A 288,358-nucleotide genomic window follows, 5' to 3' on the forward strand; every position below is an offset into this window, starting at 1 on the left:
ATTCAGGAGAGCGTGGCGTCCTCAAGGTCAAGCTTAAACCCGGGCTGACACTCATCTCCCTTCTGACGCTCCCGGACTAGGTTTCTCGCTTTTCATCGACTGTCTCCTGCAACATCCAGGATCGAATCGAAGCAGAATAAGTCACTCCAACTTCAGGGAGAGTTTCGGTGGAAAATGCAAGTCCTCCCCCAACTCTATCCCCCTCCCCACTTCTCCCCTCTGTCCCCCCCCCACCCCTCCTTTCCGTAATCTCTCAGCCAATAGAGGAGTTTCAACATTTCAATGCGGTATCTAAACTGCATTTAAAGAATTAACCCATTTGGCCCCTCGCTGGTCTAAACCACAGGGTGCCAACCGGACGCTAATTGCCTCATCTGGTGGGGTTCCAGACCGCTCCTCGGAAGGCAGGCGCGCACACTCCCGGCACCCATTGGCTCATTCAATTCTCTTCCCCCGGCGTTAGCCTCGGTCGGAATATTCATGAGCCGGGGGCCGAGGACCCGCGGCGCGGGCGGGAGGCTGTCACTCGGGCCGGGGACGGCGCGAGGGAGGGGCCGGTGACCGCCGCGGGGCGCCTGTTCTCGGGGCCGCCGTGGGGGGCGCGGGCCGGGCATCCGCGGGGCTGGCGCGCCTGCCACTGCCGCCCAACTCCCGGCCACCGCGCGGACACTTCGCCAAAGACCCGAAGGCGGCCGAGCGGGGACACTTGAGACCCCGGGGGTCGGGGGGTGGGGGGCGGGAGCGGCGCGGCGACCTGGGGCGCCGGCAGGAGCCCGGACTCCCGGCGGGGGAGGCAGCGATGTGAGCCGGACGCGCGCGTCCCGGAGCAGCGTGGACCCGGCGGTGCCAGGTAACGGGCGCGGGGCGCGGGGCGTGGGGCCCGGGGCGCGGGGCGCGGACGGGCTGGGCGCCGCGGGGTCCCCGCAACTGCCCCGCCAGCCCGCGACGGCCGGGACCAGGACTTGCTCGGACTTCGGGAGGATGGAGACGCGGAGAGACTGCTCGGGTGGGCGAGAGCCGGGATGCCGGGGAGCGGGGGCGCGGGTTTGGGGGGCTCCTTGGCCACCCTCCGGAGGCGGCGGGAGAGGGTCGGCGGGGTCCCCTGCGCTGGGGACACCCCGGGCCGGGGTTGGCGGGAGGTGTCTCGCCCCGCGCGCCGGAACCCCGCGCCCGATCGGTCGGAGGAGGAGGAAGAGGAGGAGGAGGAGGAGGAGGGCGTGGAGGGCTCCGTCCCCGCCACCTGCAGGACCTCGCCTGCCCCCTGCACCGGCCGTCGCGACCCCCGCCCGCCGCGGCTCTGGGGCTTGGCTCGGCCGTGAGTTGCTGCTGGCGGAGACGCGCGGCGGGCGGCGGGCTGCGAGGGCGTCAGAGCCCCGGGATGGAGCCCAGGTGCAAAGGACGCGCGTGCCGGGATGAAGTCCCCTCCTGCCCTCGGGACCGGGACCGCGCGGGGAGCTGGGCTGAAGCCGGAGCCTCTGCCTGGCTGTCTTTCTCCGAGAGTCGGGGTTGGGGGTGGGGGGTGGGTAGCGGGGGAACCCGGAGGACTGCCTGAAGGCAGCATCCTGCCGCCTTTGCTACTTCTTTTCTGTTCCGACGTGGCCGAGCGAGGGGGGTGGGCAGCCAAGCTGGTGGCCCGGTGGAGCCGGAGTTTACATTGCTGGTGCCGCTCTACGGACGAGTGGCGGTGCTGCTGCGGGTGCAGGCTTGAACTACGTGCGTTGGATTTCCTGGTCGTTAGAGGTGGCCCGAAAATTGAAGTCTGCGCCTACACCCCTCCTCCGACCCACAGTGCTCCCTGACCCCTCGAGTATCCCGTGTGCTTCCCCAGGAAAAAAAAGAAAGAAAGAAAAAATACCCCGGGGTTGTGAAGGTGTCAGGGACCCAGCTAAGGAATTGGATCAACGTAAAAGCCACCAAACCAACAAAAAGTCCCAAGTGTGCCAAGAACCCGCCCCCGCGCCGGGGATGAATATCCTCGCCCGCCCCCACCGTTCCCCGCAGCACACACCCTTGGTCAGCCTCCTCTGGCCGCCTCCCGGGACGCCCTGCCAGCCGTGGACTCCGCACTTGACCCAGCTTTTCCCTTTCAAGTTTCCATACGCTCGGAACTTGGGTGTCCCCGAGAGCGCCCCTCTCGGCCCCCCTGGCGGCGCGCCCTTGCTGGGGCTGCCTTTGCCTCCCGCCGCTCAGCAGCTGCAAGGGCACCTGAGTGGGCGCCTCCGGCCTTGGCCCGCGCTCAGGGCTCGGGCTCGGGCAGCTGAGGATGCAAAGAGCCCGGGAGAGTGGGCGAGTGGCGTGTCCGAGTGAGCTGAGCGCAGGAGGTGAGGTCAATCCTCCTTCCTGGCCACAGCCCTACCCGCCAGAGAAAGGACAAGGGACAAATGAAGAGCAAGTGGGAACCGTTACAAATTGGAGCCGAGCTTTCTGGCTACTTGGGCTGTGGCGGCTGCCTTTGGCCTGCCCTTTCCCGGGGCTCCTGACTTCCCCTCTCTGCCAACGCGCCAGAGGCCAGGCCTTTCCAAGAGGACACTTGTCCTAAGATGATCTAACTTGATATAAAAAAAACAAAATAGTTCTTCGCATCCTGGGAAAGGACAGTCTATAAAATACGCGCTGTTAATGTTTCGTGGGAAGTTTGCTCCCCTACAGGTTAAGGAGAGACATTTTTAGCATGTGTGCCATGTGGCGGTGTAAAATTAAAATGGGAAAGGAGAGTACAAACATAAAAATGACTTAGCATTCTTGACGTTCTTGTGCATACTTGTAGAAAAATTATCTTTCATTTGGGGAGAGTTGCCCAGGAATTTAATCAGTGTTTATGCTACTGAAACGCCCCCTGCCTTCTACCTTTCTCCCCTGTAAAATTTTATGACCCACTTCTCGCGGGAAAGGCAAAGAACAAGAGGAAGTGCCGGGGCTGGGAAGCGAGACTGAAGGGTTGTTAGGGGAATCGTGGCAAGGGCTTGGGAGACCAGAATGGGAAGATGCCATCATCCGGGATGAGCGGGCAAATGTTCTGCAGAAAACAAATAGAGTTGAGCAGTCTAGGCTACCAGAGCAAACGCTTGCTTCTGCCTGCTCTCGGATGCAAGCTGGGAATTCCTTCCCATGGTCCAGAGGGCTAACCAAGGTGTTCTCAACTCTGACTTTGCTAAAGGTACTTGTTGCTGTCTCTCAGTGCCTTGGATCCGTGCTAACTTCTCAACCCTTGTCTGTAAGTGCAATCGCTTCCCCTGACCATTTCTAATGCAGACATAAGTCCCTCTACCCCTTATGTACTTATAAATATTCCCCCAGTTTCCGAAGCTTCTCAAAGATGTGCAGCTGCTGGCGAATGTAAGTAAATAGTTGGAAGTAATCAAGAAAGCCACAGAAAAGTGGATATATTTTCCCCTGGTGGAGAAGTTCTTAAATGCCTTTTGAGCTGGGAAATTAGCAGTGAAGAGAAGCCGGGGGAATTTCCTTGACTTCCCTCTACCCAGAAACCAGTAGTTGTATTTTTTTTTCTTTCCTGCATAGTGGTGAGTACTGTTTGGTTAAACATTTGTATTTTTTTTTTTTAGTTTTGGACCTAAAATGGGGTTTTGCTGATGGTAGTCTATGGAGAGAGAGAAAATGTAAAGAGATACGGAAGGAAGAGCTGCAGTGGTCCCATCATAAATCAACCAGAATATATGGGGGGGTGATGAGAATAGGGCTTTTCACCCTCAAAAAAATGTCCACTTTGGAAGAAAAAGAAGTCTGATTATTGGCATCCTAGGCTGAAACCAAGGCAGCTGATGCCGAGAGGAGCCAAAGGGCAGTTCTTCTTAGTTTAGAAACAGCAAGACAGCCTCTGCCAACGATTGCTGTAAACACGGAATAAAGATTTCATTGTGGGCTGGTGTGACTAGAATAATTAGACAGTTAATTGTTCATTCTGATCTGGTGGTGTTGCAATCAGCAGTGCAGAGCAGTGGAAAGAAGAGCAGGGAGAAAGAGAAAAGTCACATATCCTCTCTAGCTGCGCTTCTTGCCTTCTGGTGACACTTCGCAAAATCCTAGTTAGGTTTTCTTTGTTTGTTTGTTTAAGTGGATTCCAGTCCCTAGATCTCCCCCCACCCCACCCAGCCCCACCCCCTGGCAGAGAGAGCCACCGCTGCCTTGTCCCTTCTACTCTGGATTATGGTCACAATTGCTCATCTTCTAAAAGCAGTGCAAGAAGCTGGAGTAGGAGTGAGCGCATTAGAGACGTCAGGTGTGAACTAGTTGAATTTGGTTGGGTGCAAAGCTTAGGGACAGCTCTATCAAAACACATGCAAGTGGCATGAGACTTCTTTTTCTTTCTTCCCCAGGGTGTGGGTTGGGGTTATGGACCCCATCTGGCTCTACGTGGAGGGGTGTCCACTCCTGACAGTGCCAGGGATGGAACCCAGCTCAGCCACTTGCAAGGCGAGCATCTTTTACCCCTGAAATCTCTCTTCAGCCCCAGCAACTGAATTTTGTGGGTCTCCAACACATTCTTCTTCATAGGCCTCTAAGAGTCAGGAGGTGAATTTTCCATTTTTGATATTTATTTTCTATTATGAAACAAATTGCCTAGTGGTTAATCTTTCACTTTAATTGAAGAAATAGCCTCTGTATGCTCATACTGGAGACCAAAGAGAACATATTTTAAATGAGAAAAGTGTTTTGAAGCAGCTGCACACCTACCGTTATTATAGACAGTGGACTGTGACTCATTGATCTTTATTAAAAAGTGGCACTGTCAGAAACTCTTTCTGAGATGATTTCTGTAAATGAAGGACTAAGAAAGGGCCTGTACGGAGTGTTAAGAAGATGGTGTTTTTATTAGATTCAAACCCTTTCTGAATCCTCGTATTGACGTGGAATATGGACCCAGGTTCCCGTTATTTGATTGAAAGAAGGAGCATCTTTTTTAAAATTTTATTTTATTTTTGTAAAGTTGTGCACAATAATTTAATACTTTGAATGTTGCAACACCAACCCACCACCACTACACCTTCCCACCACCATTATTTTGAATTTTCCCAACCAAAAGAAGGAACATCTTTAAATGTCGCTACTAAGTATAATTGTTCCTAGAATGAAAGCACTATGATAAAGAAAGCAAAATAAATGCAGAAGGTCAAAAAGTCTCAAAGGAGAAGTACCTTGTTTCTCCAAGATACTCATTTTGTCTCAATTTGTTGAGTAAGTTCTAAAGCATCTTTACTAACCTTTAGTTTCTTTTATCCATCAGGAATCAAAAGGAACTGCCAGGGCAGAATACTTACTGAAGTGTTAAAACACATAAGTGCTATGAAATTATGAAACTATCTAGCTTTCACTAGACAAAATTCTACTTTATAAAATGCCCTAACTATAGCAATTAAAAATAGAAAACTCATATTGCCACATTAAACTATGGTAACAACCCATTTAAAAAAGAAATTTAGCCCTTCTCTCATCTAATTACTATTCATGGATTGCTCAATAGTTTTTCAGAATATTCTGCCAATCCCCTGCTAACCAGGACTGTCTAGTTAACAAAGTTCCTAATTACATACGGATCAACTTAATTTTAGAACCCTAAGAATATTCGACGCAGAGCATTACTCAAATGCAATGCAAAATAGAAATGGTTAGATTCCCCCCAAGTTATTTGTAGGGGTTTTTTTTTAAGTTTAAGAAATTATAGAAGAAAGCAAATTTGGTATGGAAATCCATCAGTGAATAGCTACAGCAAAAGAGTAAGGGGAAGCTATAAAATACTATTTTTTTGTTTGTTTTATTTTTAATTTGCAAAGAGAAGTTAAAATAGGAGCTGGAGAGATAGTACAGTGGATAAGCTGCCTTGCATGCACCCAACCTGGGTTTGAGCCCTGCCATCCCAATATGGTCCCCCAGTCCCCCAGAGGGCTCCCTGAGCTCAGAGCCAAGAATAAGCCTTGAGCACTGATGGATGTGACCCAAAAAAAAGTAATTTTTAAAATTTATTTTTAATAACAATATTATCCAGACTGATCATGTAAGGTGCCATGTAAAGTATAAGTGTCAGACAGTCACAGTAATGCCTAAAGTTCGGGTAAATTCGCAATTTACAAGTATGTTCAATGATCAGATCAGAAGCTGAGGACTTGTTCTGACTAATGTCATGAGCACATTAGACGTGAAGGGCAACCTTCTAAGGAAGAGCTATTTATTTATAGTTCTTTAGCTCTTTGTGAAAATCTTACACATAGCATATTTTCAATAAATATGTATTGATAGATTTTTACGTAAAAATAAATTAAACCAATGAAATATCCATGTTAAATGAATTTGTATTCTAAATGAAATACCCCAAATGGTGTTTGTGAATTTAAATTTATCCTTAAGCTAGCAAGATATGCCTGTGACTGGGAATAATTACTGTGGAGATATTCTATCGTAGGCCTGAGGGAAGTAAGAAGTAAAAAAAAAAATTAAAGGCTTTTGGTTATTTGAGCTTTGTCTAAGTATTGAATGGATTTATGTATCTGTAAGTTGTTGAAAGATGTATCCTATCTCTTCATGATAAAGATGGCACTCACCCAATGGTTATTATTCACAAGTCGTCACACACATTCCATTCTTGCAGTACAAAGTATTAGTCAGTCCAATTAGGACTAAATGACTGCATGTTCTTTGCTGTCTCAACTAATTAAAAGATAATTAATAAAATGATAATCTTACTCTGTGGCAGTAGCTACATCTTGTTGTCATAGAAGTTTGTTTGACATCAGGCCAAAAGGTCACCCTTCACCATGCAATTTGACCCTGTCCTTCCCCCCTCCCCCCCCCGCCCCCCGCTGGAGGACAGACTCCTACTCCCCAGAATCTCCCATTGAAATTGCTTGTGGCCAAGCTACTTACACTGATTTGCTCCTGTAACATGATTTATAAAAGAAGTAAGCTAGGTGAGCATCCTACCAAAATGAAAAAATAGGGACTCATAAGGAGCTAATATGTCTATAGGTAAATCATTGGCCTGCTATTTTTTTGTCCTTGTAGGCCTGATCTCAATTGCATGAACAAGGCAATTTTTGAGCAGTACATGGTGTTAATATGTTGGTGTAATTGGAAGCCTAGTAGTCAAGAGGAAATGGAGATAGAATTAGCATAAAGATTCAATTATCCCTTGTTCCTGGGGAAAGTTGTTTACTGGGATTAGACTTTAGGTTATGTTTAAAGTAGCCCAGAGAAATGTTCCAGGCAGCTTGCTTCTTTTCTAGCTGGTAACTTTGATTGAACCAAAGTTTGCTTTTACTTGCCTCCCCCAACCTTGCAAAAAATAAAATACAGTATACCAAACAGTAACTTTTGTGAATTGTTTGGTGACTATTTTAATATGCACCTAAGCATAAGCACTTAGATGATTTATAAAAATCTGTGGTTCAAAACCATTGTATACATAGCGTTGTTTCAGAAAAATAATGTAACTTTTATACCTTATTCATTATCACTTTGCTTCATTTTGTAAAGTCAATGCTTCTGAACACTTTATCAAGCCCTAAGATGAACTAAGTATTTGTGGATACTATGAATAACCAGTGAATTTACCATAAACAAGTAATTTAATTTAGCAATTTAATTAAGAATTTGGATAAAGGAATTTCCTTCAGAAATATTGAAAGGCAGCCAAACTTTTTCAACTTGAAAAGTACTTAGCACTCTGGTAATAGTATTAAAGCAGATGGAAATAAACTTTCCACCTTTGCATCGAAGACTTTTTCTGGGTAAATGCTTGAAAAATTATCTATAATGGATGGTTTCATCTTCAAAACGTCTCCTAACGTAAGGGTGAAAATTAACTGGAGATTAAGTCATCGTTGTACCCCAAACCTCCCTTTACTTCTACTTCCTACTGGGATAAAAACCCATGGCTCCAGTTTTTCTCCTTTAAAAATCCCTGGGCTTCCTATAACCAAGGCCACATCTGGCAAATAAATTTGTGAAGGCACCATCATCATGTCACTAAAAGGAGAAGCCACACTTAAGAGCATGTGTCTTATAAGCCCATTTTGGATATTAAATAAGAATCTAAATCTGTGCCCACAGTCTGTACAAGCTGCCAAGAACTCCCAAGGATGCTCTTCTTATAAGTAAATATTAAATAACATTCTCTGCTATCATTACCATCACTAAAGTTGTCCTTAGAGTAAATGGTATCCAGCAATCCAAGTAGTTCTTCATAAAAGTTATAATTTTGAAGAATACTTCTGTCTACACTCACCCTATGCTCTCATTGCCATTATACTGAAAACATTGATATTTCAGTCTAAAAAGTGTAAGCATGTTCATATTTGGAAATAAAATCCTCACGTAGTCATTAAAAAATTAAGTCATTTGGTAGTTTAGTCTCTTCGTTGAAATAGTGCAGAAAACTAAGAACAGACCTCTCATACCACTCACTCATGGGACTGCCCAAGACTTGGAGATCAAATTGCTGACGTTTGTTTCTTTAAACATAGAAAAACAACATCTTTCTTCATGATCCGAAGTGTTATCTATTACTTTGCATGCAGCCATCTGGTTGGCTGGTAGCCATTAAAATATGTAGCATTAACAGAAACAGTGCACAAAACAATAAAAATAACTACCAATAATAGTCCTGAGTGACACGTGTGCTTTTCCTGTGATTGCTACTATTGCCATTTTGCAGAACCAAAACTGAGGCACAAGATGAAACGGTTACTCTTTCATCCCCAGGTTTGATGTTTCAATCAGGCCACTAAAGCTAACGTAACTGTGACAGCCCTCAGAGGAAGGTCTCAACATCTCTGACTTCTGACCTCTGGAGTCACATAATTTTTTTTTATTTTTTATTAGAGAGTCTCTGTGATGTACAGTTACAAACTTATGAACTTTTGTGTTTGCATTTGACTCATACAGTGATTGTTTACCCATCCCTCCCCCACTGCCCATTCTCCTCCACCAATGATCCCAGTATCCCTCTCGCCACCCCTACCCCATCCCCCACACCCCACCCTGCCTCTGCGGCTAGGCATTCCCTTTTGTTCTCTCTCCTTTTGGGTGTTGTAGTTTGCAATAGAGATATTGAGTGACCTTCATGTTCGGTCTATAGTCTACTTTCATTTTGCATCTTCCAACCCTAATGGGTCCTCCCAAAATCCTTTTCTTGGTGTGCCCTTCTCTACCTGAGCTGCCTTTTCCCCCAGCATGTGAGGCCAGTTTCCAAGCTGGAGTCACATAATTCATTATGGGAGGAGTACTGGGGGAGTTGAATTGAGCACTCCTTGGAAAACCCCAAGTAACAGAATAAATAAGTATCTGCGTGTTTGAAACTCTAGAAATGCAATACAATAGTGCATCTCAACTGAAAGGTTGAGGTGGTATACTGTACTTATCAAACAGATTTTTATCTTTGAACTGACTTGGGTTCAAGGCTTTAGGCTAGAATTTCTAGATGTATGAACTCAGTTGGGTTTCTGAACATCCTGGAGACTTTGTTTCCTTGGTTACAAAGTGGCAATGATAATAGTTCTTGTTTCATCGGGTTCCTATCAAGAATAGGTGGGATAAAGCTAGCAAGGTCGTCTAGGTGGTACTTGGCCAAAGGGAAGTGATTTTTTAGCCTGTGTGGCACAAGGTTCCAGCTTGTTCTTTTTGTTTAATCCAATGACTCTAAGTATGAGAGAGAGAAAACAGATCTTTCTTGCATTAACAGAATTAACCAGAGCAATTTAGAAGGTCACTAATAGCCTCTAAGGGGGAAGGAAAGGATGGGGTAGTGAGTGATAGGACAGTGGGTAGGGTATTTGCCTTGTTAACAGCTGACCTGTGCTCTGTGCCTGGCACCCCATCTGGTTCCCTAAGCCCTGCCAGGAGTGAGCCCTGAGCACAAGTGGGTGTGGCCCCCACCAAATATTGATATTCATTGAGGATTAGCAAGCATCATGGAGAATCTCCTGTATATTTCCTCATTCGCTGTTTGGGCTCAGACTGTTGTGAACAGCCATCTGCATATCCCCCTCTAATGATTGAGTGGACCTACTCTCCAGAGGACCCCTGTTCCTCTGTAACACAGTTCATCCGAGGAAGTTCAGATTTATGCTGAAGAAAATGTGCTTCTCTATGGCTCTGTCCAGTGGGCCTTCATTCAGTTCTTCATGACAATGCAGAATAAATTTATTTTATTTTTTATGTGAAGCTATTTCAAATATTTGAAAATTATTGCCATCGTCCCACCTTTTCTTTGTCGCACCTGCCATTTTGAAGCTCTTCATTCTTTTCTCTATTCTAAAAGGCTTGCATGTGAGCCCCTCGGTAGCTGTTCATGCCAGATACAGCTCAGAGAGTGATGAGCAGAAAAAGACCAAAAACCTCAGGTTTCCTGGCCACAATAAATCAAAGCAAACAAATAAAAACCCTGGGTGGACTGATCTCTGGCAAGAGTGAGCACTGCAAGCCTGAGTTTGAGTCTTGGTTCTACCTTTCATCATCTGAGAGAGGGCTTGGGCATGTCACCCAACCTCCACAGAGTTTGTTTTTCTCACCAGCGTTTTTCATGTTAAACTTCAACCAGAAAGATCTGAATCATCCTATCTGTAGTTTCAGTTCTACTTCTCTATTGAATGTATTCTAGCCCTTCCAGATTCATCAAATGTATGAGTATGATCAGATATTGGCATATGCACATCTATGCTATTAGAACATTGGTTAAGACCAAACAGAGACCTACAACCCTCTGTGGGTTGTCACCCCTATTATGTCGATATCCATTTTATTTATTTATGAAGTACTTACAGGACACTGACTGTATCAACAAAGGTCTTGGGTTCGGTGAAAATAGTGATGAGCAAAGGAGTTTTTCTGGAAACTAAAGTCTACAGGACAGTTATTATTCTTTTACTTATATACCATGACAAATATAGTTGTTTACAATGGATTTTCACACATATAATTTTCCCACCATGCCATGTCCTCATTCCTCCACTACTTATCACAGACTCCTTTGCTCCTCTATCCTCCCCCTACCCCACACCCACCAATTGATTCCCTGACAGTTACGTTTTTTAAGTTCAGTTGTGATTTGAGTCCTGTGCTTAAGGTAGAGTTGGATCTAATGGTTTAGAATTACACAGATATTTTGCCTCTATAGCACAGATGGGCCCAAAGACCATAACCTAGTTCTTATGTTACTTGCAGACTTCTTCTTTCTTCTTCTCTCCATTTATCTTTGTATTTTTGTTTTTGTAATCTAGAACCAATAGTTTGCTCACCTTTGGTACCAACTCTTCCCAGACATGTTATTCTATATATTAGATATTAAGAAGAGCATCGGGTGAGCCTCCAGTTCCACTCATGCTGTAGCAAACTCAATGATTATCATTGCTTGTGACTGAGTAGTATTCCATTTTCATATATAGATAGATATTGATATCTATCTATCTATCTATCTATCTATCCATCTATCCATATATCCATATATATATCCAGCTTCATAATTCACTCTTCTGTCACTGGGCAACTGGATTATTTCCCTGAGTATTAAAGGTTATGAATATACCTAATAAAGAAAATACATATTAATTAGCACATGCTGATATAATCATTTTATATGAAAATTTTATCTACTCTTTCTTGTCATTCCAAAAGAAGTGACTAATAGAATTAAAATTATTTATAGCATGTAAAAGATGTATCACCTCGTTAAAATTAGTGCCCCCAAATCAGGTACCTAGGGATCAAATTAACAAAAGAGGTGAGATATCTATACTAAAAAACTTAGAGATAAAAAAAACTTAGGAAATGGGAAAATATCTTATGTTCATTGATTGTAAGAATTGTTAAAATAATCAATATTATAAAAATAATCACCTTATCTAAATTATTATATAGATTTAACACATTCCCAATGCAAATTAAGGCAAAATTTTATAAAGACATAGAAGATACAATAATAAAGTTTCACGGAATCATAAAACACCTCCAAAGAGCCATTCTGAGAAATAAGAAACTGGGAGGTATTTCATTACCTAACTTGAAACTATACTATAAGATTACAGTGATCAAAAGAGCATGGTACTGAAATAAGAGTAGACTCTCTGACCAAAGGGTTAGAATCAATGGCCTGAGTGATAATACAACAGCTAGAGAATTTACCTTGCACATATTTGACCTGGGGTCTGTCCTTGGCACCCCATGTTCTCCTGAGCATTGCCAGGAGTGATCCCTAAGTGTAAGCCCTGAGCACAGTTGGGTGTGCCCCCCCCAAAAAAAGAAAGATTATAATGAAATACCCAAGGACAAATCCCCATATCTGTGATCACTAATTTTTAACAAACGATCTGGAAACATGAAATGAAGAAAAGATAACCTCTTTAACAGCTATATTGGGAAAGCTGGATAACCATGTGTGAAACATTAAAGTTGATCCATCCCTCACACCTTACACAAAAGTCAACTCTAAGTGAATGAATAAAATGATCAGATTTATAAAATACACCAAGAAAAATATAAGCAGAATGCTCCAAGATTTAAACCTCAGAAGTGTCTTCACTGATATGATGCCATTGGCAAAGACAGCAGAGTCAAAAATTAAAAGTTGAGAATACATCAAATTAAAGTGTTTCAGTGTAGCAATAGAAACATGGGTTAAAACTAAAAGGCGTTCACTGAATGGGAGAAAACACTTGCATTCAACACATCAAATGAGGGTTAGTAGCCAAGATATATAAAATATAAAGATCAACAACAACAAAATCCAAAAGCTCTCTTAAAAATGGGGAGAGGAAATGAACAGACACCTCCCTGAGGAAGACAAGTGGATGCCCAACAGACATATGAAAAGGTGCTCATCATCACTTCTTATTAGGAAAATCTAAATCAAGATCACAATGAGATATCACTTCACACCCGTAAGAACGGCACATACCAAAAGTACTGGGAACAATTTGTGTCGGTGAGATGTGGTGAAAAAGTAACTCTTATCTACTGCTGGTGTAACTGCTGTCTGAATCAACCCCTGCGGAAAACCACATGAAGATTTCTCAGAAAATTAAGAATTGAGCTGCCTCACAACCCAGAAATTCTACTTCTTGGTATCTACCCCTAGGATACAAAAAAACATTCATTCACAGGGATAAATATACCATTATTCGTTGCAGTACTTAGCACAATAGCTGGGCTATGAAATCAACCTAGATGTTCAAAGACAGATAAGTATATTATGAAGTCATATGTACGTATGTATATACGCATAATGGAATACTATGGAGAGGCAAGGAACAATAAAATTATGCAATTTTATGTAAGGGGGATGGAACTGTAGGATATCATGCACTTCTGGAGGACGTTATGCATTTACTTCTTCTGAAGTATGTTAGAAGAAGGATAAACACAGGATGATCTCATTTATCTGTGGTATTTAGAATAACTGGACAAGGGAATGCAGGGTATTAAATTGGGCACAAGTAGCTCATTCTTGATCCCAGAGAATGAAAACAAGAACACCCAAGAAAAGAAATCAAGGGGAGAAGAAAAGAATTATGGGAAATCATAGGGGGAAGGAGTCAAGTCTCAGGTACATCATTGGTGTAGAGGGGTTGGCATAGCTGTGTATCCAAACTACAGCAACCAAACTTAAAAAATGTGCCTGTCAAGGAGACAGACTGGGGGGTAGGAGGGAAGCTGGGACAGTGGTGGTGGGAATTTGACACTGGTGGTAGGACTGATGTTGGAACATTTTAAGCCTGAAACTCAATTATGAATAACTTTTAGAAATCATGGTGCCTTAATAAAAAAAAGTAAAATAATCCAATTCAAGTTAAAAAATAAATTCACCCATCCTTCAATTAAAGATAGGTTGTTTAACAGGCACTGAGTACCTGGATTCCGAACTTAGCTCTAGGCCTGTTGCTCTGTATCTCAGGTAATTTTGATCTTCAGGAAACAGGTGACAATGTCTAGAGACATTTTTGGCTGACACACGCAGAGGATGCTACTGGCATCTAATGGGTAGACACTGTGAATGCCAGGAAACAGCCTCTCATGCAATTCTTTATAACTGAGCCAGTGGTTCAATGCAAGGGCATGAGGATGCATCCTGCTAAGGTCTTTTGCTACTGGAAATTACCTGACTGCCTCTGCCGATGCTTGAGGAACTATATGCTTTCCAGAGTGATATCTGGGTCTTGGATGCTCCTAACCAATGTATTACCCCCTGCCCCCCCTAAAAATCTCCAAGACTAGTATACATCATTTAAAATTTAACTGCTGCTTTCTGTTATATATAATGCTACTCCCTTGAAACAGCGCAAATTGCTGCAAATGAATAAAATTGAGCATTTTAAAAAATGTCTATGGAAAACGTTGGTAATGGCATTCAGACACATCTGAAATAATGTAAACTTCTTCATAGAGTAGAGAATTAAAATCTAGACCTTCAGGCTAAAAATTCTAGCATGGAAATAAGATCAATAACTGACATTTCCATAAATTCAAGAAATTCCAAATAATTTTAGATAAAATATCATTAGATATTGGTTTCTTCTGTACTATAATCTTATTAGAGTGTCTTCTGTTTTATTGCTAATTTGTTAGCTATTTCTTAAGACCAAATTGATTTTTTTAAAATGTCCTTTTCTGCCTTCATTGTATCAAACCAGAAAGGCAGAGAAGTTCTAAACCATTCTCCAGGCAGTGGTGGGTTCAGCCCGATTTGTAACTCTGATTTGGTGGGAGATGACGTCAACTTTGCAAATCAAATCTAGTGCCTTGCTATTCTTGGGCGTTGCTGCTCCATGCCATTGTTCTGCCCAGTCAGCCAGACTTAAACTCCAGCTCAGCATTTGCGCTCTGAACTGTCCCTGCTCTGGTGCTCTCCTGCTCTTCTGCTGTCCTGCTCTTCTGACTCTTGCAGAACTCATGGATGTGCGTTTATTGTCCTCACAGAGCATCAAGGCAGCTGTGGGGAAGGGCTTCTGCACTTAGCACATAACTGAAAATGGCCTCTTAACGCAGCTTTGCCAAAAGGCGGGAGGCTTCACTGGGCCCTGTGGCTTGCTCCAGCCAGGAAAAGCCTGCTCTTCATCCATCAGTGATCTGGAGCCTCTGCTCTTAATGGAATAGTCTTGTACTCGTGTTCACTGCCTGCCCAGGCTCCCATCTCCAGTAACTGCCTCACGGGGTCTCTTGCCATAAGTCACATTACCTCATCTGGGTGCCATTCTGTCATGTTAAAACACTAGCTTTGGAACCGTTTGTCTGATTTTGTGGTACGCAATGGAGATCAGTACACTGCTGTATTATTTGCAGACTTCCCACATCCCCCGTGATAGGTTTCTGCATCATTCTGTAGGGGGGAAGTGTTTATTTTAATTGTATTTTTAAAAATATTCTCTGTGTACTTCGTGATGTGAAATACTATAAACCAAAAGCAAGTGTTTCCTTAGAGAACATGAGTCATGGAAAACAGTTCCACCACTCGAATATGGAATATGAAGTGTGGACCCATGAAAGCCAACTTTTAGTCATAGCTGAGCTGCCTGAAATGGAGGAGCAGGAGAATAAGACGGAATAAACTTAGGGGGTGATCCAAAAGAAAAATCACCCTGTAAGTGTTGAAGAAAGGTCCCACCAAGGGCTGCTTGCCAGTACCTTAAGTCTGATGGCCCCAGTACTTCGAATATTTGTTGAAAGTCATATAGCCTCAATCTCTGCTTCATTCATGATTCTGAGAAGTGTCATTGACCCTAAGACATAGCATCTTCAAATTCACTAAGGGATCTGATTGAGCTGGGCAGGAAAAGGTGATGTATAGAGGAGAAAAAGAAGACCCACTCAGGCATGCTTTTACTTTCCATAAAAGTTGGGAAAAATAATATGCCTTCTTAGGAGTTCTTTTCATTCTAATATCCAACCTTTAAGCTACAGAGGAGAATCTATTAATTAAAGGGCTCTGTTAACTCCTTTTCTCCACCAGAACCCCTCAGACTAATTATCCTACACATGTTGCCAAAGATAACTATTGCATCTTGGAGATAAGAAAATAACGCTTTCATGCATGGGGCACTGGGTAAAAGAAATCTTGAAGCCCAATTGAAGGCATCCAAAATAAGTAACTGCATTGAAAAGTCACAACCATATTGAACAATAAACAATTTATGGAAGGAGCCCAGAAAAAAATTGTTTTTTAAAAAATTGAAAAGCATAGCTTCTTACAAGTATTCCTTATTTATGAGTAAGTAGAATTTCTCAAGGAACACACGCAAAAGAAAATAAGACGCCAGTTCGACACACACATTTCTCTTAGAGGCTCAGCCAGAGAGGGAAATCTAGAAAGATGGGAGGCTGATTGCATAGTTTAACTCATGAATTGTTATCTACTCAAATTAAGAGAACAAAAAAGGTAAGGATTATATAAAAACTGTAAATGTTCCTATATCATTTATAGCTGACTACAGACATGCTCTTAGCCTTGGACAGGAATACAGGTGAGCGGAGACCTAGAAACTTCCATTTTGAATGTGATAAGTTTCCTAAGTGATAGCCAGTTCCCTGAGCTTTGCTTTCTCTCTCCTCTTAGCTCAGTTCCTCCCAGCTTCTCCGGGGTGCTGAAGGCTTAGATACTCAGTGCTGAGGTTGTTTTCTGTTCCCTTAGAGTGCCAGTGATGATATAAATGTCTAAGTGAGAAAACAAGAAAGGGGAGGAAATGCTAAGAGGGTTAACCTAGGGGATTTTGACCAGAGTAACACAACCCGGGTCTCAGATCCAAGACTACTTACCATTCTAGAGGAAGCAAAAACAAAAAATATTCTCACCATTGAACATTTTTCTTAGGTACCAAGGCAACTTCGAATATGAGTTTTTTCAAAATGGTTCTACGCATGCAAAGTGAAGAGCTGTCAACAATGCTATAATTAAGGAGATGAGACATTGTCAGTATACCTGAAATAATGATTTTCTGTGAATCAGCCCACATGAAGTCTTCTCTGCCCTCTCCTCACATGGCCTCTCCCAGGATAATCTAGAGCTTTCTTAGTGTAATTTAAGAAAGAAACTCCCTCAGTGACTCTTAAGACAATTGTAGAAATTCATAGACCATATTTTTTTCAGATGGACATGTTTCTTATGTTTTCTTAAAACTCAATGTATTTTTGGCCAATTACTATCTGTCATCTTCCCTCCGGTGTTCTCCATAATTAAAAAAAAACAAAAATAGTTTTATTAGTTGATGACTCTTGTAATAAAGATGTCCTCAGGGTATGTGGAACCCTGTCTTTGCAAATGAGTTTCACACGTGCTACTTTATATCTCCACTACCATCTGCCAACGACCCTTCTCCTGACTAGAGCCTATTTCATATTGCATTTCTTCCTTCCACAGGAACCTCTTAGATCTGCACAAATGCTATCAAAGGAAAGTGAGGATTTCTCACGTGGAAAGCATTTTCTCTCCTCTTCCACTCTCAGGCATGCTGTCTCTCACAGCCTTGCTCATGCCATTCCCATTTCTTAAGAAAATCCTATCTTCTGTAGAATGATCACTATCCTTTTCCACCCCTAGAAGATGACTCAAAACGTATCTTACTAAATGAGGACCTCAAATAATGAGCCAGGGATGTTTCTGCCTCACCCTTCACTTGGGTCTTCTTCCAATACTATACTGCAGCTCTGCGCCATATTGGTTGGATCTTCACCGGAGATCGTGGTTCTCTCACCTGTGTGCTTTCTACTTCCCCTATAGCCATAACTACTTCAAAACAGAGCCAGAGTGTGCTCCTTTTTGATAGCACAAAATTCTGCACTCTGAAGAACAGAGAGAGCCACTCCAATTACCCACTGCCTCATACTTATACCTTTTAGAAATTCTGTTCTGTCAGCTCCACATTGAGATTATCCAAATCCCAGCTCCTGGGAGTGGCTGATCCGAGCCACGCAACCACAGAAAGGGATTCCAGATTATCATTGCCACTTACCAAACAGAGCGGCTCAGAGGTGAAAGATAGAGGTCAAGAGCCCAACTGCAGTGCAGGGAGGAAAAAGGAAAGGAAGGGAAGGAGGAAAGAAGGGGGATGTGGAGAGGGAGCACTAAAGCAGAATTGTATAAGAAGGGGAGAAAGTCTTCCATCTTTAAGAAATATGAATGGCAGCACTTTAAGGTTACGACTTGAAATCTAGGTGTAACTTTATGGGGGTTTGGGAAGGTCAGTTTCTTTCTAGGCTATGTGCAGGCTGCGAGTATAGGTGAGGACCACAGGGCTTAGAACGTAGATTCTTCAGGAATGGCTGAACATCACCTCACCGCAGTTTTGTCTCTGAATTCCAGGCACCAGCTGGCATTTCGGCAAATCAGTTTTCCGCATCCTACCAGCTAAAAAATACTCTGTTTGACTCACCATCTGCGTGCTCCTAGCAAACCCAACCTCTATCCAAAATGAACAGGTGGATTTAGGTCTTAGGGAGTGGCGCTTTCCCGTGGAAAACTAGAGAAATTCATTAACCGTTAGCAGTTTGTGGTGCTCATTTACAAGTTGGACCTAAAGCACAGTCGTTCTCTGAATACGCCTTCCCAGGTTGAGATGTATGAGTATGAGGAATCCAGGAAATAGGCTAATTTAGAATGAATCTGAGCTCTTAATGACTGTTTCCTACAGATTCCATAATGACTGCACTCTGTTTTTGCCATGTAAAGAAGTGTGCCCTTTTCAATGTTGTTAGCAGGCGCTTTTTAAAGATTCACTCCTACACAGTACAGTGACAATGATTGTTCCACGGATATCTGTGGATTCACCACCTAGAGGTTCTGCAGTGAGAATGAGAACATATCCATTCAAGCCTTCTCTCTCCGAACCAAGACTCCAAAAGCACATGTAGCAACATCTCAAATTAGGCTAAAGTGCTAAATCTAAGGGGTGCTCCTTTGTATGTGATTTCTTTCTTTGACCTTGCTGCTTGCGGTATTGTGTCTCTATTCGTGACATCCATCATTCTAACTATGATATGTCTTGGATATTCCATAATATTTAGCAATGTTATTGTTGTGTCTTCTTTAGAAATTTCAAAAAATATAGAGGGAATTTTTTCTCCATTCTACTTAGTACCTTATATTTTAGTCTTTATCATTTTTGTTCAAATTTCTAGCATGAACTTTCACTGTTATCCATGTCTCCATCCTCTACCAGGATATTTAAATTTATGAAAAGCCTACACTCTCCTCAATAATAACGCCTTTGGTACTAGGACTGGACTCCAATGATCTCAGGTGATGTGTCAGAGTGGATATGAGATGGAGGGTGAAACAAAGAAAAATTGCTCCCTCAGTCCAAAGAAATTCTAAATGGATAACTGAAGTTTGTAATGTACAGTTAAGAGAAAGTGCAGTTTGATGTTCATCTCTTTAAGCATTGTTTAGGGTGATATCTGCCAGCTCCTGTCATAAAATACCAAATGCCAGTGGTTTAATGCAGTGATAGCTTCTTTCTTGCCCACATCACAGTTCAGCTGTATCAAATGGTCCTTCTGGGTGCTTTTTTTTCCAACTGGTGACTCGAATTATCAGGCTTCCATCCATGACTCTACCTTCTCTAAGGAGAGGAAACTTTGCTTGAAGTCAGCAGTGGAGCAAAGACAGAAGTGGATCTTTTGCAGTGTTTTATCGTTAGTACTGAAAATGATGACTATCAATTTTGTTGACTAGAACCCTGCCATGAGAATACAAACAGCCCCAATGCTGACAAATTCCTGTATCCTGGGGAAGAAGAAATGCTATGTGTTAGAATCAGAGTCATCTCCCATCCTCATCACAACCTTTACTTCACTAGCAAGAAGCATCTTGATGCTTGGGTAAACTCTCCTGGCTTGGTGGCATAAGGGGTAGGGATCGGAGGACACCAAATAATTATCAGAAAATGCAAACTCCTTTCCAAAACTCAGGAAATATATTAGAGCTGTATTGGGCAATGTTTAAATCTCAAGAATCCAACCATCTGAACACTACTATGCAGCTAGCCCCAAGGTCACGCATTGAAAACCAGTGCCCATAACCCATCCCATCATCATCCTGTTGATTGTTAATTTTCTCAACCAGTCTCAGTAATATCTCCATTCATCCTATCCTTAAGATATTAGAAGCCTCTCTTTACTCATCCTTCCCAACGATGCCTTATTGGAGGCTCTTTCAGGGTCAGGGGAATGAGACCCATCAATTGATACTATATTTGGCATATGAATACACCACAGGGAGCTTGCCAGGCTCTCCCATGAGGGCAGGAAACTCTTGTAGCTTGCCAGGTTCTCCGAGAGGGAGAACTAAGCTATCAGATGTTCCAGGAGCTTGGTTTAATAGTCTCTGGATGTTGGCCATTGGTGGGATTACACAGCACCAAGGGCAGTTTCTGGGTGTGACCACCTAGCTACTGGAAAATGGGGGATCTGGGCAGAAAAGGCCCAGTCCCGATCTGAGCAGGCTTGGAGATCTCAGCCTCAGGTCCCACATACCTGGGTTCCTCTGCCAGTTCCTTCATGCTCGAGGCTCATCCAAACGTGTAGAGAGGGGCCTTGAGCATGGCCTTGGCTGTGTTCCAGAGATCTTTGGCTTCAAGTGTTCTGCTCCGGGCAGGGAGGGAAACTCAACCCACCCCCTCTGAGTGGCCCCGGTGAAGACAGTCAAGCACGGGGGCAAGACACTCTGTCCTGTCCCATACTCGGTGAATTTGGATATTGCTCTACCCAGCCAATGATTGTTTAACTCCTGTAACAACAGTTGATGGTTTAGTCAGCAGATTTTTGGGTTTTATTGACTTTAAATCAGAGTTCCTGACTCTTCCTGAAGAAGTTACTTAAATTGGTGGATGAATTACATCTTTATTTCAGCAAGTTTATTCATTTGAAAAGTTGAAGAAATAATGTCGGCCTGAAAGGAGTTACATTTGATTATCTACATAACGTATAAATAACACATAGGAAACAGAATAAATGGTTACTGCAAATATAATCAGAAGAAAATCAGAAATGGTGTGTGTGTTTGTATATTTGTGTATGTGTGTGTGTTTGTATGTGTGTGTGTTTTAACTCTGTACTGTCTCTAGTCCGTAAAAACTTTATAAATGACTTAAAAAATGAGTCTTAGGTACTCTAAACAGCAAGTTTAGAAGGCCCTAATCTATTTGCAAGTTTTGTGACTTCGATCAAACAACGTGATGTCTTGTTAAAATAGATTCCCATTCCTTACATCACAAGATTGATGGCATAAGCCCCTACGCTGAGACCAAATGTAGAAGTATCTTGTGCAGTTCCTATAAGAGAGTTCTCAATGCATATTGAGTAGCAGTTTAAAAGTTTCTCTTATCCAAAATGGTTCTACAATAGAAAGCAATGTTTCAAACTATGAATGTGAGTAAAAGTCATCTTAGACATGTTTTGAGAGCATAAATAATCATAGTTTCAAACAGATGCTTATTAGGGTGACTTTTTTTTCCATCTTTGACCTTCATCAACCTCCATCCCCCTTTGAGAACAGTCTCTAGATGCCTCTATTCAAATGGTAATCAGCCCGCAGAAACTCAACATCTCTCCATTCAGGAACTTACAGTACACATCTTAATAAACCATAATGAACTGAAGACATACAGAATAACTGGGTAAACAGGCTTCTCTCCCCAGCTGTCATGTCTGTTTTTGACAGCAACTGCTATTTCATTGTAAAAGATGCTAATTTCTGTTTGAGCTGTGGCAGTATTTGAGAGGAGCATAAAATGTTGATTATATCAGTAACTGTAGTCCCCGAGGATATGCTCAGAAACTTCAGATCACATATGGCAAGAGCACTGTGATAAAATATGCATCAATGAAGCTTCGTGATTTATGATAATAAAGAAATGGAAAGCTTTGCCCTCGATGATAACTGTTAAACTGTTTATGGTGGGTAGTTCTCTCTTTAACTATTTCTGGAGGCACTGACACTTTTCTGATTATTACATCATTCTGTGGCTGGACCACCATCTCAGTTCTGAAACTGTTTTGTCAAGTTCCCAGTGGCTTGTCATGATACTGTTTTAACAATGATGTTTTCTGCCCTCTAAATTTAAGGAAAAACAAGTACCTTAGCTGCTGCACCATATTAGCTACCCATCAAGTTAATTCAGCACCAATTTATATTTAAATGTAAATGCATAGCCTATTAACATTGGTCAGACTGCAGAGAGGAAACACAATTATCAGAAATAAATACCTTACAATGTGCAGGGCTAGGGCTAGGTGAAATCAGGGTGATCACTATCTATTTGCAAAAAAAAATATTAGTTCCTTAAAAATGATATTCTTGTTTGAGAGGGAGGGGGAGGGGGTAATGCTCACTGCCATCTTACATGGTGAGAATATTATATGACAAGGTTGGTTATTGATTTTGTTACCAGTTACTTTGCTATACAAACACAATGTCTCTAAGAGCTTTTTGTAGAGTATGTAGGATTTTCTAAGTGTATTATCATGTCATCTGCAAATAGTGGAAGCTTCACTTCTTCCTTTCCTATCTGGATGCCCATGATATTATATGGCAAGGCTGGGTGGGGCAGATGTTTGGGTTTGTTTGGGGCCATTTAGGGCTCAGTGCCAATCACATAAGCACCCAAATAGATTCCTATTTGTGTTTGCTTTCAACTGTGTTTTGACTCTGTACTGTTACAGAGCATAGCCCTCGTTCCTTTGGTCACAGTAGCTCTTCAAGTGCATGAAGGAAACAGTGACACCCACTTAGCTAAACTCTAGACCACATCACTGGGTTCACTCAGTCCCTACTTCACAGTTGTCCTGCTGACTTTCTCTTTCGCATGATGTGTTCTCCAACAAGAAGGGTCTCAAACACCTCCTGCCCATTTAGAAGCATCCATGCAATTGTCTACAGAACAAAGCCCAAAGTTTTCTGCTATCATTAGCTTCTTTCTCATCTGTTTCCTAAAAAGTCTCCCCTTGTAATCTTCTCTCTTTTGTATGATACCCACCAAGGCACTAAGGCACTTCCTTTTCCTTTTCTTGAAATCTTCTGTCCTCAGGCCTTTTTTTCACCCTTAATTCCCTAACTCTGACCACTCCTCAAGACCCAACTCTTCCACAAAGCCTCAATCTAAGGACCAGTACTCACTTTGAATTTAGAGGTCCCTTGGTGCCTGCCTTCATAGTCAAATGGCAATTACTGTGCAGAAACTCAACATCCCTTGTCTTCCCAGAAAGGGGACTTTTTATTGTAATACCAATGCCAGTGTTTTATCTAGAGTTCCTGTTGGTTTTCTAAATCTTTAGAAAATCTCTCACAGCCTAGACCTCATTTTATTTTTTTTAATTCTCTGTAGAGTCTACCACAGTGCTCTGGGCAGGATTTTCATCTTTCAGCAGCATACAACCAATTGAAAGTTTTCATTACACTATTCCCAGTATCTAAACCCACCTACTTCTGAGATCACGTTTGGTCTTGACCTTCATTGTGTAATCCAGTAACCACTAGTCACCGGTGGCTATTCAATCTTAGACTCACATTAATTATCACTGTATCAATGTATCACTATCATACTGTTGTTCATGGATTTGCTTGAGCGGGCACCAGTAATGTCTCCATTGTGAGACTTGTTGTTACTATTTTTGGCATATTGACTATGCCACAGGGAGCTTGCTAGGCTCTGCTGTAAGGGCGGGATAATCTCGGTAGCTTGCCGGACTCTCCTAGAGGGATAGAGGGATTGAACCTGAGTCTGCCGCATGTAAGACAAATGCCCTACCTGCTGTGCTATCGCTGCAGCCTATTAATTATAGTAGAATAAAATTGAGCTTTCATTTCCTCAACCTCATTTGTCACATCTCTTATGTTCAGTATATGTGGTTATTAACTGTGGTAGTGGACAGCACAAATATGGAATGTTTTGTCATTCCAAACACGGGATGATGTATGTACATCAGAAGGAAAACACAGAGATCTAGGACACTATTCCTATAGCAGAAGCTTTCTTGCTGTGGATTAGTCACATCAGGATGTTAGCAAAAAACCATGTCATGCGTTGGCCAATATAAACCCCCAAGACTTTGTTAAATAGCTTTGAAACATTCTTCAAACTGTATTTACCTCAGTCTCTCTTAGACTGTGCTAAGATAGTCTCTTCAGAGGTCTTAAAGAGTAACCTCTTCCACTAAGTCCTAGTATATTTTATCTTTTTATAATTTTATTCCATCTATCAAACTTATCAAGATTTTTTTCCTAATTTTGGAATGTTTTGTGCTGCCTATCTGAAATCTACACATTTTTTAAGTACGCCTGATGTCATTGTAGTTGTCAATATCAAGTCTATTTACTGGGTAACTGTCTAATTTGCCATCCAAACCAGGACACTTCAAGTAAAATGGAATGCTTTAAAAGAAAAATTATGCTAAGGCACAGGGATTAATTGGGCTTGTCTGGAGTGAAGCGGGATGGATGGAACTTTATCATGAAAGATAATAGACAGAACTATTATCCCAGCACTGCATAACTTCTTCCGCGTCAAGTATGTAAAAATTTGCTACCATATTGACAAAATGGTAAAAAAAAATTGCAGGCAATATTGCTCCAATTCCCGAGGCTATCCTGAGAAATACAATATCTTATTCACATTTAACTCACCTTTCTGTCTCCAGCATTAGGTAGGTGAAACAAAAACCAGAACTTTTTTTTCAGAAAAAGATACAAATAGGAATACAATTGGGAAGCACATTAGAAAAATTAGGAAAAGAATAAATTAACTTACAAAAACTTAAAGACTCCCTACTGAATGGAAGAATATAATCACTATCAACACATCAGATAAAGGCTCAGTATCTAAGATATATAAAGATCTCACAAAGATCAACAACAATGACGACAACAACAACAACAAATCCAAAATCACAGTGGCTGAAAGGAAAAAAGGAAAAGGAAAAAGAGCCTGGCATGGGGGTCTGAGGTTGGGTGGGGCGGACTGGGGACATCACTGGAGGGAAGTGGACGCTGGTAAAGGGGTTAGTGCTCGAACATTGTGTGCCTGAAACTTAGTCTGAATAACTGTAATTCACAGTAATTCCCAGTATTTTTTTTAAATGGGGAGAGGAAATGAATAGACACTTCCCTGAAGAAGATGGACAAATGACCAAAAGGCACATGAAACAGTGCTCATCATCAATTCTCAGAAAAATCCAAATCAAGGTGACAATGAGGTAACATCTCCCATCAGTGAGAAATGACACTTTCAAAAAAAAAAGAAGAAAAACCAGAAACATAAACAATCTTGACTTCTTGGTTACCGAGGATGTAGTATAAAAGGATCTCTCATCCACCACTGACGGGAGTGTTATCTGGTTCAATCCCTATGGAAAACATTATAGATACTCCTCAGAAGTGTTAAGGATAGAGCTTCCATAGGACCCAGCAACCCCCTTCTTGGCCCCTACCCTCAAGACACAAAACATTCATCCAAAAGGGACAAATTCACATCATTATTTATTGTAGTACTTACTATAATAGCTAAGGTATAGATCAACCCAAGATATGAGATGTGTGAAAAATGTAGGTGTTGGATACATACACAGTGAATACTATGCAGCTGCAAAGAATCATGTGATAACTTGCTGCAACTTGAATGAAAATGGAGATACTATGTCAAGTGAAGTAGGTTAGAAGAATATGGATGGGCTGGAGAGATAACAGGTAGAGCATTTACCTTGCACGCGGCCAACCAGGGTTGGATTCCCAGCATCCCATATGGTCCCCTGAGCACCACTAGGAGTAATTCCTAAGTGCAGAGCCAGGAGTAACCCCTGTGCATCGACAGGTGTGACCTAAAAAGCAAAAAAAAAAAGAGGGAAGAATATGGACAAGTACTGAATGATTGAATGATCTGACCTAAGGTATAAAGAACAAAGGTAAAGGAAATCTGAGGTGTCAAATGGGCTATACTTAGGGTATACCTAGGTTACCCTTAACCCTAGAGTATAAAAATGAGAATGATAGAGAAGGAAAGAAATTGGGAGAGAGGGGAAGGGTAAGAAGAAACTGTTGAGAGGCAAAAAGAGCAATGATCGCAGCCTTGGGCACACCATGTATCTAAACCATAGAACTACAACACTGGACACCCAAACTACAAGAACCAAAATTTTAAAGGAGCCTATTGGGGCCAGAGAGATACCACAGAGGGTAGGACACTTGCTTTGCATGCTGCCAACCAGAGTTCAATTACCAGCACCCCATACAGTGCTCCAAGCACTACCAGCAGAGATGCCTGAGGACAATGTCAGGAGTAAACCATGAGCACAGCTGGATGTGACCCTAAAACAGAACAAAACATGTCTTAAAGGAGGCGTGTTGGGGGTGAGAAGTAACCTAGGGACACTGGTAAAGGGAAGTTAACATTGATGGTGGGATTAGTGTAGGAACATCGCATGCCTGAAAGTCTATTATGAACACCTTTGTAAATCACAGTGCCTAAACAACAATAATTTTAAAAAAAAGATGGAATAAAATGGATTGGAAAATAACTTTTGACTGAAGTCAGGTGAGAGGGACCAAGTTTTGACTCCAAGATATATGGCCCTGGAATTTAATGTTCTTCCTAATCTCTACATTTCTTTCTTCATTAATTCAGGAAACAATCCTTGATCCTAGTGATTATCTGGACGGGAGTGAGGAGTATCTCCCCCTTCAAAGTCTCCATGAACAGACTTCAACCAGTTTTCCAACTTTAAACTTATGTAGTGCTAGGTCTAAGTGTAGACAGAAATGTTTAAGGTTTCTCATATACACTGAAAATATAGTACCCAGTTGGGGCTAAAATAAACTTTCTTTGGAATTATTTCTTGGATTTCTATAATTTATAGCAATGTGTTGGTATAAAGCCACCTTTTCTACTTCTAAGACATTTTTAGGGAGCTATATAAATCATCAGCATATTTTTCATGTAGATTATGTTTTCCTTAATCTTGATCATGTATTTGTAGATAGATGTTGATAAGTGAAATATTATTTCAACAAAATCTTCTCTTGTCAAATCGTAATACTAAAATGAGTATGTTCTCACAAGAAAAAATATTTATTTTTTCATTATCCTGAATAAATAGTGATAAAAAACAGCTTTCAAAGTATAATTTGTGAATGATGCATTGGAAATGCATCATTTATATGCATTGTCATTTTATTTTAATTCCCAGGCTAATAGTAATTCACAGGCAGTTAAGATACCCAATTTGATCAATTTTCTAAATCCCTTGTTTTTCAATAGGATGATCCTTAAGGCATGTGGCCTTCAATTTATTTGGCTGACAGCTCTGACTAATGTTTTAATGATCCCTAGCAAGGGAAACCAAAAAAGTAGAAGAAATAAGGTGGAAGGAGATTTACAACAGTGAGGATAAGCTAGATCAGGGAGGGAGACAGAGTACATAACCACTAATTAGCTCTTGTCACTTAAACATCTGCAAGCTAAAAGGAGATACTCAAGTATCCCTGCTCAGCTGACAAGTCCTTAAAGTATTGCTGCAAAAGGTACCCCTCCAATCCTATACTTCCAAACATGTTGTAGGAACTTGTCAAACTACTTTGCTAATAAAACTATGATAATATCTGATTGTTGAAGGCTTGTCTATGTCAAAGTATTTGCCATAAAACAAATGAAATGAGAATGTCTTCTCTTGGAACACTTAGAAAACTGTTCTCCACCTCTATCTTGCTTCACTGTTGTTCAATATACACACAGCCGACAGAATGTTCTCCAAGAATAAATTCGATTATAGTCCTCTTTGTTCAAACCCTTTAAGAAATTCCTGCTACAAGGAGAACAAAATGTAAAATTCTTTCCTTTGGCCAATGAATTCTACATGGTCTGACCTATGACCACTTACACATTCAGCTCAGTGAATTAGAAACCTAAGTATAATGATTTATGCAATCACTGTTAACACTGTTATCACTGTAATCCCGTTGCTCACCGGTTTACTTGAGCGGGCACCAGTAATGTTTCCATTGTGAGACTTGTTGTTACTGTTTTTGGCATATCAAATATGCCACGGGGAGCTTGCCAGGCTTTGCAGCACGGGCAGGGTACTTTCAGTAGCTTGCTGGGCTCTCCAAGAGGGACAGAGGAATCAAACCCGGGTTGGCCGAGTGCAAGGCAAATGCCCTATCCGCTGTACATTTAAATAAGCAGAAGCAATAAGCACTTTAATCAAGTAAGAGGTTTATTTTTTTTTCATATAGCAAGAAATACAGATGTTGGTAGTGCACGAATGCTATAGCTTAGGTGCCTTAGCAAAGTCATTAACAAATTTCTTCTGGTTCCATCATTCTTAACATGAAACTTTTGTCCCCATCACTGCAAAACGGCTGCTCAAGTATCCCTGCTCAGCTGGATACTTGAAAAAACGGCTCCAGGTACCATTTCTACATGTCAGGGAGGAAAAAATAAAAAGAGCAATGAGCAAAAAGTACTATCTGAGTTGAGTCTGATGTTTTATAAAAGTCATCTTTACTTTATCTAAACACCAGGACTTACAAAGTTCTCCATAATACAATTGTAACAGTATTCAATGTTCTGACACCAATCTCATCACTAATATGACCGTCCTTCCGCCATTGTTCCCAGTTTCCCACCTACCCCCCCCAAGCCTACCCCCTTTAACTTTTATAAAATAGAAATAAATTATTTCTTTTATACTGTTAGGTACAATGAAATGGCTAATGGATTTATGAAAAATACTTCAGTAAGAAGAATTTCGTGAAAATTGTTCAATCTCACCACAGAATCATTAATTCCTTGTCTGAGGGTTTACTAAGCTATTCATTGCTAGCTGATCCTGCTGTATTATTGGCTTTGTCCATTGAGCTTAGTTGGCTTCTGTGCTGTTCTTCCAGCTGATTGGGTGTGCTCCTACTGGGCTGTCAGTGTTGTGGAATATGCAAGTGTCACGTGGTCATGTGCTCCAGAAACTTCACTGTCTGTAGAACTGAGCTGATGAGCTTACACAGTGGTGGGTGTGTAACTTTTTTTTTTGAGTCTGTGAATTTTGATTAACAAAACAATAATTTCCCCAGAATTCCTACCCAGTCGCAAACAGGTCAGAGAAGCCACAAGGTTACTGCAGCACAAGAAACGCAGGTGCCACGGTTCCTATATTTCTTCACTTCTTAATTATAGGATTCTTCTCCAGCCATCCTAGCCCCTCTGTCTCTCAAACACCCCATCCTTGTTTCTGTCTTTCGCTGTGAGCACTTGCGCCCATTTGCCTGAACATTTCTCTATACACCTGCACAGATGTCAGCTCATACACATCGCTTTATCTGATGACTCTTGCAAAGATTGCACATTGTCTGTTATTTTCTTTCATTGTTTTGCTGGTGTTAATATTTCATTCCTCTTAGCACTTCCTTAGATTTTAAATACTATGTTATTTTTATATGCATATTTGCCGCTCCATTAAACGAACGTCAAGGTTTTCTCTATCTTTTCCTGCTAGAGCCTGTGGCTTGAATGGTGCCTAACCCCATGTAGGGACTCAGTTACTAATTTGATTCTGACATAATGAATCTGTCAGTGGTTTTCCTGACTAATCTCACCCATTCTTGACTTGGAAATGATGTAATAGTGGAGGCCGCTTGATTCTATTTGCATTTATAATTGCATTGCATATTTTCTTAAATTGCCCTTTGTTTGTTAGTTGATTTTGGAAAGAAAGTTGGCTTTCTGGGTCATAAATAAATTTGACGAACTGATTTCCAATTATTCAGTATATCACTAGGCACTTGATTTCCCCCATCATTTATAATCCTCTGCTTTTAGTTCCTTTAAATATTTGTGCAATGAACAATGCTTTTCATTCACCATTTTCTTTCGCATTTCTGAGCGGCTCTGTATTCCCCGGTGTATTACTCAAAATTGGTCCTGCGCCTTTTTATCCTCTTTGAAAGTCCAAGAGCACAGAAACAAAAGTAATTCTTCTAGAAACAAACATTTCTGGAAACCTTTATAAAGCAGACAATTAAAATATTCAGTTTCCACATTCTACAGTCAGAGACAGTTTTTGTCTGATTTTTATTTCTGATTCAAACTTGGCAGATGCAGTAAATAACTTGAAGATGATAATCCTGTTTCATCTCTTTTTTGCTTCCCCTTGACATCTCTTCAAGAGAATTTTAGAGGGACTCAATTTTTCTTTTCCTAAAGATTTAACATGTATTATGCTCAAATTTTCTAAAGAAATTTTTTGCATAGAATTTTCGTTTGTATTCATTTGTCCCACTGCAGGGACAAAAAGCTAGGAGAGCAGAGAGAGAGAAGAAAGAAAAAAATTAATGTGCAAGCTTAAAAATCTTTTGCCCCTTTCCTCATGAGCATAAATGAGAACTTTTCATGAAAATCTTCTAAGAATTTGCTTTTCTTTTCACTCTCACTTCCCTGAATAAGGGTTGGGAGCATAAATTATCTGAGTTAAGTTAAAAAAAAAATAGAATGTGCTAAGCCAGGGTATAGCCTTCTTAAGAAGCCCAAGGCCTGATACACTTTTAAAAGATCATAAAATTGCCCTTTTCTGAAATATATTTCAAAAGAAACAAGAGTGCATAGATACACGGAGAAGGAAGATTAAACATGTATGGAGACAAGACATGTCTTCCCAGATGAGCCAAAATTGACCTTCCTGCTCTTGGATTATGGTCATCTATGATCACATAGAATTCATCATTATATCCCCTCCTTCTTGGTCAGTGACTTCATGGTCATTGCTGGACCATGTGGATGCTATAGGATAAGCACATGATCCACTTCATTTCTTTTTTGTGGGTTTGTTCGGGGACTGTGCCTGGTAGTGCTCAGGACTTACTTCTGCCTCTGTATCAGGGATCACTCCTGGTGAGGCTCATGGGACCATATGTGGTTCTGGGGACTGAATCTAGGCAAGCTGTGTGCAAGGCAGGTGTCCTACCCACTATGTCACTTGCCACTGTGTCCTACTCACTCTACTTCCTCACTCTGTCTTCTTTCCTCATTAAAAAGTGACAGCAAACACAGACTGCTCCAGAAAGGTACATGCATCTGGTTCTTTATAGAATAACCATTAGCAACATTCCCAAGAAAGAATGGCTGTCAAATTTCAGGGTGTGTGAGAATCACTGGAGAGCTTGTGAAAAATGCAATTGTTTTTCTCTTTTCACTCTACTTTTACTAAGTAAGAGAAAGAATTTGGGTTGTCTGGGTAAAATGGAAATAAAAATGGTCTTTAACTAAGCTTGCAACTTAAGCTAAAGTGGGCTGAAGAACCTGGAAATTGGTCTTTAACTTGCTCCTCTGATGATTTTGATCAATAATAGAGGCCACTCTTCGAGAAAAGGTGAAAGGGGACCCAATGAAAGAGCAATGGATTCTCTAGAACTGCTTGGTTTCATGGGTGGATGGATGGAGGGATGAATGGATGGATGGATGGATGGATGGATGGATGGATAAAGTTCCTTATTTGTTAATATTTGAAAGGGAATTCAATGAAAGAAGCAATGGATTTCCTACTTCTTGGTTTCTCGAATGATGCACAAGCAAGTACCAATGCTGTTTGCAAGCTTGCAGTGGGAAAGTGCAAGTCAGGAAGCTCCAGGAGAGGAGGATGTGTAGGAATTTACTGTACAGCGAGGCCGCGCCAGGCCCAGTGGATAGAGGCACCTACACACTCTGCCCGGTGGCACTGAATCAGACCTCAGAAGTGAGATAACATTTAGAGCGTGAAGAAGAATTTAACCTGGTGATGCAGTGGGGGGAGGATTTGAGAGAGAGGAAGCAGACACTCAGGCAAAATAGAATCCAGCACATCCCTAATGCTTCTCGCCCGAGGAGGAGGTAAAGAGAAACACTGTAAGAGACAGTTGCCTTTAAAAAAAAAAATTATTGAATTACTGTGAGATAATTACAAGCTTCCATGTTTGGGTTACAATCACACAGTGATCAAACACCCATCCCTCCACCAGTGCACATTCCCCACCACCAATATCCCCGGCATACCCCCCTTTCCCACCCTCCCCCTGCCTCCATGGCAGACAATATTCCCCATACTCTCTCTATACTTTGGGGCATTATGGCTTGCAGCACAGACACTGAGAGGTCATCATGTTTGGTCCATTCTCTCCTTTCGGCACACATCTCCCATCCTGACTGATTCCTCCAGCCATCCTTTTCTTAGTGCTCCCTTCTCTCTTCCATCTGCCTTCTCCCCTCCACTCATGAAGCAGGCTTCCAGCTATGGGGCAATCCCCCTAGCCCTTGTATCTACTGAGACAGTTCCCTTAAGATGCAATCAAAACCGAACATTTTTTTTCTGTACTCAACTTTTTCCTCTGTGTCAGTTGTGATGTGCAAGAATCACAATTTACCATACTTCTGTGAGCAACTTAGATGCTACCAGGATGTATGCATCAGAATTTTCACACAAGCATGCATGATAAATCTGTCTGGGTCCTTCACACAGCATCATTAAGTGGACAATTCATCTCATTATCATTGACAGACCGACTCTCTGCGTGCTGCCAAGTCCTCATGACTACACGGGTTTCAGTTCTCTGGCAAAAGCTAATTGCAGTCACTTTCCCCTCCATCCTTTGTAGCCACCTTTCGCATGTCCCCTGCCCATCACCAGGCATGCTATGGAGTGATTGCAGAAACGCAAAGAAGGAGCATACAAGAAGGAGCTCCAGGGAGGCCTGTGGGATAGCCCTCTCTGTTTAACAGACACTGTTCTCTGGGGGCTGCATACCTGACTGGAATATTCATTTTGGCTTTTAATTCTGCTTGAGGTACCGTGATGATTGACAATCCTGTTCATGATAAGGCTTCCTGCATAGAATGTTCCAACGCCACACGCTCCAGTAGCATTTGCTTTCCTCCACCCTTGTCCCAATGTCCCCTCCTGTCCCCCACCCCCCACTCCAACCATGGTAAGCTCAGTTCTGTAGACTAGTTCTCATGTTCTATTTTCTTAAGCTTTTTTGGAGTCTTTACACAGAGGGAATTCATCTCTCCAGAAGATCTTTTAGTGCTTCTTTTTTTACTTTTTAAATCAGTTGTCGAAAATATTTGATTGTTATCAATTTTATTATCTTTCAGTTTGTCTCTTGAAATATATAAATAAGAGCAAGTCTAACAGTCTGAACTAAAAACATAAAGCAATAATGGAAAACTAGACCTTTCTGATCAGGGTGGCCGGTGTATAGATCCACTGCACAGATGGATCCTCTGGCATTGTATTTTGTTGTTCCCAGTGGTTCTGTGGCATTCATTGTTTCATCTGCCTCCCCAGCAACACTGACTTCTCACTGTGGGCCAGCATGCCTTGTGGGTGCCCTGGGTTGCATTGTTACAGAAATGATCCAGAAGAATCATTAGAGGCCACCGACATGCCAGCTAGTTTTTCTTTAAGACCCAGTAAGGAGAGAGGTTGAAGTAAGTGAACATACACATCTCTAGCAGCTTGATAGAGACTGTCACTGTCACTGTCATCCCATTGCTCATCGATTTGCTCGAGCGGGCACCAGTAACATCTCTCATTGAGAGATTTATTGTTATTGTTTTTGGCATATCCAATACGCACGGGTAGCTTGCCGGGCTCTGCCGTGCAGGCTCCATACTCTTGGTAGCTTGCCGGGCTCTCCAAGAGAGGCAGAGGAATCGAACAGGGGTCAGCTGCGTGAAAGGCGAACACCCAACCGCTGTGCTATCGCTCCAGCTCTTGATAGAGACATGTCTATTAAATCTAAAACTGAATTTAATATTGGGGCTTGCATTTTGTTTGCTTTCTTTTTCAGCAAGTCACATTTATAAAAGTATCAGATTGAGACAGACTAGAGACTCTAACCGCTGATCTCTCAGCACAGGGGGTTAGAGAGGCCGGATCTAATATACTCCACAGATCTGAATGATAACACCTGCTGCGTTCTATGTTTCAAACATGCCCTTGGTCTTGAGAGAAATCGTGCTAATTATTAGTCTTCCTTTTACAAAATGCAAAACTCATCTCCCCAGATTAAACCAACCATCAGAGGTCAAAAAGCTAGTTTGAGACAAACGTTACAGGAGATAAGGAAAAGCCTTTTCTCTCCTATCACAACTCAAAACCATCATTCAAAAAGAACAGATTTCAGAAGATCTGGCAATAATAGGAAGAAATGTTTAAAAAATGGTCTAGGGCACATATTAAATTCTTTTCTGTATAAGGGTCGTTAAGAATCTGTAAATCATACCTTCTCCATCTATCATGCAGATGGGATAAACAGAGACCTGAAAATATAAGTGTCATTCCCTGACTGAGTCAGAACTAGACAAAAGCTACATCTTTTAGCCCTTCCACCTGTAAGCACCATCTCTTCCATTATTCTGCACATATTGACTGGTCCCTACTATACACCAGAATCTATCCTAGACCTTGATAAAAACACAAATCCTGGCTCTCTGGAAGCTTACAGAGATAATAAATAAGCAAATAAATATGTTACACAGTTGTAAGCACTATGCAGATCAAAGGAAGAAGAAGGGAAGTATGACAGCAAGGAAGCAAAAGTTTTCAGCAGTATGTCTTGGCAGGGATTATAGAGTATGCCTTTGCTCAGACATATACATGCACAAATTTATTCAGTTTTTTGCAAAAATGGCATGGCTTTTCACAGTGGAAAACAATTTTAAAAAAATTGAGAATAGAGCTTCCCTTTACCGAGTAATGTCTCTTCTTGGCATTTACCTCAAGAGCACAAAAACAGTTATTCAAAAAATATGGATGTACATCTATGCTCATGGTAATGCTAAATGAAATAATTAGAATGTGGAAGAAATCCAGATGCCCAGTGACAGATGAGTGGCTGAGGAAGCTGTGCCTTATATACAAAATGGAATACAATGCCACTATAAGAGAAGATAAAATCTTAAGTTTTCTAGAACCTAGGTAGAAATGGAGAATATCATGTTAATCAAAGTAAGAGGGATAAGTAGAAATACAGGAGGATCCCACTCATCTGTGGTATATCGAGAAGCAAAACAAGGGAATGTATAGTAGCAATCCCTTTGCTCTGGATTACAAAAGTGAGATTACCAACAGAAAAAAGAGCTGGTGAGGGGAATGAAGAAGTGGACTACAAGTAATATAAGGACATTGATGGAGAGCAATGGGCATTTTGGTGCAAGTAAGATGTGCATCAAGACCATGAACATCAACATTATTGCAAATAAATTACCTTAACTACAACAATAACTTTTTTAAAAATTAGCTGCTACCATTGGTTATTAAGCAGCACAGAAGCACAGACAAGAATTATGGGAGAGCCTGGCAAGCTCCCCTGGCACATTCATATGCCAAAACCAGTAACAATGATGGGTCTCATTCCCCTGACCCTGAAAGAGCCTCCAATGTGGCACCGTTGGGAAGGACAAGTAAAAAGAGACTTCTAAAATCTCAGGGCTAGGATGAATGGAGACGTTACTGAGACTGCTCGAGAAAATTGATGATCAATGGGATGATGATGATGATGATGATGATGATGATGATTGCTTTGGACCAGAAATGAAGTACCTTAGAAATGAAGAAACTTAGAAGACGGTTTCCTAATCTTCAGAAGAAGGTAAAGTCTTTGAGACAAAAGATTTTAAAAATATAAATGCTCTGGAGTTCTAAGTCTTTTTCCTATCATTATGAGCCAAATGGCAGAAATTGGAGTAGATACACCTCTTATGATCAATAAATTAATCCTGTTCCCCAAGCATGCACGATCTGTGCTTGAATTGTGGGGGAAGCAAAAAGAGATATGTAGCCCTCTCTTTGTGGAGTTTATAACCTAGCTTTCTAGATCATATGGAACATTTCTAAAATACTCCAAGGTGCATTTGGGATGAAAGGAATGGCAGTATGGCAGTAGATGAGCACATTGCCAGGCATGCTGAAGGGACTATTGACAGAGACCCTGAGTGTGAATCTCTTATTAGGCAGAAGATCCTTTATGGGATCCAGCATTCTCCCAATAAGGAATTCTACTCCATCAAACATCAATGTAACAGGTATGTTACATTGTATTTCCATTGTAGATAATTTTCATTGTAGATAATTATCTACAATTCCCATTGTAGATAATTCACAGAAGGAAGAAAAAAACAATTTCTCAAGGGAAGGTGAATAAATGACATCAAGAAAACAAAAACGGCATCCTTCTCATGTATTTGTTGGCATTTTACTTAAGATGAACAGGCATGTTTTAATCACTGTAGAACATTTGCTCATTTAATGTTAAGTTTTTTCTGTTTTTTTTTTTCCCTTTGAATGTGAATCTTCAATATTTGTGTGGCTAATGGTGGACACTTATTTTCTGGGATTGTGGTTTGTGTCACAGAGAGAATAATGATTTTCTGTGGAGTTATGAGGAATGTCTATAAAATTTTATTTTCCCTTACTTAAAACAGAACTCATGGGATTCATCCCACTGAATGTAGTGACAGTCTTTTACTCCTTCCAATTTGGTAGTGGCTTACAGAGAAGAAGTTGGACTTCACTGGTGTGTAATTTCATAGCCTAAATGAAATGAAATGGACTGGCCTCCCCCGAGTGGTTCTTTATATGGTGTAAATAAAAGCTAGACCTACAGGAAGGAGGAAAGTAAAGAAAGTTTAGTTCATTTCATGTTTACACGGTGTGGTAAGATGGAATCACCAGTGGTCATACAATGGCTTAGAACTGCATCCCTACTGCGACTCACACTGGCTGGCTCGACAGTGATTTTTATTTATTTTTTGGGGGGGCTCATACCAGGCAGTGCACAGGGGGTAGTCCTGGCTCTGCATTCAGGAATTACTCCTGGTGGTGCTCAGGGGATCATATGGGGTGCTGGGAATCGAACCCGGGTCGGTCGCGTGCAAGGCAAACGCCCTACCTGCTCTGCTATCACTCCAGCCCCCTCTACAGTGATTTTTAAATCAGTTAAAGCTCCTTAAATTACATTTGCAGTAAGTGGACCTCTAGGGGAAAAATCATGATAATGAGATAACTGCAACAATGTTTGGGAAATGAGTTATCCTAATACTTAAGCTAAAGATGAAGTTTTTCCATCTATAAATTTTATATCTAGACATTTATTTTCATTTGGGTAAAAATTGCCTGTTCATCAGTAGGAAAGGCCTGTGATTCCACAATATTTTCTGTCCACTTTCAGGCACGTGGCATTTTTTTTCCTCCGCTTTTATCTTTGCTTCAGACAGAATAAGTGATCAGTAAAGTTGGTGGGATGAATGAGCAGTGCCCTCACTCTGAGTACTGAAGTACCTTTTAAAAGATACCCACGATGGAATGGGCCCATTGTGAACATCCGTCACTGCACTGAGCTGTAACGCAGGGATTCCTCTGAGTCCCCCAGGTCTGCAGGTGAAAGATCGGCCTCCCCAGGCTGCTCAGAATAGACCTTCCCAGACTCACATGTCACTTGGAATATGGGTTACTTCAAGCTGCACCAATGGAGGCCCTGTAATCTCTTGGTAAACTTGTACCAGGAAAAATGAAAACGAGAATGATTATCCAGAACTTGGGTTTGTTCAGAGATCATCTATCAGAGAAACCTAGTTATCTGGCAGGAAATTTTTTAAATGCTTGATTTTTATCAGATAAATCACTATGTCCTTAACTTGTGTATGCTCTTCCACATCCCTTGGAGCCCAGCTCCTTCCCTAGCCCTTAGCTCAGGATACATACTTTTATTTATATATTTATTTTATTTTAATAACTCACCGTGAGGTGCAGTTACAGACTTACAAACTTTCATGATTGCATTCCAGTCAGACAATGTTCAAGTATCCATCCCTCCACCAGTGCCCATTCTCCACCATAATGTTCCCAGTATCCCTCCCTGGATCTCCACCCCTTCCCACCCTCGGCCTCTGTGGCAGGCACCTTCCCTCTTACTCTCTGCCCCTTCTGGGTGTTATAGTTTGCAACATAGATCAAACAGCCGTTATGTTTGGTCCATAGTCTACTTCCAGCAAGCATCTACTATCCTGAGCGATCCCTCCAACTACCAATTTACTTTGTGCTCCCTTTTCCATCCCCACTACCTTTTCCCCCAGCGCATGAGATCGGCTTTCAACCCGTGGGGCATCCTCCTGACCCTTATTTCTACTGTTCTTAGGTGTTATTCTCCTATTATGTCACTTTATATTCCACAAATGAGTACAGTCCTTCTATGTCTGTCACTCTCTTTCTGACTCATTTCACTTAGCATGATACTCTCCAAGAATCACTTGTATCACTTGTCATTTCATTGCTCATCTATTTACTCGAGAGGGCATTAGTAACATCTCCATTCAACCCTGTCGCGTGCTAGTGTAGCCCAATGGTGTCTGCTCGCTCCAGGAACACGAAGAGCATCAAACAGTTCATTTGGGGTCTTGACAAAGAAGTCCGACCATCTCGTAGGTGGGAGGCCAGGCATTCTTCTGACATCCCGTGGAATCCAGTCAGCAATGGCTCTAGTCCAGTGGTCGTCTCCAAATCGCCCTATGTGTCCCGCCCATCTGATTTTCGACACCTTGGCAAATGAGGTAGCGTCCCTGATCCTCGGAAGTTGGAACTCCGGATTCCTCCATTTTGCCTCGTTATTTTTGAATGCTTATTTCTAGGTACATCCAAAATTCACTTGTTTTATTTCCACTAACCAGTCACTTTGCTTTCAATTTCATTATTTAACCAACCCCCTAAACTCCAGAGGGTCAGTGATATTTTCATGATGCATACTTTTATTTTGCCTCTTTAGCTTTGAATCTTTATTTCTAGGCACATCCATAATTCACTTGTTTTTTTTCCTTCTGACTAATCACTTTGCTTTCAATTTCATTATTTAACCAGCTCCAAAATGAATCCAGAGGGTCAGTGATATTTTCTTTCCGCTCTAACACAGGACTGTTTGTTTCTGCATTAAATGGTACCACGTGCTGTGCGGTTTGAAATTCTTATTCCAAGTTTTGGACTTTTAGTTCTTCCTGATAGTGGGGAAAAGAGACTATCCCTCTTTTCTTCAAAAGCCTTAACACAGCCGTGGGTTTCAGTTAGAGTCCCAGTAGTTAAAAGGGTCATGGAGTAAAAATAATAATTTTAATAATAGGATTTTTTGAGCTCTCTCCTGCCATTGCAGATAAACTCATTCCCCCTTCAATAAATGAATTTTTGATTCTATAATATATATCAAAGAAAGAAGTCTGTTTGTTGCATAGAAAAGATGTTATGTTTTCCAACCCTTAAAAATCTTTTATAAGAGTTATAATGGGTTTACAGGTTCCTGAAATTGATGCCCTTCACAGGTAAATATTACTTGTGCCTCATGGTTTCAGCAAATTTGAAGCTACTAAAAGAGTAAAAATCACATTTCACTGTGACACATATTTGATCATACACTGGATAGGACAAGTCTCAAGTCTCCTTGCAAAAGAGAATTGACCTTGGAGGATGTGTGTGTGTTTAATATTTATAAAGTATTTAAAAGTCCTTTGCAAAAACTTTTAGTTACAATGTTGAGATTTTATGACCCCCTTAAAAACAACAACAACACGGATTTCACCATGCCTCAGCAGTTTTCATAGACATTATCTAATTTGAGTCCCATGAGGAGCATTCACAAACATCGGTTATTATGTGATCTTTATCATTTCATCTGCAACACCAAATTCTCAGATTTCATTTGGTTCTGAACTGTCCTTGTGAATTCTCTTATCCTAGCTATTCTTCATTTCTTGTGTAAATGTCAGGGGCCAGAGAAAAATAAACTCAAATTCTGCCATTGGGTATGAAGCAAGGAATCTGAACCAATATCATCAGTGTAGTCAGCATTTGTGGTAAGCGCTGCAAATACTGAGGATGTTTTTTCAAAGTTAAAAGGAATGGGCTATGTTTTTCTTCTAAACTGCTTGTGACCATCTTAAGTTTCTTTAGACTTCATTCAAGAAGATCAGTTCTGTTGTTGAGAAGACTTTAAATAATGTATGTAATATAAAGTTGGTGTCATTTCTCTAAGATATATATTGTTATTTTTCTAAGATTTATTTTAAACAAGCCTACATTCCCATAAACGCTTGTGATTTTTTTTATAACCAGAATTTGATATTATTAAAGAACAGCAGCTGGTATAAGTTACCAAAAAATATGGGATTTGTGTTTCTTAATTTTACCATGAAATTTGTCTGTAATGAGTAGCTAGCATCTTTGATTTCAGCATGCCTTAATTATAATTTTAAAGCACTTATTATACAGCTTATTCTAGAGACATTTAAATGCTACTTGGAGATTTATGGTGTTGCTATACATGTAACTTTTCATAATTCCTTTTTGTAATTTTAGTTCCAGTAGTGAAACAAAGCAGAGATAGTATAAGAAAATCACTTCCTGCTGGTTGTATTTTACATAAAAATTATCTATTAACTGTTACTTTACACAATGCTAAATCACTGTGCAACACTGGAATTAAAGGAAGCCCGTGGGAATATGGAATGAATATATTAGAGCTCAAGCAGGTAAAATCAATTCTTAATTCTTAGTATATTAATGGCCATCTGTGGGGTGACTTTAGAGGTACATTTGGGATTGAAAAGTAATTTCAGAGAAGAGAGGGATGAGAAAATGGGGCTATTGTGCACCTCGGGATAAAGAGCTGCTCAATTCTTTGAAATAAAGGTGCCCATTTTCAAAACATGTCTTGTTATGTAGAGCTAGGGAGCAGCCTAAAAAGAGTTTGCAACTCTTAAGAAAGTAAGAAGAGAAAAAGCCCAGCACATTCCTTTAAACATGATTCACGTGTTCTCTAAAAGAGAAGACAAAAGAAAAAGGAGCAAGAACACAAAAGCTCTGAACCCATAGAGATAAAACCAGGAGGAATAGAAACCCAGGATGTGATCCTAAGGAAATCGGTGTGCATACCTAAGAGAAATTAAACTCACTCACAGTATAAGGATTCCATGATGACTGTGACAAATAGCTACCTGCTGGCTAAGAGATATGGCATTGCTTTTTTTTTTTTTATAGGTCTGTCACTGACAAGTTGGAAATGGGCCCCACTGGCCCAAATCAAGGTGCTAACTGAGCTGCATTCCTTTCTGCAGATTCTCTGGGAGACCGTTTCTTGCTTTCTCCCCCTGCTAGAAGCTGCCCTCACTGGGGGCTCCTGGCATCTTCCATCTTGCAAGTCAGTCGTGATGGGTCAAGTCTTTCCCACACTGAATCCTTCTGCATCTTTTCTGCCTTCCTCCTCTGTTCTTAAAGAACCCATGGTAGCCAGCTAGGGCTGCAGTAACAAAGACCACAGGTTGGTATAAGTGATAGAAATGTATTCTCTCACGGTTCAGAGAGCAAGAAGGCCAAGATCAAGGTTGTGAGGGCAAGATCTGTCCTGGGCATCTCTCCTTTCTCGTCTGTTTCTTTATATTGTTCAAACTTCCTCATCTTGGAGACATTCATGACTCAACTTGTGGAACTCTTCAAAACCTTTTCTCCAAACATTAGGATGTACCAGGCATTAGAATTTCAGTTAATAAGTTGATTTTTTTTGGGGGGGGCACATACCAGGCTATAACAGGCCCCTGGTGATTATACTGGATTTTCTTGGAGAATCTGGAATAGGCTCCTAATTTTAAGGCCAATTGCTTAATAACTGAAACTTTTTCTGCTTCTTTAATTTCTCCTTTACTCTATAGCAGAGTGTATTTTGGGTTTCTGGGGATAATGACACAGACATCTTTATAGGGTGTGGGGTCATTGTTCTCAGTACATTTACTTTTTCTACTTTATTTAAAAGAATGTTAGGAAATCTGCCTTAACTGCTGAATGGTAATGCCTCGTATACTTCAGATAATTGATAAATGGTAATTAGGAGAAGGAACTGCTGTGAGGGGTGAAGTAAATGTGGACAGGATTACCAGACATTTAAAGGTTAAAAATACAATTTAGAAATTATAAAGTCGGGAGGGCCGAGTGATAGTACAGCAGGTAGGGCATTTACCTTGCACACAGCTGACCTGTGTTCAATCCCGGGCATCCCATATGGTTCCCCAAGCCCACCAGAAGTAATCTTAAGTGCAGAGCCAGAAGTAAGCCCTGAGCATCAATATGTGTGCCCCCCTCCATTAAAAAAAAGAAAGAAGAAGAAAAATAAATTATAAAGTCATATCTATAATTGGGCTGGGGCGATAGCACAGCGGTTGGGCTTTTGCCTTTCACGTGGCCGCGGCTGCCCCATGTTCTATTCCTCCGCCCCTCTCGGAGAGCCCGGCAATCTACTGAGAGTATCGCGCCCGCGCGGCAGAGCCTGGCAAGCTACCCGTGGCATATTGGATATGCCAAAAACAGTAACAATAAGTCTCACAATGAGAGACGTTACTGGTGCCCGCTCAAACAAATCGATGAGCAACGGGATGACAGTGACAGTGATCTATAATTATTAAAGTCAGTCTGTATTTATTTTTAAAGCGATTTAAAATTAAATGTATGTCTGTCCAGTGAAAAGTTCCTCAGAACTATTTTATAATACTGACACATCCAAAAGCTACACAATGTTGACATTTTTTATTGGGTTAATATCTCTCACGTCATGTAATCCCAACAATGGCCAACATCCAGAGACTATAAAACCAAGCTCCGGAAGCGACATCTTATAGCCTAGTTCTCCTTCTCGGAGAACCTGGCAAGCTACCAAGAGTTTCCTTGCCCGCATGAGAGAGCCTCACAAACTCCCCATGGTGTATTCATATGCTAAAACCAGTAACAATGCTAGGTCTCATTCCCCTGACCCTGAAAGAGCCTCCAATGCGGCACCATTGGGAAAGACAAGTAAAGAGAGGCTTCTAAAATCTCAGGGCTAGGACGAATGGAGACTTACTGAGAAATTCAATCATCAACAGGATGATGATGATGAATATTATCTCTCATTTTAACACATTAAAAAATTAGATTACAATTCTATTTGAAATCCACTGCTTAAAATGTATGTATGTATGGAAGAAAGGAGACATTTTCTCTCAAATGTGAAAAAAGGAGACAAAATTTACAACCAGTATGTGGAGGTCACATAAAGTTGTCATCCTAGAATAAAAGAAAGAAATTGCTACTTTATCAGAAAAAAAAGTTCAAAATAAGTTGGAAGTTCTGTAAATAATGTCCTCCCATTTGTAGGAAAATTGTACACCTGTACTTCCTCCCTAACAATTTTTTTAAATTTCTGAGAAATAAAAATTTTACCATAAAAGAGTCATAAAGTGCACATAGGTGTGAGGCCCTGGAAATATTCCATAGAAATTGTGATTTGATGTCCGGATTCAAACAAAGGTGGGGAAAGAGAAGTGATACTACCTACTGCACTCTTCCAACATGGATGTGAGCAAGACATATACTTAAAACATACAGGGGACATTGGTGGTGGGAAATGTATGCTGGTGGAGAGATGGAAGTCCAAACATTGTACAACTGAAACTAAACCATGAAATCTTTGTAAGTGTAGCTCACGGTGATTCAATAAAAAAATAAATAAAAATAAAAAATAAAATAAAATATTGGGCTACAGGATAGAGGGAACTTAAAATACAGGAAGTTGTATAATTTTTTTTCAAGCTCAGCAACTTGTCTGGGGGGTAGGACTGCAATTTGAACTCGGATTTTCTAATAAAATGCTCTGCCCTCATACAAGATGCCTCCCTTCATCAGAAGAAAGTGTACCATATGGATTTACGATTCCTCGTTACAGGATGTGCTTTGAATGAGAGTATATAAATCCGTGCATAATATATATTCAAATTACGTTTTCTACTTAAAAATATCCAGCTTGTATGTTAATGGTTTATATGCAGAGCCTAGTTTTAAGATAGTATATTTTTAAAGGGAAATATAGCCTACGTTTAAATTTTCCTTCCCAAGAGTTATCTCTTAATTGTGAGTTTTTATAACTCCAATTTCTGCTCTTTTAAGGATAGCTTAAACTTTATGGATGTCTATTCCCATTTCTATGTCCATTTGATCTTCTCAAGATGTCCATTGTGTAAAGGAAATAACCCACAGTCTTTCATCTGCAGTGTAATGTATCTTCTCACAAGGACACCAATATAGACAACCTGGCATATCCTTTTCCAAGAAGATTGTTGGGCACTGTTGAATTAGCAATCAAAATATAAAAAGATAGGTAATACCTCTATGCCTTTGGTGAAGATAAGTTAATGTGTAAAGAATATAGAAAAGTTTTCACAATTATGTCACCTGACGTCTGCTATTACCTTTCTAAGACTTCCTTTTTCACAATATTGGCTGTTCTACTAGTGGATCAACATCAAAATGATCTATATTGAGACCTATGATCTTTTGATGACAGATGAATATGAAGAGACCTCATATCTCTTCACCACAGGTCTGACTGTAATGGGGAGCTCCTAACAATAATAGTGAGTTTTTTGTTGAAATGTTGAATGTAATCAAAGTAAAGAGAAAATAAAGTGAAATTTATCAGTTACCCAGGCGAGGGGGGTAGGGGGAGGGGGGGAAGGATGGGAGGTATACTGGGTTTTTTTTTCTTTTTCTTTTTTTTGGTGGTGGAATATGGGCACTGGTGAAGGGACGGTTGTTTCAGCATTGTATAACTGAGACTTAAGCCTGAAAGCATTGTAATTTTCCACGTGGTGATTCAATAAAAAAAATAAAAAATAAGAAAAAATAAAAAATAAATTTAAAAAAAGATCACCTTCCCATACATTTGTTTCTCAGACTTAAAAAAGATGTGTGTGTGTTGGGGGTAGAGGAGGTGCTGGAGAAGGAATTACTAACCTGCAATTAACCTGCGACATTTGTGAACTTTTCATTAATCAAAGCACTTTTCATTGTAACCGATGAGACACAGCAGTGGGACAATATTTCTTCATTAGTGCGGGTTGGCTTGTTTAGGGGATTTGTTTCTTGTTGAAAAAAAAAATCAACTGGTGATAATGAAATGGTGTTGGAGAGTGAATCTCCACTGCCTTCTTTGGAATTGCCATCCATGTAGTGGGACATGCATTAACTGGAAAGAGGCTGGATTCAGGGAAATGAGGTATCATATATTCTGTAACCCATTTATATGCATAGATATAAAATATACATTTCCTCGGATATAAGAGAGAAAAGAAATCCTTGTTACTAGAACTAAAGAGAAAAAGGAGGTATTTTTTTTCCCAAAATACCCAATGCCCTATGTGTCATTAAACTAGAATGACTGACAGCTGCCCAGAGGGCTTAGTCTCAGGAAAGGCTAATAAATGGCTGAAAGAAAATAGCTCATTAGAAGCCAGAAAGCAATGACTTTTTATATCCTACAGCTAAATTTGTGACAAATATGCTTATTGGCCTTACATTTTCCAAATGGTCCAAACCTTCTTTCATTAGGGAATTGGAATAAGCATGGTAGCAAGTCAGTATGTCTTATGGATGATCCCAGCAGAGGAACCTGTAAATAGGTTGGATATTTGGAAATGTCCTGACTTGAAGAACAGTATTTCAATCATAGACATTCCCTCCCTGTGCTTGAAGGTCATGCTTCTTAAAAAATCCCTGTGAAAGTAAAATTGTAAGTTGGGAAACTACCACCATAGGGGAAAATAAATGATGTTGGAGGTCACAGAGAGAAATAAAACTATTAAAAGTCCTTGTACATTTCACTCACTAGACATGTATGTATGTGCATGTGTATAAATAGGCACTCTATATAAAGATAATTCATAAAGATGTTTTATCTTATTTTAAAGTATGAAATGAGTATTATACTATAAATTCTATTGACATTATAATTAATAATTAATCTTATTACTATTGATATTCATACTATTAATATTATTCTATGGGCCCTTCATAGTGCTTTAGAAATTTCTCAGAGTTTGTTTTTCCCTTAAGTTTAGCATCCTTGATTTTGTTTGGTTTGTTGCACAGAATCAAAACTTTTCATGCTAAGACATTTTCTGCCTGTTGATCCTTTCAAATTTCAATTCACTTCTAATTTGATAAAGCCTTATTAGAAAAAGAACACGTTTTATAGCAGAATATCCTGCATTTCGATATGTATATACTCAGCAGAAGATTCTTGATTACTATTTTTGTACAGTTGTGTAGGATTCCTTCCCGCCATTTCTCAGATCAATTATCTGATATGTTCTCCAGGGACTTCTGTCCCACCCTAAGGAAGACCACCTGCTGGCCAGATGTGGCCTTTAGCTGCCACCAAGAATGTGAATTATTGACTACTACTTGACTCTCGGGTACTCTTTGCAAGACATGGGACAAAAGGATTTTGTAGATATGAGACCAAAACTCCAATAAAGGTTTATGGATGACAAACGAAAATATAACGCAAAGTGTGGCAGACAACTGCTACAAAAACAGTTCCTTGTAAAACTCCTGGCTCCAAACAAGCATCTGCCAAGAGAAATATTTTCAGGAACTCACCTCCCACCTACTTGCCTAGACATCTGAGTTGGGGTGTGTGAGCTCCCTTCAGATGGGGAGAAAGTATGGCCAAGGTAAGATCCAATTCGTGTTATACCTAGGCAGATTACCCTTCTCCTCAAGAAAGATTTATTTCTCAAGGGAAGCCATGCCTTGCAAGAGCAGGAACTTTATTTTTTTTCTCTTTGGGTCACACCCGGTGATGCTCAGGGGTTACTCCTGGCTCTGCACTCAGGAATTCCTCCTGGCGATGCTCAGGGGACCATATGGGTAGCTGGGAATCGAACCAAATGCCCCACCCGCTGTATTATCGCTCTAGTCCCAAGAGAACAAAAGTTCAAGATTGTCAGTAGTTTTCCAGCAATTCTCTTCCACCCTCTGTCATAATCTTTTCTCTACCATGAAGTGACAAGAACACCAGATTTGCTCATCTGCATTCTGTGATTCTATCTAAATCAGACTGTAATCTTCAAGCATAGTGCAACACTGTTTAGAATCACAGGTGTGTATGGAGAGCCCTTCACTACCTTTCCTCCATGTAACGTAAGTGATGCCCTATTGCCATAACTTCCTTAGTACTTTAGTATGAGGCATCTTGATTGACTTGCCTCTGTCTGCACTCCTAGAGAATAAAGAGTAGACTTTTGCCTTATATTTGGCATAACCAACAACATCCACTAGAGGGGCTCCTCTAAGAACAAAAAGATGGTCTGTTTCAGATGAAGGGAAATTCCTGCAACTCTTTAAAAGATACTTCTTCAACCTAGAAAACAAGAAACAAAGCCATAAAAACTTTGGGTCAAGTCACTTGAACAGAAAACTATAATATAAATTATTATTGTTTGCAAAATGATATCCATATTATGATATATTATTATTTCTAAAAAGTTAAAGTCTAATTATTCATTTATTTCTTTTGTTTGGTTTGGGGTCACAGCTCACAGCAGTTCTTGGGCTTACTCCTGATTCTGTGCTCAGGGATCGCTCCTGGTGATTAAAGTGGTGCTCAGTGGATCCGAGGTGGTACCAGGGATGAAAAATGGGTCAGTTGTGTACCAGGCAAGTGTCTCACCTCCTGCCCTACCTCTCTAGCTCCAGAGAGCAATACTTTGAGAGCTTACTTGTTTGTCTTTCGAAACACTGAAGAGATTAATTAGCTTTTGACACAAAATTATCTACCTGCTCTCATTAAAACTCATACTTTGAGATTTTAGATTCTTGTGGAATTAAATGCTTTGGCTTCCAGCTAACTGGGAAAGACTTAATGATGTCCCTTTGGCTATTTTAGATTTGTGTCATAGGGATGTGTCTACTGAAAGAGAGTGCAAGCAAAGGACTCGGGTCTTGCTGTTTGGTAAAGAATGCTACTTTCCTGCGCTAACTGCTCTAGACGTGGCGTCTTACTATTCGTCAGTCTTGTCCAGTCTATTGAGACAACTTTCACAATACTAATAGATATTCTTTTAAAGTAGATCACACATTTACAACAGTGTTAATGATTTTAATACATGCGGCTACCACACCTCTGCACTACAAAAGTGCCCCAAACCCTCCATAATATCTTTATGATACTTCCAGTCCACCTGTCAATTTATATTTTTCAAAAAGCAGAAAAACTATTTAATTATTGAAAATGGCCAATGCCAAAGGTGGGATACACATAATTTATTAAAAGTACTCATAGATATATATATAACTTGAATAACCTAGAAGTTGATCATAAACCACCAAATACTGTTTTGAGAGTCTATAACCACTTTTTGCAAAAGAGAAGCAATCTTGCATTTAATCAAACCAGAGAAAGTCAGAAAGTCTTGGCTATAAAATTAAGAAATGGATTTGCTAAAAATATGATTCATCTATCATATGGGGACCATATCACAAAAGGCATATAGATATATTTTTACCTAATGCCAAATACTACCCGGTGATAGAATATGTATTTTAATAAAGTAAAGTTCTGTGATGTGCTCTACTTGCAAACATTTAAAAAAAGAAGTTTCACAATAGCACGTTGAAATATGTCCTCCAGCCCTAAAATAGAGTCGGGCCACCGAGACACACTGTGGGCCAATCATGAGGTGTGAAATCAGCTCACCTCCAGGTCTATTCCAGCAGATCCTGTTCGCACATCAAGGCAATGCGTAGCTCTATACATAGAAGTTTGTTCCTTATCCAGATCTTCCTATCAAATGTATGAATGATACAGCACTGCTTAACCCTCTGAAGGCTGCACTTTTGTAAACCAACGTATTCTTTTTCTTTTAATTGAATCACCGTGAGATACAGCTACAAAACCTTCATGTTTGAGTCTCAGTCATACCATGATCAAACATCCAACCCTCCACCAGTGCACATTTTCCACCACCAAAGTCCCCAGTATTCCCCCAGACCCCTTTCCAGCCCTTCCCTTGCCTCTATGGCAGACAATTTCCCTGTACTCTCTCTCTCTACTTTTGGGCATTATGTAAACCAACTAATTCTTGTGCTAAGGGAAAGAGTATGGCTTACACAGCTATGCTGAATTTTTGCATTAACATTTTTATGGGTTTTTGTTTACATTTGGATATAAGTTGTCCCCATCTATCATTTTTCCATCACAAGGTTCTCCTCAAAATATCCGTAGTTTTGGCATTATCTAAGAGATAGAAATCTAGCATTAAATATGAAATGCAAATGAAGGACTTCTAAGGTGTTGGTTCCTTTGAAGACTAAAGTTCTCCAATTTAATGTTTCCTTCAAAGAGAAGTGGGCTCTTACTGGCTTTGTGATTAGCTGTTTTGATTCCTTATTATGAAAACATAACGTGTGTGTAAAAGAGAGAGACAAAGAGGGAAAGGAGGGGAAGAGGGTAAGGAGCAAAGAAAACTAAGGAAAGAAGCCTACTAAAAACCTTGAACTTTATTGATGAGAAAATTATTCTACAGACAATTTCTTTATGAATAAAATAAGCTTATCATTTGTATATCTCCAATATCTTTCTGGGGCTGTAGCTTTAACTTATTTACAAGGTAATTTGTATGACATATGAGCTTTTTCAAGATATAAAAGTCACCAAAACATCAGCCATATGAAAGATAATGGTTAGAAATAGGTGTATATGCAAGCTTGGAGTCAATTCTTTATGGAGGGGAGATATCAGATGAGATAAATCTGGAATTAATTCTGCCCAGTCTCAAGAAGGCTAGTTAGCTGTATTAGCTACATCGGAAAAAGTCTCACCTGATATAAACTGAAAAATACACAATCAAAAGGTTTGTTTGGGTTTTGGGGGGGCCTTTTTTTTGAGGGCGAGGGAAGTTGTTCTTTCTTAATAATTAGAAAATAAAACAGCACTTCTCTGTAAGATCATTAAAGACAGTCATTACTTCCAACTTAGAACACTTGGAACTTATATAACCCACATTGAGTTCACCTCTGCACTCATTTGTCAGCCTCAAAGAAAAGTTGGAAAAAGACATGAGACTGGACAAGTCATTTCCTTCTAGGTTGCATTTCACTGTAGAGAGAACTGACTTCCGCACCACAGTTCACTGCAAAAGAGTCAGGAAATAAGGTCTGGCGAGGCTATCACAGACCTAGGATAACTCTACTACAATGAAGCAAGGGGAGAACTCAGGGTTGGGGAAGGTGGACGAGGGACACCTGGACAATGACCTACATGGAGAATATGGTGCTGGACTAGTTCATGTATTAAATCCTACTGATTACAGTTTGTAAAACACAGTTCCCAGCTTAAAAAAATTTTTTTAAAAGGACAACCCTGAAAAAGACTAGGAGATCCTTATTGAAATATTTCATTATAGGTCCCCTGATACTGCCTTTTATTTGTTGTTTACATTGTGAATCTAGGTCTTAAGGGGAGAAATCATATTACTTCTTCTAAGTTATGGTTTCATTTCCAGAAACTTTCCTACTTTAGATGATTTATTATATTCTGGATTAGATTAATTGAAGTTCTAACAAATAATGAATGAATTACTTCATGTTTTTTTAAATGTGAGATCTTTCTTTAAGGAGAGCCCTTCCTGGGGCTGGAGCGATAGCACAGTAACTAGGGCATTTGCCTTGCATGAGGCCGACCCAGGTTCAATTCCCAGCATCCCATATGGTCCCCCAAGCACCGCCAGAAGTGATTCCTGAGTGCATGAGCCAGGAGTAACCCCTGAGCATCTCTGGGTGTGACCCAAAAAGAGAGAGAGAGAAAAAAAGGAGAGCTCTTCCCAAGCAGAACTATGTTCCTCTTGCTCACTGAGGTTGTGTGGGACCGTGTATTCCTTGGGTGCTCTCTTCCTTCTTTGTGGATTCCTAAGGATCAATAACTGACTTCTGATTTCACATAAGAAAAGAATAAAAGTTAGAAAGAGCTGATGGCTTCCAATGGATTCTTCCTATCAGGATAAGTTCAAGTACTTTTTGAATGTTCAAAATTAAATCTCAATACAATATAATTCATAAAGACTTCATTTTCATAATTATATTGATTTTGGTCCACTTATTAGACATCTCCAAAGAAAAATACTCAATAATATATTATTGTTTGCACATGTGATCACATGTGCTGATGGGGGCTGAGACATTCTAAGTCTGCAGCTGGCCAAACAGAAACTCAGGAAGCCAGAGGTGTAAATTTTTATTCTAGATTAAATCTGAAGGTTAGAAAAGACTGACATCTTGCTCAAATCAAGTGCAGAGTAAATTCCATTGGGAAGGTCTTAGGCTTTACTCAGTTTGCTGATTCAAAGGTTGATCTCATTCTCAAAGACTCTTACAGACACAACCAGAATGTTTAACCAAATTTCTTGGGTCCCCTGTAGCCAAGTCAACACATAAAATTAATCACAGTGATGGATGGCATTCTATTTAGTAAAAGTTCTAAATTAGATCAAGTGTGGCAAAAATATCAGGTAGATAATGAGGAAAAACAGTTCTGCTTTTTTTTTAAATTTAATTTCTAAAGGACTGGCATTTGGCACTTCAGCTTAAGTGTGACTGGGGATATATTTTAAGGAAACAACCACATTCCAAGCAGAATTAATATGAGACACTCACGGCTACTTACCAGGAATAGAATATATACTGCAAATAGTCTGGAAGAGAACATGGAGCAATTTAAGAAGAACTTGTGATGACTTTGGATGGTAACCTCTTTTTCTCCCTCTCAGTAGTTTTCCCATAGTCTCAAAGACTTTTTGAGACACCTGGACAAATAAGTCTGCATATCTAAATTAGAAATAACAACCACAATTAGTGTCTATATCTTCTAAAATAATCTGTAAGCTTTGGGGCTGTCCGTGTACTTTGAAATGATATACAAAAAGGATCAGTTAGTGCAAAAATCAGGATACATGCTTTTTATGTACAAGACCTCAGTTCAGTCTCCTGTACTACATAGCTCCTCCTATCCCTTCTACCCCCTGCCACCGCCCCCCCAAGAGTCAGCAGCATCTCCGTATATGGGCCTGGAGGACCCTAAGCATTGTTAGGGTGATCTTAGTGGTACCCAACATTGCAGGGTCTGAGCCACACCTCTTCCTTGGGCTCCAGCATTGATCTCTAACCTGATGGACCCAGTATGCCCCAAGAGGCCTTTGGGCCCCTTACGAACTGCCGGGAAGGCACCTATCCTCAAAAAGAGATATGGACTCAGTATATAACACAGATAATTAACTCACATGATTATGGCACAAGAGTAGATTTCTCTTATTCCTATTGGCTATTTTAATTGGTGGGCTAAGCCTAAATTGAGCAATTTCTCCTTAATCTGTGTGAGACAAATCATTATGCTTCCTTAAAATTTTTGTTAAGGGACTTTTGAAAAACATAATGTTTGACTGAGGACACCAGACAAACCTTAAAACATAAATTTAAGAAAACTGTCTTTTGGAATTACATCGGTGGCCCCGGTTTTGAGATAAAGAATTACAAACCCAGCGTATTTACCTCTTCCTATTATTCAGCCTCACAATATCAACCTTAATAAGAGTCAGGACCAAAACTTACAAAATGTTCTTGAGAACCAAAAAACCAGAAGCGTCTATTATTAACTGATCATTTTCAGCACTGCAAAGCAGCTCACGCCACGAAGCCAAAAAATATCAAAGTTTTAATGTGCGTTAAATAATAAGGAAAACATCAGAGGGCAAATTCAGCCTATGAAGCTGTGGACTTGAGATTTATATTTATCTCTCTCGTCTTGTGTCTTTATTCCTAACATGGTTGGGGGGGGGGGATGTTCTAACATGGTCTGCTGACTGACAGCAAGAGTTCTGCTTAAATGATGCAGCCGTGACTGGAGAAAAGGCTGCCAGGCGAGAGAAGGCAGGTAAGCAGACCTTTGATGATTTCATTTGGATTTAAATGTCGTGGACCACTCACAATCCAACCCCAGGCCTGTCCGCTTGTAGTTGATGCCCACAAAGCATCCTCACCAGAATTAGTAATGCAGGCAGACAAGTGAGTGTTTATTTTAGATCATTCGTTCTGACAAGGTTGTCGATTTTGAGTAACTGCAACTGTGGGCTGAGGGAGGCACTGAAAGTGACTGCAGGCAGAACCAACCCCCTAACGGGGACTTCTAGGGAGCAAGGTCAATATACTGATGAAAAGTCTTCTTGGATTTATCCAGTGTTAGCTCTGAGCTTGCGAAAGCTAAAGTGAAATCAAAGTGTATTTCCAGGACTTGATGCAATGAAGAAGTAACCATGGCAATTCCCTGCATTGCACTGAAACTGAGAAGCGAAAGGGGGAAGCTTGTTCTCAAATTGAATGCATGTTACGAATAGCAGAGCAAAATGAGGGAGGAGAAGGAGAGTTGGATAAAGTACAGGAAGAACAAGGTGTTGGTTGCGTATGTTTTTGTTTTGATTCACACATAGTAATGAAAGCCGATTCCTTTTTCCCTCTTTGAATTATGCGATTTTGTGGTAGGAATTAGCAAGACTCAGACCAGGAAAGGATCGGCCATTGAACTGTTTCTTGGTCAGCCAATGGCGCGTGTTGCTGAAAATAAATAGGTTCTGATTTTGAAAAGCAATTATCTTCCAAAAAGCATTCAGCCGCCCCTCCTTTTAGTGTAATGAACAACGTGTTTGATATAAAGTGTTAATCATCCCTTAAAGTTACTAATGTAATTATTGTTCTTCTATGGACATAAATCTGACAGCTTGTGAGGACAAGGGAATTGCTCATTTTGAAGAAATAGGCTTGAAACACTTTTTACTTACCTATTTGTTTACTTTACACTAAATCACTCTGCAAAGAAAGAAGAAAATATTGTGAGGTTGCCTGTCAGTCAAAGGGGGCAAAGACACTTGGAGCAGAGATGAGGAGCTTATGAGATTCATTGACATTTGTATTCATATATGAGACATGATTTTTCTTTTCTTTTCTTTTCTTTTTTTATTGAATCACCATGAGATACAGTTACAAGTTTTAATGTTTGAGTTACAATCATACAGTGATCAAACACCCATCCCTCCACCAGTGCACATTCCCCACCACCAATGTCCCAGTATCCCCCCCTTTCCCACCCTCCCTCTGCCTCCATGGCAGACAATTTCTCCCATACACTCTCTCTCTCTCTCTCTCTCTCTCTCTCTCTCTCTCTCTCTCTCTCTCTCTCTCTCTCTCTCTCTCTCTCTCTCCTTTGGGGCATTATGGTTTGCGATACAGATACTGAGAGGTTATCATGTTTGGCCCTTTATCTACTTTCAGCACACATCTCCCATCCCAAACGTTCCCTCCAACCCTTATTAACTTAGTGATCCCTTCTCTATTCCAGCTGAGGCATGATTTTTTAAGTCTAGGCAGCAGATCATGAATTTAAAACAGTGTATCAAGTGCTTCCTTTAGTATGGAAAGTAGTACTTTAGTACTTCAGAAAACGAAACTTCAGGATACTGAAATTCCAGTAGGAGCATACCAAATTAGACGGGAAAGTAATGTAGAAGCCAACTAAGCTCAACAAACAAAAACAATACATACAGGACTCAACTAGCAACGAACAGCTTAGTTTAAAAAATTCTCCCTCTTCCATGCAGTGCAAAATCTAAGTAACAATGACTTAAACAAAGAAGACAGTGGATTTTTTTTTAATTGGTTTCAGGTATAACTTGATCCAGAAGTCTATAGTGTATTTAATCCTTCTACCTTGTTTTCATGTGGTTCTCACAACTAATCCTTGCTCTGTATGTTATCATTTTTTCCCAGGAATATTCCCCAGAGCTACCTAACTGGCAACAACAGTTTTAGAAATGAGAACCACATACGCTATGGTCCATAGAAAGGGAATGTGCGTGGGTCTTTTGAAAGAGCAAGAAGGGTGCCCTCACATAGCTGTCCTGGTGTCTACGGAGTCAGACATCCAATACAACCAGAATCTGTCTCTCCCTGCTCGGTAGCTATTATCTCCTTCCTTCATCGTGATGTCCTGATCTTGTTTAAAACACAAACTTCGCCCATGTGTCTACATTTCAAAACATACTTTGAAATGCATCACAATAGTTAGCAGTGAGCAAGATTATTAAGTAGAAATAAGACTGCTAAAGAAGAAAGCGATATGTAGGACAAAAGAGTAGAACAAGAAAAGACAGCTTTGGAGTCAGGAGGCTCTAGGTCTGAGAGAGCACTGCACTCAGCGCCCTCTCTGAGTGAAAACTGGACCAGTGCTCATTCTCAGAACCCTGATCCCATACTGTTGCCATAATGTCCTCTTTGGGAGCTGCTGGGGGCCTTACATGGATGTCAGTGTAGAATGACAGCAGATACACTCAAACATTATGTGCTATAAATTACATTTCTGTCTTCAGCACGTTCCAGTGCTGCTGTACTGGGTTTCAACCTCTGCTCTTCTAACCACTTGCTATGGACTCAGACAAGTTCCTTAACCTCCCTGGACCTCCATTTCCTCTCTGTGAAATGAATACAGTCATTGAAACTGAGTCACAGAGTGCTAAAAACTGCTCTAAGGCACTTAAAACAGTGCATGCCTATCACAAGGAACAAAAACACTTGCTTTTCATTCTTACAACACCGTGTCATCAACGCCGTTTATCTGAAAAATGGAATCATCAGAAAGTTCTGTTTTGCTCTATATCCTGTTTTTAAAGAGAAATCGCAATACCAGATTCTCTCCCTCCCTTCTTCCCTTCCTCCCATCCTTTCATGCTTTCTTCCTTCCTTCTTTACTTCTTTCCTGGGGATCAATATAAAGACATCACAAATCCAAGTCATGGACTCTACCCCTGAAATTATATGCCCATTCTTTTACATCTTTTTATATTGAAATTTTTAACATATATCTGTATAAGGTGTATATTATTTTGATACGTCTATATATATACTGATTGTAATTTAAGTTACATTTATCACATAACCTTATTATAGACAAATGCAATCTATATTGATTAAGGAGTATATTAGATCTCTATGGCTATTACTACTCATTGGAAATTTATACCCTCAAACAGCATCAATCCTATCTCCCCCTCACCCTTTGCTAACTATAGTTCTATTTTTACAGGATTGACTTATTACAAGTTCACACATAAGCAAAAATGTAGGGTCCTTCTCTTTGTCTAATATCACTTAGCATAATGAGCTCATGGTCTATTCCCGTGGTCATAATGGCATTGTATCCTCCTTTCTCCTGGGTGACTAAATTCCAGTGTATATCTATTTCACATCTATTTTTATCCATCCATTCATGATAAAGAGTGGGTGGTTGCTTTCATAACAATGCTGTGATAAATATGGCCATGTTTATCACATAAAGCCCTATCTTGGCTTTCATAATAGTGCTGTGATAAATATGGAAAGGCATATATTTGAAATCCTATTTTCATTTTTTTGGACCAATACCTAAGGAAAGATCTGAATCATATGGTTAGATGTTTTCAACACGAGAGAAGAACCTCCATACTGTTTTCCATGGTAGTTGGACAATTTACATTTCCCACCACATGTACCAGTTGCCTTTGCACCAAGTTCTCATTGGCACTTCTGTTGCCTTAACTTCATCATTTAGCAGTTGCCAGGTGAGAGTTACATTGAAGTTTTGATTTGAATTTCCTTGATAATTAGTAGTGTTGAGCACATTTTCACGTGGCTGATGAGCATTTTGATGTTCTCTTTTGTAAAATGCTTATTAAATTCTTTGGAACAATTCAAAACAAATAGTTTCTTTCATGATTAACTTGCATGTGTTCAAAATCAAAGCTGGTGGTATCATGCTCCTTGATTTCAGGCTATATGATAAAGTCATATTAATAAAAACAGTATTATGTTGGCACAAAAGTAAATATACTTGCCATAGACTAAAGTGAGTAGAATTAAGCCCTGGCATGCTAATATTTGACAAGGGAGCCGAGGATACCCCACTGGGAATGGTGAGTCTCCGCCATTTCACAAATGGTGCTGGAAAAATTGCAGAAACATGGAGGCCCCTATCTTATCATTCACAGGAATTATTTAAAAGTGAATAAAAGGTTTAAACATAAAACCTGGCCATTTTATTTTCAAACTAAGGAAATGTATGAAAGAAACTCCTCACTTCTGGCCTTGACTGTGTTTTTTCGAACATGATACCCAACACAAAAACCGCAAAACAAAAATTAACAAAGGAGGACCACATCCAGGACTCCATAATGTGAAAATAAGTTTGTAAACCCTGCACCAAATAGAAGTTACTGCCCCAAATGCATGAAAAGTATTAGTTCTAGGACTGGAGACATAGTGCCGCAGGCAGGGTGCTTAGCCTTAAACGTAGCCAACCCAGGTTCGATCCCTGGCAAACCATATGGTCCCCCTCAAACTCCCTAAATCTATCAGGAATGATTCCTGAGTGCAGAAGCCCTGAGCACCACCAGGTGTGACTCCAAATCCAAAATAAATAATAAACTATTAATTTTTGTAAAGGGATGGTGTTTCCAGTGGAAAGTTTTAGCTATCGGAAATGTTTATATAGCTGGAATTCCACTGAGTTTTGGAAAATTTGGAATTCTTAAGTGGTTGTTATTTTGCGTACATTAAAAGAATCCCCCCTTCACCACCACCACCACCATGCATTTGAAATTGAAAGGCAAGACAGGGAAAAAATATCGGCTCTTTTGAAAGGAGTTTCTTAGTTCAGCCCCGGGAGGGGTCAGCTTAAGTCGAAGTTCCTTGTGTGGGAAAGAGAGAAACTCCGGTGTGGTGGGAAGATCTGGACAAGGTCCAAATGTCTCCAAGTGATATAAAGATCCCAGCCCGGTGTTTTGTGACATTGCCAGATCTCAATACAAGGCTGCCCTACCGCAAACACAAATCTGTCACAAAAGCATCTTTTCCTCCTTTGTGAAAGAGAAACCACAGAACAAATCTTATTTCTCTTCCCTCAATCAAGGAAATCAAGGACAGTGGCTCTTGCATTTGGATTTAAAAAATGAAAAAAATCTACTCTCTACATTTTCATGACTAGATTGTGTCAAGTTTGTGGGTACCTGTGCTTTTGACCTTTTTCAAATCACTCAGAAAATGTATTTTCGATCACTCAGGAAATGCGTTTGATTTTAGTTCAAAGGGGATTAAAAGCACTTACTAGCATCCATACCTTTTTACATTGCATCTCATCAGGAGAAAGAAATAATAATTATATTGATAGATGCTCTTAATGCAGTCTAATTTTAACAATAAATTAATAATCTTCAGTTTTCCAGTCTTGGAATAAATGTTCTGAAGGTAGAAGGAAATGCCAGCTCTATGCCAAGAAAAACTTGTTTTAACATGTTCATTTACATGTACTATTTTCTCTCATTTAATTAACTCCTAGAAAATTTTGAGCAAATGGCTATTGGTAGCTAAATTTTTGTGGTCAAGATCTCCTGATGATATTCAGGAGTGAGGGCTAAATAAATATCTAAGCAATTAAACCAGTGAGTTACAGATTTTATTTTCTTACAAATATTAAGACTCCCTTTATCATTTAAGGTTTAACCTCAAATATTAACCCATTGCTAAAATTGGTAATTTCCAGCTAAGAATTATTAAATGTTCAACATTATTGTTTGCCCTTAAAAATTAAAAACAAATCATATCTGAGAGCATAGAAAAACCATTTCACTATATCCAGGTACTTTATCGCATTGGTATGAAAATCTGTTAGTGAAAGGATAAGTTTGATATAATTTGATTAATAGTGAAAGGGAATTTAATAAATTTCCAACTTTTCTTAAGATAGAAAATAGAGGATCAGAGAGATAGCTCAATGGGCTTGCATTTGCCTGCAGAGACCCCAGTTAGATAATTGCACAGTCCCCTGAGAAAACATGGAGGAAGTCCCAGCACTGCAGGATGTGACCTCCAAACCCAAAATTCATGACCAATAGAATGGTTTAAACTGAACACTTTCTATTTTTCAAAATCTGTGCTATAGTTTTAAACTTTAACTCTAGTTTAGCTAAATCATCCACATATCAAGACAACACTAAACATTTAAGACTTAGTGATACAGGAAAATATTCTTGGGCACAAATTCCTGGGCATGTTAATTAATTATGCTAATATTTAACTAATTATATTACCTATTATTATTTTAGTAATAAATAAGCTCCCCGGGGTGCATTCACATGCCAAGTACAGTAACAATGATGGGTCTCATTCTCCTGACCCTGAAAGAACCTCTAATGCGGCACAGTTGGGAAGGATAAGTAAAGAGAGGCTGCTAAAATCTCAGGGCTAGGATGAATGGAGACGTTACTGGGCCTGCTCAAGCAAATCAACAATCAACAGGATGATAGTGATAGTGATAGTCATAGTGATTATATTAGTGAAAAAAATGATTTAATAACCGTAATACAAATTGTCTTACTTTAAGGAATAACCTATATCGTATTAATGACAGACAAGAATTAATTCTTAAGAACTCTAAGATCTTACATAAACAATAATTTGTACAGAAAATACAATGAATAATGTAAAAAAAAAGCCAACCTTACTAGTAATCAAAGGAACAATTTTTTTAACACGAGTTATCCTTTATAACTATCTGTCACGGTCACTGTCATCCAGTTGTTCATCGATTTGTTCGAGCGGGCACCAGTAACGTCTCTCAATGTGAGACTTATTGTTATTGTTTTTGGCATATCCAATACGCCATGAGTAGCTTGCCAGGCTCTGCTGTGAGGGCTCCATACTCTCGGTAGCTTGCCGGGCTCTCTGAGAGGGGAGGAGGAATCGAACACGGGTTGGCTGCGTGAAAGGCGAACTCCCTACCGCTGTGCTATCGCTCCAGCCCTTATAGCTATCTAAATGCAAAAATGTTCAACTTCATTTTTAAATATTTTTGAAGTAAAATAGTATTTTGGAGGGAGGTTATTAATTCTAAGGAGAATGTGGGATGAGAGAGAAAAAGAGAGAGAAGCCTAAAGAATTAAAAAAAAGTCTGCTCCATAGATGGTCTCCCAAGCACCGCCAGGAGTTAGCCCTGAGCACCCTTGGGTGTCGTCCCTCTAAAAGTTAATAAAATAAAACAAGGAAAGAGAAACTGTATACCCTGGGCTGGGGTGTGGGTGAGCCCAGAGTAGAATGTGCCATAATACTAAAGAGGGAAAGTTGAAAACAGCCGGATGCGATGCTCAGGGGGATGCACATGCACACACAGCAGAGGGTGCAGGTGCGTCCCCACTGAGAAGCTAGTTTGATGCCTTTTCCAAATTGCCAACTTCTCAGCAGCTTTTTTAAGGCTATACTAGACTGTGTAGAAAGGCAAGTGCCTGAAAGTTCATAGGACAGAAATTCATCACTAAATATAAAGACTTGGGCATTTCATAGTCTTCGTTCCAAGAATTTCAATGTTAGATATTTACTATATAATCATGTAATTTATATTAAAATGAGAGTCTTTGAACTGTTGTATCTAATGCTGAAAAAATTGGAACCAGCATACTATTGAACAGTGGAAGAAAGGTTAAAATTCATTTCATTTCATCTTTTTTGGCAGAGTATTAATCTAACTTGTAAAGGATGTGTTTGGCTATTCCCTTAATTTAAAGATCATCTATGTTAAAATATAGACAGCCAATACTACATGTAAAAGGAATGGAATATACTTATAATACTAAGAATATAGCTATATATTAGCAGAAAATTAATAAAATTAAATACATTAAAATTCTGTTATTTATATGTGATGGGTTCACTGATTTTTATTTACATCTTCATACATTTCTTCATTTTTCCAAGCTCTATGGGTAAGTTGTATAACTCTTAGACTAATAAAATGTTATGTACATGTAAAAGGAATGGAATATACTTATAATACTAAGAATATAGCTATATATTAGCAGAGAATTAATAAAATTAAATACATTAAAATTCTGTTATTTATATGTGATGGGTTCACTGATTTTTATTTACATCTTCATACATTTCTTCATTTTTCCAAGCGCTATGGGTAAGTTGTATAACTTTTAGACTAATAAAATGTTATATACAGTCTGAAACTAATAACTAAGGATAGAAAACAGGGGCCAGGAAGACTCATTCATGGTTGGAAATTTGTCTCAAATGTGTGTGTGTTGTGCGTGTGTGTGTGTGTGTGTGTGTGTGTTTGGGGGGAACAAAGGGCAGTAAAGGACACAGAAGGGACCACTATGGACCACTATGACAATAGTAGATGGAAATGATCATTCTGGACAAGAACTGAATGTTGAAAGTAGGGGAAAGAAGATACATGATAACCTTTCAGTACCTGTATTGCAAGCCATAATGCCCAAAAGGAGAGGGAGGCAGAGATAGATAGATAGAGAGAGAGAGAGAGAGAGAGAGAAGAAAAGTGTCTACCATAGAGGCAGGTGGGTGTGAGGGAGCTAGAGGGAAACTAGGGATGTTGATGGTGGGAAATATGCACTCCGGTGAAAGAACAGGTGTTGGAAGATTGTATTCTGAAACCTAATCATGGATAACTTTTGTGTATCTCATGGTGATTCAATTAAAAATTAAGTAATAAAATAAAATAAATATCATAAAATAAGAGATCTCCAGCAGTAGAGGGTTCTGTCAACATGCAGCAACTTTGCACATTAAAATCTTAATCATTAACACTATTTCAACCACACTACCTAAACTATAATAAATACAAAATATTAAATAGAGATCTCAAATAGTAGTATTCTGCACTTGAAGAATGATAGAGTAACCCCTTTTTTGTTAGCAGGAAGATCCAGAATTAAGCCATCTATTTCCACCCATACTTCTAGTCAGCTTTTACAAATGAAACAGCATCCTCCCAAGACGGATGTCCACTAAAGAGACTGAGGGTGCATCCCTTCTCAAGCAAGCCCAGATGCTGTTCCAAACCCTGGTACTCTTCCCCTGGTACAATAATCCTGCCCAAGCAGGGAGGGGATGGAAGCAGAGAAGTCTGAAGTAAATATCTCCCAGGGCAGATGCTCCCAAGTACAAACAGGGGCGTTCTTACATAGGGCGAAAGAACTGTCACCGGACAAAGGTTTTCCTTTACCCTCACTCTCAGACCCTTGAAAACCTACAGGAGTTTTCCTTCGTCATTAGGAAAATGTATCTGTTTGCTCAATTTCAGTGAAGAAGCAGTTCTTCCTTGACCAAAGAGTCATTCAACTCTGCTCACTGTCTTGATGTGATTTCTGGAGTGGAGCGCGCGCGCGCGCACACACACACACACACACACACACACACACACACACACACACACAATTCTTTCTAAACAAGCCTTGTTTGTTCTTGGAGCAAATCCCTTCCCTCCTCTAAATATCCACACAGTAGTGTATGTATCATAAATGTAGTTATAAAACATGTGTCTGCCGGTTGGCAATACTGAATGAGAGATATAAGACAGAGGGATTTATAGTCCACCTGCATCTAGCATCAATAATGCCGACCCAGCTAAATCCACGTGGGGGACATATCAAAGCAAATCATTTCAGATTCTGGACATCCCTTGTGTTAGGGATATGGATCACAGAAAGGAATTTCTCATGTTAACTTTTCTATAAGTTCCCAACTTTCCTCAGCAAGTGTCTCTTACTTTCATCACAGAAAAAGAAATTTTAAAATGCTTAATGTTCTCTGGCCTAGCAAAAAATTAAAACCTTGTGAAGAGAAGGGAGTGTTGCCATTAGCTATAGGACACAATCCGCAATGTTACACCCATAGTGAGAGGGTCTGAGGCAGCCTACGGGAAAGAAAGAAGATTAATTCTGGGTCAAAGAATGAGGAGTCATGGAGTGGAGTGAGTTTCACAGAGGAAGCAGCTTCTGAAATAGCCTTCAAGGAAGAGCAATATTTTTATTTGATTAAATAGACTCCAAGAAAGAGGTCAGCATAAGAAAACTCAAACATGAAAGTCAGGAATATGCCAGAGGCAAGGCAAGATAATTGGGGGCTGGCCCTTATTTGATGTGGCTGCTCAAATTGTCAACCTCTTCCAACCCAATGTATAATCTTGATTAACTTTTAATTCCTCACCATACGCTTGAACTAATGTTGATTCCTTATTGTAAAATGTTTCATATTAAGACTATATGGTTCATCTGTCTCCAGGCAAAGATTATTTCAGAAACAAAAATGATTTCAAAACTCAACAGATTTAAGATTTAGGTGTTCATTCAATTCTATTTTGATTTGCATTTTAGAGATTTCTGTTGGGAAATCATAATGGTTCCTCACAGCTCATTATTTCTCAGTAATTTGACTAAGACCTCAAAACTTAGATAATTCAGATATAGAACAACATCTAGAAAAACATATTTAAGAGATTTTATGACGCATGTGAGGATGTGAACTCTAAGTGGACAGTTACTCTTTCTGGAAGAAATCTCTGTCAGTAGTTGAAACAGAGAGTCCATTGAATTAACGTCAAACCAGTTACAGGAAATCATTTGATAGTGACTAAAGAAGAACAGAGATCGAGAGTCTAATGTCAGTTTCTCCATTTCCTAGGCATAAGTCACAGCATATAATAATCTCTGAACCTTTCCCCAGTTGTGAAATTGACATAATAATATCATGCATTCTATATGTCCTAGAATTATGAAAATCCCATCAGGGTGTATGTGTCACCCGTGATGGAATCACTAAAACCTTGGGGATCATCTTACTAGGTTACTAGATTTTTTTTCCAAGAAGTGCGTTCAGAGCCCCTAACATCAAGATCAGAGAGATGGAAATATGATGGAAGTTAGAGCCGCTGGATGATTTCCTCACATTCTTGATTTCATTCGGAGAGTGCTAAGCTAGGTGCTTTACATTTGGGACTCAAAAGAAAAAAATAAAAGCTTCTATTTGAAAAAAGTTCCTGCGTTGTTGTTGTTTTTAAGTATACTATTGGTTTATTCTTCTGGCCTCAATTTATAGAGGTAAAAGTAAAACCCAGAAATGCTAAATAACCTCTTAGCTTTAAGTAATTCTAGAGGAGAGAGGACACGGGTAGATAATTAAATCCATGCATTATGTTCTGAGCCCTGTACCTTTTTCCCATGCCACATGGAAGAATTAAATCTATATAATGTCCTGGCACAAAAAGTGCCAAAAGTTGGTCTTACTATATCGTGATATGGAAGTTACCACCTGTGGTAGGTATGGCAACGCCATGGTACAAAATTCACTCATTCATTACTTTGTGCATTTTAAAATAAATATTTTTTTCAGATGAAGATTAGACATTCCTCAAAACCCTAGCTTCCACAATGCATAAAATCTGAAACTAAAATTTTATGAACCCCCAGCTTAAAACTGTAATGCAATATTTTTTCTAGGATTGATGAAAAGCTTAATATTATAAATTTAATGATTGCCTATCCAAAAATACCTCTTTAATTATAGTGGCAAAATAACTTGTCACTGTCATCCCATTGCTCATTGATTTGCTTGGGCGGGAACCAGTAACGTCTCCCTTGTGAGACTTGTTATTACTGTTTTTGGCATATCGAATACGCCATGGGTAGCTTGCCAAGCTCTGCCGTGCTGGCGAGATACTCTCAGTAGCTTGCCAGGCTCTCCGAGAGGGGCAGAGGAATCGAACCCGGGTCTTCCGCATGCAAGGCAAACGCCATCCCACTGAGCTATTGCTCCAGCCAGCTATTGCTCAACCCTTATTTATATCTGAACCCCTCCCTCACCAAATGACCTATGAATTTGTTTTATCTGAAAGTCAACACAGTACCTGTCTGATACATTCTTCCTCCTCTCCACTCTAAGGAATTGGAAGCTTGCAGACAGCACTCTCTTCTTTCTATGTATTTTCTCTTTGATCATGATTTTGTAGCATATAAATATATTCTGGTGTCTCCCATTTTAAAACAAAACAAAAACCTTAACCCCCACAGCAAAGGGCTATCCAGTTTTCCTTCTTTGCTACAAAGCAAATTTGAAATTTTATTTTATTGTAGTTTAGGTAAATAGTTACAATAGTGTTAACACCTAGGGTCTCGATGTCCCAACTTAGTGGACCTTCACCGCCACCCTGTACCACTGACTCTGAGTCTTTTCTGGCATCACCATGACCTTTAACCCTGGCCCTAATCCCATCGTGGTGGGGGCAAGCTTCTGATTTGCCTCCTCTAGAATGTAAGACAGGGATTCCATCTGTTCACTGCAGAATGTTCAGCACTTGGAGCAGCAGCTACCATATGTCTAATGAAGTAATATTTGTTATATAAGTAAATCATCTAGAACCACAGAGGTACTTAGTGAATTACATAGGGCAAGTCTACCACTTTCTCACGTATTTCTGATGAGTGGGTCATATATGCTAAATTTTACCTACCCCCATTAATGACTTCAACCACTTTTTGGAAAAAATTCAGTAAAGTTAATCTACAAATCAAATCAATGCAATTTAATCTATACCAAAATCACACCAGGACCTTTTGTGTTACTTGGCAGAAGTAATTCTAAAATCTATTTTGAAGAATAAATATTTTTTAAATAACTTTGATAATTTGACAAAGAAGAATAATGTGGGTAAAATTGCACTACCAGATATAAAATTTGTGTTACATAATAACTGTAATTAAAACAGCGTGAATCTGGCACAGAATAAAAGATCAGAAACAGATTACAGAGTTCAGAATTGAGCTCAAATATACTGGAGAATTTTGTAAATGAAAAAGAGCATTTCAAATCAGGGAAGGAAATAGCGGGTATTCAATATAAGGTCTTGGAACAGCTTCCTGAGAATTTGCTAAATAAATAAGTAACCTTACTCCTCTTACTGAATTTAAATAAATTCGTAATAGAAAGCAAAGCATTGACAATTAACTTTATGTCCATGAAGTGAAGTTGCCTTTTAAGTGTATTAACAAAACTAGACCCAGAAACAATAGACATTCAACTACTTAGAAGTGAAAAATACATATAGTAAAAATAAAATAAAATAAAATAACCCCCCTCAAAAAGACTAAATGAAAATGTAAAGATCTAGCAAGCTTTTTGGCAACATTTATTTGATAAAATAACTGCAAAATCTCCAGGTTAAACCTTGACTTCGAATTACAAAACTTGTCAGCAACTGTGTGGAGGCTGTGGGGAGAATAAGAAATGAAACTTGCACCAGTGCTGATGGAGACAGAGACAAAGCATAATGGGCACTTCAGTGGTGTATGTACTCTGTCTATCAATACTATAAACTCAAGCAATATTGTAACTATGTTACCTATAGTTTTCTTTAAAAATTAGAAGAGTAAGTTTAAATTGAGAAAAGAGCATCCTGATAAAAGAGCCAGCAAGGGAAGTATATAACTCACCAAAGTATAAATGAACCATATTTATATGAAGCATAGTCAGTCTCTTGAGTAATCAAAAGAGCACGAGTTAAAATATTAAATTAAATATTAAACTATTAAATTTCCTTTACCCATCATCTTAGCTAGCAAAATTTAAAACATTGACAATACATATGGGGTTGGCAAGGGAGCGTAATGCAGAATTTTTATGCATTTATTATGAGGGAGGAAACTGATTCAAATTTCTGGGAGTTAGGTTGACATCAAATCTATAGTGTCCATTAAGGGAATCACTAGATAATTAATATGTAAAGAGTATTCTTTGCAGTGTCATTTATAATTTTTTACAAGTCCATCAATAGGAGATTATTGACTGTGTCGTCATTGATCCTTGCAAGGAACTATTATGTAAACCTAATTGTGCAGACCTATAATTTTTAAATACATAAATATATCCACGATATGTCAGATTGGGGGGATCAGATTGCAAATCTATCTACTTTCTCATAACTTATTAACATTTCATCCCCATCATTACTCTGGTACAAACTAACACCCTCCTTTTCAGGGCTTTCTGCTTCCTTTTGAGGCTTCCTCCTGTGGATTTTCCACACTGCAGCCATGGGGATAGTCTACACTGCTAATACTAAGCGATCTTACTTCTCCTGAAAATATTTACTTCTTCCTGCTCAATCTGAAGGCCAAGTATTCCCCAACCTTTCTAAGTACCCAGGATCCAGAGTCATCTTTTCTTTCTCCTGTTCTCTTGACCCACTCCAGTCTTAGTTCCCCTGGGTTTGTTCTTTGTCTGGAACCTCCGTGTCCATCCTCCACTTCCCGCTCCATGTTATGCCTATTGAGCCTCTACACCACTTAGCACTAAGCCTTTCCTCAGGGAAGCCTCCCTGGCAGCCTTCCTTGATTGGGACCCCCTTTGTGTACTCTGGAAGTTCTCTTTCTCATGGGTCACTTTATCAGAGTTTGCAAGTATGTACTTGTGAATTACCCACCTCCCTCCACACGATGAAGGTAAAGTCATGTCCATTCTGCATTATATTTTTCTTCTTGACATATTTCACACAACTTAGAAATTGGCATGTATCAGACATTCAAATATGCAATGAATGAGGGATGGGATCGCCAAGAAAATGGAAGAATAAGGACTTGATACTCTGAAAATCAAGCACTAAAATAACCAGATTATTAGAGATAAATGTTTATAGATAAATATTAAGGATAAATGTACATCACATGTTTTGAACGATGAAATTAGTTTATATCGATTAAAAGTTGTAGAGGTCATAAATGTGCTTGTGTGGGAGGGATGCTCATTAGGGAAATGCAAATTAAAACAAGTAGATTCCACTAGATACCTATTTAAATGGCAAAACTCAGAGTACTAACAGCATAGATGATGGAACGGATGTGATATAACAGGCACTCCATTGTTGGCAAGAATGTAATCTGGTATGGCTAATTTGAAAGACAGTTGGATAATTTCTTAGAAAGAGAGAAAAGGAAAGAAAGCAAGAAAGAAAGCAAAAAGGCTGTACACTGATGCATAGTATCTTTCTTTATTATTTAGCCAATCTGGAAGCATTCACGATGTCTTCCCTACAGTAGGCAAATGAAAAAGTGAACTGTGTATAACAGACAATGAGGTGTCATTTTGTGCTAAAAAGAATTAAGCTATTAAGTCATGAAAATATATAGAGAACAAAACTTAAATGTATGTTACTAATCAAAAGAAGACAGTCTGAATTGGGTATATATTATATAATTATGGAGAAGTTAGACTGACATAATGGAATTTCATAACATTATGAAATTATGTAAAAGAAAAACATATGAAGATAGTAAAAATATCAGTGGTTGTCAAGAGTTAAAGCTGAGAGAGGGCTAAGTCAGGAGAGCAGAAAAGCAATTGAGAACAGTAGTACTACTCTGTCTGATACTATCCATCTGATAAATGCCATATGTTTGTCCAAAGCCATACAATATATAACACCAAGAGTGAACTGTACTACAACTCTGTGGACTTTTGATAAAAAGAATGCATCCACATAAGTTTGACAATTATAACAAATACCCCCTCTAGTGAGTAGTGCCAACAAGAAAGAAAACTTCACATGTGTCACTGGGGGCTACAGGAAATCTCTGAATCTTCTGTTCAGTTTCGCTGTGAACTTACTGCCTTAGAATATAAAGTCTATTTGAAAATCTAGTGGAGTAATTTTTCTATGATTTCTCCTCCCTGAATTAGATGATTCACTGGTCATGGCTTCTCACTGCCCTAAAAGTGATGACAAAATCACTGTGTGGCTCAGGGTCACCAGGATCTCAGGAGCTCTGAAGACAAGAACAGAACCAGACTCATCTCTGACCCAGAGTCCTGCTTCCCAAAATGTCGTCAGCCACAAAGGCATTTCTGGTTTTCGTTTGTGTGGTATCCAAAAGTCTGTATTGAATTCATCATTCCACGATTTCTTCTTAACGTCTCTTGCCATAGTCCTCAAGTAATTGTGCTTTCTTGGGGGAAGTTTTCACAGGAAGAGAGATCCTAAAGAAGTCCAACAGAAGAGGATTGGTTATCTTCCTTCTCTCTTTTTCCTAGACTTTTCACAATCTCCATCAAATCTACTACCACCTTAGAAACTCAAAGCAGACGTTTTGACACTCCTACCCCCATCCTGCCGCCCAGTTATTAAATTTCATTCCTTGGTTTTTGGTTCAACACCAGATTAGGGGTGGGGGGTAGATGGGATTTGGGGTTTTTGTTTGTTTTTGTTTTACCTTTGGCAACACTTTAGTAATAATCACTGTTTACCTGCCAGTTGCAGTGAATAACTAGGACCCACAAGTAGAGAGAGTCCAAGCGTTTTCCCCGAGTTAGAGGACATCCTCTTCTCATTAGCAGATGAAAGACACAGAGAGAGAGAGAGAGGACTATAATGGTTCAAGGAGACTAATGATGTTGTTTTCAAAGGATTCCAAAAACTTACTCTGCGTTTTGGCATCAAAAACATATTATATAAATTGTGTATAACTGTAGGCAGATTGGCACCTGTGGGTAGTGGGTGGTTGAAGACTTAAAGTCAATATTTAGTCAACAGCTCAGTCACTTTGTGTAGATATAAATGTCTATGACTTCTAGTCAACATTATTTTCTACCATGCTTACAAACTCATGTCATCTTTTTTCCTGACCAGTTGCTTAAAATTAAAATTTTAAATAACACCTTTCAAAGTCGCTTGACATAGAAATAGATCTGCAAGTATGTTTCTATCACAATAATTAAAAGAGCCGACTAACAGGTCATATGACATTTCTGAAATAAGTTTCTTTGTCTGTACACTTGTTAATAAGCCAAGTTAGTTCCAACGCCTGACTCCTTAATTAATATTGTAATTTATATAACAGTCTGCCTACTCCTACCTTACAGAATCTATCAGATCGTATTTGTTTTAGTTATCTGGTCTTTCCATAATCTACCTCCTCTGATTCTAGTTCCTTAAAGCCAGAGGCTTGGTTTTGTTTATTGTTTAGCCCTGAATCAACCTGGTAAAGCCTGTGAATGCTCATGTGCTCAGAGCAAATACTGAACTAAATGTGAGGGATAAGGAGTGAGCACTGCACTTAATACCCACTCTTATTTTTTAAGAAGTTTTATTGGATCACTGTGAGATACAGTTACAGATTTGCATGATTATGTTTCAGTCAAACAATGCTCCAGCACCCATCCCCCCGCCAGCGCACATTTTCCACCACCATTGTTCCCAATGTCCCACCCGCCACCCCCACCCCACTCCCTGCCTCTTTGTAAGGTATGATCTTTCTTTCTCCCTAATTTGGGACATTATGATTTGCAATACAGATAGTAAGAGGTCATTGTGTTTGGTCCTTTGTCTACTTTTAGCACATATCTCCCATCCAAGGTGATCCCTCCAACCATCATTTTCTAAGTGGTTCCTTCTCCATCCCAACTGCCTTTTGGCCCAGCTTCCAAAGCCTGGTGTGATTGATCCTCCTGGCCCACTCTTAGGGATTGAATTATTTTGCTCAAATCCAAGTATTGATGTCCTACCCCTGGAAATTCAGAACACAACTTCATCTGGAAAAGGAGCACTGTGTAGTCCTTGCCATGGGGTGGGCCTACTCCAGTTTGACTGTTATCCTTATAAAAAGGGAACATTCTAACACATACACACACACACACACACACACACACACACACACACAGAATGCCCCGTAAAGATTAAGGACAGGGTAATGTTTCTACACATCAGGAAATAATACAGTTTGCCTGCAAACCACCCGAAACTAAGAAAGAAGCAGTGGACATATTTTAGCTCCCAGTTCTCAGAAAGAATCAACCTTGCTATGATCTTGAACTTCTTGCCTTCCTTACCAAGACAATACACTCCTGTTGTTCTGTGGTTATTTCATCCCGCAGCTCATTCAAAGGTTTATACCCACTGTAGCTGCCTTACTCCCTGGCAGAGTCACACAAACCCTTCAGGCTTGAAAAAAAAAATGTTTTTGTCAAATTCACCTGGTCATTATCACCAGTATCATCTTTCCCATCCTGTACATCAATCAGGCTCCCCCTTCACCTTGCCTAGCTGTCCATACAGCTTCTGGGCTTTGAAGACTTCCAATATGCTTTACCTTTTTTCTTAAACTACCTTTCCATCTCCTTACCTTCCTGGAACTCAGTGTTCTTCTCGAAGGCCAGTTCTGTCTGTAATTTTCAGATATGTTACATGGAGCCTGTTTGGTCATCCATACCTCTCTTACCTCAAAGCCAAGAGTTGCCAAAAATGATGCCTCCATCATTCCTTGCAAACCCTTTCCTTTCCCAAGTTTCACTTTCCCTACTGCCCTACGTGCTCTGCCGTGATCGCATTCATTGATACAGAAAGCAAGGGAATCAAGAATAGAGGGGTAAGGGCCATTCTGTCTGGGTCTGAAAACCTACTCACACTCACTAGCAATGTCACTTGGGTAAGTTTATCAACACTCATGAGTTTTATTTTTCCTCACCTATAAAATGGGGTGAGGATAATGTATAAGTTCTCAAAAATATGTTTGGCACTACGCAAACATATTAACTACTGCACATCAGTGTTTTGGTCTTAGTTGTCATCTTCTTTCTTGGTGGCTTCTGCACTTATGTGTCTGATTGGTGGCAACTCTAGGCTTTCATTTCCCTGATTTTGATGCAGATAGCCTCTCCTTCACATCACCTGAGCTCCTGGTAATCATTATTACATTCCAGCTTCATCAACTCTAAAAACTGTTCTACCTTCAACTTTCCATCCTGTGAAACCAACCCAAAACGGTCCCATTTGATCAGGTGATTTCACCAAATTTCCTACCAGCTCCCATGACTTCCATTTATGGGTGAAATTCTTTTTTTTTTCATGCTTGCTTTTTGGATCACGCCCGGTGACATATAGGGGTTACTCCTAGCTTTATACTCAGGAATTACTCCTGGCGGTATGCAGGGGATCATATGGGATGCTGGGAATCAAACCCTGGTCAGCTGCATGCAAGGCAAAAACCCTATCCTATATACTATATTGCTCCAGCCCCCAATAGGTGAAATTCTTGATATTCACCAGTTCCTTCCTGTCTTCAACTGCTGCTTATATTCATTCTGTTCTAGTATTCAACGAGCAAAAAGTACAGAAATATTATAAATTGGTAAGTGGATTTGGTATTTTTAATGTGTCCCTCCCTTACATCATTTTTCCTTTTAGCAGCTATGTTGTCTTTTAAAATATGTTAATAAACATGACTTCTGACTCTTATACAGCTGGAGAGAGAGTACTTGTCTCTCTTCCCCCGGGTCTTAGTTGTTAACCCCGCCTCTGTATTTTTGTTTCAAGAGGCAAATGGGAACTCTCCAAGTCCAACCTCCACTCTCAAGTTCTTTTCTGAAAACTCCAAACACTCTCCATGTCTGCATTTCCAGGTGTGGGATATATGAGAATACTCTGTGACAGGATGTGCATTTCTTTTTATAAAAGCAAACATAAAATATTTTTGAAGAAAGCAAGCACATACTTTTCCAATAGTCCTGGAAACAACTCTTCTGAGGCTACCAGTTTTGGGGTCAAGAATCAGATTCGCCCTGTCTACCCCAGGTATCAGGTCTTCCCCTGCTAGTACATGTTTACATGTGTACACATATATGTGTACACACAAGGAAGTGGCATTACTGGAAAATTATAAATAAGTACTACTTAGGGGTATTGATTCACTTGTACCTTGATGGCCAAATTTAAGAGACTAAAGAGTAATGTCTCACTTTGCTGCTAAAATTGTCCTTTTTTCCCTTAAAGAGGAACTTTATTTAGAAGACCATATTAAGAAGTCATAAAAATCAAAATTTTAGGAACCAGAGAAATAATGCAATGGGACTGCATATATGTTTTGCATGTAGAAAGCCCAGGATTGATCCCCATCATTGCATGAGACATCACTGTGACCTCTAAGGTTATAACTGAAAGTAACTCCCCAACACTGTCAGAATTTCCCCAAAACCAATGAAAAGTCATTTTCAGAGCCACCTCTGTATAGACATTCTTTTAAAAGATAATAGCTTAATTTACTAAAAATCAAAATGCTTTTCTTAATCCTCAAAAGTTTCTTCACCTACTCTCTCTTCTAAATGCTATATTTTATCTACACAGAAGGTTTAAACATTCTCTTATATGTAAACCTTTTTCGGAATACCACTGTCTGATATTTACTGAATCAACAGTGACTTCTATCAGTCAACTGATTGTATCAACACTTCATCCACGGGTTACACATATCACCTCCAAATGAGTTGACTGCCATCCTAGAGCTTGTAGTCAAACATGGTGAAGATATTTGCTACAGGCAAAGTTTTACTAACCTGGAAGATGTATGTGTTCACATTCAGCAAGTAGAAGCCATAGTCCACAAACTCAAAGTTAGAAAAGACCAACTTAATTTTTCCATTATTTCACTTTTATTGTGAGTCTCTATTCTGTAGGGATGTGAGTAGAAAACCCTGGTGGTCATCATTGCACTTCCCTAGGGTTTCCCCTAACTTTCTAGGGAGAAGGGAGCATTTCAAAGGAGAAAGACACTGCCATTGGCATTTGTCATTTATTAAAACAAATTTCCAGAAGATGTCTTTTATAGCTCTCTGTGTGAGCCCTTCGAGCTTGACTTCCCACTTTGCGATTTTTGTTTCTGGGCTTAAGAAACCATGCTTGCTTTGATAGCGTGTCAGAGCGCCAATCTTTAAGACATGCTCCATGACCCCATTGACTAGATCTAACATACTGTCAATTATTCTGGTTAGACACAGAAAGGGGGCAAAGATCATTGCTTCTCTAAGCATCAACCAAGGACATCAGGAAATTAATGCCCCAGATCTCAGCATCTTCAACCTTCTTGGTGGTTGGTCATGCCCTAAGACTTACTCTAAGACCATGTTATATCTCTTCCTGCTGTACGTCCCTCCATACAACACTTCCCCAGCCCTATCCAAACCCCTATATTCTAAGAAAAATTTCCTCTTTGAGAAGAGTTGTCTCGTAATGTTTCTTCTGAGCATTTTGTCTGCCTTCCTCCTGTTCTGCCTCACTCCCTCTTGAGCCATGCCTCTGTTGCCTCCCAAGCCTGCTAGACTTACACATTTAAGCATTTGAGCGTTCCTTGTCTGAACACTTGACTACTCCTTCCCATTCCTTTGCCAGGCCTTAATTGTCACTTCCCCATTGAAACTTCCTTGATCACACAATGCAATCAGGAGTTAATCCTCCATTACCACAGTTTTTCTTTTGTTCCTCTCGTGTTTCTCCTTTACACTGTAGTTATAGGAAAGTAGAATCGATCTGTGTTGGAATGAGCTTTATAGTTTGACTGTGTGGATTCTGATTTCAACTCTGTTATTTATTAGCCATTCAGATGTGTGACCTTGGGCAAGTGACTCAACCTGTGACTCAATTTCCTCATCTATACAGTAAGGGATAAAGCTCTTATGACAATAAATGAGTCAATACTTAGCACCTAGTAAGTACTCTCTAGTATTTTGTAGACATCTGGTATAATGCCTGAATTATAAAGGATGCGCAGGCATCTATATAAATATATAAATTAATTAAAAAACTGACCTTATGAGTGAATAAATAAATGCCACAAATACTAATGCATATATATGTAATCTGTTACATAAATGACATCTGTGACTCACTCACTCTGTGACTGGAGCACAATCTAACAAGATCAAGGTTATTTCTGCATTCTAAAAAAAGATTCAAAAAATTCAGCATAGTTTATTGTTCCATGGTAACTAAGAACTTCTCTGAGCCTTAGTAGCTGCCTAGCAATTCAATAGTCTGTTTACAGCTGGAATGAATAAGAAAGGCTGAATGGATTCTCACAAATAGTTCCCAGATCATATATAGGACAGACCTTACCTAAGTGGTTTCAGGGCTTTACCTGCTTTATAAATGATAGCTCTTCTTTTGAAACTTTGTAATTTTACCAACAATAATTCCAGAACTTTTAAAAAAAGGTAACAGCAATTTAATAATGGTCTTCTTAAAATTATTTATAGGCAAAATATTAACATCTCTCTAAATATTTAGCATTTTATCTGGCAGTGACCAAGCACCTTCTTTGCAACTGTGACACCATTTGTTTGGTCCCCGGCATTGCCTCCCAGGTGCCAAGTATGATCATGGTGGCTCTGCTATTTAAGATTGCCAGAAACACAATAAATTGTGCAATCTTTTATACATATATATATATTGATTTATTGAATCATCGTGAGAGCAGTTACAAAGTTTTAGGATTTAAGTCTCAGTCACACAATGATGAAACACTGCCCATTCACCAGTGCACATTTTCCACCACCAAAAACCCCAATATACCCCCCATCCCACACTCCCCCCGACCTGTGTGGCAGATGATTGCCACATTACTCTCTCTACTTTGATTACGTTCAATATTTTGACACCAGACCCACCATTATTATTTGAGATTTTACCCCAATATTCAGATTTGCTGAAAAGGCAACATTAGACAGTTTGTTTTCTATTGCCAATTATGAATAGCATGTGATGTCACATTAATTGTGATTTTGCCACCACGGTCGCACAATTTTAGAACTCTGAAACCTTAGGATTTCTGCCAGAAGCCGCTGGGTTCTGCGATTTGTTTCTGAGTCTCTGGGATCATAGCCGTTAAGCGACTTGATCAGGAGCCAGAGAGGCTGTTCGTGGGCAGCAACTCAGGGTCTCACTGGGACAGGGGAAGGAAAGGGCCGGCTCCACCCCATCCCATGAGGCCCCACATGTCTCGTCACTGAGGGCCCAGACCTGTCTGTCCATTGGCCTCTGGAAGATGGCGGCTACCATGCCGCCTTGGGGAAAAGGCAGTGGGACGGCACCTTTTCCCACCAGGGCGGTAACCTAATGCGGAGTCTTGCTGCACTACCACCAAGTACACAAATACCATGATTTAAATAATGTGAACTTTATAAAGAAATCCTTGGAGGAAAAAAAATGTTGGGAGGCATCACTTTCCCCAACTCCAAACTGTACTGCAAAGCAGTGGTAATTAAAACACCAGGGTACTGGAATAAATACAAACTTTCAGATTAAGGGAATAGAGTTGAATATCCTGGGACAGACCCTCAAGTTTATGATTAGTTCATCTTTGATCAAGGAGAAAAGAATATGAAGTGGAGCAAGGAAGACCTCTCCAGTAAGTGGTGCTAGAAAAACTGATCAGCTACATGAAAAATACAGGAACTTTCCCTCTTTCTAATGCCACACACAAAATTTAAATCAAAATGAATTAAAGACATTAGAACCAGACTTGAATCCATAAGATACATAGAGGAAAATGTTGGCAGATCTCTCCATGACATTGAAACTAAAGGCATCTTCAAGGATGAAACACAATTGACCAAGCAAGTAGAAGGAAAGAAAAACAAATGGGACTATTTTAAATTAAGAAACTTCTGCACCTCAAAGGAAATTAGGACCGGGATACAAAGACAGTCCATAAAATGGCAAAAATGATTCACTTGACACTCATCTGGTAAGTGGTCAATATCAAAAATATATATGGGGAATATATCTGGCGCTGGTAGAACTTTTCAAGAAAAAAAAACAGCCAACTCCATCACAAAATGAGGAGAAGAAATGAACAAAAATTTCCTCAAAAAAGATATGCAAATGACCAAAAGGCACATGAAAAAAATGTTCTATGTCACTAATCATCAGAAAGATGAAGATCAAAACAATAATGAGGTATCTCACACCACAGAGACTGGCACACATCAAAAATAACAAGAATAACCAATTCTCTTTGGCTGCCATGGATGCAGGGAAAAGGTATTCTCACTCACTGCCGGTGGGAACCATTGGCTGGCCCAGCCTTTCTGGAAAATAATATATACTAAAATTCCGAAAATACCTAGGAATTGAGTTTCCATTTGATTCAGTGGCCCTATTTCTTGGAATATATCCCAAGGAGCCAAAAATAAAATGGAGAAAGAGCATTTGCACCACTACATTCCTTGCAGCACTATCCACAATAGTCAAGTCTGGAAACAACCAAATTGTTCAAAGAAGTTGAGTGGGTAAAGGAACTATGATACATCTACACAATAGAAGTTACTCAGCTATAAGAAAAGATAAAGCAATTTGCTGCTACATGGGAGGACTCGGAGAGTATCAGGCTGAGTGAAATTAGTCAGAGGGAGAGAAACTGACACAGGATGATCTCTCTCATATGCAGGATATAAGTAAACATAATGCCGAAATAACAAATGCCCAAAGACAATGGAAATAAAGAACATGAGAAGTGGTCTTCAGGAAGAAACAAGCCATTTGAGTGGCCTGGGAGATAGGATCGGAATGGGACAACATCGGTGAGGGAGAGAAGTGTTCACCTGGGAAGAGAGGCAGATGCTTAAGGATAGTAAAGTATTATGTATCAGACATAATATCAGCAATGGTACTGTAAGTCACAGTGCAAAAACTTATATTAGAAAAACAAGTGCCTCTTGTAAAAGCAGGGTGGGAAACAAATGGGTGTGCGTTGGTGGAAGAAGTGGACACTGTTGAAGGGATATTTAAACATACACTGCATATATGAAGGCATACTGTTGAAACATTGTATGCCTGAAATCCAGTCATGGATAATATAATTTCATGGTGACTAAATAAAAATTTTTACATTTTTTAAAGGAATATGAACTTTGGTAAGCATAATAACATAAAGGGAAGAAAAGAAGAGTAAATTAAATGAGATGAACTAAAAATTTTAATTAATGGACTGGGCTGGAGCGATAGCACAGTGGTTGGGCTTTCGCCTTGCATGCGGCCAACCTGAGTTCGATTCCTCCGCCCCTCTCGGAGAGCCCGGCAAGCTACTGAGAGTATGGAGCCCGCATGGCAGAGCCTGGCAAGCTACCCGTGCATATTGGATATGCCAAAAAAAAACAGTAACAATAAGTCTCTCAATGAGAGACGTTACTGGTGCCCACTCGAACAAATCGATGAGCAACGGGATGACAGTGACAGTGGATTAATTGACTGCAAACAAAAAAGACATTGATCTCTGAAAGTACTATTCTGATGATTCTTCAAGAGGATTTCTGGGATTTTCACATAATCTGCCATGCCTGAGCATCCTGGTTGATTTGGTCTTTTGGGTCCTGTGCTCTTTGCTTTCTTTTCTCTCCATCCACTCCAGGCTTCTAGAAACAATCCTTCACATAGAGAGCACGGCCTTAACAGAAAGATTATTCTGGTATTAGAAAGTAGAAATGGTGACAAGGCTGTGCTCAGGACAGGATGACACAGCCTACAGGAATAAATCTCTGGGGTGTTGACACTTCTCTCTGGGAGAATAGGATGGGCCCCTCCAATGAGGGGGGAAATTTACTATTGTCCTGGGATTCCCTGTTCTCAACTCTTGAAGAAGCAGAATAGCCATGGATAATGAAAGTCCCTTCATCTTTTTTGTGGCAGACTATACCTGATACTTAATCCAGCATGGGAGCTAAGAAAAATTTATGCTCAGGATAAATAAGTGCATATTTTGCTCTGACCAGCTCTGTCAGATGTTGCAGGTAGAAACTGCTAATTAATATTAAGTTTTTGGCTGGTGCATAGAACCTTGTACTGGAGTGTGTCTGTTGGGAGTACATCTGAGAACTTTTCTCTGACTCATGCCTCACAGAAAAATGTTCTGTATTCCACTACTAATTTTATAATATTCCCAAGCAGCCCCACTTCCAACATTTACCTCTCTTTTCTGCTTTCCTTGGCTCGCATGTCCCAATTTTACATTTTCTATGGCTCTAAGGTCAAAGATAGAAATGCTATCTCCCTGTTACGCTTGATTTTGTGCCAATACCATGATTCATTTTATATAGGCGGCTCAATCCAGATTTCCTCTCCAACCTAAAATTTCATCGTGTTTTGTTCAGCTCACTGGATCAAAACTATATTGCCATATCATTTTCCCTACTGGAAAACATACTATCTTTTTCTCCCCCATGGAAATCAGGCTTTATCTTTTGCATCGTGCTCCTCTTCTCACCGCCCCTGCTTAAAATTGTTCATTGTTCAAATAAATGGATATGGTAGAATGGAAAAAATTGTAGTTGCCGTCTTAGGGATCAATTTATGATCATCTTAAATAAACCTCTGTTTAATTGATGAGTGTACTGCAAATTACATACTTCGGTTTGCTCTGTAAGGAATACAATTAAACTAAGGCAAAACTGGTTATGACTCATGTATAACGAAATGAAAACAGTATCATCATTAGACACCAAATAAAGCCATTGATTCCGTGTATTATTCTGTCAGTTTTAATTGAATTGCATTTTCCCCTTTCAATTCTTAATTATGCCGTTCATGCTGAATCTTTATTTTTATGCACAGAATGGGATAATGTTCTCTTCCTCCTTACCGTAGGGTCTAAAAATATATGCCTATTGAGAACAGAAAAGTCTTTGTTGGTCTTAATTAAAGCAAAACACCTGCTTTTATCCTGGGAGCTGAAAGTGTTGCTTTGCCAGGAGCCCGTTACCCAGTGCGCGGACAATAGGCCTGCTTCCTGTTGTGCGCTGCTCTCCTGACCTGTGCTCCAAGACTCTTTCCAAATTCTGTCTGAAGAGGGGAAACCATGACATCACGCTCCTCAGCAAAGAAGATCCAGCGAACCTCTTCAGGCTGCTAATGACTATTAACTCTGTCTAGACGGCCCAGTCTAGACACTAAAGGGAAGTAGGTAGTGTTTAACATGGTGGTGCAAAGGTTGGGGAGAAAAATAAACAAACAATTTACTGTTTCAGTTAACTCGTGGTGATGGAAGGGCCAAAGCTACATCCTCCTCTCTCCTGTGTGCCACATAGCTGTGTTGATATGCCGGAGACATGAACACATGGGACTGTGTAGAATCCTAGGTTTGAAGGAGATTTCACTCTACCCCAGGATCCCTTTTATTCAAAAAGAGGCAGAAGTAATGCAAGAGGTTGGAGTGATAGTACAGTGGGCAGTGGGTAGGGTGTTTACCTTGCACTCCACTGACCTGGATTCAATCTCCGAAATCCCGTGTTGTCCCCTGAGCAATGCCAAGAGTAATTCCTGAGTTCAGAGCCAGAAGTAATCCCTGAGCATCACCAGGACTCACCCAATTAAAAAAAACATGCCAAAAAAGTAATGCAAACTCTCTGCTCTTCTCTCTTCCCTGAGGGTATTGGCTGTTTCTAAAATGCTCATGCCAGATTCAAGCATACATATTACTTTGATGACAACACTAATTTATCTTTTTAAGATTCAATTCACTGGCCAGAGAGTCTTAGCTAGAGGTACTAAATGATAGTGAGCAACAGGCAAGATTTTTTTTTTTAACCTTGGATTAAAGGCAAAAATGTGTGTGTGTGTGTGTGTGTGTGTGTGTGTGTGTGTGTGTTTTCAACTATGACTGTGTCACAACAGAAAGCTAATTTGGTAAGTAAATCTCAGAATTAAGGATCATGAAATGGCCCAGGGGCAGTCTTTACTGCCCTGATGAGATGCAAATGAACTGTTTTAAATGAAAATTGGAAGATGGTCATCACAGTGTGAAAGCACAGATGATGGGAGTCTGAATCACAGGAAGAGGAAGTGGTTGTCATTTGGACTCATCCTGGGAGCCTGGGGAATGGCCTTCTTGGGAGAACATCTGATGGCTCTCGGAGTTGCTGGCTGTCCTGGGACTATCACCTAGTGCTGACAGCTGACTGCAACGTAAGCAGCAGCGTCTCTGTACCCATGCGGATAGAGAAAGCTGCCGCAGAATGCCAGCAATCACTAGAGAATCAGTCTTGAGCTCATTTTACATTTTACACATGTGGAAACTCATCTGTCAATATTTCTTTATATAATTCACTGCAAAGAATTCTAAGAAGCTTTCCAAGTCCATCTTCTTTTTATTCCCCATCTACCTTTGAAGGAGAGAAAGATCCACGAAATGAAAAAATAATTGCCCTAGAAATGAGAAGAGCAATGTAAGATGGGCCAAGAAAGCTCACATTTACTATATCCCTTTTATTTTATAGGAACTCTTTAAATTTTTACCTATGTGACAAGTTTTTGTAGCACTACACTCTCAAGCTTGGTTGCATCCTCATCCTTGTATTAACTCTGGCCTTGTTGGCCAAGAACATGGCAGTTGCTGGAAGCTGAGGGAAGGATCATGGTGAGGTGGGAGTCCTGAACACCATTCAGAAGGTCTCTCCTTGCCCTTAAAAGACAAGGCTAAAATATATCATATTGTATTTTACATTTAAATGTCTGGATCTAAATGATGATAGAGAGTGGAGTTCATGTCTAATTCAATCACATTAATCAATGGCTGAGTAGATAGCAGTAATCCTACATTATTTAAAAAAAAAAAAAGAAAGAAAAATTAAATAGATTGATCATTGTGAGATTGTAACCCAAACATGAAAGCTTGTAACTATCTCACAGTGATTCAATAAAATAAATAAATAAATAAATAGATGATGATAGAGAAATAAGGCAATAAGACTTGGTTTTCAACAATCCAGGCTTAAATGTAATGCAAAGACATGGAGTTCATGATCTCCCTGACCGATGCCACAGTAGTAGGTAACTGGGAAGTCTATAAATAATGTTGATTTTCTATGTTAATTGTTCCTAACATTACAAACAAATGCTTATGCCACTGTCACATCTATTTCAAATTAATTTCCTGCCAATTTCAAATCAATTTTCTGTCCTTAATAACTGTTCATTTTTGTTCACTGTATCACTGTCATCCCGTTGCTCATCGATTTGCTCGAGTGGGCACCAGTAACGTCTCCATTGTGAGGCTTGTTGTTACTGTGTTTTGCATATCAAATACACCATGGGTAGCTTGCCAGGCTCTGCCATGCGGGCAGGATACTCTCCGTAGCTTGCCGGGCTCTCCAAGAGAGATGAAGGAATCAAACCCAGGTGGGCCACATGCAAGGCAAACACCCTACCCACTGTGCATATTTGGGCAATGTTTTTTGTTCCACTTGTGGAACTTGTGGATTCATAGGGATTCAAAATTATTTTAAAGGAAATAAAACCACCCTCATTTAAAGAGAACTCTCCTTCAGAAGGGTTTATGAAATTATTCCTTCACTATTTAAAATGCAGAATCATAAAACAAGGAGATTTTAAAAATTCTTGGCATACATTCACATGAGGACTGTCTGCCAACATTTTAATTAAGGAAAATAAGTTGGGAGAGCAGTGACCAAACGTTGGTTTGCTAAGACGGTGTCAATGGAACATGAGGTTCTAGCTACAGTCTTTTTCATATTCCCCATTGGTATTTGAAAAGGGAGCACTCTCCTCCACGCTACCTCCTAAAGGTTGAAGCAGTTACATCCCAACACACATTAAAATCTGACAACCAAGTTCCATGGAAGTCTAAAGACTTTGTGGTGCTCAAGGAACTTAGAGAAGGTTAAAAATAAAGAGATCCCCAAGACTTCGGGGACAGGATAGGATGCATGATGGAGAAGATCCATGATGGAGAAAGACACATGCCTCACTGTGACTAGAACCTAGCCTCAAATAAGATTTTCTAAACAACTTCCGGATGCAGAAGAATATAGATTACCATGCCAGAAGAGGGGAATGCTTCCTAAGACTGGAAAAATGGCATACATTCAAGAAAACATGTAAATCAGCTGACAGAAATATCCCGTGAACCACATCCTTTGATTCTGTAATGTCATCTTCTTCATGAACCAGATTTCCTCACTGCCTTAAACTCTTCTAAGTTTGCAGATAAAGTATCATATAAATGTGTTTTACAGTGTTCTAGTGATCTAAAGTTAGTGTTTACTAATGGAAAATGGGATTCCAGGTACAATGGCCTGCGAAGAGTAACATTAGGCTACCATTAAGCAAATTATGTTAGAGTCTTATTATAAAGAAGTAGATTCAGGGGTGGTGGGATCTAAGAAAATGAAGAAATTGATGTGAAAATGATCTATCTTCTAGGCTGAGGTATTTTATGTTTCAATATTGAAATTTGAGCATTTTTTGCAACAGAAAAGTTATTCTTAGTTGTTGGCAGAGTAAATCCATGTTATCCTGAATTCTGAAGCAGTTCAGCTGAATCTAATTAGAACATCTGCAGATTTATGCCACTTTCTGTATATTAAAGTCCCTGCCCTTGTGAAATAAATATTTCTCTTCAATCCTTTATTTTTACCCATCTAAGTGTTAATCCGACTAATATGGTATAAATTTTAACAGCAGTTTTTATGATCTTAGGATGAATGGTGCAATAGAAGTCTAAAATATCAAGACCTTATAAATAGAGTCTCCAGGCACTGGATTTCAGTGTCTTCCTTCTGACCATCAATTTTGGCTTAACGAAAGTGAGCCACCGTGAATTCATTCATTTGCTTCTTGTTATTAGTGTTTTGGAGATTTTCAAGGTGACACATGCTTCCTTGGAAATTTAAGAGAAACTCTTTGATTTTGGTGTATCTTGATCACAAATCTATTGAATCGTGTAAGCAATTAGACCCAGAAAAGGTCAATATGTTTTTGTGCCTTTGATGAATTACTCACTTTCCTATAGAAAGTGAATGTTTTGCTAGAGGTAACTTTAAAGTACTCCAACTCTCTTAATAAGAAAATGTACCATTTTTCTTGAATAATGATGCATTTAGATAGCGTTAGGTCATTTTTTTTAATTCATATCCAGCATACTCTGTCAAACCAAACATAGAATTCACCTCCGGCTAGTGAGTAATTTCCACCTCAGTCTTCTAATACCCTAAGACTAGTAACTAACTAATCTTACTCTTTTCAGTCTGAAAAAAAAATAGCTAAGTGGAAAGGGACTGAATAAGTCTGTTGAGATGCCATACTTATTAGTGTTAACCCAACTGTGAGGTAGTAATCAACCCATTTTGAAGCTTAAATACTAGGGTTAAATGAAATAACATCTACCCCTTTGTATGATTACAAGGATAACATAAATAATGTGTGTGACTACACATTCAACAAATGCAAACAAAATAGAAAAAGGAAATACAAAATTAAATGGAAATAAAAACTAAATTAGATGGGAAATTTAAAATGAGAAACATGCAAGAATTAAGACCTTTATTTATTAGCCAGTTAATAAATTAGTAGCATGTTGGGGCTGGAGTGATAGCACAGCAGGTAGGGCATTTGCTTTGCATGCAGCTGACCCAGGCTCGATTCCCAGCATCCCATATGGTCCCCCAAGCACTGCCAGGAGTAATTCCTGAGTGCAGAGCCAGGAGTAACCCCTGAGCATTGCCAGGTATGACCCAAAAAGAAAAAAAAAAAAGAAATTAGTAGCATGTTATTTTAAAAAGTAGATGTTGGGGCTGAAGCAATAGTACAGTGGGAAGAACAATGGCTTTGCAAATGGCGACACTCCATATAGTCCTCTGAGCCCCACCAAGAGTGATATCTGAGCACAGAGCCAGGAGTAAACTTTGTGTACCACTGAGTGTCACCCAAAAACCAAAGCAAAATTTCACAAACTCATGAAATCCCATTAATCACCAATTTCTCGGGCGGGCTCAGTAACATCTCATTTCGTCCTTTCCCTGAGATCTTAGAAGTCCATCTCGACTCAGCCCTCCTAACGATGTTGCACTAGGGGCTCTTCAGGGTCAGGGGAATGAGATCCAGCTTATTACTGGATTTTGCATATGAATACACTATGGGAAGCTTGCAAGGCTGCCCTGTGTGGGCAGGAAACTCTCAGAAGATCGCCAGTTTCTCCCAGAGGGAGAAGTAGGCTAAAGATATCATGCTGCTGCAAATCGGCCTCTCGCTTCTTAGAGCTTGCTTTTAAGTCTCTCTCTGGATGTTGGCCGTTGATGGGATCACACACACCTGGGTTCCTCTTCATGCATGAGGCCTGTCCGAACGTGTGGAGAGGGGCCTCCAGCATGGCTGTGGCTAGGTTCTAGTGGTCTTTGGCCGCCGGGAGCTCTGCTCAGGGTGGGGAGGGAAGCTGGAGCCCATCCCCTCAGAGGGGCCCCGGGGATGACAGCCAGGTGTGAGGGCAAGAGACTCTCTGCAAATTTAAAACAAAATTAAAATTTCAAAACAAATTTTTGTTTAAAAATTAAAAAGTAAATATCAGCATCTCCTGAAAGATTGTTACAAAGTCCACCAGCTTCTCCTATTATTGATTCTCAATGTGAATGCCCAAACCAGTAACTTCACTCGGAAAACTATCAGAAATGCAGTTTCTCGGGCCACGCCCCAGGCCTACCACATCAAAAACTTTGAGGAAAGGCCAGCAATGTGTTCAACAAACCCCCGCAGTGCAGGTAGCTTGAAAGACACCTGGTGAAGCCTTCCTCCAAAGGCCGTCTAACCCCTAAGCCTTCCTCTCAGAGGAAGTGCAGATTCCTAATAGATTTGCTAAATGATCTGAATCCCTACTTCCTCCCTCTTGGCATTCCTCTCCTACTCTTTATTCAGGACTAATTGATGTTCACACTGGCCAATTAGTCAATGCGACAATTCAGATGGCCCCAGCTGTATCCAGAATTAACATGAAAGCGTTCCTAAAATATTTGAGTGGAAATATTTTTTAAAGCATTGCAGATTTTTCATTTAAAAATAAAACCTCTGGGCCTAGTGTTTTTAATCCAAGCCCAGAGGTGTGCGTAGGCATTGCATTTAAGTCTCGCTTCCCCTGTTTAATAACAAACACTGCTGAACCTAGTTTTAAGACTTCCCTAATTGAGGGGGGTGGGGAGATAGTAGAGCACTTGCCTTGCATGTGGCTGGCCCCGGGTTCAATCTCTGTCACCCCATACAGCCCCCTGAGCTTCCTATGAGTAATTCCTGAGCAGAGTACCAGGAGTAATCCCTGAGTATCACCAGTTGTGGCCCTTCAAAAAAATAAAAGCCCTAAAAACATAACTTCCCTAATTGAAAGAGTGTGGTTAAGAAAGATATATGTCTTCATTTCAGAACTATTCTCATTCACTTCTGTGCCAGTCCTATTCTTACTTTTTTTTTTCATTCATTCTACAAAGTTTTATTGAGCAGCTATAAGGTACCAGCCACTGTTGTAGCTATAGAAGGAGATTCAGGTGTGAGAAGGACAGATAGGTTGGAGAAAGAGGAGAATATTTTCCTCCTGGATTGCACTCTGATGGAAGTAACCTCCCCCCTCCCCCCCGCCCCCACCCAAATGTCAACAAATCAATAAATCCAGTAGCTACAGTCGGTCTTAAATAGTCTTACAGGTTTATACCTTTATACATGATGATGCCCCTGGAAGTGACTCCCTTAGGTGGGCATCCTGAGACCTTAGAGAAGGGCTCTTTAGACAGATTATGTGTTAGCTCAGTCCTCGGGCGTGAAAGGTACCACTTATAGAAAGAGTTAAAGGATTTCTGGTAACAGTTATTGCAGCTAAACAGCCTGGCATATTTCAAGACACACAGTCATAGTTACTCAAAGAAGAGTGGTGGAGAAATTGAATTCAAAATAAAATTATCTCCCAATTCAGAAAACCTCTCCACTAGTGTAGGAGGGAAGGGAACCCACCTAATTATTAAATTAGCATTAAACCAGAACCTCACGAGCATCTTAGACAATTGGCTAAGAGTATGCAAAGAATGGAAGACCCCGCTCCCCTCCGTTTTATAAAGTCAAGTGAATAGAACCCATTACGTACACATTCTCAAGATAAACAATAACTAGTCAAGTAAGAGGACTTGACAGCACCATTTGTCACACATAGTTCTTCCTAAATTTACTTAGTCGTTGGGGTGACCATCTGTGCTAGCTAATTGGCTTTATCCACAGGAAAAAAAGCTTCTCTTTATGACAAGAGGTGGTTTTGTATGTGGAAGCCAGGCATACACTGAAATTAGCTTCCTATCCTCCACAGAAATTGGGTCATGGGACTCTGTCTCCCTTGACAAGTGATGATACCACAATCAGGTAGTTCCCAGGTTCCAACATTGGCAAGACTCTAACTTTTAAAAAAAGATTTATACGCATTTCTAGTAGACAGCAAAAGAACTTGTGGTAACAAATGTTCTAAAGTAAATGTTCTAAGAATGGGAGTGGAAGGAAAACCTTTCCTTATTTGACACCGACAGAATGAAGCTTCTAATTTTTTTTATTTGTATTAACCCTTACGGTAGTCTTGTGTTAAAGTCCACAGGGACAGGATTAGGGAAGGTCTTAGAAAAGATTAATTTTAGGGGCTGGAGCAATAGCACAGTGGGTAGGGCATTTGCCTTGCATGTGGCCGACCTGGGTTCATTTCCCAGCGTCCCATATGGTCCCCCAAGGACCGCCAGGAGTAACTCCTGAGTGCATGAACCAGGAGTAACCCCTGTGCATTGCTGAGTGTGACCCAAAAAAACAAAAAAAGAGAAAAGATTAATTTTAGTCTCAGATAAATGGAAACCCACTGAAGGTTTGTGACATGATCCATTTATATCTTTAATAAGGCATTTGGTCGCCCTACTCCCCCCCCAACATAATCCTTTTCCTTAACTCTTTAATTATCTTTCTCATTTCTATCATCCTTCTTCTTGTTCTCCAATCATTTATTCACTCATAGCCAAGACAAACTTTAGACTGACCCGTATGTTGCCTAAACATCAAGGTCAAAAATGGCAAAGACTAAAATCCATCAGAAATGGCAGGAGACTCAAGAAATGGCCACCGTGACAACTTAATGTACTACTTGATTACAGACTGGATCCTGAATAAGAAACATTTGTAGAAATGTGTACTTAAGTTCATTAGCTTAGTTAAAAGTATGGGTCAATGTTTATTTTCTGGCTGCTATAACCAATTATCTATTTAAGACTTTAGCATTAGGGGAAGCTAAAAGAATGACATGCAAGATTATTATTATTACTGTTATTATTATTACATTATTATTTCAACTGTTATGTCTAAAACCATAATATGACAATTTTTTTTAAATAATATATTTTTAAGAGTTCATTTAGGCCACCAAAGAGACAGAGTTTTCGATGAGGTTTCTAGTTGTCTCCTTCAAAACATCATCTCACAAATTCAGTTGTCTGTAAGTCAGTAGAGGTCTCTGATCAGTTTTGTAACACTTCAGATTTCAGTTTAGAGCTGCATGTGAGATGCACAATACACATAGAAAACTTTTCTTACCAATATTTAGTCTTATATTCATTTCCTTTCCCCTCATTGCCCCCACAAGTATGCCTAAGATGTCAAGATAGCAAGAAACAAGCTATGGTGATTTGAACCTGAGCTGAACCTTTTGATTCTCTTAATCTGGACAATTGTGGAAGCCAAAATAAAATCATCATATGGAGCATGAGGCAGATTAGGACAAACCCGACCTGCTCAGCGTTTACTCCTGACTCTGTGCTCAGGGTTCATTCCTAGTGATGCTTAGGGAACCATATTGGCACCAGGGTTGAAACTGGGACTAACCTCATGTAAGGGAAGGCTATTCTATCTCTCTAGGCACCCTGGTTTTTTTTTGGGGGGGGGAGGTATTGCTGGGGTGGGGTGCAGTGAATTGGTTGGTTGGTTTGGGGCCACACCCAGCTGTGTTCAGGGCTTAACTCTGGCTCTATGCTCAGGGGTCACTCCTGACAAGCCTGAGAATTGGGGGGAGGGTGCATATGGGTGTCTGGGATCAAACCCAAGTCAGCCACGTGCAAGGCAGCACCTTGCACACTAATATCTATCCAGCTTTTGTCTTTATTTTTTTATTTGAAGAGTTATATTGATCAGGTAGACTTAACAAGTTTGCAAATGTGCAGAGTGCAGATAAAAGATAACCCAATAAGAACAATGGCAGGTCTGAGAGTTTGAATTCTAGAATCATCTCTTCCTCCACCACATTAGAACTTAAGAGCACTATTACATCAGACAATGCAGTAAGATTGTACAATGCTTTTGAGAAAAAAATAAATATCTGCACCCAGGTAAAGATTCCTTTTTTATGAAAACTGACAATGCTACTCCTTTTCACAGGAACATTAGCTCTGCCTTCAAGATACTTGACCATTTTGGAAATGCTTGGAAATGTTTTCACTGATACAGAATTCTGTCCCCAAAAGAACAATGCACAGTGCCGTTCACTATGCAAAAGGGAGGTCCCCACAATCTTTCTGAAACTGCGTCCCTCTTTTCCAAAGACTTTAGGACTCAAAGTTTTAAAGACACGGGCAATCATTTCCCTCCTGGCCTGAGCCAACTGCAGGGCCTTGGAAGACTCGGCCATTCAAAACTCAACATGGCGATCTACTGCCCCAGTGGCGAATTCCCACTTTCCAAGTCCTCTTGAACATGACCATGGCTGTACTTTGGTTCTAACACCAGGGACCCCGAATATGGTGCTGCTCAGACCAGGCAGTGCCAGGGACTGTCAGTGCCACCCTGTGGTGCTTGTACCATCCCTTTCATCTTCAGGGAAGCAAGTCAGAAGAAGAAAGACAAATACCAGATGATCTCACTATTCTGTAGGGCATAGAAAACAGGACAAGGGGACTAGAGGGTCACAGGGAGGATTCTTAGATTACACTCCTCCCAGGATTGCAGATTTGGGGTGGAGATGGAGGAAAAGAAGCCAAAAGATGGAGGGAAAAAAAAGGGAGAATGGGGGTATAAACAGGTGCAGACAGAAGGGACTAGGATAGGAGGCAGAGACTTCATGCACATCGGCAGTACAGAACTGAGGTGATTCTGTCTGTCTGAAACACAGAACCAACCAAACCAAATGCCTGAGATCCAAACTACAACAACCAAACCTGAAAATGTATCTGTCAACCTCTCAGTGTCTGTATTGCAAACCATAATGCCCAGAAGTAGAGAGAGAGTATGGGAGAAATTGTCTGCCATGGAAGCAGGGGGAGGGTGGGAGAGGGAGGGTACAGTGGGAGATTGGTGGTGGAATGTGCACTGGTGGAGGGATGGGTGTTTGATCATTATATGACTGAAACTCAAACATGAAAGCTTTGTAACTGTATCTCACGGTGATTCAACAAAATAATAAAAGAAAATGTATCTGTCAGGGAGGCAAGCCGGCGGGTGGGAGAGAACCTGGGGATGGGAAGGAAACTGGGGACACTGGTGAAGGGAATCGGCCACTGGTGGTGGGATTGGTGTTGGAACACTCTGTGTCTGAATCAGCTATGAATAACTAAGTCATGTTGCCTTAAAAGTTTTTGGAAATAAATAAAATGACAATTTGAGGCTAGCTAAGAAAATTGAAAAGGCCACTCATCCTATTGCTCTGATATTTCTAGGATGTTATCCTGTGAAACTATATAGGTGTAAGGTTTATTGTGAGAGTTTTGTTTATGATGGGAAAAATCAAGAAGCAGAACAGCAAATAGGGCATCAACCTAGGGATATGGTGGGACAGAGCCAGCGATTCAGTGGAAATGGGGCACAAAATAAAATATAGGTAGCAGAAATAAATATCATAAAGTGATTGCTTTAAAAAATTTTTAGTCATTAAAATTAACGTTTTAACATCTTTAAATAGGAAAGAGTCATGGTATACTGATTAGAATGAGGTTACCATATGTTCACTGTGTCCCATTTTTACAACATATACACTTGAGTAGGAACACACACCACCATCTAACAGTGAGCATCTCTGGGCGGTGTAGTAAAGGATGAACCAGAGTAGTTGAATGTGTCCTTTAAACTGAATTTTCCAATCGCTCAACATTCACAAATGACTTTCTTAATTAGGAACATAAAAGTGTCACGAGAACAGCAGAACCAAGAGCGGGAGAAGTTTTCCTAAACCAACCAGTGTTATTGGTCTTGGTTTTATTTTATTTTTTTCTTTATCTAAAAACTTTTAACTACTAGGATGAAGTGATTTTTGTGTGTTTATCCATCTAAATGCATAATATTTTAATATCATCTACACCCACATCTGTTAAATCCTTGACAGAGGGTGGTATTTTTTTTGGGGGGAGGTGTTCAAATTTAAACTTTTAAATACCTTGATCTATGTAATACCCGTTTTGCTGTCAGTCTTAACACCAGGAGTTTAGAAAGCACCGTGAATGAAATGTGCTCACCCTGTCTTCGTGATACAATCATTCTACAAAACATGTTTATTTTCTACTTTAACCAAAAAAATGCATGTTTCAGTTGCTATAGACTATGCATATATATATTCATTTTTCAAAATGGAAACCCAGCTGCAATGAGAAGAAACTTTAAGAAAAATTTAAAGTTATAAGCTGTGTAGCCATGCATAAAACCTCTTAAAAACTGAGACTATCCGAGGGCTTCTCTCTGAATGGATCTTTTATTCCAGTGAGTTGGCACAGTGAAAGATGCTCGGCATTGTTCTGACATCACACCAGGGAGAAAACACAGTTCTGTTGACATCAATACAATGCGCTACAATATATTTTGTATATCCTCTGTAGGTGTTCTGAAAGGATCCCATTGGTACAAATGTTTTATAAAAAAATCAGGAAAAAAATCTTCAACAAATAGAGCACAAAAGGATTTCAATTTCCTAGGAAAAACTGGAATCGACTTAGAAATGTGGCAGTAACATTGAGCATACAAAATAGAAAGAGGTTTCAGTGGGAACATATAAAACCAGTTCCCAGTGTCACTGCTCATTATGCTAACTCCATACATCTTGTGATCATGCAGCATACTTAAGAAAATTGGTTTACTGGGAAACTTGTTCATTAGTAACCACAGCAGACCACAAGAAACTAAAGTTTGATTTAAACATGGCTCTTTCTCTCTCTTTCTCTCTCTCACTTTTCTCAAGATGTTAGAAAGAAGTATTTTTACTTGAAGTCATCTAAGTGAATCTTCTTGCACTCTTCATGACCCCCTTTTCATCAAATTCTAGAAAATAAATACAGGTGCAGAGTCTAATTTTTTTGTCAGATACAGGTGCAGAGTCTAATATGGACAGTATATGGCGTGAAACTAAACCAGTAGAAAGTCAAACAAATGGAAAATTTAGATTCCTATAGGTCTTGGATCATCAGATATTCAAATTTAAGACAAACTCAGGATCTTGTCACAGGCCACTTGACTCAAATACTGGAAAACTCAAAAGAAATTAGTCAACAGTTAATTTTTCTTCCCCATATATATAATATTTTAATGCCTATCACATTGTAACCCAAAATAATTATTATTTATTCACTTGCTAGTTTAGTTAGATAGTAATTTTAGATAGGTATTTATTGAAAATAATAGTGTGCCCAACTTATAGGGACGTCATCGTATGTGTGTCCAAATGAGTGATTTTTCATTCTGCATACAATGTCTGCTTTCTTGCAGAAACATATCCATATATCACAGTAACCAGGTAGTAACAGTTTTATCCTCCAAAATGTATAAAGCTTCCCAACTAAAAGTATGAGTAAGACTGAAATCAGTCATTATTGAAATCACTCTGTTGAAAGCAACTTGAATTTTTAATGTGATTAATGCATACGATTGCCAAAGAGGAGGAAAGAAAATATTTAATTTATGTATTCATTTTATCCATTCTAAATGTACAGTTCAACATCATTAAGTATATTCACCTTGTTGGGCAAATAGCATTTCCAGAACTTCTAATCTTCCCCTACTGAAACTCCATATGCTTTAAACAATATCTCACAACCAAAAAAGTTAAATAGAGTGAATATCAAGTGTACAAAAACATTCCTCCCTTTTTATTGATTTATCATTAATTAAATGATGTAATTTCAGGACTATAACTTAACACCTCTCTATGTGTATAGGATTCACTGTATTGATCACCAAAGTTCTTGTGCAAACCTTCCCCCAAAAGACCTGTCTCCATCACGCATACGCTTTTCCTCCAGGAACCACCATTATTCTCAGAGTCCAGAAGTTAGTTTTGTTGGGTTTTGCCAATTCATTTACTTTCATTATTTATATTCCATATATGAGTGAAAACATCCAGTAATTGTCTTTCACTTCTTTACTTCTATCATGTAGCACAATCACCCCAAGTTCCATCACTTTGACTTAAATGAGTTTCCTCTTTTAATGTCAAGGTAGAATTCCACGATTTCTCCATCTGGTCATCTGTCGATAGGTTGGTTGTTTTAGCTTTTGTCATCAAGGCTGAAATGAACAGAGGAGCACAAGAATTTTTTTGTTGTTGTTTTTTTGTTTGTTTTTTTTTTTTTTTTGCTTTTTGGGTCACACCCAGCGATGCTCAGGGGTTACTCCTGGCTTTGTACTCAGGAATTGCTCCTGGCAGTGCTTGAGGGACCATATGGGATGCCGGGGATCGAACCCAGGTCGGCCGCATGCAAGGCAAACGCCCTACCCGCTGTGCTATCGCTCCGGCCCCAGCACAAGAATTTTTGAGGTGCATTGAAATCCAAATTTAAATGAGAAACTGTTCAAAGACATCACATTTTTTTTCTGTCTTTAGAAACATACTGCTCACTCTGAGTTTGAGAAAAATTGTTGAGGGAGGATATCTGAAAACTCATCTAAGAACTCATGCTCTCAAATTTTGTTCATTTGATCATTTCATCATTACCTCAAAACTGACATACTACTATCTGTGTCTTTACATGTTTCTTTTGGTTTGACTTAACAATTTGAATAAGCTTTTTTCTATCTCCCCATCTATCATCTATATAGCTATGTCTTCCTTTGCTGTATTGAGCAGATACAAAAAAAAAGTTCTGAATTTTCAACTGTTTGAGTGAAAATTAAGAACAGAGCACAAAGATGTATCTCATTGTTCCCTTATACCATTCTTTACTGATAATTCAATATTTTTGACAACATAATAAGAAATCTGAAAAATGGTGGGTAAGTTTATTATTGTACTATTCTTTGAAAACATACATGCAAATGACCCCTTTTCAAATCCCTGATACCATATAAGTTCCCATGAGCACCAGCAGGAGTGATGCCTGAGCACAGAACCAGGTGTAAGCCCTGATTACCGCAAGCTGTGTTCCTCCAAAAATTAACATTTATACAAGCAAAGAGCCCCATGGCCCTCCCCAAATCCCACAGGAGTATAATAGTCAGCTTGTCATTAATTATTCCAGATCTTTATGCACATACAGAAATTCATCATTTGTGACATTTTTCCTAAATTATAATAGATGCACATTATTTTAACCTGTTTTTAAAAATTAGTCATGATGATTAGAACCTATAGATTTGCCTCTTTAATTTAATTGTTGCATGGTATTCCCTGTTGGTATGGAGGACACCACTAAACTATAAGAAACGCTTAGGATATTTTCAAATGAGGGAAATTAATAAAATTGCTAGAGTAGGAGACCCAGAAGGTAGCTTATTGGCTAAAAATGCCTGCCTTGTAAGCATGAGGCCGCAAGTTTGGTTCCCTAGTGGCGTTCACTTCCTGCGCTGAGCACTGCACAGCAGCTCTAATGTCTAGCACCTTTGGTTCCACAACAGAAATCTCTGACACAGTCAGTAAAGGGTGTCACCCCGGGTGAATGCTGCAACTAAAATAATGTTCAAACACTGTAGCCAGGAGTGTAGGTCACAAGTAATACAACCAAGTGTCTGCAGCCCAGGTCCTAACAACCACAGCATCAAAGGGAGGGAAAGGGGGGAACCTGCTAAACACCTTTGTAAATTTCTCTGAAAATTGCTTTTGAGAAGCCATAGAGATAGCTCAGTAGCCGGGCATCTGCCTGGGTTCAGTCACCAACACTGCATGGTTCCCTGGCCATAGCCACATTCATAGTTCACTTCCTGAGCACTGGGTCAGGAGTAGTGACTAAGAAATGCTAGATGTAGCCTAATATCAAAAACCAAAAAAAAAATACTAAACAACTTCTGTGCATGTGCAGTTATGGATAATTTTTCTCTGAAGTGCCTCTAAACAAACACCCATCATGTCAAATCATTCTGCCACACAACAGTATCCAATCATATCTACTAACAGATTAGTAGAAGCTCCATTTCTTCATTTTCTCACCAATACTAGATCCTATATGTGTTTGATTTTTTTCCCAATATGATACAATCCTTTGGTTTTGGAAAACACATACAATATCTCTAAAAACTTTTCATGCCAAGACTAACCCTCTAGTTTCCAGACCATTTCCTATCTAGCTTGTCTCCCTGAGATGACTTGGTTTATTACTACCTTCCTTAAAGTGTGTTTCCAATAAGTTATTATAACAGTACCAATGTACTTTGACCTGACATGTGCAAATACAATGTACTGTGACCTGATATGCACAAAATAGCAATATTACCTGTCTCTAAACTAGTAGTAGATATCAACATTGAGTGAGACACTGTTTTCATTAAGAATCGAATAAAATAAGGCTGAGCCATATTTACAGCACAGTGGATTGAATGCTTGCCTAGCACGTGGCCAGCTCAAAGTACCACATACGATGTCCTGAGCCATACCAGGAGTGATCCCTGAGCATCATGGTTTGTAGATCCTCCCCATAACAAAGAATCTGTATCACTGTATCACTGTCATCCCATTGCTCATCAATTTGCTCGAGCAGGCATCAGTAACATCTCCATTGTGAGACTCGTTGTTACTGTTTTTGGCATATCGAATATGCCATGGGTAGCTTGCCAGGCTCTGCCGTGTGGGTGAGATACTCTCGGTAGCTTGCTGGGCTCTCTGAGAGGGATGAAGGAATTGAACCTGGGTCAATCGCATGCAAGGCAAAATGCTCTCCCCGCTGTGCTATCGTTCCTAATAAAATATAGTAATCCTTTCTCCTAAATAATAGAGTATATATGCATGAAATACATATGTCTACATATACAATGTTAGAGGTTTCATATACTATATATGATTATAGTCATACACTATGACTAATTCAACCCTATATGACATTTTAGGAGATATATATGTATATATACATGTGTATACATACATGTGTACATATATGTATATACACATACATACAGATATATACATGTATTTTTTTTTACATTGAGTCTTCAAACAACTAATTTTTAAACAGACTATTTGCTTATCTGCTTGAAATGCTTATCTTCATCATCTTATGTTTTTCTACTTTTTGAATCTAGGTGCTGGGGATTTATACCATTCTTTTAATATTTCAACATTTCACATTTTAACTGTCCCACTAGTCCATTGAGGTCTTTGAGAACTGTAATTTGCTGTCACCAAATTTGTGAAAGTCTCAATTCCTCTCCATGAGAGAAATTTTAGTATCAGCGCTGCAACGTTGTCACCAAAGGTCCCCTCTCCCTCAACAAATTTATTTTGAGTGACTGCTATGTGTCAAACTCTTGAGTATCTAGGCTATGATCTAGCATACTTTTCTTCCCCCAAGGATCTCATGTCAAGTTAATCAATATCTTGCTGAAATCCAGGTTACTTTATGTGAAGTATCCTACAGACAGTCCCCAGATCAGTTATCTGAGCTTCAAACTTTGAATTGTTAAAAATTTGCATTACCCTGATTTGTTTGTTCTCTCAAAAGAGCCAATAAACACAGTCTAAGTGAGAGTTGTTATCTAAGGGCTGAAATTGCAATGGTGCCACAGAAGAAAACTGCCTCTCTTTCAAAGTTTGCAGTCTATTGAGGAATTATAAAACTCAAGTTGGCTTCAATTCATAATCGTATCTCTTGCTGGATGTTCAAAAACTTCTATTGAATAATCTAATGTTTTGCCTAAGAGTAAAATGACCCAAGAATTCCTTTATTTTTCCAAATTTAAACAGCTAGCTGGTGATTAATTTTGACATTACTGGATTGACAGTGAGTGATAAAATTGCCAAAATTGTCTCTAAGAAAACAGTTGAGAACTTCTTAAGTAAATTAAACAGAGTGGGGAAACAAAATGAATTGTAGCAAACTTTTTGCACATTGCTATTATCAGAGGCATAACCCCGACTTGCACATTCTTAAGGAACTAAGCCCAGGTAACTAGATCTCTGACTCTGGCAATTGGACTTCAATGTATGACCAGATAGTCCATAAAGCTAAAAATGCCCAATCTATTCCCAGATATGTGGGTCTCTCATAGATGTAATGATCATGAGTGTGACTTCTTCAAAGGGGCACATGGTAACATAGAATGAAAAGTTCCACGGGGGCTGGGGAGGCCAAAGGGAGCCTGGAAAGACAGTACAGTGGGTAGGGCGCTAGCCTTGTACACAGCTCACCCGAGTTCAATTCCCAGCGCCCATATAGTTTCTTAAGCACTTCCCGGAGTGATCCCTGAGTGAGGAGTCAGGAGTAAGTCCTGAACATCACTGGGTATGGCCTAAAATACAAAAGAAAATAAAAACTTCCCCTGGGGATTGGGGGAATGAGTTTGATTTGTTTACTGTCATTGAGTTTAAAAGGAAAAGTTTCCATTTCAGTAGTCAACTTTCATTTTCATTAGAGTCCGTGTTATCAAATGAGTTCATTTTCCGAGGCTCTTTTAAGAAATCTATATACTCATGCACTACCACACTTACTTGGTTTCATGTCTAAAATAACAAAAGGAACCATATTGATTTGGGATTAATATGGTTTCTAAGTCCATGTATTCATGATCTTAATCAGGATATTCATATTTTTTTAAAAATCATGAAGTGCCATGTTCAATTAGCATGAGTAGTTCTTGAGCTCTGTGGGACCAAAAGAAAAAAAAATTCTACAGAAGCTTAAAGACATAATTAAACCTATATTTCAGTCTCTTTCAAGAACGTGTCTCAGAACAGCTGCAGGACAGCAAGTGGCAGCTTCCAATCAAAAGAAAAATGATTGGATTTTGATAAGCTGCTTTGTGATTTTTCAAATCCTCTTTTTGTGTTTCCATCGCATCTTTCTCTGTTTGGATATTGTTTGTTGAATTAGAAAATAGGGGCTTGCTGGAAATATTAATGTTGCTACAGTAAAAAAAATTTGGTTAATGAGAATTTCTCTAATTGCTTTCTAGTTAACCAGGCATCCACTGACCTCTGCTCTGTGTTTTTGAAAGAAACTGTTATTAGAGGGAAACTACATAGTTATAGCGTCAAATTACATTTTTTTAAATCTTAAACTATTTTTACATTTTAGAAAAATATTAATACTCAGCATGGGAGCCAAGATTATGAAAAAGATTGTCACACTGTACACTTTTGATTACATGAAATTTAACAGAAGTTATTTACAGCATTATCATAAATAAGAGCAAAAAATCTGTTAAATGCCATATTTATATAACTATACATAAAGTGTATAAACATTCTTATAGTTTATAGATCTATAAAAACATATGAATATATTTCAAATATGTTCAAATGACCATATTTTATAGCAATAACTAATAGCTAACTGTAAGTGAACAATAATTCATAAGTAAAACTATTGCTCATCTATTTAGCATAAGCTTATTCTATGAAACAGTAAAGAAAATACATTTCAATGATTTTAAAATTTTGTTTTTGAGTCTGTACGGGAAATCTCTTGCACAGAGAAAAATGTTTCTAATGATTTTTGCTTATTTGTTTCCCTGAGACTCTAAATATTAACAATTAGCTAAAGTAGAATATATTTTTGTGAGCTCAAAGAATCAAGCAATTTTTCTTTTTCTTCTCTGAAGCAAATCAGCTTTCCACGAATTGGGAAAAAGAGGAAGAAAATAGCAATGGCTGCTTTTGTAACTTGTGGATAGGCAATTGGCATACCTACTAACGAAAAATACAACTTCATAACTATAATTTGGTTTTATTGCTTCTGGTTCCTTCTTTTTACCATAATCTACTAAGTACCATACACAATGATTACCTGTGAATATCTAAAGTAAGTATCACTGTATCACTGTCATTTCGTTGTTCATCAATTTACTCAAACAGGCACCAGTAACATCTCTATCACACTCAGCCCTGAGATTTTAGCAGCTTCTCCTTACTCTTTTTTCCCAATGATTGGAGGCTCTTTCAGGGTCAAGGGAATGAGACCAATAGTTACTGTTTTTGGCATATCGAATACGTCACGGGTAGCATGCCAGGCTCTGCCGTGCAGGTGGGATACTCTCGGTAGCTTGCCGGGCTCTCCAAGAGGTGTGTATATATCTTTTACTGTATTTGGGGTATGAATATGCCATGGGGAGCTTGCAAGGCTCTCCCATGCAGGCAATAGACTCTTGATAGCTTGTCAGGTTCTCCAAGAAGGAGAACAAGTAAAGTTATTAAAAGTAAGTAAAGTTATTAAATTGACAATCATGGTTTTATTTTTCCTTGGGAAGGATGTGAACAAGCCAAAGTGCAGAAAGCCAGACATCTGTGGAAACTAAGTCATCAGTCATGGCGATTCTCAGTAGCTTCACCCAATGAGAGAAGTAGGAATCAAGGCAACCCCTGAAGAGGTCAAGTATCATGTGAAGAGAGATCCACAGACTCAGCTCAGCATCAAAGAAGCAGAGGGAGGAAGTAAGCAGAGTCCAGGGAGAATAGTCTTGGTCAGGGCTCCTGTCTGGGGCTGTTTTATTCCTTCCTGTCAGGGCAGCCTCCTTCAGAACAAGTGTTGTGGAGACACTGTATAGATCGTCTTCAGTTATAAGTGTGCCTGAAGACCCATTTCTAGGTTTAGAAAATCTGCTATTCTGTGAGTGACAGTGCCAGTAAAATCCCAATAATCTGTGTCAATACTTTGCTCCAAGACTCTGTGTCCCCTCCATCTTGACTCCTTCTCTGAAGATAATATCTCACAAGTTTGAGAACCTGTGACAAAGTCTTCAGTGATTCTGCAAACGTCATTTTCCCCCTAAATTTTATTTTATGTGAACACATTGTGATTTACAGTTATTCATAGTTGGGTTTTAGACATGCAGTATTCCGTCACTGATCCCACCGCCATTATCAGCTTCCCTCCACCGGTGTCCCCAGATTCCCACTCCTATCCCACCCCCCACCCTTGATAAGCACCTTTTTAAGTTTGGTCATTGAAATTGGGGTCTCATAATTTCAGTGTTGTTGATTCTGTGGTTTGGGTATTAAGCTCTATCATTCCCTAACACCACTAATATACCTTGACCCTTCCCTCCTATTGCTTCTCATCTGTCTCTTCTCCCCCTCTTCCACTTCTTTCCCCCTTCTAGACTTTGGGAACAAGGGTGATCTAGGCATCCTCCCCACCTTTAAACCATTGCATTTCATCATCCAGTTCATCATCGTCAGCAGCAGCAGCAGCAACCCGTTGATCATCAAATTTCTCAAGCGGTCTCAGCAACATATCCATTCGTCCAAGCCCTGAGATTTTAGAAGCCTCTCTCTACTCGTCCTTCCAACGATGCCGTACTAGAGGCTATTTCAGGATCAGAAGAATGAGACTCAGCTTGTTACTGGTTTTGGCATATTAATACACCATGGGACCTTGCCAGGCTCTCCCATGTGGGCAGGAAACTCCCAGTAGTTTGCCAGGTTCTCCCAGAGGGAGAGGTAGACTATATGATATCGCTTCTGGCAGCTGGGTTTTAAGTTTCTGGATGCTGGCCATTGACAGGATTACACGGTGCTGGGGGCAGTCCCTGGATGTGACCGCCTAGCTACTGGGAAATGGGAAACCTGGGCAGAGGAGCCCAGCCATGTTCTGAGCAGCCTTGGAGGTCTCAGCCCCGGGTCCCACACACCTGGGTTCCTCTGCCAGTTCCTTCATGCATGAGGCTCGTCCTAACTGTGGAGAGGGGCCTTGAGCATGGCTGTGGCTAGGATCTGGAGGTCTTCGGCCATGGGGAGCTCTGCTCAGGGTGGGGAGGGAAGCTGGAGCCCATCCCCTCTGAGGAGGCCCTGGGGAAGACAGCCAGGCGCGTGGGCAAAAGACTCTCTGCTATCATTCCACTGTTGATACCCAACAGTGGAATTGAGGGGCTATATGGCAGCTCAATTTTAAGTTTACTAATGTCATATAAGTGCTATCATTGTTTTCATCATTTTTTTTCTTCTTCTGGTTTACTCATTTAAGACCTTTAGCAGATTATCTTCCAGTTCCACCCTTGTTGCTGTGAATTGCGTTATGTTATCATTACTTACAGCTGAAGAGTATTCCACTGCGTGTGTGTGTATTTGTGTGTGTATCACATATTAATTATCCACTGATCTGTCATTCAACATCTAGGTTGATCCTAAATCTTAACTTTTGTGCTGAGTGTTACAATGAATAATAATGTGCACATGCTTTTTGAATGAATGTTTTTCTGTTCTGTGGGTTGATACCCAACAGTAGAATTGAGGGACTATATGGCAGCTCAATTTTAAGTTCACTGAAAACCCTCATACTGTTTTCTATAGGGGTTGAACCAATGCCTTTTTGTTTTTATATCAATATATCACATTACAATGGACTATCTAGATAGTAGGAGTCACTATTTGGACATGGAACAAAACAATCTAGTCCACACTCCTTCCTACCCTTCTCCCCATCAACATCTCTCACTTCAAGGTTTTGTGCTCTTATTCTACAAATCTCAAGTGCTGTTAAATTATTTTGTATATTTTGTAACATAATTGTCTATATCTCATTTTCAAATGCTAACAAATAAGTTTTGACTTCCATTCATTTTTAAAATTTTTTAACTTTATTTTCATAAAGTTGTTCACAATAATTGGTTACATTCAATATTTCAATACCAATCCCACCACCATTACACCTTCCCACCACCATTATTTTGAATTTTCCCAGTACCACCTAAGCCTGCCGCACAGGCAAATGCTAAATAATTTATTTTTATTGCTTGTTATGAATGGTCTGGAGCGATAGCACAGTGAGTAGGGCATTTGCCTTGCACTCGGCCAACCCGGGTTTGATTCCTCCATCCCACTCAGAGAGCCCAGCAAGCTACCGAGAGTATCCTGCCCACACGGCAGAGCCTGGCAAGCTACCCATGGCATACTCGATATTCCAAAAACAGTAACAACAAGTCTCACAATGGAGACATCTCCGGTGCCTGCTCAAGCAAATCAGTGAACAAGGGGATGACAATGCTACAGTGCTACAGTGCTTGTTATGAATAATTGACTAAAAGTGATTCCAAAAGGTTTCCTTTGGAGGAAAGTGTGAAAATTGTCATTTTCATCTTGGAGCCATTAGCTCCTGTATAAGAGATCATTAACATGTTATTAGTTTGAGTCTGTGTGTGTGTTCATATATATATTTTTTATCAAGATTGGTTGTCTTCTACCCTACACCCATCAAATGTGGTGTTCTACTCTTGATATATATTATATATATGCATGTATATATATACATATATATATATTTGGCATAATGCATGAGTTGTTGCGGCTGCATGCTCCTGAAATTCTAAAATTTTAAATAGGATGCTAGAGCTGGAGCTAATTTTTTTAACTGGATGGTGAAATGGGGTCCAGAGGCATCTCTGCAGCATGCTGCTCCTTTCCAAGATTTATTTGTGAGTCTCTGGATCATGGTTGTTAATGTGCTTAGGTGGTGTCCAGAGGCAGTTTGTGGGCAGAGGGGCTGGGAGTTGGGAAGGGCCAGGCGTTTTCAGTCACAAGTTCTGCATACCTGGGTTTTTCACCAGATTCAATCCCATAGAGCCTGTGAAAGTTGACCATGAGCATGGTGGCTATTGGGTTCTGGAGGTTTGCGACTGCTGATGTTCTTTTGGGGCAGGTGAAGGAATACACCTTCCCCTCTTCGAGGTGCCCGGAGGCAGTCAGCCTGGCAAAGGGTGGGGAGGCATTTCTACGGCTTGCTTCTCTCTTCCAAGATTCATTTGTGAGTCTCATCTTCCATTCTTTCGAGGTATCTGTGCTTTATTGTTGCCAACAGTACCAAAAGGAAAGGATAGAGCCTATGGCAGAGAGAAGATCTCATCGTCAAAGATTTTTATTATTTCTAAAGGCTTTATAATTGTTCACAGTTTGAGGTTTCTCCTATTCCCTGGGAATCACACCTATTTTTGCTTGTCTTCTTATTCTCACACACACAAAAAAAAATGGTGGGCAAGACAAGGCCTAGTATCTCATTCATCATAAATCCTGGTACATTCCCAGATCTTTCAACTTTAAATTGTTAAAGATGCTGAAGACTTACCTGCCATCTTGCATTGCATTTTCTAAATGGGATGCCAACTGAAATTTTTTTAAAGAAAATCTTCTCTCTCTGGGCATCAGATAATATGACAGGAGCAGCCCTGATGATTATTTGTGTCTAAATTCGACTTAATTTCCTCCAGGATTGAGAAGATGTCCTTCCCAATCAATACAATATCTGTCACACCAAGGAAGCTTATGAAATATACAGTGATTACTCTACTGAGATCTCATCCATCTAGACTTTTGTATATACTAATTTTATTTAAAGTCAAATAGCATTGATTTAAGATTAGTCAATGTAGTCTGTGAGAAAAAAAATCACTTCCCAGAATGCAGTTTGGGGCCATTTGCTTTGAGGTAGCCTTCTAGCATCACTAGAAACATACTGGCATCCAGCCTGATTTAAGAACCCACTATCAGTTTACATAATTTGAAGTCATCATTTCTTCTTCCTTCAATACTTTGTCTTTCTGAGAGTAAACAGAATGGACAGTTCTTGATCCCCAGGCCGCAAACTGTGCCTGGAGAATTTCTCAGGACTCTCACTCTAATTTGGGGAGGAGGTGGTATGCCCCAAATGGTACTCAAGAAACACACGAGTCCCTCCCTGAGATTCTTGGCAAACTGAGGGAGAAACTCCATGTAAGGACTCAAGAGCCATGCCCAGTGTGGGGGGGGAGGGGGTTGTACTCAGGGGTTACTCCTAATTCTGTGCTTAGAGTCATTCCTAAAAAAGTGATCCCAGAGTTGGATGTACCTACAAAGTCAAGTTCCTATAAAAGTTTCTATTTCCATTTCTATATTTCCACTGAAGACCAGGAAGCAGCTCACAGCCCAGCACCAACCCCGTGACCTGGCCCTGTGCAGTACTAACCTGACAATCTCTCCTGCTGCCATCATTTTGAAGGGTAAATTTTAAAGCTACTTAGGTTTCCCCTTTATCCACAGACAATCAGTTCCAGAAGAGTTTCGAGTTAAATCTAGCATAGTTCCCACTTGGAGGTGAGAGACCTGTTTTTCATTTGCAAGCATTTGCAGAGTACTTGCTCTGTTTTTCCTTTCGTGTTGGGGATGAAGGATATAAGGATTCAGATACAGAGCCTTTCATCAACTTGATCTCTAGATCGGTGAACAAAAATTGTGCCTTAGATGCTACAAGATTGCCATGGGTGCTTATCACATTTAAAGCAATAAATCCAAAAAGAAAAGATGAATAAAGAAATGAAATCTGTTTCACCTGCCATCCCTCTTACCAACTAAATAGAGGGCTGGTTGTGTCAGGATAATACAAAAACAGAATTTCCGGTCAAGTAAGAGCATCAACTGAATGCTACCCTTACCCTTGTTTCGTTGGTTTTGGACCACTTTCACCTCATCATCACTCCGAAAGACACCCCAGAAGATGTCTCCTCTGCATTTCATTATCTAAGCCTCTTGGTGTCCATTGGACAAGGTGGCCATTCTTTCCTACTGATTATTTCCTTTGTAGTAATATCCCAGCACTGAAGGTCCCTAGAGCTTTGAGGCTGATAATGAGGGCCCTGCTATAGGCTCAAAGACTTTATTTCCCATTACCATAAAAGCTCCATTGAAGCCATTGCCTTGCATCTCAAATCTCAGCTCTCCTAGTTTCTAATCTCTCTTGATTGTACTTGCCTTGTACAGAACGCAAGTCTGAGATCACTGAGCTGGATCATCTCAGTTCCCTGGTCTGGGAGGATATTAATTGACTCTACAGACTCACTTCCAGACACTAACCCACATCTCCATGAGATGCACCTTTGACCTCCCTCTCTGAGATAACTCTATCCCAGATTCTTTCATTCTTCCCAGTAAAGTGGATTCATAATGATCACATCCACTAGTCCTCTGGATATGCTGACACAAGGCATAAGCCACAACAGCTATTCGAGAATATGCCTGTCACTCAATATGACCCTTCCCTTCCCTTTCTTTTCAGTGATCACCATTTGCCTGTGCCAGTGAGTCCCTTCAACAGTCTCTGCAACACCACCCCAGGTCTTATAAAGAATGCAGCGGAGAGCGCAGTATGAGAATGCCCAGTGTCCAGGGGGTGCAGTTCTCCCAGGTGTGTGGATATATGCAGAAAATAAAATCTCTGCATTCCGTGTATGAATAAATGACCCCCAAAAATTGAAAATCATTATGTGGATTTTTTTTTTTAATGCTGATTCACATCTCCTTAGTGTGAGTTTCTCTGTTGTTCTTGCAAACACAAACTATTACATTGGGTGTTGATCCATGTATGGACTTTGCAGGACGCCTCTTAAACTGTATTTCCTCTCTTAGTTGTTCTAACTTGTCTAAACTTGCTTTTAGATTAGATCACGTCCTTTTTTTTCAATCTTTTTTCCTTAATTTTTTGTAACCTCCAAATGATCACAATAGTATGTTTATTGTTCAAATAAACAGCAAGCTAACACAACTTCTCTTATGACTTTGGCTCCGACAGGAAATCCTATTTTTCTTATGCAGCCACAAATAAATTAAAATTTCTTAGCTTTTTCCATGCTTGACTTATCTTTCCCAAACCACCTGGAAGAAAAGCAGAGCTCTTTTAATTCCTCCTTCTTCCAACACACCTGGACATTCTCTCCCCCTGATTCTGCCTAACACAAAAGTATTAACCCACCGTAGCAATGCTTCCCATCTTAGCAACGCGCTTATCAAATCAGAAGCAGAAGCATTGGGAAATTCCTCTCAAGAAGCAAGCCCGCCCAGTCATTGTCCCTGGGTCCTTACTCCAAAGTTGCTCCCAACATTGTTTTATTTGTTTTTTGTTTCTTAGGAAAATGCCTGAATTGTTCTGTAGGCTAGTTACGTTTGCAAACATAAATCTCCCAGAATATAGATTGAGCGGTTCAATGAATGATAGCTTTATTATTTGAAACTGATGGGGTTTTTTCCATTTTGAAAAAGTGAAAGGAAACATGTTTGCTGTTCACATCTGACTTTCTTTGTTTTTTAGTGAGGTTAGCTTTAAAATTTTTTATTTTCTATTCATATTTATTTGCTTCTTTCAAAAAATTCTTGATTCTTCTAATTTATTTTGCTTCTCCAGGGTAATAAAAACTTTGAGTTTGTGGGGGTTACTAACTTATGTCTGCTGCCTTGGCATAGGGTAACTCAAAACCATTTTGTTTAGAAAGATCAAGTGTCTGATCCCCCTACATCCCATTGTTGCCCTGTGGCCTTTGTGTATTCTCCACAGAACTGCTCCTTACTCTGTTCCTTACCTATACTGATGTCCCAGATATACCTTATGATAATTTTTTTAATTTATTTTATTCTTTAATTAGTGAATCACCATGAGGGTACAGATACAGATTCACACATTTTTGAGCTTGTTTTTCCCTCATACAATGTTTGCAAACACATCCCTCCACCAGTGACCATTCTCCACCACCAATAAGCCCAGTATCCCTCCCACCCCCCAATCCCATCTCCCCCCACCCCACCCTGCCTCTGTGGCAGGGCATTCCCTTTTGTTCTCTCTCCAGTGGTTTGCAATAGGATATTGAGTGGCCATTGTGTTCAGTCTCTAGTCTACTTTCAGCACGAATCTCCCTTCCCAGGCGGGATCTCCAACCACACTTTATTTGGTGTTCCCTTCTCTACCTGAGCTGCCTTTTCCCCCAGCATGTGAGACTAAATTCCAAGCCATGGAGCCAACCTACTGGTACTTATTTCTACTATTCTTGGATATTAGTCTCCTACTCTGTTATTTTATATTCCACAGATGAGTGCAATCTTTCTATGTTTATCCCTCTCTTTCTGACTCATTTCACTTAGCATGATACTTTCCATGTTGATCCACTTATATGCAAAGCTCATGACTTCATTTTTTCTAACAGCCGCATAGTATTCCATTGTATAGATGTACCAGAGTTTCTTTAACCAGTCATCTGTTCTCAGGAACTCTAGTTTTTTCCAGATTCTGGCTATTGTAAACAGTGCTGTGATGAACATATAAGTGCAGATGTCATTTTGACTATACTTTTTTGTTTCTTTGGGGTATATTCCCAGTAGTGGTATTGTTGGGTCAAATGGGAGCTCAATTTCTAATTTTTTGAGAAGCGTCCATATTGTTTTCCAGAAGGACTGAACCAGTCGGCATTCCCACCAGCAGTGTAAAAGGGTCCTTTTCTCCCCACATCCTCTCCAACAGCGGTTGCTTTTGTTCTTTTGGATGTGTGCCATTCTCTGTGGTGTGAGGTGGTATCTCATGGTTGTTTTGATCTGCATCTCCCTGATGATTAGTGATGTAGAGCACTTTTTCATGTGCCTTTTGGCCATTCGTATCTCTTCCTTGGGAAAGTTTCTGTTCATTTCTTCGCCCCAATTTTTGATGGGGTTGGATGTTTTCTTCTTGTAGAGGTCAACCAGTGCCTTGTATACCCTTGATATCAACCCCTCATCAGAAGGGTATTGGGTGAAAATCCTTTCCCATTCTGTAGACTGTCTTTGTATTCTGGTCACTATATCTTTTGCGGTGCGGAAGCTTCTTAGTTTAATGTAGTCCCATTTGTTTGTCTGTTTCCTCTTGGTTGGTCAGTTGCATGTCATCTTTGAAGAAACCGTTAGCTTCAATATCGTGGAGAGTTGGAGCAAGGAAAGCCTCTTTAACAAATGGTGCTGGCACAACTGGACAACCACATGCAAAAGAATGGGCTTAGACCTTGACCTGACACCATGCACAAAAATCAGATCAAAATGGATTAAAGACCTCAACATTAGACCACAAACCACAAGGTACATTGAAGACAAGGTCGGCAAAACCTTATGATAATTTTTTTGTAGCTAATAGCTTCTGTCAAAAAAGAAAAACCTCAAAATATTTTGCCCAATGATGACACTTTGAAGGAAAAATGACCTTCTTATAAATTACAACCTGAGGGGCCAGAAAGATAGTACAGCCTTGCCTGTGGTCAACCCAGGCTCAACCCTCTGCCAAACTATATGGTCCCCCTGAACCTTGCCAGGAGTCGTCTCTGAGTGCAGAGTGAGAAGCAAACCCTGACTACCACTAGGGGTGCCCCCACCAAAAAACATATTTTAATCAATTACAACTTCGGCCAACACTACAAAACTTAATTTTCTTTTTCTTTTTCACTTCACTTGTATCACTTGTTTTCCCATTGATCTTTGATTTGCTCAAGCGGGTGCCAGTAACGTCTCCATTTGTCCCTGTCGAGTGCTAGTGTAGCCCAATGATATCTGCTCGATCCAGGAACAGGAAGAGCCTCAAACTGTTCCTTCAGGGTTTTGACGAAGAAGTCTGAGGTGGGCGGCCATGCAGTCTTTTGACGTCCCGTGGAATCCAGTCAGTAACAGCTCTAGTCCAGCTGTCATCTCTGAATCACATTACATGTCTGGCCCATCTGATTTTTGATGTCTTGGCAAACAAGACAGCATCCCTGATTCTAGACAGTCGACGGAGGTCGGAACTCCAGATTCCTTTTCTCACTTGAGTGAGACGTGAAATTCCTAGCATAGCTCTTTCGATTCCTCTTTGGGATACCTGTCCATCCTATTTGCTTAGGACCCAGGTCTCTGAGGCATACGTTAGTGCAGGAAGAACGGTGGAATCGAAAAGATGTGCCCAGAATTGGAGGTCCTTTGTCCTCTTAACCACTTCTTTGACGCTCTTGAAGGTGTTCCACGCTGCTCTCTTCCTCCTGCACAGTTCTGGCGCCAAGTCGTTCCTCACGTTGAGTTCTCGACCAAGGTACACATAGCTGCTGCATTCAGATTTGTTCGTTCCATTAAGAGCAAATGGAGCGTCAGGGACTAGTTCGTTTTTCATGAGCATCGGCTTGTTGAGGTTCAGCTCCAGTCCGACCTTTCCACACTCATGGTCGAAGTCCACCAGCATTTTTATTTAGCTTTTTTTTAACTTTAAAAAGAAATTTAATGAATCACTGTGGGGTACAGTTACACTTACAAATTTTCATGCTTACACTTCAGTCATACAATGGATCGAGTGCCCATCCCTCCACCAGTGCCCATTCTCCATCACCAATGTTCCCAGTATCCCTCCCATTCCCCCCAATCCCCCACCCTGACCTCCCCAGCTCCGCCTCTGTGACAGGCACATTTCCTTTTACTTTCTCTCTCTCCTTTAGAGTTTTGTACTCTGCAATGCTAGAGTGGCCCTCATGTTCAGTCTATAGTCTACTTTGGGCACGCATCTCCCATCCCGAGCAGGCCTCTAAACACCCTTTACTTGGTGGTCCCTTCTCTGTCTGAGCTGTCTTTTTCCCCCAGCATACAAAGCTTAATTTTCCACACTTGGAAAACACTCACCATTTTAAAAGTGTAGAAGTCCCTTTCCCAAATGTTATGTTTTAAAATTTTCTTCTGCTTGGTCCTTTGCAATGGATCTACACTGTGTGTCATCCCCCAAAGGGACTTAATGGTCTGACACTGAATGCATTGGTTTCCCAAAGTGGCCACTGCACCCTCCAAGAGATACCGCAACAATCCAGGAGGCAGTTAGTAGCCTCAAGTGCACTTGGAGACACACTCTTTGTTCATTTTCAGAAGGAAGATCTCCAGACAAGTGCTAAGTGATTTTTTTTTTCATCTCCCTAAAAAGAGGATGCTGGGCCAAATAAGTTTGGGAACTTCTAATATATACACATAATCTTACATCTATGACAACCCTCTCCCTCCCTTTCTTCTTCCCTTCCTTCTTTCCTTCTTTCCCTTTTGTTCTTTTACCTATTTTTCCCCTTTTTCTTTCCTCTACCTCCCTCAGCTCTAGGAAGGGCAAGTTATTTGATGCTTCCATGTATTTCCCTCTTTACTTAGCCCTGCACCTAGAAGCAGACCTTCCTTCCCACGTTCAAGTTTGCTAATGCAGTTTCCTCCCAGCACCTCATCCATCACTGAGCAAAGACTGATGAAAAATACTAATATAACACAAATGAAATCTAACACACATGGCATGCATGGACTTTTTTGACCCATAAAATGGAGAGTAATTGGATTTTTTCCATTTGCACAATTTCACAGGTCTTTCAGGATCCTCTCTCTTTGGTGAATAAGATAAGGACAGAAAGCAAAGCACGGGAGAGTTCTTTGTGCTCTTTTACTGCGACAGTGTCTGGGCACAGGACCGGAAGTCCAAAGAACCACATAACCAACAACAAAGCATCTTTAGACATATTACAGGCGACTTCATATACATTTTCATTACACCTTCACAATTTCTACAAGTCTCATTATTCTTTTATCTACACACGAGGAAATTGGGAAACTCGCAGAGCGTGGGTGATGATTCCAGTCGTGGAGTGGGGCTCATGGCGTGGTCTTCATCATTATTTATGAGCCTTGGAGTCATGCTGGTGTTCTGCCCACTACGCTGTCCTGCCTCTTAGTGCACCACACTCAGCCTCCACACGCAAACTGAGGGAGAGAAGATACCCTTAGTACCTCCCACTCTCCTGCATTCTGCTGTGTTCCCCCTTTCCCAGAAACCTTTGCCCTCAGGTTCCCAGCGGGCTCAGGTATTCGGATTCTCCTTGGCATGGTGGGAGTTTGGACCATCTTCCCCAGGACGCCACATTGTGAAGCAGACTTTCCGTGGACAGATATGAATAGGGGAAGCAGAGCGTGTCATTATCCCAGCATCAATAAAAAATGTGGGAAAGGTTTGGATTTTTAAATCCTTACTTCATGGTTTTATTGAGGTATGATTCACAGAGCATCTTACTCTTCCTTTGCAATGGAACAGTTAGACAGTTTTTCATACAGTCACAGACTTGTACAACTGTCAACACAATCCATTTTGAATATTTTAAATGCCACAAATGGAAAACCCACCACCATTAATTGGTGCCATTTCCTCACACCTCATGCACTAGCCCTAAGTGATACTAATCTACATACTGGATTTATAATTTTTCTGGTTCTAAATGTTTTGCAAATGAAACCATATGATCTATCATTTCTTTCACTTAGCAAAAGGCTCTAGTGTTTATTGATACTTTGTTCATTTTTATTGCTAAATAACATTCCATTGTATGACTATGACTCCATTTTCTATCCCTTTTTCCTCAGTTGACAAACATTGATTTGTTTTATCTTTTGGTTGTTATAATTAAAACTGCTGTAAACATTCACATGCATTCACATGTCTATTCTTTTTTTTTTTGCTTTTTTTGGGGGGGCGGTCACTCCCGGCGATGCTCAGGGGTTACTCCTGGCTCTGCACTCAGGAATCACTCCTGGCGGTGCTCGGGGAACCATATGGGATGCTGGGAATTGAACCCGGGTTGGCCGCGTGCAAGGCAAACACCCTACCCGCTGTACTATTGCTCCAGCCCCTCACATGTCTATTTTTATGTAGACATTATGCTTTAAATTTTTCAAATATGCGTACCAATGTCATTATTGAATTATATGACACCGCACATTAAGTCTTTGGAGGAAATAACATGCATTTTTCCAGTGCACTGGTACCATTTTCTGTTCCCCTAGGAAAATATGAGGGTTCCAATTTCTTCATATACTCACTAACATTTACCACATGTCTTTTTCACCCTAGTCCTCCTAGTTAGAGTACAATGTACGTCACTGTAGTTTTGATTTGTATTTCTCAATAACTAGTGAAGTCCAGTTTTAGACATTTTTTGAAGGAGCTTGTTTGGTCACATCTGGTGGTACTTAGGGGCTACTCCTAGCTTTGTGCTCCTGCAGTGCTCAGGGAACTGTGTGTTGCTAAGGATCAAACCTGACCTCTGGCATGAAAAGAAACCCATAGTCTAGCCATTAAGTTTTCTTTCTGGTTCAGTTTTAAACAGCTTAGCTATGAAACATCTAGGAAGCTTCTAGAAACATCTAGGAAGCTTCTAGAAATGCTGCTTGATATCTAATGGAATATATAAACTGCAGATAGATGTTGCATTTACAATTGGAAGTCTTTGGTGTGATAACCTCAAAGAAAGCATTAGGCACTGTAACACTGAGTAGAAATTATCTGGGTCATGGGATTCTCCCAAGAATTATGAATTACATGGGCAACAACTATTCCTGCCCAAAACTAAACTCAGATAAGCAAACTATGTTCAGGTTTCTCCTATTTGATGTTGTATCTCACAATTCGCTGATTGCAAGTGATAAAATCTCAGCCTGTGGGGTTCAATTTTGATTTACACACAACATAGCTGTATCACTTAGGGGCATTTTACTTAATCCCTTTAAATCTGTTTCCTTTCCTGCAAACGAATAATAAATTCATGTCCCTACACTCTAAAGTTACTTTAAGGAATTAAAATGAAGTAGGACACAGCCTCGCGTGTAGTAGACAATCAATAATGAGTAAATGAAAAGTACTGAGCACAGTGTCCTCGACTTAATAAGTGTTCAACAGATACTATTAGTGCTCAGTACGTGCAAACAGTCAAGATGAATGTGCAGCAAGGACAAACATCGCATCGCTACCCCCATCCTTTGACTAGAACAAAACATAAATGGCAGATGTCTTGACATGTTTGCCCAGTTGGCAGGAGGCTCCCCGGGGCTGTCAGGGAGGAAGAATTCATGTCCACAGTCAGTCAAGAAAACGTGATTTGTGAGCCACTATGTTCCTCATCCTCTTCCATCAGGCCATTTATGGCCCTTACAACTTCGCTTTTGATGAGAATGCATAAAATATTATTGTCCCTGTGTGCTTGTGGTATAATATATGGAATTCGCAATAGGTGTTATTAAATATTGTTAAATGAAGGGCTGACGAGGGCCACACTGATGACTGCATGTTGAAAGGATCCATTAACCCTGCTGATCTGATAGAAAGGAACTGTGACATTTCCTGATTTCTCCTTGCTCCAGAATCATGGTTAAGTGATTCCCGGGGGCTCCGTGGAAAGGGGGTTCTTGGTTAATAGCACTGGCCCAGAGGTCAGAACTAGGGTTCACCACTTCTCTGGCCGTGGCTTTCAGCTGTAAACGAAAAGCTAGACAATGCAGTGTCTGAGTTCCTTTCCAGTTCTGGCATGCCTTGGATTCCATAGAAATATTCTGTGTAAAATTCACTTCTAGGGGTCAGAGTGATAGGACAGTGGGGAGGGCATTTGTTTTGCACGTGGCCAACCTGGGTTCGATCCCCGGCATCCCATAGGTCCCCCAAGCACCGCCAGGAGTAATTCTTGGGCAGAGTGCAGAGCCAGGAGAACCCCTGAGTATAGCTGGGTATGGCCCAAAAAGCAAAAAAAAAAAAAAAAAAAAATTCATTTCTACCTCTTTCTTTCTATTCCCTCACTGAATTCTCTATTCTTTTTATTTACGCTGTTTTCAGGTTGAATTGAAATGCAGCGCTGCACACCTCGAATCTCAAGGCAGAATTGTCTAAATTAGTTTTCTTTGGCACAGGTGCTCCAAGCAGGCAGGAGGGACTTGCCCAGAGACTGAAGTGCTGTATAGGACCGTAAGCAAATTCTCTGGAGCTAGAAAGTGAAGTTGATGGTAACTCAACAAGTGCGTTTTGGTTCCATTGGCAGGTCCTCATCTCTGTGGCACTCAAACCCACTGACGTCCATTTCTGCGCATTCCTCATGCACTTGTCTCTACACTGCCTTCCTGGCCTCCCTGTCCCCTGAACTCGTCTGACTTTGATTGCTCCCAAGGCACATAATGGATTTCTTCTCTGGTATTATGCATGTTCAGGTGTGTACAGGAAAATGAGAGGAGTAGGTTCAGAGAAAATTGAAGAAGTGAAGGTATAAATGTGGAGTGTGCCCTGGCTCTCCAAAGTACATTACTCCTCCCGGAAGTATTCTCCCCTCCTGCACACCCCTCACCGCCCCCCCCACACACACATGTACACATACTTTCAGAGTGAAACAAACAGACAGCGGTTACCTTTGAAAAACACAATCAACCAAAATCAACCCAAAAAGTCAACCAAAATACATGAATAGCACTGCCATTTTTTTTTCAGGATGTGATTTCAAATCCATTTGTCTGATAAATAGTTTGTAGATGTTGAGATGCTGGTATACATTCATTTTTTTCACAAAGAAAAATTAGTTTTGTGACTGCCATACTTCCTCAATAATAAAGTGCCAGTGTTCAAGGAAAGATCTATAAATGAAAGAAGCAATGCTAATAATCAACCACAGGAAAAAAAAAACAATGTTTAGATTTTGGAACTTTCTGATAGAGGAGAGTGTGATGTATCATTTTAATGTGGTATTTACAACTCCTCTCTCAGTAGCCTGTTACTTACAAGGCAGAGTCCCACATTTCTATAATAACTGGAATGTATTCTCCTGTGTAGTTGTTTCAATTCACTCTATAGTTCAAAATAAGATGTGCTTTTCTAATCAACGTACATATTAACCTACTCTCACATATATGCCCTTTTGCCGCTTCCACCTTTGCTTAGCACACAGAAAAGATACTGTCCTAATTTTACAATGTAACAAGGCAGTCACAATAAATTCAGAAAAGGGGAAATTTCATATTAACCCTCAAGCATGGTAAACAGAAGATAAACTAATAGGTGCGTTGATCAAAAAAAGTGAAGATATTTTGGATATATCCTTCTTCCGAAGAAAATGTGTTTCAGGGAAAGACATTTTTGCTACATTCTCATTCCAAAGAAGATGTGTTTCAGGGGAAAAGAATTCTGCATTAATATTAGTTGCCACATGTATTTAATAGACTGCTTTGGCATTTTCTGGAGCAAACTCTATTAGATTAATGAGTTTCATCAAGTCTTTCAGAAACAGTGTTCTCATTTGTCTTCTGAATAGTTCTCCCTGTGATCAATGACTACACTAAGCCTTGGTTTCTGTCCTGAAATGGGATGACACAGCATTTCTTTCGCCACGTGGCTTTGCTGGGCCTCCAGTGAAATATAGATGACACTGACCTTTGGCTTGTCATGTGACCACCTTTGTGCAGCAGAATATTAGTGGTCACGAAACAAATAAGGACTTCATATTTGGGGCCCAGAGTCCAATGCCCTGAGTTCAGGCAGAGCCCACATCACCCGATGTGGTCCCCAGCAGGACAATATCTAAAGTCCGAGCATTGAACCTTGAGCCTTGAATCAGGCTTGCCTTACCAGGCAAGTATCACCTGTAATAATCACCTGTAATCCCCAGATCCCCACCTCACTTCCACGAACACTACTGCAAAGTTCCCTTCCCAACTAAAAATTTTTTTAAAAGACCTTGAATTGGGGCTGGAGCAATAGCACAGTGGGTAGGGCGTTTGCCTTGCACACGGCCGACCCGGGTTCAAATCCCAACATCCCATATGGTCCCCTGAGCACCGCCAAGGGTAATTCCTGAGTGCAGAGCCAGGAGTAACCCCTGTGCATCGCCAGGTGTGACCCAAAACGCAAAAAAAAAAAAAAAGACCTTGAATTGACTTGCATAATATAGCCTGTCTTTTGTGTTCCTGCCATGTGTCATGAGAAAACCATGGCTTGGACAGTCCCGAATGGTAGAATGAGACAGAATAGTCCCAGTAATGAAACAGTCCTGAACCTGCCCTCCTCAGCCGAAAGCAGGCAGTCTCAAGCAAATGAGAGGAGTAAAAAAGAAAAAGAAATATAGGAGCCAGAGAAATAGAGCAAGGTATAAGGGGCTTGTGTTGTAGGCAGGTAACTCTGGTTTGAATCCCAGAACCATATATGATACCTCGGGAATGATCCCTGAGCACTGAGCCAAGAGTAAAGCCTGACCACTGTTGAGTATGGCCCTCAAACAAAATAAAACTACATATAATTTATTTATAAAATTTATAGACATTTTTGTATATATAATACATTATATATATATATATATATGAGTGTGCATATCCCTTGTCATCCCGATGCTCATCGATTTGCTCGAGCGGGCACCAATAATGTCTCAATTCGTCCCTGTTGCATGCTAGGTAGCCCAGTGGTGTATGCTCTCTCCAGGAACATGAAGAGCCTCAAACTATTCGTGCAGGGTCTTATGTGTATATATATGCACATGAATGCACCAAAATTGGAGGATAATTTGTTAGAGTTCGTTTGGCCATAGCTGACTAATTCACTCCCTCTTGCCATGATCATAATGTATAACAAGGCCACAAAAACTTATGACTTATAATAACAATCACTTGTTACTACTGCTAAGACTAAAAACAGCGGGATAATTGTCCCAGTAGGACTTAGAGAAACTTATCCATGCATCTGCAGTCAACTTCAGAGCAGGTAGAAACATGTTCTGATCTTGGCTACACTCCAGCAGCCTTCAGGGCTTAGGGGGCAGACGGGCTCTTTGTCTTTGTCCCATAAAGTCTCTCATCCTCCAGTAGAAAAGCCTTTGACTCAGGGTGTGGCTGAGTTCCAAAGAGAGAGGAAGGACACCCGGTAACCTAAGACCCAGGCTTTGAATTTCTGCTTATGGCATCTGTCACTTCTTCTCAGTCTACTCATGAAACCGAGTCACAAAACAAGCTCAGATTCAGAGAAAAGCCACTCTGCCCCTTGATGGGCAGTGCTGTCGTCCCATCACAGGGGGCCTGGGTACAGGAGAGGGTGGGATTTAAGAAGGAACCAAGTTAAGGACTGGAGTTCGCCCAGTACTGTATTCTTTTCATAATGTGTTCCATATAGGCATAAATCAAAAGTTTGAACATAGGAGTTCTATAAATTACACTGAAGAAGATGAGACAAAAGTAGGCCTTGCAGTTTTTGTTCTGTTTGGGTTTGGTTTTTTGTGCCCATAAAATATAGTCACGCTGATTGCAGTGGGAGTTGGTGCCTTTTGTGAAGTCACCTTCCTTTCAGTATTGGATAGCATCTATTTTTGATGCTTTATTTCGTGTCTCTCAACAACCTTTAAATATGCCTATATTCTACGTATAATTTAGAATATTAATAAAAATGTTCTTTTCATTTATACTAATTTCGATTCCCCAAAATGTCTGATCTAGATATCTTATAAGGTCATTTTTTAAGTCCTCGCTGCACATAACTTCATATTCTCTGCAAGGCCACCTCCAGTTAGGGGTCCTGTGTGAACAGGGCTCATAAGCTGTGGTGTTTTGTATCCTGATTCCCACCATGCCATGGTTCAGATTCTAGTCTCTTGTACTTAACTTAGATCCATGAGAAGATTATTCCAGCACCCGGCTCTCCCCACACTCCTTTCTGCTCAATTCTATTCGATTGTATAGCAAATAAACACATAAAAACAAAGAAAATGCAAGCAATTTTCAGGACTCATGAACTAACATGCCTAACATACATAACATATGTAACATGCGTGACATACCGGAGGTTGTTAGGCAAGTCATTGAAGGCCATCCCAGAGACTTCCCAGTACTTTGTGGAAATGCAGACTACCCAAAATCAAGCTAGGCCTCACAAACACTGTTTTTCATTTCAATTAATGTACTTCAGATGGCACTGGGGCAAGTATTCAAGGTTTTAAACTGATGAAAGAATGTCATCAAAAAATCTGACTTTTGTGTGCTTTCAGAAAAGTCAGATCAAACACCATTTTGTAAAATTTGTAAGGATTAGAGGGAGCAGTGGAATGAAAATCTTAGCAAGACCATTGAACCATTAGGGAAGCAAAAGGCTCTTTCTAAAGCCGTTCTTTGATGTAAGCGCATCTCTTGGGAAGATTAACAACTATTCATCTCAGTGCAGTTAGCAGCGGTACTCAGGGCGGGCCCCTGAAACACTCCCCTGCCCCTCGCTGATTACCCTCAGGTCTCTACATCTAATGGCTTTTTGGGTTTCTTAAAAAAAAAAAAAAGTACCTGACAGATTGAAACTTGCTGTACGTGAAAAAGCGTATTCATATTCGCCACTCCTCGGCCTTCCTCTCCCAGTCTCAGCGTGGAACAAGGCATTAGAAACAACCCCAGAGTGGATGGAAGAATAAAGGAAAGGGGGAAATATTCTTAATTACATCCCAACTGATTCTTTCTTGGAGTTGAGTTTAAGACGTATTTGATCAGGGACCCTTTTGATTCCTTGGGGTTATGATATTTAAGATCTCTAGGGGATCATTGGCAATATAAATAATGAATTGGAGCAGATGGCTTAACTTCTTGATGGCACATGTCCTGTGTGAAAGGAATTGTCACTTTCCACATTCATCGGACTATGGTCAGGGCAATGGGAACCCAAAGACATCAGGTGATGAATTGACACAAAATGAAGTGGTGTCAGAAATTGTATGTAAAGTCTTTCCCTGTTGACAAGGGTGTAGGCCAAAGAATGAATGTCGGCTCAACTGGATGAATTCCCAATTTGCAGCCTATCCTTCAGAGCAGAGCTCACTGTGCCCCATTCATTACACCTTTCCACTAACTCTGTGCTCCCCGTCTATGGCAAGTTAGGGTGTCATCGGGGTAAGTCAAGTGCATCAGTACTGATGCTAAATGCATCAGTACAGAGGCATCTCACAATGTGTTCCACCCTAAGATTTTCTTCGTAGCAAGTTGAGGACTCTGCTTCACATTCTAGCCCAAGTTGCATGTTCCATTACAAGTGACACTGCGAGTGGTACCTTCCCCAGGGACCCTCCTCACAGTGCTGTCTCAGAGAGAAATTCAAACTGAATTAGATTTTGGAGTGATAGATACAGTATAACCGCCATCACTGGTGGAGTTTGTAACCTCTAAAACATAAGTATGAGAGATCGGCATATATGTTAAGGCTCTTTGGAATCACATGGAGGTCAGTTAAAAGTTGGGATATCCAGTGGTTATTCTTAATCTGTGGTGAATAGGAAATAAAACAAAGGTATCCATAATGCCAATTGATGAAAAACTCTTACTGGAGTGAAAGCTGAGAACACCAGTTTGGGTTTTTTTGAGGGGAGTTGGGGGTACAGGTAGGTAAACTAGAGGTGACACATGGCCGTAGGCGGGAGGTCTTGGGCCTCTGGGTGGTGACTTGAGGTAACTGTGTGTACCAAGGTCATCTGCGTCAACACTATTGTAAACATTTTAACTAAAATTTTATTTTTAAATAAATACAAATAAAAAAAATTTTAAAGAAATGACGAAGATGGGGATTGGTGAGAAACAGCCAATGACTCAAGAGGAAAGGCTGGAGAGTGAGGCTTCATCCACGTCGGAGAATTTCAAGAGGAAGGTTTGTCACACTCAGCATGCAGTGACTGCTCTTGTGCTACGGGTTGAGCATACAACAAAGGATGAGCAAAGTCAGCAATGCATGGCATGAGCGGCCGTTCATTCCTCCCTGGAAGAGCGATGAGCTAAAATAACAATTCTCTCGGGGAAGAGTTCAGTGACTGCTCTCTGATTTCCCTCGCAGCTATTCTCAAGCCATCTTGCCAACGTTCACACCTTAAGCCGAGTCTTTGTGTCCCAACAGCAACAAAAAATAAGCACATATAATTTTATTATATATATTATTCTGACCATTTATATGTACTTGGCCATTTTTAATTGAGGTACTGGGATTTACAACACTGTTAATCATACTTTCCATACTTCATTCATGCATGCATCGTTCTAATACCCCTCATCCTTTTCCTCCACCAGTACCCCAAGGCCCCACCCAGCCACACTCTTCCTCCTGTAAGTTGGTTCCACTGGAAAAGTCTCTAGTTCTGATTACTTTGACCAATTTTTTTTCCCTTGCTATGTTTCTTTATATCACACATCTGAAAAAAATTTTTTTAACTTATGTGGTGTCAGTGATACCTTCACACATATAGATAAATAAAGCTAACCTCCTAAAAGTCCACAAAACCATAAATCAAAGCCTGGCAAGCTACCCGAGACTTGCTCGATATGCCAAAAGCAGGAACAATGATGCTCCTCATTCCCCTGATCCTGAAAGAGCCCCCAATATGCCATCGGGCTACACTAGCACACGACAGGGATGAGTGGAGACGTTACTGGCGCCCGCTCAAGCAAATCGATGAACAACGGGATGACAGTGATGCAGTGATACAATGATAAATCAATAATTAGTTGATAAAAATTTTCAGAACTCTGTGTTCTCTTTTTAATGGTATATAAATTTTTGAAATAATAGTATGAATACTTCTATGCTAATAAATTTTAAAATTCACATGAAGTACATAGATCCTATAAAAATACAATTTAGTAAGAGTGAGGAAATGAGAATTAAAAAAATTTTTAAGGTGGGGCCAGAGCAATAGCATAGCAGTTAGAGTTAGAGCATTTGCCTTGCACATGGCCAACCTGGGCTCGATCCTCGGCATCCCAGATGGTCTCCCAGCACCGACAGGAGGAATCCCCGAGTGCAGAGTCAGAAGAAACCCTGAGCGTTGCTGGATGTGATTGAAAAAGCGAACAAAAGAAGAAAATTTTAAGGGAAAAATCTGAATAGGTCTACACAAGTATTCGTGTTAGAAAATATATCATGGATAAACCTTAAATACATGTATTAATAAATAAAAGATTATGATAAAAATCTTGATATACGTAAAAATCACTTGAAATTACATAAAATGTTCAAGATCAATGAAACATTAGTGCCTTACTGAAAAAGTATGAAATTGCTTAACAAGCTAGGAATAAATGACCTTTTCTTAGTCTGGCAGAGGGCAACCATGAGTGAGAACCAGACATAAGGGCAAAGCGCCGAGCAGTTGGTCTTGTCTTTTAAAGAAGATCCTTTAAAGCTTCTTGAAAAACTAGTTTCAAGTCTATGAATTCCCTACCCCATTGCCTATTCACAAATCTCTGCATCATTGATTCAAATCTGAATGATAATTTAGCTAGATTCAATATTCTAGGTGAGATGTTCATGTCATTGTTTTTTGTTGTTTTATTTTGTTTTCTGTATTCCGCTATTCTCTGTTTGCTCATGGAGTTTCATTTGATAGAGCTGCTGTGACTCTTACGGGCTTTCCTTTGTATATGTTTCTTTTTTGGATCTTTTGGCTTTCAATATACTTTTTTACTTTTTGGGGGGACCCCGAGATTTACAGTACTGTTAATAATTGGGTTTCGGCCATACAATTGTTCCCAACATCACACCCATCACCAGTGTCCTGTCCCCCCACTGCTGTAACAAAGTCCCCTCCCAACAACATTCTTTTTTTTTTTTTTTCAGTGAAGACACTGTGATGTGCTAAGTATCCATCTTTGAGTTCTGGGCATACAGTGTTTCAACATCAGTCCCACCATCAGTGTCTGCTTCCCTCCATCAGAGTCCCTAGATTGCTAGACAAGCACGTTTATTTTACATTTGATTGTTGTGGTTTGGCATTGTTACTCTGTGGTTAGGATATACAGCTGCAAGACTCCTCGTCACCAACTGTGTACCCAAGGCCTGAGCCTTGCCTCCCATCAGTTCCCATCCACTTCTTCTGCCCCCTCAATTTCTTTTCCTCTCTCCCCTTCTTCCTATATTCTGCAGTCAAGAGTGATTTTCCCCTTCCATCCCTCGCATTCCCATCCAGTTATTCTACGAAACATAGATATTCCTAGATTTCAATTTGCACTTGCCTCCTGCCTCTGCAGCGTGTGTCCGGATCAGCCCGGCTCGGCCCGTGGGCAGGTCTCTCTCAGCTGTCCGGAGTTATTCTGCGCCTGGCAAGGGATCTACACTGTTTACGTCTAAGCTTCAGCACTCACTGGCAGCATAACCCATGTGTTTAACTGCGGTGAACTTCCGTTTTCTCAGCTGTAAATGTAACAGATCCAACTTTGCCCTTACGGATAATGTACGCATGAAAGCAGATAGCTCGTGAGACGCATAGAGCACAACGCTCGACCGACTATTTGCTAAATATTAAAACAATAAAGGATAAGAAGAGAGATTGACTGCTCAGAACAGCTCGACCTCCTGATTAAAAGGAGAGGGTCTGTGAGAGCTCCAGTCCCGCCCAGGCACAGAACTCACAGGAATTGTAGGAAACTGTGTTCTCAAATATGTGTCAGGCTCTTTCTCCCTTCTCAGATAGGGCTGAAGAGTGCAAACCTGGTCAGGGTCTTGGCCAGGGCAAGAAGAGTTTTAAATATTTGTCTTAAAATCTTTTTAATTGATTTGTGAAAGCACAAACACCTTCAATGTGTGGCCCAACCCCTGGCACCATCAAAGCAGTGGAGGCTGGGGGCGGCAGGGGTGGTGTGTCCTAGGGGGGCTTTGGCTAAGGCAGACGTCAGTGACTTGCGGAATGAATGGTAAGAGAGAAAGGAAAAGCGATTTGAACTTTCCTTTCAGGAAATCTGGCTATGGCCAAGGGGGAGCTGAGCACTGTTGAATCCTCCATTCTCCAGATCTCTCCCTGGATTAGAGCAACCTGGGTCGGCCTGACCCTATTTGAAGAGATTCTTAGTTGTTTTCATTCAGATATGGAGCACGTTAAGTTGCGTTCCACTAACAGTCATCCTGTTCTAATTACTGGCTTTCTCTCTACCCTGCCAATTTGGGATCATTTGCATATTGGAAGGAATTGCTGAGTCTCTCTCCTTGACCCCCACAGTGCATGTCCACGTGTGTGTGTGTGTGTGTGTGTGTGTGTGTGTATTTAAGACATAGACACGGCCTAGCAAAGCAGCTCAGCAAGGGAGCACTTTTCTACAGGCATGAAGACTTCCGTGCCATCCTGACCACACCTCGGATGCCCACCGCCGTCCCAGCACTGCTGAGTGTGATCCCAGTGCCATAATCAAATTGTGCACCTAAAGTGTGCAGGCCCCAGTGAACCAACTGCATGTGACCCCAGTCATTGCAACGACAGCAATGAGAAAGGAAAGGGAAATTTTTTAAATAATTAAAGTTTTTTCTTTAATGTATGAAAAAGTAAAAGAAAAGAAAGGGATAGACACTCCTGTCAACAGGATGAGACTCTGGCTTAAACTGAGTGACCTCAGAAGTTCCTTTCTCAGCATCAAAAGTTAATGGTCTTTGGGATCCTCTCTTTAAAATCAAATTCCAAATGGTCATATCAATCTCTTCGCCGTGGAAGAACTGATGAGCATCTTCTACTGCATTCCCATTGATGAGATCAAATGCTCGCCCTGGCTCCGACTACTTAGATAGGCCACTGATGTCTTTCAACTCCACTGCCCCATTTATATTTTGCTTTCGGTGCCAAAAAAGTCAAGAGGACCCTATTAACATAGCACTTTTCTCATTAAAGCCAAACATGAGTCTGAACACCACCCCCCACCTTCACCACTCAAACCAATAACGACCCCATTTAATTCCAGCACAGAACAATGCCTTTCACTTAAAATTAATGTCTTGTCCACATAAAACTGAAATACAGAATGCAGCCTTCCTGATGATAAGTAGGAAGCATAAAGGTGACTTTTAAGGAGATAAATTTATTCTGTCAAGGAAGGAATAAAAACCTTTTGCTATTCACCTGTGACTTGAACACTCCGAAGCAATGAGTTCTCCCCTTATTTGTAGCTAAATATGATCTGTCACTCAGCCTTCCCTGGCTGTCATGTGTTAAATTAAAATATATCATTAATACATACATCGTTTCTGATCCTCACACGGGTAATGGTTCTGTATTAAAAGCCCGGGCAGTGTGTTAGCGTCCGATAGCCATGCACAGAGAATAATATACCATACAAATGGACAGGTGCTAAGGAACATGACATTGTAAATTATTTAAAATAGCATAATTGTATCACCTCCATTTTCAAAGGGTACCAAGTGAGAGTCAGGACAAATTGTCTTTAAGTTAATGGAATAATAAAGAATCACAGTCATCCAATAAAGACTATGTAGAAATATTTGTGTTGTCTAATATGACAAGTCAAGATTTTAAAATAATTGAACAGAGAAGTGGAATTTTCTTCAGTGAATCAAAATCAAGACTCTTGTATTATTTTCTTGGATCTATTTTTTAAATGTGACCTGAGATTTTTTTTTTTACTTTTGTTTTTTGGGTCACACCTGGTGGTACTCAGGGGTTACTCATGACTCTGTGTCTAGAGTGTTTGGGGGACTATGTGGTTTTAGGGATTAAACTGGGATCAGCCACATGCAAAATGGGAACTTTAAGCACTCAGGGCCCAGTGACCTGAGGTTATTTAAATTATATGGACCATTCTCTTGCAGAAATATTATTCAGGTTGCATTTTGTTACATTGCTTCCAGAGTAGAGACAACAACTTTTTGATGAGTACTTATCAGGTGTAAGCTACTTTTTATTGAATCCTCACCCTGAACCTCCAAGGGTTATTTTGGCTTCAGCACCATCACCATTGACATATCACTATCATTTTATTTTTCAGATGATAATAATAATAATAAACAGAACTTGTTAAATACAAGACCTCTTTAACTCACGTATGTGTTTATGAAATGGGTCTACTATTAGTCATCCCCATTTTTCACATAGATTTCCTCCCACACTCCAACCTGAGTATTTGACAAATAAACTTACAATTCAAGAACTGTAGTTCAGATTTCATTGTTTTAGTAGCGTTGGGTCTAGTGGTTTAGATTACATACATGCTCCTCACGTCTCTACCACAGACAAGCTCCTATCTCCTGCCCCTACGCCATGTCCACTTGCTCCGCCCCCCCATTTAGCTCCTTCCTTGGCATTTTCATCTGTACAACCTAAAGCCAATGTTTTGCCCGTTTTTGATACCTTTTATTTCCTTGACATGTTATTCTATATGCCACAGATCAGTGAGAAAATCCTGTATTTGTCCTTGTCCCTCTGACATTTACTGCAGTGAGAATTACATTTACTCCACCTACTGACATTTACTTCGCTAAGTGACTTCTTACTAGACTTAACAACTTTGTAGAGAGTTGCATAGTTTCATCGTGCCTTGGGACTACCTTGTACTCCATTTCATATATATATCACGACTTCATTATTCACTCTTCTGTCATTGACACCCGGTTTCTCCCATACCCTGGCTATTATGCAAAGTGCTGTAATGAGCATTGGTGCACATATTTTTTTGGATTGAATGTTTTTGTGTTTTTGCATACTAGCAATGAGATTGCTGGGTCAAATGGGAGCTCTGTACTTGGTTCTTTGAGGATTCTCCATATTGTTTTCCATAGGGCTAGACCACATTACCTTCCCACCAGCAGTGCTTGAGAGTTCCTTTTCACCACATCCACACACCAACACAGGTGTTTTTAGGCTTTTGCCATTTTGTCTGCCATTTTCACTTGTGTAAGATGATTAATATCTCAGTGTCATCTTAATTTGGATTTCCCTGGCAATAGGCAACAATGAATACTTTTGTGTTTGACTACTAGCCTTTCATCTGTCTCCTTCAGTAAGGTATTTGTTCATTTGTTTCCTCTTCCCATTTTAATGGGTTATTGGATTTATTGATGTTGATTTTTATGAGTATTATGTATGCTGTGGATATTAACTCTTTATCTGCTGTATTACGTGCAAATGTTTTCTCCCAATCAATAGTGTCTCTTAATTTTAGCCTTTGTTTGCTTTTTATCCAGTAGAAGCTTTTTATTTGATGTGGTCCCATTTGTTTTTGTTTCTGCTCTCTTTGTCAATGGAGCCCTATCATTGAAAATTTCTTTGAGGTTCAAATCCTGGGCCTTTTTGCCTTTTTCTTTCTTTCTTTTTTTTTATAAAATCTATTAAGATCTTGAGGGTTTTGATGCACTTTGAATTTATTTTTGTGTGAGGCATAAATATGAATCCAGTCTCACATTTTGCGTGTAGTTTTCATTTTTTGTGCATTTTTTTCAACACTGTTTGTTGAAGAGACTATCTTTGCTCCATTTTTTGGAATTGGTTCCTTTGTCATAAATAAGCTGCCCATATATCTGATGGTTTACGGTTATATTCTCAATTCTAACACATTGATCTGACAATCTGTCCTTTCCTTGTTTCATCCTTAGCGTTTACATTCTACTCCGTGTCATTTACCTTATCAGTCTCTTGTAATGAATATTTTTTTAATTTTAGTTGTCATCCAAGTGCACTAAATTTCCTACCTTATGCATACTTCTATGCTTGTGCCATTATTACTAGAAGTTCCTGGCACACAGTAAGTTCTCTATTATTTGCTGAATTAATTGATGAATCAAAACTGAAATGGTATTTTTCAAATAATTGGTGGATCTGTTAAATTTGCTATGAATTGTTAAATTGGCTTCCTGAGGGAGTTAATTCATTTTACATTAACATTTATTTCATTTTTAAAACTTTGTTTATGGTTTAACTATTTAAGGAAACTACAAATATTTTACTTTGTGGTCCTTAGTGATATGTCAGAACCTGGTGGTTCTGACAGTAATATGTAGACATTAAACCCTACGAGTTTGTGAAAGCTATTCACCAATGCTCTAGGAATTTTGAGAACAAGTTGTAAACTGGGTCATTAATAGCATTGCTTAAATTTAAAATTAAATAAATCATATATGAAACAGAGTTAATAAATGTCCAGTGTGCATTACTTACTAAGCCTTACTTCTCTTGATGCTCTGAAAAGCCAATCTCTTATATCTGGATAGTGGAAACACTACATTGTACACCACTCTTACCAACTCTAGACCCATTGACCTTACTTTGATATCTTGAAATTTGTCCTGGTGGAAGTGTTTACACTATAGAAATTGGCTTTGATATAGTGCTGAAACTGAAAGACATTAGTTTAATTAGCCATTTATTTGGGGTGAAAGGTTTAACAACAAGTTACATATCAGATTTTAATGTTAATAAATTTATTGGGAGAAGGGTTATCAGGTTGCCATAAAACTCCACTTATCAAATCATGGCTGAATATTGACTACAGGTTCAACCAGAAAACTATCAAGAAAGCTGAAGCAATAGTACAATAGGCAGGGTACTTGCCTTGCATGTGGCCAACCCAAGTTTGGTTCCCCAGCACCCCATATAGTCCCCTGAGCACAAAGCCAGGAGTAAACCATGAGCATATTTGGTGCGATTCAAAACCAAAACTAAAGAAAAACAAAGTATCAAGAAAAGCATTCCATGTGCACTGGTGAAGGGATGGGTGTTTGAGCATTGTATAACTGAGACTTAAACCTGAAAGCTTTGTAACTTTCCACATGGTGATTCAATAAAAGAATAAAATTTAAAAAAAAAGAAAAGCATTCCAAGAAAATCAATTGACTATATGAAATTACACTTATTTTCAATAAAAATATTGCATATTTTTAAATTGTATGTTATGCATTTTTATATTAGCAAAATTTCTAATAAATATAACTGCATACATTTTTCCAGAGAACTAATTGCTAAACATTTAATAGCATGCTACTGCCCAGAGATCATATTTTTAGCTTTATCTTTATAAAAACTGAATACAGCATGCACTTTATTCTAAATTCCTACATATAGTTACTTTTTCTGAGATTTGTCTTCTGTTTCATTGATCTCTCTGTGTTATGGCCTTATACTGAAATGCTGTAGATAGCCTTAAATTGCATTCATTCTCTGAGAGAAAGACAATATTGCTCCTTCCTTCCTCCCACTCTCTAGTTATCCCAGATGAACTTTAAAAACCTTTTTCAACTCAGATAGTGTTGCAATGATATCTCCTCCTTTCATTCATCTTTTATTTCAAATGTATTGTAAAATCTTACTTTCTTCATCTGTGCCCGTTACCATTGTACCTTATATATTGGAGTTTTTTCTAATTTTTAAACTAATACTTGTCACAGATACTTTACCTTCAACTAGAACTATCAAAGAACTCCTCTACCAAAAAGAAGCTTTAAAAGAATCATCATAAACTGATTTCAACAAGAATAATGGCTGGATTCGCATCCAGATGCATCCACACGCACTTATTAGCATCCAGGTGCACTTATTAGCATCTTTCAGTGATTCTGAATTTTTTTCAATGTAGAATTGGACTGCAGTTATTATCTTGAAATTTTGCTTCTTTGGGGGTTTCAGGGGGTCAGTTTTCCCATTGTTGTTTCTGCTTTACTTTATCAGTGTATTTGGGGGTGCCAGAAATCAAACAAGGGCCTCACATACCGTGTAAACTATGTACTACAACGCTGAGCTACATTTGTGGTCATAAATTTCCTTTTTTCAGAAAGTATAGGTTGTTGCAAAGTCTCAACTCTAGATGAATGGATCTAGAATGGATCTGGTTGTGGTGTACATGCACAGTGGAATGCAATAAAGCTGTAAGACAAGGCAAAATCATGCAATCTGTTGCTCTGTGGATGGAACTGGAGGGAATCATGCTGAGTGAAGCCAGATGTCAAGGGGGAAGATACAGAATGGTCTCTCTCATATGTGGGGTTTAAAGAAACACAGTAAGGGAGCAACAAATGGCCAGAGGCAATAGAGTTGGTTAGCAGAACTAGCTTACAGGGAAGGAGGGTTGGACATGGGACCTTGGTGGAAGTGGGAAGTGGTGTTGAAACAATGTATGCATGAAACTACTATTAACAGTATGTAAATCATAGCACCTCAACAAAGATACAAAAACAATAAGGTTGGGGTAGTCATATGTAAATTCTAGAGTGCCATCAACATCATAATATCAATAAAAGCACAGTTGCATTTATCTATACCATGAGTGGCCATATGCCAGCAAGCATAAATATGGCCTCTTTAGTACTTAGACCTGTGGAGTGTGAAAATATTAGTCACAAATATGCACTGTTCTTCAAATTACTTGTAGTCTTCCTTCTTCAAATGTGTACCTGATTCATGTGTCCTCCTGTCAGTAAAAAGAAAGCACAGAACCTCGTTTCATATCTTAACTACACCCCAGCTTAGAAACAATCATTTCCTTCACCCATTTTTTGGTAATTATTTTACCTCACTAATTCATGAATACTTTTCTGTTTACAAGTTCAAACTAAAAGACCTTGGTAAAAGTAGTTTCCTTTTTTCCCTTCAGTATAACATATGGCATTTTCTTAAGTAAAACTTAGGTAATTTTTACTTAATTAAAGAAAATTTAATTATTTAAATTTAATTATTTAAATTTAATTATTTAAGAAGTAAAACATTTTTAGATAATGGTAAATTCACACTAGTTTGCAAGAAACTGTTCAGAACTTTTTACCCAGTTGCCTCACTAGTGATTCCTTGGTAACAATGGTATGAGATCACAATTAGCATATTTTAATTGAAATATATGCAGCATCTCCTATCCCCGCCTCAGGCTTTCTTCACGGGGGGGGGGGGCCTCAGTGGGGGGTGGGTTGAGTTTCCCTCCCAGCCCCAAGCAGAGCCCTGATAGCTGAAAACCTCCAGAACCCAGCCACAGCCATGCTCAAGGCCACTCTCCACACACTCGGATGAGCCTCACCCATGAAGGAACCGGCAGAGGAACCCAGGCCTGTGGAACCCGGGCTGAGATCTCCAAGCCAGCTCAGGTCGGAACTGGGCCTCCTCCACCCAGACCCCCCATTTTCCAATAGCTAGGGAGTCACACCCAGAAACTGCCCCCAGCACCTTGTAATCCCATCAACGGCCAAGATCCAGAGACTATATAAAACAAAGCTCCTGGAAGCATGTGGCACAAAGTGGCCGCACAACCTCTTGTAATCTAGCCCGCTGATGTGCCTAAAGCAGCACACACGTGTTTGGTTTCAACATACTTGCTTATATTCTCTGCTATACATTCTTGTCCCTCTCAGAGAGCCTGGCAAGCTACCGAGAGTATCCCGCCCACATGGAAGAGCCTGGCAAGCTCCCCTCGGTGTATTCAATATGCCAAAAACAGTAACAATAGCAGGTCTCATTCCCTTGACCTGAAAGAGCCTCCAATCCTTGGGAAAGACGATTAAGGGGAGGCTGCTAAAATCTCAGGGCTGGGACTAATGGAGACATTACTGGTGCCCGCCTGAGCAAACCAAGGAACAACAGTGACAGTGACAATAATTATGCAGAATATTTCCATGGCCATAAAGATCTGTCACTTTACCTTGACCTTCTAGAACCACATACACTTCTTTTCTGTGTCTCATTCCTTAAGCCCTGGCAACTACTGGTCAGACTTCATGTCCCTAATTTTGGCATTTCAAGAGCGCTATAGTAATGAACTCATAAAGTGTATAAAATTTTTTGAAGGTGGCAGAACAATAGTACAGCAGGTAGAGTACTTGGCTTGCACCAGCACCCCATATCATCCCCGAGTACCCCCAGAAGTGGTCCCTGAATGCAGAGCCAGGAGTAAGCCCTGAGCTCTGCTAAGTGTGGCACAAAAACAAACCAACAAAAAATTTTTTTAGATTATCTTTCTTCACTCAGCATAAGTCTCTGGAACTGTGTCCAGGCTCACTGCATGTATCAGTAATTCTCCGTAGCACAGCAGAGTCCAGGGTGTGACTGTGCCACGGTTTGTTAATCATTCACCCATTGAAAGACATCTGGGTGGTTTCCATTTTAGGGTGACTATGAATACAGCTATTCTAAACATTTATGGAAAGGTTTTGTATGAGCAAACATGATTCTTTTTCTTTTCTCTGGGAGAAATGCCCAGGAGTACAATTGCTGGGTATATGGAAGGTGCTTGTTTAGTGTATTTTAAAAACTGTCAAACTTTACCAAAGTGGTTGTGCCATTTTGTATTCCCACCAGAAAAGCATGAGTGCTCTAGTTTCTCTCTATTCTCGCAAGCATTTGGTGTTGCCACTGTTTTGCATTTTAGCCATTCTGAGTGGTTAATATTCCCATCATATTTGAATTTAAACATTTTTATATTTACATAATGTAATGGTATTAAATATCCTTTTATGTGCTTATTTACCATCTATCTTCTATGTGAAATGTCTTTAAGGTCTTTTACTCATGTTCTAATTTGATTAACTTTTTTCCAATTTTTTTAAAAGCACCATGATTTACAAAGTCATTCATAGTTGGGTTCCAGACATACAATGACATCCCATCATCGTTCCAGTCACCAGTGTCAACTTCCCTCCACCAGTGTTCCCAGGTTCTCTCCCCTACCCCTACCCCCACCTCCACCCCAGCCTGACATTTCAACAGGCACCTTTTTAAGTGTGATTATTAAATTTGGGGTCTCGGGATTTTAGTGTTGCTGACTCTGTGGTTTGGATATTTGGCTCTATTATTCCTTAACACCATGATGCACTTTGTCCCATACCCCCTCTTGCTTCTCATCTGTTTCTTCATAAACTTCTATTGCATAAAATGTACAGTTGTTGATTGCAAGATAATGAAAAACACTATTTTTGTTGACTTTTCCGTTCCTGTGTATATATGAGGGGTAGGTGATGTCATATTTTTATTTAATAGACATGTAAGAAATAAAACTATTATTCCTAAAAAAACACATTGGACTCTGAAGTAAGAAAATGCCTACTGAAAAAAAGGCATAATTTCAGGGCTAGCAACATAGTACAGCAAGCAGGTAGAGAGCTTGTACTGCATGCAACCAGCCTGTGTTCAGTCCACAGCACCACATACAGAACTCTAATCACCTTCAGACCAAAAAAAAAAAAGAGGAAAGAAAGAAAGAAAGAAAGAAAGAAAGAAAGAAAGAAAGAAAGAAAGAAAGAAAGAAAGAAAGAAAGAAAGAAAGAAAGAAAGAAAGAAAGAAAGAAAGAAAGAAAGAGGAAGGAAGGAAGGAAGGAAGGAAGGAAGGAAGGAAGGAAGGAAGGAAGGAAGGAAGGAAGGAAGGAAGGAAGGAAGGAAGGAAGGAAGGGAGGGACGAAGGGAGGGACGAAGGGAGGGAGGGAGGGAGGGAGGGAGGAAGGGAGGGAGGAAGGAAGGAAGGAAGGAAGGAAGGAAGGAAGGAAGGAAGGAAGGAAGGAAGGAAGGAAGGAAGGGAGGAAGGGAGGGAGGGAGGGAGGGAGGGAAGGAGGGAGGAAGGGAGGGACGGAGGGAGGGAAGGAGGGAGGAAGGGAGGGACAAAGGGAGGGAGGGAGGGAGGGAGGGAGGGAGGAAGGAAGGAAGGAAGGAAGGAAGGAAGGAAGGAAGGAAGGAAGGAAGGAAGGAAGGAAGGAAGGGAGGGAGGGAGGGAGGGAGGAAGGAAGGGAGGGAGGGAGGAAGGAAGGGAGGGAGGGAGGGAGGGAGGGAGGGAGGGAGGGAAGGAGGGAGGAAGGGAAGGAAGGAGGGAGGAAGGGAGGGACAAAGGGAGGGAGGAAGGGAGGGAGGGAGGGAGGGAGGAAGCAAGCAAGCAAGGAAGGAAGGAAGGAAGGAAGGAAGGAAGGAAGGAAGGAAGGAAGGAAGGAAGGAAGGAAGGAAGGAAGGAAGGAAGGAAGGAAGTCATTTCTCCCCTGCAAAAGACAAAGATTACTGCCCTGAGTCATTCCCTTTCCAAACACAAATGGGAAGACTAGGTCCACTTGTCCATCATATTATATATCAATAGCCATCATCATCATTGGACGATCTTTTGTTTTACTCCCATGTTGTTTTACACAGCCACCTCAAATTGCCGTAGTAAAAGCTCAGTGGACACATCAGTGCTGCCACAATCGTTAGCAACTCAGGGAGTCCCTTCGCAGATTTCTCTGTAAATGAGGCCCCAGGAGCACAAACAGCATCATCGGGGCTTGCTGGGCCTCCTTGTGTACATGCATCGATTGGACAAAGTAGAGGCATCATTCACATGATACGATGACCCTAATCAATATTCTCTTAATGGGGGTCCACACCCAGCTGTGCTCAGGGAATCTAGCAGTTCCCAGAACTGCACCCGGAAGTTGCATATGCAAAGCATGTACTCGGGTCCTTGGAGTCATCTCCCCAGTATTTGCATAAGGGGGGCCTTGGAAAAGCATAAGGTGTGTGGGAAGAAAACCAAAAATTTTTCCTTGTATTGTGACTCATTAGTGGACTGATCTGGAGGAGTAATTTGCACTACAGAGACGCTTGCTATTTCCCAGGCCAATAGAATCTTGCTTCTAACTCAAAAATTTTATTAGTTCTATCAAAAATGTAGATTTCACTAAATGATATGATTTGAAAAAACATCACACAAACTCAAACCAACGGGCTTTTAACAAAATTTCTAACCAGTCCTGTGTTAGTACAGACTATTGACAAAGTTAACTCTATGAAAGACAAGAAGGCTCAGAAACCTGGCACAGACCAGAGGAGACTAAAAGAGACACAACAATTACATGCAATGTGGGATCTTGGACTGAATCCTGGAAGACGGAATGGGCAGGAATGGGAAAACTGGGGGAATCTAAATTAAGTCTCTAGTGGATTTAAAACTATGACTGCTGGTGAAAAGTATTATTAGGACAGTCAGAGAAATAAAGGTTCTGGAGCCATTAAAGAGAGTATTTTTTTGAAAAGAGATCAAGATTGTTTTTCAAGTGTGAATATGCATATTTAAATAATCTTAAAATGACACAGATCTTTAGTTATTTATTCTACACTTTGGGCCTCTTCAATACGGCTAATTAAAAAGAAATGGGAGCCTATATTGTTCTCTTAATAATACTCTCTTGGCCACATATTTATCTTCTAAGAGATTCTACAATCAGAAAACTATTTGCCAGATGTGGGAATGTGAAGATATTATGAGATCTTGACAAACAAGCCAGAAAAACACATATACCATAAAGAACAACCATGTAATTTTATGCTAACTGTCTTAAGAAAGATGACCCTTGAATTTTTATTTCAAATTAGTATGTTACATAAATTACACACTGAATACCATCTCCATAATTAGCATCCCTTTTACAAAGGGTTCTTTTAATAAATTACTGAGAGAAAGTTTAAAGCAAACAAGTGAATTCTGGATCCCTCTCCCTAATAAAATTTATTTACCCCACCGGGCTCTAAATAGCCCTATCATTCATAGGCTTATAGCAAGAAGTGGCCCATTCCACAGTAAACAGCTACCCTCGGTCCTTTGTCTGATGGTTTGAGAGGTGGCGCCACACTTCTCTGAGTTGCTCCTGGGTAAATGTGGAATCCGAGTGACGCGAAAGAACAGTGAGCTATGGATGGTTTCAGACTCTGTTTATGTTGCCTTCTTATCACATTACCTAATGCAAAGCGTGAGTGGTCAGGTGTTCCGTATCCTCAGGACTGGGAAGGCACCTCTCTGAGCTGTCCCACTACCTCTGTCTGTTTTGCTCATGGCTAACATCTCTCGTGATGCACATTGGCAATTATCAACCTGAGAAACCAATCTCTTACAGTCTATTTAGATAGAACTGCTTGGATCTTTTCAAAAAATGAAAACTATTCAGGGTTAAGCAGAACTATATAATTTTTGTGTAACTATTTAAAAATGTAAAAGCAGAGTTTGAGAGAAAATATCTTGAGGACAAGTCACAAAAACCTACATTCAGATGGGAGACACTTAGCCTTTGGAACAATTTAGCTTCCAAAAAAAAAAGAAAGAAAGAAACTTAAAAAGCCATTTCTGACAGAACTTCTTTCTTCCAGTCAGAAAAATCTCCTTAACAAAACCAGTTCTGTCCAAAACCCTGTGGTTGGTTTTTTGGGGGTTTTTTTGTTTTTTTTTCTTTTTACATGGTAAAGCATCATTCTTATCTGAATGCATTTCCATAATCTGAAAAGAAGAGGAGATTGCTGATTATCCGCTGCTGACTCTGTGGGAATCTCAGCAAGGCTTCTGGAAATGAGCTGGGGCTGAGTCCAGCCTGCCCAGCACTCACCAGGACATTACAGTCGCCAGCTTTTTCTTTGCTTGGAGAGTTTTGCTGGACCCTGTTCAATGCTCCTGTTGCAGGACCTTATTTAACCCTGACAACCTCTGTGCAGATCAGTACTTTTCTCCCTGTTTTATGAAAGAACAAATTGAGGCACACAAAGGTTAAATTACTTTCCAAGAATAGCAGCGCTACTTGAGGTACAACTACCATGAACATACCTGTCCTTCCTAACTGGATTGCTTTCTCCAAAATATCAACCCCCCCTTCCGACTCATGTCCTCCTAGAAGACATTAGTGTCAATGCCTGCTCCATCTACTTCAAAGACTTGTTGCAAGGGTCAATGGGATGGGAATTGCCTCCATTTTTTTTTTCTTCTCCAGGACCGCTATACACACTGTGGAATATATAACACACGTGGCAAGATCCCAGGCCTACTTAGAATCAAACCAATGAGGACAAAGGAAGCTGAGGCTTCTCCAGCCTCTTTGCCTCCTCCCTCCCCGTTTTCCCGGCTGTGATGGCAACCTCCCTCAGTTCTGTACTAGGCATTTAGTTTTAAAATGCAGAGTCTCCAGTGAATTAAGTTTTTAGTCGGTCCCTGTTAGGAGCAAAGGAATTGGTCTTCCTTCAAACACTTTTAAGAAAACACCCCGAGCAAAAGTGCATGTGTTTAAACAAAAGGGATGGTAATTCTTTCCCCTTTTTGCTGTTTCATCTCACAGGCTGCAGCATCTTCCCTGCTCTGCCTCTTCCCTCCTCTCTGATGCATTGTTGGTAGCAGACTGCCTCCATCCAGTTACCTTCTCATCATCTATACCCTCCTGCCTCTGCCCCATCTCTCCTGATACTAATGTATTGAACAACATATCGTTCTTTTATAGTTCATTCCCCTGCTCTTTGGCCACACCGGGCTGGATTCAGGTCTTACTTCTGGTGGGACTCAGGGGATCATATGGGGAACTGAGGATCGAACCTGGATGAGCCATGTTCAAGGCAATCACCATACCTGCTATATATCTCTCCAGCCCCAATATCCATCCTTTACTCTATTTCAGAACAGGATTTTTCTGAGACACAGGGAATGAGGGAATTGGTAAGAAACTCACAAATCACTTTGATTCTTCATACATCAATCAAAGCTCCCTGAGAGGTGGAGAGTCAGGCTGAAAGCTCACAGAGTGGGAGACCTTTGGCTCCTTTGGGATCTGAAGAGAAGCGATGGGGACCCCAGGCAGTAACTTACGGGCTCAAGGCAATAACTTAATTCCTAGGTAGACTGTGTATAAACCTCCGAGAGCAGAATTCTGCCCCGCGGTGCTCTGTGAATTAATGAAGGCAAATTAGCCTGGGATTTGTGTTTGTTGTGTGGGAAGGTGATGGCAGAGTAAATCTTCCCAATTTAAGTAGTATATTTTATGTTTAATTGCATAAAGTAGCATGTATCTGTTGCTTTAAATCTCATCCACTGGGAGTTCGAATTGGGCTTGTTGATTTCTTTCATTATCCCCTAAAATGACTCCAGTCCTTGTTTATGTTTACTTGAGAAGCACAGATCTTTTTCTTCAATAGCTTTACAACTTTAAATGTTTGAAGAAACTTCTTTTTAAGACCATCTAGCTAATTGTTCCATGATAGCTCCTAAGTGGAACATTATATCTATCAGTCTTAAGTGCAGCTGTGGTTATAATAGCTTCAGTCGTGTTATTATAGTCTCTTTTATTTAGAGCATGAGTAAAAATGAAAATTAAATATGCCCTAATCTGCTATCATTCTATACTTACCTTAGTGCAAGCAAAGTAAGTGCTAATAAAACTCTGTCACCTCCCATAAAATTTATTCTGAATTATTTCATGTTGGAATATAGGTTCAACTTTTTTTCTGTTTTGCTTTCCCCCTTGCAACTCAGTAAAAAATGTTTTCTTGAATGACAGTCAGTTTTTGAACTTTCAGTTGTACATTTACTGGGGAGAGAATTAGAATAAAGGAGAAAGAGAAAATAGCATAATTGTATTGAAAAGTCCTAGATGCAATTAACAAATAAGACCAGACGTGGCCACGTGCTTGGAGAATAGTCAGACTGGGCCAGGCAAGTGTCACTAAAGCTAGATCCAGCCAGAGTAATCACTCACTGTCTCTCTAAATAGTAGTCTGCAAGTGGCCACAGCGGCTTTTTAGAGATCTCAGCCCCAGACTGGCCTCATAAAGGCTGCCACTTACAAAGATTCTTAGAGGATTCCGTTGCCCCTTCAAATAGGTAAAGCCTACCTGGACCTCACTTGGAGCCCTACTGGGACTTGGGAAACTCCACCCACATGCACCTTGGGAATTACCTGGAAACACTCTCATCCTTGTCCTTAGGGGTGATGGTGCGTCAGAGGTGATAGAACATAAAAAAGCTGCAACTCTTCCAACATTCAACTCTGTCTCATGAAATGGTGTGCGTGAGAAACCATCATTAACAGTATTGCGAATGAGAGAAGTTCGATCAATAGAAAATAAATAAAACATAACCAAAAATTGTTCATATCTACCATTGGTGGAGACGTGGAAGGTCAGGCTAGGAAACGGGCTGGTGTCACAGACAATTCCAACCAACCGTTGCAGGAAACGGCTCTGGTCGAAGCTATCCTCGAGTCCTCTCTGGGAGATGTGATTGGATTTGATTTCCTCTCCTAGAGGACACATTGGGGGGGAAGTAACCTGAATTCCGTATTCCATCCAGATGCTCTCAATTTGGCAGGCAGGAGGTAGGTTTTGCATAGAGACCGAGCTCAGTGGAAAGGATTAGAATTCTGAGTTGGAACCTCCAAAGGCATTTTAAAGTCAAGGAACTGTTGAGGACCAAAATACATACAATTGACCTTGTCGTAATTCTGCAATGATATTTACCTCTCAGTGCCATGTTGGAATAAGCCCCTCTGGATTCCTCTGTGTCTGCATCTTCCTGGTGTTGAATTCCAATCACCCTCTGGATACTAAATCTCATTTAGACCGTGATAAAAAAGCAGGAGGTGAAATAGGACCCAAAACTCAGGGGAGGTGATTTCAGTGTAAGAAGCCAGGCACAGAAGCCCCAGGAAGGAAAACCACCACAGCCTACAAGGGAACCTTGGCAAGGGCTAGGCGGAGCCAACGGATGGCGTCTCAGAAACCACACTTGCCTCTGCAGCTGAACACAGTCCTGGACTTGGTCCTCAGGACAGACCCCCAGAGGAGTCCCAGGGGCAGCTTCCAGCTTCCTTCCCAGAAGGGATTGCAGGGTCAGGCAGTCTCCAGTCTCAAATCTGAGATTTGGAGCATTTCTTTTCTTTTTTCATTTTGGGTCACACCCACCCATACACAGGGGTTACTCCTGGCTCTGCACTCAGGAATTACCCCTGGCGGTGCTCAGGGGACCATATGGGATGCTGGGAATCGAACCTGAACCCGGGTCGGCCGTGTGCAAGGCAAACGCCCTACCCGCTGTGCTATTGCTCCAGCCCCTGGAGCATTTCTTGATTACATGCTTTAATGGTTGCAGAGGCTGTCCTGCGAATTTTCCCATTTCCCTTATCATTTGTGTGTCTTCCTTGTCTTTTTGCCTTTAGTTAGGAGACATCCTGAACACTAATAGATTCTTATTTCCAATCATATTTAAACACTTTTTTCCATTCATTTTCAAATAACTTATTGTGTTAGGAGTAAATGTTTCTAATTTTTCATTGCTGTGTTTTGGGGTCTCACCCAGGGTACCCAGGACTTACTCATGACTGTTCTCAGGAATCATTCCTGGCAGGCTCAGGGCACCCTCGGGGCTGCTGGGGGTTGAACCAGGTCAGCCACGGGCAAGGCAAGTGCTCCACCTTTTTTTTGTACTGTCACTCCAGTCCCACGTGGCTCTAATTTTTAAAATCAGACTATTATTTAGAAATATCAACTAGTGGGCTGGAGAGATAGCACAGCGGGTAGGGCGTTTGCCTTGCACGCGGCCGACCCGGGTTCGAATCCCAGCATCCCATATGGTCCCCCTGAGCACCGCCAGGGGTAATTCCTGAGTGCATGAGCCAGGAATGACCCCTGTGCATTGCCGGGTGTGACCCAAAAAGCAAAAAAAAAAAAAAAGAAATATCAACTAGTTAAGTTCTAAGAAATGGTGTGAAATTATTTTTAATATTTTTTCAAGATGAGAATGCAAATAAGTATTTTAATTTTGCAATTAAGACATTTCACAAGAAAAGGGAAACGAAACGTAAAGATATTAACAGGAGGGGAGTGCTTGCCTTTCATCCGGCCGACCCTGATTCAAACCCTCAGCAACACCAAGAGTCGCTCCAGAGCACAGAACCAGGAATAGTTCCTGAGCACCACCTGGTGTGGGCCCCCAAATAAATAAATACAAATAAAATTGTACTTTGTCATTTGGTGAAAAAGTACACTGAAACTATGGGATATATGGAGGATATGAAAGCTATTTAAGTGGCTGCTACAAACAGGGGATTTGAATGTAGCATAAATTATGAAATATTTTACTTCTTTATTGATGATAATGAGTATTTTACCTCAAACAAAATTATTCAAAATGAATAAGCTCATTTAAAATTGAATAAGAATGATTATAACTGGGGACAGAGTGATAGTACAGCAAGTAGGGTGTTTGCCTTGCGTGCAGTCAACCTTGAACCCAGGTTCAGTCCCCAGGACTGCATATGGTGTCCCCTAAGCCCCACCAGGATTGGTCCCTGAGCACAGGGCCAGGAGTAAGCCCGAGTACTTCCAGGTGTGACCCAAGAATGAAAACGGGGAAAGGAAAGGGAGAGAAGAGTATGTAAGGTATTTAGTAATTAATGTATTCAAAAAAAATGAGCTGGGACTTGGGGTCCTGAGAAACTGTAGCTGGGGAGATGATTCAAAGGACTGTAGTGCATGATCACATGTGGGAGGACCAGGGTCCAGCTCCAGCACCACAAGGTTCCCTAAGCATTGCCATAAATGGCAAGGAAGGGAGGGAGGGAGGGAGGGAGGGAGGGAGGGAGGGAGGGAGGGAGGGAGGGAGGGAGGGAGGGAGGGAGGGAGGGAGGGAGGGAGGGAGGGAAATAGAAAAAGAGTAAGGAAAGAAGGGAAGGATGGAGGGAGGGAAGAGGAGGGGAGGAAGGAAGAGAAGAGGAGAGGAGGAATGGAGGAAGGGAGAAAGGAAGGGAGGCAGAGAGGGGAGGAAGGAAGGAAGGAAAGAGGGAGGGAGAGAAGGAAGGGAGGGAAGAAGGGGAGGAAGGAGGGAACAAAGGAAGGGAGGGAGGGACGGAAGGAGGGGAGGGAGGTAAAAGGAAGGAGGGATGGAGAAAGGGAGGGAGGAAAGGAAGGAGAAAAGGAAGGAAGGAAGGAAGGAAGGAAGGAAGGAAGGAAGGAAGGAAGGAAGGAAGGAAGGAAGGAAGGAAGGAAGGAAGGAAGGAAGGAAGGAAGGAAGGAAGGAGGGAAGGAGAGGGAAAGAAGAGGAAAGTGATCCTGATATTTTCAAATAGTTTGATTGCCTAGGTAGCACAGAGATCAAGAAAGTTATGGTAAATCTAAAATTTATGTCAAGGGAGAAAGACTTAAAAATCTGCTTCAAGGGGGGGGCGGGCGGAATCTGCTTCAAGTCTTGAATTCTTAAATCAAAAACTTCCATCATGACAATTCCCTGACAACATTTGGATGTTAGAAAATACAGCTATGTGCCATGCTTTCATATATTTCAGAAGCAGCTTCTTTTTGTTGCTGCAGTGCCTGAATCTAATGAGTGATTCTCTTCCTGGACTTTCCGTTTTTCTGCCTTTCCCTGAAGGCCCAGTTCTAGGACTCATTCTTCCTCGGCTCTCTCCTCTCGCCATCTCTCCATTCCTTCAGACACTGGTAGGGGACCTTCACAGGGACCTCTCAGGACCCTCCTAGGTATGGGCATCCTCCCGTCTCCTCTCTGGCGCCTGCCGTGTGCGTCCAGCACTTCTCAAACATGAGTGTGGGATTTGGTTAGAGCAGAGAGTCTCGGGGCTAGAGCTATAGCACAGCGGGTAGGGCGTTTGCCTTGCACACGGCCAAATCCCAGCATCCCACATGGTCCCCTGAGCACCGCCAGGGATGATTCCTGAGTGTATGAGCCAGGAGTGACCCCTGTGCATCACTGGGTGTGACCCAAAAAGCAAAAAAAAAAAAAAATAAGAACAGAGAGTCTCATTCAGTACCTCTGGAGCGGAGCCTGGGACTCAAAGCTTTCTGCTGGCTTTGGATCACACCCTTTGCTACTTTGAGTCTTCTTCCTGCACGAGGCTTGGCAGGGGCCACAGCACCACTTCGACAGTGCTTGGGAGACACGAGGTGCTAAGGATGAAAGGTGGGGTTCCTGCATGCAAAACCTGTGTCTGTGTCAGGCCCTCAAATCATTTCCCCAGCCTGAACCTGCATTTCTTTTATTTTTTTTTTTTGCTTTCTTTTTGGGTCACACCCGGTGATGCACCAGGGTTACTCCTGGCTCACGCACTCAGGAATTACTCCTGGCAATGGTCAGGGGACCATATGAGATGCTGGGAATCGAACCCAGGTTGGCCGCATGCAAGGAAAATGAACTACCCGCTGTGCTCCAGAAATGGCTTGCATTTCTAACAAGCCATGCTCACTGATAACCTGCACCGGGCCATAGACACAGATTGCGTAGCACATGCGTCTGTTATGACTAACTGTGCCCCAAAGTCTGCACTGGATGCTCCCGCCCACCCCCAGACTCTCCTCCACAGAATCTCTAACTCAGAATTGGTCTTACCATCCCATGCGCCTCCTTCCAGCACCAGCTCCTGTGGCTCAAACACATTTTAGCAGGAACTTCATTCAGGAACCGACAGTTGAGAGTCTCCTCACACCTTCCTCCCTCGGCTTCTCCTGGGCAGTCCGTGTGAAGCTCTGAATGAGGTTGTCTTTTCTTGAAGGGCGAATGCTGGTGCCTTTTCCTGGGGAGCAGAGTGGAGATTGTTTTCGGATCAAAAGTTCCCTGACCCCCAAAGACAAAAGTCAAACTCTACATAGTCAAGTGTCGGGCCCTGACAGCAAACCTGTTTTCTGATCCATTGGAGAGGGGCCCTGGCAGATGGTACAGTGGGCAAGGCCTCGCCTTGCACATAGCCTCCCCGGGTTCAGTACCCGCCATTCCCTCTGATCCCCCCAAACCTCACCAGGGGAGTGCGAGTCCACATTGCTCAGAATCCCTGCAATGCTGGTGTGGCACCAAAAATACCAGAAAACTTGAGAGAGGCTGGAGGTGAGGGGTCCCTCTTTAGAACATGCCATTTGGCTTTCTTCTTTCCCTTCACCTCTACCCATCGTGCAAACAGAGGGAGCAGAGGGGGCAGCTGGAAGTCTACATACCCTCACAAAGAAGCCGCTAACTTCTGGTGTTGAAATCAAATCACTCCCTGGAGTCTGCAGGGCCAGCTGGGCCACAGTCCTTAGGGAAGGTGACATCGAGGGGAGGGTGACCGAGGGTAGCCAAGATCCAAGTTCCCAGCCAGGATGGTGGCAAAAGACTTGGACACTTTCTTGCCAAAGAAAAGAAAATTCTGGACTCTCTGAAAGCCCTCAAAGTATAACTTCTTCCTCCTTCCACCACACTGGACACTGGAAGTACCTTGTTTAGCTGCCCGTTAATGAGGTAACATATGTAAAGCTCCCAGCATGGAGCCCAGCAGATATTAGAGCTTCAATAAATATTAGTCCCCTTCCTTATTAAAAGTAACACCAGCTACACTGCTTATGTGATTCGCTTGCTCTTATTACCACATAGCGCAGTAAGATGTGTGCATGTAATTAAATACGTACCACTCTGGTCATTCTGTGTTTTAAATTTTATTGATCACATCATTATGTTCTTTATGTAAGCTCAGAGGTTTTCTGCTTATGCAGCATGAACATCACTTCCCAACTTTAGGAAAAAGGAAAAACAAGGAACATCAGGAACGTCTGAGGGAAGGACAGTTTAGTGGTTTAACAATCAATTACAAAATTTAAAAAAGTTAAGCATCTTCCGGTGGTATAAATATCACTTCCCACTTTATTCTTCCTATTCTAACTCAATCCCACCACTTAACCCTGGGTTTTCCCCCCTATGGCTCTTCACAAGACACTCCCTCTTGGTTGTTGAAAGATCATAGGTGGAAGGTTGGTGCAGAAACACAGGGCTAAGAGTGAGATTGGGTTATTATAGTCCTGTTCTTATTAATGCAGACATTTGTGCAGTGTCTACATAATACATTTTCTAACATAAAGCCAACGTTTTCTTCTTTAGATAAAGCACACTTTTATACATCTACTCAGATATATAAAATTGGGGAGGCCTATTCAGATTCTTAAATTTTCCTTTACTCTCTTCATGCTTACTAAATCTTACGTGTGTAGGATTTATATACTTCATGTAAATATTCACATATATTAGCACAGAATTATTTACAATATTAGTTCTTAAACTTATGTACTCATAAAAGTTATAGTTTTTGAAAAAATATTTTATCAATTTATCATTGATTTACAAGATAATCTGTGGAATTTTCTAGTTTATCTCCATTATTCTTTGTACACCACTCTATGCGGTCCACAATTTAAGAGGAAGAGAGAGAGAGAGAGAGAGAGAGAGAGTCTAAATCAAATATGACATTTTAAAAAATGAGACATAGTAAAGAAACCAAAAATGGTCAAAGTCATCAGAACTGAAGATTTTGTCTATAGAACTGTTCATACCCTGGAATCTGGGAACACCAACCAGGCCAGAGCTTGCTTCTGGAGCTGACAGGCATCTGTCAAAGTTCTGGCTACAGAATTCTTTATCCAAACACAACGGGTGACGACTCTGACTTGAAGCCACCAAGGAGCTGAAATCCACCATCCACATCTATCAATCCCTGGAATGCAGGGGAAATGTCAGCGTTGAGAAAGAGCCTCTCCCACATGGAAGCAGCTATTAATGACACTAACACGGAGCCAACGCCAAAGTGGAGGTCGCGGGGAAGCCCTGGGACCCCGTCAGCCCCCATCTGAATGCGAATTCCTGTCACTTAGGAAATCTGTGGAGCCACAGAGCACATACATAAAACCCTCAACAATATTGCTGTAAAGAGGAGCCCGGAGTCTCAGCCCGACTTGAGGAAATGACAATATCCACAAACGGAATCAATCATTTTGGAATAAGCCTCGTAATAGCAAACAACTCAAATCACAGGAAACTCTGAGAGAGAGTGCTCATCACAGAACTCACCGGAAATAAATCAGTCGCTCGAGTTTCCCAAGAACATCCCCTGACATTTTTTTTAAATTGAAATAGAAAATAGGGTCACTGCCAATAGGCTCAGCACTCGCTCCTCTCCACCCGTGCTCCTCTCGCTTCTAAAACCCCAGGCAGGAGAGACAAGACAGCACCAAGACTATCCACTCGACTCATTCCACCCTCCCTTGACAAGAACTTTGAATCTCATCATTACAACTGCCATTTCTTACAAATGGCACCATGCCCATCTTCACACCGCGACCCTCCTACTGGTGACATACACCTCTCCCAGCACACCAAAGAAGAGCAAGTCGACAAGACAAAAAGAACCCCAGGGTTGGTGAAAGTTACCAGGCTTGCAGAGCTGAACTGAGATTTCATCTCCAAAACCTTTTTAAACTTTCATCCTTGAGAAATAAAATAATTTTTTAAGTTCAGCCATCTTTAGTTTTCTACAGCTACAAAATACAAAATAAAAGAGCTATAAAACATTAACAAAAAAGAAATAAGACAATTCTTAACTTTCAGGAAGAACACATAGTCTGGAACTTGGTGATCAGACCGGGTGAATGTCTGAAATGCATAGTCTAGTGAAACAAGAATGTTGAATACCATATCAGATCGAAGCATCTAGAAAGCAGATAGAGGGTGGGGGTGGGGGGTGTATTTGTGAGTACACTGTCACTGTCATCCCGTTGCTCATCGATTTATGCGAGCGGGCACCAGTAACGTCTCTCATTGAGAGACTTATTGTTACTGTGTTTGGCATATCCAATACGCCACGGGTAGCTTGCCAGGCTCTGCTGCGCAGGCTCGATACTCTCAGTAGCTTGCTGGGCTCTCCGAGAGGGGCGGAGGAATCGAACTCGGGTCCGCTTCGTGAAAGGCAAACGCCCAACCGCTGTGCTGTCACTCCTGCCCCATTTGTGAGTACAAAGTCAATAAAAAAAAGAATTCCCATTCTAATTCTGCAGAGAGCCTTCTTGGGGAGCAAGTGTGTTTGTCACTAAAACTATGACAACTGAGTGAGGGCACACTCCTTAGGAGATCCAGTGCTTCTCTTCATGATTCAAATGGCAATTCATTTTTAAATAAATGCAATACAAGATTTACAAGAGGTAAGTCATTCGGAAAATAATTCTCTCCCCACATTTTCTGACCAAAAGAAAAAAATTATCATAGCCCTATCGCAAACATTCACATTTGTCTTTTTTCTAACATTTACCATAAAAATGATGAATTTACACACGTGCAAGAACTCAGCACATTTTCTTTCAACTAACTACGTGTAACTGCTTCCTGGGCTTGATGTTCTAGCTGTCATAGTTACAGGCCTTGCTGCCACTGCATCCACAGGTGCCGCTGTGGATGTCCCAGACGTGGCTTCCAGGCCACTTTGCTGTGTGTGACTCTCCGTCCCCCAGCTCCCAGCACCACAGTTCCTGCAGGGCCAGCCTTTCACGAGCAAGCAACACCCGAGCTTAGTCCATGTTCCATCTCCAGCAACCAAACGTTCCTCAAGTTGACTTGAAAGGGTGGGGAGGGAGGGTGAGTGCATCATTCCTGAGCTCCATGGTAGAGGCCCCTGAAAATCCAAGGACAAGAGGTCAGCTCGGTCTCCAGGGGGACCAGGAGCAGCGAGCAGGAGCTACCTCTTCCCTGACTTTCACTGCACCGCCTTTGGGGGGTGAGAGTGGGGACACTGTACTCTGGCTGATCCTTGCATGTTCTTGCCTGTATAGTCAGGAAGCATCTCCCTGTTGGCCCCTGTCTGACCTCAGTGTGCACCCCATTTCCAAATGGCCTAGAAAGGGGCAGCACCTTTCATTACAAAGCTGTAAGAGTGGGGCCGGAGCAATAGTACAGTGGGTAGGGATTTTCCTTGCACACGGTCAAACCAGGTTCGATCCCCGGCATCCCATATGGTCCCCCAAGCACTGCCAGGAGTAATTCCTGAGTGCAGAACCAAAAGGAACCCCTGCACATCTCTGGGTGTGACCAGAGATGAAAACATAAATAAATAAATGTTTTTAATTTAAAAAAAAGCTGTAAGAGCTTGTCCTGTATGAAGGAGGCAGATCTTGGGCAGGAAGAGCGTTACTGCACAGGCTGCCCCAAAGGCCTCTGTCCGGCACAGTCGTGAATGAGAAATCATATACATAAGGGTGGTTCGCCACTGGGAAGACACTACTCAGTTATCCCGGTTAGATCATATCGGTAGAAACCTGTGCCTCTTCATTAGAAAATGTGTACTGTGGTTTGGTTGCTTTTTTTTTTATCAGTAGGCTGGTGCCCATCATTTTTCTTCCTCTCCTCATACCCTCCAAGTGACAATGAAAAGCGGCAGGTTTGAGACCTTCAGTCTGTGCATTTCACAAATAGATCAAGAATAGAGTACCCTTTGGACAGGGGGGTAGAATGATGTATCCCACGACTTAGCACTAAGCACCCAAGATGGGACTTGCAGTTTGAATAGCTTTAGGGAAATTGCCACTGCTGATGAGCTGGAAAGATCTACAACCCCCACACCCAAAGGAAAGAAAAAATACACACAAGAAAGCACACACACAGGTAGGCAACACTATCGTTGGAGAGCTTGGCTCCAGAAAGACCCAAACTTTCCTTGAGCATCTACTTTGTTCCACTTTGTTCCACACCAGACTTTGCTGATGTCGTCCTGGGGATGACTTAATCCTTACAGCAACCCTGAACTGGGGAATCTCTGTTCCTCAAAGAAACAGAATCACCTGCCTGCCAGATACAGAAGAGCTAAACTTGCTTGACCAAAACTTACGTTCCAGAGGACTGAAGCTTTGTCCCAGTGCCTCAGCGATGCCAGCTTAGGAAGCAGGTGTGTGAATATGAACGCGATGCTGTGAGATCCAGTCCACCGACACGGAAAGGGAAGCTCAAAGGAGGTTAGATGCATCCTCAAGTTCACACAACCTGTGCTCAGGGCAGAACTATGATCAGACGCAAGGGACCCAGCCGTACATCCATCCCATCAGGTGACTGCAGGGGAAAATTGGATCCTTCCCAAGCACATGACTGAGGCAAACAGTACCCATGTGAGCAACCACGAGTCCATCCCAAATTCAGAGGAAAGCCAAGTGAAAATTGCAAAGCTGGGCCTTGTCACCGAGTGTGTAGAAACAGAAATGGCAATCTGGGTAGCCAGGATTCCCAAATCCTTTTTTCACTCTGCAACGCATTCTTTTCTTAATATCTCTTAAAGAGTCAAGCTGTCAATAGAGGCTAAGGATTTTATGTCACTGTTACTGTCACTGTCATCCCGTTGTTCGATTTGCTCCAGCAAGCACGAGTAACGTCTTCATTGTGAGACTTGTTGTCACTGATTTTTGGCATATTGAATACACCACGGGTAGCTTGCCAGGCTCTGCCGTGTGGGCAGGATACTCTCCATAGCTTGCCGGGCTCTCCGAGAGGGACAGAGGAATCGAACCTGGGTCAGCCACGTGCAAGGCGAATGCCCTACCCGCTGTGCTATCATAAAATCCAGTCCCATGATTTCATGAAAGCAAGAAATTTGTTATATCTATTTCTACACGAACATGTGGAACATGTGTGTGTGTGTGTGTGTGTGTGTGTGTGTGTGTGTTGGAGGACAAACATAACGCTAGAGAATGGTGGTCAGTCTCTCCTCAATATGTTCTTTCCTTGTTTCGCCCTTTGAGCACACGCATATTGGGTTTCTCTTTGCAGGAACTTTAATGGACTGAATGCCTCTAGGTCTCTTTTTCCCTCCTGCTTGCTCCATTAAAAGTCTTCCCCTTTCAAATCGCTACAGTGCAAGTGGCTTAGATAATGTACTGTCATCCCTAACTTATACATCATGTCCAGGGGACTGGCTTACAGTAAGCATCGCTTCAATTGCAGGGAGCTGGCCATGGGCCATGACCTACGGGGACCCTGTGGCCATTTATTGCAAACTACAGCTTGAGGGTGATGCTAATGAACTTCTTCAAGAAGCCTGCTTGCATGGCTTTTACATTTTGCTGTGTCTTCTTCGAGGCTGCTAGGGAAAGACTGGTAGCTTTTTCACATTGATTTGCTTCCCCTTTTTCTGTAACCCCTTGTGTCAAGATGAGTCCCGCTACAACACACCTCTACATGACGACACATACACAAACATTCCCCTGCCCTCTCCCCACATCACAAAATCAAATGTGGTGATTGCCTCCAAATCTGAGCTGTCTGAGCAAACTGTTCATGACATTCACAAAACTGGGAAGAAACTGCAATTGCACGGTGCTTCTGGGAAGATAAAGCCAATTTCAGAAGCCAATTTTCAAAAGGAAATGCCATGTTTGTTTCATGTCATCCACTGCTTCAGTTCAGGAAAAAAAAAAAAATAGAGCCGAACAAAGCAGAACCCGACAGTCAGACTGGCTGATTAGTCCCAGGAAGTGCAGGGGACAGCTGGAAAGTTATACCTTTGGCCGGAGACTCTTGTCCTGTCCACCCCCAGTTGCTTTGGAAGCAGCTGAGCAAAGCTTAACCCGCCCCTGCTGAATAAGATCTCACACACTCATACACATGCTTCCGGATGTTCATTTAAATAACATTATTAAAAATATAGCGAACAGGCCATCACACGGACAGGGGGTCCAGCTGTCTCAGCACTTCTTGTGCACCAGGCTGGCCGCCCAGTCTGTCAGAGGCTTTGCCTCCTATTTGTCCAACAGTGGCAACATAACACACAGCCTTGCTTCAACATGGAAGCCTCCAGCCCAAAGCCATCACTCATGCCAAGGAAAGGAGCTCTGGAAGCAAGCCTACAGCATTAGGTAGTATGATTATGTGCAGACATATCTATATATGAGGAAAACCATCTCTGTTATTGCTTCTGCTTTGCCTATGCTTTACACATTGTACATGAAAGATTCCAGCTATGGGACTGGAGATGTGTGCTGGAAGTAGATAATGGGCAAAACATGATGACCTCTCAGTATCTGTACTGCAAACCATAATGCCCAAATGGAGAGAGAGAGAGAGTATGGGGAATATTGTCTGCCATGGGGGCAGAGGGAGGGTGTGAAAGGAGGTGTGTACTGGGGATATTGGTGGTTGGGAATGTGCACTGGTGGAGGGATGGGTGTTTGATCATTGTGTGATTGTAACCCAAACATGAAAGCTTGTAACTATCTCACGGTGATTCAATAAAATTTAAAAAAAATAAAGAAAAAAGAAAAATTCCAGCTACATACATGTGGAATTAATGAATTGAATAAAAACTCTCTCTTTCTCTCTCTCTCTCTCTCTCTCTCTCTCTCTCTCTCTCTCTCTCTCTCTCTCTCTCTCTCTCTCTCTCTCTCTCTCTCTCACACACACACACACACACACACACATTCACATCCCAAACACAGAAGAAACAGATATGAACTGCATGGATTATATGTGATGTGTCAATGATGCAAAAAGATTCTGGTACAAAAATTTTTGCAGAGAAACCATGCCGTTGATCTTTAAATGAGTCTTCCTGTGTGTTTAGCCCTTTTAGCTGAAGACCCTTCTTCTCCTTGCCCCCTGGTGAAAATGACTTGAAGTTGTTTCTGGTGGTCCCCACCAGATGCAGAACCAGCCACGTGTGGCTCCTCTCTGCCAGCTTCCCCACCGACTGCTATTTGAGCAGATCGCATTTAGCAGAATGCCCAGGGCATGTGGAGAAAACAAGATGATGCTAGCATGGTGATTGTTCCCTGGGCTGCCTCCTGTCCTCCTTGGATGTAATAAAACTCAGGACTGTTGCTGACCAGGCTCTGGCTGCAGCCCTTCTAGTTCTACACTGTATTGGCATTGGCCAAACATGGCCTGGTTCTCCCATTGCGTCCATTTTCCAACTGAAAGAGAAAAGGAACTGATAAATCTGGACACAATTTGTCCTGACAATCATCGCTAAGTTCCTGCTGTGAGGGAGGCCCCGACCCACTGGTGTGGGATGACACAGCCATCCGGAGTCCAGACAAAGGGAGCCCCTGCCTTTTTCTAAGTGTATTATTATTCAGCCATGTAGAGTCATACCGGCGTGGATGCCTACCCACTCACATCTTAATAGGAAAGAGATCCAGAATAGGACACGGGGCTGGGGGGGAGGGGCGAGGGGCATGCACAAAAGATGGTCAAGCTGTACTAGACAAGAAAGCGTGAACTTGATGAAGAGGAAGGAAGGACTCTATTTTGACCACAGAACAATAAATCACTGCCACGCTGTGAATATACGTGTTTTCATAGCACTCCATTAAAATACGGTTTTATTATGGATAAAGGTTACTTTCTACTGAAATGTGAACTTGATGAAAGTTATGCTTATAAGGTGGATATAATATGAACTTCCCTTTCCGTCTTCTGTTCTCTCTCTCCATCCTCCCAGCCCCCTCCCCCGACCCCCTGCCTTCACTTAGATACAGCTGCCCATTAATTCAACCTAATGAAACTGTTAGGATGAAATACCACTGAGATGCATTCTAAAGTGTAATTCTTCTGAAACAAGTATATAACTTTATTAAAAACTCAAAGTACCAGTCAAAAGGTGAAAAAATATATTACATTATGATGAAAAAGAGGTCATTTAAGAAAAGGCTGAAATAGCACTTCCCTGTGAAATGGCATATAGAGACTTCTTTTATAACAATGGGTGGAGGGAAGTGACTTTTTCTTAATATTTGTCTTATTCACTGTTCATGAACAGAAAAAAATGTTGGAAGATAAGGTCACTTTAAATTCTAGGTCATAGTACATGTTCCTCCGTGGGGTGGAATGCCCTCATCTTTCCGCCTTTCAACTAAATCTAGTGATAATTGTTCTACTCATCCACATTTCTGTCAACTAGGAAAATAGTTGACAAGAAGTAATGTCAGAGTAACATCTAGGACATAGCAGAAATCATTCCTCCCAGCAAAATTCACTTCTTGCAGAGGACAAGAAATGAAGTGGGAGAAGGGGTATTAAGTCCATTTTAAAGTCTAGTATTAGTTGCTTCTCTTTAGTCATAATGGAAACGGGGGGATTACATATTCAATAACAACATGCAGTTTTTCCATTATGGGGAATGGCTAATTCAATGGATGAATCATTAGAAAATGATCCCTCTGGCCTTATGATACTGCAGACCTAAAAACAAAAATGGAAAGTTTAAGATATAAAATATACCATAAAATGGTTGGGAAAAGTGAACTACAATCCTCAACGCAATTACCTCTTAGGGCAATTAAGAGCCCAGTTAGTTGGCACATTAGCAGCCGGAGGCAAACTCAACAGACCCATTCCTGGCTGCCGGTAATGACAGATTTCTTGGGGAGTATTATTTAATTAACAATAATTTGAAAGAGCAGCTCAGCTGAGATACAGCATTTACTTACTGGAAACTCTGAGCAACGGTAAGTGAAAAAGATGTGCCATTTCTTAGCTCCCCATTATCTTTTGCTTCTGAGCTACATGAGTAGCTGATAGGTATTTGCCACTAGATGTTTTCAGCTGTCTGGGCGGCCAACACATCCGACACATCCAGAGAACTCCAGCTCTTTCTGTACGAGGCTGCTAATAGTCCTTTGCAGTTTGCTTCTGTGAGGAAATCCCTCTGGGGCCTCGAACGTTCTTCCCAAGGAGGTCGACTGCCAGCCCCTCTTTCTACAAGCCAGTGGGCTCCCTACATGCACAGACAGCATTTGGTGCGAATCACAAATGGTGCCTTTTCTTCTCATTCCTTTCCCCATTGGCCTTGACTCGCAAGTTGGTGAAGGCTGGGTCTTGCCTTCCTCCAAGAGCCTCTGTCCTACCCCAGGCCACCGGCACGGGCAAGAGAGGGGCTTGGTGGATGCAGCTTCCTTCTCTCCTCCAAGGGGCCAGATTCAGTTCCCTCCACCTCTTTTAGAGCTGATTATCACTTAAAGGCCAATTTCACACTGGCAAAGGGAGGACTATTTTAAGTTGTCCAGGGAGTTCACGCCAAGTGAGCTCCAGGACTCAAGGGACAAGAGCAGGGAAATGCGAAAACCGAGCCCTCTGAGGAAGAAAGGGGTAAGTAAGTTCTAAAACTTTTCATGGCAGCCTGTTGCTTTCATGTCGCTTCAAATCAGGTCCAAAGATGGTTGATGTCATAGAAAGATTGCCTTGGGAAAGGAGGGTGTCGATTTCGCTCCTGGGAGTCCAACAAAGCGATGTGAGATCATCATTTAAAATTATTATTGGGTGTCCATTCGTTGAAGTCACCCATGTCCATTAAAATTCCTGCTAACAGAAAATCCTTATCTTGCCTTGATTTGCGATAAGCTTAGAAATGAACAGTTGGCATAGAGCACAGTTATTAAGAAAAACTAATTTCTATACACAGTCTTCTGAAGAGACAGATCTGAAATACCAGCCAGTTAGCTGACGCTTATGTTTGCGGGTAGATTAGAATGAGGTGTGTATAAAGTGCTAACATCTACCATGGATTAAGATTGATTGCAGGAACTAAAGATTTTTCTCTTTGATTCTTCTAAGTCCAAAGTAGCTTTGGCTTGAATAATATCAAAGGCATCTGATTAAACACATTTCCCAGCAGGATTTTATCATAGGGCAGGCTTTATTATGTGTAGTATAATCAGACTGATATAATATGGCATCAGTGTGTGAATGCTTTGCTTAGAAACAACTCTTGGAGAGAGATTTTTATCCTTTTCTTTAATCCTAATTTGATCCTATTAGTCAATTCCACTATTTAAATTGACTGTTAAGATTAGAATATATTTCCCATTAATATGGCTTTCTTTTTAGCTCCTTCCTTAACTTTCATTTACTAGAAGTAAATGAAGAGAAACATTTGCAAAATCGTTTTCCCTAGCATGGTTTAGAGCATGTAAGTGGTTCCTACGAAACTATTCTTAGACTCACAGCATAAGAACAAAAAGTTGCAGAGTTTAGATCTCCTTTCATGATTCATTACTGTAGAAGAAAAATAAAAGGAATCACAGGAGATAGAAATAAACATAAATTTTGTGAAGGATATTCTTGTATTATTATATGAAATAAATACCCAGGAATCTTAACCACTAATACAGTTTTTACCAATAGCACTGAAATATCTTTTTCTTTTCTCTTTTTCTTTTTTTCTTTTCTTTTTTTTTCTTTTTGTTTTTGGGCCACATCCAGCAATTCACATGAGCTATTCTGGCTCTGCACTCAGGAATTATTCCTGATGACCTTGGGTAACCATATGGGGTGCACAAGATTGAACCCAGGTCAGCCATATGGCATGCAAAGTCCAACCCCTACAGAAACATCTTTGTGAGACAGCTATGTGATCTTTAGACATTTAAATATCAGGAAAGGAGGGAGTACCAGCATAAATGTTAGAAAAAGCCTTCAAATTTTTCCAGAAAAAAAATTTTTAAAATCCTACCTTGCAATAAGCATTGAGCTAATAATCCCATCATCCTATAAGTATTACCTGGAATTAATCAGGAGGTGTATAAAAGTATTTTTAATACTTTACAGCAAATAAAAGTAGAAATGCCTAGAATCAACGCTTATCAATTGATTGCACTTTGGAAGTAACTACTAATTTTTTTTTAATTGTGTGTTTACAAATAACAGTTCTCCTAGGCAAAATGTTAAATATTACTGAAAGGTAAAGGCAGCATTAGAAAATGCATTAATCTATAATATTCATGAAGATGATGAGGCCCCTGGCATCCAGCCCTTCACCTCTGGCAGCCCAACACTCTGTCAAGGAGAAACATTTTCCCCTTCAGTCTTCTAGCCCTGACTCCTCTCATGATCCCCCCGCCACCAGGAAGGAAGGTGATTTTTTTTTTTTGCTTGTTTGGGTCACAACTGGCAATGCACAGGGGTTACTACTGGCTTTACACTCAGAAATTACTCCTGGCGGTGCTCAGGAGATCATATGGGATGCTGGGAATCGAACCCGGGTCAGCCGCATGCAAGGCAAACACCCTGTCCTCTGTGCTGTCACTCCAGCCCCAAGGAAGGTGATTCTTAATCTCCATAAGCAACCTATGCCTGTTTGTATAAGCTTCACCACCAAGAAACCTGTCTGAACATCAATTCCTTCTGCTACTAATTCAGGCAGTGTTCCTGGCCCCATATAAATGCCATCTTTAGTGAAGATGAACTTTCTCTCTAGTCTTAAAGATTATGGATGCATGAGTTTCCTCCTGAAGGCTCAGTGATGCTGGTGAACTTGCTTTAACATCTGCCCTTGGGCTGGAGAGATAATACAGAGATTAAGGCATCTGCCTTGCTCGAGGCCTACCTGGGCTCAGTCCTGGGAGTTCCTTGAGCACTGAACCAGGATTATTAGCCCGAGGCACAGCTGGTTGAGGTCCACCCACTCTGCAGATAAAAGAAAATAAAGAGAACTTCTTTCCTTACTCTCCCCAGCCCCATCCCATCTCCCAGCTCTCAGAAACGGACGAAGTTCCTACAAGAGTCCCAACCCCACCAGGTGTTTGCCTGGCACTCCGCTCGCCTCATGCCAAGGTTCTCTTGGGAACCAGAAGACAGTGTTGCTGAACTGTTAGTCCCTTTGCATTGAATTTAACTCAAAGACAAGTTTGCTTCAAGTCCGGCTCAAAGCTGACACTGAGCTAGTCCTGAGAAGACAAAAGAGGGTGCCCGGGCTCTGGGACCAAGCAGACCTTGTGGGGTATGCAGGCCTAAAGGACAGGGTGGCCTGAGAGCACAGCAGAGGGAGTTGCTGATTAGGAAGTGCCAGAGGTGGGGCTGGAGTGATAGCACAGCGGGTAGGACATTTGCCTTGCACGCGGCCGACCCAGGTTCGATTCCCAGCATCCCATATGTTCCCCTGAGCACCGCCAGGAGTAATTCCTGAGTGCAGAGCCAGGAGTAACCCCTGAGCATCGCCAGGTGTGACCCAAAAAGAAAAAAAAAAAAGAAGTGCCAGAGGGTCTCCCAGTGAATGTCCAGAGAGGGCATTTGCAGGTCCTGATTGCTTGGAGCGGTGTTTTGTACAAAAGGCTCCCCAGCAGTGCTCAGGGATCTCCATCTGGCTATTCACACCTGAAGGGTCAGGGCCTGGCCCTGGGCTGGCCATGGGGACTGCACAGTGCTGGAGGCCCCCAAAGCCACATCCAGCAGTGACCTGGCCGTGTTCTCCCTGCTCAGCCCTCTGAGCCTTCTGGGCAGCCCCGAGGCACTTGTATTTGAACAAAGAGCATGAAGTGTTAAAAAATATATCAGCCTCTAGTTTAATTTGATGCACCAAAAACCCCTGAAGGGAGAGAAGAAAGGGCAGCAGAGGCTAGCATGAGGGGGTCAGATCCTGTAGGTCCTCAAACTCTTACCTAAGAGTTTAGATCTTTTCTTCAAAAAGAGCCCTTAGAATTCTTTCAGTGGGTGTCTATTAAAAGCACATTCTTGGGGCTGGAGCAATAGCACAGCGGGTAGGGTGTTTGCCTTGCATGCAGCTGACCCGGGTTCAATTCCCAGCATCCCATATGGTCCCTGAGTACCGCCAGGAGTAATTCCTGAGTGCAGAGCCAGGAGTAACCCCTGTGCATCGCCGGGTGTGACCCCAAGAAAAGCCAAAGAATAAAAAATAAATTAAAAAAAAAGCACGTTCTTCTTGGGACTGGAACAATAGGACAGTGGGGTAGGGTGTGTTCTGCATGCTGGTTCAGTACCCAGCACCACATATGGTTCCCTGAGCCCGCAAGGAGTGATCCCCTGAGCACAGAGCAAGCAGTAAGTCCTGAGGACTGCCAGGTGTGGCCCCAAAACAACAAAAAGCAGATCCTTCTGGCTAGAAACCAAACAAATTAGAACCAGGATTTTCCAGGTAGGAGGCTGCTACAATGGAGGTATGACATCTTAAACTCCAGAACCATAGCCAGGGCGGCAGGAACACAGCAGGGATGCAGAGCCAAGATAGACTTGAGAAAGACAAGGTAGAAATGGAAGGACTGATAGTTATGGGGTGGGAGGAGGACAGATGATGGAGGGGCAGTTGGAATGGAAGAACTCTTAGACTGACTTCTAGATCTCCACTGAATGGCAGAAGAGCCATTCATTCACTCCCCAGGCCAGACTGAGCAGACCCAATAGATCTAATCAAAAAAAAAAAAAAAACACAGGAGGACCAAAGAGGGGATGAGCCTCACCCAAGAAGGGATGAACCTCACCCAAGAGGGGACCAGCCAGAAAACCCAGGTAAGCATGAATCTGTGGCTGAGATCTCCAAGCCTGCTCAGATCAGGACTGGGCCCCCACCCCCCAGCTCCCCAGTTTTCTAGTAGCTTGGCAGTCACACCCACAAACTGCCCCTGGCACCATGTACTCTCATCAATGGCCAAGACCCAGAGACTATAAACTAAAACTCCCTGAAGAGAACAACGCAGAATTTCCTTACACTCTAACTTACTCATTAAAAGTAGCATACATTTGTTTGGTTTTAACATACTTGCTTGTATTCTCTTGTATCTCTTGTATTCTCTTGTATTCTCTTGCATCCTCAGGCTTAAATGGCTCCAGAATGAAATACAACAACCTTCACACACTTTCCTTTTATTGTGGTGGGAAGGTGCTCGGGGTGGGATTGGTGTTTGAATGTTATCTGTAATGAACTACTGTGAACTACTTTTATGAAAATAAAATATATATTAAAAAAGGAAAAAGAAAAATACCCACAGTGACCCACCAATCTTCTCTCTGTTCATGAGGTATCATTTGCAGGTATTACTAAATGGGACTTTATTCATCATAGCCCTGTTTATCTTCCCCTTGTAAGACTACCCCTAGGAGCCATGTGTTTAAATCCAAGCCACATCCTTTATCACCATTTAAATTTGTTCTATTTTGGTAAAGCCTCCATGCTCAATGATCATGATTTCATATGTTCTTATAATTGTAAATATTCAACACTTGATACAGAACTCGATCTTCTATAATACAACTTGTCATTGCTCTAAAATTGAAAAGGATGCCTTGACAACAATTCTTCCACCACTCAATGCTAAAGTGAGAACTGCCTTTTTCTGTTTCCTGTGCATGAATGGCAAAATCATGCTCAGAAGTTTTGCATGCATAGCTTACATTAGATACTCTCCCATATATATATATATACATATATACTCTCCCATATATATACATATATATAAGTATATCACTATATCACTGTATTACTGTCATCCCATTGCTCATCAATTTGCTCGAGCGGGTACCAGTAATGTCTCCATTGTGAAACTTGTTACTGTTTTTAGCATATCAAATACTCTATGGTAGCTTCCAGGCTCTGCCGGACAAACAAGATATTCGCATTAGCTTGCCAGGCTCTCCAAGAGGGGCAGAGGAATGGAACCTGGGTCAGCGGCTTGCAAGGCAAATGCCCTACCCGCTATGCTATCGCTCCAGTATACCCTTTTTTCTTATAGTAAATTAAAGGGGCCAAAGAGATAGTACAGAGGTTAAGGGCTTGCCTTGCACATGGCCAGCTCTGGTTCTATCCCTGGCACCACAAGAAGTGACCCCTGAGCAGAGTCAAGAGTATTAAATGTAGAGAATTTAAGACATCTTTTTCTCTATTTTTAGTAAAAGAATAAATAGCCCCACTCTTGTTCCCTTTAAAATGCCAAAATGTGCTTGCGATTATGAGATTACAGTTCTTCCACCAGGAATTCACTGGCGCTGGGTGACTTGCCTGACATTCTGGGTGAGGAACCTGATGCCCTTCTCCTGATAGGTTTGGACTTGTTAGTGGTTCATGGGCAATAGGGTGCAACAGAGATGAATGTGAGGGGGCCTTGAGGCTGGGTCATAACAGACAAAATCGCTGTGACTCTGAGAATGGGAGCACTGATGGTGACATCAGCACCTCGTGCTGTGAGGAAGCCCATATTGGTCCAAATGAAAACCACATGTCCACGAGTTAAGCGAGACCATGTTAAGAGACCAAGATGCCCAGCTTGGGACTGAGACCAAGACCAGTCCCAGCTCCCCCGGCTAGCCACCGTCTGACTGCAGATGTGTGAGAGACCCCATGCTGGCACCACGCAGACAAATCCTCACCCACGGAAACCACCAAGACGGGAAATCGTCGCTGTTGTAAACTACTACATTTTGAAATGATCACAGAAATAACTAGTGAGAAAACCAGAAATGGGTGTCAAAATGATCCGGTGTAAGATCAAGTGGCAGAAAAGGGGCAGACTAGTGATTCAAATCCCCCTCTCCTTTCTGAGGAAGACACGTTTCCACCTCTTGATTCAAGCCTGAAGGTAGTTGGTAACTTCAGTGCTAAAGCAACACTATTCTGAGGGGCCTGAATTGACCAAGTTCAGGATTCGGGACGTTTCTGAAACCTCAGGTCACTTCTGGGATGTGTGATGGCTCTGTTGGGGACCATGATTTAGCCATGTGAGAAGCTCCTTTAGAGCTCCTAAGAAGAATACAAACCTAAGTAAATATATTCAATGATTCTACCACGGTTCATGATGAACTGGAACAGTCTTTCCAAAGGGGTAGGGGGGGTAGTATATACCAACCCCCTACAGGGCACTAGAAAGATCCATTGGTCGAAATTGGCAGGGGAGGGCAGCCAATTCCCTTAAAGAAGGTAAATTTGTTCGAGGGAAGGGTGCAGGTAATGGCATTGAGTTGTTTTGGTTTGCAGTTTGTTTCTTTTGTTTTCAATTTTTTTTTCTGCAAAGGGGGAAATAGGCCAAATAATTTGGGGAACCTTAAATAATTTGGATTTAACATTTTAGGAGGCAGGAGGATAACGGATAGTGGTCCAATTAAAAACATCACACACACTTGCTTAAAGGATGGTTCTAGTAACTGAAACACTGGAGGAAAAAAAAGTCAGTATGAATTTATTACGAAAAAAAATTCAGTATGGCTTCAGTACTGAATTCAGTAAGAAAACAATGGTTCGGTTACTGAATTAGTATACCCAGTATACTGGTATTTTGAATACTAGTGAAAAACCAAGCAGGGAATAAAAACATCCCAGAAAAATGAGCACATTTTACCAGTCTTTCCCCACTATTGTGTTTCAGTGGCACAGTGAGAGGCTGGTTGTCTGCAGCTCAGTCAGACAGGCACTCTTGCCACTCACATCTCGCTCATCTGGGTCTGCCGGGCAGATCCAAGAGACATCAAGAAGAATGGAGTAAGTTTGATATCACCCATGTAGACAGCACCTATGCTTTGGTCAATCACCTTCTCTAAAATTAACTGGATTTTATTGATAATAGATAAGATCAGTTCATTCTAACATGCCGACCCGTCGTTATAATTTCTTTTGAGGTATTTTTCTAGAGTAGATTTCCCACTAGAAAACTTCCCATGACTTTATGATAAAACTTTAATTTTTTTAATTTATTCAAAACTTTAATTTCTTTTAGTTTTATTTTATTGAGTCACCGTGAGATAGTTACAAGCTTTCATGTCTGGGTTACAATCTCACAATGATCAAACACCCATCCCTCCACCAGTGCACATTCTTCATCACCAATATCCCGGGTATACCCCCCCTTTCCCACCTTCCCCCTGCCCCTGTGGTAGACAATATTCCCCATACTCTCTCTCTACTTTTGGGCATTATGGCTTGCAACACAGACACTGAGAGGTCATCATGTTTGTTCCATTATCTACTTTATGATAGAACCTTAAAGTGACCAAATTCTCTGTTCATCCCATTGACCACATACATGAAGAAGTTAATGTTAGTGGGTACCAGATAGTACAGCAGATAGGGTGTTTGCCTACATGTGGTCAACCTTGGTTTTATCCCTGTCCCCACTCCCCTCGTGTAGTCCCCTGAGCAACACCAGGAGATTCCTGAGCACTGCCAGGTGTGGTCTCAAAACCAAAAAACGAAACAAACAAAAAACCAAGAGTTTATGATAAATTATGGCTTAATAAATATAATCATATAAATAATAAAGCTGAGAATAGCTTTAGAACAATTCTCAAACTTCCTTCAAAGACAGAGCTACATGGTATTTCTTGGTACATCATAATTTTTAAATTATCTATTGCCAATGATTCTAGTTTTTTGCTATAAGACTACTATATGAATACAAGTACATTTAAATTCAAATAAAACATATCTGATAATTATTTCTTTGTGATCAGTTAGTTACACATTCATTTTAAAGATATGACACATACTGAAAATTTGCTTTCAAGAAAAGTTTTGTCAACCTACACCCCATCTGAAGCATATGAGAAACATAATTTCCCACAATCTCAGTACCAGTAGTTAGCTATGAGTCATTTTCAATTTAGGAGTTATTTTGTAACGTTTCCCAATTTAATTGGGGGAAAATGGTTCATATTCTTTCTTCAGCTAATTATGGAAACAAAATATTCACTCTACATTATATATCATTGTATTTTCTCTCATGAGTTTCTCTTATCATTTGATCACTTTCCATTAGAAAGATATCTGTTTTTACATTGAACATAAATATTCCCTGTATGTTAAAAATAATAAGCCTTTGTTTTTTAATGCATTTACTTTGTTCTATGTATATGTAAATAATTTCTAATAATTATTTAGTCAAATCAATTAAAAATTTCCTTTAATTTCCTTGGGAAGGTTTCTCTAACCCAGTATTATAAAAACAAGTCTTCTGGGGGCTGGAGCGATAGCACAGCGGGTAGGGCATTTGCCTTGCACGCGGCCGACCTGAGTTCGAATCCCAGCATCCCATATGGTCCCCTGAGCACCGCCAGGGGTAATTCCTGAGTGCAGAGCCAGGAGTAACCCCTGTGCATCGCCAGGTGTGACCCAAAAAGCAAAAAAAAAAAACAAGTCTTCTGCACCTTCTGCTAACATTTCAAATTTTTTTACATGGATTAATTTTTCCCATTTAATGGGTACTGGAGATATAGTACAGCAAATAAGGCATTTGCCTTGCACATGGCCAACCTAGGTTTTATCCCTGGCCCCCTCCCCTGCATGTGATCCCCTGAGCATCACCAGGGAACGAAGATTGGTTAATAAATGGTGAAGCACATGGATATTCCTATTTGGGGATTGGGGAGGGCACAGGGGTGGTGCTCGGGGCCTGCTCTTGACTCAGTGCTCAGGAGACCTTGTGTGCTTGGGTGTCATATCCTGGCTTCCTGGCAAACCCTGCGTGCCCTTTACCCCTTTGTGCTATCTCCCTGACCCAGATGTATCCTTTTATTATTGTAGTTGCGTGGATTTTGTTGGGGGAACACACTTGGTGGTGTCAGTGCTGAACCCTGGCTCTGCACTCCAAGATCTATTCCTGACAGGGCTCAGGGGACCATACGTGGCACCAGAGGACGGTTGGATGCATGCAAGACAAGTGCCTTACTTGCTGGCCCCAGGTATAGCCTCTTTTCACCCAGTTAGTCAACTACTAATGAAATCTGCCTTGCCAAACATACTATACAAATTAAGGGAAAATGTGTTTTATTTTTAATACAGCTTTTAAATTAATTTTTATTTGAAACCCCATGATTTACAAAGTTGTTCATTACACAATTGTTTTAAGCATTTAGTGTTTCAACACCACCCGTGTGACTGTCCCTCCACCAAATAAATCCCCAGTTTCCCACCCAATCGCAACCTGCCCCTTAGCTACATAACAAATTTATTTTATATTGTTTACTTTATATTCCAGCAAAACTTTAAGAAATGAAAAGAAAATAAATCAGTAAGAGCCAATTTGTGATGACTATATGATTTTGACCTGTGTAAATAAGAAAATTGAAATCATGTGTTATAATAAAATGCCTATTCTTATACAACTTTTCAGCTCTAAAATATAAATTTCATTTTATTTTAATATAATTTAATTTAGCACAGCGGGTAGGGCATTTGCCTTGCATGAGACTGATCAGATTCGATTCCTCCATCCCTCTCTGGAGAGCCCGACAAACTACCGAGTATCCCGCCCGTACGGTAGAGCCTGGCAAGCTCCCCGTGGTGTATTCGAAATGCCAAAAACAGTAACAACAAATCTCACAATGAAGACATTACTGGTACCCACTCAAGCAAACGGGATGTACAACGGGATGACAGTGATAGTACAGTGCTACAGTGTTATTATCAATAACAATATCAATATCAAAAAATATGAATATTTTTGCTAACAGGATGGTCAAAGGAATGCTCCCTTAGAAGAAGATTAGTGCAACTTGTGGTATCTCACCATGGAGACACTAAGTCCTTCTGTGAGAGATGGTTAAGATGGTACAGGGTAAGCTTTCTGTGTCCATGTTCTGTTAATCGAGATGGGTCGCCTTCTACATCACATCACACCCACTCTGGTGTGCTGCTACTGATTTATTAGTGTTGTAGAAGTTGAGACGTCCCTCCAGGAAGTCCAGAATTTGTAAGGGTGGTAGCACATCTGGAGTTAACTTTATAACTGGGTGGTGGCGTTCAGGTGGGTGTGGCTGCCAGGGCTTCCGGAAGTGCTGGGAAGTGGGGAGGGGCCGGTAGCCCATCCTGACTCGGTGCAAATGGAGATTTCAGTGACAAAACCCATGTACCTGGTTTTCTCAGCAAATTAATTTCTGACTGGTGCTGTCCCAAGACAGTTGAGTCGGGGGCATGGTGGCAATTTTGAAATGGGGGGGGGGGGGGGGGCAATCGGTTGCCAGGACTCTGTCTGGGCAGGCACTGGGGATGACTCACCCCACTCTGGGGTGCCCCGGGAGTCTCAATCATTCAAGGGTTTCCGGAGAAATTTTTCCCTGAGGTGCAGCTTAATGAAGAGGAAAGAAGAGTAAAGAAGAGTAATGAAAGAATGACAATAAGTGGAAGACAGAGACAAACAATTTCACTTTGAAAATCCTTCAGAACTTTAAGGGCTTTCAGAAGGGCTGGGTTGTGAGAAACACTGAACTGATGTATTTCCTACTTTCCTGAGCCTAGGAAACCAGAATTAAAATATATCAAAAATAGAATAACTGTAAGTTTGGGAAGCAGGAAATGCTAGTAGTTAAGTGCTAATATAAGTCCTAATAACACTGATGGAGGGAGGGCTGGAGCACTCCTTGTGGTGTCCAGGGCCCTCCTTCCAGCTCTGTGCTTGAGGTCACTCTGCCTCATGCCAGGGGAACTAAGTGTTGTCGGGGATTAAACCCAGACTACTCATGTGCAAAGTATGTGCTCAGTCTTGCACTTCTCTCTCCAACCCATAATGTAGATTATTATGAAATCATTTCTGATCTGTCTGGAGCTTTTCCTTTTCTTTTCTCTTCAATCCCTCAGTCGTTTGCTTATTTTTTAGCATCCTTCTCAACTTTCCTATTAGTTTTTATTTCATTGAAAGCAAAGTATTGGCACAGGTCAGAAACAAAAGAGAGGATTGGAGGGCTAGTGGGGGGGTGGGGAATTAAGGCCCTGGCCTTGTGTGTGGTCAATCTCTGCCATCACATGGTCCCCTGGGCACTGCTAAGGAGTCACCCCCAAGCACAGAACTGAGAGTAATCCCTGAGCATCTCAGGTGGGACCTTAAAATACCCACCAAAAATTTAAAACAAAGCAAACTAAGACTTATAGTAATGTAGTAACTAAAATAAAAACAGGACTTTGTCTCAACTCAAAACCCAGTATGTGAAGGCAACTCCAAAACTTGTATCTTTACATATTTGCCAATATATTTGTAAAGTGCTTATACAAATATTTCTCAAGCTCTCCATTGTAAATACTAGCAGCTGGCTTACTAATAGAATGTTGAAGATTTCTCCTTAAGCATACTCCCATCTGCCCTCCCCTCCTCACCCTCTCTTCTTAGCCACATTTCATTTTCATTAAAAGAGTAGATGGTATTTACCATATTTTGTATGAATTTTGTTCGTTATCAAGCAAACTTGTGCATGAAGATCTTAATTATTTTAGCACATTTTTGTTTTCTGATATTTTTTCCTCTTGTTCTTTGTGCGTGTTACTAATTTTATTCAAATGTTCAAAAGATGTGTCTTGCACTTGTCAATAATTTTTTCAAACGTTACAAGACTTTCTGAGGCAGTCGACAGTGCTCCATTTTGTTTTTTTCTGAGTCCTCCCACCTGAGCTTGACTTTCATAGTCTTTTGGGGTTACAGCTACTTTTGCCAGTCCCCAGGGCTTTCTCCAGGATCCCATATCTTTTTCTTACTTTCTTCTCTCATTTTGCTAAACTGCATTCATTTCTTCAATAGAAATGCTAAATTCTAGAAGAGAGTAGACCAATTTCCATCATGAACTTCAATGCATAGCCAAACTACTATTGGAATATTCTAATGTATATTCTAAACACAGAATTCAGGTGTCAAGTAAGACAATTAAAGGGAAGACAGGTGGATATTTTTCTTGAAAAGAGAGTTCTCCTATCAGCTCCTATTCCCATAATTAAGGATATAAAAAAAAACAGAATAACTCGATGGTTACATTATTTTATTTAAGCAACTTTAGAATATCATAAAATTTTAGACCATTATAACTTCTCAAATCCCAATTCCTTCCGAAGAATCCCTAACATCTTTACAGAAGATTCTATACTTTATACTTACAAGTGATGCTAAGGTGTAAAGCACTTCTAACATGCAAGTGTTTATTATATTTGTTGTCTAGTAATAGAAATAACATATGTAAAAGCTGACTGCTTGACTTCTGTTGACTTTATACTGTCTGACTACCCATACATCTTACTATGTTCACTAATATATTGCTGGAAGAGTGGATATTAAAGCTAATGTGAAAAATATTATTTAGATCAAATCACAAGCTTGAAGGATAATATAATATCCAACTGTTAAGTGCTGCTTTTTTACAGTTTAGAAGTACATTGGCTCCAGTTAATATTTTCTGAGCACCTCAGAAGTGACAAATACTGCAATAGGCATTAGGATAAAAAATAAAGGATGTGGGTTCATCTGTGTCTTCAAGGAGTTTACAAGCAAGTACTTATATGCCTAAATATTGAAGCCCCATGACAGGAAATGCGCATACCGTTCTGAGAAGACAGAAGGAAAGGACACAAACCGGAACTAAAAGAGAAAGAAAGAAAAGAATGTAATCAATGCATTAGGTCATGATTATCTGTGATAACCCTTCATTATCCTCACACTTGCGGCTCCAGGAGGTTGAGCAAATGCCCGAAGTGGCAGAACTGGAACTAGTATTAAATCAAGATACCTCGATTCCATCATTCTCTGTAAAGAGTTTCCTTTGTTTTTGAAAGCATGGAGAAGAAGGCACATTTTTCTTTTCCTGCCGCAGGATAAGCAATAAATATGAATCAATTTGGGGTTTGATTTGTTCAAGCAGGATTTTTTTTTTCTCCTGGAGTCAACTTTCCAGTGCTGTCTCTGTATACATACCGACTCACGACAAGGAATGCTCTAGAGTCACGACTCAGGTGGGAGTAGCTGGGGACTGTGTCAAGTGGACATCTGAGAAGGAATGGCCAGAAAGCGCCAGGCTGAAGTGGAAGTGGCTTTGCCCAAACCACCCCCAGGGAAGCGACTTAGAGGGCCCTGGCCCCAGGTTGGGGAGCGAGTACTGGGGCTCAGGGATGTCGGGCCCGGCGCTGAGAAACGCTCTCAGGGAAAGAAGGAGCTCACATATTTTATGCCCAAAGCGGCTTTGAAGTTTTGGGCTAAAAAGGCAAGGAGAGTCCTGGCCTCTTTAAATAATCAGCACAGAGGATGAATTTTTCATCCCCGAGTCTGAAGCTACATTATTACCTAGCCTCTGACTCGCGCCTCCTCCCGGCCTCCGGGGCCCACCCAAGTGCAGAAGTGTCCTGGGGTCTGGTCGCTTCCTCTTTGCCCGCCGCCACCTGCCTTCAGCCTCAGCCCGTTGGGGTGGTGGGGATTCTGCGCGCTCCAGAGTGGGGACCTGTCACCAGTCTCTTTCTTCCCGACCCAGGTTATAGTGCTTCCCGTTTTCCCGGAGTCTCCCCTAACTCTCCAGCCCCACTTGCTGGAGCTTGGCTGGGCTACAACCTCTCAGGTTTCACCGTGAGCCTCTAAATAGAGTCTCCACGCACCGTTCAAAGCTCCTAAGGGTTCCTGTGTCCTGTTTTTGCACCCCCTCTCTCACTGCTGCCATGAACAGCTCGGATTCTCCAAGCCAACGGCGTCATTCTTGTCCGGGACAGGCCTTGTGTAGAGGCATCCTGTCTCTCTGCGCGCCCGCAGCACTCCTCCAAGCTCTGGGTCACACACCACCAGAAATCGCTCCCTCTCTGATTTGGTCTCACGGTTTGTTTTTGAGGGACGTTGTGGCCCTTCCCAAGAAGAGATCTCTGTTCAAAGAGGTCTCTGTACCAAGAGATTTCTGTGTAAAGCACATGCCATGGCCTAGCCTGAGGAAAAAACCCAGTTCAGCTACTGGTTCTAGGTAGAATTAAGACTTTCGCCACTCATTTCAAGTAACTGTGAAACCTCATATGCTAATTGACTCCTGGGAGAACTAGTGGAAGCCAACCTTCAAGTGGCACTACCATTCTATTACTTGGCTTGCTTGCATCCTCCATTCTCCCCTTCCTAATTCCTTCCTTCCTTCCTTATTTCCTTCCTTCCTTCCTTATTTCCTTCCTTCCTTCCTTCCTTATTTCCTTCCTTCCTTTTTTCCTTCCTTCTTTCCTTCCTCTGTTCTTCCTTCCTTTCCTTCTTCCTTTCTTTTTTCTTCTTATTATTTTGTGTTCAGGCCACACCCCTGAGTAAGGCCTTGCTTAGGGCTTACTCCCAGCTCTGGCTCAGGGCTTATTTTTGCCTGACTGGGGGACTATAGGGTATGGGTGCCTGGGAATGAATCTAGGTTGGCCATGTGCAAGGCAAATGCCCTACTACTGCTCCAGCCCCTATTCCTTTGTTTTCTTCACTCTTGCTATATCACTGTCATCCTGTTGTTCATCAATTTACTCAAGCAGGTGCCAGTAACATCTCCATTAATCCCTGTCACGTGCTAGTGTAGCCCAATGACATCTGCTCGCTTTAGGAACACGAAGAGCCTGAGATTTTAGCAGTCTCTCCTTACTCGTCCTTCCCAATGCTACTGCATTGGGGGCTCTTTCAGGGTCAGAGGAATGAGGCCTGTTATTGTTACTGTTTTTGGCATATAGAATACGTCATGGGTAGCTTGCTAGGCTCTGCCATGTGAACTCGGTAGCTTGCTGGGCTCTCCGAGAGGAAAAACTATGTAGCTCTCTCCAGGGAACTTTGTTTTATAGTCTCTGGATCTTGGCTGTTGATGAGATTACAAATGGCGCCCAGGACAGTTTGTGGGTGTGACTGCCAAGCTACTGGAAAAATGAGGATCTGGGTGGAGGAGGCCCAGTCCCGATCTGAACAGGCTTGGAGATCTCAGCCAGGGGTTCCTCACACCTGGGTTCCTCTGTTGGTTTCCTCATGGGTGAGGTTCATCTGAGCCATGTGGAGAGTGGCCTTAAGTATGGCTGCAGCTGGGTCCTGAAGGTTTTCGGCTGCTTGGGCTTTGCTTGGGGAGGGGAGGGAAACTCAACCCACCTCACTCCGAGGGGGCCCCGGTGAAGACAGCCTGGTGCAGAGGCAGGAGATTCTGCCCTTTTGTTTTCTTAGAAAACAAAAAATCTCTTGAGTGGGAAGGGATACCAAGATCTTTCAGGGCCACAGCTGGTGATGCTTAGGGCACCTTGAGATGCTGGGGATCAAACCTGAATCAATGGGAGCTCTAACCACTGAACTACTTTCCAACCCAGAAAACAACACATTTCCAAAGAACTCTTAAAATATTAAATACCAGAGCAAGAGAGATAATACAGGGGCTAAAATGCTTGTCTGCGTGCAGCCTGCCCAGGTTCCATACCCATCACCAGAGGGTGCTTTAAGCATTGCCAGGGGCATTGCCAGGGGCAACCTGACACAGAGCCAGGAATAGCCCCAGTGCTGCAGGCTGTGCCTCCACATCAAACAAACCAAAAGATTAAATGACAAATTGAACATAAATGACTTAATGCAGCCTGGCATCAATACTCCCTGGGATGTAACTTCTCCTGCTATTGCTTCTGTTACTCCTGCTGTTGCTGCATCACATCAGTGCTCTAATGGGATTATGCCTACGCCTACTCCTACCACTGTTTATACTATTAGTATTAATGTAGGACTTCCCCCACCAAAGGGAGAAAGAAAACTAACATTTATTAAGCAGCTACTACTTTTCAAACACAAGGCTTTTACCATCTGCTGAACATTGTGCTAAGAGCCTCATACATATTTTCTCACTTAATTCTGACAATCTCCCCATGCGTCTATAATTATCTCCAGTTTGTTGATGACAATCTGAGGCTGAAAGAGTTGAAGTCACTTGTTCTTGATCGCCCAGATAAGAATGAAGGTCTAAAATGGAAACTTGGGTTAATCTTCAAAAACCTTTCTTCAATTAAGTGTAATGGGTTTTTAAATATTTATCGAATTAACAAATTAAATCTTAATTTTGTATAGCAAAGTTGCTTTTTCCAGAAATTGCTTTCTGTGGAAAAATCGGGTGGTAGACTAGAAGACTACGGAATTGACCCACCTGAAGTAAAAGGGCAAGTTTTCTATAAACAAAACTAACTGCTATGTAGGGATGATTTGCAATTTCTTCCTTTCTTTTTTTATATTTTATTTTTTGGATCACAACTAGGAGTCCCCAGGGGTTCAGAGCTCCGGGGACCATGCGGTATCAGGGATGGAACCAGGCCTCCTGCATGCAAAGCATGTGCTCAGTCAGTGAGCTATTTCTCTTCAATCAGCGAGCTATCTCTCCATTCCTTTACTGGCAACTTCTTCTCAATGAAGAACCTTAAGCAAAGGATTATATTTTTTAAAGAATTTTAATGAATGAGGTTAAATGTAACACAATAGAAGGATTGTCTAAGAGTAGACATTAGTGAATATGCAAGGCAACTCTAAAAAATCAAAATTGATCATTCTGGTTTAACTGTAGTCAAAGAAATTGCCCATGCACTGAACGTAGTTTCAGTAACTTGATTAAAAGTGAAAACTGGAAGAAGAGCAAAGTAGGTCAAAAACTTCTGGGTGCCTTTAGGGATTAAAACATTTACTGATCATGTATGGGAAAAGATCAGTAAGGATATTTGCTACTCTTGAAAAATATGAGGAAAAAGACAGGGCGCCCTCAACTGGAGAAATGAATTGTAATGGAAATAAAATGAAAAACAAAAAAGGAATCAGACAAGAGGAAATCTGTGTGTGTGTGTGTGTGTGTGTGTGTGTGTGTGTGTGTGTGTGTGTGTGTGTGAGACCCACCAAGGGAATTTGGGAGGGTCAGCCTATATATTGGGTATCCAAAACATGGGACTTATGGGGGTTTTATTGTGAGATTGATCAAAACCAGTTCTAATTAACTGATTCAAACTTTCTACCTTTTCCTTTGCTCTACTCTCAACGCTCAATGGCAAATGAACATTCCATATTCTACACTACACACACACACACACACACACACACACACACACACACACACACACACCGCACCCCCTGCCCTTACATAAAGCTAGATCTTGTTCCTGAACTCTTCCATTAAGCCACTTTGCACTTCTCCTGTGCTCACATCAACCCACAATTCCATTTCTGAACTTCTTAGAACAGCATTCCCTCATAAAATAGCATGTCTGCACCATGGAAAAGGAGAGCAAAGAAAAAAAGAAGAAGAAGAAGAAGTAAATGGAGAAAGAAAAAGGTTGTAGAAAATGATAATGGCTTGAGAGAAACACGAGCAGAATCTAAGCTGAGGCTTTTGCACAGATTACAAGGAAATTGCAGGGGAAATTCATTCATAGGAGAACAATCAAAATTAGAATAAGCAAAAGTGACAGCCACTTTTTCTAAATTTAATTTCATAAAAATTAAATTTGCTTTGTTTTTCTTTTTCTCTTCAATACTATTTAAATACCATGATTCGTCAATTCTTGACACACGCCATTACCAACTCCTTTGAAGGAGTTTTTAAGATCTATTTCACTGCAGAAACGTTAAACTTAGGGGAAGGGCATAGTGTCAGGAGGAGGTAAGGCCTGGAGCAGTGTGGGGTGAAGGATCACCCTCATCCAAGGAGTTCTAATGCCTGCACAGCCTTCCCCGGCCCTGCTGAGTAAGTTGCCTCCATAGATGGCTAGTTTGGGGTCAGTCAATGACTTGAAGGCCTCAAAAGAAGCTTGAGGTCTAATCACAAGGTCCGGGGAAGAAATTGAGATGGGTGTAATACAAAAATGACAAAGACTTCAGGTGAGAGAACTCAGTTTCAGTCACAAGATCACGCTCCTCACTCCCCCATTCTAGGCCTTCCCTCCTTCCCTTTCCAAAACAGATCCAGTGGTGAACGAGCAGTAGCACAACTCTACACATACAAGTCCAGGAGTGCTGAAAGTTGAAGAATCACTGAAAGCATTTTAATTATAGGATTCTCCAAAAAGAATCCTACTGTATGTGAATTGTACATGTTCCATGATATTGCCATCAGATGAATTTCTCACTCCATTGATACCACCAGCAGCCTTCTCTGTGGGTTTGTACCTTACGGATAATGACTCCTAAGTAAATGCATTTGTTTCTATTTCTCAAAAGACACTGTAAGTTGGCAGGTGGGATAACATGATGACTACATATGGTTGTGATCCGAGCTAATGTTGATGCTTCTTGTGGTACACGGTGATACTTCATTGTAAAAGCTAGGAGGAGTGTCCCAAGGTTTCTTTTAAGTGCAGTTTGAGGCTCTTTCTTAAAGTAAAAATGATAGCTTAAGTTCAGTTGCCTAAAATGACAGCACCACTGTCTACATTGATCATTTTCATGACATCCAGCCATAGCAGAAAGTTAAAATACCCCATCCCCCTTGCATGGACGGAATCAATCCAGCTTCAATAGACTCGCCTCCTTCTCCAGAGATGCCACGTGAGCATCACCAAGTAGCACTTCCTTCCGCCATGAAAAGCTCAGGAAAATGGGAATAATAAAGGAACTCATAGGAGGACCATAAAAGCCCGGTTTATTTCGAGGAGAAGGCAGTGACCGTCCTTCACCCTTCCCTTTTAAATATCACAACAAATTTAACTAATGAAATAAACAATTCGCTGGGAACACACTTTATGGACAACTTTAATTTCTTCCTACTGTGTTCATTACCAAGCTGTTTGAAGGAGAGGGTGAGGGGACGGGGGAAATTTTAAGACTCATTAAACACAGAAATTAACTTGCGCTAACGTCACCTTCATGTGGCATATGTGTTCTCCCAAAGCCCATGTATAGACACCACGTATCTATGGATGCAGTAGTAAGATCTCCAAAGAACAGCAGCCTCTGGCCCATCTCACACACGTCATCTGTATGCTGATCCTGGACTGAAAACACAATAGCAAAATAACCAGCATTCCTGACAGAAGTGATTTCCCTTCACTTATCAAAGCAAACAAGTTAACAAACAAAAGCAGCTTGAGTTGTGAAAAGAATCACGCACCTATTGAGCCAGCCCCGGTTTTATGCCCTGAGGAGTAAAGTTGGACTTCCTTGTGGTGCCTCTGCCCTGAGGAAGCGCCATCAAGCACTGCCAGCAAGGAAAGAGTTGACAGCACTACAGGCTTTGGTACTGAGGTACCTTGAGATGAGGGGCGGGGGGGCGGGCTGCAGGCACTAGGACCACCAGAGCTCTCACAGGTGGCCAAGAACTCTAAGTACTACCAATTCACTTAGCTGTGAGTACTTTACAGGAGTTTGTAATAGTATGTCGAAGCTGAAGGAGAGAAGGAGAGAGGAGAGAGAAAAGGAGAAAGGGGAGAGAGAGGGAGGGAGAGAGAGAGAGAGAGAGAGAGAGAGAGAGAGAGAGAGAGGGAGAGAGAGGGAGAGAGAGAGAGAGAGAGAGAGAGAGAGAGAGAGAGAGAGAGAGATGAAAGCTGAGGAAACACCACATCAACAAAACATTCATCACAAAGATTCCCCAAAAGGCTGCCTTGGTTTTTGAATGGGGAAGGTTTTTTTTTCTGAGCCCCCTTATTTTATTCTCTTGAGACTTTCAGATCACACCAGTAGGCAAAGCATTGACAAGAAAACACATGTAGTTAGTAAGAGCTGGAAGAAGCTAAAAGACTGGACTTTTAAAATATTCTCACACTTACTCAAATTTTTTCCAGTCTGGGAATTTTAATCAGTGACGCTGGTAGACCCACAGCTGTAATTCCTGCACACTTAAAATCCAAAAACAAGAAGATAAAACCAGACAGAAAAAAAAACCTCACAAATAATAAAAAGAATAATACTTAGATAAGGAGACAGGGATGTGACTTTGATGGTAGAGCATGTGTTTTGCATGTGTGAGGCTCTGGGTTCAAGCCTACTAGCACCTGAGGCCATGCGGCCCTGTCCCCAAGCACAACAATAAGAACAATAATAATTCTTAGGCAAATGAAGATATATAAAACACAAATAGAGTATGCTTTTATCTTTGATAAGTGCAATTCAAGAAAGGAATTTTCTCTACTCCCCAGTTCTCTAATAGTATTTCATTAGGCTATCGCAGGAAAAAATGATGCGTGTTTATTATCAAATTAGGCTGGGTCAAAATGTCATCATCATCATCATCATCATCCCATTGATCGTCAAATTTCTCGAGTGGTCTCAGTAATGTCTCCATTTGTCCTAGCCCTGAGATCCTAGAAGCCTCTCTTTACTCGTCCTTTCCAATGGTGCCGCATTGGAGGCTCTTTCAGGGTCAGGGGAATGAGACCCATAATTGTACTGGTTTGGGCATATGAATACGCCATGGGGAGTTTGTGAGGCTCTCCCATGTGGGCAGGAAACTCTCAGTAGCTTGCCAGTCTCTTCCAGAGGGAGATCTAGGCCATAAGATGTCAAAATGTATTACTTAATAATACTGGGGCTGGAACGATAGCACAGCTGGTAGGGCATTTGCCTTGCACGTGGCCGACCCGGGTTCGATTCCCAGCATCCCATATGAGCTGAGCACTGCCAGGAGTAATTCCTGAGTGCAAAGCCAGGAATAAGCCCTGTGCATTGCCAGGTGTGACCCAAAAAGCAAAATAATAATAATAATAATAATAATAATAATAATAATAATAATAATTTTCACAAGTGTATAGATCTGTGAAATGGAGTGACTGGGAGATATAGCTTAGCAGGAGAGTACTTGTCTTGCATATGTGAGGCTCTGAGTTTCATCCCCAGCAACACACACACACACACACACACACACACCACACACACACACACACACACACACACCATAAAATACTATGCACATTAAGTCCCTGCAGAATTCCAGCTTAGATGCACCCACAAAATACATTTCAGGGCTTCCCTATTTTTCATTTGGCTTTTCTTCTGTCACTCTAAAGACTCCTTTCCCCTCCGTAGAGGTACCGTTCCTACCTAGCCCATAAAAAACAAAAGCTCCCAGAAGCTGAATAAGTCATAAGTAAAGAAGATAGAGCCAGGAGCCAAACTGTCTGGCTTTGTTTAGTGTCCTCAGGAAAAAACATAAATAATTATCTATCTTAAGGCATATGGAAGATTCTCTTTGTGATCACCTATCACAGTATCCGGGCAATGCTCCTACCTTTTTGCTTGTTTGTTTGTTTTAAGTCAGACCCTTTGTCTTCTAAGTTGCTGAAACAGAAGAGTTGATTCTCATCAGTATTTTCCATAACTTAATCTCCTTGGTCCCTTCCTCCATAGTGCTTCCCCTAGAAAAGAGTCTGAGCACATAAACTGGTTTCCTCTCTATCAGCTCAGAGACAGACAGACAGACAGGCAGACAGGGAGAGAGAGAGTGAGAGAGAGAGAGAGAGAGAGAGAGAGAGAGAGAGAGAGAGAGAGTGTCAACGACTTGGCACCACACCACTATTTTAATTTAATTTAATCTGGGGGAGTTTTTAGGCCACACCCAGTGATGCCAGGGATTACTCCTGTCTGTGCACTCAGAATTTACTCCTGACAGTGCTTTGGGGAGCATATGGAATATTGGGGATTGAACACAGGTCAGCCACTTGCAACGTAAGTGCCCTGCCTTCTGTACTATCTCTCCAGCCCAGCACACCAACAGTCTTTGCTTAACAAATATACAAATATATTACTCTAAATCCAGATGCACCTTGCTTTTACTAACAATCTGCCTTTGGAACTAGAAGCAGAAGGAAGCAGTTCCCTGTTCTGTTGCAGAAATTTCAGTCTTGCCCCGGTGTTGTCCTATTCATCATCTCCCACTGAAGGGATTTATTTCTTATTCAGAAACCATTGCATTGTTTAGTAATGACATAAAATGATTATAAGACAGCTTTCTGATCCTTTTGTTTGTTTTACTGATATTTGAGGAGCTGAGATGATAGGTGGAAAGTGGAAACTGAGTCAACATTCTTGCATCTGTTTTGTTTTTTCTTTGGGGGTAGGGAAGGGGATCTCACCCAGAGATGCTCAGGGATTCCCCTGGCTCTGCACAAAGAAATTCCCCCTGATGGTGCTCAGGGGACCATAACTGGATGCTGGGGATTGAACCCAGGGTTGTCCAAGTTCAAAGGAAGTGCTCTATCCACTGCACTTTCTTCCCAGCTCCTCTTGCATTTGTTTTAATCCAGTGCTTTATGTGTAAACACACACAAAAGGAAGGAAAGGGGGCCACGTGGGGCACAGGGCAGCAGCACTCTATCTCTCCCGCCACCCGCATTTGGTAGTCTCCAGCTGCTTCCCCTACCCTGGGGAGATTGATGGCGATGATGAGGCAGGCAAAGGAAGGAAGGAACGGAGCCAGGCTGGTTGGTCTCAGTTGCAGTTTATTCCATTCCCATCTCCATTCTCCTCTGATTCTCTGCCTGCTTCTTCCTCCCCCATGCTACTTCATTCTTCTTCTCCTCTGGATCTGGATCTTGATCTAGCTTCTCCAGATCTGGCTCTGGGACTGGCCCCCAGCCCACTCTTATAGCCTAGTTAAATTCCCCAGCATGAGGGGTCGGGGCTTACACATAGGTATGGTCACAATCAATAGGGGTAGAATTCTTTCCCTCAGGGGATGCTGCTTCTAGGACAGATTCTCTTTCAGCAGGACACCCACCCAAGAGCGGAATCCCATGGGTGTGTTTCTCCTCTCCTTGTCCAACTAACATATAAGTATTCATAATATTAATCATTTTGTATGGACATAGCAAGAGATGCATTAAGCTTATAGAATTGCTCTCCTGGGGTCATCTCGATCTCAGACTACAGTGCTCAGGCCAGATTAGTCTTTCCTATCCCTAGTAGGGTCCTAGTCTCGTCGTTACTTTTGGATCATGACATGACATGTCCATGACCAAGCTCTTAACATATAGGCACTTAATATATAGGCACTCTTAACATTAGGCACTTTGGCCAGGCCCATCTCGATGCCAGGGTAGCACATAACTCACCACTTGCCCTGGGTCCATCCTGTCCCTCATCGGGACCCTTCTTTTGGGGGTGCTAGGAAGTAAGGGCAGCTGAGGCTTAAGTCGAGAAAGCAGATGCCCGGGAGTGAATACTATTTGAAGCCAATTAAATCCCATGTTCCAAAGCATAACAACTCTCTTTCTTTGTCCACACAAAAAGGACATTGTTTTAAAGTAAACTATTCAAAAGACACAAGGAGAGGAGCAAGGCAATATTAACTTACAATACAAGTTCACTGTCCTAGCAAGGTCTGACCTTACAAATTAACAGAGTCTGATTAGAGGGAAAGCTGACTAACTGGTAGGGGAAGAGAGCATAGAGAAGTGGTTACAGATAGACAAAGGAATGAGAGTAACTCGGGCGCACTTTGATGGGTGTGACCCAATACACCTAAGCTCCTTGTGGCAAGGAGAACAGGACATACAGATGTTATCTTAAAATGTTTAGAAATTATTACCAGATAAACCCAAACTCTGTGGCAAGGGAGAAAGGACAAACCAATGATATCCTACACTTTTTATGCCTACAGATGAGCATTGGTTCATCTAATTTTAAACTGCTTGTAGATATAAAATAACTTTTAACTGCATGAGTCTGAAGCCCCCAAATTTGTTCTGAGAGAATGTCAGAGGTTCTCCACATTAACTATCAAAATATTAAGTCCAGAGCAGACATTTCAATTGTTAGAGGGCCATGCGCACTGTGAACTTCATTAAACTCGGTGAAAGTCAAGCAAGAAAAGGTTGATGAGGTCATCAGCAGGAGTGAGGTCACCAGCTAATCTGACTTCAGAACAACCTAAGATGTTGCTCTGATTTATAAAACCGTGTCCCCAGGTTGAAGTCTACATCCCTTTGCCCAAGTCTCTCAGATTGGGGCAGAGGGAGGGGGAGAATGTTGGCTGGACTCTCTTAGCTTGACTCTGGAAGCATGTCACTAATAGCACTTAAAATTCAGCTGTGAATGATATCATGATTAACTGATGGCTCGAGTCCTAGAAAGGTCACAGTGACAGCCCCTATCAGTACTTCAGCGCTGAAGCAGTAGAGTGTGAAGCTCAAATGCTGCAGTGAGCTCAGAGAATGATTGAAGTCAAAAGTGATTCATGGCTGCTTACAAACGAAGCCCCAGACCCCTCCTATTATCAGTAACAGGCGGGGAGGCACAAGATCACTGTGGGAAACAAAAAAAAACAGTGTGTACTTTTGTTTTATTAAGCAAGCCAAGAAAAGCAGTTGAGCTAATGAAAATATTAGTTATTAGCTGTAACTTTTGGAAATGAAATGCTGTTTTTAAGAGTTCGGGAGTCTGTCTCATCATAAATATTTCCAAGAGCATGCTATGAATTCGAACCAATCAATAATATAACATAACCCTTCAGCTTCTTTGCCAGGGGAGGAGAAATTTATTTACTAGTTTTAGTTCTGCTGAAATCCATAGGCAAAGGTTTGGAATTGATGAGAGCGTGAGAGGTTGTCTTCTGTTTCATCAAAATGTTTTGGCTCCGCCAACATTTCTAAAGCATGTTATGACTCTTTAACTCATTGAGTGGAATATTTACTGACGTTTCTTAAGAACTTGCTAGAAGCCCACCGCAAAGAACCTGCCATCACACACTGTTTTCCTTAACTTGACAGGAAGTGAACTTCAAGAGATCGACTTGACTCAGAATCCCCTTGGGGCCACCTAAGGACCCGATTCCCCGAGTTTGTTTTGTTTTGTTTTCATTTGGAGAAGACGCCCAGTGCCAGCAGCTAGATCGCCCCGTCCGTTCCTTTCTGAAAACCTGGCATCCCACGTGGATTTCTGGTAGAATGAGCAATGCAAAGAGCTGGCTGACACTTGGCATGTCCTTGTGTTTCTGGGGCTTGATGGATCTTACCACGGCCGTTCTCTCCGGCACCCCGACCCCGCTCGGCAGCTTGGAAGCGCTCCTGTCAGACAAGCCCCTGGCACACTCGAGAACCAAGAGGAGCTGGGTTTGGAACCAGTTTTTCGTTCTGGAAGAGTACACGGGAACCGACCCTTTGTATGTCGGCAAGGTAAGGACAGCAGGGGAGTGACAGTGCCCGGTGTTGGGTATGGAAATGGAACGAGACACGGAGTGGGCTGCCAGGGGGCCCTCCCTGCCCCCCCCCCAGCCTGAACACAGTTGTCATGGGTGATATCTTACTTCGCACCTAGTTGAAATTTTATTTCTACTTTGTCAGATACCAGTCGGAGAGGGTTCTCCCCTCGTTCTGAGCCTCTGTTCTGAGTAGGGAAATAGAGGAATTGGAGTTTGGAGAAAATTGCCTTGGAGCCTGGTGGCTTCTCTGCCGGCCCCCAGAGGCACCAGCTTTGAGGGACAAGGGGGTGGAGAAAGAAATGCCAAAATGCAAAGGGAGAGCCAGCTAGCGCTGGAGGGTTTCTTTGTTGTTGGTTGGATCTATCCCCTCCACACACACCCCCAACCCCCCAAGGCATTTCTACAGGTATTGCCTGAGGTCTAAATCTAATGATGGGCGAGGCAAGGCGGGCAGGGTGGAGAATACAGCATTATTCATTTCAGAGGATCCCAGTCGGTGCTTTAGGACAGTTGGAGACAATCAATGAATATATTCATAAACTTTATACTTGAACTCCCTTGATTTATCTATCATCGTTTCGCTTCTCCATCCTGGCTTTCTCCCGTGTTTACTTTATTCGGCTGTTAATCAGAGACCATTTTGTGAAAGCAACCAAGTGAGCAAAACGGGAAACAAAGAGCTAATTAGAAAATAAATTATTCATTCAGATGATAACTTGAACACTTGCTTAGCACAGAAGCTAAGAGCGGAACCCAACGCTCCCGATGGTTTTGCATGGCTTTGGAGGGGTCACTATGCCCCCTTAGCCCTGACTCCATCCGTGCTGAACGGGAAGTGACGTTTTCTCAAGAGCAGCGTCCATTAAAGCCCTAGCCTTGCGCCCAGCACTTCTTAGCTCAGCATCTAATGCGTCTCCCTGCCTCGGCACTCGGCTGTGATTTCAGGGCCCTCAGCACCAACCTACTCCTAGACCCAGGGTTCCCTCTGTGGACCTATCACCAGCCCCTACCTTGGACACTGACGACTGCTTTCTTGCCCCTGACTCAGTTTCCCCTCTCAGCTCCATGACCTTCCCTTTCACATGCTTCCCCTATCCTGCTCAGCCTCTTTGCTGATCCAACACACCCCAGTTGTGGGTGGCCTGTAAGCTTCCCTCTGCTCACTCGCCGTCCCTGCGGTTCCGTCACCACCCCTACACCCATCGACCGCAGCCTCCTTCTCTGGCTCTCTCCACTCCCTGTGCTCTGGGCACGGAGACCCTCCGTGCTGCTGAGAACTCCATATTTCTGCCCAGTGCCTCCCCCAAAGGTAGCGGATCGGGTGAAGTGGTTTCTCCTCCCAAACTGAGTCAGCTTCCTTCTTGCCTTTGCACGCCATCTCCCCATGCCTAACGCCAGGGTTCAGCCTCCCCTCCCTTTCTCTTGCCTCTCTCCCCCTAGCATGCTCTCTCCTGCAAACTCTGTCAAATTCTATGCCCATATCAGTACCTGGTCTCTCTCTTCTCTCATCTCCAGTCCTACCACTACACACACACAAACACACACACACACACACACACACACACACACACACACACACAGGCATATACAAAACTCCTCACTGGTCTCCTTGTTCCCGGCGAGACTTGCTTCCAGTCTATTCTCTCCTTGTCTCTTAACTGGAGGTCAAGCCAGGTCCCTCTGTGTCCAACCCTCCGTGTCTTCCTTGTCCTCTGAATCATCCCTGTGCACAGCTAACAAGGCTGGTCCCCTCTGACCCCGCCAGCTTCCCTGCCGATGCCACTTTCTCCTTTACCCGCTCCAGAGACACGACCTCCTAGCACTTCCTCACATCTGCCAAGTTTTGCATATTGTTCCCCAAAATAAAGTGCCCATCCCTGGCTTTTTTTTCGTATGCCTCCATGATCTGCATCTTGGCTTCTGGGACCCTTCTTTTGGGTTCATGCTCACCGCCATTCATTTTTTTTTCATGGTTCAAGTCAGAACCTCCATGTTCTCCTCTGGACATGAGCACTGTTTGGAGTCTGAGACTGTATCACTGTATCACTGTCATCCCATTACTCATCGATTTGCTCGAGCAGAAACCAGTAGCGTCTCCATTGTGAGACTTGTTTCTGTTTTGGAGATACCGAATACGTCACGGGTAGCTTGCCAGGCTCTGCCATGCAGGCGGGATACTCTCGGTAGCTTGCCAGGCTCTCTGAGAGGGACGGAAGAATCGAACCTGGGTCGGCTGCATGCAAGGCAAATGCCCTACCCACTGTGCTATCGTTCCAGGAGCCCGAGACTAGATTGCAAAATTGCAAACTCACTCAGGGAAGGTTGTGGCTTCCACATTCTCTCCCAGGGCTCAGGCTGTACCTGCCACATGGACTGTGCTCAGAAACATGTTTAATGTTTGAGTCCAACATGGTATAGTTATGATTTAAAGAACCTAACATATGTCAGGGGCTTAAACACAGTGCCTGGTCCAGAGTACGATCTTAATAAACATTCGTCTCTAGGAGTAGCGTAGTCGTAGCCGTAACCTGAGAAGTAGCAGCAGGAGTGACAGGATAGCTGCCGTTTTCACAGTACCAGCACCAGCAGTGTAGGGAGTCTATTATGGGGCAGGCTGGAGCAATAGCACAGTGGGTAGGGCGTTTGCCTTGCATGCGGCCAACCCGGGTTTGATTCCTCCACCCCTCTCGGAGAGCCCGGCAAGATACCGAGAGTATCTCGCCCGCACAGCTGAGCCTGGCAAGCTTCCCATGGCATATTTGACATGCCAAAAACAGTAACAACAAGTGTCACAATGAAGACGTTACTAGTGCCCACTCGAGCAAAACGATGAGCAATGGGATGACAGTGACAGCAGCTCAAAACTACAGGCACTTGGTGCAGCTGGACCAGAGCATTTGCCTTCCATGCTGACCTGGGTTCGATTCCCAACACCCCATAGGGCCCCCCCGATCCCTGCCAGGGTGACTCCTGAGCACAGAACCAGGAGTAAACTGTGAGCCCTGCTGAGGGTGGTCCCAAACGGAAAAGTTCAAAAGGCAAATAACCAGGAAAGCAACGCAGCCGCCGCCCTCTGATCCTCAACCCTCTCAGTTCTCTCTGACTTTCCTTCTCTCTTTCTCCTCCCTTCATGCACAGCCATTCATCACAGCCTGTCGCTCTCTCTGCCAGTCCCTCAGATTTGCCACGTCCTCTCCAGAATGTCATTCCTGCTGTCGCTCTCTTCTCCATGATTAGATCAACCAAGCAGGAGTGCCTCGTCTCCTTGGAGAGGGTCTTCCCGTCCTCCCGGGGGCTCAGGACACTGCCCCCGCTGCGGTGCCCTTTCCAGCCCGTCTCCCCCCTGGTGCGGACGGCGATGCCCTGGGGGGCCCCAGTGCTTCCAAAATTGGATCGTCCTCTTCTCTGATCCAGCCCTCGCGTGTGACCCAGTTCTGATCCCACCCGACCTCGGTCCCCTTGTGGGTCCTGGTGCACGTGTGCTCCCACCCCAGAAGGACACCTGGTCTTCCCAGGACACGCTGTCACCTTGCCTCTTAAATTCCACTCAAGTTCCCCAGGGCCTTCACCCAAAAGGCATTTTCTAGAGGAATATTCCTTCCCCCTATGCAGAACTTCAAAGCCTTCTAGCTACTTAGTATTTGTAAAAGATTCCTTCCAACTAGCGATGGTATGAATATTTTGGCTAATGGGGTTAGAGAGATCGTTCTGTGGACAGGACTGTCTGTCTTATACGCAGCTGACCAAATTCAATCCCGGACGCTCCATAGGGTCCCCCAAGCCTTTCCCAGGAGTGATCTCTGGGCACAGAAGAAAATCCTAAGCACAGACGGGTTTGAGCCAAAAAAAAAAAAAATAATGGAGGGAAGGAAGGAAGGAAGGAAGGAAGGAAGGAAGGAAGGAAGGAAGGAAGGAAGGAAGGAAGGAAGGAAGGAAGGAAAGAAGGAAGGGAGGAAGAGAGAGGAAGGAAGGAAGGAAGGAAGGAAGGAAGGAAGGAAGGAAGGAAGGAAGGAAGGAAGGAAGGAAGGAAGGAAGGAAGGAAGGAAGGAAGGAAGGAAGGAAGGAAGGGAGGAAGGGAGGAAGGAAGGGTGGGTTTGAGCCAAAAAAATGGAGGGAAGGAAGGAAGGAAAGAAGGAAGGGAGGAAGGGAGGAAGGAAGGAAGGAAGGAAGGAAGGAAGGAAGGAAGGAAGGAAGGAAGGAAGGAAGGAAGGAAGGAAGGAAGGAAGGAAGGAAGGGTTTGAGCCAAAAAAATGGAGGGAAGGAAGGAAGGAAAGAAGGGAGGGAGGAAGGAAGGCAGGAAGGAAGGAAGGAAGGGAGGGAGGGAGGAAGGAAGGAAGGAAGGAAGGAAGGAAGGAAGGAAGGAAGGAAGGAAGGAAGGAAGGAAGGAAGGAAGGAAGGAAGGAAGGAAGGAAGAAAGGAAGGAAGGAAGGAAGGAAGGGTGTGTCTGGCTAAATTGCTGAAGTGGCTACGCAGCTACAGTCCATTTAAGGCAGTGTGTTAGCATCAGTAGCTGCTCTGTGTGCCTTCCTTTAGCGCTTTCTCTGCTCCCCACCTTCCCTGCAGCTCTCCAGTCCCAGGCCAGAGTCTAGGCCCGCACAGACGCAGAGTGGGTCGCGCGAGAGCGGGGAGAGTGGCGCCAGGGCGTCCGCCTGGAGCAGATCATTCCACCCGGCCGTGCTGGGAGGTTGAGTGTGATTCACGCGCTCAGTAACAGCCTCAGGACTTGGCTCGCGGAGGTTGTGTGTTGCCGCAGTTGCACAGACGGCAGCAGGAGCAGCCCAGATGGAAACGCACACTAAAATCCGACACTGGCGCCGCGGGTGTCTCTCTCCCTGGCCCGCTGCACCGCCACGGCTCCCGCTTGGCCCCGAGAGCTCCAGGACCGGGACGGAGGCTGACCGCATCCTGGCCTCTGTGGTGCCCGGGAACCAGCTGTCCAGCCCAGCCCCAGCGTCCAGGGCACGTTTCCACCTGAATTGGGGACATTCGTCCCGCGTGGAGATTATTTCACGCTCACAGGCCCAGACACTTGCCCCCTTTCCTTCCTTCCGAAAGAGAATCCACCTGCCTTTCATTCCTTTCCCCCGGGGACACTCAGCTGTCACCTTGAGCCCTGGGAGATGTCTGTTTGGAGAGCCAGCGGGTATTTACTTATCTCAGAGAGGAGTGTGGCAACAATTATCAGCTGTAATTGGTATGGCCTTATAAAATCCACACTGGGCTTTCCCGGCCGGGCAGGGAGGCTGGAGCTAGATTCTATTGACATATCGCAAAGAGCGGGGCTGGCGCAGGCAGCCGGTGGTGGTGGTGGGGTGGTGGTGGTGGTGGTGGTGGTGCCCGGTTCCAAGTCATGCTGAGGTTAACAGCTACACAGAAGCTGGCGAACCGCCGACTGCACTCACTTACTGCGCTCCCTGAGCCGGGCGAGACACTGTGAAAGGTGACAAAAAAAGAGTGAAAATCACTCTGGTTTGGAAAATCCTCAATCGACTGAGATTTTTCTTAATCTGCGTTTACTTGCCATTACTTCTTCAGTAGACCTTCTGAACTAAAAAAAAAAAAAAAAGTGGGTGAGGTGGAATATCCACCTGCCTTATTTTGTCTAGGATCTTGGGGAGGCGGGGGGTGCGTCCTCCCACTCCAGACGGAAATAGTGCATCCAGATGCTCCTTTCCTTCTTTGCGGTCGCCGCGGCTCAGTCCGTGTGAGCGGAACTCAGTGTGGAGAAATACGGCACACGTTTCCATTAAACTGCCAGTGTGTTGAGTGACAGAGAGAGAAGCTGTTAATGTCTCCTTGGCAAGTCTCGTGACCAGATGTATTTTCTCTGGTTTGTGGACCCAAAGTGTGCGTTCCCGCGTCTCTCGGTTGGGCCTTCGTCTTTCTCTGCGTCCACTCCACCTGGTGGCACTGGGGCAGGGACCCTGCAAGCCTCAGTTTGTCTTTTTACAACAACCTCCCCTTGGGGAAAGGGAGTGAGATGGTAGCGAGGGAGAACCAGATGCAAGAGGAGGAAGAAGGGGCACTTGGGGCTGGAGCGATAGCACAGCGGAGAGGGCGTTTGCCTTGCACGCGGCCGACCCGGGTTCGATTCCCAGCATCCCCTATGGTTCCCCAAGCACTTCCAGGAGTGATTGCTGAGTGCAGAGCCAGGAGTAACCCCTGAGCAATGCTGGGTGTGACCCAAAAAAGAAAAAAAATAAAGAAGAAGGGGCCCTGGTCCCTTGACGGGGCCAACAAGAGCTCCGGTATTTGGCTTCTTTCTGCATTTCTGACCAGCCTCCACAGAGCCCTAAGGTTATCAGCACCAGGGGAGCACTGCCTTCTCAGAGCCGGGCCCAGGGAGCCTCCTCTGAGCTCCCGACTTCCCACCACTCCCTCCTCAGGGCTTTCAGGCCAGACTCCTCCAGACTTCAAACTCCAGCAGCCCAGCGTCTTCTACAAACCCAGCCCGAGGGGCGCCTGCAGCTTCCTAGAGCTAATTAATATCTCTGCTCCCTCAGGGACCCCTTCTGAGGTTTCCCTATTAACTTCTCTGCTAGAATGACTGCTTCGTGTCTGGTTTCCTCGCGCGATGCTGAACTGATAGCATTGCACCCCTCAGAACTCAGGTCTGTGTAAGCACATCCAGCCCCAGCAGGCCTGAAACTCTACCTGTTCATTAGACGTCTCTCCTGTTTGTCTTCTGATAACCTCACAGTCTGTCTTCCTTTCCCTCCCCTTCCCATTTTCTTCTTACACACACAGAGAGAGAGAGAGAGAGAGAGAGAGAGAGAGAGAGAAAGAGAGAGAGAGAGAGAGAGAGAGGGAGAGAGAGAGAGAGAGATGCTTGCAGATTCTTTACCAGCACACGGGCCATGATTTCACAAAAAGTGTTAACCCTCATTAGACCCCTTACACCATTCTTTTAGCAAAACTCTACTGAACATTTACTACACTTGAGGGCCCACAGGAAGATGAAATCCACATGTTTCTGACTCCACGAACCTCAAGAATGTCTTTCAATACTCACAGAAGCAAACACGGTAGCTTTGAGAGTCGGCCACACCCCATTTGACATGGGTCAGGTGGGCCAGGTGGGACCCGAGCCTGGAAACAACCTTCCCCGGAGCGGTGAATTCCCGAGTAGCCTCTGCAGCATTGCAAGCGTCTTCTGCGGGCACCTGCTTATTAGGCAACACACTATAGATGATAAATAAAAAAGCTCAAAGCAGTATACTTGGTATGTTCTTTTTTTATTTTTTGGTCTTTTTTAAATTAATTAATTAATTAATTTTTAAAAGAATCACCATGAGACACAGTTACAGACTTTCAAACTTTTATGATTACATTTCAGTCATACAATGATTGAGTACCCATCCCTCCACCAGTGCCCATTCTCCACCACCAGTATCCCTTCCACCACCCCCCATCTCCCCCGCCTCAACCACCCCTCCCCACCTCTGTAGCAGACACACTCCCTTTTTCTTTTTAATTAGCAAATCACCGTGAGGGTACAGTTATAGATTTACATATTTTCATGCTTGTGTTTCGGTCATACAAAGCTCGAGAACTCATCCCTCCACCAGTGCCTATTTTCCACCACTGATGATCCCAGTATCCCTCCCACCCCCAATCCCTTCCCCCCCACCCCACCCCGCCTCTGTGGCAGGGCATTCCCTTTTGTTCCCTCTCTCCATTTGGGTATTGTGGTTTGCAATAGAGGTATTGAGTGGCCATCGTGTTCAATCTATAATTTACTTTTGGCACGCATCTCCCATCCTGAGCAGGTCCTCCAACCACACTTTATTTGGTGTTCCTTTCTTTATCTGAGCTGCCTTTACCCCCAGCATGTGAGGTCGGCTTCCAAGTCATGGAGCAAATCTCCTGGTCCTTATTTCTACTATTCTTGGGTGTTAGTCTCCCATTCTATTATTTTATATTCCACAGATGAGTGCAATTCATCTATGTCTGTCTCTCTCTTACTGACTCATTTCACTTAGCATGATACTTTCCATGTTGATCCATGTATAAGCAAAGTTCATGACTTCATCTTTTCTAACAGCTGCATAGTATTCCATTGTGTAGATGTACCAAAATTTCTTTAACCAGTCATCTGTTCTTGGGCACTTGGGTTTTTTCCAAATTCTGGCTATTTTAAACAGTGCTGCGATGAACATGTAAGAGGCACACTCCCTTTTGCTCTCTCTCTCTCCTTTTGGCTGTTATGGTTTGCAATACAGGTACTAAGTGGCCATCATGTTTGGTCCATAGTCTACTTTCAGCACACATCTCCCATCCCGAGCAAGCCCTCCAAGCATCATTTACTTAGTGGGCCCCTCTCTTTCCCATTCTTTACGTTAGCTTCTATTCTTTCTTTTTCCTGTAATCTGCCGTACCCTAATTTAATCTATTTTATCCCAAGTAAAAGTCACCTGTGGCATGCCTACAAATTATGCCTTGTATATAACATATATGAACATACATATAGGAATATTTTATAATTCATTATACATCATATATATGCCTTGTTTCATTTTTTAAAAATGCCTTTTTTCATTAAAGAGATTCCTGTCTTTACTTACCAGTTTTATGACTGCCCAATTTTATGAAAACCCATTTCCCAATGAAAATAATTTTCATTCCCTTGTTACCTGGTTTGAAAAAATGACTTTTTTTTAATTGAATCACCGTGAAAAAAGTTACAAAGCTTTCAGGTTTAAGTCTCAGTCATATAATGATTAAACTCCCACCCCTTCACCAGTGCACATGTTCCACCACCGTGAACCCCCTCCCACACCCCCACCTGAGTGGCTAATGGTCTTCACTTTACTCTCTATACTTTGAATACATTCAATATTTCAACAGAGAACTCACTATTATTATTTGAAATTTCCCCCAACAATCAAACCTGCTGAAAAGGCATCATTTGATAATTTGTTTTCCATTGCTGAGAATGAAGATTATATGAGCTCACGCGGCCACAACAGCGGCCGCATGGTTTTGGTTTTCTGATATTTTAGCTCAGTTCACAGTCTAGATGCATTTCTATAAGAAGCCGCTGGGTGCCAAAATGGGTTAGAAGACCTCCCGGATCATAGTCTTTAAGGAGCAGAGGGGTCGTTTCGTGTGCGGCAGCTCAGGATCTCATCTGGGTGGCGAGCGTGCCGGTAACACCCCCACCCCATGATCACTTGCGAGTCACGTCACTACAAACTCATACCTCTGAGTTGGGAGCTCTAGAAGATCGAAAAATGACTTTTTAAATTCTATGCCGAAATGGCATGCTTTTTAAACTGCATAACTAGGAGATAGGGATGAGGTAATAATAATAATAATATATATATAATACAGAAAATTATATGGAGTTAGGAAATATGAGAGCTTCATACTCTAAATAGAACGCTTTCAGTAAAAAATTTGCAGCTTCTCTCAGTCAACTTTATTCTCTTAGTCCCCCTCTCTAGAGAAGACACGATCATCTTCCTCTAGCCAGCCAAAATCATTGGCTGAGTGGGTGAACTGGGAGTCCATCTGAGGTCTGCTCAAAGCTGACCACAGCCTCCAAGTGCACCGTGATCTCAGGATGCTGTGAACATATTTTCCAGTGTCTTCTTCAGACTTGTACCATTAACACTCCGAATTACACTCCCAAAAGTGTCAAGCAGCCTCCACCTCCGGCCAGTGCAGGACAGAGAAACCAACACTTTGCCTTTGCCTTCTCTGCTGCTCTCCTGGCGCCTGAAGGGAGCGGGGAAGAACGGGGCACGCTAATACCCTTTTCTCTATGCACGTTTATCATCATCATAATCGGCCCCATTTATAGTGTTCCTATTATAGGAAAGCCTGTGCGGAGTGCTTTACATACTTTAATTTCTAACGATCCTGGCAAGTCTTCAAAGTAAGTATTCATATTGTTACCTGCATTTATAGTATGAGGAATCTGAGAGTTGTAAACATCCATTTCTCAAGGGCACCTGGTTTGTCATGATGCCGTCGTGGCTGGGACAGACACGTTGACCTTCCCAGTAGAATTCTAACCCTGAATGTCTGTCGCAGAAACCAAACTTTCTGAAGCTCTCCACTGAAGTCGTCAAAGACTGGACAAACCCAGGCCACCTGGGAGCCACGGCTAGATGACCAAGTAGCACCACTTTCTGCTTTGTCTCCTTCGGAGAAGGGTTGCTCCACAGAGATCACACAAACCCTGAGCACTTGCCATCCACATAGCTGTCTATAATGAAGGATGCAGACTTTATTTCAAGGATAAAATGACAATAATCCCTGGTCTCCTTCTGACAGTCATTGTTAAGTCATATGGAAAGAGATGAAGTGGGATCAGGAAGTACAAGTGTCCTGTTAAGTACAGCTTGGAACAAACTTGGTTTGGGTTTTTGTTTTTTAATTTTTTAATGAAACGCCATAAGCTATAATTACAGACTTACAGACTTTTGTGATGACCTTTTGGTCATACAATGGTCGAGTACCCATCCCACCACCAGTGCCCATTCTCCACCACCAATGTTCCCAGTATCCCTCCCCCAGCCCCCACCCCAGCCCCCCCACCGCCTCTGTGGCAAGCACATTCCCTTTTACTCTCTCTCTCTTTTCAGGTGTTATAGTTTGCAATACAGGTAATAAGTGGCCATCATGTTTGGTCTATAGTCTACTTTCAGCACGCATCTCCCATCCCGAGTGAGTCCTCCAAGCATCCTTTGCTTGGTGTTCCCTTGTCTATCTCAGCTGCCTTTCCCCCAGCATGTGAGGCCGGCTTCCAAGCCGTGGAGGAATCCTCCTGGCCCTTATCACTGTTATCCTTGGGTGTTAGTCTCCCATTCTGTTACTTTATATTGGAACGAACTTGGAACTTAAGTACAAGCTAGTTCCAAGCTCAGGCATCCATGTACACACTTGAGTCCTTCAACTATAAGCCCAGGAACTGGCCCCCCCATAAGCGAGCCCTCCTGCCATACAGAGGAACAGCAGCAGTGAACGTCCACACTGACCCTGACAGAAGCAAGCTCCAGCCTATGAGCGAAAGCGCTGGAACAGAGGCCTCGAGGTCCTGGAGACCTCTCAGTGCTCAGGGTTTCTAGCCTCATGCCCATCATCTATGTTTGTTGGTATTTTGTTTTGTTTTGTTTAATTTTATTTAGTAAATTACACACTTATTCATGATTGGGTTTTCAGGCATGCAATGTTCCAACACCAGTCCCTTTGTTGGTGTCCACTTCCCTCCACCAATGCTCCCTCCCCTCCTATCCCTTCTACCCACCAGCCTGCCGCTATGAGAGGCATTGTTATAGATACATATACACATATGTATGTATAGCACAGCCAGTAGGGCATTTGCCTTGCACATGGCTGACCCGGGTTTGATTCCTCCACCCCTCTTGGAGAGCCTGGCAAGCTACCGAGACTATGCCGCCCGCACAGCAGAGCCTGGCAAGCTACCCGTGGTGTATTCGATATGCCAAGAACAGTAACAAGTTTGGCAATGGAGACATTACTGGTGCCCGCTCAAGCAAATGGATGAACAACGGGACAACAGTGCTACAATGCTATACACATATGTATCTATATATCTCTACCTACCTATCTATCTATCTATCTATCTATCTATATGTGTGTATATATGTGCATATATATATACATATGTCTGTCTATCTATCTAACATTTGTCCTGTGATTTACAATACTATTACTGATATACTTGACTACCTTTCAGCTCTCTTTCCTCCTCCTGGTGTACCAATTTCATCCACCACTTTTGTGGAGTTCTTGCCCCTATCCTAACTCTCACCAACTCCTTGGCAAGCTTCCTACTGAAGACCAGACCTCGATTACTTTAACAGTAATTGCCTCAATAGTAATTGCCTTTGGGCATATATTGTTCCCCCTGCTATGTTTCTTTGTAAGTTATTTATTTGCTATTTCATCAGCTTTCATCCAACTTGAATTACCATAAAGTTCTTGAAATTCAAAACTCTTCACTTAACATCAAACACCATAAAATGTTTAGGCATCTCCTTTTTCCGCTTCTGGATGGAAATGCTGAGTTCTCCTCTATTAGACGGACTCCTTTTCTCGCTTTAGAGAGTGAAACTTTCCAGAACACCTGTTTCCGTACTTTCAGGATTAAGAATCAAAAAACAGTAGGACGTTCAGGATAATGGGTGTCATGTGGAGAAACTTTCTGGTTCGTAAAGCTAGAATTTTTCTCCTTGATGGAATCATGCTAATATTTTGTGGACAAACACTAAACATGTGAATAGTTGGGAAATTTTTCCTGTTAACAAGGAAGTCATGGGGCTGGAGTGATAGTACAGCGGGTAGGGCATTTGCTTTGTAAGTGGCCAACCAGGTTCAATCCCTGGCATCTCATATGACCCCCCAAGCACCACCAGGAGTAATTCCTGTGCACAGAGCCAGGAGTGACCCCTGAGCATCGCTGGATGTGACCCAAAAAGCAAAATATAAATAAATAAAGGAAGTCATAAGTTTGGGCCCAACTGAGGACCCACTTATTTCAGATGTCTTTGTATCTGTGATAAATTTGTCTTTCTCCCTCCAGCTCCATTCAGACATGGACAGAGGGGATGGGTCCATCAAATACATCCTCTCCGGAGAAGGCGCAGGCATCGTGTTTACCATCGACGACACCACAGGAGACATCCATGCCATTCAGAGACTCGACAGGGAGGAGAGGGCCCAGTACACACTAAGGGCTCAAGCCCTGGACAGGCGGACAGGCCGGCCAATGGAGCCCGAGTCAGAGTTCATCATCAAAATCCAAGATATCAATGACAACGAGCCCAAGTTCCTGGATGGACCTTATGTCGCCACCGTTCCGGAAATGTCACCAGTGGGTAAGGTGGACAGTCACCAGGCTTCTCCAACAACAGTTCCCCCTCACCACCTGCCCCACCTCCATCTATAACAGAAGACAACTTGCAGTCCGACAAATAAATTATAAAACAGAACCCATAATGTCCATCGTCAATGTAAAATAACATAATATGAGACTGACACCCAAGGACAGTAGACACAAGGGCCAGGAATATTGCCCCATAGTTGGAAGCCTGTGTCATGAGCTGGGGGAGAAGGCAGATGGAATAGACAAGGGAGCACTAAGACAATGATGGTTGGAGGGATCGTTCGGGATGGGAGATGTGTGCTGAGAGTGGATAAAGGACCAAACGTGATAGCCTCTCAGTATCTGTATTGCAAGCCATAATGCCTCAAAGTAGAGAGAGAGTATGGGGGAAATGGTCTGCCATGGAGGCAGGGGGAGCGTTGGGAAGAGGGGGCATACAAGAGAGATTGGTGGTGGGGATTGTGCACTGGTAGAGGGATGTGTGTTTAATCATTGTATGATTGAAATTCAAACATAAAAGTTTGTAACTATCTCACGGTAGCACTGCACCATAGCATTGTTGTCCCATTGTTCATCGATTTGCTCGAGCAGGCACCATAACGTCTCCATCGTGAGACTTGTTGTTACTGTTTTTGCCATATTGAATACACCACGGGTAGCTTGCCAGGCTCTGCCATGCTGGTGGGATACTCTCAGTAGCTTGCCGGACTCTCTGAGAGGGACAAAGGAACGAAGGAATCGAACCTGGGTCGACCATGTGCAAGGCAAACACCCTACCCGCTGTGCTATCGCTCCAGTCCCACTATAGGGTACAAGATAAAAATGCCAAAAGCTCCCCTCCCAAAGGGCACTGCTGAGGAAGTAAAGCTAACATCAGTGCACATGCTGACTGCCCCTTCACAAAAGCACCCCCCGCCCCCCCAATAACTCCTGGTCTCAACAGGTTTGCACTCTCTGTCTCCTCAGGGACCTCTGTCATCCAGGTGACAGCCACCGATGCCGACGACCCAACCTACGGAAACAGTGCCCGGGTCGTGTACAGCATTCTCCAGGGCCAGCCCTATTTTTCCGTGGACTCCAAAACAGGTATTTGAGGCACCGGTCAAGTAAGCAGCATTTGGTTTATTCCCTCACAGCCCCCCTCGGAGAGATCAGTTTCCCCTTTTCACTCCTGGGAGTGTACTGATCCCGGAAGATGGTGACAAACGTTAGGATTAAGAGAGCAAACCAGCATTGCCTTCCCGGCTGGTTTTCGAGCAGCACCTGTGTTTAAGAAGTGGAGAAGGGGGCTGGAGCGATAGCACAGTGGGTAGGGCGTTTGCCTTGCACACGGCCGACCCGGGTTCTAATCCCAGCGTCCCATATGGTCCCCTGAGCACCGCCAGGGGTAATTCCTGAGTTAAGAGCCAGGAGTAACCCCTATGCATCGCCAGGTGTGACCTAAAAACAAACAAACAAAAAAAAGAAGTGGAGAAGGTCCGATGGGGTCGGGGGTCGGGCGGCAAAGACCTGCCTGCCCCCGTGGCCCTCCTCACTAACTTCAAAAATTCTCACAATTGGATTTACTCCTGGGGATTAAGGCCCATGATCACTCCCCACCCCCACCCCGCTTACACCCACCCCAAAGACCAGAGAAGATTGACACATGAACTTGTTTCATAGGGAACTAGAACCATTGATTTCTTTTTGCTTTTTGGGTCACACCCAGCGATGCACAGGGGTTACTCCTGGCTTTGCACTCAGGAATTACTCCTGGTGGTGCTTGGGGGACCATATGGGATGCCGGGGATCGAACCCGGGTCGGCCGCGTGCAAGGCGAACGCCCTACCCGCTGTGCTATCACTCCGGCCCTAGAACCATTGATTTTGACAGGGATCAAGACTTCGAGGAACCCCACAGTCCATCCTCATTGTCCCTCTTACTGGGCATGGGGAAACGGAGCTGGACCCCGGCAAAGCTCATCTCATTGTCCCCAAGTCCCCTGCCACTGGAACACCCAGTCTAAGCAGAACCAGGGGAGCTGAGACAGGTTTTGAGAAGCTGCTGGAGGCTGGCCTAGAACCTGGGGTATACCCCCCCCCCCCCGACAAAGACAGGGAGACAAGAGGAGGACAGTCTGAGGCAGAGGAGGACCTGGAGAATTTAGATTGGTAACGAGCACCTTGGCAGAAAAATAGGAACCAATCAATTGGATGTTCACCTTTTTTCCCTCGGCTTTTATTTTCATGTTTACCAGAACTGGGAGGCCAGCACTCACCTCGCACCCGTGAAGCACCTCGAAGACTTGCGGGTTGGCCAGAGCGAATTTTCTATCTGTGTCCTTTAGTCCTTGAGCCAGGATTTCTCCCTTTACTTCCATGAATGTTTCCAAATTTGTGCTTAGCAGTGATCCTCTGGTCTAGCCAAATACACGGAAATATTCTTATTCCCGTTTTTGCACACAGGAACACTGAGGGCCTGCGAGTCATTAACACACATCTTGAATAAAGACACAGTCACAGAGGTGAAAAGCCAATGGGACACTCAAAGTCACCTCTTTACAGAACGAGGGAAAAATACACTGCTAGCAGCATCCTAATAGAATTTTTTCCAGAAGTCCTAGGGGAAACCAGGCATTCAGAAAAGTGCATCATAAAAGTCAAAGTCGCAGGTGAGGGACTATAAATTAGGAGAAGGAAAGGAACGAAACTGCACTTAGGGACTTCTATAAAACAGTAACTTTAACTATCTTACAGAAGGGGAGAGGGAGGCTGGCGGAACCCCCAGGGAGGAGAAAGCGGCGGGGAAGAAGGTAATGTGTCCTTTTCTCCCCAGAGGAACCTTACATTATTTTGACAGTTCCCAGGGGGCATCTTTACTGTTAGGGTCAAAAATACATTTTTTCAAAAATCATTACTGTTATATCCAGAAGGCTTTTTTTTTTTTTTAAAGAAAATGCTGCCTGTTTCCTTGACAATAGATGTAATAGATACGTTGCAGCACGCGGTTGAAGACAGCTTTGTGGGTCTGGGTGCTACCTTTGTCATGCAAAAGAAGTCCAGGCCCTGTGGGATTATAAATTCACAGAAAAAAAAAATTCTTTGCTGGTGTCTGGCACTCAAATTTTCTCAGAGGGCGGTGACACTTTGTCACACATCCTTGGCAGGGTCGGGACAGCTTCTCGCACAGAATGGGGTACATTCTCGCCCCTCCCCTACTTAAATGAAGTCCCATCCCTTAGTGCTGCATTGACAAGGCTGCTTGCTGGGCTGACTTCATCCCTTAACTTGGGGGAAATAAACAGTCCCCTGAGCTGTCTGCCCCGCCCCACGGGCTCCCGGGCATCAGGGAAACAGAGAGGCTAGCAGGACAGAACAGAACTGAGTGGATGCACAGCCACAGCAAAAGCCAATCAGGATTCTCAGCGCAGGTACCAGGACCGCAGCGGGGAGCAGCCTAGGACGGAGGCGTGCCCCACGCTACTGGGGCTCCGGGGACCGAAGAAAAGAAGGGCTGGCGGAGAATCACCCCAGATCACAGATTCGTAAACACACGAGGCTTTGTGGTCTTGCCCCCACCCCCACCCCCCCAAGTGCCCCGTTTTCTTGGAGCTGGGTCAGCCTGCAATCACCTTGGGCCGCCGAGCAGGTCTGCCAGAGAACCATGCTGCCACCTCCTGTTCATTCTCGGTACTGCCGCCGAGGGACTGCCAAGGGGCTCAGCGGGGCTGCTTTAAATTTAACCGTTTTAAGACCTTCCTCAATGGTTGGAAGAGGGTGAGTAAGATAGAGAAGGGCCCAGGATGGTAATAATAGCTGGAAATTATCAAGCTGGACAAGAACTGAGTGTTAAACGTAGGTAAAGGGTATACCAGATAGACTTTCAGTATCTGTATTGCAAACCACAATGCCCAGAATGAGAGGGGAGAGAGGAAAGAGGGGGTGAAAGGGAGAGAAAGAGAGACAGAGAGAGAGAGACAGAGAGAGAGACAGACAGAGAGAAGGAGGGAGGGAGGAGAGGGAGGGAGGGAGAAGGGAGGGAGGGGAGGGAGGGAGGGAGGAAGGAAGGAGGGAGGGAGGGAGAGAGAGGTGGAGAGGTGGAGAGAGAGGGAGGGAGGAAGAGAGAAGGTGATGGGAGGGGAACTGGGGACTCCGGTGCTGGGGAGTGTGCACTGGTGGAGGGACGGGTGTTGCAACACTGTATGACTGAAACCTCATCATGAACAGCTTTGTAAAGATCTATCTCACAGTGATTCAATAATAAAATCTTTATAAAGAAAAGTAAAAGACCAGCACCTTCTCCAGCCCCGGGGTGCTGGGCTCGGAACAGGGGCGGCATAAGCAAGGCCAAAGCTCCCACCCAGGAGCCCCAGGAAGGACCCCGAAGCCCGTCCCCCAGACGGGACTGTGCTTTGGTTCCTCAACACCAAGTGTCCCCTGTCGTGCAGGCATTATTAGGACAGCCCTCACGAACATGGACCGAGAAGCCAAAGAATACTACGAAGTCGTCGTCCAAGCCAAGGACATGGGCGGGCAGCTCGGAGGGCTAGCAGGGACCACCACCGTGAACATCACCCTGTCGGACGTCAACGACAACCCGCCCCGCTTTCCCCAGAGTGAGTGTCTGGCCCGTGGGGTGGGATCGCGGGTCCCCCTGGCAGAGCTGGGAGGCGGGGGGGGGCTCAGTCCAAGTGCTCTTGAGCCCCCTTATCCACGGCTTCCTTTGCTGCACTTGGCCATGCAGCCCACACGTAACCTTTTCCCCTCCTGGCACCCCAGTTTCTTCTAGAAGTAAGCCAGTGCTTCTCACCTTTTTTGTCGTGTGTCTAAGTTTCATCACCCTAAAGAGTTCTTCTCAACTTTTTTTCTTGCTCACCATTGATTGTTGCCCACCCCCTGCCATAAAAAATAAATACTAAGGAAGATTAAGATTTGATTGAAGCTCAGGGACCTCTGTGTGTGTGTGAGTGTGTATTTACTAAGACAGAGAGAGAAAGAGAAAGAGAAAGAGACAATATTGTGTGTGTATCTGTGCATGTGTGTGTGCTGAGAGTCTGAGAGACAACATTGATTATGTATGTGTGTGTACTGCAAGAGAGAGAGTCTCAGAGACTGTGTATGTGTGTGTCTATGTGTACTGAGAGAAACTTAGAGACAATATTGCATGCGTGTGTGTGTGTGTGTGTGTGTGTGTGTGTGTGTTTATTTTTTTGCCCTCTCGGGGGCGACCTTGCCCCGTTAAGAGTGCAGGCAGGGGACCAGGTCTGGTGACTCGGGGTTCTTCTGATACCCTTAACCCATGAATGAACAGGTAAGTAAAGACCATCCAAGATGGGCACCAGGTGCTTGGAACCCATGACGCTATGACCATCAGATTTGAAATCCAGGCTGGGAGGAGGGAGGGTGTACATACACTGCTCTCCACAGAAGATAACCAAGAAGCAATATTTGCCAACTGATGAGCACTGAATGAAGCCTTCGCAATAAGCTGAGATGCAGCGAGGTGCCAGAGCAGGATGAAAATTTAGCAAGGGGCTGAAGAATAAAAAATAATTCAAATAAAAAGGATCATTCCACAAGGGAGATGCTATTCATTCATTTAGAAAATATTTGTTTCAGGTAGCCGTTCAAATATGGAATGTAGGGCAGCATAGAATGCCAAACCTCTGCTCTCCTAGAAATAATTTGAGTTGTAAGAAAATAAGAACAAAAATGCACCTTTACATTTAAAGATCATATCTAATGGGAGTCGTTGAAAAAAACATTTAAGCAAGGGATAAAGAAAATCAAACGGGTAGCTGTGTGGAGGACGGGCCAGTGGAAGAGCGAAAGCGGTCATCGGAAGCTGTTAGTGTGGTCTAGATTTGAACTGTCAGGACTTAAGGGAATAAAAGACAGGAGTGCCGTGATACAAATAAAAACATGCATTTCTTCCTATTGATTTCTTGGCTGCAAGATACAAGGCAGAGGGTGGAGTCAGCGGGCCACGGAGTCAGAGCTGGATTAGATCTCAGTGGCAGGCGCTAGCAGGAGAGGAAGCATGGAGGAAGCAGGGGCAGACAGACAGAAAGAAAACAAACTCCGAGTTGAATATGAAAGAGGAGTATGAGGACCAGACCCCAAGGCCTTAGGATGGTGGGATTACAGAACTGTCACTATAGTTGTGAAATCAAGCCAGGAGGGGGATGAAAATTTGGAAAACACCAATTAGAGGGTGGGGAGGAGAAAAATCTAGAACATGAGAAAATGTAACCAGCATAATTCGGGTTTAAAAAAAAGAAAAAGACTGTTAAACTACATAGAGTCAGTCTAGGCTATCAGCTTGTTAATGGTTATATTTTCAGTCTGACCAAATCAGACCACCGATTTGATCGATATAAATGCTGGGAGAGCTCAACTATGTCTATATGCCTGCTATATACAAGTCTCCCTGAGATGCCCGAAACACAAAGGCAGCTCACCAGGCAGGGGTTCACAGTGGCGCAAGACACCTCGGGAGGCTAAGCTACTGGTTTTGCAATGCAGAAAAGTCGTGCATCGGAACCGTTTATGAAGTGCCACATTGATTGGATTCTTATTGCTTTGTTGACCCTCTGGTTCCCTCTTTGTTACTTCATAAATGAAGCTTATAATGTGCATACTGGAGACGCTTAAAATCCTTCAACAAGCCAATTTGGCTTTCTAATTTGTCAAGAGATGGTAACTGTGATGAAAGTAGAAAAGACAAATTTCAAGTTATCACGTAGTTCATAAGTATATAAATCCTTGAATAGAGTTATTTTGTTATAACTCTGATGAGAAAAACTAGAATACAAACATAGTAAGAAAAAATACATATGGCCAATGTTGAACAAAATGAGCTTATTTAAAGACCTACTTCATGTTATTTTGCTTAAAGGCACAGTTTCCAAGAACTTTCAATGGAATTGGACATACTGTAGAAAAGTTATTTCACCCTAAAAATGGATGCTTCAAACAGCATCACAGAATGCAGTGAAAATGGGTTCTCACAATCCAACACATTCATACCATTCTAAAGTAAACATTTTCGATTGTCACTTTTTAGAAATAATAGAAACTCTTGGAGAGCAAGAAAGCATCCAGGCAACCATTAGACTGCCAAGAATGCAGATGTAAATATCAAAAAAGTAATCTACCTCAAAACAATTTCTGCATATTATCCTTAAGGATCATTAGTTTTAGATTTGAAAACGCTCTATCTCACCATTAAATATTTTCCCATCTATTTCTTATTACTAAGCTTAAATGATACTATTATTTCACAAACCTACAATATTAGACTCATATGCACTCACTGGGAGGGGGTGGCTTTTAGATTCTCAGGAGTTCCTCCTGGCTCAGTACTTGATCGATCCCTCTGGTCTCTGGAGGGCTGTGTGGGCTGTTGAACCCAGACCCCTGCATCAAAGCAAATGTTTCACACCCTTGAGCTCTCTCCTTGGGCTCCTCTTCTGCATTAGCAAGTTTTTGATTCTTCATTGTATTTCTTTTTCATTAATATTGCTATAACAATAGCACATCAGGTAGGGCGTTTGCCTTGCACGCGGCCGACCCAGGTTCCATTCCTCTGTCTCTCTCAGAGAGCCCAGCAAGCTACCGAGAGCATCCCTCCTGCAAGGCAGAGCCTGGCAAGCTCCCCATGGCATATTCAATATGCCAAAAACAGTAACAACAAGTCTCACAATGGAGACATTACTGGTGCCTGCTTGAGCAAATCGATGAACAATGGGATGACAGTGATACAGTGATAATAAACGGTGGAATGGGGACAAAATGACTTACTATTTTATATTGAACAAGCACAGTCACTGGTGATGGAACCAGATTTAATGAAATATCAAGATCCCAGGATATTTATTTCATTAAAAAATTTTTTTTATTGAATCACCATGATTCAATAAAATTACAACAAGTTACAAACTTGTTCATGACTGGGTTTCAGTAAATGATGTTCCAACACCCAACCCTTCACCAGTGTGCATTTCCTACCACCAATGTCTCCCATTTCTCTCTGACCCCTCTAGCCTGCCTCTACGGCAGGAGTCGCCCTCTCCCTCTCCCTCTCTTTCTCTCTCTCTCTTTCTCTCTCTCTTTCTCCCTCTCTCTCCTTCCTTCTCTCTCCTCCCTCTCTCTCTCCCTCTCTCCCCCTCTTTCTTTCACCCCTCTTTTGGGCATTATGGTTTCCAATATAGGTACTGAAAAGTTATCATCTTTACCTCCTTTCAGCACTCAGTTCTTGTCCATAGTGATCATTTCCAACTATCATTGTCATAGTGGTCCCTTCTCTATCCTAATTGCTCTCATTCCCCCACCCCCCACACACACAAAAAAACCCCACCACCTGTGGCAAGCTTCCAAACATGGACCAGTTCTGGTTTCTACTGTCCTTGGGTTAATTTATTTCTAATATTTTTCTAATATAAGGCAGCACATGAAGACATTGTCTCCATATGTTTGTTTAATCCTAGAACGCACTGTTCCTGGTGTGGATACAATTGCAGGTGGATACTTCTTTTCCCCTAAAAGTTGTTGTAGCAAAGTCTAATCTATCAACAGTTTTGGAAGTGAATGGGGAAAAGATCATGAAATCCAAGTGCCTGCAAGCTCATATAGACATTAGCATTTTGGTGGCTCATATTTCTAAAGTACAAGCATTATATTTTCTGTGCAAGGGAAAGGGGGGGATTGTGCTGTGAGCTGGCTGGAAGCTGTCAGACTTCCCAAATCTTTATTAAACTCAAGTCTTCACATACTAGGCTTCTCTGTAGCTTACAATGCATATTAGGATAAAAGAGATCATGTCAATACTGAAAATATGATTGTAAGTCACATTATGATTGATAAAATAATAAGTAGCTTCGAAAACTTGAGCCCCAAGGAAGTTGAGTTAGCAAAGATACAACTTTGGAGATGACAATGAACTCATTTAATTGAGGAGTCAAGATATCAAATTGAAAACGGGAGCATGGCTAGCTCTGATCTTACCTATGTGAGAAATCTTTGGGCGTTCTATTCTAGAACAAAAGAGCAGAAAACTAGCACAGGTCTGTCCACAGAGACCCAGGTACATAAGCACAATAACAGGCAACTCATGGAGTTGATGGCTCTTGCTCTGCATGACCATTCCTATTTAATAGATTTCGTGGTCACCATTAAATTGGGAGATCACTGTATCACTGTTATCCCATTGGTCATCGATTTTCTCAAGTGGACGCCAGTAATGTCTCCATTCATCCTAGTCTTGAGATTTTAGCAGTCTCTCTTTACTCATTCTTCCCAGCGGTGCCACATTGGAAGCTCTTTCAGGGTAAGAGAAATGAGACCCACCATTGTTACTGTATTTGGCATATCAAATATGCCACGGAGAGCTTGCCAGGCTCTGCCATGCAACTAGGCTATAAGAGATCGTGTGGCCGCAAATGCAGCCTCAAGCTTCCAGAAACATTGTTTTAGTCTCTGGATCTTGACCGTTGATGGGATTCCACGGCACCAAGAGCAGTTTGTGGGTGTGGCTGCCAAGCTACTGGAAAATGGGGTGTCTGGGCGGACAAGGCCCAGTCCCGATTTGAGCAGGCTTGGAGACCTCAGCCCCAGGTCCCGCACACCTGAGTTCCTCCGCTGGTTCCTTCATGTGTGAGGCTCGTCCAAACGTGTGGAGAGGGGCCTTGAGCATGACTGTGGCTGGGTTCCAGAGGTCTTCGGCTGCCAGGGCTCTGCTCAGGGTGGGGAGGGAAACTCAACCCAGCCCCTCTGAGGGGCCCCAGTGAAGACAGCCAGGTGCAGGGGCAAGAGACTCTGAGGAGATATGTCCGTAAATATGGATACTTGATACCTGACCAAGCCATGAAGAAAAATGCAAGCATCTGAAATGTGATCAGAATAAGTACATCATTACCTCAATGGTTTTCTAGCTTTCTCAGATGGAATTAACATTTGGGGAAATGGTTCCTTAAAAAGGAAGCAAGGTACTTCCTACAACTCAGAATGGAAATTCACTGTCACTGTCACTGTCACTGTCATCCCGTTGCTCATCGATTTGCTCGAGCGGGCACAGTAACATCTCTCATTGTGAGACTTATTGTTACTGTTTTTGGCATATGCAATATGCATGGGTAGCTTGCCAGGCTTTGCCGTGTGGGCTCCATACTCTCGGTAGCTTGCCAGGCTCTCCGAGAGGGGCGAGGAATCGAACACGGGTCAGCTGCATGAAAGGCGAAAGCCCAGCCGCTGTGCTATCTCTCCAGCTCCGGAAATTCACTAAGATGAGAAATATTTTGTTTTTGCTCCTTTCTATCCTTAGGATTATAATCAAACTATTTTGACCTCTCCTTACCAAACTCATAGTTTAGGCTATGACTTCAAACCATTTGTTCAACCTCTTTGATTGCTGGTGTTTATCTGTTGAACTCAGAATTTAATTGTTAAATTGGGAGAAAGATGTTTTGCTTAGCATGCCTGATGTGATGTGATACTAATGAGGTATCTTTCATGATGAAGATGACCAAGAATGGCCATTCTGACCCTTGTTCCCAGAGCATTATCAAATGAGTGTGTTGGAATCAGCTCCAGTGAGCTCCACTGTGGGGAGAGTATTTGCCAAGGACTTGGACGAAGGCATCAATGCCGAGATGAAGTACACTATTGTGGATGGAGATGGTGCAGACGCCTTTGACATTAACACAGATCCCAACTTCCAAGTTGGCATCATCACTGTCAAGAAGGTAATCTCACTCATTTTTGCAAGTCATTTTCATGGATATTTTGAATATATGTGAGCTATTACTATGGCCTTTATTACTATTGATATATATTGCTTCAAATTTAACAAATGCTTTTTTCTATTATTAAAAAAGAAAAACACTTTGGTCTGGGAAGAATAGAGAGCTTGAAGGGCTGAGTACATGCTATGTATGTAGGAGGCCCAAGTTCAAACCCCAGCACCGAACATCCCCTGAGCACTCCCAGGAGAGACTCCTGAGCACAGAGCTGGGAGCAGCCCTCAGGCATCTCCAGTCATAGCCTCCACACTCACAAAACACTCTTGGGCTGCTTAGCTCTCTAGCTGTTTACCCCAAAATTTAGCTTAGTAGTACAGCACTTGAGTTCTGTGTGTGTCAGGTCCTGAGTTTAATCCCCAACACTGAAAATAATTACAAATCACTGTATCACTGTCATCCCCTTGTTCATCGATTTGCTCGAGCAGGCATCAGTAATATTTTCATTCATCCCAGCCCTGAGATTTTAGAAGCCTCTCCTTACTCATCTTTCCCAATGATCAGAGGCTCTTTCAGGGTCAGGGGAATGAGACCTGTTATTGTTAGTGTATTAGGCATATCGAATATGCCACGGGGAGATTGCCAGGCTCTTCCGTGCAGGCAATTACAAATAGAAATGTTTAAGAATAAACAAAAACTCTTACTCCTTTTGCTTACATGGAAACATGAAAACCACTGTGCAGAAAAGGTCAACATTTTACAGACGAGGTACCAGGTGTGGGAAAAAATATATAGTATGACTGTCATTTACATGACTAGCTCACTACTTAGCCACTTAAAAAATTCTTGTAGCTTAATTCTCTAATGATGTTAATGACTTGATCAATATTTGCATTTGAAAGCACCCATTTTTTACCATAGTGTGCCATAATATCAATAAAACATGCCACAGTATCATTTGTGAATCAATAAATAACATGCAAGAACCTTTTAATTGCTACTTGAAGATCCATAGATGCTAATTAGACTTGGAAAAGCTTTATCAAAGATAGCTGCTGAGTATTGAAACTTCTTTGCTTCATAAATTACAAAATTTTCTCAATATAACCTATCCACTCCTACAGTGACATGAAGCACATGTGGTTCTACTAAGCTGGAAGAGATGACATTTTAAAAATTGGAGTTTTAATATCCTAATAAATCTACATCCAATTAGAAAACGTTAATTCAAAATTCACTGACTTATTCTTCCTTCTCTATTTTAAATATTTCATATCCTGAGATGTCTTAAATTATTCATTTCACAGGTATTTGCTGAGTACTTATTTATGTGTCAGTACTATGTCGGCTTCTAATTTACAGTAAAAAAATGAACATCTTGGAGATAGATAAAGGAGTTAAGCAGATACAGAGAGATAGTACAGGAGTTAAGGTGCTTGTCTTGCATGCAGCCAACCCCATTTTGATCCTTTGCACCTCATATGGTCCTTAAAACATCCCCAAGAATGATCCCTGAATGCACAGTCTGTACTAACCCCCTGAGCACCACTGGGTGTGTCCAAAAAATCCAAAAACTCTGCCCCCATGGAACTTGCATTCTAATATCAGGAAGAAAACCATCACAATAGCAAAAAAGTCAATAATACTTTTTTGTTGTGAATAATAGAAAGTGCTAAGTGCTGTGGGGGTGGATAGAAAAATAGAAAAGACAATTTGAGAAAGGTTGTTGGGTTCTTAGTGACAGAGAGAGTGGCAGCTATGTAAGGACTTCAGTGGGAATATTCACTGCATTGAATTGGTCCTTTGAATGATGTTCAGTGGGATTTGGATGTGGCATCCCTGAAGATTACAGACGGGCAGCAATACAGTGAGGGAAGAACTCCAAGCAGAGAGCCAGTACAAGGGTCCTCAGGCAGAACTCTTCCTCCTTGTTTCAAGAGCAGCATGGGAGGACAGGTAGCATAGAGGTTAAGGCACTTGCCTTGCAAGCAGCTGTGCCAGGTTCTATCTCTGGCACAGTATATGGTCCCCCAAGCACTGCCAGGAGTGATCTGTGAGCACAGTAGCCCTGAGCATTACTGAGTGTGGAAAAAAAATCCAGTACCAAACGAATAAAAAGAACAAGGGGCTCATTAGATTGTGTCAAATGCAAAGGGAAAGTAGGAAAGGACCAAGAATACCAGAGTGTGGGGGACGCTGAGAAGGAAGTAAGAGCTTTGAGTTTTGCTCTAAATGGAGAACAACTGGACATGACCAGACTTTCATCATAACATGAGTCCTCTGAAGGTCATGTGAGAAAGGGCCACAAAGATCCACGTCTAGGAAAAAGGGAGGCCACATGAAGCGGAGAGCTTGGGACGGGGGCAATCTCATTTTCTAGCAGGCTGGAGAGGAGAGGAAAGAAAGACATGTCAGTTCAGCAGCCAAAAGAATAGTGCAGGGGCTGGAGCAATAGCACAGCGGGTAGGGCGTTTGCCTTGCACGTGGCCAACCCGGGTTCGAATCCCAGCATCCCATATGGTCCCCTGAGCACCGCCAGGGGAGATTCCTGAGTGCATGAGCCAGGAGTGACCCCTGTGCATCGCTGGGTGTGACCCAAAAAGCAAAACAAACAAAAAAAAAGAATAGTGCAAGCCTTCACTGGGACGGATATGCCAAGCAGGTAGAGCACTCGGCACCCAGGGGCGGTGGCTGAGATGCAGTTCTGGCCACGTGGTGTTTCCAGGGTCTCTTAGACTACCACATAGAGTTGTAAAGTCAGTTATAGGGGTCTGGTGTCAGGGGGAGAAATTTGGGATTGGAATACAAACTGGGGAGCCGTTAGCATAAAGAATTATATTCCAAGGAATGCATCATAGCTGGGAGTAAATCAGTGAAATGAGGTGCAAAACCCAATGTGAAGTTAGGGAGTCACAGACAAAGGGAGACCGAGAGGAGATACCAAGAGGGCAGAGGGAAAGCCAAGGGAGTGCGTTCCCCAGGAGACACAAAGAAACTGCTTCGACGACAAGGGAGGAATCAGCTGTGACAATGAAAATTAATAATTCGCATTAGGGCATGAAGCCCTCCATGACCTTGTTAGAAGCAATAAGGTCCAAAGTTTTAATGCGACACAAATTCATGTGTTTGATAATTGCGTTTCATAGAGATGTAAGATGCTGTTCCACCAACTGCAGAAAAGGAAGTGTTCACAGTTGCGTCTGTATTTAAGTTGCAATCAAATACAGCAGAGACAGGGAGAGCTAACATTTCACCAACCACAAATTTTTAGAAACAGCAAACTATTAACTCCAAGTAGGAAAAAATGCTGAGATTCAAGTCAAAAGACACACTTAGCTCATCCTTTGAGAATTAGTAATAACAAACTAGAATTATACAAAGCGAAGAGAAATAACGCCAAGCTGGGTTATGAAACAGGATTAAAAACATTCCTCTCAAATTTGTGAACAACTCAGGACACATTTTTGTCATGACTCGTAACTGTAAACAAAGTAAAAACTCAAAGATTTGGATGATCTTCTTTCTTACTAGTAATTGAATGGGGACAGTTATGTGGGTATGTGGGGAGGGGGGTTTCCCAGCAGCACTCGGGGTCACTCGAAGCGATATTCTGCGCCAAGGACATGAGTTGGTACTAAGGTTTGGGCTCAGGCCCATTGACATGGTACCACTCAAGCCATTAAGGTGCTGGAAATTGAACTTCAGAGCTAGGCAAGGCTCCAGCTACATGGATTACTTTCTTAGTAAAATAGTTTAAAATGAGTCAATACTAAAAAAACTTTGGGATTGTCAACATATTTCATATTTTGTTTTGTATCTTAAAATAATGTATAAGTTCACATAATATAGATTCATGTCATACTATAAAGTATGCCATTTATTGGAGAAAACAATAACTCACTAAGTTTTTTTCTGAAAGAAACCTAGGAATATCATTTTTTCAGCTTTAAACCTAGAGAAAAGATTGAAACTCGTAAGACAGAATCCTACTTCATTGTCATGACTAAAGTTATATCCATGTTTAAACAAAAAAAAATATGTATATATATCAATTTTTCTAAGGTTATTTGGCTTCTCTTCTTCTGAACTTATGAAGGACCAGAAATGGAATTAAGAAAGAAGTCAATAAGTTGGACAAGTCAAACATAATAAATACTTTAGAGGCTGTTCAATCTATATCTTAGGAACAACATTCCGATGTATGATCCACACCCAGCTCCCTACTATGTCATTATTAATGTCTTATAAAATTGAAACTAGACCTCTGCTTTTGATTTATCTTCCTAAGGCATACTAATTTTCCAAAAGACACATACTTTTTCAAAAAAAGAGAAATGAAATTGAATTGATAAAACTGAGTCTTCATAAAACTACACTGATTACTGCTCAGTTCCATGAATCTTTTTGGCTTTAAAGTAATCGATTAATTGATTTTCCGTCTCTTAAATTAAATGCTTGAAAGATAATGTGGACTGGTTAATTTTCAGGACATTCTTTATTCTCACCGAGCAGGACGTGATGCCATTCCCTGGCCTGCAGTGTGTTTTCCATCTTCCAGGATACAGCCAGTGGTTGTTCTAAGTCCATTCTCCTTGATGACAGGCCAGAAAGAGCAAAACTTCTTTTGTCATTACATCTAAAATGCCATAAATTGTCACTCGTGACATCGCTTCATATTCCAATTTAAGAGGGGCGGGAGCTCTTGTCCAATAATTTAAATGATTCAGCCCTTTCTTTTTTTTTTTGTATGATTCAGTCCTTTCTTAATCTTGTTTATAGTTGTTGAAAACTGTGTTATAAATACAGCTATATCTGCCTTACAAATACCAGATTTATTTTCCATTTATGTTACGCAATTCTGCCTACATAAAAACTATTGTTTCAATAGCAAATCATAATTTCATTCTTTTAAAGATAATTTAGAAGGCAACAAGTTTCAAAGCATGCAGTGCCAACAATATGCAAAGTCAAGTCAGCTGACGCTGAACAATTGGAACAGCTTTGACAAGGTTTGGCTTACAAAAAGGGACAAGTATTCTATATCTTAGGATCTACAGCAACTGTAAGTTTTCTCAATCGGACAGGCTTGATTATCTCCAAAACATAAAAATAGAAAAGATGACAAATCTATATATAATCACTCAGTCAGTACATGTTACTATATTACAAAATAGTTTTGTATTATTTATTGTAACAACATTTTCCACTGTTTGTACAATTTTAGGCCCTCACTAAGCATGGAAAACAAATTTGAAGTCATAGCCTTTGTCAAAATAATAAAAAATCATTGATAGTAAGAAGAGCAATATGGAAATGTAGCAAAGCGCTCTGAGAGCACGAACGGACATAATTAATTTTGTTTAGGGAATCACAGTACTATTTTATGCCACCACTTTCACAACTATTTTCAAAGATATCACTGTATCTCATTGTATCACTGTATCCTGTTGCTCATCGATTTGCTCGAGTGGGCACCAGTAGTGTCTCCATTGTGAGACTTGTTGTTACTGTTTTTGGTATATTGAATACACCATGGGTACCTTGCCAGGCTCTGTAGTGAGGGCAAGATACTCTCGATAGCTTGCCGGGCTCTTCAAAGATATAAAAGCTTTTTTATTTTTGTGCACTTTTTACTCTTGAAAAATTCTTGAATTTGGAAACAGTTCTCAGATATTATAACTATTATAACTATATAAGTAAACAATTCCTTTTTATTAAAATGAAATACAAAATCATTTTAAGAGAAAATGTTAGCAACAATTTAACTCACTCTAGTCTTTCCAACAGACTAGAATAATTAAGAATCCATAAGTTTAAAAAATATAATCCATAAGTTTAAAAAATATAAACTAAACTCAAACTGGGTCATATATATAAATATTAAAAATCTCTAAAATTACTGGAGAAAAAATAGGAGAAAGTCCTTGTGACCATGATTAAGTCAAAGATAATAGTTATATCACCCAAATGCCAACATACAAAATAAAAAGTGAGGGGCCGGAGCGATAGCACAGCGGGTAGGGCGTCTGCCTTGCACGCGGCCGACCCGGGTTCGATCCCCGGCATCCCATATGGTCCCCCAAGCACTGCCAGGAGTAATTCCTGAGTGCAAAGCCAGGAGTAACCCCTGAGCATCGCTGGGTGTGACCCAAAAAGCAAAAAAAAAAATAAATAAAAATAAAAAAATAAACAAAATAAAAAGTGATAAATGAGACATTATCAAAATTATTATTTTCTTTTCTTCAAAAATCATGGTTACCAGGCTGGAGGGATAATACAGCATGTAAGGTAATTGCCTTGCTTGTGGTCAAATAAGATTCAATCCCTGGCACTGCATACAGTCTCCCCAAGCACCGACAGGAGTGATCCCTGAGCAGAGAGCTTAGAATATATCCTAAGCAAAGCCAGGTGTGTCCCAAACACAAAACAACGAAAACAAAAAGAAAAATCACTATTAAGAGAATGAAAAGGCAAATCACAGATTTGGTGAACATATTGCAAATCACACTTCTGATAAAAGACTTGAATATAAAACATACATGTCTTCAAGAAGACACATGAAGATGGCCAACATCACTGGGTTAACTTGTCAAAACCACAATTAGACAGCACTTCACGTGCACTAAGATGCTAAAATCAGAAACTGACACAGAGTTGGAGCATCCAGAATTCTCATACATGTCTGGTAGAAGTGCACAGGGGAGGGACCGGAGTGATAATACAGTAGGTAGGGGCTTGCCTTGCATGCAGCTTACCTGGGTTCAATTCCCAGCATCCCACATGGTCTTCCAAGCCCTGCCAGGAGGATCCCAGAGCACAGAGTAAGGAATAAGTCCTGAATACCACTGAGTGTATCCCAAAACCAAAAAATTACAATGGTACTGCCAGTTTAAAAACTGGGCTGGAAGCTTCTTATAAGGTTAAAAAATCTCACTGCTCAATCCTTCAATCACATTCTTAGGTGTTTACCCAAAGGTATCTGTATTTAGACAAAACATGTATACAGCTGTTCATAGCAACTGCTTTGGAAATTGGAAACAACCCAAATGTATCTCTAGTAAAAAAGAAGAAAAGAACAAACAAACTGGGCTCATAAGGAATACCACTTAGCAACAAAAAGAGACCAACCCCTCCTCCCTATAGCAACACAGATGAGCCTCAATGCGTCATCCAAGAGAAAGAAGCCAAACTAATGCTTGTGTATATATGACATTCTCTCAATAGGGACAGACGGGACAGAAACTGAATCAGTGGTTGCCAAGAGAAAAGAGCTGACCATAAAAGGCAGGGCCATGAGGGTGCTGGAACATTTCTACATCTTAATTACCATGGAAAATACATGACTGTATTATACATTTGTCCAAACCTGCAAAACTTTAGCTAAAGCAGTTGAATTTAAGGTATGCTCATTATACCTTACATTTATATATAATGTGTATATATAACTTATATATATACATATTATATATACATATTATATATATGTGTGATATATATAATATGTATATATAGCTTATATACATATTATATATATCATACCAAATGAGAAGAAATGACTAAGAGCATATGCTTTCCCAAGCTTAAACCTAACCTAAGATAAAGTGACAATTCTGGGAGTTATCCATATATAAGAAAAGAATATTTCTTTGCTTTTTTGGGCCACCCCTGACTGTGCTCAGAGCTTATTCCCAGCCCTGTGCTCAGGGATCACTTTTGTTGGGAACCCAAGGCCTATCTTTGGGTGCCAGGGATAGAACCCAGGTGAGCCATGTGCTAGGCAAGTGCCCGACCTGCTTTACTATTTCTCTGGCCCAGGGAAGAATTTTGTGGAACTAGAATACCAGCCCTGATAGATATCTAGATTTATAGGCTGAGTATAAATAACACATGTCAGAGGATTCCTCCAAATATGCTGTAATGTTTATGAAAATCTGGTCTTTTGATTGAGGACTCAGGAGGTAGACAAGACTCCGGAAATGGGTGCGTGGTTTAAATGGGAATGTTGGCACCATGGAACCAGAAGTGCAATGCCTGGCACTCGTGATGGAGAACAAATGGCAACCCAACAATAGCAACAGACAAACCAAGCTTAAAACCTGAAAGAAGTGGAATTAGAGTAACCCCCACTACTACTCGTTTCTCACAAGCCATACAATTGCATAAATGGAAATATCTCCTAACATGAAATATGCTGACATTTACCAAAAAAAAGCACAAAAGAATGTTTAGCTAGAAAGATGTAAGTCCTTGACAAGTTGACATGTGACTTTTAAGCATTTGTAACTGCTTTGCTATTCACTGTAATTATTTTATAGGACAGGCATTACATGATTTTTTAAATGATTGATGATATTTTCAGGTGATTGTTACTTAAAACATTTAAACATCTTTGTCAGTTTGAAAACCGTAAATCTTAAGAAATAGCATTCTAAACATTTTCGTGAGTGTTTATTTTGACATAAAACATGGCAGAGCCAGATTTTTTTTAAAAGTAGGTTAGATTAAATTTTATAATGAACAATCGAAAATTTATGTTATGACACGGAATTTTACCAATGGGAACTTTGCAAATGAGCCCTGGGTAAGTAATTTAAAATTCTCAACCAGGTTTTCCATTCCAACACCATGTAACCACAGCAGTTTCGTCCAATCATATGACCTCTCCAAGTCTCTTCCTCCAACTGCAACATCAGGCACTGAATTTTAATAGAGAACATCTAGGACCAACTAAATGTACAAATATTGATCTGACATAGTACCCTGAGAATCCCAGTGAGAGCTTCTGGTAAGTTTCCTGGAAAAGTGGGGGAAAAAAATTGCTTTTTTTGTACCTGATTTTTTTGAAGGAAGAAAATTTTAAAAGCCTCGGCCTTAGTTCTGTGGATTCTAAAATAGAACATTTTCATGGAATCTTTTCAAGTGAACATGTGTATCTAAAGACAAAGGGAACCATCCTGATGAAAACGTGGGCATACTCCAGCTTGTTTAAGGCTGAGGTTTTCAACCATAGGTCTGCAGGGTTAAAAAGATTGAAGACCATTGATCACTTGCCAGTGTGGCTTTTCTCTTTCTGAAGTAGCCAATATCGCTCTGACCTGCCTCATCATTTGTTAAAGCCAAGAACTTTAACAAGGACTTTAACAAGGACTTAAGAGAAGGACCAATGGAACAAAGGAAAAGTTCTCGTGGTTTCCCTCTGTCTCTTCCCCGATATTTTAATGAACTTGGCCAGCTGCCCACCAAGATTGAGCATCCTTTAGGACCTGACATAGCTGCTGGCATTTAATCAATTTTCCTTTCATTGTTGTTTCTTTTTTCAGCCCCTGAGTTTTGAAAGCAAGAAAAGCTACACCTTAAAAGTGGAGGGAGCCAACCCTCACCTCGAGATGCGTTTTCTGAATCTGGGCCCGTTTCAGGACACGACCACGGTGCACATCAGTGTGGAGGATGTGGATGAACCCCCAGTATTTGAACCGGGCTTTTATTTTGTGGAGGTTCCTGAGGATGTGCCCATCGGAACGACCATTCAGGTCATTTCTGCCAAGGACCCTGATGTGACCAACAACTCAATCAGGTTTTTTCACAGACCTCATTTTCCCCTTACAAACCCAAATCTTCTCTTCCCTGGGGATAATTTTCTAGCCAGTGTTCCCTTCGCTCCTTCTGCATCTAGACACTGTGTTTAAGTAGCTTAGCCATTTCACATTACTTAGACGAGAAGTGCCATCACGTCCTGGGTTCACTGGCAATTAATTCAGTCAGCTACCCTCCCTTCATTTCTCAGTTGCAAATTTACTGATATGCTGGGCTGATCCTTGTTGTGGGGTGTCCTGTGCATTGCAGAATGTTTAGCAGCATCTCCCACCTCTCTCTACCCAAGAAGTGCAAGTAGCATCACTCTAATCTTTAAAAACCTAAAATGTCCCCAGATAATGCCACGTGACCTGAGAGACATCCAGAATCACACCCAGTTAAGAACTATCCATTTAAATGAAGCATAGACATTAAGGGCCAAAATTTAAATATATATATATATTAAAAGGTATTGATGCTTGGTAAGTATAAAAGCAATTAAAACACATTCTTCCCCTTTGTTAAAATGTCAAATGACCCTTTGACATTTTGACTTTAAAAACAGAAAATGTAACTTCCCTTCACATACCATGGAAAGAATAGACACGAATCTCCTTCTGGTGCCACACTGGACAAACAGGGCTTTTTCTTGCCAACCCTGAGTGAAACAAGTTTCTCCAAAGCACGTTTTCGAGCAAGCATCAAGCTGAGATGCTAAATGCTCCCACCTGGAGAGAAGGAGAGAGCTGATGGCACAACCTTGGCCATTTCCCACCGACCCCGGCGCCCAAGTGCACACAGCTGGTCATAGGTTGACACCTCAAGCTTCCAGAGCAGCTGCCAAGCCTCTGAGGCTGACAGGAAAGATCAGGATTCCCAGGCTGTTGGAGGCCATCTGTCGCATTAATTGTAGAAAACTGACAGACGGTCAAACGTACCTAAGGCTGTAAGGCAGAAAACACCCCTGTCAGAGGACCTTTCTGTCAGTGAGTTTCGTCTCTTACCTGGTGCCATTTTCATCTAATGAAAAGATGCTTTTGTAGTTTCTGAAGATAACCATATCGAGGAAGCCTGCTTTCTCTTTCTGATTAGTGAACATTTCTCATTTTCTAGCACTAAAATGGCTTAAATGATGTTGTTTGAATTCTTAGATTTATACCAGGAAGCTAATCTTCCTCTTAGGAGTTTCAACAAGTTTATAGGCGTTATATTTCAACCTTGAGTTTTTTTTCTTTGCATAATAGGATAGAAACAAGTTAGCCCTATAATCTCTCAAAACAGCCACAACATAAATGAAGCAGATCCTATTAAAAATGTATATTTTCAGAAGCCAAGAAATTATACTTACATAGAACCTAATCAATTAGTCTGTTCACATTGAAGAAGATACTGTGAAGAAGACTTTAGGGAATAAACCTTTATAAGAGGAAAATGTTTGAAGTAGAACAAGCACAATCTTTTTTTTTCATTGTTATTTTAATTTATTTCATTGTAGGCACTATGATTTACAATACTGGGGTTTTTTTTTGTAGTGAGTCACAGTGAGGGTACAGTTACAGATTCACGTCTTTCCGTGCTTGTTTTTCCCTCATGCAATGTTCAAGAACCCATCCCTCCACCAGTGTCCATTCTCCACCACCAATCAACCCAGTATCCCTCCCACCCCCTGATCCCATCCCCTGCCCCACCCCGCCTCTGTGGCGGGACATTCCAATTTGTTCTCTCTCTCCTTTTGGGTGTTGTGGTTTGCAGTAGGGGCACTGAGTGGCCATCGTGTTCAGTCTCTAGTCTACTTTCAACACGCATCTCCCTCCCCGAGCAGGATCTCCAATCACATTTTACTTGGTGCTCCCTTCTCTATCTGGGATGACTTTCCCCCAGCGTGTGAGGCCAGCTTCCAAGCTATGGAGCCAACCTCCTGGTATTATATACTACTATCCTCGGGTATTAGTCTCCTACTCTGAGAACAAGCACAATCTTAAAAGCATCAGCTCCCATTTTGTTTTTCTTTCCCTTTTTTTTTTAATTGATTGCATCAGCTTCCATATCCAAAACAATCAGAATGCCCAATGGACGGATTCTTCCATATTATAAGCAGAGTAAATAGGATTCTATTAGGTGTCATACTGCTCTATGACAAGCAAAAGAGGCTTAAAGGGAATCAAGCAATATACATGCAAACACATACATAGATACACACACACACACACACACACACACACACACACACACACACACACACACATACCCTAGAGTGTATGTGCAGTATTCAGAACTAAGCCATTACCTCAAAATATATCTAGCAAGTTACTCAAAACGCCAGCAGGTCTAACTCTACCAGCAGGAGCAAAATGAGGTTCCCAGAATGAGGCTCCTGCCCGGCTCACAGAGAACGCGGCTTGGCCGACGTGGCGCGGCAGTGAGCCATGGGGAGCCCCATGATGGATCGAGTGCCTGCCTGTTTCACTAGCGCCAGCAGAGCGTGGGCAGTCCAGACCCCAGGGCACGGGCTCTGGACCCATTCTAGGCCAGGACGCTGAGACAGCAAGCAAGGAAACAGTCACAGACCTGGAGGTAGCGAGGCAAGGCCAAGTTCTACTGCTTAGGCGGCCAGAGCATCCTGCTCCAGCACGGGCACAAGAAGGAAACAGCTGTCACATCTTAAGATGTGTGGCCCCTGACTCTGTACTAGCCCGTAGGACAAAGTGACCCCCGGGACGGCAGCAGAGTAAGCGAGGTCTTGGATTCTCAGAAGACAAAACACCGAAGAGTCAAATCTCAGGCTAGTAATAAATTGACATTAAATTACTTTCCCACATTATCTTCCCCCCTGTTGCGCATTTCATCCTCATTTTTTCTACAATAGTTGTTTTCTTTAAATGTAATTTGCTCCTATTATATATTGTTTGAATATCGAATTCATCTTCGTTTTTATTACAAATAATAAATAAGATTTCTACTCCCCAAACAAAAAAACACATAGCACACTAAAACCAATAATTGCCTGAAGCTAAACTGTTACGATAAAAAAAACATTAATATTGGCAGGGTGCGGGACGGAGGGAGTTGAGTCACTCCTGGCAGTGCTCAGGACTTATTCCTCAGGGACCACACGGGGTTCCAGGGATCAAACCCAGCTTGGCCAAGTACAAGGCAAATGCCTTACCCACTGTACTGGCGCTTTGTCCCAGACAATTTAATATTTTTAAAGGCTTTAGAACCTCACTCTACTCTTTTCTGGAACGCTTATGGTGTTCTCAGGCAAACACGCCGACTGCCATTTACTTGTAAAGGTCCAAACTTAGTCTACAGGTTTTGTTATAGTGGACAAAAACGATAAAGGTTGGACTTTCTGTGCTTTAATAAATGCACAAATAATAATAATAATAATAATAATAATAATAATAATAATAATAAGGGCCCATGGAATAAATGCCAAGACAAGCAGGAAACGCCAGCATTTGGTAAGGGAAATGGGTTCAGTTAGGGTGGAAAGAGCAATGAGTCTGTGCCCTTCGTCCAAATCCCAAATCCAGAGAGTGGCCGCGACCAGGGCTCGGTAGCCAGCGCACGACCCTGCACTCAGGGCCGGCTTGCATGGGAAGGGGGGCAGAGAAGGAAAACAGCCGCTAACGTCTCTTCCAGCATTCCTCCTTTCCTGCCTACTCCTTGAATCACTTCTGCCTCCTGAAAGCTGGCCGGTGTTCAGAGGCAGGAACCCCCCCTCAGTCGCGTCCAGGTCCCAGCGGGGAAATGGGAAGGGGACGCCCCTGCAGCTGGCGCTGCACTCCCCCTTGCTGTGCGGCCAGGGGGGTCCGTCCCGGGTCCTGAGGCCGAGTTCTCCCGTTGCTCCAGCCCCCGAATGCCCACTTGCAGGTCTGCGGTGCTGGTGAGCAGTGCATGGGGCGGTGCCCGCCACAAGACCCCCCGTAATCCTTTCCTAAAACAATCTTCATCTTGGGGCCGGGACAAGAGTACAGCGGGCGTTTGCCTTGCACGATGCCCACCTGGATTCTATCCACTACATTTGGGTGCCCGGAGCCCCATCAGAAGTGCTCCCTGAGCACAGAGTCAGGAGTGAGCCCTGATGTGGAAAAAAGAAAAAAAAACGAATAATAATAAAATTTATAAATAATAAAAATTCCCACCACTGGATGTGGAAAAAGAAAAACACAATAAGAAGAAAATTCATCTTTTACAATGGTCAGGGAACTTTAAAAAGGTCAGATCACTCAGTATAGATAAGGGGAAAATAATGCTTTAGTTCATCTTAAGTGAGACTTTGCACCTGTGTTTTTAGCTCATTAGCTAAAAAGTGTTCAGGGCATAATCTGGTTTTGGATTTAAGAAAATATAAGATAACATCTTGTGGTTTGCTTCAGAGGGATTAAGTAGGCATCATGTTTGGTCTATAGTTTATTTTCAGCCCGTATCTCCCATCCCTCGTGGGCCCGCCTAGCACCCTTTGCTTGGTGACCTCTTTCCTATCAGAGCTGCTACGTAAGCATGAAAACCTGTAAGTCTGTAAGTTTGTCTCACGGTGATTCACTAATATAAATAAATAAATAAATAAATAAATAAACAAACAGATCCTAAATAAATAAATAAAAGAAAGAAAATATAAGATAACATTTTAAGAAAAAAATAAAATTTTGTTTTCTTTAAGAATTTCCTATGGACGGGCCTGAGCAATAGCACAGCAGGTAGGGCGTTTGCCTTGCACGCGGCCGACCCGGGTTCGATCCTCGGCATCCCATATGGTCCCCCAAGCACTGCCGGGAGTAATTCCTGAGTGCAAAGCCAGAAGTAACCCCTGAGCATTGCTGGGTATGACCCAAAAAAGCAAAAAATTAAAAAAATTTAAAAAAAAAAGAATTTCCTATGGACAAAGAGCAGTACCTGGTGTTTGGGAGCGAGAACAAGAAACAGGTCTGGCTTACCTGATTCCCAGCCCTGCAATCTTGGTCAAGTGGCCAGACCTCAGTTTTCTCCCCTGTAAACTGGGGCTGTGGATAGAACCTACCTCAGGGCCAGTGTGAGGATTCAATGAATCACTGCATAGAAGTGTGTGGGGTGTGATTGTTCATTCATAGGCCCCAAGGTGAGAAAGGGGCATTAAGTTGCTTCCTTGTGTTCCCTAATTCTTCAGAGATGTGTAATAAGTGGCCTCACAGTGTAACCTTTCTCTGTAACTCCTGACTCTGTGAAGTGTCTTCCTGAGCCTCTGAAGAAAAGAAAGGACATCTTTGAATCAAACAGTATACAGCGCATATGCTGCTATGTACATATATTTAGTGTGTACATATTTGAAACCAAAGTTTACTATTAGCAGTCACCCTTATTGGCATTGATAGTCTGAATTCACATGTTCTATTCAACTTTTTTCCCCGAACACTCATCACAATCTACTACACTGATGTCAAAACCTGCAGTTTGAAAAACAAAGAAGCTACTTGATCCCTTCAAAAAGGCATTTTCTCTTCTCTCTCTCTCTCTCTCTCTTTCTCTCTCTCAGTATGTTTCTTTGCTTGGAACACAGCTAACCTTTGTTATTATCGGTATTATCAGCTTTATTCTATCTCTCTCTCTCTCTCTCTCAGTCTCTCTTTGTGTCTCTCTCTTTCCTTTTGGTCATTATGGTTTGTACAAAGAGGCAGAGGGAGAAAGAAAGAGAGAGACAGAGAGAGAGAGAGACAGAGAGAGAAGAAAGATGCCTTCCCCAGAGGCAGGCTGGGGCTGGGAAGGGGAACTGAGACACTGGCGGTGGGAAATGTACACTGGTGAAAGGACGGGTGTTTTAACATTGAATACTGAAACCCAATCATGAACAACTTTATAACTTGTATCTCACAGTGATTTAATAAAAAATAATTAAATTAAACTTTTAAAATTAAGTAAACTGGTGGTCGACTGAAATTAATCAATGCTTCAGAAATGAAGAAAAGGCATTTTCATAGCTTGCACAACTTGAAGACACAGGTTGCAAATGCAGGCAACTTTGAGTAGATATTTTTGAAGCTTATAAATCATAATAGTAATAGATATACAAATGTTATACATAAATTCAAATATAGCATGTATTACATGTGTTTTAAATCTTAACTTGTCAACAAATTGTTTACCTTGTAATTGACTATGCAAGCGACTTAACTTGCAGGGCCTTAGTTTGTCTGGTAATTGGAATAATATCTATTACCAAAGATGCAAGAATTTTTTAAAAAGGGACCAGAGAGATAGTACAGTGGGTAAAGTAATTACCTTGCACGTGGCCAGCTTGGTTTTTATCGCTGGCCTCACATATGGTCCCTTGAGCCCCAATAGGAGTGACCCTTGAGCACAAAGTCAAGAGTAAGTCCTGAGTTCCGCTGAGTGCAACCCCTTCCTCCTTCCAACAAAAGAGTAAGTTTTAAAAGGTTATGAGGGGCCGGAGCGATAGCACAGCGGGTAGGGCGTTTGCCTTGCACGCGGCCGACCCGGGTTCGATCCCCGGCATCCCATATGGTCCCCCAAGCACCGCCAGGAGTAATTCCTGAGTGCAAAGCCAGGAGTAACCCCTGAGCATCGCTGGGTGTGACCCAAAAAGCAAAAAAAAAATAAAATAAAATAAAAGGTTATGAATTAAGCATGTCATTAAATTTCTGACATCTAGGTCTTCCTCTCGGAGAACCTGGCAAGCTACCGAGAGTTTTCCTGCCCACACTGGAGAGCCTGGCAAGCTCCCCATGGCGTATTCTTATGCCAAATACAGTAACATTGATGGGTCTCATTCCCCTGACCCTGAAAAAGCCTCTAATGCTGCACTGTTGGGAAGGATGAGTAAAGAGAGGCTGCTAAAATCCCAGGGCTAGGATGAATGGAGACGTTACTGGGCCCGATTGAGAAAATCAAGAATCAATGGGATGATAGTGATAGTGATTAAATTTCTGATAATCAATAAATGACAGCTATCATAATTCCTAGCCTTTACATAAGGTTCTCAACAATTATTGTTCATCAGACTATATAGCAAAATCCCTATGGAGGTTCCAGAGCTGGAGACACCTGAGCTTCCTGTCACACACACAAATCTCCCAGATTAGAGTCCATTGCAAATCAGATTCACCACGAACTAGAGATCTTGCCCAAAAGCAAGTTAATGACTCAACTGATACAAACAACAGCAAAATATGGGCCAATTACTTTTTCCCTAGAGCAATCTGAGCCATCATCACACACAATCTGTAAATGAACTTTTGCTGTATGAGGATGCACATTGGTCACACGGACCAAGCAAGGTTTATGAGATAGAGGAAGGGCACTGCCTGAACAGGAGGGCTAGGGAACGTGTGCTTTGCCACCCTGTAGATACATAATTCACATAACATGTAAAAGTAAGCCATGTTCCACAGACCATAAATTCCAGATTTGCTTACTATAAACAGCCTAGATAAGTCTGGTTCATCCTGCTAGAAGCATTACATCAGTAAGGATCTACAGCTAGTTAATACCATTACTAATGTAGTAACCATTAGCAAGTTTGCAAAAGGCCTGCCACAAATCTCTCCTTCCCAGTAGAAGATACTAATTACAAGGATTCAAGCCCCTGAATAATACCTTTTCCAGTTTAGCATTTCAGAATTTATTTGAACAAAAATAATTTTAAACAAAGATGTGTAGGAATTGATGTTCTTAAAATTGTTCTAAGTTTCAACTATATGGAACTTTTTAAAAATCATTTATTACTCTGTAAGGCTTTGACACCCTGTTTAATTTCATTTTATGAGGGAAGAAACTGAATTAATAATCATTTGTTGTTGGCTTTTTGCTCTTATTTGGACAAATGGAGTAGTCTGTGGGAAAACTTGGGCATGTTTGGCTGGGTATAGAAGGGTGGTTGGTTCCAGGGATCAAACGAGGGCCACAGACATCTACCACTGAGCCACATCCAAGCCTCTCTGAGAGGAGAACTGACATGACAAAAAGGCAGATGCAGTTGTCCAAGTGTCTGCAACTCAGGACTAGTGTGTGTTACATGGTGGATATTCATGCAGTAAACTGTAGTTGTTTATCCAGATGCAAAAAAGAATCTGTGTTTTTTCAGATACTCCATTGACCGAAGCAGTGACCCTGGAAGATTCTTCTATGTTGATATTACAACAGGTGCCCTAATGACTGCAAGACCCCTTGACAGGGAAGAGTTTTCTTGGCATAATATTACAGTCCTTGCTATGGAAATGAGTAAGTAATGCAAAAGATTAGTCCCTATGGAGAGACAAAATTGCAAGCAATGTAGAAGGTAGAAGTTTCTGAAACATAGTGGAATAAATAAAGTTCTTGCAGGAAGTAAAAATGAGTTTACACAAACAGGTGATTATCTTTAGTTTGAATAATTATTTTGAGCATCTCCTATATATCTAGTCCTCTGCTAGAGACAAAAATAAAATGGGGGACATGGGGGGGCGGCAGAGAGATAGTACAGCAGGCAGGGTGCTTGCCTCGTGTGCAGTTGACCTAGGTTCCATCCCCAACAGTACATATGATCCCCTGAGCACCTCCAGGAATAATACCTGAGTAATGCCAGCTGTGACCCATAAAACACCAAAAAAGAAAAATTGCAGGGTTGGTATGTGGCTCAGGGATAAAACACTTGCCTTGGATATGTGAGGCCCTAACCTATATACTACACGATCTCCCAGGCAGGCACCACCAGAAGTGACCACAATGAGCTGGGAGGAACCTCTGACCACTATTGTATGTGGTCCCAAATACCTCCCCACACACACAAAAAAATATATATAAAAGATTTTTAGTGTGTGTATACATATATATATATATACATTCCTTAAACCAAGGAATTCATAGAGTTTCATATAAGTAAAAGGGAAGTTTCATGAGAAATCTAAAAACTGGAAATGTACAATAATATAAAAAGTCTTATTGGATCAATGGAAGCCTTTATAATATACTATGCTTATATACATACATGCATACAAAAATTAGAATCATTACAGTAATGTCTTGAAACAAAAGGCACATTTATTAATATAGCAAACTTGTAAATGAAATAAAATAGAAGCTAGATGTAGGTTTGTAGTATTAAAAAACATTAGACTACATTCTACTGTATGTAATATATTTTCATAGCACTTAATGATGATTAAAGACATAAAAAAAATAGTAGACACTAACATACTGGCAAAAATATGTATATTCATTCATGAGGGCAATTTGGCAATTAATCTTTGTGTAGTAAGATTTCTTCAGGAGTGCCAGGAGTGATTCCTGAACTAGAGCCAGGAGTAGTCCCTGAGCACAACCAGGTATGGCCCCAAACTCCACCCCCCAAAAGAAAGGAATTCTCCAAATTATGTATTGCTACTAAGAAAATCATCATAGCTACCAGCACCCAAAAACTGTACCAAAATGTCCTGGAGAGTACTAAGTTAAATGGGAGAGAAATACCGAATACCCAGGATTTCAAAGACTATTTCAATGACATAGAATATCTCCCCCTAAAATATTACAGTTTCGATTTTAACTTTTTAAATAAGAATTGTAGTTTAGGTAATGGGGTGACAAGAGTGTTAAAGTATATAGTCTGAGTTCAACTATTAGCAGTTGTCTCATTGAGATGTGTGTCTGTGGCACATTTGAGGACTTTGAACAATGTTCCATGTATCATCTAATGGGTATCTCTTGCGATAGGATTGTAGGCATATTGACCTTTTAAAGTTTTCTAGGATTTTCAGTATTCTTTCTTATTATTCCTTTATTATAAATAAATGCCACTATCACAATAAAATAATGTAAAATATTGGGGCCGGAGAGATAGCACAACAAGTAGGGGACTTGCCTTGCATATGGACAACCTGGGTTCGATCTCCAGCATCCCATATTGTCCCCCCAAGTCTACCAGGAGTGATTTCTTAGTGCCTCTGAGCAACTCCCCACCCCCTACACACCAAAATGTAAAATATTAATATGTCAGGATTTCGGTAAGCAAGCAATAGAAACAGAGGGGAAATAGTAGCACATACATATTTTTAATAAAGAGGCAATGCAGGTACGTAAAAGTGGTCAAAGTACTTCCCTTGCATGTGGCTGACCCTGTTTCCACCTCCAGCACCTCATATGGTCCCCTGAGCACTGTAAGGAGTGATCCCTGAGCACAGAACTATGAGTAAACCCTGAGCACCACCAGGTGTGCCCTAGAAACAAAAACAAAAAGGAAAAGAAAGAAAACGAGGGGGAAAGAACCGGAACAAAACAGTCAGGCTTGGATAAAAGTACTTGCCGAGAGTAATCTCTGTGTCATCTAACTTCTATTTTGTCTCCTCGGGATGGTAACCGCAAAAGAAAAGTCAGTGCGGGTGAGCTGCTGGCGCTGTGACATGGTCTTTGGGATACACTGCCAGGCCACAGACACCAAAACCACAACCGGCCCCCGCCCCACCCCCGCCATGAGTGTCAATCAGTCCTTTCTCCCGCCCCAGCCGAAGATACGGATTTGGTACAAGCCTGATCTTCGTCCCTAAGCAGAAATAAATGTATGTGTATTCCAGTGAATAGCTTGAAACGGTTTGACGTATAATTCAAAGAGCGGATTGCTCTATAGGAATAAAGCCAAGCAATGCCATGTGGCACGCATCTGATAAGAAATGGGCTGTTTCTAAGCCTAGAACATAGAACTGATCTGCCTTTAACTCCAGACCGGAAGTCTGAGCCAAGTGAGAGGTTCAAGCCCTCTCTTTAAGATGGACTTGGTGAGGCCACCCCCGGTTTCCCCAGTGTTGCCCCCGAATTCCCCTGCTGTTGCAAACCTGACTATGTCTGCTGGGTTCTGTGCATACCGCCAGGGTCCTGAATGGGCCACGCTCTGAATGGGCAACACCTACATCCATCCGTACCTTGTCATCATTCCCAGCACTTGACCGTTAGACCTTTAAAAACCCAAGTGGCAAGTGACCCCTTGTTCCCCGTGAGCTGCCTTCTTGCCTTCCTGAGCCCTCATCTTCCTCTTCTTTGTGCTCTCTTTAGACAACCCTTCCCAGGTCGGAAGTGTTTCTGTCACAATCAAAGTCTTAGATGTGAATGACAATGCTCCAGAGTTCCCCCGATTCTATGAAGCTTTTGTCTGTGAGAATGCCAAAGCAGGGCAGGTAAGGCGGCCTGGGAGGTGTGCACCTTGGCTGACCTCCAGCATAAGAAAATAATGGTTACAGAAATCCACATTCGCTAATCAAAGAAACTGTAGTTCCTGAAACAGTCATTTACCAAAGAGTCCCCAAAGGCTGTGTTGCAAGAGTTTGTTAAGACAAATATTTGAGTAACCATTACCTCTTAGGTTCTGACCCATACCATGAGCAGTGGTGAATGGATAGCCAGGCGAGCCTGGAGTAAGGAAGCCACCCACCCCTCAAACCCTTGTACATGTTCCCACACACTCCATTGTGGTAGGCTGTGCTCTATGACCCGGAAGTGAATGACCATGCAGATCAGGAGATGGAAAAATTTCTCTCTTCCTGAGCACAGTACTAATCCCTGAAAACTATGCACGGTGAGGGTGAGGAATGTTCATGTTTTGCATTTTCCTTCCTCCCTGAACTTCTGGCAACAGGTAACTTGTTGAGGCCCTCTTTTCATAATGCTTTGTTACCTTCTCGCCTCCCTGACCTAAGGGAATAATTTTCTTAAATAAGGCTGCTCATGTCAGGTAGTTTGGAGATGAAAAAAATCCAAAGAATACATTTCTACTTATTTGAAGTAACTGAACTTCCATAGCTTTTAGAGATGTATTTGTGTATCTTTTCCAGTGTGCTCTGAAACCAAAGCAAAATATTTGGTTGATCAGATTTTATGTGGTATAACTGAGAAACATCCAGAACTCCATATGGAGTGGCCACAAATTAATATGCATCAGGCTATTGCAACTCTGGAGCCCAGCCATATGATGAACATCATGTCATGAAGATCATGCTCCATCTCCCCATTTCTCCTGTTTTGGGAGACCCCTCCCTCTCTCCCGATGTCCATCAGATTTTCTAATGTCCTAACTTGTTTTCCCGAGAAAAACACTTTGGAGTCAGTGGTGGAACAAATGGGTGGTAGATTAGGTTTGAAAATGAAAATGAAAGCAATAGTCCAGCGGGTTGGGCATTTGCCTTGCAAGTGGCCCGACTCAGCTTCGATCCCCGGCATCCCATATGGTTCCCCAGCATCACCAGGAGTAATTCCTGAGGACAGAGTCAAGAGTAACCCCTGAGCATCACCGGGTGTAACCCAAAAAGCCAAAAAATAAAAGAAAAAGAAAAACAAAAAAGAAAATGAATGTTGAATTTGTAAAAGGCCTACTTATAAATCAAGAAGTCTTGGAAGTCAAACCCTCTGGCTGAAATGCCACTTGCTTTCACCGTCTCCCTCACCTCTGTCTCAGAGCCCTCAACATCTTGCTGCCCAGGAAATAAGTCTTTGTAACCAACACTTCTGTCATTTGCTGAAGTTAGCAAAGATTGACTCGTCACATCATTACCATTCTCCTCCAAGTAAAACATGAGTCCCATAGCCCAGAGGAAAAGGGTGTCTTGAAGGAATTCTTATCTGAACTTACATCAGTTCCTGGTTCTTAAAAGTTAGTACAATGGTCTGCAGCATCCCACAAAGTTGTTTCAATAAGTCTAGGATAACTTTACTTTCATATCTGTTGAATTTTTAGTCTAGAAAGACCTGAAATACTATCATGCTACTTCTAGGAGTTAGCATGAAGATTTACAGTGTAAGAAATGAGGGGTATTCCTTGTAAGCAAGAACGAGAAAACTGAGTATCATGCCCACATATGCAGAGCAGAAAAGCTTGTCTGCATGTGAGCAGTTTGAGAGGATGGTGGAAATATGGTACATGTTACTGTGTTAGCCAGAGGTGAGCTTTGGGCTGAGGGAAGAGAGCCTTTGTTGTTATAATTTGTCTTTAATATTGTTATAGTGGCCAGAGATGCTCAGGAACTTGTCCTCCAGCAGTCAAGACTGAAATCAAGGGACCAAAGATTGAGTAGCCTAAATGAGAAGAGTCTTGGGAAGGGAAAGGAATGAAGGGAAGCTCCAGAATATGGGCGAGGTCTCCTATAGAAGAATTTCAGAGAATGGCATCACTTTTTATATCTTTTAATGAATGATGGGTGGGGGAGCATCTCTTTACTACGTTCCAATAGTTTGGGCCACTAAAACAGGGGAGAGGATGCTGAGATGATTCTCTCCTGCTGTCTGCATCAGGCAGGGACTAGTCGTCCAAATTATTAGGCATCATCTAGACAACCTTGAAACATTCCGCATAGAGGATTTCCTTTCTTTGGGTCCTAATCTCTCCCTGTATATTCCCCCTTTTGTCTCTATCAGCATGATAATGTATACAATTTTTTTTATAAAACATGCAATCTTATTTTATATGATTAGTTTAAGAGAAGAGACTTATTTTTATTTGATAATATAAGAATAGTAATAATAAATTATTTAAAATTGACCCCCCCACTCACAAAAATGAAACACTTTCTTCATGGGCCTTGGAACATGAGAAGTTGCTTACTTAGAGAATTTAACTACCTCTCCTTTACCTGGAGAACTCAAATACATCCTCCTCCCATTTCTAAGTAGACTTTTAAATGGTACATTTTGTACAAATGGTATAGGCCTTTGAAGTTTATCTGTGACTTAAAGTTCAGGTCAGAAGCCACAAATCTGTTGCATTTGTCATCTTTAACCCAAGATACTGGAAATCCTTCCTGTTTGATTTTTGGCTCTAGAACACGTTTTAAAGATTTTCAAGGCATTTCACTCAGTAGATGTGTCTGATTTCTAAAGACTCAGACCTCTTGCCTTTACCTTACTGGTTGGTCTCTGTTGTCAGCTTTGTGTCTGCCAAGTCAGGATGCAGGATTTCAAATCCTCCTAGCCAGCAGCTACAGAGGATGCCAGTGAAGAGGCTCAATGGCATCCTTGGTGGTGACCGCGGGCAGAATTAAGCCTGTGGAGCAGGGTATGGTCTGGCAAGTGGAGCTGAGGAAGAATTCTCACCTGCTTGGACCATGGAGGCAGAAGGGCAGGCTCTGGTGGGTTCCACCCAGGCACCCCCAAGAAGTGTTTTTACTCATTCTTTAAAGCCCCATAATCCACCGTCAAAAGCCTTCGCCCTCTACCTCACCAAAATCTGTACACTATTTCAAGGGCTAGACGTCCTGAAATGACTTTTGCAATTGTGTTTTCCAAATTGTACATTATCACTTCTTTATAGCACTCAACAAGAAATATGTTATATGTTTTAGGTTATCACCACATATAAAATTGGAAGTAGCTGATTCTTTTTCTATAGTAATAGAGCAATGAGGTGGTCCCATGTGTGAACAGAACTTATTTCAGACCAGATTATGGGGCAGGTTCATTTTTAGTTCTCTCCTGGCCCTTCTCCTTCTTTGCAACTCCATCCCTGCTTCCCCCCCTCTCCAACCTTCAGATTCTCTAGGAAGCCAAGAGTGCATTGGGCTGGCCAGGAGTCATGCTCTGAGCAATTGCAACATAATATGTTTATTAAGGGGTGCCCTTAGGGCCAAAGTCTCAGAATTTTGTAAGACTGAGAAAAATTAATCCAGTTGAGTGAGCTGCAAGTCACTAGCAATGTTAGCTGACTGTGCCAAGCTCTAGGACCCGCTTTCCCAAATTGAGATGGAATAGTCAGGCATCACAACGTCGCGTGTCACTCGATGTGAACTGCCCTTGGAAGGACGGGCTACTAGCAACTGAGGCCATCCCCCAACACTGGCCATTCAGTTCTTTACTAGAGTAGGATCTGGGCAATCTCTCCGTTGTTTAATCTTCAGCATATGGTGAGTGTCCGCACTTGCCCACCCCCCCCCCTTTATTCACAGTGAAGATCAAAAGAGTAAGCAAGCCCATCTGGCCTTGAAAGCTGACCCCTGATGCTCTGGGTTTAGTCTTGGCAAAAGCTTAGCTGATTTTTAATAGCAGGTGTGTCAAGCCTACAGGATCAGATCCGAGAGGGGTGGATGGAGCCTGACTGTTCGTTGACTGAGAAACACCTGACAGGAAGGAGAGGGGATTGCTCAGGGCCCTTTCTATAGCCCCTAGTCCGCCTGTTCGAGTTTCAGCTCCATATTTTGTGCGCTTTCTTTAATAGATTTTGCTGTGGTCTCCCAAACCTTTCGGTGAAACTTGTCGCTTTGAAAAATAATGTGGACAGGGCGTAGATTAGACCAAGGGTCTCAGAGCAGCTACCTGACCTCTTCCTCTCTTCAGCTCTGAGTTTCACTCAGCTCTGGTGTGCTCTACAGACCCCGCCCTGGGGGTCTCCTGCTCTAACCCGGCCAGAGCGCCCTCTCCTGGCCCCTCCCTCGCAGCTGCTTTCCATTCACCCACCACAGACAACACTGCTGTGTCTGCTCACTTCTCTCCTTGGCCGTTTTAAGATTAGAGCTCCTTGGGCTGGATAGCACAGCGGGTAGGACATTTGCCACGCATGCAGCTGACCCGGGTTCGATTCCCAGCATCCCATATGGTCCCCTGACCATTGCCAGGAGTAATTCCTGAGTGCATAAGCCAGGAGTAACCCCTGTGCATCGCTGGGTGTGGCCCAAAAAGCAATAAATAAATAAATAAATAAATAAATAAATAATAAATAAGCACGGTAGCACTGTCGTCTCATTGTTCATCCATTTGCTCGAGCGGGCACCCAGTAACGTCTCCATTGTGAGACTTGTTGTTACTGTTTTTGGCATATCAAATATGCCACGGGTAGTTTGCCAGGCTCTGCCATGCAGGCCGGATATTCTTGGTAACTTGCCGGGCTCTCCAAGAGGGACAGAGGAATCAAACCCAGTCGGCCGCATGAAAGGCAAACACTCTACCTGCTGTGCTATCGTTCCTGTCCAAATAAATAAAAAATTATTTTAAAAAATTATGAAATAAAATAAAATTAGAGCGGCTGGAGCGATAGCATAGCGGGTAGGGCATTTGCCTTGCACACGGCCAACCCAGGTTTGATTCCCAGCATCCCATATGGTCCCTTGAGCACCGCCAGGAATAATTCCTGAGTGCAGAGCCAGGAGTAACCCCTGTGCATTGCCGGGTGTGACCCCAAAAAATCAAAAATTAAAAAATAAATAAATAAAATAAAATTAGAGCTTCTCTAAGCTGGCGATTTGATCCTGAAATATTAACCCAAATCCTGGGTTGAGTAGGTGGAGTGGGGAGATGGAAAACTGAGAGACAAGCATCCAGTGTGGTACCTTTAGTTATTTTGTCCAAGGTCTTCTATTCAGATGTGCCCAAGAGGACTGGCCTTGGTGTGAGGCCATGCTGATGCCCACCATCGTGGCATTCAGGTCACACTGCCCATGTACCTTTAAAGCACTCAGACCCACAGTAAAGCACAAAGTGAGCCATGTGAGGACATGGGGACTTTCCCAACAAATGTCCCATTGGCGGTCTCAATAGGACAAACAATCTGCTATTGGTGGTCACTGGGCCCTTAATCTTTTTTTTTTTTCCTCCAATTCACCTGATCTCATGTTCTTCCCTCAGCTGATCCAGACAGTGAGTGCAGTGGACCAAGATGACCCTCGTAATGGTCAGCACTTCCACTACAGCTTGGCTCCTGAGGCTGCTAGCAACCCCAACTTCACAGTAAGGGACAACCAAGGTAATCTGGGGACTAGATGGCTATCAAAGCTTTTCAACAACGTGGGCTGGATACTCTTGATGATTACTTCATGCAGTGTCAAGGGTCAAAGGTCACCAGTCACCTTCTCTTCACCAGCAAGGAAGACATTAATACTAATTTAGAGTGTCTTTTTTAAGTATGAGAGCATACTCATACATACTTCTACTACTGTCGGTTCTATATTTATTTTCTTTTTTAGAGGGGTGGTACACCCAGCAGTGCTCAGAGCTTACTCCTGGCTCTTCACTCAGGGATCACTCCTAGTGAGGCTCAGGAAACCATACAGGGTGCCAGGAATTGAACCCCAGTCAGCTGTGCGCAAGGCAAGGGCCCTACCCACTTTACTATACTTTCAGCCTCCCAATGGTTCACAATTCACAAATATTTGAGTGTTTGCTCTGCCGTAGATACCATATGAGACCTATAGGCAATGTCTACCTTTTTCCCATAAAAAGCAATAATGTTTATATATTCTGAAACTATGGAAGGAATCTGAAAAAGATGACATAAGGAGAAAAATCTAATGGAACATTTCTAGGCAAGGATCAAAGTGGCTGGAGGGGCAGGGGCGCAGAAACAATGAAAATTTCCCAGAAAAAAAGAAAGACAAAGTAGAGGTAATACCAAAGGAGAACTATAAGACCACAAGTTGTTTCAACACTGAAACAACTTCATTACTTTGGAATGATTTCCGAGTACCACTGAGTGTGGGGCTCCCTATTCAATAAAATAGTCCCCACTACATCTCTGCTGGAATGGGATTCCAGATCTCTCTTTGGCAATATGCATTCAGATCAGCTAAGGGGGTGATGCACCCAGCACACTCATCTTTGTGCACAGATGGGGAATGGAGGGACTTTTGTTCTCCAGCCAGACGATTTTCAAAGAAAGGGCAGAGCAAGTGAAAAAATAATTTAGATCTGCCAAGTGCAGCCCTTCTGTTGCTAACTCTGCTGCAAAGCAGCCATTTGACCTTGGGGAGGTCACTACTTCTCTGAACTGCAGTTGCCTCATTTTCTTTCCAATTTTACCATATTGTCGCTCTGTCACAACCTAAACAAATGGTCGCACAAAGTCATGATCAGCCATGCCTACTTTTGGTCTCAAATGTGAGTTATTTGAGATTTATAAAGCATTTGTGACAACCCACATGATACTCGTATAAAGGTTAGAGAATCTCAAACTTGTTTTCTCCCTAGTGTTAAGCACTCTTCCTTGTCACCCCCTTAGTCTCCTACAGGTAATCATAAAGTCACTGGAAATTCTAGAAGGAAGGGAAATATAAATCATAACAGTAGGGTACTGCAATAAAACTACTGAGACTTTTACTGGTCAAATTTTTAATTGCTCATTTATTTACCTCACAGAGAAACCCTTCCTGTAAAAATTGGTTTAAGCCCCCTCAGAGCTGATTTTACAATGGAGACTCTGAAATAAAAAACTTACACATTGGCCTATTTCTTCAAATTTTTCAGTTAAGTGAATACTTTAAAGTATCCCTTTACTCTGGTGTTTATCAGAATCAATTCAGAAAAAATATGAAACAAAATGGTGCCACCTTTCTTTAAAATGATTTTGGGCACCTATTCATTTCATGGACCCACATCCAAAAATGATGGATAATGGAAACAGAATGACTATTGAAAGAAATGAGTCAACTCTTGGAAGATTTCCAAAACAGAACTTGGCACGTCATCGGTAGAATGAGTCCACTCTCCTCATGACAATATATCCCATAAGTATCTTTTACTCACTGGAAAATTGACCAGCATCCTTTATGCTCAATTTTTTGTCTGTCCCCCACCTGTCTCAAAACACGTTATCTTTTTATTTATTTTATTTTTGAGTGGTGTGTAGGTGGGCCACACCAAGAGTACTTGGAGCTACTCCTCGTTCTAGACTCAAAGGCCACTCCCCTCAGTGCTCAGAGGAGCCTGTGGTGCCAGGGATCAAACTAGGGTTCACTGCTTGCAAGTCAAGAGCCTTAACCCCTGTACCATCTTTCCAGAACCAAAATAAATTATCCTTTTATGAACACAACAGGGGACCACTTCAAGTAAAACCTTTTCTCTTATCCCCAAAGCATTATAAAGAGGATTATATGTAAATACTTTACAGGTTCAAAAGTATTTTCCCATACTTTGTTTTATATAATATTTAAGAATCTGTAAGACTTTAAGAAAGTTACTAATCCTTCTGATTCCATGTTATCTGATACACAGGAAAGCCAATATCCCAAGATCAAAGGAGAGCCATTAAGATTGGGACCAGAAGTTGGAAAGTATAAATACATATAAGGAACATTACATTGGAAACAAATATTCTTTCCATATGGGTTGCTAAAACCCTTGTTATCATATTCAACAAAAATTTTCCAATAATTACTTCTATGTCTTCCAGAATTATTTTCAACAATATGATACTCTGAGTTTTTACCTTTATCTTAAATAAGTTAAATCAAGAAATATATGATGTGAGTACACAGCATTATATACTTCCATTCATCTCTAGTGAGACTTTCCATGATTCTCAAGTCACACTTTAAGGTAAAAAACAAAATCAAAACAAATCTATAAGAAGTTTAAGGAAAACCTGGTTTTCTGGGAAAAAAAAAACTGAAACTATGAAGTAAAGTTAACAATACTTAGTTATTAAACCCAGAAAACAGAAAAGCAGGTGGGTTGTAGAGGAGATAGAAATATGAAAGCAATTCTCACATAGCTTTCTCCACTGAGAAAGAAAAAGTGAAAAATTCTAATCAAAGCAGTTAGAGATTTTGGTTAGTTGTATAGTTTTGAGAAGTTATTGTCATTAAACTAAGTGATTACAAAATGGAACAAAATGGAAGGAGTACATATTCCAACTTTGGGAGACCAGAATTCAAATCCTATTCCAATACTAGAGAATAAGTAATTACGTAATCTCTCCAGGCTTCGACTTTCTCACTGTAAAAGGGTGACCATTCACCAAATTATTGTGATGATTAAATGATACAGGACATATAAAAAGCCTCCAACTACTATCATGAAAAGGCAGGAGGAGAAGGCAAAAAGTTAATTAAGGGATAATGTATTAGTCAGAGTAGGCTAAGTTTCACCACAGGAACAAACACCACCACAGTTTTGTGACTTAAGGCACCTAAAGTAATTTCTAATTCACATAAGTCCGAATGTGGGTCTGAGCAACTGAGGACAGTTATTCAAATGTAACCCAGTGTCTCAGCCTACTTGATCGCCACCTCAAATCTCAAATATTCTTTTTCACTGTGGTTGGTTGTGGTGGTGGCTTTGGGAGTGTTTTCTTTATCTTGTTTTGTTGGGCTACACCTGGCTGTGCTCGGGCTTACTCCAAGCTCTGTGATCAGGGTTCACTCCTGGTGGTACTTGGGGTATGATATTTGGTACTGGGAATTCAAACCAAGTGCCTTAATCCCTGTAATATCCCTCCAACCCCTCTATATAAAATATTGGTTGACAATACTACACAAAGCACAAGAGCTTGAAAAATCACATACCAGCTCTTTAGTTTCTGCATGAAAGTTACATGAATCACTCTTCATTTATCATCTAAAGCAAATAAACATGTCAAGATTCAAAGAAGGTAGAAAAATACAATGCTTTATTATGTTTGAGAAGGGAAGGAGAACCAAAAATATTTTTATTATTTCTATAAATAATGTCTCTTTTGATTAGGATCTCAGAATTTTCTAGGCTAGATTCTTCCCTGTGAAATGAAACCTATCGACAGGCTCTTCTACACTGATATATGCTTTGGAAGTCATTGCATGTACAAACCACTGCACACCTCCCCTCTGCTGACAAGGCCCTGAGCTTTAAAGTGTACAGATGATTTATCATTCAAAGTCGCTTGAGAAGACTTGGACATAAATTTGAAAATAATGAAAGATTCCAAAACATGACATTAGCAAATATAAGCATTAATATTACATGTCGCAATTGTAAAAACACATCTAATAATTTTGCTAATACCTTTAACAAGTGAAGAAAATGAAAGGATATGGGTGGTCATGTAAGGATTGTCACCAACTTCGCCTGGATCATCAAGCTTATGCTCTCCCTTGAACACATACCTCACATGCTGTCTCCATGTTCCTCTGTCTGCTCCTTTCCAGTCTAGAGATGTCTATTCTCTCTTAAACATGTAATTCTCTTCCCCTCCCCTTTCTCTCTCTCCCCCTCTCATGTCTTTCTAAATAAATTTCAATAAACTTGTTCTTGCTTTACCAAAAAAAAAAATTTTTTTTTTCACCAACTTCATATTAATGACACAAACTCAGACCACCAAGAAGGAAATAGCAGGGAGTATCACATGATTAGATTTCAAATAAGCTTCTGCTGGGTGAGCAGGTTGTTTAAAAAGCAAAGGCGTTGCTGGTAACTGCACTTCAGAGACCTAAAAAGAAAATAGCAGAAGACAGGAATTCCAGCCAAAGTAGCAAAAAGAAGCAATCAGCACAGCCCTGTGGCTCCTCCTCGCCTCTTTCCTGGAGGCACAAAGCTGCCCGGCCTTGGAGAGCTGCAGAGCAGGATCAAATAGGGTCCCCGAGTCACCCCTTGGTGTTTGTTCCTGTCAAGCTTTCCCAGGGACATTTCATTTAGATCTGAAGTCTGACAGTTCCGCCCTGGGCTCTTTATGTCACAAAGGGTAAAAGAGACTTTCAAAAAGGACTCTGCCCTAGGCCTCAGGGTTTTGCCTAGAAGCAAGCAAAAATCCTGGTTTCTGAATCCAAATGCTGGTTCACTCAAGCCTGAAGGGGCTGCAGCTGAATACCCTCAGGGGACTTTTCCACCCTCCATGCTGGCCCCCTTGCTTTCCTCAATCTAAAAAATCAATGCATTTATTGGTCTGCCATTTTCTTCCATTTTCTTCTTGTCTTTTTCATTTCCTCTTTTTTTAATGTTTATTTTATTTGGGGCATCTTAGTTTACAGCCTTTCATACATGAACTGTTCTAGTACCACATCCTCCACCTCCCCCACGCCCCCCCCCCCCAGTGTCCACTCCCCTCCGTGGAAAGCTTCTTGTTAAAGACAAGTTCTCAGCTTTTGCTGCCTTTGGGCATTTGTTATTCTCCTGTTCTGTGTCTTCACATCCCACATATGAGAGAAATGATTCTCCTTCTGACTTCACTCGGTATCCTACCATTTGGGGCCCATAGTGTCCAGTGTCCACTTGATAAGTCTGCTGTGAGTACTAAGGAAGTTTTTCTTCTTGCATCTTACTGCTCTCCATATTTTGTCTCTACTTTGACTTTCATTATTCTAATGATGATGTGTATAGGTATATTTTTATTGGCTTCTCTTGGCTGAAACCCTTCAGGCCTCTTGAATCTGGGTGCTTGAATTAAACTCTGGGAATGTCTCAGCTCTGATCTCTTTGACTTATGATTCTTTATCAACATGACCTTCCTATTCATCAGGGACTCCAATGTTCTTAGGTTGTTCCTCTTGTATCCATCCCATAGTTCTCTTGTATGCTGTTTGTTTACTTTGAGGGTTTTTTTTTTCTTATTTTATTGTTCTATAGTAGTTTCCTGAACTTCATCTTGGAGCTCACTTTTATCCTTGAATGCTGTTACTCTGCTTCCCATGTTTCCACTGAGTTTTTTTTTTCACTACCAAACTCTTCAGTTCTGTCACTTCTATTTGTAGTTTTCTCATTTCTGCTCTCATAGTTTCCTGTGCTATTAACTATTAGCACCACTGTTTCTTTGAGCTCATTAAACATCTTCAGCATGTAGCCTCCGAAATCCTTGAGAGATTATACAGCTGGTTAATACTGGGAGTGTCTTCCAGGCTACTGAATTCACTCAATGAGCTTGGTGGGGGTTCTAAGCTACTTCCCCTATTGCTTCTGCTGCAGTCTGGGCTAGAGTCTTTCTAATTTACCACTCTCGCCCCTCTACCAGGGAGGTCTCTGGGGGAATCCGATGAGTATTGCCTCACCTCCTCAACTGGAGCCCCCCAAGCCAATCTTGTGATTACTGACTAGCTTCTTAGAGTCTGGTATGAAGGTTCCATGAAGACATTCAATGACCTTGACCCTTCCATTCAATTCAACTTTAATTTATGATTCTGTGATTTCTTAATATTTGACTACCTTTGTGAATTTGTTCTAGATATGTGATTGGATGTAGGGTTATGCTAATATGATTTGTTGCATTTATAGATAGAGAAGTACGCTCCACAGCCTGTGAATTTATTGCCAGAGTACAGTATATGCTCCTAGGATACACTGGAGGATGAGGAAGGAAGTATCATGAGGTCACTGTCCACACTTCCAGGAAAGTGGTCATTACTCTAGGGGAAGTGCCATGTGACAGCAGAGCTCTGGGTACTGTCCTTCAGCTCCGTGTTCACTTGTCAGGTCCCGCGGTGTCCAGGAATCTCAGTGGGCAATGGCCTCCCTCTCACTTTCCCCCCTTCTTTTTCTCAATCCCGACTCTTCTCATCTTCAGATAACACCGCCCGGATTCTCACCAGAAGGTCTGGCTTCCGGCAGCAGGAGCAGAGTGCCTTTTACCTGCCCATCCAGATATCAGACAACGGGCAGCCAGCCCTCAGCAGCACAGGCACGCTGACCATCCAGGTGTGCAGCTGTGATGACGACGGCCACGTCCTGTCCTGCAGCCCTGAGGCCTACATGCTCCCAGTCAGTTTGAGCCGGGGTGCCCTCATTGCCATCCTGGCCTGCATCTTTGTCCTCTTAGGTGAGTCAGTGGTTTCCTTTCATCCCCTGGGTGCTGCAGGAGCTTACTTTGCTCACTTAGGGCTGTCATCCTATCAAACCTACAAAGGACTGTTTTTTCATACTGTTGCTTGGTAGCAAGGTGGTAGCGTGAATCTGGTGAAAAGGAAGTTGGCAATAGTCCCTCCCTTCAGATACTGCTGACCTCTGTGGCCAGATCAAAGCCCAGATATTGGTCACACATCAACGCTAGGCAGGACTCTCTTCTAGGAGCTGGAATGGATAAGCAGATAGGTGCTAGCCTTCTCAGAGTTTGCTCCAGAGCAAAGCAAATTCTTTTTGACATCACAGAACTAACATGACAAACTGATTATCCTATTAGGCTGTGATCATCACCTCTTCTAACCCCTTCAGTTCAGATAAGTAGCTAAAGAAATTGTGACAGGTCCATAACCGAACATCAGAGATTAAGGCAAACTGAAATACAGGCAGGCACAATCTTGTGCATCCTTATCTGACCATTGGCCCTAAATGGTCATGCCCCAACTCTGAAGGTGGCATCACAGAGAAGAGAAACAGAGTGTCTAGAAGGACGAGAGTAGTGAGGGAGGGCCTCACCAAATAAGCAGAGATGTCAGGGATGTGACAGAACGAATGATATGGTGGGGCTGTCTGTGTAGCAGACATGGCTTCTGCTGCTGGAGTGTAAATTGTCTGGAGCATTAGTGTCCCTCCCCTCCCATATACCAAGAAACAACGACTAACAGGGTCGGTGTGCCTTTGATGATGAAGTAAGATCTGATGTTCTGATGGCAGACTAGTGGAAGAACACTTTGGGCGTACCAGGGTCCCTCTGCTCTTCCTCTCAAGCCATACTGCAAGGGATCCACCCCATTTACTTCTTGGTACACAAAACTGGGCAATATGTCTTCAAACTTCACCCTCAAAAACAACTCCTGAACCAACTCTAGAAACCAAAAAGTTATTGGTACCTACCTCTGAATTCCTCTGACTGGATCAATTCATAGCATATATATCTTAATTAGAGTAAAAGCAGAAATAGTAGATGGTAATACTATTTAATATATAATAAATTCTAGAGTTATACAAGGGGGAAAAGCAAGGCACTCAGGATACAAATATCCACATATATTCTTGACCCTGACCAAGAGTCAAAGTCAGACGAAAGGAAGAACTTTCTGTTACAACATGTCAGCACTTGGTTGAACTCCTAGGTAGGTCTGTGGCATTAGCCGCATCAGCCCTGGGAAAAAAATAATAAAACGTGATTAATTTTTGTTTTTAGAAGGGGGACACAGGATAAATGAGTAACCTTTTTAAGTCCTTGGATGTCTGCCTTTTATGGTTCCTGTCGCACTGACAAAGTCTTCATGTAATTCCTGGACTGTCCATAAGGTGGCATTGGGAGTCCTTGTGTGCCTAACAGGATCAGCTGTAACAGCCCTATGAAGAAACGTTCTCCGAGGAGAACTTTCCAGGCTGACTTTCCTTCCTTTTATCTTAGAGAATTATCTATGCTATTAAGTTCACCCTGGCCTACAAAGAGCAAAAGTAATCATCTTTACAAAAAGACTGATTTAAAGAGATGAGCAGAGGGAGGCTGTCAAGTTAAACGCAATATGCCAAGAGCAATTTATTTTGTGCCTTCCGATCACATTATGCCTTGTCTTTTGACCTGTATGGAATAAACAGACAGTTTTCAGGAGTTAAACTGAATAGACATGTCACAAAATCCTCGCAGTTTTAGGCACCTATTTTTAAGAGCACACTTCCCACAGTAAAAGAGAATTTACAAAACAGTTTCAGTTGTAGTTGACGTTTCAGAAAAATACTATTTGTGGACACAAATAGTTTTGTAATAGTAATAATTTTTACTGCATTTCTTCATATCTTAAAAATTTATCTAGTATTCCCACAATATCAAAAGAATAAACTTCCTTGGACTTGATTCCAGGGAAGCCTTTCAGTGAAATCACATCTGTCACAAAATTTGAGTTTCAGGGTATTACATAATATTTGTTATTCTGATCAGATTAACTAAAAAATAAAACATTGCGATCTTTTTATGAAGAGATGAAATAGTTCTATAAAATACTCACTTCTCTATCACCCTAGGAATTCTGGTAGGTTTTCAAAATCATTTTTCAGTATCTAGCATGTTTTAAAATACCACTTGCCTTGCATGAAGCTGACCGGGGTTTGATCCCAGGCATGCCATATCAGGTCTCAAGCCCACTAGGAGTATCTCTGAGTGCAGAGTAGGGAGTAAGCCCTGCACATCCCTGGTTGTGGCCCCAAAACTAATTCATATATTAAACGCCGCCTTACCATGCCATTGCCATGTGTGTAGTTTTCCCAGTCCTCTAGGAATAATTAACTAGCCCTACTTTGGTATTCTCTTCACAACACTTGTAACCTGCATATAACAGCCCTTATCATTGCCTGCCTTGTATTAATCATTAGTATCTATAATCTCCTTAGACTGCAAACATATTAAAGCAGAAATTACATCTTATGCAATGTTATTACCCCATTGCTTAGTACAGCACCTAAACAATATCTGAGTTTGGTAACTGTTTAACTGAATCTACCAATACAAGTTCACTTAGAACCCTATTCTCCTACCTGCATTGATCCAAATCACATCCCAATGTTTGATGCAGTTGTCACCCTCACTTTCTTAGAGCCCAAGTCCATTTCACTAAAATCTTAGTTGTATAGTCTGAGTCCCATTTTTACAGGGAGAAAACACATGAGAGTATGCAATAGTCCTTCTATGTGTGCAGTATAGTCAATCTATTTGAGAAAATATTTTGTATTAATATTCATTAATTCCAATTCCTGTAAAGTGCCACAATTCTCCATTACTTTGAAAATCATTATTGCAAATTTTTTAAGTCAGTCTTGAAAAATACTACTGGGCATACAGTTATACTCCATTTGTTTTTTTCCCTGAATAAACTGGGGTCTTATTTTGCAGTGCTGTCAAACTGTCACCAGCTGTAACAAAGTACACCAGAAGAAAAAAAAATCAATAGCAGTTCTATAGCTGAAATCTCCACGCACTTCCTGGAAAATGTTTTCAGTCAGAGATAAACAGTTCAATGGGATTATCTCTATCTCTCCTTTAAGCCACAAAGAACACACCCTGGGTGGAAAAATGAATTTGTGGTGATAAAATGTTATACAAACATGCAAGAGCACATCTAACTCTGGGGCTTCTTTGATAATGTGATGAGCAATGTGAAAGGTCACTGCTCATTTCTGCCCTTCCAGGAAGACAATGAAGCCCCAAACTCACAGCCAGCTCTCCCACAAAGCTTTTCTGAGGATCTGCTAGTCATCTATGCTCTTAATTTTTTAAAGTTAGTATAGAAAAACTAAGACAAGCTCAAATTCATTATGTCTGTATGAAAATGCATTAGTAGAGGATTTTTATTTAAAAGTACAATGCTATTAAGATGCTAACATAAGAATCTGTAAGCGAGAGTACAGCAGGTAGGGCACTGACTTTGCAAAGGGCAGAACTGGGTTATATCCCCTGAGTGCAGAAGTAGTTCCTGGGTGTAGAGCCAGGAGTAGGCCTGAGCATAGTCCGGTTTTGTCCAAAAACAAACAAAACAGATAAAAAAAAATGCAGTTTGCCAATGTAACTGTAATGAGAGAAATCTGTATTTGCCTTCATATAAAGATACAACCTGATCCTTACATTACATTACTGAACGCAGGCCAGAGTGTCCTTGTTCCTGGAATTTTATCTTGACTGCTTCCTGGGTTATACACAAAAACCAACATAGTTTCAAAGCTGTTAGTTGATATTGAATACATGCAACTTCTAATTAAATCATTTGAAAAGATGTAGGGCTTTATTTGCACACACAATCTCTTTTCTAAACACAAGTGATGACAAGTTGTGCTTCCATTTTCAACCAGGGAGGGCTTCTTAAACTTCAACTCCTGACACCTTTGCTGGAGAGATTTTTTTAAGTGACTCGGGGTATACTAGCGTATAAAAATGGGTATACAAGGAGTAAGAGAATTGCCTTCACTGCAGTTGATTTTGGTTCAATCCCCAGAACCAAATGGTCACCTGGACACCCCAGATGTACCCCCGGGAGACCCACGAGCACTACCGGGGAAGCCTGGGCAGTCCTCAGGCCCTCGAACTGAACCAGTAGTCAACAGCTGCCCAGATGAGACACCTAGTGTCCCCAACACTTCTTAGGGGACACCACCCCCACACGCACACTGTCACTGTCATCCTATTGCTCATCGATTTGTTCGAGCGGGCACCAGTAACGTCTCTCATTGAGAGACTTGTTGTTACTGTTTTGGGCATATCCAATATGCACGGGTAGCTTGCCAGGCTCTGCCTCACGCTGGATACTCTCGGTAGCTTGCAGGGCTCTCCCAGAGGGGCAGAGGAATCAAACTCAGGTCGGCAGCATGAAAGGCGAACGCCCAACCACTGTGCTATAGCTCCAGGCCCCGCCCCCCCCCCCCCCCCCCCGCAACACACACACAATAGGTAAAGAAATATACTCGGTAACAATAAACCATACAGAAATTTATTTTAAAACACGTATTTTTTAAGTGTTATGACTCACTGTTTAAGCAGCTCAGAATGGGTGGGAAACAAGAGACAAAATCCATGAACCATTTGGGAAGAAATAAAAAGCATTCTCGGGAAGCGAGAACTCAAGGCACTGAGCAGTGCTTTGCACATAGGAGACCCGGGTTCCATCCCTGGCCCCACAGTGGGTAACCACTGAGTTATTGACATTTTATCACCCACAGAGTTCAGTTACCGCCCCAGCCCCGGGCCCCAGCACCCCTGCGATGTGTCGCTTACAATAAACATATTAACAGACCAGTGTTGACAACATTTCTGCTGCACGATCCAGGCTTCCGGGCATGCATGTTAGTAAGCTGCTCGGGATGCGGTGGAAGGGCAGTGCACTGGTCCACCGCATCCCAAGGCCGGCCCAGCACACCCCTGGGAGGCTTCGCGGGCCCGTGGGGCACGTGGGGATGACGTCACGCCGGCCCCTTCCGGGTCTCTAACGCGCCCGCCCTGTTTCCGGTTCCGGTCCCGCAGTGCTGGTGCTGCTGATCCTGTCCATGCGGCGGCACCGGAAGCAGCCGTACATCATCGACGACGAGGAGAACATCCACGAGAACATCGTGCGCTACGACGACGAGGGCGGCGGCGAGGAGGACACGGAGGCCTTCGACATCGCGGCCATGTGGAACCCGCGGGAGGCGCAGGCGGGCGGCGCCCCCAAGGCCCGGCAGGACATGCTGCCGGAGATCGAGAGCCTGTCGCGCCACGTGCCCCAGACGTGCGCCGTGAGCAGCACCGTGCACAGCTACGTGCTGGCCAAGCTCTACGAGGCCGACGCCGACCTGTGGGCGCCGCCCTTCGACTCGCTGCAGACCTACATGTTCGAGGGCGACGGCTCGCTGGCCGGCTCGCTGAGCTCGCTGCAGTCGGCCACGTCGGACTCGGAGCAGAGCTTCGACTTCCTCACGGACTGGGGGCCCCGCTTCCGGAAGCTGGCGGAGCTCTACGGGGCGGCCGAGGGGCCGGCGCCGCTGTGGTGACGGGCGCCGGGAGGCGCATGCGCGCGTGCACGCGCACACCCCGTCTGTCCTGCGCGCCGCACCGCCGGTCTCGGCCCAGCTCTCGCGAGATCAGCTTTACCCAGTAGCGGACGCAGAAGGAAGCGCGGGAAGCAAGCGGGTGCGCGCGGCGCCGAGGACCTCTGCTTTCGTTTTTTTTCGGTGGTGGGGGTCGTCGTCTTTCTCTGTGACCCCACGCGAAGGTCTGCGGTTCCAGGTCACGGGTGTGGGGCCGGGGCTTTTCTTGGCCGTGGCCCGGGCCCGTAGCGCGTGATGCCCTTGCGGAGAGGCGGTGCGGAGGCGACCACGGGAAGCAGAAAATTCGACCTTTTCGGGGGGGAGGGGGGTGGCTTTTAATCTTCTAAATTTTTTTTTTAATATTTTCTTTTCATCTCTTGAGTTGTTTTTTTTAATCAACATTTTATTCCCCATGGAAGAGTGTTACTGGCTCGTCAAACTGCACAAACCAAGCCACGCAGAAGAACGCGGGGGAAGAACTTGTTCCTCGGTGGGATATAAATAACCTCCTTGTTCTGGAGTGGATGGTTTTGGTATGGTTTGGTTTGGTTTTTGAACCCTTTTTAAGACCAGGATAAGGCCACGGCGGCCTTGCATGGGGGAGGGGTGGGGGGGTGGGCGAAGGAGAAGAGGCGATGACGTGGACCTCAGGTTGCTGGGCTGAGCCAAGCGTTGTTGGTATTTCGGTGACCCCCAAATCCATCCACTTAGAGTGCTCTCAGCTCTTTAATGATACCCCTTGCGAAATTGTTCGAAGGAAAAACAGAAAATCTGCCTCTTTTGCACTGTAGATGTCTCTTCCATGTGCCAAATGTGAAGAGTAGATGCTACAAACGGAAGCCAAATAAAAAGCAGCAGATGGGGGAAAGAAAAAAAAAGCTTGGGTTAGAGGGCTTTCCTTAATCCTGTGTGAGGTCAATCCAAGGGATGTTTACATACTGTAGATAACCTACTTGAAAATCAGTATTATAGAGAATAAATGGATGTAAGAAAATTACATGTATAAGTTTTGTATATTTGTTAATAATTTTGGTAATAAATATGATGTACTGCATCTCAGTACCTTAGCATTTCTTTTAATAAAAGTTGAATAGAAGGGAACGTGTTGCAAATTCGTTTCATTGCTGGGCAGTTAAAAGAGGGCTTTGCTGGCAGGGAAGGCGGCTCAAAGGACTAGAATGCACTAGGGAGTCCCCATTAGATAAGGAAAACATATGATCCCCAAGCACCACCAGGTGTGGCGGAAAAACGATAAAGATGATTCTGCATCCTGACCTCAGATCTTGGAGCTGGAACTGATTCATAAAGCAAAGCCACTAACAAGGAAATAGGAGTCTGTGTGTTGTTTCCATCACTGAGCAGCGGAATGGTGTGATTCAAAGTGTTAAGCTTTAAGTGAACTCTCTTCATTCCCCCATCTCTGAGAACAAAGGAGAGTTTGATAAAATAAAAGATAAAATGGGGAATTTAGCCTATAATATTCATTCTGTGAGAGGGCATTGCACAGAGCCATTAAGGAGGCAGGCCCTATGTGCTTTCATCTCTGTTCTACTAGCATATCAAATTTGTGTACACAAATATGGGCTAGATTGTTGGTACAGTGTCGTGCTGAATGAGCTCACAAAAGGCCAGGAGCACATTTTCTTCTTTCTCTACAGTAGCTAATAGTCCTTTGCATATAAGGTACTTGATAGATGCTTAATGAGTGCATCATAAAAAGGATCTCTCTGGCCTGTGACTAGGGGAAATATATACTTGTCTTCACAGAGAATAGTAATGAACAAAAAATAATAATGAACAAAAGCGTCTTGGTTGTGGCAATGGTTCTGAACTGTCAGTATACATTTGAAGTAACCAAAGCTTGTTGGACCTGAATTTAATTCAGTTGGTCCGGGTAGTTTGCAGTTCTAAGTTCCCAGGTGACTCTGATGTTGCTGGCCCAGCAACCATTCTTTGACATCGTGATGGAGTTACCCTCTCCCAAACAAGGAAGATTAGATTTTCAGCCCCTTGCACTTGGGCCCACTCCATCTGTAGAGTGCTGCTGTGAGATTTTTTTTCAGAAAAAAAGGACACTTTCAAATAAGAGAATGTGTAAGAAGGCCCGGAGACCAGGAGGCACTGGAAGCTGCTGAGCGTGGAAGTCAGAGGATGTGTTTTACAGCTTTTCCCTTGATGCACTAACATCTAGGCTAATTCTCAGCTTCAGCAAATGAATCCTTTCCTCCCATTGAACGGCAGCTCTCACACATCCTCTTTGAGGGTAGAAAGTGGCATACAAACAAACTTAGCAAAGCAAAGGAAAAATGTAAAAACTCAAGTCACAACTAGACACTGCAACATAGCTGACATCGGCATGTAGCCAAAAGAACCCCCATATTACTCTTCCTTTCTGTCACTTGAACTCAGGAAATATTTGTCGCTATTTTGCTTTCTGTTGCCTGTGTTCAAACTAGTAACAGCTGCTCTCCTAACTGTGGGGGGTTGTCATGCCTCCCTCATCCTGCAAATGTAGTCCCCATGCTACTAGGCAAGAAGTGACTAAACCATCTCCTGGAGATTCTGGTCCCCAGGAAGATGTTTAATGGTGTGATACTGGAAGTGTGGGAGAAACACAGACTAGGAGCTCTGTTCCAGCTCACACTCCAAACTGAAAGAGATTTTCCCCTCCAAGTGAGTTTTACAATCCCCCTTTCCACACACAGTTAACTACAGCTGGAAAAGAAAACATCACTACCACCAACAGAGCAAGCAGGTTAGACAAGAGAGCTGTAAAATTATCAGGCCTTTTTTTTCTCTTTTGCTAACTGATCAACTAGCTTATCATTTACTGTTGCAAAGCAAAAAGAACATCTGTAGAAATCCACTGATAAGACTCTGTCTGGGACTGAATTCTGAACAAGAACACAAGCAAAGATAAAAATCACCAATGAATTTTCTGAATCAAATCAGCAGAATATCCCAATATGGCAGAGAGCGAAGGAGAGATGAAATTATAAATACGAGAGAGAAGCTGTCAAACCTGAAAACACAATTCAGACAAGTCAAAAGTAGTGTAGATACATTGATAAAGGCTTTTTACTATTTTACTCGTAAACCAGAATGAGACCTTGATGTAGAAATTCACATATATAACACCCAAAGTGCTGGGACTATGTAAAGATGAAATATATTTTACAAGAAATTCTTCCTGCAGGGGCTGAAGTGACAATACAATAGATAGGGTGTTTGCTTCGCACATAGCTGACCAGAGTTCAATCCTCGGCATTCCATCTGGTCCCCTGAGCACCACCAGAAGGAATCCCTGAGTACAGAGCCAAGAGTAACCCCTGAGCATTACCGGGTATAGCCACAAAACAAAGTTAAAAAAAAAAATTTTAATACCACAGTCTTGGTGACTTTACCGGAATTAATTTTGTCACAGGTCTGGAGTTTGGAAGCCCAAGATTAGGGCACAGCCTGGTGACATTCCAGGGAGACCTTTCCTGTTCTGCAGGTGGTTACCTTCTCCTGTGCGCACATGACAGATTGAGCTCTCTGAGGTCTTCTGATGAGGACACTCTTCCCACATGACCAGGTTCCCACTCTCATGAACTCACTTAACCTCTACTGCTTCCTTCCTTTAAGCAGAGTCACATTAGTGGTGACAGCTTCAACACACGCATGGGGGGGATATTTGAGTTGAGGCTACTACAATTTAAACTGCTGGGAACATCTGTGTGTCTGAGTCTTTTATGAAAATAATGTCTTCTTTTCTCTTGGGTAGACATTCAAAAAGTGAATCCTTAGGATCATAAAATTGTTCTCTGGGGTGTGTGTGTGTGTGTGTGTGTGTGTGTGTGTGTGTGTGTGTGTGTGTGTGTGTGTGTGATTTTTTTTTTCCATTTTAGGAATAACAGAGTATTATAGAATCTCACCGTGGTTTGGGCTTGTAGTACCCCCATGACTAGTAACATTGAGTATTCATTCGTGTGCTTACTTGCTGTCCAGGTACTCTCTGTGGTGGAGGTTTCACCAGATGATTTGCCAGTTTTAATAAAGGTGCTGGTTTTATTGATGCTTTGAGATTTCTTTTGGTTTCTTTAGATTTGGAGGGATACAATTTCTCTATCAGGTATGTGCTTTGCAGAGCCCATGTGACATATCATTTCTTTCTCTTAACAATATCTTTTGAAGGGCAGGAGATTTTATTTTAAGATTGTTTTATTGGTGTCAATTCTAAGAAATTGTTGTTCACCTGTAGTCACTAAGATTTTCTTTCATATTTTCTGCCGAAACCTTTCTAGTTTTAGGTTTTGTATTTAAATATATATTCCATTTTGAGGGTTTTCTGTTTTATTTTGCTTTCAGATTGTCTAACATAAAGCCAGAATCCTTTTTACTGTCGCCCACTGGGGGGAGGGTATATGATTAATCAATTGTTCCAGCAGCACTTATTGAAAAAATGTCTTTACTTTTCTTTAGAGCCTTTGGGCTTTTGTGTGTGTGTGTGGATTAAACTGAGTGTAATAAAAAAAATAGGTTCTGTCCCTAGACCCTATGAATGTGCTCTTATTCAGAAAGAAGTTTTGTTTATAGACATAATCAGATTCACAGTGGACTATGGTGAGCCTTAATTCAGTGACCCGGGCTAGGGAAACCTGGACATAGAATCAGGGTGTGATGACAGAGGCAAAGGTTGAAATGGTGGGACTAAGCCAGGAAGTGTCACGAATTGTCAGCAGCCAGCAAAAGCCAGGAGAGGAGCCTTGAACAAATTCCTGCCCAGAGCCATGGAAGGAGCAGGCCCTGGCGACACCTGGCCTTCCGGCCACTCCAGCCCTGTAAGAGAGGGCCAGGGAGGAGGCTCCCAGCAGGCCTGAGCACATGTGTCCTATGTGAAGCACAGGTTCGAGTCCCAGCGCTACTGAGTGCAACCCTGAGGACCCCAAACTGGGGTTCCCAAACTGAAACTTAAAGAACCTAAGATAATAAATGCTCATTGTTTGATGTTACTCCTTTCAAATGGCTTTATTCATAGTTTACAATATTAGAGAATTTCAGGGGGATACCTTGACACCTCTTTTTGTGTATAGCATACACCAAAGTCCATTTGCTATAAACCACCCAGTGTGTGGTCATCTGTAGTGGAAGAAACCAAGTCTGGAACTGTTACCATCTATCATCTTTATGCGTATGGGCGGTGCTGGGGAAGGAATCCAGGGACTCATATATGCAAGGCCAGTCCTCTGCCACTGAGCCACAGTCCCCAGCCCTTGATGATCTACGTTAACGTGGAAAATAACTAAGTAGGAATCCAGTATCTGCACTCTCATCCTGGCTGGATCTGTGACACATACACACCAGGTGACTTGCGAACAATTGAGTAACTCGTGTGTTCATTCTGTGAACCTTTGGGAAATCTCCACTCAGCCCCCCCCCCCCCAAGCATGGCCCAAGGGCATGGAGAAAAGACTCTGAAGGTGCCCTGTGGTCTGCAGTCCCGGATTACTGACTTGGCTGTGAGCAGCTCTCCCTGCTCCAGGCAGGGAGCGGAGAAGGTCGAGTCACCAGATGTTGGAGAAAAGCAATTCCATTCACGCAATCTCACTCGGGCCACCAGAGGGGCTGCAGAGACCAGAGAGAGTGATGTGCCTGCTGTAATGAAGCCATGTGCTCGTGGGTCCTCAGCGCAGCAATAGGACAGGCTTTGAGAGGTGCCCGGTGCTCAGGATATGGAGCATGTGACCCGTGGCAGTGGGTACCTGTCGCATGACTGTCAGTGAAGTGCTGAGCTGCGGAAGAATTGACCTTCTAAAAGCATGCTGGGGGTCGGAGCAATAGTACAGCAGGTAAGGCATTTGCTTTGCACACAGCCGCCTGGGTTCAATCCCCGGCATCCCATATGGTCCCCCGAGGACTACCGGGACTAATTCCTCAGTGCAGAGCCAGGAGTCACCCCTGAGCATCACCGGGTGTGACCTAAAAAGCCAAAAAATAAATAAAATTTAAAAATAAATAAAATTTAAAAATAAATAAAAATAAAAATAAAGAGTATGCTGCATGCGTTTCTCCTGTGTCTTTCACTTGGCATTCCCAAGCTCTCCCAGTTCGATGCTCTGTGTTCCCCCTGCCAGGCTCTGTGGCAGTACATTCACTCATCTTAATTGCTCTCCTTCACCAGCCTACTAAGGGGCATGGACCGCCCCAGCTGTTAGGCAGGAAGAGTTCTATTACCCTCCAGCAATCGGCTCCTCAGCCTCAAGTTTTGCCAACTGCCAACGATGTCTCAGGACTCTAACGATTGCACTTATGATGGTCAGCATGAGATGAGTCTCAAAGGCTGGGCACTAGCCGAAGATGGGAATTAATGACCACCAGGACGAGCTACGTCAGGAGGCCCCTGCTGGAATCATTGAGAACAAACGGCACTGTTTAGGAAAGAGGGAGACAGAGCTCGCACTAGCCCCCGTCACGTGCAGGCACTGGGCAAGGTGCTTTCACACGGTGATGACACTGAAACGGAAACGGAACACAGGGGCCGGGTGTGAAGCACTCACTGTGTGTGCTGACGCCAGCGGGTCCTCTGGCTTATACGGCGCAGAAGGAGCTCTGCTCACCCAGAACCAACATCTGGTGATGAACTGCATCTGGTGACCCTCTGCCACCTCAGCCCTCACATGGGGCAGCGCAACCAGGCAAGGACAGTTGTCATTTAAGAAGAGTGGGTGACCGTGCTTTGAAAGCTCCAACTGTAGGATCCTTTCTGAAAGCATGATTTCACTCTACAAGTGAAAAAATAATAATGTCAGGGCTGAAGCCATAGTACAGTGGGTAGGGCATTTGCCTTGCACGCGGTTGACCCGCGTTCAATTCCCAGCATCCCATATGTTTCCCTGAGCATCGCCATGAGTAATTCCTGAGTGCAAAGGAGGAGTAAGCCCTGTGCATCGCCGGGTGTGACCCAAAAAATATAAAAAAGAAAAAATAATAATGTCACAGCCTTGATTATCAGGGAATTCCCATAACCCAGGTGAATCTCCTCTCAAAGGAGCCATTTGCAGATGACACTGGTAAGCTGTCATAGTGACAGTGAGGTCCCACCAACAAACTGGGGACAAATTCTTGGTAAATGCAAAGCCACTTACCCCCTCAGGCTCCCACCTGGATTCAAGCATATGCCATCAACAGCTGAGGCACACGGGGCCAACAGATTATTTATGGGACTTGGCCGAGGCGTCACTATTGGGGCTCTTACTCACCCTTCCCATGACGGCACCCACTGTGACAGCGAGCAGGTAAAGTGAATAATAATCTACCCGACTTGGAAGGTCAATTCACGCTCGTATTTCTAATTATGAAGTACCACCATCACGGAGGGCCTCTGCTAGCATGAGCTCCTACTGTGACAGGAGACTGATCATTATTCAAAGTTGTCCTTTTGTGACAACGTGTAACAGCATAAATACAAAATGCTTGAGTGTGATCCCTTTATCACAAAGAAACAAAGGTATTTTAGTTTCTTGAAATGGGAACGATACTTTTCTCTACTTCCATCAGTGCTAATCTCACTGTTCCTTTCATTGACGTAGCTTAATTTTACTTGACATAGTTATAGGTAGCACTGTAGCACTGTGGTCCCTTGTTCTTTGATTCGAGTGGGTACTAGTAATATCTCCATTGTGAGACTTGTTGTTACTGTTTCTGGCATACCAAATAGCCATGGGTAGCTTGCCAGGCTCTGTCGTGCTGGCAGGATACTCTCGGTAGCTTGCCAGGCTCTCCGAGAGGGATGGAGGAATTGAACCTGGGTCGGATGCGTGCAAGGCAAACGCCCTACCTGCTTTGCTTTTGCTCCAGTTGCTCCCAGACATATTTATATGGTCTGGAAAAATAGCACAGCTCATCAAGAGATAATTCATGCCGCATGTAGGAAGCCACAGTTCTGTGGACACAGCCAGAAGTACCCCTTGAGTACTTCTCAGTGTAGTTCCCCTCCACACCCCCCAGGTCCCCCCCAAATCTCTTCATTAAAATATCACTTGATACAGGAGCTCTGGGCCCAGGCCTCATTCGCAGCAGACCCCATGACTTAATGCAGCAAGCATTAGGCCGTCCACACCCGGAGCGCCCTCCCATACCTTCTCCCAGAAAAGAGCACAGCGCTCACGCCCAGCACTCTTGCTCCCATTGCAGGAAGTGAAGGGAGGGAATGAGCTCTGCTGATCTGGAATTGTGCCTCCTGCATAAAAGTGGGAAGTTCTGCGAACTATTTCTATTGTCACAGTGAAGTCGGCCCTGCAAGCTAAAGGGACCAAAAGACCAGTGGGAGTTCCACCGTTTGAAGCATCACTGGCCCATAATCAGTGGGCTTGTTTACGTAACACACATATAGATGTAAAGAATTGACTCTTGAGCATGGGTTTCAGCGGCTCTCTTCTATGTGCCTCTCTACTCACTGATGTATGGTGTCATTGGGCTCAACCCCAAATACGGAACCCTTCCATACACATCAACTATAATGGAATTGAACATCCTCAGAGTTTGGAGGGAGGGGAAGGGGTGGTATAATCAAGCTTCCAATGTAGACCCAGGGTCTATGTTAGTGGCAGGGGAGAAAAGTTACATATTTTATTTTTAACATTTTATCTCATAGAGGAAAAGAAAGAAAGAAAGAAAGAAAGAAAGAAAGAAAGAAAAGAAAGAAAGAAAGAAAGAAAAGAAAGAAAGAAAGAAAGAAAGAAAGAAAGAAAGAAAGAAAGAAGGAAAGAAAGAAAGGGAGGGAGGAAGGGAGGAATGAAGGGAGAAAGAGAGAGAGAAAAAAAGAAAGAGAGAGAAAGAAAGAAAGAAAAGAAAGAAAGAAAGAAAGAAAGAAAGAAAGAAAGAAAGAAAGAAAGAAAGAAAGAAAGAAAGAAAGAAGGAAAGAAAGAAAGGGAGGGAGGAAGGGAGGAATGAAGGGAGAAAGAGAGAAGAGAAAAAAAGAAAGAGAGAGAAAGAAAGAAAGAAAGAAGAAAGAAAGAAAGAAAGAAAGAAAGAAGAAAGAAAAGAAAGAAAGAAAGAAAGAAAGAGGGAAGGAAGGAAGGAAGGAAGAAAGAAAGAAAGGAAAGAAAGAAAGAAAGAAAGAAAGAAAGAAAGAAAGAAAGAAAGAAAGAAAGAAAGAAAGAAAGAAAGAAAGAAAGAAAGAAAGAAAGAAAGAAAGAAAGAAAGGGAAAGAGGGAGGGAGGGAGGAAAAGAAAAGAGAGAAGGAAGGAAGGAAGGAAGGAAGGAAGGAAGGAAGGAAGGAAGGAAGGAAGGAAGGAAGGAAGGAAGGAAGGAAGGAAAGCGAGAGAGAAAGAGAGAGGGCGGGAGGAAGGAAGGAAGGAAGGAAGGAAGGAAGGAAGGAAGGAAGGAAGGAAGGAAGGAAGGAAGGAAGGAAGGAAGGAAGGAAGGAAGGAAGGAGAAGGAAGGAAGGAAGGAAGGAGAGATTGTAGAAACACAGTATAAGTTTCTAAAGGCTCCCTCTAGCCAAAGATAGACTAGATGCAAAAAGTGCCAATACAGGAGAAACGTGACCACCACAATGAAGCTCACATTAATTGTATTACTTGATTGTATGAGGCTAAGCTTTCTAATAAGATCTACATGGATAAACGAGATAAGAGCAAGCTTAAGCAGATAGGTTCTTTTTATATCCTTGATATTAACTACTACACTTGGGAGCCTAGATTACGGAATGCTAATCATAAGACTCTTCAAGGGAGGGCCCTATAGCCTCGGTCCTTCTGTTCTAAAACTTTGCTTATAAATGAGATTATTCCACCAGGCTGCATGGGAAGTGTTTGCTCAGCTTTCTGTTCTCAGCTGTTCGTTGAAGTTTCACACCGCCTGGAAGAGCCGGGGAAGGATGTTTTCCACGTGGCACATGGAAAATAATACTGATATGGGCGTGGAACACACTTGGGCTGAGGAAATCTGGCCTCAAGGAGGAGACATTAGGGCAGTTATCACATCTTCTGGTTTCCTCCTTCCAGACAGGTGCCTGCAGGCCTCTACTTCTCCAGACGTACGAGTCTGACCTTGCCACAGGGGCCCACTGAGCCCCTCACGGGCCAGCAGGAATCTCTGCCAGACCAGGATCTGCCAAGCATCCTCCCTCCGTGGCAGGATTGGCGACGTCTAGACTGCACTGGAGCCTGTGTCTGCTTAAGGTTGGAGCAGCAGTGCAGGGATAAGACACTGGCTTGCATGCGGCCATCTTCCATTCAATCCCCGGGACCGCATTCAGTCTTTCCGAACAGCACTGGGAAAACCCCAGAGCACAGACCTGAGATTAGCCCTGAGCACGGCAAGGCAGGACTCAGAAACCTCCCCCGCCCAAGAAGAGAAACTGGGAGCAGGGGAAAGAATTCAAGGGGGTGGCGCCCAGGCCTGACTGAGGTAGGCCCCAAGTGTGACCTCTTGCACGGCATTGCCAAGTGTGGGGCAACTCAACATCCCTGGCCCAAGCACCAAAACTATGGTGCCCTCAACACGGAGGCAAGCATCCCCTAGAGTGGCCCCAGGAGCCCCAAACACCACTGGGAAGCATCCATCCACCAAGAGAAGAGAAACTAATTGGCGTGACTCTCAGGAATGATAACCACTGATGCCTCCACCAAAGTACACAACCCCCCAGCACCCAAACACAACCAGGGTGCCCCACCAAAGTGAATATTAAGTAATCCACGTCCCTCTGTTGTTCTCATGAGCAAGGATGGGTATTTTTATTGGCTGCTCCTCTGACCCCATGTCATTTTGAGAACAAAATGAACAACAAACATTTCCAGAGTAGAGACACAAAAGAGTTACTGCAGGCAGAAAATGACACGCTGCGAGAATAGGAAGGACCCGTGTCGATGACGAGTGTGGAGGTTAGGGTTCTGCAGCAGCAAGCCAAGCAGTGCCAAGGTGGCCGGATGCCAGAGAGAAGCATGGGCAGGAGCACCTGAGTAACCATGAAGCAAGAAGGACCCAGCACTGCCACTGTCTTGAGTCTGAACTCCATCTTGACGCTTCCTGCCACCTGGTTTCTGGAAATTTCTTACAGTACTACCCAGAAATAAACATAGTAACTTAAAAAGTATCTATGCAGACATATATGCAGACATATATACACATATGTATGCATGCATATAGACATATATGTGTATATACGTATAGACTGTGTGCATATACACATATATACATGTAAACAATACATGTATATATGTGTAGATTATGTGTGCCTAAATACATGCATGCATATAGACATACATGTGTGTATACATATCAATTATATGTGCATATATATATACCTGGGGGACTTCCCTAGTGGTGATCAGGGGTTCTGGGTTAAAGTACCAGCTGGCAGTTCAGTGTTTAGCTCAGAGATATGGTGCTGGGGTTCACCAGAACCAGACACCTAAGTCCTTGGGGCGCGTGCAGTGCTAGAAATTAAATCCATGGCCTCATGCCCGCAGTCTGGCCCTTCAAGCTCTCTCTGGCCCTTACATACATTTTCTGCTCTCCTCAGCCATCTTGGCATTTTTAATGTGTTTTCACAATAGCCCCTCACATTTCTGCATTTTCAACCATTATGGTCCCTGGCTTTTTCCTGGGTTGAGTAAAATAGGATATGCAAGTGCTTTTTTTTTTGCCAAAGGAACCCCCATCAGACCAGACGTGGTGCCTTGTTCACATCTCCTCTGACACCTCCCTGGAACCAGACAAGTGCAGGAACTGCGAAATACTCGCTTAGAAAGTTACCGAACAAGCCCTGGATGGCACTCTCCTCCTGTGTGCTCCCATCACAGTGAACAGTGACTTGAAACAACCGGTTACTGAGTCTGTTAGCGTTGGCTCACTCTGGGGCCAATTACCAACCAACAAACTGGCTTCCTTGTGGCTATCAACCTAAATCAGTCTGTCCAGACAGAGGCGCCAATTATTCCAGGTCCATTAATACCATCCCCATCAATTATTACATCACTGTGAGCCGAGAAACAGTCGATCCCCCGAGCCAGGTTTGGGGTCTTTAAACTAATTGAGTGTCATTGATCACTTAGGGCAGAATAGGAACCCAGGGCTTCCGAGGCAAAAGTCACTCCTGAAAAGCAAGACTTCGAGTACTAGTTGCCACACATCAGGGATTGTGTACGCACAGCACATCCCTCAACAGAATTGTTGATTCATTTGTTACTTGTCTTAATGAGTTGGCTCACAGGTGAGGTATCCATTGGCTTCCAGGGACTCTTGACTTTCTCTCCAAGCATAAGGCGAAGCCAGTTTTCTCCTTGGGCTGGGAAGGAGTCTTTTTTTTTTTCTTTTTGGGTCACACCCAGCGATGCACAGGGGTTACTCCTGGCTCTTAACTCAGGAATTACTCCTGGCGGTGCTCGGGGGACCATATGGGATGCTGGGAATCGAACCCGGGTCGGCTGCGTGCAAGGCAAACACCCTACCCACTGTGCTGTCGCTCCAGCCTCATGCTGGGAAGGAGTCTTAATTACCTGCGAATAAGCACATCGGGCACTCTTATAAGAACTAAGTTTCACTGGATTGAAATACAATCAGCACACAGATTTCTGCCCAACACACAGAGAAAGTCCGTTGTCAGTGTTCTACATGACTGAACGCCCTGAGCTTTCCTCTCATTTGGACTCAGAACCCTTCCAGGCAAACACATGATTCCTGCACATCCCTTTCACCATGAATCTTCCCGCTTGGTGGCATTGGGGGCATGTTTTAATTAGCTCGACTACTTTGTCATCCCTTTAAGTATCTCTAAGTTCCTGCTGGCTTCTCGGGCTCTCAGGAAGAGCCCCCTTTCCTGGAGGTAGCTGGGCGATCTACATCCACTCTCGACATTCTTCTGCTCTCTGAGCTAAGCATTTCATTCGATTTCCTTTCCACCATGCCTGTGAGATGCTGACAGGCTTGGCCGGTGTTGGGTGCTCTCCCGCACACAATTTACAAGCAATCGGAAAGGGAGAAGAGCAAAAGCGCCTCGCTGCATTTCAGAAAGTCTCAAGTCGTCAGCATTCCCCACCGCCGCCCACCCCCGCCCCAACACACACACACACACACACACACACACACACACACATTCCCTCCAAAACGCAGGGCACCTACGGGAGATGAACACGCGTTCGGACATTTTTATCTAGCACCGTCTTGTGCTATGTGCTCATTGTTGGTCAAGGCAGGAGGAAAACACCGAATCCAGGGGCCAAGAGATCAGCCAGACCTCCCCTCAGCTCTGCTGAAATAAACCTGCTCTCGCTGCAGAAACAAAAGAACAGAGGTCTGTGAGAGAGGAAGCTGAAAGAAGACAGAAAGCGCTAGAAAAACCAAGAGTGGGAGAGTCGAGGGGGAAAAGAACAGAGAGGGGCAGCAGGAGGGAGCCCACACAGACTTCAGCTCCGGCGCCAGTGGAGGGTGAAGGGGACACGGCAGCCTCCACCAAAGACTCTGAGAGCAGAACACGCGTGAGAAGAGTTTGCGTGAACAAACAAGGCGAGGACAGGGGTGAGACACAGAGTCAGAGGCAGAGACTGCTCTGGACGCACAGATGCGGGAACTGAGAAGTGAAGGGGAGAGTCAGGACAGCCTTGAGTCTCATCTCCCCACGTGGGAGAAGCCTCCAGCCCCCAGTGCAGTGACTCCTGCCTTGGGGGAGAGGTGATTTGCAGGGACAGCGGGCAGGGTGCAGTGAAGCTGGCTAGAGAAGGAGCAAACCTGAATCTGCCCAGAACCCTGCCCGCATAGGGCAGATGCCATCACCAACCCCTATGCCCCAGAAGAGTCTGCGTGGGGGCCTGAGCACAGCTCTCCTCTCCCCTGCAGAGCCCCTATGCTGCTGGGAGACGCAGTGACATTGGGAACAACATCACTGCGATGTCTGTCCTAGACGGGTGCTCTTGTGCTCATGGAAGATGGGCTCAGTGCTCTTGGGAACTCTGATCCTTGTGGCTGGCGGTAGGGAAGAGCAGCAGGAGCCCACGTCCAGTGGGGCAGCCCGTGGGGACAGAGAGAGAGAGAGAGAGAGAGAGAGAGAGAGAGAGAGAGAGAGAGAGACATCCTTCCCAGCCTGGCATCCTCTCCAAATTTAGAAGCAAGAACTAGCCTTCCCAGAGGCTCCTTTGAAACTGTTAAGAAATTATAATTAGACTCGGTGCTTCTGCTCAGCCTTTCATCCCCCCCGCTCGGGGCATCTCCCCGCATCGTCTCATTAATCTTCACCAGCCCACTCCAGGCCGCTGGCACCTCCTGTCATCTCTATTTTCGGGATGAAGAAGCGAGAGGCAGGTACAGGAGCATGACCCCCTGCTGCCCTGGACGCCGTGAGTCACCGGCCAGCTGCAGATGGGGGCCTCCGATTGGGAGCAAGAGCTCCCGAGACTCACTGGGGCTCCAGGGCGTTTAAACCCATTTCGACCCAGGGAAGGTCATGGACTCCCGCTGGGAGCTGGAGCTGGAAACAGGCGTGACGGGAGACCGCCAGGGCTCTGAACAGGCTCCACGGAGCAGAGTGTGGTCCTGGGTTCCTCTCCAGACACCTGGGGCAGGTGGGTAAGTGCTCGGCATGTTCCCTGTTCAAGGAATAAAGTCATGGGCCAAAGACAGAGCACACAGGGGCAAGGGGCTTCCCTTGCATTCGGCCCACCCTGATTCAATTCCCTGCACTACTTTTGTGGACCCCCAAGCACTACCAGGAATGATCCCCGAGCACAGAGCCAGGGATAGTTCCTGGAATACTGTTGGCTCCCAAAACAAAACTAGAACAAAAAAATTCAATACAGTTTCAAAACCTGGGATATTGATGGGTCTGGAGACACCGTCTGTGGGTTCAATCCCCGGTATCCCGTATGATCTCCCATGCACTTCCAGGAGTAATTCCTGAGAGCAGAGCCAGAAGTAACACCCCCAACCCCCCAACACTAGGATACTGAGCCAGGAAGACAGTTCAGGGCATGTGGGTTCAATCTCAGACTGTTCACGGTCCCCAAGCAACCCCTGGTGCAAGCACCAAACTTGAGGTGACCCTTGGCATCAACAGGTGTGGCTCCCTAAGATAAAACTTTAAATCAGGACACCGGCCCCACCAACATCACCCCATTTCATTCACTCAACTCTGTGGAAGACATGAGGGATGTTTTAAATAAAACCGTACATGAGAGGGCATTTTGTCCAATCGAACTTAATTGAAAGTTTTGCATTCTTTTGGTGTGGAGAGAAGGAGGGCAGAGGTTTACATCACACCCGGGGGTGCTCTGCACTCAGGGAGCACTCCTGGTGGGTTTGGGGGGGACCAGATGTGGTTCTGGAGATCGAACCTGGGTTGGCCACATGCAAGGCCAATGTCTTCCTCCCTTTCTCACAGTACCCCCCCTCTTTCTCTCCCCTCTCTCTGTCTCTCTGTCTCTCTCTGTGTCTGTCTCTGTATATCTGTCTCTGTCTCTGTCTCTGTCTCTCTCCACACAGAGAGAGAGAGAGAGAGAGAGAGAGAGAGAGAGAGAGAGAGAGAGAGAGAGAGAGAGAGAGAGAGAGAGAGAGAGAGAACCAGGTCCTGGGACCCAGCTAATCTGATGTAAAACAAGTTCGAATGGAATTTGAACCCTAAACCTGAAAAGGCTGACATGAGCCTCTAAGGCCCAGTTATCTTTGGGTATCTGCTACCCCAATTCCCACCCCCAGGAGCTGTCTCCCAGCGGGGTTATCCAGGTGGGGTATCTCCTAAAGAAAAAAAAAATGTCATGTTCCTGTTCACCGTGAAGAGATTCCTGGATAAAAGCTGGGCGGGGAAACACTGAAAGGCGGGAGCTGTGTTTCAAGTTAAAGGGGAGCCGGGGCCATGGCTCAGGGTCAAGAACGCCGCTTACAGGCAGGACACCTGGTCCCAGCACCAGAGAAGAGAAGACAAACAGATGAGCAATTCCAAGTGCTTAACCGAGTAAAGTCAGCTCCAGCCAAAAGGGCCTGGGCACCCTCCGCCAAGCGGGCCGGAGCAACCCTGGTAGGAAGCCCTGGGAGCAAGGCAAGGAGTTGATCTGGCCGGGGGCTCCATCATCATCTCTACTGAGTGAGTCCCAGGCGGCGGAGGGCCTCCTGGGGGGTTTCCTGCCCGAGACATTTGCAGCGTCTGTGGGGTGCAGCTCACCCAGCGAGGCTGCTGAAACCGCACTGCTTCATTTGTTTTCTTTGGGGGGCCACACCCAGCGATGCTCAGGGCTTGCTCTGAGGGTTCCTTCTGGTGTGCTCGGACCCTCTGGGATGCCGGAGATCCACCCCATGCCCCAGCGAGCAAGGCAAGCACCCGACCCCCAGTACTATCGCTCTGCCCCCCCCCCCCCCCCCGCGTAGTTGCTTCAAAGGAAGCAACGGAAGGTTGAAGGAGGGGAAGGCCTTTGCTCATGGGAAAACGTGGGGCTTAGAAATGCAAAACGCTCTGCACAGCCCATGACTGGTGGGGAGTCCCAACGGGGAGCGCCCCGGAGGGTGCAGGCGGGGGGGTGGGTGGAGAGAGGGTGCGCTGAGCTCTGCTTTTCCGTCGTCGCTCTCTCTGCCGAGACAGGGAAGTGCGCGACGCCGCCGGGGTGGGGAGCTGCGTGCTTGCCACGTCGGGGCGGGCTTGCAGAGAGAAAGGAGTTCCGCTCGGCCTGCAGTCTGGCCTTCGGCCACAGGAGGGCGCCACCGGCATCCAACTCCCCACCTGTCGTCCTCTGCGCCGAGCCGGACCAAATCCTCTTTCCCCTGGGCCGCGGCACGGTGAGGTCACCCATCCCTTAGGGGTCCCCAGGGAGCACCGTGGGAGGAGTGTCCCTGGCAGAGAAAGCAGCTCAGAGCCAGGAGGAGCTGGCGAGTGGCCCTGTGCGGGGCAGCGGGGGGGCTTCCCCCCGGCCCAGGCGCCCAGGCAGCTTGGTCACCTGATGGACCTGGAGCCTGACCCCCCCGACCCCCGCAGAGACCCCCCCCCACCCCGCCACCAGCGAATTGTTCGAATACCTGAAGACAGGAAACTCTCTGGGCTGGTCGCGCACAGGGCAAGAATTCCTCAACTGCCTCCCTTGGCGGCTCCCCAAAGCCCCTTTGTTCTGGCCCCACCCTCGTGCAAACAAACCCACCCTCCGCCTCCCGGGACTGCGTGTCCCGGAGAATTGGGAGGAAAGTGTTTAGATCTGGGGGGCGAAGACGCTTCAGAGGCCTTTCACCGAACACCCACCCAGCCCGGCCACCCTTTCTAGCTGTTTGCTTTTGCCTCTGTCCCCATGAAAAGATTCCGCTGGCTCCTCTGGTCTGAGCACGGGGTTGGGAGCGGCTTGGGGGATGGGAAGAGGGGAACTTGCCAAACCTGGAGTGAGCTGGCGGCAACACGAAGCCAAACTAAACTAAGCAACAAAGAAACGCGCCCCACTTGCCAAGGGAGAAGGACGGATTCAGAGGAAGCCAGTGCAAATACCTGTATGACTGTGCAAAATAGATAGGTCTGGGGGGCTTGGGGGAGGGGTGCGCTGGGAGGGGTGGGGGCTTTTTGTTTGTTTTACACCCAACCAGGGAGAAACAGCCACGATCATGCCAGGCAAGTGCCTCACCTGCTATGCTGTTCCTCCCTCAGAATAGATCTGAACCGAGGGACAGGACCGCGACTCGCAGAGTCAGACACCGTCTGCGGTGAGTGCTGTGCAGCGAACGGTTCCCTCTTCCTCCTGCTCAGATGAGGACGGTGGTGCTGGGCCCCCAGGGAGCCCACGGTGGGGGGTGTTGAACCCTAACATGTGCCCTTTGTTTGGCCTTCTTTCTGGGACCAGTGTCACCTGTCCTTCGTGTCACTGCAGATACTACAGAAATCCTCTGGGCCAGAGAGATAGTTAGGAGGGTGCTGGCCTCACCCGTGCGTGGTGGGTCTGATCCCGGACGCCACATACAGTTCCCCGAGCCCTGCCAGGAATAAACCCTGAGCACAGAGCCAGGAGTAGGCCTGGAGGACCACGGGATGTGAAACCCCCACTCCCCCCCCAAAAGAAAAGAAAAGAAAAGAAAAGAAAAGAAAAGAAAAGAAAAGAAAAGAAAAGAAAAGAAAAGAACAAAAAGAAATCCTCGGTCCAGTGCCCTCCAGCCTGCAGATGAACTGTGAGGCAGGTTCTAAAGGCAGGCATGGCCCGTGTGTCCTTCTGGCTCTGGGGAGAGGCTGCTGCCTCAGCGAGGTATGTCAGGGTGTACACGCAAGTAAGGGTGTACACGCAAGTGCTGTGGGTGAGTGTGAGAAACTGTCCCCTGGGGGGTTTACAGCGGGCACACCTTCACTATAGCTTTTATGTTTCTGAAATCACAGCTACACCCTCCACTCCCAGGACTTCCAAGCTGGAAACAGTAGGAAGGATAAAAATAACACAGCGGGTAGGGCGTTTGTCTTGCACTCGACCAACCCGGGTTCAAATCCCAGCATCCCATATGGTCCCCCGAGCACTGCCAGGAGTAATTCCTGAGTGCATGAGCCAGGAGTAACCCCTGTGCATCGCCAGGTGTGACCCAAAAACCAAAAAAAAAAAAAAAAAAGTAGTTACAAAAAAAAAGAAAAATAAAAAAAAACCCACAACAGTGGATGTGGCTGAGTAAGCTAGGGGGGCCCCCCACAACCTTTGGTCAAACTCTAGTCCCGAGCTTCAAAACGACCAAGGCGCCCCTCTGAGATTGCATCAGTTTTAATAAACATTTCCAACATTTTATTATTATCAGTAAACGTTTCGTTTATATGCCTATTGTTTATACCTAACTGTCCCGAGCCTTGTAAAACTTTCTCGGGCACAAAAGGGGTCAGTGGGGAAATTTTAAAAGCCTCCTTCTAGCTAGATGCTGCTATAGGGAAGGGATCTTATAGGTGTGCTTAAAATGTATGTGCACTCAGACGAGGGAATCATCTTCCATGCTGTGGGTGGGCCACGGTTAAGCAGTTGAGGTCCTTGGGATATTTTGGAGAGGGAAGAGCAGATGACGGAAGATCTGCAGCTCCAAGTGTGAATTACCGCCCCCCTCCCCACCAGGCACCGTGCTCACGCGCATTGTTTAAAGAATTGAAATATTACTGTAGATAAACATTAAATACATTTTTCTTTTTAAGAACAGCAAAAATGACCTGTAACTTTTAATTAAGTAACTTAATGCAGTCTCCCCTCAGTGAGAGGATGTCTTAACCTTAGGCATCTGCTATCAGTCATAATAACGTGGCACAATTATTACTATATAAAACTGTAGTGCTGTGGTCCCGTTGTTCATCGATTTGCTCGAGCGGGCACCAGTAACATCTCCATTGTGAGACTTGTTGTTACTGTTTTTGGCATATCGAATATGCCACGGGTAGCTTGCCAGGCTCTGCCGTGCAGGTGGGATACTCTTGGTAGCTTGCCAGGCTCTCCGAGAGGGACAGAGGAATCGAACCCGGGTCAGCCACGTGCAAGGCAAACGCCCTACCCACTGTGCTATCGCTCCAGTCCACAATATTAAAGCACTAACAAATAGCCAATATTCAGCGGTGAGACACAGCCTTAGCACTGGATATCATCCCTAGCACTACACACACACACACACACACACACACACACACACACACACACACACACACCTCTACACACAACACAGGCCAAAAAAGGAAAAGTTTAAGAGCAAACAGTTCCTGCCAAGTAAATACAAATCATCTTAATCCTCATCTTCACTCAAAGAGAGAAACAAACATGAAGACGGTGAGATTGGGTGGTTTGGGTGTTTTGGTCGCCTGAAAGGTGGCAGCGATGCAAGAATAAGGGAATCACACCAAGACTGAGAATAAACATCAGAGCCCACTCATGACGGGGAAAGGCGATTGTGTCCAGCCCAGCCTTCAAGGAAGGCAATTTGGCATCAGCTGTCAAAGTCACGAAAGCTCATACGCTTGACCCAACTTATACCTTGACCCAACTGATACCCTTCTAGAACTCCACCCTACTACAGTTGTTTGTCTACGTACAGAATGATATTCTTTGTGATTGAAACAATTTTAATATATATAGACACAGAGAGAAAAAAATGAAATGATCTTAGATAATTTATACAATAGAGTAATTTCTAGCTGTTAAAAAATTAAGCAGTTCTTGATGCAGTAAGATAGAACAATCTTTCAGTTGTATGTTAAATAAAATGAACAAGATGACAAGGAGGGCGCTTGAATGCTACTATTTGTAGTGCTAGAACAAAACAGCAAAATATCAAAAAATTGTGTCAAGATAAACTGGGAGATGAAATAAGATACTGGAAAATGTGGTTATGACCCCAGATCATAATTCAGACTCTTCAACCTGAGAATAAAGGAAACACTGACTTTTCAGCTCATCATCTTCTTATCCTGAACCTAATACACGAATATGTACCAGCTATCTTAAAATAACTAAACTTTGGGGGAAATAAAGTTATTATTATAAATGTATTTCCTGATTTGCTATAATGACAGCGACTCTGGAGTTAAATTATAGCTTATGTTTGGATAAATGATAATTGATGATCAGATATGAAACAATAATGTGGTACATTTGTTCTCATTTCCTTTTCTGCCTAAATAAGGGCAGTAGAAAAGGCACTGTAAATGACACAGAGGAAATGAATCTTCTCTGTTAACATTTTAAAAATGAGTTTGCTAGTCCTTTGACTTTTTCATGTATTCAGCCCTACAAAGTGTGTTAGCTAAATGCCCCGGACCCAGAGTCACAGACCCATTCCCCATGGCTCACTAAAGACTGAATATCACTGAGGTGCCAGACACTGGAGCCCATTTGAGAATAAGACCAGAACCACGACTGTCTTCACGAGCTCAATCGCTACTCTTGTCATATCACTCTATGTGAAAAACGGAGAAATCAGCTTTCCTTGTTCTGTTTTTTCTATTTCCCAACTATGCTCGGGGCTTGACTCATAAATCTGCACTTGGGGGATCACTCCAAGGGGTGCATATGGGGGACCAAGACTTGAACCAGGGTCAACTGCGTGCAAGGCAGTGCCCTACTCACTGGAACAACATGTTTTAAAATATGGAGAAAGCCACAGGAAAAACAAATTTAAAATAATCACTTGGGAAAGAGACCAATGAAAAGTGATGGGGAATAGTCCTGGAGGCCCCTAAGAATCATTCCAGAATGAAACTCCTCTTCCTAGGCATTCCTCAGCCTAGCTTCATACTTCCTGAACATGGTAAAGAGACAGGAGGCAGGGACAAGCAAAGCCAAGAGGGGCCCAGCTAGCACAAGAACCCGGGAAGCTGGGACTAACCCCTGCTCTTCTTCTTCCTGTTAAACAGAGGTCATTGCCTGTTCGTTGGTGCCCAGCTCAGACTGAAGAGTTGGAGAGAGATGAAAACTCTAGCCCTGACGAAGCTAACAAGAGACACAGCTGGGGCTGGAGCGATAGCACAGTGGGTAGGGTGTTTGCCTTGCATGCGGCCAACCTGGGTTCGATTCCCAGCATCCCATATGGTCCCCTGAGCACCACCAGGGGTAATTCCTGAGTGCAGAGCCAGGAGTAACCCCTGTGCGTTGCTGGGTGTGACCCAAAAAGCAAAAGAAAAATAAAAGATGCTCTTAGATCCAATGACCTGACAGAGCTGATAAGAGGGAGACAGGCTGAGGCGGCCATGTTGGATGGCGCTGGGGAAAGACGCCTGAGGAGAGTCCACGTGGGCAGAGCCCAGGAAGGGAGGGAGGCAGGGGTACCTGGGCGAAGAGGTTTTCGTGCAGAGAAAAAGGCCTGGCATGGAAATGTACTTAGAAAGTTGGAGAATCAAGAGTGAATGTCCTCTCCAACAACACATTCACCCAAAGCCTTAAACTTGCAGCAGCAGTTCAAACCCTCAGACAAGAACTTCCTGTCCCCATGGTGAGAGGCAACAACTTTCACAAATGTTCTTCTATGGAAATATTTTTTTAATTATTCCGTTAGCCATGTAGTGGTAACGAGCAATATAAAATAAGGTATTGTGGGCCTGCTATGGGGACAGGCTTGAGGGGCGATTGGGAAAATGGAGACAGTGGTGGAGGGAAGGTGACAGGGGTGGTGGCATTGGGGGATGGAATAAGAATGCCTGTGACAAACCATCATGAACAACTTTGTACACCACGATGTTTAAGTAAAGCGGGGGACAGGAGGAGGGTGGGGAGAAAGGAGTGAACATTCTCATGGCGTCTAGAAAGCCCTCGCTGAGGAATAATGTCAGTCTCTACCAGACAACACTCCAGGCCGGCGCCTGTGTGACTCCACACAGAAAGGTCTGGGTCAGAGTCTTATTTCTCCACAGAGGAGGACCCCGCTAGCGTCGGGTGGTGTCAGTGGCACCGAAATTGCCCTCTGGCCAAGGAACACGCCCCCAAACTCACTGGCCCTTCTGGAGGAAGCAGCGCTTAGGGCCCGTATTTTGAGCTTTGAAATCTGAAGTGCCTTGGAAGTGGTAATGCCCTGATTTGAAGGTAAAAATAACTGTTTGGGAACTGCTGTGAGCCGTCTACAGGCTTTCTGAGTCAAGGGGAGGACAGGACATCGCAAAAATTAAACACACACAAAAGCCTGAAGTCCCCAAATCGAGCTTCCGGAGCCGGGCTATTTTCTCTCAGACAATCGCTTGAACAGAAATATTCTTTCCCCCTGGAGAGACAAAGGTATTTCTGTGAAGCTTTCATAGCTTGTTAGAAATATCCCTTAGGGACCGACAGCTCCCTTTGGAGTCTCATTATACATTCACCCAGTGGTGCTCAGATCTGGAATGCCGAGGCGGGAAGCAAGGCCGTCCGCGGAGGGCTGTGTGTGCCGGGCACACTGAGGGCACCGAGCAGTCACTAAGCCGTGCTGGGTATTCAGTTCCACGGGATTTGGGAAGGACCGTGAAGCCAAAGACCCACATCTGAAACAGCCAAAGGCCAGTCAGAGCAAGTGTTCCTGAACTTAGAGCCTTGGAACCCCCTCTCAGCTCTCATGTTCCCAAGCCTCCTGGCATCTGGGAACTGAGGCGATTCATTTCCTGGTCATGGACAATGGAAGGAAGAACCCATTCTTTCCACCACAGGTGTGCTAAACTGAGGCCACAGGCCTTCTGAAGAAGCTTCCGCCTCTTCCGCCCCAGAGCCACCCTACCCCCCAGGCCAGGAGTTAAGTTGGGAGGGACGGATGGGCAGGGTCTGAATGAGACTGGGTGGTGTCCAGACCCCGTGACCAGGGATCACCCTCTTCATGGACCTTAAGCTGTGTGAGCTGTGTGCGCTGGGAGATCAGCTGTCCACAGGTGTTTCCCCTGTCGTCTTCCAAGACTTCCAACACCAAAGACCTCCCCTGTGTCAGTTTTTGCTGCCCCCACTGCCCCTACCTCCTGTGTGGGGAAGCCGCAGCGCCCAGGCTGGGCAAGCCCCAAGTGCCAGGCCGGGGGCAGGACTCGCCCCCCTCCCCCTACCCCCATCTGGGTCTGGAGGTGCTGTGGGGAGCCAGCTGACGTAGCCGTCAAGTCACGAGTTCATGACCACCAAGTGAATGGGAGAGTCAGGAGGGTGAAGGCGATCCTCACGAAGAACCTTGAACTGGCAAAACAGAAGCTGAGGTTGCTCCCCATCCCCGCCCCCCCTCCGCCCCCACCTGCCAAAATGCCCAGGGAACCCCCTGCAGGAATGGCAGCCCACGTGCAAACAGGAAGGGCCCAGGAGCCACACCATCTCTCACCCGCCTTCGTCTGCCGCTCCACCCTGGCCACGCACGCATCTCTCCTGGCAAGACTGAGCGAGGAAGTCCCAGGAGCCTCCAGGCTCGCGGAGCTTGGCCGGAGGAGACTTGTCGACAAGGTGCCAGGGAGCACTGGACTGCACAGGAGGACTGAAGAACCGGACAGGACGCATGGCTGCTGCTGGGCAGGACCAGTGGCAACACCTCGGTCAGACACTCAAGACCACATTGACGTGGAGTCCAGAGAGGCACTGTCTCTGCTGGCCCTGCTTGGACCCAGCACCTCCAGACCCAGATGGGGGTAGGGGGAGGGGGGCGAGTCCTGCCCCCGGCCTGGCACTTGGGGCTCGCCCAGCCTGGGCGCTGCGGCTTCCCCACACAGGAAGTAGGTGCGGTGGGGGCAGTGAAAACTGACACTGGGGAGGTCTTTGGTGTTGGAAGTCTTGGAAGGCAACAGGGGAAATACTTGTGGAGAGCTGATCTCCCAGCACACACAGCTCACACAGTTTAAGGTCCATGGAGAGGGTGATGAAGAAAAAAATGATCCTAATTTAAGGGGTCACTGTCACTGTCATCCCGTTGCTCATCGATTTGTTCGAGCGGGCACCAGTAACGTCTCCCATTGAGAGACTTATTGATACTGTTTTTGGCATATCCAATATGCATGGGTAGCTTGCCAGGCTCTGGCGCGTGGGCTTGATACTCTCAGTAGCTTGCCAGGCTCTCCGAGAGGAGCAGAGGAATCGAACTCAGGTCGGCCGCATGAAAGGCGAAAGCCCAACCGCTGTGCTATCACTCCAGCCCATACCTATAGAGAGGGCTAGAGAGATAGTATAGCAGGTAGAGCACTTGCCTTGTGTGCAGCAGGCCCGGGATCAATCCCCGGCATCCCAAATGGTCCCCTGAGCACTACCATGAGTAATTCCTGAGTGCAGAGCCGGGAGTAAGCCCTGAGCATCACCAGTGTGATCAGAAAAAGAAAACTAAAAAAGGTTAGCTACAGAGAGAGGAAAAAAGGGGTGAATTCATTTGGTAAAAGAGTCAATTGTTTGGTAAAGGTTGGGATTAGATTTTTAGTAGGACAAGTACGTGTTGATTTTTAATGACACAAGCAGGAAACTTACATGATCATATAAAGCAATGTTACTTCAATGAAGGTTATAATAAAACAAGAGTTTTATCTGCCCAGACAATGTTATCGAAGGATTTTGAGGAAAAGGATCTCCAATACACATCTCAGTCACCTTGAAGTGATATAACAATCAAATTTAATGTTAATTTCATGTGCAGTACAGTAGCATATTCAAAGTGAGTCAAGCTTATGATATGGTTGTTATATATTAACATGACAGACACCTTCTGTAATTCAACAGTGCCTGCTATTATCAATTAACACTGTACTTTGTCTCTCTTGTGACTGTGAACATAAGTTTACTGTATATAACATAAGTTAACTCTATTTTAAAGGTTTATACGATTTTACATGCATTGCATATCCTCAATCAGGTGCACGACTTCATTGAAACAAGACTATAACCTCCGAAGCATTTAAGACTGACCTCTCCTTCTACCATAATCTAACCATAACTGAGATTTGGCCTTTTGCTGTTGATACTTTTGAATAAAATTTGATTTATATCATAATAAAATAGACTCTTGGCTGGGTTTTCCATGAATGGATAATAACGTTACAACGTTGCACACAACTACGTACGGCTGCTTTCCAAATCATATGACCCAGATTTTCTAAAGTGACATGTTCTATGAATGTCCAGAGGCAGCTGTCCACAGACCAACTCAGAAACTTGGATTCTCCCAGCATCTCAGCCCCTCTTCTTCCAGAAGCCATTAGAATCATTAGCCACAGGAGCTGGGAGATGGCTAAAGGGGCTGAAGCGCCTTGCAAAAGTGAGACCATGAATGGACATGGAGAGTATCATGCTGAGTGAAATGAGTCAGGAGAGGGACGGACATAGAATGACGGCATTCATTTGTGGTATATAGAAATATATATAGAAGACAAATATCAAAGGCCAGGGGAAACAAGGGCTAGGAGGACTGGTCAATGGTTAGAATCTACCACAAGCATGTGTGGGATAGAGGGTAGGTAAGATAGAGAAGGGACCCGTATGGCAAGAATAGTTGGAAAATGATCATGCTGGACCAGATTGAGTGTTAAAGGTAGGTAAAGGGATATACATGACAACCTTTTAGTATCTGTATTATCATCCCGTTGCTCATTGATTTGTTCGAGCGGGCACCAGTAACGTCTCTCATTGTGAGACTTGTTGTTACTGTTTTGTCATATCCAATATGCCACGGGTAGCTTGCCAGGCTCTGCCGTGCGGGATACCTGTATTGCAAACCACAATACCCAAAAGGAAAGAGAGAGGCAGAGACAGAGACAGAGACAGACAGAGAGACAAAGAAAAGTGACTGCCATAGAGGCAGGCTGTGGGTGGGGTGGGGGTGAAGGGAAGGAAATTGGGGACACTGGTGGAGGGATGGGTGCTGAAACAGTGTATGACTGAACCCTAATCATGAACAGCTTTGTAAGGGTCTATCTCACAGTGATTCAATAAATAAATAACATTTTAAAAAAAAAATTTAAAAGTGAGACCAGGAGTTCCATCTCCCGTGTCCACAGTTGCCTGGAGCACAGTCCTGGCTGCCCTGCTGCCAGAAAACCTGTCATTTGCTGTTTGCAAGTGACTTCCGGCCACACTAGCCGGGCACAAGCACCACAGCCGCAAGGGGACAACCCTCGGCCGACTCCTCAACTGGGGAGATGTCTGAGCCCCACATCCAGGGCTGAGTCCCCGTGGGCAACACAATCAAATTGTGTGACAAGTCCCCCGTCCGCCGTACAAAAGCATGTGCTCTGACTCGGCTAAGAAAGCCCCCGCAGGCCCCACAGTTAGGGACGGGACGTCCAGCAAGCATGGCAGGACGAGTGAGCAGCACGGCCAAGCGTGTCTGTCATGGCAACAGCATCCGCAGGAGACGGGGACACGGGGAGGATGAATCCTTACGAAAGGGCGGGGGGAGCAAAACAGCCAACGAGACCGGAGTATCCTGGAAGTGGTGAATCTCCTTTCTGCCCAGTTCCTCTTGATCAAAACCCACTTGCACAGCCAGAGTCTGACTACAAAGGAAACGGAAATATCATCTTCCTGTGTTCTCAGGAGGACAAGAGCCAAGGAGAGGTTTGGTAATCACCTTCCATTGTTTGCCTTAATGTCAGACCGTGGTCGGAGAGGAACAATCTCCTTGGGTGGGTCTGCCAAGTTTTCTAAATGTCTCTGTTCTCACGTCTCCCTCCCCCTAGCTGCAAAGACGACCTCGAGGCTCCGTTAATACTCTGGAAGTTAATATAAAGTTGTGATCATGACCGACTTGCCCTTGAGTGAATATTGCAACTTACGGTTGTTTGTTTAATTTTTTTGCCACATCCAGTGGTGCTCAGGGTTTACTCTTGGCTCGGTGCTCGCAGGACTAGAGGTGGTGTTGGGATCAAACCTGGGGTCAGCTGCATGCAAGGCAAATGCCTAAACCCACTCCAGCCCAAGTATTGCCATTTAGATCATGGACTTTCCATGACCAAGTGTCAGTTCTCTCCACTGGGGACTTCTCTGCGTAGTGCTTGTCACTTTCTCCCAAAACCTGTGCTAGGACTCTGGTCAATGCCCGGGACTAAACTGCCTGCTGCTCAGGACCCTCTAGTTCAAGACTAACAGTCAGTAGCGGACATGTTCTACCCTGCAGAACTGAACCCTCTTCTCCTCACCCACCTCTTCTGAGCTGTTTTTATCCATTTGCCCAGCCCAGATCCTTCTTAAAGCTTCTGCCTGCTTCTTTTTGCCCATACCCAATGATCACAGTCTAACAATTTCTTTTTAATCACGGTAAACTATAAGTCACATAATGTACTATCTTGGCCTTTAAAATAAAAAAAAAAAGTGTCAGTCCCTGGTTTCATCTCTGTAGCGTCTCAGGAATCTCTACAACATCCCCACCTCTACCTGCCCATGGCAGTTAGACAAGCTCAAGGCCAGAGCAGCACCAAAGCTGAGGTGGGACTGATTGCCGACCCCCCGCCACAAAGCAGGAGAGATCTCTGTCCACGCAGGACTGTGCGTGCAGGGCAAAGCCAGAGTCTGACAGGGGAGAAGACAAACAAAATGACGGATATGCAGCCCAGAGGTGGTTCTTTCTCCACCCTGAAAAGGAAGGAAATTCTTACTCAGGCTACAACCTGGATGAGCCTTGCACATGTTATGCTAAGTGGGATAACCCGGATATAAGGAAGACGCACAGGAGGATTTTGCTTCTCACATCAAGATAAGGCAAATGTATGAGACAGACAGTAGGGCCGAGACTGCCGGGGCAAAGAGAGGGGTCACCGGAGAGTCCCCCTTCATGGGCACCGGGTTTCTGTTCATTTCTGCTCCCTGGGAGGAGGCGAATGTTTTAAAGCTAGCGGCTGTAACTGCATAACAGGGAGAGCCATTCATGTCACTGGATGGCAGGCACACTCAGAAAGGGCTGAATAGCCCGTGTTCGGTCTATATTTTACCGCATTTTCAAAAAAGATACGGCTCTGCGAGAGCGGGCAGGGAACGGATGCCGTTCCTTGGTGATCTCTATTTTTAACATCAAAAATCTAATTAAAGATCCATTTGAGTTCTGGGCGACCGTTAGCCGCTTCCTTTTTCTATAGCAAAAGGGAAAAGATGGAGCCAGCAGCCCAGAAAGGAAGCCACTGAGAAACGCTCGGGCCGGAGAATCCGCCTGCAGCTTCAGAGGCGGGAGGCTTCTTGTTCCTGGATTAGTCCTGTGTGGGGAAAGAGACACCCCCATGAGCTTGGACTCAGGCTTTCTCTTAAGTGCTCTTTTTATCAGACTGTAGTCCATTAAATGAGATTTAATTAAAGCTGATTTGATGGATGGACTAGTTGCTCATAATCTCTCCGAAGACTACATAGGTTTATGTCATGGATCCAAATCCCCCCTCCGCCCCACCCGCCCATCTTGGCCCCTGTATGGCAAAATGATTTATTTCCATGGGGAGATCAGGCAATACTATTGATCTACAGAAACATCCCTTCACTTATTCCTGGATAGTGGAGCTCCTTAACTGTTATTAAATCAGCTGTTCATCGGAGAACATGTCACAAATTGAAACTACACCCACAAATCACAGGCTGAAGTGGAAAACCAACCCAGTTGGTGTTACTGGTGTTACGTGATGGAAACTAGGATGGGGGTTTCTTCCTGCTGAGGTTATCCCATGGAAATGTTAAAAATGCAAAGCAAACCTCCTTTGCAAAATAATAAATGACATAAATCATGCTGACAGCTGACCATTACGCTGTAACATTCCCCAAGTCTTGCACTAATAAGAGGCTGAATTAGATTAATAACTGTGCATTCTCCTAAACCTTTCAAGGAAATTAATTTAACTCCTCACCTGTCTGAACAAAATGCTTAGGAAATATTAACTGCCCGATTCTTATCACCCAAAAAAAATTTCCTTCAACATCTATTTGCACATGGGCTTTGGCTAAGCACTTTCTAAGCAATTCAAACTGATGGATTATATCATCTCAAATGTTCTTTTCCTACTTTAAAAGACAACCTTGTTTAAGTGCCAAAGAACACTGACTTTTTTTTTTAAGTTGGATTATTTCCGGTCATAAAAATATAGGAGGTCTTATTTCATTACAAGGGAACACCACACCAGCCCTGATATAATTCACACTTGCATAATTCAAGAGTGATTTCCTCACGGGAATAAATATAAAACATGACAGATGTATTCTCAGCGCCCATCTACAAGTTGCAACGTATTTTTGCTTTAACGCTGCTTTTGCTGTTCCCGGCCCGAGTCTCATATTTCAGCGTGTCGTCTCTCCTCCTAACTGCACCATGTTTCATCCCGGCGGTTTGCCCTTCCTGGCATCCCATCACATAGAACTTCCCTTCACAAGCTATGGATTTGGGGGGCACATTTTTCAGCGAGAGCGCACTTGCACGGCTCTTTTATGAATTTTTGAATGCCAGCCTTCTGGGTCGCTACACATTTTACATGATAATAACCGTGAATGTGAAGATAATAGCATAATAACCCAAACCTTCATGTGTAAACAAAAGCCTGGCCTGGCGCATCCCTGCAGAGCCTGGCTGGCAGCTCAAGTGGCAGTCAAGGAAAGAGGACACAGCACCTGTCACCCGTGCAGCTTATTCAGCTTGGCAAGGTGGCGGTTTTGCCAGTACCTCTAACTTGGGGGGATTGGCACACGTTTTGCTTTGTAGATGATGAAAAATTTTGCCAGGGGGCAGGGAGGCTGGTGTTAAGGCACTTGCCTTATGTGCCTGTGGCTCCTCCTCATTTGCTCCTGCCGGTAGGGGTAGCCCCTGAGCATCACCGGCCAGGTGGGGCCCTGACAGCACCCCCACCATCTTTGTTGTCATTGTGGGGGAAGCTGGGGATGGACCTAGAAGTGTTTGCTTGTGTGAAGCTGTGTCCCAGCTCCTAGCACTGCAGCAACAAAAGAAAAGAAAGTGATTTTGCTGGGTACGCCGGAGAGATAGTTCAAAGGCAGGAAGCCCAGTCACCCTGGCACACGAGGGACCCCAAGCACGGGGGCCTCTTCCCCAGCCCCTCTGAGTGTGGCCTCAGTGACCCTCAGCTGCTGGCTGGAAGAGCAAACCCCACTGCATGTCCAGTGTGTGTTTGAGTGGATGTGTGAATGTGTGTGTGCATGTGTGAATGTGTATGTGAGTGTGTGTGAGATTGTATGTGTTTGTGAGTGTGCATGTGTGAGTGTGTGGTGAGTGTGTGTGTGTGTGTGTGTGAGAGAGAGAGAGAGAGTGAGTGTATGTGTGTGTGTGTGTGTGTGTGTGCATGTTTGCCTACTCCATAGCCTTGCTTTCCTAGGGGCTAGTTGAGACACTCAGGAGGAAACAGCATTCAGGACCACTATTGGGTCTGAGGGGGCCTGAGGCTTTTGTCTTGGCTGCCACCAAGTGTGATCCCTGAGTACAGAGCCAGGAGTAGACCCGAGCACAGTCAGGTGTGGTCCCCAAAAACAACCACACAAGAAACAAAAAGGCCACGTGGCAGAGGGTGGAAGGTTCTAGCGTCAACCAGGGTCATCCTCAGAGACGGCCGTGAGCAATTATCGAGGGACTGACAGTCCAGAGGTGGTCACACACTCACATGCTCACACCCATGCTCATGGCCTGCACTTCCTCCGCGTGACCCTCTGAGCAGGGGTGCATTCGAGGGTCAGTCAGAGTTTCAGTGTGGGTCGGGTGCTGTCGCCGCTGCCTGGCTCACCCCTTCCTCGGACCCCGTGTCTGTAAGCGGGGGGGGGGGGGGGTATTCAGGCAGCCCAGGGTGGAGAGAGCAGAGGCATGGTCAGTGGTCATGCAGATGGCGGTCCTTGCCCACTGGGGGGGCGTCGCACCAGGTGTTAGAGGGCTGGTGTGCATGTGCTGAGAAACAAACCATATTTTTTTCTTCCGTGAAAGAGCAAAAATGGACTTACCACTGGCACTGAAAATGTGCTCATTTATTTTTTAAAGCCTTAGAGCCATTGCAAACAATTCCAACAAGTACAGAGGGCTAAGGGTGTGATTCATTACTGCACAGCTAAGATATGAGCTTTCTAAAGCTGGGACCAATGTTCCTTTCTTTCTCTGTGCCTCTATTTCTTCCCTCATTGCTATTGCATTTTGCCGGCGATGCTCAGGGGATACTCCTGGCTCTGCAGTGCACAGGTGGGCCGTAGGGGATGCTGGGGATCAAACCCGGGTCGGCTGCATGCCAGGCAAATGCCCTACCCACTGTGCTACCACTTCAGCGCCATATTTCTTAGTCTACCTGTCCCCCCATTTGTGGAGGGCACCGAGAGGACCATCCTTAGCAGTGCCCCATGCCAGGACTTGTGATGCCATGTGAGACCATGTGGTGCCAGGGGGCAAACCCAAGGTTCCTGTCTGTGAAGTATGAGCTCCAGCTTTTGAGCCATCTTCCTGGCTCTGATTTCTGAACAACAACAAAAAAAGGTACACTTTATTCTAGAGCACTCTTCCATATCAGTATCTTTTTTTTTTTAATAGTCCAGGAGTCTCTTTATTTTTGAACAAATACTTCTCATGCCATGAATTCATAGGGGATGGGCTCCAGCCGCTCAAGTTCCTTTCCGTTGGTCCTTACAAAGTGGGCTTCTCTGGGTGGGGCAGGCTGGTGCTTCAGTTGAACCCAAGTCCCTTTCTCTTTGGCTTCCTTCTGTTTTTGATCATCTCCTTCACCTGTTTCAGGAAGCTGTCTCGACCCTTAGAGTGCTTGATATGCTCAATGCGGACATTAATTCTCTTGGCAAGAATCTTGCCCTTGACTTGTTTGTTAACGACAATGCCAACAGCATGCTGGGTAACATTGTAGACTCTTCCAGTTTTGCATGATAACATTTGTGGGGCATTCCTTTTTGGACTGTGCCCATTCCCTTTATGTCTACGATATCACTTTTCTTGCATATACGCATGTATGTGGCCAAAGGAACAACTCCATGTTTTCTGAAAGGTCTAGAGAACATATAGTGAGTTCCCCTCCGCTTTCCTTTTGTGTTGGTCATTTTGGCAATTTACTGGGCGCTGGCAGGTCCGGCCAAAATGCATATCAGTATTTTTCAAAAAATTCTTGTTATGACTTCTTTGTGCCCCAACACCTGGATGTTCTCCTCTGTTGATGACCATCTAGTGTGATTCAGAAGACCACCATTTTATAATATCCCCTAAGAACTGGGATTGCTCGTAATTTTGTGATTTATCAAAAATTACAATCTTGGCCAGAGACAGGTAGGACCCTTGTCTTGCACACAGCCAGCTCAGGTTTGATTTCTGACATCCCTCATATGGTCCCCTGAGCTCCCTTCACAAATAAATAAATAAATAAAAGCACACTATTGTTTTTGAGATTATAAAAAGAAGTAGTTTGCCATGGGCTGCTGGTTGATAGTGTGTTATAGTGTGTTACTCTACAATTGAATAGCCAACACACCAACAATAGCCTGGTATCCCAACAGTAGCAGAATACCCTTACCCAAAACTTATATTCTGGAGATTTGATTGGGTAGAGTGAACAAGATAAAGATAAACAAGCAATGGACACATGTATACAAATCAGACAGTGGGAAGTTCCATGAAAAAAATAAAATAGCAATAGTGGACATAATACCAGGTGCAAAAAAAAAAAAAAAAGACAGTTGAGTGGAAGCATATGAAAAGGAACAAATGAAGCCAGCCAAGGGAATCAGGAGTGAAATGCAGTCCCAGAGGCCAGACTCAGTATCCCAACCCCTTTGGTTAGGGATGTTGGGAATTTTGGGGAAAGTTGGAAACCCTTATCTAGTCCTTATCCTTAGGATAAGGAGATAAAAAGAAAAGTCCGAATCACACATCTTTGTCAGCAGACACATCAGAAGTCTGACTCAGAGAACCAGCCCATGAGGAACTCATGGACAGCCAGCCTGGCTACCACCAGTCACCCTGCAACCCTCCCTCACCAAAAAGGTGCCCCCCATTCTCGTTTCCTATAAAGGGACTCTGCTCCGTTGCTGGCGAGAATGCTGACTGGTCCAGCCTATTTTGGAAAACAGTATGGGCATTCCTCAAAAAGCTAGAAATTGAGCTTCCATATGACCCAGCAAAACCACTTCTGGGGATACACGCTTGAGGCCCAAAAACACACTATAGAAAATCCATCTGCACTTCTATGTTCATTGCAGCACTATTCACAATAGCCAGAATCTGGAAACAACCTGAGTACCTGAGAACAGGCAACTGGATAAAGAAACTGTGGTACATCTACACATGGAATATTATGCAGCCACCAAGAAAAATCCACATATATGGATGGACATGGAGAACATCACAGAGTGAAATGAGTCACTGGTAGAAGGACAGACATAGAATGATTGGACTCATTGTGTAATTGGACTCATATACCAAAAAACACAGTATGAGACTAATACCCAAGGATAGTAGAAATAAGGGCCAGGAGGAATGGTCCATGGTTGGAAACTTGCCACAAATGATGGTGGGAAGAGGGCAGCTAAGATAGAGAAGGGACCACTATGGCAATGAGAGTTGGAAATGATCACTCTGAACAAGAGCTGAGTGCTGAAAGTAGGTAAAAGAACAAGCATGATAACCTTTCAGTATCTGTACTGCAAACCATAGAGCCCAAAACGAATGAGAGCGAAGAGAGAGAGAGGAGAGAGAGAGAGAGAGAGAGAGAGAGAGAGAGAGAGAGAGAGAGAGAGAGAGAATATAAAAGTGCCTGCCACAGAGGTAGACTGGGGGGAAAACTGGGGACATTGTTGGTGGGAAATATACACTGTTGAAAGGACAAGTGATAAAACATTGTATGACTGAAACCAAATCATGAACAACTTTGTAACTGTGATTCAACATGGTAATAATTCAACATAAAATATATAATAACACTAATAGCAATATCACTGTTGTTCAATTTGCTCCAGTGGCTGCCAGTAACGTCTCCATTCGTCCCAGCCCTGAGATTTTAGCAGCCTCTCCTTATTCGTCTTTCCCAATGATTGGAGGCTCTTTCAGGGTCAGGGGAATGAGACCTGTTGTTGTTACTGTATTTGGCATATCAAATACGCCCTGGGGAGCTTGTCAGGCTCTGCCGAATAACAATCCATTGCTCATTGATTTGTTCAAGCGGGCACCAGTAACATCTCTCATTGAGAGACTTATTGTTACTGTTTTTGGCATATCCAATATGCATGGGTAGCTTGCCAGTTTCTGCCGTGCGGGCTCCATACTCTCAGTAGCTTGCCAGGCTCTCCGAGAGCCGAATAACAATAGATTTTAAAAAATAAATAAAATTTAAAAAACAAGAACACAAACAAACAAACAAACAAACAAACCCCTTGTGACCATGCAGACAAGAGAGTTGCTTTCAGCTCATGAGCTCAGTGACTTTTGACCTGCCAAGGAAGATATTTCTCTCCACCCATCACTCTACTTGTTTCATGGGCCCTCGAGTGGCAGTGGAAACTTCAAGGTTGCAGGAATTTGTTTGCACAAATGTGTATGTGGAAAATATGTTTTGTGTTAGCAGAAAGTATTACAAAAAGAGGTCAGCAGGTGCAAAGGACCTGAGGCATGCCTTTCGAATCACAAAGGCCAAGAGGGCAAGAGCAGCCTCATAGCTAGAGAGTAAGCATGGCTGCCCTGAGATTTAGTACGGAATTGGAGGGAAAGACTTTGTAAAATGTTTTGCATTTTATTTTTGGACTTCTTTGTTTTGCTTTCTTTGCTTTGCTCACCGAGGGCTTCACACATGTGAGGCATTTGCTCTAGAATGGAGCCACGCCCCTGAGGGGAGTTTTGTGTGAATGACAAGGGAAGCTCTAGAAAGAATTTGAATCATTCTACATGGATTAAACTTAATTTGAATGAAAGGAATATCATTCTCGTTTCTGCTTATTGAGACCCGATCATGGAACAAAGACAGAAGCAGAGAGACCAGTGAGGACTTTATTGAGAAAATTAAAAAGCAAACAGAAAACACAAATGCCAGAGCTCAAGTCCTGGCAGTTGGGCCACAGTGAGAATGGTAGTGAGGGTGAGAGATGGTGAGGTTCTGGATATTTTGAGGGGAGAGTGGGGGAGCTTGGGTCACACTCAGGGGTACTCAGGGGATGCTCCTGAGTCCGCTCAGAAGTGACCCCTGCTAGGGTTTGGGGAACCACATGCAGTGCCAGGGATTTTATTTTGTTTAGTTTTGGTTTGGGGGCAACATCCCACAGTGCTCAGATTTGTCCTTGGTTCCTTTCCCAGGGATACTCTTGGCATTGTTCGGGGAACCATATGCAGTACCAGGGATGGAAGCAGGGTCAGCTGCATGCAAGGCAAACCCCCAAGCCCCTGTGCACTCTCTCCAGGTGCCAGAGATTTAAACCGTAGTGGGCAAGATGCAAGGCAAGCACCTAACTCCTGAACTATCTCTGCAGCCTAGTTTCTGGACTGTTTGGAAGGGAGTTCCAATAAGATTTACTGATTGTTGCATGGAATGAGACAGGAAGAAGCTAACCATTTTTTTTACTTTGACAATTGAACTAGATTGCACCCGGGAAGATGAAGACCAGAGTCAAAGTGACATGTTGGTACAAGTTGTGAGAACGGGATTCAGGGGTCCCAGTCTGGACATTTTTGCTTTGTTTGGCGTACCTGTTAGACTGTCTTGGTAGTTATCAATGAATCGCAAACTGCTCTAAGAATCAATTTTGGATAGGATAAAAAAAAGCACAAGCCATTATATATATACATATATATCATTATATATAAACACAAACGTTATCAAAATCCTAAACTGTTCAGAAAGCAACTGTCAAGCCACAGAATCAAAGATAATAGTCACAACACATCTAGCAAAGAACTTTTATCTAGAATATCTAAAGAACTCTCCTACTTAAAAGCACAAAAATAAATCCACACTCAAAAAATATGAATATACATAAAGAAACACAAGGCTGATAAGCATGGGGAAAGGTGCTCAATATTGTGTCAACAGAGAAATGAAATTAAAACCCGAATGAAAATGTATTAGGATGACTAAACTCAAAATGATTCGCAATACCGGGAGTTCGTGATTGCAGTTTGAACTTCCTGGATATTTTTCTTCTAAATACAGGACAAAATTTCAAGTTACTTTGGAAAAATTTGGCAGGTAGGGCATTTGCCTTGCACGTGGTCGACCTGGGTTCAATTCCAGCATCCCCTAGGGTCTCCTGAGTGCAGAGCCAGGAATGACCCCTCAGCATGATTGGTGTGCCCCCAAAAGTGCCCCCCCCAAATATTTGTCTTGGTGCCGAAGCACCTGCCCTGCAAGTGTGATACTCGGAGTTCGACCCCCAACAGTGCTCAGCACACCAAGTGCTGCTCTGCTCTTGGACCCCCAGCAACACAGCAGAGTTGCAATTGCCAACACACAGCCCTGGTGGTGAGCACTGTAGCCAGAGAGTGCCTGAGCACCAGAACCAAAGCACCGACTCCAGAAGCACGTGATCCAGCCCTGCCACCAGAAGCCCTGGGGAAGAAGGCAGCCAAAGGTGCTGACATCTCAGTCCTGTGTGTAGCGCACAATCCCTGACTCGACAATGGGAAAAGGGCGGGGAGCGCTGGGGAATTGAAGAAGCAGCCCAGTGGCTTCAAGACATAAGGATATATGACATTGCTAGGGGTCCGCGAGGGCCATCAGTCTTATGTTTCACTCAACTACTCTCAACTGGGTTTGTGCCGGAGTGACAGGACAGTGGGTAGGGTGTTTGCCTTGCAAGTAGCTGGCCAGGTTCAAAGCCCCGGCACCGAGCATGCACCCTTGAACTGGCCAGGAGCCATCCCTGGGCACAGAACCGGAAGTCAGCTCTGTGGACTGCCAGGTGTGCCCCCAAACAAACAAACAAACAAACAAATAAACCTCAGCTGGGTTTGCTCATTTTGTGTCTTCAGGTTACCTGTTTACAGGTCAAGCTGTGGATCTGGACCCATGTGCAAGATGCATCTCTCCGTCATGACTGGACAGGGACCATCAGCAGAAACACACTCCGAACCTTGCCCTGAACCTCAAGTACCTCTCTGGCATCCCGCAGGGTCCCCCGAGCACCGCCAGGAGTCACCCCTGAGCACAGAGCCGGGAATCAGCCCTGAGCACAGAAGCAGGAGTCAGCCCCGAGCACTGAACCATGAGTCAGCCCTGAGCATCGCCGCGTGGGACCCAGAAAGCAAGACACCCAAAGTGGGGGTGTCGTGTGTGCGGGGCCGGAGAGCCCGGGCCGGGCTCTCTCTCCCGCACCCACACCACCTAAATTCTGACAAAGCTTGTGTCCTGGCCAAGCCCAGACCCAGCAGGTGGGGCAGGAAGCAATCATGAGAGGAAATATAAAGGAATGAGGCAAAGGGTGCGACTCTTAGGGAAATCAACCTCAGATGCATGCCCAGAAGTCGGAGATCTGGGCTGAAGACAGAAATCTGGAATCTTCAGCCGCGGGAGGCTTTGATGCTGGAGACTTAGACAAAGCATTGAGACAATGACTGCTGAGCGCGTGGAGGAGAGATCCCGGGTCTGGGAGAAGCAGCAGGATCAATGTGGACGTTGAAGTGGGTTGCTGGTGATGGAGGGAGAGCCAGGAAGGAAGGGCATCCTGGAAGCCAAGCCGAGCACACATTTTAAAAGGAGGAATGATGGTTTGCGCCAGTGACTGCTCTGTGAACTCGATAAGGCCGTTTTTAAATGCTGCCTGGTTCCTTCTGAGTAGCCGCGGCGCTGTCGGCTGCGGGGCTGATGCGGTTAGAATGCATAAAGGAGCTCGCCCATCTGATCTGCAGACACAGGAGGCAGCCGGGTCGAATTCGTTCAGCCCCTCCACGCCGCCTCTCGGCCTGCTTCCCGTTGCTGATCGAAGCCTGAGTGATTTCCACTCTCATTGAGCTCCGGAGCCCAATTATCAATGCACGAAGCATTTATTGGAGCTTTTGCTGTCGCAGAACTGCTCTGAGCCGTGGGACTAGAACAGAGGATAAGTAGGTTTCCAACTGTCACACAGCTTACATTTCAGCGGTGGAAAGAAAAACCATAAAGGAATAAACATATAAATTAGCGAGTCATTTCGGGGAGCGGGAAATGTTGGGATGACAATAAAACAGAAGGGTGATAGCAGCGCCTGTGGCAATTATTTCTGATTGTACGGCCAGGAAGGTTTCTCCCAGTGGAGCAAGAGTTGGCCAAGGTCCGAACCGTTGCTATTAGACAATCCTCGGTGGGCTTCATTAAAACCTCATGCGGCACAGGAAGGAGAACCCCACCTTAACCCCTATTTTCCTTCGTGTCCTTGTCACTGGGAAAAAAGACGAAGTGATGTCACAAAGGGTTAGAGCACATACTTCGCATGTGGGGCCTCAGGGTTGGGTTTTTAGCAGTGGCAGAGGTTGCTGATGGCCGCTCTCCCTCAAAAAGGACTTGGGCAGGAGGACAAGAACGCAGGTGGGTTTCTCGATGCCCGCTGGGCCACGTCTCTGTAGAAAAGGCTCCGGGGCTCAGAGAAGGGCCGTTAGAAAGCACTAGACTCGCTGGAAACCTTGCAAGGGAAGCAGAACAGCCTCCTTGGACTCAGCAACCGTGCTCTGTCCGTGGCAGGGAAGGGAGATGATACTAAACTCTGCCCAAGGGAAACTCAGCATGGGGTCAAAGCCCCCCTGGCGGGCAACAGCCCTCTGAACAGAGATGTCAGAGAAGGGGGTGGAGATGCTGGGTGACAGATGAACCACGTCTCCAAGAGACCTTTCAGCAGCCTCAGGTGGGAGGATGTGTTCTTGGAATGAAGACACCAATTCAGAGGGTCTTAGGAACACACCCAAGGCCCTTTAGACAGCTAGAGACCAAGCCAGAGTCGTGGGGCAGTGGGGGGCTGTTTCTGGAGCCCACCTGACTGAACTCAACCGTCCTGCGGCCAGCCTGGACACCAGGACGCAACCAGCAGTCACCGACGCAGGGCAGAACTGATTCGTGTGAAACGTTCTTCAAAAGGGGGTGAGCACAGGAGAGGGAGATGAATAATGCCAGGGTATTTAGTTTACAATGGGCAGGGAAAACAGCAGCACAGTTTAGAGAAAACGAAAGGTGCTTGTGCTCCCTGAGGCGGGAAAGTCTCTAGACACTAACACCCAGAATATTGTTAGGAAGCCACCAGAGGTCATGGAAATAGCCTCGCCTTCTCCCTGGCCAGCACCTCGCTAGAGGAAGTCTGGAGGAGAAGAAAAAAAAATTGAATGGTCAGTGCCAATGTGGGGATGGGGGAAAAAAAATCCGGAGCTGGAGCCATAGCACATCGGGTAATGTGCTTGCCTTGCACATGGTCGACCGGAGTTCAATTCCCAGCATCCCAGATGGTCCCCTGCACCACCAGGAGTGATTCCCAACTGCAAAGCCAGGAGTAACCCCTGTGCATCGCCAGGTATGACCCAAAGAGAAAAAAAAAATCCACAGAAGCAAATTAAGAGAAAGTTCAAGAGGAAACAAAAAGAAACGAAAGAAAGAATTTCAGGGAGGGGAAAAAAAAATCACACCAGAAACTAGGGCTGGCTCCTGCCGGAGCATCAGGACGGCTCACAGCAGAGAGGGCGCGGGGTGCCGGCAGCAGACTCACCCCCTCCGCCCCCCAGTGCTCTCCCTGCCCATCTGTCGGTTCATTCCCTCCGTCTCTGCCACCACCGCAAACACAGGCCATTTGGTCATCGGAACTACGACTGCCATCCCATTGCTTCGGGCCGCCCTGCTGTTCTGGGTTTGGTTTGTGACAAATATCTCCGTAGCGGGTTTCTCTGTCTCTGCGTTTCCGCGCGGCCGTGGGGTTTTGGTGCCCGGGTTCAGAAACACTCTCTGCAGCTCCTGATATGAAGCGGCGTGTCGGGCTGGCTTGGCAGACGCGGGCCCACCTAGATTTGCAAATCCCTTTGCCCCTGGGCCTGTCCACACATTCCTCTCTGACCCTGACCTGGCTGAGAAACCGCAACCGGAAGCTTCCGAGAAAGGCGGGGGAGCGGCTGCAGCACTGCGCTTACCCCCACCCCCCCCACCCCGGAGCCGAGGACAGAGCTGAGCGGGTGGGTTTTGTCATGAGGACATCGAATTTATATGGAAAAAAATTGATGCCCGTAGGCTCCCCTAAGGAACAGGGCGGCGGGACACGTGGGCCCAGACCCGCCCGTCCACTCCGCGCTAGGAGCCATCGCCCTTGCAGCCGCCAGCAGGGGGAGATTAGTGACATTTTTCATGTCACCTCCTCTGCTTTGTAAGTCATCAATTGAGCGAGCGCGTTGCCCCGCAAAGGGCCTGAGGCCTTGGCTGAGTTCCTCCAACTTGGCCAGGGTCCAAGTGCCAGGCTGCCAGGCCACCCCAGGCCGCCCCTGTTCAGCGCCGCCGCCCCCCCCCCCCCCCCGTGGGTACTGTGAGCTTCTCACTCCAAGGAGCGCCACCCCGCGGGGGGCTGCCCACAGGGGCCAGCGGCTGCCTGTTCTTTCCCCTTCATTTGCCGGGACCTGGGCAGCAAGCACTGCCCTCCCAGCAGGGGCCCACCCAGGCCTTGTCACCCCCCGCTCAGACCCAATAACTGGACCGAGAGAATCGCAGCTGCGCTGCTCTGCCCAGGACGGGGACACGGGAGGGGCGGGACCATGGGGGGGGCTGTGTGGGAAGGAACAAATGTCTGCGACATTTCCTTCCCTTTGCAGAGTTCACTCCCTCCCTCCCCTTTTGGTGATGCTATTGTGTGATGACCAGAACACAACTCCCTCTCCTGCTCCTTCTCCCTCCCTCCCTCTCTCCCTCCCTCCCTCTCTCCTTCCCTCCCTCTCTCTCTCTCCCTCCCTCCCTCCCTCTCTCCTTCCCTCCCTCCCTCTCTCCTTCCCTCCCTCTCTCTCTCCTTCCCTCCCTCCCTCTCTCTCCCTCTCTTTCCCTCTCTCTCCCTTTCTTTCCCCCTCTCTCCCTCTCTTTCCCTCTCTCTCACTCCCTCTCCCCCTCTCTCTCCCTCCCTCTCTCCCTCTCTTTCCCCCTCTCTCCCTCTCTTTCCCTCTCTCTCTCCCTCTCTCTCCCTCTCTCTTCCTCTCTCCCTCTCTCTCCCTCTCTCTCTCCCTCCCTCTCTCTCCCTCTCTTTCCCCCTCTCTCTCCCTCTCTTTCCCTCTCTCTCTCTCCCTCTCCCTCTCTCTCTCTCTCTCTCTCTCTCTCTCACACACACACACACACACACACACACACTCAGAGCACAGCACAGCACACAGCTGGGTTAAGGAGAGGGGCTGTGTGCTGTGTGCCGGGGTCTTCACGCCTCCTTCACTGGGGTGGTCAGGGTCAGTGAGATAAAGGGGTACCAGTTGACATCACTATTCATGTGACCACGGTGAATAGATCCTGCTCTCTGCTGTCACCTGTAGCAGTTGGGGCCTGGAGCTCTTTGGCAAAAGGGGAGTCTCCATGCTGGCTTCATTGTGCCTGCCCTGGGGCAGAGGGGAAGAAAGGAGGGGGGTAGCTTCCCGGCAGCTCACTCTCCGCTGTCCTGGGGTGGGAGTGGGGGTGAGTCCTAACAGTTCTCCCCCACTTGGTTTGCAAGCAGCCAACCCCAGTCCAGTCCCCAGCAAGCACACAGTCGCCTACCCCAGCACTGGCAGGGTGATCCCTGAGCACAGAGTCAGGAGTAAGCCCTGAGCATTGCTAGGTTTGAGCCAGGAACCAAACTGGGCTGGAGGGGTGGAGGCAGGGAGTTCTGTCTTCCAGGAAGCAGGAGACACCCTTACAGATATAAATATCCCTCAGAAATGCACCTCTCCTTTACAAAAGAATAACTTTTTCCCTGTTTTTAGAACTTTACCTACAAGGACTTGGTTAACAGCTTTAACTCAAAATAGCTCATATGCCGGAGAGGGCTAATTTGGGGTGGCACATTCTGCTATCCTTCAACTTGCTTTCACCTGAAAACAAGAGAGACAGACAGACAGACAGACAGACTGAGAGGGAGGGAGGAGGGAGGGAGGGAGGGAGGGAGGGAGGGAGGGAGGGAGGGAGGGGGAGGGAGGGAGGGAGGGAGGGAGGGAGGGAGGGAGGGAGGGAAGGAGAGGAAAATGTTCTAAGGACTGGAAATTAAGCAATAAATATCCACAAAGCACAGAAAATTTGTATGTTAACTACAAAAATCAAATCAAAGTAATAGAACCGGAGAGCTAGTAGAGCAGGGAGGGCATTTGCCTTGCACATGCTCAACCTGAGTTTGATCCTCTGGACCACATATATTTCCCGATCCCTGCCAGGATTGATCTCTGCATCGATCTCAGGATTGAGCCAAGAGTAAACCCTGACTACTGCTGGGTAGGGGTCCCCCACCTCAGTAAAAAGTGATAGAAAGTACTAGAAGAGAGGGAAACAATTTTCATCACCTTAAGCATTATCTCGCATAATGAAATATTAGAGGTTCGGGCTCTTTTCTTGCCTGGAGCCAAGGTCAGGTCAATCCCTAGCACCGCACACGGTCCCCTGAGCATGGCCGGCACTGACTCCTGAGGGCAGAGCTAGAAGCAAGCCCTGAGTCCGTCTAAGGATAATCGCAAATCATAAACCACTACCACCCCCACCCGCTCCCAAAGGAAGAAAGAGAGGGAAGGGTAGTCGCTGGGAGAGGCAAAAGTTTATCCAGGGGAGGCTACAGGGAAGAGCTCAGAGATGAGTAACGAGGTGTCCGGGTAGGAGGGAAACCAGCCTGTTCCCCTCTGGGCTCTTTCCCAGGCTGGACAGATAAACAAGCATCGAAGAAATTGATGAGAATTTGGTAAAACAAACTGAAGAATTCCCCAGACGGTCTCTTAGATATCATAGCTGAGAGCAGAGAACACTGGGGAGAAGGGATGGTTGGTTAGGAACCTTGTCAAAGAATCAAACACAGCCCTCAAAAGCAGCCAGATTTCAGGCCCGCAGTCTTGATTGGAAAGAGATAAGGAGACGGGGTTTTCTCAGGTTCAAGGAAGGAAAATAGAAATCTTTTTACCATTGGAATTTGCAGAGAATCAGGCAGCTTCCGTTCTACCTTCACCATCCCCCCACAATATTAACCTCTGCCAAAGACATCTTCTGGGAGCTTTTGGCTCCGCCCCAAAAGTTATGTAGGGACGTTATTCAGAGCAAGGGCATTGCCTCGCCATTGATACAAAGTCCCAGAGAATCAGTCATCCTCTTCTGGGCACGCAGAGAGAGAGCCTCCAGCAAACCAAGATTTCCTTTATATATCTTTAGAAAAGGATGTCCAGAGATTTTCTTTATCTGCTCTCTAAAAAAGAAAAGGGGGAAAAAAGACCAAAAATAATCCTTATACCCAAGAGACACATTTACGGCAAATTCTAGTCAATGCAGGAATTTGAATTTGTTCCTAAAATATTCACATTGAACTACCCAAAATATTGAAAACAAGCCTTTCCACTTTGGCATGGGGTGGTATTGAATTGAGAACAACTAAGAATCTGTGGGCCTGCGGGGAAACTTGACCAGAGCCTTAACTACTTAAGGAATGGAAATAGGGGCTGGAGCGATAGCACAGCGGGTAGGGCATTTGCCTTGCATGCAGCCGACCCGGGTTCGACTCCCAGCATCCCATATGGCTCCCCCAGCACTGCCAGGAGTAATTCCTGAGTGCAGAGCCAGGAGTAACCCCTGTGTATCGTTGGGTGTGACCCCCAAAAAAAGCAAAAAAAAAAGGAATGGAAATAGAGGGGACCAGAGAAATAGTCCGGCAGCAGGTAGGGTATTTGCCTCATACACAGCTGACCCGGGCTCTATTCCCAGCATATTGCATGGTTCTGCAAGCCCCATCAGTAGTGATTCTTGAAGCCCAGCCAAAAGTAAGCCCTGAGCACCACAGGGTGTGGCCCAGAAACACACAAAAGAATGAAAAAAACATGAATCTTATCCAAACTAAGAGTCATTACCAGAAATAATCTTCCTACTGGATAAACCTATTTATATGGCAGGCCAAGGACCTAATTACAGAGTCTCTGGTCTTTGCCATCTGAGTCACCTTCTTTAACTTAAGTCCCCTTTCTTCCTCCTTGAAGGTCCAGCCCTCTAATCTCATCTCTTAACACACATGGATGTCCCCATTTCCCCCTCACTGACCTTGAAATCCACATCCAAGTGAATTCCCATTCACATGCATGCGTTAAATTTTGTTTTGTTTCATTTGACTACAACTAATCTGTGTTCATGCAATTCTTCTACCAGCCCAAAGAATCCAAAAGGCTGGGGCTAAGTGTTTCTCCCCAGCATCCCCTTTACTACCTTGGTGGATTAAGTAGGTGGAGGTCCCCAAAGTTTACAAGTACTCCTGAGTCAATTAAGTACTGTAAGCACTGTCGTCCCATTGTTCATCTATTTGCTCGAGTGGGCACCAGTAACGTCTTCATTGTGACACTTGTTATTGTGTTTGACATATTGAATATGCCACGGGTAGCTTACCAGGCTCTGCCTTGCGGTGGAATACTCTTGGTAGCTTGCCAGGCTCTCCGAAAGGGAAGGAGGAATCAAACCTGGGTTGGCAGCATGCAAGGCAAACGCCCTACCGGCTGTGCTATCGCTCTAGCCCCCTGAGAGGTCCTGAGTCAATATAAAGAGGAAAAAATAAATCAGCAAATTGTGGCAAACTCGCCCCAAATATCATTCCAGTTCACTCCCAAGAGTCAGTTTATTTGTGCTTAAATGCCTGTTGATGAGTTTCTTTTGTGATGAGTTTCTTTTGTGATGAGCTTCTAATGAGCATCCAGGAACACGGTGAATCTGGTAGAACAAGTCATTCTCTTCAGACGCACGAGTCATCCTGTGGAAGACGTGTCTACGCCACTCAAAAATATGCCTCTTTAACATATTATAATAAAATTCTAAATATAATTATAAAATAATTTTTGAAGTGGGTGTTTAAAACCCAGCAAACACAAGAGAAATTTTATAGACAGAACATGTTCCCCTTTCATCAAGGAAATCTACACTCAGAAAGAAATCGTTTATAAAGCTATCTCCCTCTATGTATGAGGTGGAGAAGAAGGACTCATACAACTCCTCTCTGAAGAAGGCACAAACTTAAAGTCTGTCTGACGAAAATGAATCCTTGTTTACCAGACTCCCCCTGGCTGCTTTCAATAACCACATCGCCCAGCCAGATGCTACCAAACGACATTTCTTTTGTTAGAGTTTAAGCTCTACCTGTTCCTCTGGGTTACTCATCGCTGGACACTCCCATGTTTTGTAGGTATATAACACATGCCCTAATAAACTTCTACTTGCTTTACTCTTGTTCATCTCTCTTTTTTTTTTAGAAATTCCTCCGTTGAGAACCTAGAAACACAGAAGGGAAAACATGGCTCTCTTCTCATGGAACCAAAGGAAATCAAATTAATTTGAGTGTAGCAGTGATTCTGCTATCTCACACTTTCTTATACTTAGGGAGGAAATTCCCCCTAAGTGAATTCAGTACTTTGGAAACTCCTGGTTTATGGTATTAACTATCTGGTAACAGCTCTGATGAGGTTTTAGGATCTAGCTTGGGGTCCTCAGAGTGACCTTCAAATCAGACACGGGCCTGAATATTCATGAGGGCTCTGATGGAGGAAGGGGTTGTATTTCAACTGCCACTGGAGACTATAGACTCAGACAGGAGTCATTTGTGCTAAGTCCAAGTCACCAAACTTACTGTGTAACCTAATTATAGTTCCACCCTCTCTCCAGTCCATCCATCTGCAGTTACCTGGACAGCACCTCTCAGCTCATCTGCCTGGCAGATGTCTGCCATTCCCTAGGGAAGACGACCTTTCCACAGCCCCTCCTTCTTCACCAATGTCACTTCCTCATTACCCCCACTCCCAGCCTGTTAGTTGCTTTTTACTATGTATGACTCTTGGTTGTCTTTTTTTTTTCTTTTGGCTTTTGATTTTGAAGCCACACCCAACTGTGCTCAGGGATGACTCCTGGTTTTGCACTCAGGGATCAATCCTGCTGTGCTCAGGGGAACATATGGGAGATGAGGGTCGAACCTTGGTTGACTGTGTGCAAGGCAAATGCCCTTCAGCTGTTCCATCATTCTGACCCTATGTGTATGGCTTCTTGGGTCTCCTTTGTCTTTAGAAAGGATGAGGTGTTACTTCACTCATAAATTACTTAATAAAGTCATAAGAACTCTGAATTTTATTTAGGTGAGATTAACCTCTTGGTTGACAAACCCAAGGCCTTTTCAGTACCTGAAACAAATTTCCCTCCTGTCTGTGTGGGTTTCAGCAGCCCCCACGCCTGACCTCTGTCTTCTCTCAGGTCCGCATTTCACACCTTCTGCTTGCTCATTCAACTTTCTGATTTCCAAGCCTACATACACACCGTTTCCGTAACTTTATTCACTGCAGCTTGTACCCTGAACTGCACAGTGCTACCAATTGCACCTCACACTGTGCACATTTATTCTTGTCACTGGGTGAGGGCCAGTAAGGAAGGAAAAGAGCGACACTCAGCCCAATACTCCTCCTGAGTGAACCCCATGGGAGTGAACTAGAAAGATGCACCTTCAGAGCACAGCAGGCACATGTGGAAGCCCCATACAAGCCCACCAAGCGTCATGAGTGAGGATAGTAGCACGGGAGACTACCAGAACCAACCTCTCAGACAATAACTATAAAAACATCATGATGAAGATAGTGATGGTTCATGAGCTCAAAGAAATGATAGTATAGGTAGTCAGTAAGGAAAGGATGACAGTGAAAGTGAGAAAATTACAATCAGAAGTGATAGAACCAAAGAGTACTGTAGGTGAAGTAAAAAAAAAACTCAGTAGAAGTTTTTGGCAACATAATACAGGAGCCGAGGGAAATGTTGGTAAGCCCTAAGATGAGATGCAGAAAACCTTTAGGAGTCAACAGAAGATGGGAAAAAAACATCTAGAAAGAAATGAGCAGTCCACCAGAGAACTGTGGGATAGGTGAAGAGGGATAACATAAGAATCATTGGCGTTTCTGAAGAATAAGAAGATAAATCTGATGAAAAACACTAGTAAACAAAATAGTAAATAAGAATTCACCGAGGGGGCTGGAGAGATAGTACTGAGGTAGGGCATTTGCTTTGCATGCTGTCAATCTAGGTTTGATCCCTGGCATCCCATATGATTCCTCAAGCACTGCCAAGGAGTAATTCCTGAGTGCAGAGCCAGGAGTAACCGCTGAGCACCACCAGGTGTGGCCCCAAAACCAAAGAGAAAGATGATATCAGAGTTAGTACCATAGGTAAGATGCTTGCTTTGCATGCAGCCCACCCAGGTTTGATCCCCAGCATCTCGTATAGTCTCCTGAGAACTACCAGGACTGATTCTTGAGTGTAGAGCCAGGAGTAAACTCTGAGAATTGCCAATACACCAACACACCTCCCCCCCCCAAAAAAATAGAGTTTTCCAGAGTTGAAATGTGTATGCACCCAAACCCAAGAAGCTCAAAAGCTCCCAATAAAAACATCTACATATAAAAACCCCAAGACACATTTGATTCAGAATGACAAAAGCCAAAGGCCAGAGACAGAATATAGAAAGCAGCAAAACCAAAGAGGGAACTGACATATAAAGGATCTCCCAAAAGAAACACAGATCTCTAAAACCAGAAGAGAATGGTGAGGTATTGTTAAAAAGAAAAAAAAAACTGAATAGGATGAATACCTCACCAGGAATATTCTATCCAGTGAGATTTGGATTTGGATTCTCTCCATTCAGGTTTGAAGGAATGATGTAAAGCTTAATGCACAAGCAGTAGCTTAGACAGTTCTTAGCCTTGAAACCAGATTTGCAAAGAATATTAAAGGCGCTATTCTAAAAGAGAGGCAAACTTCTCAGCACTTCGTCATTAAGTGTGGCATTCACCGAGGGCATTTATAGTCGTCCTCCTCTAGATTAAGAAAGGCCTGTTTATTCCCAGTCTGTTAAGGGTTTTGTACTTTTTAAACAGTGAATTAGTATTATCTTTATTTCAAATGTTCTTTCTATTCTATTCTTTCTATTCAAGTTCTCTGAATGCTCTTTCTATTCAAGTGATTGTTTTAGATATCTATAGAGATTTTCTTTGCCTTATTAATGAAGATACTTAACCATTGTCTAAAATACATTATTTTCTAACATAAAATCAATGTTTCCTAGCCAGAGTGATAGTAGAGCAAGCAGGACACTTACCTTGCCCATATCTGACCCAGGTTCAATCCCCAGATGTTCCCCCGAGCGCAACAGGGAAATTACTGAGCACAGAACCAGGAGTGAGCCCTGGCATTACCAGTGTGACCCAAACCTCACCCACCCTCCAAAATTAACATTACATTTTTAGAATAAAACACTCCTATGGGCCTATTCAGATTTTGCTTAAGATTTATCTAATTCTCCAGGCTGAGCCATAGTACAGCAGGCAGGGTGCTTGCCTTGCAAGCAGCTGACCTGGGTTCAATCCCTAGGACCCATCTGATCCCAGAGCCCACCAGGAGTGATCCCTGAGCACAGAGCCAGGAAGAAGCCCTGAGCACAGCTGGGTGTGGCCCCCAAACAAACAAACAAACAAACGAACAATTATCTGATCCTCTTCTCCTCTTACTAAGTCATAAATTTGTAGGTTAGCTACAGATGTATTAGTATTTACAAATGTAACATGTATTAGCATTAAATTATTCATACTATTAATTTAAAATTTTACATATCTGTAAAAAAATACTGTATACATGAAAGTTTGTTCATTTAGGGTTTTTTCATTTTGTTTTTGCTTTTTCTTTTTTCCTTTTCTTGGCCACAC

General features: G+C 42.9%; 1 protein-coding gene and 1 pseudogene across 2 annotated transcripts; one reads left to right on the plus strand and one right to left on the minus strand.

Annotated features, from left to right (window-relative positions):
• Nucleotides 1-356: 356 nt before the first annotated feature.
• CDH20 (cadherin 20) lies at nucleotides 357-240,346 on the plus strand. 2 transcript variants are annotated; one of them, XM_055125038.1, is made up of 12 exons: nucleotides 357-850; nucleotides 176,602-177,006; nucleotides 189,586-189,880; nucleotides 190,855-190,974; nucleotides 194,315-194,482; nucleotides 200,421-200,608; nucleotides 209,923-210,176; nucleotides 218,256-218,392; nucleotides 221,192-221,313; nucleotides 226,739-226,856; nucleotides 233,355-233,606; nucleotides 238,704-240,346. In XM_055125038.1, exons 2-12 carry the CDS (start codon nucleotides 176,779-176,781, stop codon nucleotides 239,207-239,209), a joined length of 2,388 nt encoding a protein of 795 aa, XP_054981013.1. In that variant the 5' UTR covers nucleotides 357-850; nucleotides 176,602-176,778; the 3' UTR covers nucleotides 239,210-240,346. The 2 variants fall into 2 exon arrangements, with proteins under 2 accessions (XP_054981013.1, XP_054981014.1); XM_055125039.1 differs by lacking the exon at nucleotides 357-850 and adding an exon at nucleotides 924-1,006.
• Nucleotides 240,347-271,100: 30,754 nt separating this feature from the next.
• LOC129401908 (60S ribosomal protein L21-like) lies at nucleotides 271,101-271,581 on the minus strand (annotated as a pseudogene).
• Between the last annotated feature and the right edge of the window lie 16,777 nt (nucleotides 271,582-288,358).

The sequence above is a fragment of the Sorex araneus genome, chromosome 2, assembly GCF_027595985.1.
Source record: "Sorex araneus isolate mSorAra2 chromosome 2, mSorAra2.pri, whole genome shotgun sequence".
NCBI classification, from domain to species: Eukaryota; Metazoa; Chordata; class Mammalia; order Eulipotyphla; family Soricidae; genus Sorex; species Sorex araneus.

Bases quoted from the DNA above. Each gene is read 5' to 3' on its own strand.
- CDH20 (XM_055125038.1), top strand. From the start codon at position 176,779: ATGAGCAATGCAAAGAGCTGGCTGACACTTGGCATGTCCTTGTGTTTC. The intron at 210,177-218,255 runs GTTTTTTCACAG...GTGTTTTTTCAG, and splicing joins GTGACCAACAACTCAATCAG to ATACTCCATTGACCGAAGCA. The intron at 221,314-226,738 runs GTAAGGCGGCCT...TTCTTCCCTCAG, and splicing joins AGAATGCCAAAGCAGGGCAG to CTGATCCAGACAGTGAGTGC.